This window comes from Balaenoptera musculus, chromosome 13 (assembly GCF_009873245.2).
Source record: "Balaenoptera musculus isolate JJ_BM4_2016_0621 chromosome 13, mBalMus1.pri.v3, whole genome shotgun sequence".
NCBI lineage: Eukaryota > Metazoa > Chordata > Mammalia > Artiodactyla > Balaenopteridae > Balaenoptera > Balaenoptera musculus.
Window position 1 is genome coordinate 50,495,119 of NC_045797.1, and position 288,358 is coordinate 50,783,476.

The 288,358-nt window shown below is 39.6% G+C and overlaps 2 protein-coding genes and 2 pseudogenes across 4 annotated transcripts; 3 read left to right on the forward strand and 1 right to left on the reverse strand.

Moving 5' to 3' along the window:
* The first annotated feature begins 35,920 nt into the window (after window positions 1-35,920).
* On the forward strand, window positions 35,921-36,356 carry LOC118905763 (annotated as a pseudogene).
* Window positions 36,357-95,576: 59,220 nt separating this feature from the next.
* Window positions 95,577-196,903, forward strand: FBXO11 (F-box protein 11). Of its 2 annotated transcripts, none has more exons than XM_036872308.1 (23): window positions 95,577-96,599; window positions 170,966-171,094; window positions 171,237-171,321; window positions 171,759-171,900; window positions 173,875-174,004; window positions 174,836-174,919; window positions 175,004-175,136; window positions 176,564-176,670; window positions 176,757-176,868; window positions 176,951-177,057; window positions 177,137-177,274; window positions 185,643-185,860; window positions 187,342-187,427; window positions 188,281-188,375; window positions 189,315-189,437; window positions 189,520-189,605; window positions 190,251-190,327; window positions 190,422-190,565; window positions 193,353-193,463; window positions 194,246-194,353; window positions 194,679-194,787; window positions 195,389-195,487; window positions 195,576-196,903. In XM_036872308.1, exons 2-23 carry the CDS (start codon window positions 170,987-170,989, stop codon window positions 195,703-195,705), a joined length of 2,532 nt encoding a protein of 843 aa, XP_036728203.1. In that variant the 5' UTR covers window positions 95,577-96,599; window positions 170,966-170,986; the 3' UTR covers window positions 195,706-196,903. The 2 variants fall into 2 exon arrangements, with proteins under 2 accessions (XP_036728203.1, XP_036728202.1); XM_036872307.1 differs by having other exon boundaries at window positions 95,578-96,600; window positions 170,967-171,094; window positions 171,756-171,900.
* MSH6 (mutS homolog 6) lies at window positions 196,598-214,854 on the reverse strand. Of its 2 annotated transcripts, XM_036872305.1 has the most exons (10): window positions 214,502-214,854; window positions 207,543-207,742; window positions 205,130-205,299; window positions 201,323-203,867; window positions 199,557-199,822; window positions 198,370-198,487; window positions 197,990-198,079; window positions 197,424-197,578; window positions 197,145-197,344; window positions 196,598-197,033 (listed from the first exon to the last, which is right to left on the reverse strand). In XM_036872305.1, exons 1-10 carry the CDS (start codon window positions 214,756-214,758, stop codon window positions 196,952-196,954), a joined length of 4,083 nt encoding a protein of 1,360 aa, XP_036728200.1. In that variant the 5' UTR covers window positions 214,759-214,854; the 3' UTR covers window positions 196,598-196,951. The 2 variants fall into 2 exon arrangements, with proteins under 2 accessions (XP_036728200.1, XP_036728201.1); XM_036872306.1 differs by lacking the exon at window positions 197,990-198,079.
* A 46,491-nt stretch (window positions 214,855-261,345) lies between these two features.
* Window positions 261,346-266,745, forward strand: LOC118905764 (annotated as a pseudogene).
* Window positions 266,746-288,358: the final 21,613 nt, after the last annotated feature.

A 288,358-nucleotide genomic window follows, 5' to 3' on the forward strand; every position in this document is an offset into this window, starting at 1 on the left:
AGATGTGAGGTGATATCTAATCGTGGTTTTGATTTGCATTTCTCTGATTAGTGATGCTGAGCATTTTTTCATGTGCCTGTTGGGCATCTGTATATCTTCTTGGGAGAAATCTCTATTCAGGTCTTCTGCCTATTTTTTTAATCAGGTTGTTTGTTTTTTCTATATTGAGTTGTATGAGCTGTTTATAGATTTTGGATATTAACCCCTTATTGGTCATATTATTTACAAATATTTTCTCCCATTCAGTAGGTTGTCTTTTCATTTTGTCAGTGGTTTCCTTTGCTGTGCAAAAGCTTTTAAGTTTAATTAGGTCCCATTTTTTTATTTTTGCTTTTGTTTCTTTTGCCTTAGGAGACAGAGCCAAAAAAATATTGCTGTGTCAAAGAGTGTTCTGCCTTTGTTCTCTTCTAGGAGTTCTATGTTTTCAGATCTTACATTTAGGTCTGTAATCCTAAATTTTGAAGGGTGTTTTTTGTATATGGTGTGAAGAAAATTCTATTTTTATTCTTTTACATATAGCTATCCAGTTTTCCCACACCAATTATTGAAGAAGCTGTCTTTTCTCTACTGTATATTCTTGCCTCCTTTGTTGTAGATTAATTGATCATAAATGGGTGGGTTTATTTCTGGACTCTGTATTCTGCTCTATTGATTTATGTGTCTGTTTTTGTGCCAGTACCATGCTGTTTTGATTACTGTAGCTTTGTAGTATAGGATGAAGTTGGTGTGTTACCTCCAGCTTTGTTCTTTTTTCTCAAGATTTCTTTGGCGTGATTGATTTTTGAATGACTCTTTTACCCACATGTAACTTTGTAACAATACATTGATCATTTGATTACCATCAGTTCATTGAATTATGTGGATCCTACAAAGGTTTACACACTCACTAAACAATAGCAAAAAGTCATACTTGTAAATCTCACCACCAATCTCACCTGAAAAGTATTTAAGCATTAGGAAACTGTAAAGCCAGTGGCAAATATAAGTTTTCCAAAATTCAAGTTTTCACTTGAAAACTCAAATTTTATCATTGGCAACAAATACTGTCAGTTATTTTCCTTGAAGTTTCAGCCTTATTTAGTTCATATTCAAAATATGTCCACAAGACCCCCAATTCTGAATAATCACAGTTTACCTGTGAGTCATTCTTTCAAGTAAAGATGGTGTTCCAATTTTTTAAAAAAATTTATTAGTTCAGTTAGCAATTCAAACAATTATAATACTTTTCCTGGAAACAACCATCACACTTTAGTATGCAGCTAGTGTTTTGTGTGTACTTCCCATTTTGTCACACACAGAACATTAAAAAAAATGTGTACTCAAGGGACAAGATTTAATAAAATTAATTTTTCCTGTTTCATCAAGAACATTCTTAAGTGAAACTGGCTTTTAAAAAATGTATTTAAAATGACTACTAGTACATTTTGGTGCCACTGCTTTGATTCATGATAAAATGCTAGCAATTTTACTAATCCTTGCTTTGAACTATCAGTGCAAATGTCAACATAGTGAAAGAGAGAAATAACATCTTAGTAATATCATGAAAATAGAAATAGCTTTTACCTTTCAGTGTCTAAAAGGGTCTTGAACCACACATTGAAGTCCATTTTATAGGCAATGAAAGCACTCAGATATGCTCACAGAACATATCAAAACTGTCAGAACTATTTGAAAAATGAGCTAAGGGACATCAAGAAAATAATATAATATTTGAAAGAATAATATAAATCAAACTTAGAAAAAATCAGAAATGAGGTGACAGAGCTCAGAAAAGAAAGAAAAGAAAATTCGCTGGCAGTCCAGTGGTTAAGGACTCCATGCTTCCACTGCAGGGGGCATGGGTTCAATCCCTGGTCTGGGAATTAATATCCCAAATGCCGTGTGATGTGGCAAAAAAAAAAAGAAGAAAAGAAAGAAAGAAAAAATAACTTCAAAATTGAAGACTAACCTAGAGCCAACAAACCAATAAACACAGTAGATTATGCCTTGAGAGGAGCAGAAGGTGAAGAAGAGGAAATTTTTTTTAATTTTTTTAAAACTAAAAGATAAATGGAGAAATAAAAAGGATTTGAGAGAATGTGACATACATTAAAGACAGACAATGAAGATCCAACATATAGACAATATAGATTCTAGGGAAGAAAACCATAGCAAGAGAACAGAAGAAATATTTAAAAACTAATTGAAGAAAACTTTCCCAAAGTGGAAAAAAAAAAAAGATTTGAAACTATGGAACATATCTGTTTCTGAGAATATCAACACAAAACAAACAAAACTAAGACTTATTCTAGAATTGTATAAACAGGAAGAAAGAAAACACGCTCTGGTCATCTAAGCCAAAACAGTAAGTGATGTGTAAGGTTAAGAAAATTAGATTAGCATCAAACTTTTCACCACCACCACCGTATAATAGAAGAAAGGGAAGTAAGATATTTAAGATACTCAAAAAGACAAAATGTAGGCCAAGGATTTTATATTCAGAAAAATTGACTTTCACGTATAAAAGGCACAGATATATTATTATCAATATGCAATAATTCAGGGAATATTGTACCTGTGAGCCCTTCCTAAGGAATCTACTAGAGAATGAACTTCAAACAATCGAAAGAACTAGAAAGACATTGACATAAGGACTATTAGTGAACATTAAAGGGACTTCCCTGGTGGTCCAGTGGGTAAGACTCCGCACTCCTAATGCAGGCAGCCCAGATTAAATCCCTGGTCGGGGAATTAGATCTCACATGCCTGCCGCAACTAAGAAGTCCACATGCCACAACTAAAGATTACAAATGCCACAACAAAGATCCCGTGTGCTGCAACTAAGACCTGGCACAGCCTAAATAAATATTCAAAAAAATATATAGAATATATAATTTTAATAGAACTAAGGCTAAATGAAGGTTAAAAGGAAGAGAGTCTAGTGTATAATGCTTATACTCTTAGGCAATATAGATATAGCACAATGATAAAAAAAAGATGAGGGAGAATAGGGAGAGCATAATGCCAAAAAAAATTATAGTTATTCTCAGTACATAGTATTGTTTAACTGAGACTATGGTGTGTGTGATACATATGATAAAACAAATGAGGAGTCAAGAGATGTTCTACTTCTATCATCCCCTGTTCCCTTGAGAACCAAGATTCATAGTATGGAAGAAAGGAGATACAATTGTAATATAGAAGAAGCTAAGTAAAAACCTGTAGACCTGAATTTGAATTGAAAATATCACTGTAAACTCATGAGGTATTTTACCTTAGAAAATACAGATATAGATTTAGACATATATACTACTCAGTGTTGTCCACTGAAAAGGCCTAGAAACAATAACCAACCCAATAGCAATGCACTAATTTAGTACTCAAAAATGTGGTCTTGAAATACCATTTCTCACTAAAAGAAACCTGTGTTTCTTAGAGAAATGGATGATTCCAGGTCTGCAGCAAGAAATGTACAAGAAAAGCCTAGACTATCCTGTAATACTAAGGAAGGAATACAATCATCCCTGGGTATCCTCAGGAGATTCGTTCCAGGACCCCCTCCGGATACCAAAATCCAAGGATGCTCAAGTCCTTTATATGAAATGGTGTAGTATTTGCATATAACCAACGCACATCCTCCCTCTTCCCGTATACTTTAAACTCATCTCTCAATTACTTATAATACCTAATACGTTCTAAATGCTATGTAAATAGTTGTAAATACAATGCAAATGCTATCTAAATAGCTGCCAGTGTGTGGCATATTCAAGTTTTGCTTTTTGGAACTTTCTGGAATATCTTTTCCTGAATATTTTTGATCCGAGGTTGGTTGAATCCACAAATGTGGAACCTGTGGATACGGAGGGCTGACTATAGTATGAAAGAGCAATATTATCTCAGATCGCAAGTGATATAATTGTGTTCCTAGAAAACTCGTGACCAAAAATACCCCTAAAATTAATAAAAGAATTTGATCCAGTGACTGAAATATACATATATACATACACACACGCACACACACACACTCTTCAAAAATTCAATAGGCACATTGGTTCAAGATGGCAGAGTAGAAGGACATGCGCTCACTCCCTCTTGTGACAGCACCAAAATCACAACTAACTGCTGAACAGTCATCAACAGGAAGACACTGTTACTCACCAAAAAAGATACCCCACATCCAAAGACAAAGGAGAAGCCACAATGAGACAGTAGGAGGGGCTCAATCACAATAAAATCAAATCCCATAACTGCTAGGTGGGTGACTCACAAACTGGAGAACACTTATACCACAGAAGTCCACCCACTGGAGTGAAGGTTCTCAGCCCCACATCAGGCTTCCCAACCTGTGGGTCTGGCAATGGGAGGAGGAATTCCTAGAGAATCAGACTTTGATAGCTAGCGGGATTTGATTGCAGGACTTCGACAGGACTGGGGGAAACAGAGACTCCACTCTTGGAGGGCACACACAAAGTAGTGTGTTCATCGGGACCTGGGGGGAGGAGCAGTGACCCCATAGGAGACTGAACCAGACCTACCTGCTAGTGTTGGAGGGTCTTTTGCAGAGATAGGGGGTGGCTGTGGCTCACCATGGGGATAAGGACACTGGCAGCAGAAGTTCTGAGAAGTACTCCTTGGCGGGAGCCCTCCCAGAGTCCACCATCACCCCACCAAAGAGCCAGGTAGGCTCCAGTGCTAGGTTGCCTCAGGCCAAACAACCAACAGGGAGGGAACCCAGCCCCACCCATCAGCAGACAAGCAGATTAAAGTTTTACTGAGCTCTGCACACCAGAGCAACACCCAGCTCTACCCACAACCAGTCCCTCCCATCAGGAAGCTTGCACAAGCCTCTTAGATAGCCTCATCCATCAGAGGGCAGACAGCAGAAGCAAGAAGAGCTAAAATTCTGCAGCCTGTGGAAGTAAAACCACATTCACAGAAAGATAGACAAAATGAAAAGGCAGAGGACTTTGTACCAAATGAAGGAACAAGATAAAACCCCAGAAAAACAACTAAATGAAGTGGAGATAAGCAACCTTCCAGAAAAACAATTCAGAATAATGATAGTGAAGATGATTCAGGACCTCGGAAACAGAATGGAGGCAAAGATGAGAAGATGCAAGATATGTTTAACAAAGACCTAGAAGAATTACAGAAAAAACACCTAGAGGAATTAAAGAACACATAAACAGAGTTGAACAATACAATAACTGAAATGAAAAATACACTAGAAGGAATCAATAGCAGAATAACTGAGGCAGAAGAACGGATAAGTGACCTGGAAGACAGAATGGTGGAATTCACTGCCGTGGAACAGAATAAAGAAAAAAGAATGAAAAGAAATGAAGACAGCCTAAGAGACCTCTGAGGCAACATCAAATGCAACAACATTCGCATTACAGGGGTCCCAGAAGGAGAATAGAGAAAGGACCCAAGAAAATATTTGAAGAGATTATAGTCAAAAACTTCCTTAACATGGGAAAAGAAATAGCCACCCAAGTTCAGGAAGTGCAGAGAGTCCCAGGCAAGATAAACCAAGGAGAAACACACCAAGACACACAGTAATCAAATTGGCAAAAATTAAAGACAAAGAAAAATTATTGAAAGCAACAAGGGAAAAATGACAAATAACATAAAAGAGAACTGCCATAAGGTTAACAGCTGATTTCTCAGCAGAAACTCTACAAGCCAGAAGAGAATGGCATGATATACTTAAAGTGATGAAAGGGAGAAACCTACAACAAAGATTACTCTACCCAGCGAGGATCTCATTCAGATTCGACAGAGAAATCAAAAGCTTTACAGACAAGCAAAAGCTAAGAGAATTCAGCACCACCAAACCAGCTCTACAACAAATGCTAAAGGAACTTCTCCAAGTGGGAAACACAAGAGAAGAAAAGGACCTACAAAAACAAACCCATAACAATTAAGGAAATTGTAATAGGAACATCCATATCAATAATTACCTTAAATGTGAATTGATTAAATGCTCCAACCAAGAGACACAGGCTCACTGAATGGATACAAAAACAAGACCCATATATATTCTGTCTACAAGAGATCCACTTCAGACCTAGGGACACATACAGACTGAAAGTGAGGGGATGGAAAAAGATATTCCACGCAAATGGAAATCAAAAGAAAGCTGGAGTAGCAATACTCATATCAGATAAAATAGACTTAAAAATAAAGAATGTTACAAGAGACAAGCAAGTACACTACATAATGATCAAGGGATCAATCCAAGCAGAAGATATAACAATTATGAAAATATATGCACCCAACATAGGAGCACCTCAATACATAAGGCCACTGCTAACAGCTATAAAAGAGGAAATCAACAGTAACACAATAATAGTGGGAGACTTTAACACCTCACTTACACCAATGGACAAATCATCCAGACAAAAAATTAATAAGGAAACACAAGCTTTAAATGACACAATAGACCAGATAGATTTAATTGATATTTATAGGACATTCCATCCAAAAACAGCAGATTACAGTTTCTTCTCAAGTGCACATGGAACATTTTCCAAGACAGATCACATCTTGGGTTACAAATCAAGCCTCGGTAAATTTAAGAAAGCTGAAATCATATCAAGCACCTTTTCCGACCACAATGCTATGAGATTAGAAATCAATTACAAGGGAAAAAAAGTAAAAAACTCAAATACATGGAGGCTAAACAATACACTACTAAATAACCAAGAGATCACTGAAGAAATCAAAGAGGAAATCAAAAAATACCTACAGACAAATTACAATGAAAACACGATGATCCAAAACCTATGGGATGCAGAAAATCAGTTCTAAGAGGGAAGTTTATAGCAATACAAGCCTACCTCAAGAAACAAGAAAAATCTCAAATAAACAATCTAACCTTACACCTAAAGGAATTAGAGAAAGAAGCACAAACAGAACCCAAAGTTAGTAGAAGGAAAGAAATCATAAAGATCAGAGCAGAAATAAATGAACTAGAAACAAAGAAAACAATAGCAAAGAGCAATAAAACTAAAAGCTGGTTCTTTGAGAAGATAAACAAAATTGATAAACCATTAGCCAGACTTATCAAGAAAAAGAGCAAGAGGACTCAAATCAATAAAATTAGAAATGAAAAAGGAGAAGTTACAACAGACACCACAGAAATACAAAGAATCCTAAGAGACTACTATGAGCAACTCTATGCCAATAAAATGCACAATCTGGAAGAAATGGACAAATTCTTAGAAAGTTATAACCTTCCAAGAGTGAACCAGGAAGAAATAGAAAATATGAACAGACCAATCACAAGTAATGAATTTGAAACTGTGATTAAAAATCTTCCAACAAACAAAAGTCCAGGACCAGATGGCTTCACAGGTGAATTCTATCAAACATTTAGAGAAGAGCTAACACCCATCCTTCTCAAACTCTTCCAAAAAAATTGCAGAGGAAGGAACACTCCTAAACTCATTCTATGAGGCCACCATCACCCTGATACCAAAACCAGACAAAGGTACTACAAAAAAAGAAAATTACAGACCAGTATCACTGATGAATATAGATGGAAAAATCCTCAACAAAATACTAGCAAACAGAATCCAACAACACATTAAAAGAATCACACACCATGATCAAGTGGGATTTATCCCAGGGATGCAAGAATTCTTCAATATACACAAATCAATCAATGTGATACACCATATTAACAAATTGAAGAATAAAACCCATATGATCATCTTAATAGATGCAGAAAAACTTTTGACAAAATTCAACATGCATTTATGATAAAAGCTCTTCAGAAAGTGGGCATAGAGGGAAACTACCTCAACCTAATAAAGGCCATATATGACAAACCCACAGCAAACATCATTCTCAACGGTGAAAAACTGAAAGCATTTCCTCTAAGATCAGGAACAAGACAAGGATGTCCACTCTCACCACTATTCAACATAGTTTTGGAAGTCCTAGCCACAGCAATCAGAGAAGAAAAAGAAAAAAAGGAATACAAATTGGAAAAGAAGAAGTAAAATTGTCACTGTTAGAAGATGACATGATACTATACCTCGAGAATCCTAAAGATGCTACAAGAAAACTACTAGAGCTAATCAATGAATTTGCTAAAGCTGCAAGATACAAAGTTAGTGCACAGAAATCTCTTGCATTCCTATACACTAACAATGAAAGATCAGAAAGAGAAATTAAGGGAACACTCCCATTTACCATTGCAACAAGAAGAATAAAATATCTAGGAATAAACCTACCTAAGGAGGTAAAAGACCTGTACTCAGAAAACTATAAGACACTGATGAAAGAAATCAAAGATGACACACACAGATGGAGAGATATACCATGTTCTTGGATTGGATTGGAAGAGTCAATATTGTGAAAATGACTATATTACCCAAAGCAATCTACAGATTCAACGCAATCCCTATCAAATCACCCGTGGCAGTTTTTACAGAACTAGAACAAAAAATCTTAAAATTTGTATAGAAACACAAAAGACCCCAAATAGCCAAAGCAGTCTTGAGGGAAAAAAACGGAGCTAGAGGAATCAGACTCCCTGACTTCAGACTATACTACAAAGCTACAGTAATCAAGACAGTATGGTACTGGCACAAAACCAGAAATATACATCAATGGAACAAGATAGAAAGCCCAGAGATACACCCACGCACCTATGGCCAACTAATCTATGACAAAGGAGGCAAGGGTATACAATGGAGAAAAGACATTCTCTTCAATAAGTGGTGCTGGGAAAACTGGACAGCTACATGTAAAAGAATGAAATTAGAACACTCCCTAACACCATACACAAAAATAAACTCAAAATGGATTAGAGACCTAAATGTAAGACCGGACACTATGAAACTCTTAGAGGAAAACATAGGAAGAACACTCTTTGACATAAATCACAGCAAGATCTTTTTTGATCCACCTCCTAGAGTAATGGAAATAAAAACAAAAATAAACAAATGGGACCTAATGAAACTTAAAAGCTTTTGCAAAGCAAAGAAAACTACAAAGAAGATGAAAAGACAACCCTCAAAATGGGAGAAAATTTTTGCAAATGAATCAATGGACAAAGGATTAATCTCCAAAATATATAAACAGCTCATGCAGCTCAATATTAAAAAAAAAACAACCCAATCAAAAAATGGGCAGAAGACCTAAATAGGCATTTCTCCACAGAAGACATACAGATTGCCAACAAACACATGAAAAGCTGCTCAACATCACTAATCAATAGAGAAATGCAAATCAAAACTACAATGAGGTATCAATTCACACCAGTCAGAATGGCCATCATCAGAAAATCTACAAACAATAAATGCTGGAGAGGGTGTGGAGAAAGGGAACCCTCTTATACTGTTGGTGGGAATGTAAATTGATACAGCCACTATGGAGAACAGTATGGAGGTTCCTTAAAAAACTAAAAATAGAGTTACCATATGACCCAGCAATCCCACTACTGGGCATATACCCAGAGAAAACCATAATTCAAAAAGATACATGCACCCCAATGTTCATTGCAGCACTATTTACAATAGCCAGGTTATGGAAGCAACCTAAATGCCCATCAACAGATGAATGGATAAAGATGTTGTGGTACATATATACCATGGAATATTACTCAGCCATAAAAAGGAATGAAATTGGGTCATTTGTAGAGACGTGGATGGATCTCTACAAATGAAGTAAGTCAGAAAGAGAAAAACAAATATCGTATGTTAACGCATATATGTGGAACCTAGAAAAATGGTACAGATGAACTGGTTTGTAGGGCAGAAATAGAGACACAGATGTAGAGAACAAACGTATGGACACCATGGGGGGAAAGTGGCGGGGTGGTGGTGGTGGTGGTGGAATGAATTGGGAAATTGGGATTGAGATACATACACTAATATATGTAAAATAGATAACTAATAAGAACATGCTATATAAAAAAATAAATAAACTTCAAAAATTCAAAAAAAAAATCAGAAGGTTTTTCTCTTTACTTTCAACAGTGGGAGAAAACATTTCATTCACAACAATGACAAAACTTATAAAATACTTGGGATAAATTTTACAAGGTACAGGACCTATTTAAGGGAAACTATAAAATCTTAATGAAGAATACATGAAATAAGACCTGAACAAACAGAGAAATTTATCATGGTCCTAAATGGGAAGAGAAGTGATAAAAAACATATACCTTCCAGAATTATTATATAGAGTTAATGCAATTCTAATTAGAATCCCAAAAAGGGGTTTTGATTTTGTTTGGGAACTGAATAAAGTTATTTTAAAGAAAACTATAGAAGAATAAGTACTGAAAATAGCTAAGAAGTTTATTTTTAAAAAGAAGTGTTGCAGAGATGGGCAGTTTGACCTAATGTTTAAGAACATGGGCTCTGGAGCTATACTTCCTGGTTTCAAACCCAGGCTCTGCTGCTTACTGGTGATGAGGCACAGAGCATGTTTGAAATAAGGATGTTAACAGTACCTACCTGCAAGGGGTTTTGTGAGGATTAAATCTAAATTGCTTAGAACAGTATATAGTGAATACTACAACTGTGCTCTGTTATTATATTATAATTACTATAAAGTCATTGTATCAAAGAGTATGATAAATGTCCAGAAATATGCATAATGAAACAAATTAGAATATCGGAAATTGAGTCCAGAATACATAGGAACTTAATGTACCACAAAGGTAGAATTTCAGTTTAGTAAAGAAAAATAATTTATTTACAGAAGAGGCACAGTAGGCTGGCCATCTGGAAGAAATGCATGTCATATACAAAAATAAATTCCAGATGGATTCCAGATTTAAATGTAACCAAAAAAATAAAACTTTTAGAAAAACTTAGGAGAATAATCAACCTTGGGATGAGAGAGGCATTCTTAAATAGGACAGAAAACTCAGACTCAGTAAATGAAAAGGCAGAAAATAATAAGCATAAATAAAATAAAAAGAAAAATTGTCGTGTGGGGAAATATTTGCAACACATTCATTCACTTAATAAACATTCATTTGAACACCTTTTATGCAATAGGTACTACCGGATGCTGTGCTGAATAAAACATTTAGCAAATGCTACAAGCCAGGGTTTGATTTATTATTTTGTTATTTGTATATACGATATTCCTGTATTCATGGAGCTTACATTCTAGTGAGAGATGATAGATATGACAGATAACATACAAAGAGATCTTACAAGTAAGAAAGAGAGAGAGAGAAAACCCAATGGTAAGAGTGGTAAGAAAATATAAAGAGACAATTCAAAGAATTCCAAATAACCATAACATATGAAATTTTATCTACCACATTTACATGGTGAAAACACTGCATATTTCCTCCCAACTCTGTGTTCAGTGACCTCGTGCTGGTAGTTTGAACTCAGCCATGATAAGAATATTTACATCATGGAAATGCTACAAGTCAGAGTTTGATTTATTATTTTGTTACTTGTCTAAACTTAAGAAAGTAATTGAGAAAAATGCAAAAAATGCAGAATAAACTAAAAGTGTGGTGTGTCTGTGGCCATCACATTATGAATAGCACAGAACATTAAGGAAATATTCTTCCAGTATTTGAAAGCTATTATGCAATTCAGCACAATAGTCACTCACTTCATTGACAGATGATGAGGTTCTGAAATATGTAGTGCTAAAACTGAAAGAAATTTCAGTTTAATGAGTATAGTTTATATAAGGATAAAAATAGTTTAACAGTAGATCACATTTCAGATTTAATGACAATAAATTTATTGGGAAAAGAGTGAATTGGAATGGAACTCCATTTGTCAAATCATGGTTGAACTGCAATCATAGGTTGCATACAGATATGAGAGTTCAGCAACAATGAACCAAAGCACCCTGTAATATTCAATTGGCTATAAAGAGCTTATGATACAGTACTGAATACTCTATTATTATTTGTAAATTATGTCTTTAATATTATTAAAATTAATAATAAACGTATGTGCTTATATGTAACACTTTGTGAGTGAGTGTGTATGTGTGTGGGGGGGGGGGGTGGGTGGGTGGGTTGATGTAGAGCTAGTTAAACACTTACCTACACATTGCTTCCACCAGCATCCCTTTAACCAGAATTTATTCACATGGCCAAGGAAGACTTGTTCTATCTAGGCAACCTCATGACCAGCTAAAAATTCTATCACTATGGTAAAGGATAGGCTGGATTTGGGGAAAAAAACTAACAGTCTCTGACACAGCACTATTATTTTCATTTTATAAGAGGACATTGAGACTCAAAGAGCTTAAATTAACTTGTCCAAGAGTCACTCATCTAAGAAGATGAGATTTGAACTCATGTTTGTCTAGTTTCAATTTTTTTTCCTCCACTCCATTCTCTACCTCCAGAAATATAACACACTGAGTGTGAGGTAATATGGAATTTGCAAGTAAAAGATTTTTCCAACTTCCCTGTAGGTATGTACTTATAAGATGACTAATGTGGTGAAGGGTTTCGATCACAGAGAGAAGTCCGTGAATGGCTAGGGTTAGAAAGTCGGTGGGAACAATGTGTTGCTCTGGAAAGCTCATTTGACTTCAGGGAGATTAAATCTATGGGTTTATTCAGGCAGTTAGGGAGCTATGTACCTATCTCCATTTTTTTTTCAGACACAGTCCACATGATTTTTTTAATTATTACCTTGGAAATAAACATTGCCACAGACACATGAGAGATGGATGGTAACCAGGGAGGGGAGAGAGGACTTGGACATGGGAATGAGGCAACTTGAAAATTGCCTTGTCCCAGTCAGTCAGTAATACCCTCACTCTAATGTATTTAGCTCTGTGTACAAATCTTATCTACTAAGCTTTAAACCTCTTGAAGAAGGAGCTGTATCTTGTTAAATGTCCTAATATAATTTCTTCATATAGCCAATGAGTATCAAATATTGGTTAAATGAATTATCGTATGAGTGGATACTCAGTACTTGTTTATATAATATGTATCTTATTTCTCTTTATCTGAGTATTCCCTGAGAGGAGGAGCCATGTCTTCCATCAGGACCAAAGGTTATTCAGTTATTTATCCAACAGATATCCATTAAACTCTTGCCATATGTGAAGCACTACAGAGTGAAAATATTGGCCATTCCTTAGTCCAGGAACTCCACAAAGGTGGGAACCACATTCCCTCTTTCCTCTGAAATTTCCCATAGAGGACAGTATATATACAGAATGCAAGGTTCATTATAAAAATAGCTAACATTTATTGGATGCTTACTGTGTGTTGGCACCAAGTGCTTTATATGTATTACCTCATTTAACCCCAATAACAATCCTATGAGGGGGGCACTATTTTCACCCCTGCCTTGTAGATAAGGAAGTTGAAGCTTAAGAAATGAAGTACTAAAAAAATCACACAGCTATAAAGTGTCAGAATCCCTGGATCCCAAATTTTTACCCACTTTGTTATCCTGCTTTTCCCTGGGCTACTGGCAGTGCCAATTCTCTGGGACAGCACTGAAAAAGGATGAGCCATTAAAAAGCCTAGCCCTGTAGCACTGCCAAGGACACTGAGTCTTCCTTCAGTCCCTCCCCTTCTTAGCCAGGACTGACAGATACGATGTAGAGGTCAAGATTATAGACTAGGTGCCTTTTAACAGAGTCAGTGATGAACACCATTTCTGACAAATGTTAGGGTTTGGTTTTATGATTTGGGTAATAAATTACTCTCACCTATCTCTGGCTAATTAGAAAACTAAGAGTTGCCTAGTTTGTTGAAACTGGCATCCATATGTTGAAAATGCCTTCAAAGAAACAGTGGAGTTTGAAGGAAACTTTTTAAAAATTCCTGCTTTGTCTGGTTTGAGATAGATGTCTGAGCTGATATATTTAAATTCCCTTCCTCCAAACTCTCACTAAAACAAGAGTAAAGATCTACAGAAGAGAATAGGAGAGAGGGACCAGAGAATTTGATGACTTTCTGGAAAATAAAAAGTGGATAAGACCTTATTTACAGGTAAAAGAGAGCCCCAAATGCACATAAAGGATGAAGGCAGAGATGGATAAGAAATAATGGAGGAGAAAAAGGAAGGAAGAAAGGAAAATTAGAAATGTCAGAAGTAGTAGAAGAACTTTCTTAGAAAGTTATGCTCCATCTACGAAGCAAAGTAAACATGATTTCCAGCATATGATGGAGGGTAAGAAAATGTAATAAACTTGACCTTGAGGGTCTTCCCTGGTGGGGCAGTGGTTAAGAATCCGCCTGCCAAGGCAGGGGACATGGGTTCAAGCCCTGGTTTGGGAAGATCCCACATGCCACGGAGCAAATAAGCCCGTGCACCACAACTACTGAGCCTGCGTGCTACAACTACTGAATCCCACACGCCTAGAGCCCGTGCTCCACAACAAGAGAAGCCACCGCAATGAGAAGGCCGCGCACCACAACAAAGAGTAGCCCCCGCTCACCGCAACTAGAGGAAGCCCGCGTGCAGCAACGAAGACCCAACACAGCCAAAAATAAAATTAATTAAGTAAAAAAAAAAAACAACAAAAAACTTGACCTTGATGCATGAGCAGTTTTCTTTGAACAGTTCTGCTCCTTCTCCAAAGGTTCAACGACATTTGGGTATATCAAGAATATTGTTTAAGAGTCATAATATTAAGACATTGTCAAAAGGTTTCCAGTTTTTAGAATCAGTTGACAGAGAAACCATGGAGGATTGTACAGTTGCAGAATAGAATGTAAAGACTATAAACCTGGACAAGATAAAAGTAATACTGTAGCTGACAGAAGTTGGAAGGAGAGGAGGGGAGGATGAAGAAGAAGTGCTAATACGTTCACGATAGGGAATCGAAAGATATTGTCTAAAGTTGTTTAAAAAGAACTAGACATTGAAGTGTGTTATATAAAGTTGTAAAAGTAATCAATAGAAGAGCCAATGATAAAAATATAACTAACAAAACTTGGGAGTAGAAAGGAGGTGAAAGGTTATAGAAGTGAGCTAAATTCTCTTTCTTTCATAGTAAGGAGTCAACTGATAACATCTAAACTTGGTAAATCAAAAAATAAATGATTAGCATATAATTTTGAATGATCATGGTGAAAAACAGAAGAACTTAAAATGGAAATGGCTAAAAATGGATACTTCCCATGTATTCTAGAGAAACACTTCCATATGTGTACCAGGTAGTAGGGACAATGAAGCTCAGTGCAGCTCTGTGTTGTAATAGTGAAATATCTAAGTGTCCACTGTGCATAAATAAATTATGGCAGAGTGATATTACACTACAGTTTAAAGAAGTGAAATAGACATATATGCACTGACATGGAAGAATGTCAAGATATATTAGTAAGTCAAAAAAGCAAGTGGTTGGGTAATAAATGCAGTATACCATTTGTGCAAAATAAGAATCACAATAAGCATACCAATAAAGATTATAAAGATCTGAGAGGAAACCCACCGCTGTTAACAATGGTGGTGACTTCTGAGGAGGGGAATGTAATTGGGGTGATAGTCAAGAAGGACTCTAGCTTTATCTGTGTGGTTTAAAATTTTTACAAGAACATGTTCGTGCATGATTTGTGTAGCCTAAAACTGATCACTTTTAAGTGGTTACCACTGTGGCAGACATAGAGCTTTTGCATTTAATACCATTCTTTAACATATCAATTTCTTTTTTTTTTTTTACTATATGTATGTATTATTTTAAAATAATAATTTTAAACAACAATAACAAAGAACAATATTTTTGCTCCTTTAGTTACAGAAAACTTCATAGAACAGAGTAGCTGCAGGCAGTTCTCTAAGTCCAAAGTTTGCCCTCCCACCAGCCCTATAAATGATTGTTATTTATGACCACTTCATGACATAGATGTGTACAGCTATTTACCATTTCTGCTGGGAGGATGGATGTTCACATTCATATGAGACAAAACAAGTCAAGATTCAACTAGATGGGCTGCTATGGGCTTGGGGACTAGAAGAGCAAAAATAAAAATAAAAAACAAACCCAGCAACATGCTCCAGTAAATCACTTCTCCTTTCTGTCTGTTCTTAAGAAAGAATTTAACAACCTCATCTGGGTTGTAGACATTTTTATGTACTTGCCACTGAGTTTTAAAAAGCATGAACAAAATATTTGGCTGAACTGGCCTCTGGACTGGAAGCTAGATTGTAATCATGGTGGATTTTCCTGTCCAAGATTCAATAGTGAGTGTGTGTACGTCACTTCATCTGTCCAAAAATGGCTGTTCCCTTTTTTCTTATCTTTTTTGAGCAACCTTTCAGAAAGCTTCAAAATTTTACCAGGCCCTATATGTTTCACTTCTTAAGACCGAGTGAGATCATTTGAACACTAGGGGGATGAGAGACTATTTCTTTTAATTCTTATTCAAATTCTGACCTTCCAACAACCTCCTTCCTTCAACATCCCACCATTATGTTCTTTCTGAACCTCAAGGAGTGGGTTGAGTTTACCTTCCTCTCCCATGGCTTGTCTTTTAGGTATGATTCACTTGGGAAGAACCTGGAATCCTTCCAAAGCAAGTATCACAGATTCTGATTCAGATGTTAATTTTGAGCATTTTGTTTTACCTATAAAAGAATTAACATTATTTAATTCCAATAATATTGGAACAATGACATTGTTCAATAATATTGAACAATAATATTGAACAATAATATTGTACACAAACAATATTATTTAATCCTCTCAATGCCCCTGTAAGCTTGGGTATTATTATTACCATTTTAAAGAAGAGGAAACAGATGAAAAGGGTTAGGAACTTTGCCCCAGTAGATGCATCACAAGAAACTGCTCTCCATTCCTGACCTTTAACACAACTCTCCTCCAGTTACCTAATCGGAGGTCTGTACTAAAATGCCTCCTGGTCCTACTTTTATAAAAGCACCTTTGTGCATTTAGTAAACTTCCAGGAGCTTTAGTGGGGAAATCTCCTAATGAATTCCCTTGAAGTTGCCAACACCTTTCAGATATATTTGCAGTAACACCGCAAGTTGCTTTTTAACCTGTAGAAAAAAAGCACCCTATCTTTGATGTTAGCCTCTGAATCTTAACCTGTGTTTCTACCTGGGGCAGTGCATTTAGGGCGGTGAGCTGCCACTTGAAAAGAAGATCCATATGTTTGGTGTCCCCATCATCATCCTCTGTCTACGTGAACCCATTTTTTCCCATCAAACTGATGTTTAAAATCTCACTCCTGGGATATGCAGAGGACTGTCAAGTCTCCTCACTCAGAACCATGCAGGTAAAGAAAGCAGATTAAAAGGCTAAAATAACAACAACAAAACCAGAAACATTACAACATCACTCCTATCCCACCTTATGTCAGGGCTGGGCCCTGACATTATTCCACTCACACTCATGTTGGTGGTACGTAACCAAACTGTGAATAGCTCAAAGCTTGGAGTCTGGTGCATCAAATCAAGCCTTCATTTATTCTATTCACTGGCCCATCTGCCACCTACCCCTTTTCTCAGGCAGTACTCAGGCCACTCCAAGGTCATCTAGGCTTGTCCTTCCTCTCTTCTTCCCAAGTTGAAACATTTTCACTCTCTATCTATTCCCATTGGTCCAAGATGTCTGTGCCTTCCACTGGGAGCTAATCCGCTAAGCCAATCCATGCAAATATACAAAAAGGCTTAGAATAGAACCTCCCTTCTCCTCCCAAATAAAGCACATATAATTCCTTCAAGACTAAAAATATCCAAAACTAAAAAGAAAAATTATAAATATGTAAAATTTCCCCTGCCTTATTTTTCAACTAATTTATCATGAGCATCTTCCCACATCAATCAATTTTATGCAGCATCTTTTTTAATGTTTCAAAATGCAGTTATACTTCCCTGTCTTCCCACTGTTGAGCATTTAGGTTCTCTCCAGTTGTTCGCCATAATGAACATTTTACATCTAAACCCATACATACAGGTATGGTTTCTATACCAAAAGGGATGTGGCCTGGTGAACAGGGAGGAGGCCCTCTAGAAGGCCTCTTGTGCAGCTTCATTTTCTGTGTGTGATTGAGTTCAACCTTCCTTCCAACAGTATCTTTGTCCTTGGCTTGCAATCATCACCCTGAAACCTATTAGTTGGGGAAAGGGCTTGGGAGTTGATAAACCTTGACATTTGTGTCTAAAAAGTCACTGTTATTATATATATTCTTTTTATCAGTTTGTATAAAAGCTGGTAAAATTTAATCCAAATCTTCATGGACAATTCATGAGAATTCTGTCAGGGCAATCAGAAAGGTCATTGAGTTTCTACAGTAAATTTGGAGTTTGCGGGGACAGCAGCTGATCCAAGCCTTGGATTGGCTGTTTTTCTTCCCTTGTTTCTGTAGCCCTTTTAAAATCAGCTTCAGAAGGTAAAGAGGGGAAGTAATTGCCCCTCTTTTCCAACATTATGTTGGAATATAGGCATGATGATGATGATGATAATGATGATAGTAATGATAACATAAGTAGACTCTAGCTAAAGCGTTTGTTCTACTGGCAAGATCTTCTATTCCAGAAGCAATACTACAGAGCAGAGGAACAGGATAATCGGAACTGGAGTCTTCTCATCTCAGAGGAAATATGTGGTCTCAGTGCTCTCCCCATCTGCCTGCAATGGGATCCAGCTGTGTGTCCGTCCTGCTGTTCCTAGTTCCGTGAAGGGCAGACTTTACAATTCTTTGATGATTAAAAAGCAAGACACTTGGGGATTAAACTAGAATTGAGGCAAAGTTTCATAAATCTCCTTTTAACCACAAGAAGACTGAAGACTTTGTCTCCAAAATCCTGGGGATAAGGGACTGATGGGCTATCCATCACCTTGATGTGTTCAACATCCAGTTATAGAGAGGAGCTCGATTTTAATGGAATGCTAGGAAAAGCATCTGGTGGATGATCAGGTATTGATTTAAGGTATTGCAGAGAATGTGTATGTTCTGTGTCAGAAAGATGGAGGATTTTTTCTTATGACCAGAATTAGAGATCTTTTCAGCAAAAGACACCCAAAGGACATCTATATACCACACCAGGGGCAATTGCCAGATTCTCAGCAATTCCCACCTCACACACCTTCCATTTTGAACCATAGTCCTCTCATAAAGCTTTAGGCTCGACTTTAAAATGTGAGTTTCTAGGGACTTCCCTGGTGGCACAGTGGTTAAGAATCCACCTGCCAATGCAGGGGACACGGGTTCGAACCCTGGTCCAGGAAGATCCCACATGCCATGGAGCAGCTAAGCCCGTGCACCACAACTACTGAGCCTGCGCTCTAGGGCCCGCGAACCACAACTACTGAAGCCGCACACCTAGAGCCCGTGCTCCGCAACGAGAGAAGCCACCACAATGAGAAGCCCACACACCACAATGAAGAGTAGCCCCACTCGCCGCAACTAGAGAAAGCCCGCGCGTGGCAACAAAGACCCAACACTGCCAAAAATAAATAAAAATAAATAAATAAAAAGTTTTTTTAAAATGTGAGTTTCTGTTATTCAAATCCATTTTCATTTAATGAGGCAAAAACATAGATGAATGGGAGGCACCCTTAGATTTGGGGACATTACAACAGTAATGTATAATTATAATGATGTATAATTCAAGGGTCACCAGGAAGACTGCTCTATCTCCCTCCAGATGCACCCATTACTTGCATTAAAGAACTTTTTATTTTTCCATTGAGTCTTAAGGCTTTTCTGGCTTCCAAAGTCCCCAGTTATGACATAAATACCTCTAGAAAGGGTCACACAATCAGCTAACATTTTAGAAGGGATTCATTTTATTACCATGTTCATTTTATTCCATATTTTTAAAAATTAATGTGTTTTTCTAATTAAATCTTACCTAGAACTCCAATATACAAAACTAAAGTGACTCTGGCTGAAGCTGTGTGGAGGACTGGGGCTTACCTACTTGGCTTCCTCTTTAATCTGAAGAAATCCAGAAAAACAATAGTCAATTGTATATTTTTAATGAAATTTGAATTAAACATGTACAAGGCCCCATAAGTAACACTGCAGAACCTTAGAGTTCCTCAATATACAGTTTGGATAACTAAAAACTGGACAATGAGGCATTATGTGCTTCTCCATGTAATGCAGTAGGAAGGACATAAGACCATATATGAAGTATCTCCACGAAACAACAACCACCACAACAAAATGAATCTAATCAAGCCTCTAGTTCCAAAGTATCTGTTTACAGGAAATAAGGGGATAGAGAAACAAGTTAAATTACACCAGGTGAAAATAGTCAGCCAAATACAGAATGAGGGAAATTCTACAGGACAAATGACCTGGTTTGTTCAACAAATACATAGAATGGAAAGGAGATCAGGGGCAGGGAAAATACAAGATTTTTAAAAATTTACAACAATAACAAAAAGACAAACCAGTTTAAAAATGGACAAAAGACTTGAATAGACATTTTTCCAAGTAAGATGTACAAATGGCCTAGAAGCACATAAAATGAAGCTCAAAGTCATTAGTCATTAGGGAAAAGCAAATCAAACCCACGATGAGATACCACTTCACACCCACTAGGAAGGCTATAATAAAAAAGTAAAAAATAGAAAGTGTTGGCAAGATGTGGAGAAATTGGTACTCTCATACATTGCTGGTAGGAATGTAAAATGGTGCAGTCCCTGTGAAACCAGTTTGGCAGTCCCTCAAAAAGTTAAGCATAAATTTGTTATACGACCCAGCAATTACACTTCTGGGTATATATTCAAAAGAATTGAAAACTGGTACTCAAACAGATACATGCACAAGCATGTTCACAGCAGCATTGTTCAAAATAGCCAAAGATGAAAACAGCCCAAATGCCCATCAACAAATGAATGGATAAACAAATTGTGGTATATTCACACAATGAAATATTATTTGACCGTAAAAAGGAATGAAGTACTTACACATGCCACATCATGGATGAACCTGGAAAACATTATGCTCAGGGGGAAAAAAGTCAGACACAAAGGGTCACATGTTGTATGATTCCATCTTACGAAATATTCAGGACAAGGAGATTCATAGCAATAGAATGCAGATTGATGGTTGCCAGGTGCTGGTAGGAGGTGGAAAAAGAGAGCAACTGCTTAAGGGCGTTCTGGGTTTCCTTTTGGGATGATGAAAATGTTTTAGAACTAGATAGAGATGGTGGTTACAAAAAATTGTGGCTGCACTAAATACCACTGATTTGTTTGCTTTAAAATGATTAATTTTTAGGGACTTCCCTGGTGGTCCAGTGGTTAAGACACCGCACTGCCAATGCAGAGAGCGCGGGTTCGATCCCTGGTGGGGGAACTAAGATACCACATGCTTCGTGGCCAAAAATTAAAAAAATAAAATAAACTTACATGTCCTTGGTCTCATGACCCAAGACCCTGTTAAAAAAAATGATTAATTTTATGTTAGGTGAGTTTCACCTCAAAGATAGATAGATAGATAGATAGATAGATAGATAGATAGATAGATAGATAGATAGATAGATAGATAGATTTTTAAAAGACTTGGGAAATATACCAACCAAATGCAATGTATAGACCTTGTTTTGATCCTGAGTCAATCAAATTGATTATAGAAATACATTTTTGAGGCAATTGGTGAACCTTGAACATGAATTGAGTATTAGATGACATTAAGGAATTATTATTAATTTGTTTGTGAACTAATAGCATAGTGATTGTGTTTTTAGAAATCCCTTCTCAGTTAGAGATTCATTCTAAAGGGGAAATAATATGAAGTCTGGGGTGTGCTTTAAAATACTCCCCCCAAAAAATGTTGAGAGAGGGAATAGTTGAAATAAGGCTGGCAAAATTTTGACAATTGATGAGAGCAAGTAATGGGGACATAGGCATTATTGCTAGTTTTGTGTATATTTGAGATTTTCTATAATGAAACACTTTTTAATGTGGTATAGAAATCATAGATTTATTTAATGCCATTTATGGTCCTTTGAGATGGACATAGGATAGGTGCCTAGGAGGTTTTTGGCAAACATAGGAAGAGAAAGATGTAGGAAAAGCAACAGGTGGAGAAGAGGAACACTGAAAAAAACACTAACGGCGTCTAAAACCACATATCCCACAACTTTGCCGGGGCTAGGTCCTTTAGCAGGAAAGAGAAAACTGTGCTTTCTAAGCTACAAACTACAACCTCACCCTGACTGTACTTTCAGTGACTACAGTCACAGGGGGCCTGGACATGGGGTAAAGGACGCTCAGTGTGTCCCTTCCCAGGGCAGAAGAAACAGCATCCTCATCCTGATTACCAGTGGCCAAAAATTTATTGGCACCACCCATGCATAAAGTACTATTGTTATCAGTAGCTCCATGTTAAACCACAGCCTTAAACAGCATCTTGCCAATAGTTAGTCATCACATCCAAGTAGCCCTTACAGAACTTGGCGACCCAGAGGTGGAAGGGACCTGAGAAATCACAGATCTCTCATGATCTTGTGAAGTCACAATGGACCTTGGCATTTTTGGGTGCACTGGTACACTACCAGTTGCCAGGTGTGTACATCTATCTCTAGCTATGTAATTCTCTAGTTGCCGACTTCAAGCACCCCATTTGCAGAATGAGAATTTGGATGGCTTCTCTTGTCCCTTTTATCTCTACAAAGCATTCACTTCATTCATTCATTGCATGAACATTTATTCTATGAATAAACACAAAATCTCTAGAAAGTTTTCCCTTAACAAAACTCTCTATTGGGACTTCCCTGGTGGTGCAGTGGTTAAGAATCCACCTGCCAATGCAGGGGACACGGGTTTGAGCCCTGGTCCAGGAAGACCCCACATGCCGCAGAGCAACTAAGCCCATGCGCCACAACTACTGAGCCTGCGCTCTAGAGCCCGCGAGCCACAACTACTGAGCCCACGTGCCCCAACTACTGAAGCTCGTGTGCCTAGAGCCCGAGCTCCACGACAAGAGAAGCCACCGCAATGAGAAGCCTGCGCACTGCAACGAAGAGCAGCCCCCCTTCACCGCAACTAGAGAAAGCCTATGCACAGCAACGGAGACCCAACGCAGCCAAAAATAAATAAATTTATTTTTTAAAAAACCTCTCTGTTGTCCTCTAAACTTCATGGGTTGAGAGCTAATTACACAAGGCTTCTATTTTAAATAGGAAAAATGCAGCAAATATCTTTGTTTATCCATAATCATAGGTACCTCATAGGTGGGGTCCTAATATTGAAGAAGGAAACAGCTTTATTTTGCAAGTATTGAAGGGCAAGTAGTTCTTGAATTTGTTTCCTTTCCCTTCATTTAAAAAAAATTCTGAAATTTTACCAAGCAGAGAAACCTCTTAACATTTTTCTGGATGTCTTTTCAGGCATTATTTGTAATGGTTACATAGTGTGCTTTTGTGTGGATGGATTATGGTGTACTTAACAATTCTCTACTTAGGTAGTTTCCTATTATAAAAACACTGGGAGGAACATCCTTGTACACACATCTTTGTTTAGTTGTTCAAGAAAATCCTAGAATGAAATTTCTGGGTCAAAGGAAATGCACATTTAAAGTTTTTACAAAACTGCTTAAATGCCCTCCAGAAAGACTGTAGCAATTTATATTCCCACTAGCACTGTATGAATACGTCTGTGTCACTACATCCTACCCGATGTGAGTGTTAGCATTCATTTCAGTCTTTGCCAATCAATATTTCCTGACATTTTACAGGGTCTCCTATAATGCTGTGTTTGCGTTTCTATACCTGAGACGTGCTATAATGCTGTTGTAAGTTTATCCAGAGGTGGCAGCTTCTTTCCTCCGCTTCTGAGGGAACAGGAATCTATCACAAGTCACCTGAACCTCCTAGCTCTCAGAGCAACGGTCGGGAGTGTGCCGGCTGCCACAGCTTCTCCTTTTCTTTGTCCTACTGCTATAGTAAACTGCTTTCCACTTCAACACCATGCTTCCAGCTCCAGGAAGTATTCATCCAGACTCCCTATCTAATCACAAGCAACTAAAAGTTAATTCATCACAGCTCCTGTTTAGACTGTATAAAGAAAAGCCGTCCTGCACCCTGATTCTGCAATGAACACTTGATTTTTTGGTATAATGTGAGCTTTACTGAAGCAGCCATGAGTGATAGAGGAGATCTGGTTTGATTTGGAGTCCTTTTAACTATGATTTTCTGCTAGCTGCCGGATTCACAGTTAGCCAAACACAGAGGAAACAACACACCATAGGTAACTCCGTTTTTCTTAGAAGATTCAGTTTAATAGGTGTTGTCAAGGACCTATCAAATTGCTAGGGATTCTTTTTTCCAGAAAATTTAATATGTAACTGATTTATTCTTCTGGCCAATCTTCCCTCCCTGTACCTCCACCTCATGACATAACAGCCATGAGGTCATGAAAATATATGGGGAGAGGTTATAAGAAGGAGTAAGGTTCAGAACAAGCTGTCTGCCAGCCTAAGCTGCCTTTATGAATGCATACAAATCCCTATTCCCGTTTTCACTGCAGAGAATAGGCTGCTACATTATTGGTCTCGGCTGCATTGTGAGATCAGCTCTCTATCTTCCGGGCCTTTTCCCCTACACACAAGCCTCTCTCAAATAAACGGTCCAGGTAGTGTTTCTAGCCAATGCGCTGATAGAAGAAATGAGGGTGTTTTATTCCCTCTGAAGAGGACAAGGTGTGAAAGGCAGGCTTTTTAGAAGGGTCACAGCGGGCTATGGATTTTTGCTGGTTGTAAATCAAGCTGTTGATAAAAAGCAATGTGGTTTCCGGGAACGTGTGATTTGTAGTGGCCCTGACCCAGGACATGGTGAATATACAGCACATTAAATAAGATGTGATGGTCACCTGGGCTACTAGAGCTGGGTGGTCTAGTAATTTTTAAAAGTTGTACATTGAAGACTCTAGAGAGTACTTTAAAATTATAATCTTTTAGAAGCACTTCATTTGCTGGGTGCAAGGGGCAGCTGTTGGAGTACATGGCCATGAGAGGGCTCCCCTCCCACTTTGCTTTGAATTCACTCACACCTCTTCACCAAAAAGGAAGGGCCAGATGGTTTAGGGTAGTGTTACCCAACTTTTTTGAACACATGCCTTATTCAGATAAATATAAAAATCACATACACATACTCCCACTTAGAAATTATTACCTTCTACTTAACCCCACCAGCCTGGAAAATTTTACCTAGCTTTACTTGCAGTTGTTTTCATTATGAAAATAATAAGGGATTGTTTTTATTTGCCTTCAAATATTGAAAATGACTTTTCAAACTATACAGTTCTCCCAAGGGTGGATAATGGTCATCCTACAGAATCAAGAAATACCATATCCCTAATACTCACCAGTCTAGAACCCTTTCCTCACACCATTCCTATGATTAAGATCCTAGCCAAAGGCTCTATTTGGTCTTTGACACTTTATTGTGAGTCTGCATCACTCTGTTGCTTCTCTGGAGACATGCGCAGATTAAGCCTTATCTCAAATTGGAAGTGAAATGCTTCTGATTGGAGGGCAAACATTCGAAGAGGGAGGTTGGACTCTCAAAAGTCCCAAACCTGGCAGAATCCAGAACCCACACAAGCCTATTGAATCAGCTTCTCCAGGGTTGTGGCCTGAGAATCTTTATTATTGCAAAGTTCCCCCAGGTGTCTCTGACTCATGTCCAGATTTGTAACCAATCAATTGACCCTATAGTAGACATTTGTCTTTTCTTGGTTACTCCAAAACTTTTTTTAACATTCACATCATATTTGAATAGTTCTACACATTGTGAATCCCATCTTCCCACTGAAAAGTCTAAATAAACAATTTTCCTAGATTTCTTTGCTGCTAGATGTGACCATGTGATAGGTTCTAACATTCAAACGCACTTGTGTGAGACTTTGATTCAGAAAGAGCTACCTAAAGAAACAGCCTGGGCACTGAGAGGCCATTTTTGCTAGCACTAGTACAGGTGACTTCCTGAGATTGTCAGTGGTGCTGCAGCTTGCAGATTATGGAAGAAGCTGTGTTGTTCTGAGGTCTGTAATGGCAGCAGCTCCCTCACCAGGCAAATTCAGCAGTGTGGTTCTAGATGTTATTTCTAGGAGCTCAGTCTAGAGTACTGATTCTCAATCTTGACCATGCATTGGAATCACATGAGGAGATTTTTTTTTTTTAATTGACGCCTGGATTCTACTCCAGACAGTCTGATATATGGTACAGGGTATAATATGGGCATTTGCTCCCAGGTGATTAAATGTGCAACCAAGTTTGAGAACCTCTGACCTTGAGCTCCTGCCTCTTTTCCTTCCAACAATGATTTAATAAATGCCTTCCCAATTAAAATAGCTAAAATGCATTCTATGGTCTACAACTAAGAAGCCTGACCAGTACAGATTCCTAATATCCTTTCCAATTCTGAAAATGTAGAATTTTATGGTGTTCTGCCTTTTTAACTTGTTGCAAGGGTACCAAGACAATTCAATGGAGAAAAATAATCTCTTCAACAAATGATGCTGAGACAATTGAATAGCCACATACAAAAAAATGAAGTTGGAACCCTACCTCACACCATATACAAAAATTAACCCAAAGTGAATCAAAGACCTAAATGTAAGAACTAAGAGTCTAAAACTCTTAGAAGAAAAAATAGATGTAAATCTTTTTTTAATTGAAGTATAGTTGATTTACAATATTATGTTAGTTTCACATGTACAGCAAAGTGATTCAGTTATATTTTTTTCAGAATATTTTCCATTATAGGTTATTACAAGATATTGAATATTGTTCCCTGTATTACAGTAAATCTTTGCTGCTTACCAATTTTATATATAGTAGTGTGTACCTGTTAATCCCATACTCTTAATTTATCCCTCCCCACCTCCCTTTCCCCTTTGGTAACCATAAGTTTGTTTTCTATGTCTGCAAGTCTATTTCTGTTTTGTAGATAACTTCATTTGTATCATTTTTTAGATTCCACATATAATATTTGTCTTTATAAGTGGTATCATATAATATTTGTCTTTCTCTGTCTGACTTACTTCACTTAGTATGATATTCTCTAAGTCCATCCATGTTGCTGCAAATGGCAACATTTTACTCTTTTTTTATGCCTGAGTAATATTCTATTATATATATATGCCACATCTTCTTTATCCATTCCTCTGTTGATGGACCCTTAGGTTGCTTCCATTTCTTGGCTACTGTAAATAGTGCTGCTATGAATATTGGGGTACACGTATCTTTTCAAATTAGAGTTTTTGTCTTTTTCAGATATATGCCTAGAAGTGGCATTGCTGAATCATGTGATAGCTCTATTTTTAGGGTTTTTTTAAAAATATTTATTTATTTATTTATTTTTGGCTATGTTGGGTCTTCGTTTCTGTGCGAGGGCTTTCTCTAGTTGCAGCAAGCAGGGGCCACTCTTCATCACGGTGCGCGGGCCTCTCACTATCGCGGCCTCTCTTGTTGCGGAGCACAGGCTCCAGACGCGCAGGCTCAGTGGTTGTGGCTCACGGGCCCAGTTGCTCCGCGGCATGTGGGATCTTCCCAGTCCAGGGCTCGAACCCGTGTCCCCTGCATTGGCAGGCAGATTCTCAACCACTGCGCCACCAGGGAAGCCCTATTTTTAGTTTTTAAATGAACCTCCATAAACTTCCATGGTGGCTGTACCAATTTATGTTCCCACCAACAGTGTAGAATGGTTCCCTTTTCTCCACACCCTCTCCAGCATTTATTATTTGTAGACATTTTGATGATAACCATTCTGACCAGTGTGAGGTGATACCTCCTTGTGGTTTTGATTTGCAATTCTCTAATAATTAGTGACGTTGAGCATCTTTTCATGTGCCTGTTGTCCAGCTGTATGTCTTCTTTGGAGAAGTGTCTGTTTAGGTCTTCTGCCCATTTTCTGATTGGGTTGTTTGGTTTTTTGATACTGAGTTGTATGAGCTGTTTGTATATTTTGGAAATTAACCCCTTGTCTTTCACATTAATATTTTCTCCCATTCTGTAGGTTGTCTTTTTGTTTTCTTGATGGTTTCCTTTGCTGTGCAAAAACTTTTAAGTTTGATTAGGTCCCATTTGTTTATTTTTGTTTTTATTTCTTTTGCCTTGGGAGACTGATCTAAGAAAACATTGCTACAATTTATGTTAGAGAATGTTTTGCCTATGTTCTAGGAGTTTTATGGTGTCATATCTTATATTTAGGTCTTTAAACCATTTTGAGTTTACTTTTGTATATGGTGTAAGGGAGTGTTCAAACTTCAGTAATTTACGTGAGGCTGTCCAGCTTTCTCAACACCACTTGCTGAGGAGACTGTCTTTTCTCCATTGTATATTCTTGCCACTTTTGTTAAGTATTAATTGACCATAGGTGTATGGGTTTATTTCTTGGCCCTCTAAAATAGATGTAAATCTTCATTACCTTGGATTTGTCACTGATTTCTTTCATATGACACCAAAAGCAAAAACAGCAAGAGAAAAAAAGAGATCAATGGGACATCATCAAAATTTAAAACCTGTGTGCCTTAATAAAGGACATCATCAAGGAAGTAAAAAGACAACTGACAGGATGGAAGAAAATTTTGCAAATCAGATATCTGATAAGTAAGTTGTATCTAGATACATATATACATACATACATAAAGAAAAACAAGCGAAAACAAAACAAAGCAAAACAAACAAAAAGAACTCCTGCAACCAATAATAAAAAAACAAATAACCTAATTAAAAATGGGTAAAGGATCTGAATAGACATTTCTCCAAAGAATATGTAAAAATGGCCAATAGCACATAAAAAGATGTTTAACATCATTCGTCATTAGGGAGATGCAAATCAAAATCACAATGAGATACCACTTCCTACCCACTGGGATGACTACTTAAAAAATGGAAAATAACAGGAGTTGGTAAAAAATGTGGAGAAATTGGAACCCTTATACACTACTGGTGGGACTGTGGTACAGTTCCTCAAAATGTTAAACATAGTGTTACCATATGACCCAGCAATTCCACTCCTAAGTACATATCCACGAGAAATGAAAACATATGTCCATATAAAAATTTGTACATGAATGGTCATAGCAGCATTATTCATAGTAGCCAAAAAGTGGAAAAAACACAAATGTCCATCAACTGATGAGTGGATAAATACAAAGTGATTTATTCATACAATAGAATATTATTCAATAATAAAAACGAACAAAGTACTAATACATGCTACAGCATGGATAAGCCTTGAAAACATTATGGTAACTGAAAGAAGCCAGTCTCCAAAAAACCACATATCCAGAATACGCAAGTCTATAAAGAGAGAAAGTTGATCAGTGGTTTTCTAGGGCGGAGAGGTTTGAGGGAAAATGAAGTGTGGCTGCTAATGGGTATGGGGTTTCTTTTTGGGATGACAAAGGTGTTCTAAAATTTATTGTAGTCATAGTTGCACAAGTTTGTGAATATACTAAAAACCATTGAACTGTACACTTTAAAGATACGCAATGGGAATTGTATCTCAGTAAGGCTGTTATAAAAAAAAAATTTTGGAAGGATTTCAAAGCTTGGCCTCTGGCAGAGGAAATATTTGGGAAGAAGAGTGATGGAGAATCTTTCTAGGACTCAGAAAATCATCTCAGCAGTCAGCTACCTTCTCTGCCTGTTGGTAAAGTGCACTGCAGAAAGGCATGTTCCCCCAAACAACAGGGGACCCTAAAATAGGTGATAGCAGAAGGAAGAGTTTTAACAGCAATTAAAATACTTTTTGAAAGGAAGTTGGGAAAATAATAGTGCATGACTAGTCAGCCTCTTCCTTGTAGTCAGAAAGAATGTAAATGGAGAGGAGCAATTGTCCTGGATGTCCTCAAGTGGGTTGCAAGACATGGATGAATGCCGAAGCCAGGGAGAAAACCTGATCTGAGCCAACACAGAGACAGATGAGTTTGGGAGGGTAGGACCAAGGCAGAGAGTTGGTACAAAATCCCTACAGAAAATGGGAATATAAGAAATGTTTGAGCACTTTGCATCACTGAACTGTTAATAGAGGTTACCTCTGCGGAGTGGCTCAGAGTGGAAGGAGAGAGGGCACTTTCACTTTTTATTGTATTTTTCTTCCTTGTTATTAAAATTTTTTTACAAGGAACATGTATTTGTTCATTGTAAATACATGTAAATACTTTGTGATTAACAACATAAGAATCAACTAGTTTGCTTTAGCAAATATGAGCATGACTATTTAAATGAGAAAAAGATCAGGAAGAGAACCACCCAGCAGAAGGAAGGGGAAACAGGAGAGAAAAGGAACAAAGGACGGGGGACAAAACTCACCACCAAAATGGCATTTGGAAAGGGAAGTAAATACATTATTACTTCAATTTTTTAAAAAACTAGTTGCAGAAAAGTTTTTGTAGCACAGGATAACAAATAAAGACTGTGCCCTTGATTTTGTACTTGCCTATTTCAGTGATTTTCTCAAGGTCACATAATTAAAGGTAGACGAGAATTTTAGTAAAAGAAAACTGTAATAGATAGATTGGAATGTTGAATGCCAGGCTAATATTTTAGTTTATTCTGCAGACAATGAGGATTTCCTGAAGAATTCTGACCAAGTGGAATTGTGTTTGGTAGTGGTTTGGTTACCAAACCTGGCTGTGCATCAAAATCATAGAGTTAGCTTTAAAAAATATAGAGATTCTGGGACCTACCACCTTTCTTATTCAGTAGGTTTGGGCTAAGGTCCTGGAGTCTACATTTATAAACCTCATGTGTTTCTGATGGCCTATCATATTTAGGAATGGGTGGAATATAGGATAGATTAGAGTGCAGGAAATAATGTAAACAGGGAGAAAGACAGAGGTTTCCGGAAAAGTTCCGGTACAGGGTGCTGCAGCACTGAACTGGAATGGTGGTAGAAAGAAAAGAATCAACATGACCATCATTATGAAGGTGGAATCAATATGATTTGGTGAGTGCTTGACTGTACTCTACATCCCATGAGGCAAATATCAGCCTGTTTTACTGACTACTGTGTATCCCAGAACCTTGCACAGTGTACCTGATGTAGTAAGGGCTCAATAATGTTAACTGAATGAATGAATGAATAAATGAATGAAAAAGAGAAAGGCAAAGCTGACCCCAGGGGTCTGAGTAGGGTAACTTAACACTGGTCGTACAGACATTTAGGGAATCTGGTTTCAGGAAAAATAATGGGACGGATTTTCCATGGTTGAGTCAGAAAGAATGGTGAGATGTTCAATGCTTTAAGGATTATGGGGGAACTTGTGCCTACACCGCTCTAGGGCATTGTGGCTAGGGCAGTACCGGGAAGAAGAAGTCTGGAGAATGTTTTCACTGTTTGAAGTCTTTATATAACTGTCTACAATATTGGGCTCTGTGAGACATTCAGTTGGGTCATCAGGTCTTGCTGTGTTCTCTGACTGCAGGTGGGAGGTTCACAACTAGGTGGTTTTCTACATCTCCCCCTTTGTAGCTTTTAATTAGGTCAGCTCCCCCAACACCTTCCGTCAGCATCCATGAAGGAGTTCATACTCCAACCATATTCACCCATTCATCCAACTACACCCTAGCTCTTCTCACCTCAAATCCCCTTTTACATCTGTCACAGCCCTCTTCTCCACAACTCCCAACCCCAATAACCACAGTCTGCTCCTGTGTTTACTTGGCCCTTGCCCTTTGGGTTCTGCTTCCCTTTCACAAAGAGACGGAGCTTTTGCTGGCTGGACCCTGAGCGTCCTCTTAGAAATGTTTTTGTACTTTCATTCTGCCTCTCTCTGCTCCTGGCCGCCCTGGACATCAGCTTCCAGGCTGGGACCCCACTACACTTGCTTCATTCTCCCCAAAAGGAGGGTCATGTAACAGCTTTGAAAAAGAAATGGGACATTTCCATCCTCCTTATAAGAGAAAGACCTGAACTAGTCCTGTGGTCCATTTCCATTAGGGTGAATCATACCTGGGTGTACTTATAGATCAAATAGAATGTCATCTTTCCTATGGAATCTTAGGAATTGCTTTAAAATTTTTTAATAAATTAAAATTAAAAGGACCACCCTGGCACCCAGGTACCACATTACATTGGAATTAGCTGTGTGACTGTAAGCAAGTCATTTCAGTTTAAATAAGGTTGATTTTGCTAAATGATGAACACTATCCCTTCTAAGTCTAACATTCTTTAACCTAGTAAATGTATCCCTTTGTTTCTGATCCCTCTATCCTGAGGTGGAGGAGAGGTTGAGATGGGGTATGTGGGCCCACAAACACTGGGGAGAAACATGGGAGTGGCACGTTGTAGTTTCCCTGGTTAATGCTGGGGAGGGAATGCCAGGAGGCCAAGTGGTCCAGCCAGGCTGGAGTGGCTTACCTGAAAAGGGTCTTCATAGCCACAGGCAACTGATGTGAGGCCTAGGAGCCAAAGGCTGCAGATAAATGAAGGTTAGAGGATTTGGGGATGTGACAGCCATGAGTAGTGGAGTTAGTACAAAATGAGAAGTGATATGGGAAAATTCCAGGTAGATAGGCTTTGCCCTGAATTTCTATTCCCTGTTTCTGTAGGTAGTCAGTTCCACTAAAGAGGGCCAGGATGGAACTCGGCATGCTGAGGTCTAATCCTGGCTGCCTTGGCTGCATCCAAGGATTTATTGAGTATCTACTCTACTCTCTGATTTCCCTTGCCCAACTCCCTTCCCCAGAGAAGCAACATTCTGCTATTACCAGTTTTCCCAGGGTCAGACTGATGCACCTGGAGACCTTCTCCCACTGTCTCAACTAGATGTTTTTGAATGGAGGAGCTACATTTCCAGTCATCAAAGGGAACAATGGGTAATGTTATGTAAAGAAAGGGAGAGGGTAATGTGTGTTTGTGGAACCAAGGAGCTAGGCCCCATTTTGTCAGGAGTGCAAACTTCTGGGTCTTCAGAGAGGTAAGGGTGTCATATGTACAGGATGTCACATTGTACTCTGCCCCTTCCATTCTTTTTTTTTTTTAAATTAACTTTTTTAAAAAATTAATTAATTAATTAATTTATTTATGGCTGTGTTGGGTCTTCGTTTCTGTGCGAGGGCCTTCTCTAGTTGCAGCAAGCGGGGGCCACTCTTCATCGCGGTGCGTGGGCCTCCCACTATCGCGGCCTCTCTCGTTGCGGAGCACAGGCTCCAACAGCGCAGGTTCAGTAATTGTGGTTCACGGGCCCAGCCGCTCTGCGGCACGTGGGATCTTCCCAGACCAGGACTCGAACCCGTGTCCCCTGCATTGGCAGGCAGACTCTCAACCACTGCGCCACCAGGGAAACCCTGCCCCCTTCCATTCTTTATCTGTGAAGGGAGCTGCTACTTAGGAAGACAAGTCTTTATTATAAGGATTGTTTGCTTATTTCAAACTATTTTTTTTCCTCTTGTCTCTGATTTCTCATTCTTTTATTTTTAAAATCAACTTAAAAAAACACTTTTTGAACAGTCAGGCTGTTGCCAATTTTTTTACTATTATAAACACTACCATGATAAACAGCTTTATACATACATCTTTGTATATTTGTTCAATTATTTCCTGAGGAAAAATTCCTGGAAGTAAAATTGCTGAATCAAAGAAGTTGATGTTTTGGAGGAATTTAATAAAATTTGCTAAATTACCCTCCAGAAATGTAACAGTATACATGCCATCAATCAATTATGACAGTACCCTTTCTCCATATGCAACAAACATTTTCAAATCTTTGCTAATCCTGAAAGGTTAAAAATATGTCTCCTTTTTTTTTTAATTTATTTATTTATTTATATTTATTTATGGCTGTGTTGGGTCTTCGTTTCTGTGCGAGGGCTTTCTCTAGTTGCGGCAAGTGGGAGCCACTCTTCATCGCGGTGCGCGGGCCTCTCACTATCACGGCCTCTCTTGTTGCGGAGCACAGGCTCCAGACGCGCAGGCTCAGTAATTGTGGCTCATGGGCCTAGTTGCTCCGTGGCACGTGGGATCTTCCCAGACCAGGGCTCAAACCCGTGTCCCCTGCATTGGCAGGCAGATTCTCAACCACTGCGCCACCAGGGAAGCCCTCCTTTTTAAATTAATTTCATTTTCAGTAACCAAAGATTTTTTTGTGACATGTTTATTTGCCATTTTAATTTCTTCTTTTTATGAGTTTCCTTTTCCTGTTCTTTGCTTATTTTTCTTTCACAACATTTAGCTTTATCTTATTTATTAGTAAGAGTTCTTTATATATTAAAACTATTAACCATTTGTCCACCATTGAAAGTATTTTTCTAGTTTGTCCTTTGTCTTTCTTTTTCCCCCCTGGTCTCTGATTAATAACATTCTCCCTTATTCCACCCAAGTGATCAAATCTGGCTTGGGAAAAACATAACCCAGAGAATCAAGAGTCTCATAATGGATCTTCATTACTTGCTGATATATTTCCTTCTGCTACGTCTCCAGGATCTCCCACTCTTGCTCCAAAAAATATGAGGCCACATCATCAAATGTCATGATTACCAGAGCAGGCTAGGCCGTAGTGCTTTGTGGTCCCACCCAGCCCCAACACAGCAATGCCCAGTGTCCTGGAAGCTTCCCGGCACCTTCCTTACCCTGTGGCCTCCCATTCTGCCAGACCCCTGTCCTTTGTCTTTATCACTGTGGCATTCACTTTGCTTTGTCTTTCTTGATCATAAAATTTTTTTATTTTTGTTTAGACAAATCTATCTGATACTTGCCTTTAGAAGAAAAAATCCTGAAAGAAGCCAGAGGAAAAAATCACCTTAATTATAGGAAACAAAGATAAGAATTACATCAGGCTTCTCCTTAAAAACCATGCAAGCGAGAAGAGAATAGAGTGAAATATTTAAAGTGTTGAACCAAAAACAAAAGCCACCAAACTAGAATACTGTGTCCAGTGAAATTATCCTTCAAAAGTGAAGGAGAAGTAGAAACTAACACAACATTGTAAAACAACTATACCCCAATAAAAAAATAATAAAATAAAAATAAATTAATTAATTAATGTTTTTAAAAAGTGAAGGAGAAATAAAGACTTTTTCAGACAAAGAAAAGCAAGGGAATTTATCACCAGTCATCCTGCCCTTGCAAGGAATGTTAAAAGAAGCTCTTCAGAGAGAAGAATATATAGATCATATATACAGAACTATAGAATATATAGATCAGAAACTCAGATCTACATTTGAAGAAAAAAGAATATTAGAGAAGAAACCAATGAAAGTAAAATAAAATCTTATATTTTTGTTATTCTTAATTGATCTAATAGATAACTGCTTGTTCAAAAATAACAATAGCAATAATGTATTGGTTGATTATAGCTTATGAATAAGTGAAATGAATGACAGCAATATTATAAGGGACAAGAGGGAAAAATTGGGAATACTCTGTTATAAGGTACCTGTCCTACCTATGAAGCAGTACAATGTTATTTTAAAATAGACTTAAGGACTTCCCCGGTGGCACAGTGGTTAAGAATCCACCTGCCAGTGCAGGGAACACGGGTTTGAGCCTTGGTCTGGGAAGATCCCACAGGCCGTGGAGCAACTAAGCCCATGCACCTCAACTACTGAGCCTGCTCTCTAGAGCCCGCGAGCCACAACTACTGAGCCTGTGTGCCACAGCTACTGAAGCCCACACGCCTAGAACCTGTGCTCCACAATAAGAGAAGCCACCGCAATGAGAAGCCCGTGCACCACAACGAAGAGTAGCCCTCTCTCGCCACAACTAGAGAAATCCCGCACACAGCAACCAAGACCCAATGCAGCCAAATAAATAAATAAATAAATAAAATCCTTTTTAAAAAATTTTAAAAATAAAGTAGACTTAAATTGGTTGTAAATGTGTATTGCAAACCCTAGGGCAAACATTTTTAAAAATTTTAAAGAAGTATAATTAATGTGCTAAGAGAAAATGGAATAATATAAAATGCTCAATTAAAAACAGAGAAGGCAGGATGGGAGGAAGCAGGACTGTGTGAGGTCACTTCCTGTGTGCAGGGTGGCTTCCTGCACTCCCACCCTTGCTCTCTTTTTGGCTGCCCTCGTGGTTGCATGCAGGCCCCTGGGAAGGGCCTGTCCCAGTCGGCTCTGGCCTACCACCGCAGCAATCCCACCTGGCTGAAGTTAACTTCTGACAACAGGAAGGAGCAGATCTACAAACTGGCCAAGAAGGGCCTGCCTCAGGGTGATCCTGAGAGACTCACATGGTGTTGTTTTATGACAGGCAATAAAATCTTGAGAATTCTTAAGTCCAAAGGACTTCCTCCTGACAGTCCTGAGTACCTCTAGCATTTAATTAAGAAAGTTTTTGCTGTTCGAAAGCATCTTCAGAGAAACAGAAAGGATAAAGATGCTAAATTCCTTCTGATTCTGATTAAGAGCTGCATTCACAGGTTGGCTCAATACTGTAAGACCAAACCCGTCCTCCCCTCACGCCCCCTCAATTTGGAAATACTAGTTATCCACAGCCTCTGCCCTGGTTGCATAAATTTTTCCATGTACTCAAGCAATAAAATCATTGTTTAACTAGAAAAAAAAAAAACAGAGAAGGCAGAAAAAGAGGGGAAGACAAGAAACAAGGGACAAGTGCAATGACTCGAAAACAGTTGCAAATATGGTAGATATTAATCCAATTATATCAATAATCATTTTAAATGTGAATGATCTAAATACACCAATTAAAAGACAGAGACTGAGAGGGTATATAAAAGCCATATTGTCTCTAAGAAGCCCACTTTAAATGTAAAGGCACATACAGATTGAAAGTAAAGGGGTAGAGAAAGATATACCATGGTGACACTAATCTAAAGAAAACTGGAGTAGCTGTATTAGTTTCAGACAAAGCTGACTTCAGAAAGAGGAAAATTATCATGGCACTATCAATAATATTAACAATAATATTCTTGATATAAATATCAATAATATCAGGGAGAATTATTAATGATAAAGGGGTCAATTCTCCAAGGAAACATAAAAATCCTGAATGTGTGGGTGCCTAACAACAGGGCATCAAAATATGTGAGGCAAAAACTGATAGACTGCAAGGAGAAGTAGAGGAAGCCACTATTATAGTTGGAGATATGAACACCCCTCTATTAGTAACTGACAGATCCAATAGGCAGAAAATCAGTAAGGATACAGTTGAACTGAACAGCATCATTAATCAACTGGATTTAACTGACATTTATAGAATACTTTATCCAGAAACAGCAGAATACACATTCTTCTCAAGCTTACATGGGACATACACCAAGATAGCCCACATTCAGTGCCATAAAACACACATTAACAAATTTAAAAGAATAGAAATCATACAAAGTATCCTCTCACACAGTGGAATTAAGTTAGAAATCAATAACAGAAAGATAAATAGAAATCCCAAAATATTTGGAGATTAAACAACACACTTCTAAATAACACATCAGTCAAAGAATATCTCAAAAAATGTTTTAAATATTTTGAACTAAATGAAAATACAACTTATCAAAATCTGTGGGAGGCAGTGAAAGCAATGCTAAGAGAGAAATTTATAGCATTGAATTCATATATTAGAAACAGAGAAAGATTTAAAAATAGTAATCTAAGCCTCCAATTTAGGACAGTTAGAGAAAGAAAAACAATATAAACCTAAAGCAAGCAGACCATATATTATATAAGCAGAAATCAATGAAATTTAAAACAGGAAAATAATAGAGAAAATCAGTGAAATCAAAAGCTGGTTCTTTGAAAAGATCACTGTTTGCCTCTGGATCTCCAAAGAAGGCATACAGATGGACAACAGGCACATGAAAAGATGCTCAATATCATTAATTATTAGAGAAATGCAAATCAAAACTACAATGAGGTATCACTTCACACCAGTCAGAATTGCCATCATTGAAAACTCTACAAATAATAAATGCTGGAGAGGGTGTGGAGAAAAGGGAGCCCTTCTGCACTGTTGGTGGGAATGTAAATTGGTGCAGCCACTCTGGAAAACAGTATGGAGGTTCCTTAAAAAACTAAAAATAGAGTTACCATATCATCCTGCACTCCTAGGCCTATATCTGGAGAACATGCTAACTTGAAAAGATACACGTACCCCAATATTCATAGCAGCACTATTTACAATGGCCAAGACATGGAAGCAACCTAAGTGTTCATCAACAGATAAATGGATAAAGAAGATGTGGTATACACACACACACACACACACACACACACACACACATACATATGGACTTCCCTGGTGGCGCAGTGGTTAAAACTCCGCGCTCCCAATGCAAGGGTCCCAGGTTCAATCCCTGCTCAGGGAACTAGATCCCACATGCATGCCGCAACTAAGAGTTTGCATGTCACAACTAAGGAGCTGCCTGCCACAACTAAGGAGCCTGTGAGCCACAACTAAGGAGCACAAATGCCACAACTACGGAGCATGCCTGACACAACCAAGACCTGGAGTAACCAAATAAATAAAACTAAAAAATATTGGACTTCCCTGGTGGCGCAGTGGTTAAGAATCCACCTGCCAATGCAGGGGACATGGGTTCGAGCCCTGGTTCAGGAAGATCCCACATGCCACTGACCAACTAAGCCTGTGTGCCACAACTACTGAACCTGCGCTCCAGAGCCCGCAAGCCACAACTACTGAGCCCTCGTCCCACAATTACTGAAACCTGCACGCCTAGAGCACATGCTCCACAAAAGAGAAGCCACCGCAATGAGACGCCCGTGCACTGCAACGAGGAATAGCCCCCGCTCGCGGCTACTAGAGAAAGCGCGCGTGCAGCAACGAAGACCCAATGCAGCCAAAAATAAATTAATTAATTAGAAAAAAATATATATATATATAGGTAAACACACACACACACACACACACACACACACACACACACACACACACTGGAATATTACTTAGCCATAAAAAAGAATGAAATCTTGCCATTTGCAGCAACATGGAGGGACCTAGAGATTATCATATTAAGTGAAGTAAGTCAGACAAAGACAATCATACAATATCACTTACAAGTGGAATCTAAAAAAATGATATAAATGAACTAATTTACAAAACAGAAACAGACTCACAGACATAGAAAACAAACTTACAGTTACAAAACCATAACCATATGGTTGTGGGGGGTTGGCGGGGGGCAGGGGAGAGATAAATTAGGAGTTTGGGATTAATGTATACACACTACTGCATATAATATAGATAAACAACAAGGACGTACTGCAAAGCACAAGGAAATATATTCAATATCTTGCAATAACTTATAATGGAAAAGAATCTGAAAAAGAATATGTATATATTCAATTATATATATAACTGAATCACTTTGCTGTACACCTAAAACTAATACAACATTGTAAATTAACTATACTTCAGTTTTTATAAATGGTTTAAAAATATATTTGCCTTGGGAATGTTTCTTTTTTAAACGGTCCTGTCTCTTTACCAAAGGACAATTTATATACCATAAACTTACCCATTGTAAGTGTACAGTTATATCAGTACTTCCAATAGAATTTGTACATGGTAGAAATGTTCTGTGATAAGCAAAGTCTAATCAGCAGCACTAGCCACCCAAAATGTGGCTAGTGTAACCTAGAAAATATATTTTTTAATTTTTTAATATTTTTTATTGAGGTAAAATTCATGCTATATAAAATTTGCCATTTTAACCATTTTAAAGTGTACAATTCACCGGCATTTATTATTTTCACAGTGTTACATAACCATCTCTATCTAGTTCCAAAATATTTCATCACCCCAAAAGAAAACTCCACACCCATCAAGCAGTAACTCGTCCTATCCCCTTCCCCCAACCCTTGGCAACCTGTAATCTGCTTTCTGTCTCTTTAGATTTGCCTATTCTGGATATTTCATATAAATGGAGTCATACAATATGTGACTCTTTGTATCTGACTTCTTTCACTTAGCATAATGTTTTCAAGGTTCATCCATGTTGCAGCATGTGCCAGTATTCCATTCTTTTTTATAGATGTACCACAGTTTGTTTATCCATTCGTCAGTTGATGGACATTTGGGTTGTTTCCACCTTTTGGTTATTGTAAATAGTGCTGGTATGAAAATTCATACCAACTTTTGTTTGAATATCTGTTTTCAGTTATTTTGGGTATATATCTAGGAGTGGAATTGTTTGGACATGTGATAATTCTATGTTTAACTTTTTAAAGAAACTGCCAACATGTTTTCCTCAGCAGCTCTATTACTTTACATTCCCAGGAGCAAAGTACAATGATTCCAGTTTCTCTGCATCCTCATCAACACTTGTTCTTTTCTTTTCTTTTCTTTTTTTAAATTATAGCTATCCTACTGAGTGTGAAGTAGCATCTCATTGTGGTTCTGATGTGCATTTCTCTGGTGACTAATTATGTTGAGGACCTTTCATGTGCTTATTGGCCAGTTGTATGTCATCTTTGGAGAAATGTCTATTTGGTTCTTTGCCCGTTTTGGAATTGGGTTGTTTGTCTTTTTGTTATTCAGTTGCAAGAATTCTTTATGTGTTCTGGATATTCCTTATCAAATATATGATTTGCAAATATTTTCTCCCATTCTGTTTGTTGTTTTTTCACTTTTGATGGTGTCCTTTTGTTCATATTTTTAATTTTTATGCCAAATGTATCTATTTTTTCTTTTGTTACTTGTACTTTTCATGTAATATCTCAAACTCTATTGCCAAATCAAAGGTTATAAAGATTTACTCATATATTTTCTTCTAAGAGTTTTATAGTTTTAGCCCTTACATTTAGGTCTTTGGTTTATTTTGAGTTAATATTCATATATGGTGTAAGGTAAGGATCCAACTTCACTCTTTTGCATGTGGCTATTCAGTTGCCCCAGAATGATTTGTTGAAGAGATTATTCTTTCCTTATTGAAAAGTCTTGGCACCATTTAATTGACCATAGGTTTATGGATTTATTTCTGGACACTCAATTCTATTCCTCTGAATAATACAATTTTTTTTTTTAATTTCTTTCTTTCTTTCTTTATTTTTGACTGTGTTGGTTCTTCATTTCTGTGCGAGGGCTTTCTTCAGTTGTGGCGAGCGGGAGCCACTCTTCATCGCGGTGTGCGGGCCTCTCACCGTCGCGGCCTCTCGTTGCGGAGCACGGCTCCAGACGCGCAGGCTCAGCAGTTGTGGCGCACGGGCTTAGTTGCTCCGCGGCATGTGGGATCCTCCCGGACCAGGGCTCAAACCCGTGTCCCCTGCATCGGCAGGCAGACTCTCAACCACTGCGCCACCAGGGAAGCCCTGAATAATACAATTTTAATAAATTTAAATTTAAATAGCCGCATGTGCCCAGTGGCAACCATATAGGAGAGCACAAAATTAGATGAGTTTTAGTTAATTCAGTTGTGCAACCGTCACCACAATCCAGATTTAGAACACTTCCATCATGGGATTCTTCTTTTTTTAAAAAAATTAATTAATTAATTTATTTGGCTGTGTTGGGTCTTCGTTGCTGCACGTGGGCTTTCTCTAGTTGTGGCGAGCGGGGGCTACTGTTCATTGTGGTGCGCGGGCTTCTCATTGCGGTGGCTTCTCTTGTTGCAGAGCACAGGCTCTAGGCGTGCGGGCTTCTGTAGTTGTGGCATGCGGGCTCAGTAGTTGTGGCACGTGGGCTCTAGAGCTCAGGTTAAGTAGTTGTGGCACACAGGCTTAGTTGCTCTGCAGCATGTGGGATCTTCCTGGACCAGGGCTCGAACCCGTGTCCCCTACATTGGCAGGCAGATTCTTAACCACTGCGCCACCAGGGAAGCCCTATCATGGGATTCTTTATTATTTTTAATTTCCGTTACTTCTTTCCACTTAACGATTTTTTAGTTTTACTCCAATTAAGTTTTTTTTTTGATATTATTTATTTATTTATTTATTTTCACACACACACACACACACACACACACACACACACACACACACTGTATTTTATTTTTACAAGAGATAAAATAGACTGACACCAAGCATTGTAAATGGATGACCACAACAAAAGCAACAATGATTGCAATTACCAAACACGAAACACACTCATACTATGTCATAATATTGACATTCAGTCCAGTAATCCTCCACTGTAACAGCTCCTTTACTTCGCAATGAAAATTGATTTGTATATTCTTTGCCTCTGAGTCCTTGTGGGATTTTTTTTTAATAATTGAAACAGAAAGTCGCAAAAATTATAATCATCCTCATCAGTTCACTCAGTCCCATGTAATTAATTTTTTTTTCATCTTGATCTTTTGTTAGCACTTTTATGAGTTCATCAGTTTTTCATTAGAGTTCTGAAAATGCTTATTCATTCAGTTCAGCAGTACAGTCAGTTACCAGAAAACTGTACTTGTCAGAGTCTTTTCCATGAATTCCTTGAAGATGAAACCCTTTTATAGGAACATATTTGCAAAAGCATCAGAGTACACTCATAACTGTCTGTAAATGACAAAAGACTTAAAAATGACCACAGTTAAAGATTTGATGAAAGTTCATAATAATGCAATTGACAAGGAAATTTAGTTATTTCTGAGATATACATTTTAAAGTAATAACTAGAATTATGACTTATAACATTACACCAGAACATATAAGATTTTTAGAAATTTCATGTAATGTCTGAAACATTTATATTAACATATTTCCATACAAATAACCCAATGAAAGTTTAGTATTAGTTGTTTTGTTTTTTTTTTTTTTTATACTGCAGGTTCTTATTAGTCATCAATTTTATACACATCAGTGTATACATGTCAATCCCAATCGCCCAATTCAGCACACCACCATCCCCAACCCACCGCAGTTTTCCCCCCTTGGTGTCCATATGTCTGTTCTCTACATCTGTGTCTCAACTTCTGCCCTGCAAACCGGCTCATCTGTACCATTTTTCTAGGTTCCACATACATGCGTTAATATACGATATTTGTTTTCCTCTTTCTGACTTACTTCACTCTGTATGACAGTCTCTAGATCCATCCACATCTCAACAAATGACTCAATTTCGTTCCATTTTAAGGCTGAGTAATATTCCATTGTATATATGTACCACATCTTCTTTATCCATTCATCTGTCGATGGGCATTTAGGTTGCCTCCATGACCTGGCTACTGTAAATAGTGCTGCAATGAACAGTGGGGTGCATGTGTCTTTTTGAATTATGGTTTTCTCTGGGTATATGCCCAGTAGTGGGATTGCTGGATCATATGGTAAATCTATTTTTAGTTTTTTAAGGAACCTCCATATTGTTCTCCATAGTGGCTGTATCAATTTACATTCCCACCAACAGTGCAAGAGGGTTCCCTTTTCTCCACACCCTCTCCAGCATTTGTTGTTTGTAGATTTTCTGATGATGCCCATTCTAACTGGTGTGAGGTGATACTTCATTGTAGTTTTGATTTGCATTCCTCTAATAATTAGTGATGTTGAGCATCTTTTCATGTGCTTCTTGGCCATCTGTATGTCTTCTTTGGAGAAATGTCTATTTAGGTCTTCTGTCCATTTTTGGATTGGGTTGTTTGTTTCTTTAATATTGAGCTGAATGAACTGTTTATATATTTTGGAGATTAATCCTTTGTCTGTTGATTCATTTGCAAATATTTTCTCCCATTCTGAGGATTGTCTTTTCATCTTGTTTATGGTTTCCTTTGCTGTGCAAAAGCTTTGAAGTTTCATTAGGTCCCATTTGTTTATTTTTGTTTTTATTTCCATTAGGTGGATCAAAAAAGATCTCGCTGTGATTTATGTCAAAGAGTGTTCTTCCTATGTTTTCCTCTAAGAGTTTTATAGTGTCCGGTCTTACATTTAGGTCTCAAATCCATTTTGAGTTTATTTTTGTGTATGGTGTCAGGGAGTGTTCTAATTTCATTCTTTTACATGTAGCTGTCCAGTTTTCCCAGCGCCACTTATTGAAGAGACTGTCTTTTCTCCATTGTTTATCTATGCCTCCTTTGTCATAGATTAGTTGACCATAGGTGTGTGGGTTTATCTCTGGGCTTTCTATCTTGTTCCATTGATCTATGTTCTGTTTTTGTGCCAGTACCATATTGTCTTGATTACTGTAGCTTTGTAGTATAGTCTGAAGTCAGGGAGTCTGATTCCTCCAGCTCCGTTTTTTTCCCTCAAGACTGCTTTGGCTATTCGGGGTCTTTTGTGTCTCCATACAAATTTTAAGATGATTTGTTCTAGTTCCGTAAAAAATGCCATTGGTAATTTGATAGGGATTGCATTGAATCTGTAGATTGCTTTGGGTAGTACAGTCATTTTCACAATATTCATTCTTCCAATCCAAGCTCATGGTATATCTCTCCACCTGTTGGTATCATCTTTAATTTCTTTCATCAGTGTCTTATAGTTTTCTGCATACAGGTCTTTTGTCTCCCAGGTAGGTTTATTCCTAGGTATTTTATTCTTTTGTTGCAATGGTAAATGGGAGTGTTTCCATAATTTCTCTTTCAGATTTTTCATCATTAGTGTATAAGAATGCAAGAGATTTCTGTGCATTAATTTTGTATCCTGCAACTTTACCAAATTCATTGATGAGCTCTAGTAGTTTTCTGGTGGCAATTTTAGGATTCTCTATGTATAGTATCATGTCATCTGCAAACAGTGACAGTTTTACTTCTTCTTTTCCAATTTGTATTCCTTTTATTTCTTTTTCTTCTCTGATTGCTGTGGCTAAGACTTCCAAAACTATGTTGAATAATAGTGGTGAAAGTGGACATCCTTGTCTCGTTCCTGATCTTAGAAGAAATGCTTCCAGTTTTTCACCATTGAGAATGATGTTTGCTGTGGGTTTGTCATATATGTCCTTTATTAGGTTGAGGTAGGTTCCCTCTATGCCCACTTTCTGGAGAGTTTTTACATAAATGGGTGTTGAATTTTGTCAAAAGCTTTTTCTGCATCTATTGAGGTGATCATATGGGTTTTATTCTTCAATTTGTTAATATGGTGTATCACATTGATTGATTTGCGTATATTGAAGAATCCTTGCATCCCTGGGATAAATCCCACTTGATCGTGGTGTATGATCCTTTTAATGTGTTGTTGGATTCTGTTTGCTAGTATTTTGTTGAGGATTTTTGCATCTATATTCATCAGTGATACTGGTCTGTAATTTTCTTTTTTTGTAGTATCTTTCTCTGGTTTTAGTATCAGGGTGATGGTGGCCTCATAGAATGAGTTTGGGAGTGTTCCTTCCTCTGCAAGTTTTTGGAAGAGTTTGAGAAGGATGGGTGTTAGCTCTTCTCTAAATGTTTGATAGAATTCACCTGTGAAGCCATCTGGTCCTGGACTTTTGTTTGTTGGAAGATTTTTAATCACAGTTTCAAATTCATTACTTGTGATTGGTCTGTTCATATTTTCTATTTCTTCCTGGTTCACTCTTGGAAGGTTATACGTTTCTAAGAATTTGTCCATTTCTTCCAGGTTGTCCATTTTATTGGCATAGAGTTGTTTGTAGTAGTCTCTTAGGATGCTTTGTGTTTCTGCGGTGTCTGTTGTAACTTCTCCTTTTTCATTTCTAATTTTATTGATTTGAGTCCTCTCCCTCTTTTTCTTGATGAGTCTGGCTAATGGCTTATCAATTTTGTTTATCTTCTCAGAGAACCAGCTTTTAGTTTTATTGATCTTTGCTATTGTTTTCTTTGTTTCTATTTCATTTGTTTCCTTTCTGATCTTTATGATTTCTTTCCTTCTGCTAACTGTGGGTTTTGTTTGTTCTTCTTTCTCTAGTTCCTTTAGGTGTAAGGTTAGATTGTTTACTTGAGATTTTTCTTGTTTCTTTAGATAGGCTTGTATAGCTATAAACTTCCCTCTTAGAACTGCTTTTGCTGCATCCCATAGGTTTTGGATCATCGTGTTTTCATTGTCATTTGTCTCTAGGTATTTTTTGATTTCCTCTTTGATTTCTTCAGTGATCTCTTGGTTATTTAGTAACGTATTGTTTAGCCTCCATGTGTTTGTGTTTTTTACGTTTTTTTTCCCTGTAATTCATTTCTAATCTCATAGCGTTGTGGTCAGAAAAGATGCTTGATATGATTTCAATTTTCTTAAATTTACCATAGCTTGATTTGTGACCCAAGATGTGATCTATCCTGGAGAATGTTCCGTGTGCACTTGAGAAGAAAGTGTAATCTGCTGTTTTTGGATGGAATGTCCTATAAATATCAATTAAATCTATCTGGTCTATTGTATCATTTAAAGCTTGTGTTTCCTTATTTATTTTCATTTTGGGTGATCTGTCCATTGGTGTAAGTGAGGTGTTAAAGTCCCCCACTATTATTGTGTTACTGTCAATTTCCTCTTTTGTAGCTGTTAGCAGTTGCCTTATATATTGAGGTGCTCCTATGTTGGGTGCATATATATTTATAATTGTTATATCTTCTTCTTGGATTGATCCCTTGATCATTATGTAGTGTCCTTCCTTGTCTCTTGTAACATTCTTTATTTTAAAGTCTATTTTATCTGATATGAGTATAACTACTCCAGCTTTCTTTTGATTTCCACTTGCATGGAATATCTTTTTCCATCCCCTCACTTTCAGTCTGTATGTGTCCCTAGGTCTGAAGTTGGTCTCATGTAGACAGCATATATATGGGTCTTGTTTTTGTATCCATTCAGCAAGCCTGTGTCTTTTGGTTGGAGCATTTAATCCATTCACGTTTAAGGTAATTATCAATATGTATGTTCCTATGACCATTTTCTTAATTGTTTTGGGTTTGTTTTTGTAGGTCCTTTTCTTCTCTTGTGTTTCCCACTTAGAGAAATTCCGTTAGCATTTGTTGTAGAGCTGGTTTGGTGGTGCTGAATTCTCTTAGCTTTTGCCTGTCTGTAAAGCTTTTGATTTCTCCATCAAATCTGAATGAGATCCTTCCCTGGTAGAGTAATCTTGGTTGTAGGTTCTTCCCTTTCATCACTTTAAGTATATCATGCCACTCCCTTCTGGCTTGTAGAGTTTCTGCTGAGAAATCACCTGTTAACCTTATGGGAGTTCCCTTATATATTATTTCTCGTTTTTCCCTTGCTGCTTTCAATAATTTTCTTTGTCTTTAATTTTTGCCAATTTGATTACTATGTGTCTCGGCGTGTTTCTCCTTGGGTTTATCCTGAATGGGACTCGCTGCACTTCCTGGACTTGGGTGGCTATTTCGCAAGTAGTAGTAGTTTTCATTTCAGTTATTGTATTGTTCATCTCTGTTTGTTTGTTCTTTAATTCTTCTAGGTCTTGTTAAACATTTCTTACATCTTCTCGATCTTTGCCTCCATTCTTTTTCTGAGGTCCTGGATCATCTTCACTGTCATTATTCTGAATTCTTTTCTGGAAGGTTGGCTATCTCCACTTCATTTAGTTGTTTTTCTGGGGTTTTATCTTGTTCCTTCATCTGGTATATAGCCCTCTGCCTTTTCATCTTGTCTATCTTTCTGTGAATGTGGTTTTGTTCCACAGGCTGCAGGATTGTAGTTTTTCTTGCTTCTGCTGTCTGCCCTCTGGTGGTTGAGGCTATCTAAGAGGCTTGATGGGAGGCCTCTGTTGGTGGGTAGAGCTGACTGTTGCTGTGGTGGTCAGAGCTCAGTAAAACTTTAATCCACTTGACTGTTGATGGGTGGGGCTGGGTTCCCTCCCTGTTGGTTGTTTTGCCTGAGGCAACCCAACACTGGAGCCTACCTGGGCTCTTTGGTGGGGCTAATGACAGACCTCTGGAGGGCTCACGCCAAGGAGTACTTCCCAGAACTTCTGCTGCCAGTGTCCTTGTCCCCACGGTGTGAAACAGAGCCACCCCCCGCCTCTGCAGGAGACCTTCCAACACTAGCAGGTAGGTCTGGTTCAGTCTCCTATGGGGGTCACTGCTCCTTCCCTTGGGTCCCGATGCACACACTATTTTTTTTTTTTAATTTTTATTTATTTATTTATTTTCAGCTGTGTTGGGTCTTCGTTTCTGTGTGAGGGCTTTCTCTTGTTGCGGCAAGCGGGGGCCACTCTTCATCGCGGTGCGCGGGCCTCTCACTATCGCGGCCTCTCTCGTTGTGGAGCACAGGCTCCAGACGCGCAGGCTCAGTAATTGTGGCTCACAGGCCTAGTTGCTCCACGGCATGTGGGATCTTCCCAGACCAGGGCTCGAACCCATGTCCCCTGCATTGGCAGGCAGATTCTCAACCACTGCGCCACCAGGGAAGCCCCCGATGCACACACTATTTTGTGTGTGCCCTCCAAGAGTGGGGTCTCTGTTTCCCCCAGTCCTGTCGAAGTCCTGCAATCAATTCCCACTAGGCTTCAAAGTCTGATTCTCTATGAATTCCTCCTCCCGTTGCCGGACCCCCAGGTTGGGGAGCCTGACGTGGGGCTCAGAACCTTCACTCCAGTGGGTGGACTTCTGTGGTATAAGTGTTCGCCAGTCTGTGAGTCACCCACCCACCAGTTATGGGATTTGATTTTACTCTGATTGTGCCCCTCCTACCGTCTCATTGTGGCTTCTCCTTTGTCTTTGGATGTGGGGTATCTTTTTTGGTGAGTTCCAGTGTCTTCCTGTTGATGATTGTCCAGCAGCTGGTTGTGATTCTGGTGTTCTCGCAAGAGGGAGTGAGAGCACATCCTTGTACTCCGCCATCTTGGTTCCTCCTCCAATTAAGTTTTGACTATGATCCAGCCTTTAGGTATATGTATAGTTTTTATGTTAGGAGAATTCATAAACTTTTGGATTAACTTGTTGGCTATTTTTCCTTTTGACTGTTAATTGACATCAGGGCAAAAAGAAAATGAGAATTTTGCTTAAGAATGGAGGTCAGGTGGAAAAGAGAGGAAATTTGGGAGTAGAGGGCATATCATGGGAAAGGTGATAGAGGGGACATCAAGAGCGCAATGGACACAACCAGGCCCACTTTTCCAGGGTCAGATCAAGAAGGGGAAAGATCGTTAAGGCCAAATCTCTCCTAGCCAGAGTTCTTTTGGTAAGTGTTCGCTCTTAGGGGATAAAATGTCCAATATTTCTTTTTTTTTTTTCTCCCTCCCTCTGTCCTCTTCTGAGATGGTGAACTGGCTTACAGAGGAGGAGTATTACTTACATGACCACATGGCAGTGGAGGCGCTGGGACCCGTATGATGTCTTCTGGCTCCTTACTGGCCTTGGTTGTAAAATGATTCAATCAGACAGTTTTCTGAACTGGAGACAACTGAAGAAAAGCTAGTGCTGCCTGACTATTGTGGTTGATATGCTGGCGACCATAACTGGATCCCCATCACCACAACTATGTGTTCTTGGTCCTAATGTTCCCCACCTCTGAATTTCTCTTTATTCTATCCCCCATTCTTCCCCAGTCTGCTGAAGCTCCTAGCCCTAGCTCTCTCCTTTACCTCCCAACATGGTGGCACTGATGGTCCCTGGGCTTCTTCGCCTAGGGCAGCAAGTTTTGGGTAGAAGTATACTTCACATTATGGAAGAAATAGTATAGTCTGGACTTCCCTGGTGGCGCAGTGGTTAAGAATCCGCCTGCCAATACAGGGGACATGGGTTCAATCCCTGGCCCGGGAAAATTCCACATGCCACGGAGCAACAAAGCCCATGCGCCAGAACTGCTGAGCCTGTGCTCTAGAGCCTGTGAGCCACAACTACTGAGCCCTCGTGCCACAACTACTGAAGCCTGCGCGCCTAGAGCCCGTGCTCCACAGCAGGAGAAGCCACCGCAATGAGAAGCCCAGGCACCACAACGAAGAGTAGCCCCCACTTGCCACAACTAGAGAAAGCCTGGGCGCAGCAACAAAGACCCAATGCAGCCAAAAATAAATAGATAAAATATAATAATTAAAAAAGAAAGAAAGAAATAGTATGGTCTGAGTCCTTCAGGTTAGTCATTGATGTGTAAAGTATCATGACACCAGGTTTTCACCACAATTTTTTTTTACTGGAAAAATAGCTGAGTAATGATTTTTTTAAGCAGGTATCCATCCTTCTCCTGAAGCTCTGAAACCTATTGCTACAGTGGATGGCAAGTCCCATGAGAGCAAGATTTAGAGTATATAGAAATACATATGACAATATCTATTTATCTATCTATCTATCTCTCTCTCTCTATATATATATATATTTCCCCTGTGTTATACTGTCTCTTCCCCATACGCTCCATAAAAGAAAGACCTTGTACACCTTTTTTACTTCTGCACCCGACCTCCTACAATAGTGCATGGCATATAAGAAGGGCATACAAGTTTCCTGGGTGGATGGGTGAATGAATGGGGTACAACTGCATCCTGCATTAGTTCACTGTGACTAAATTTAGGAAGAAAATTATGCTGCTAATAAAAAACTAAGCAGAAATGAGTTTTAAACCACCTAATTGTTTTGTTTTCTCGTGCCACTATTTTCTCTGAGTCCAGAATTAACTGTTTCATCTAGTTATTAACCAATGTTACAAAAAGCTAATGCTAATACAAATAATTCTTCAATCTCTGCCCTCACCAAGGGGAACTGTTACATATATAATTCAAATGATCAGATAAATGTGTACCTGATGTGCATATGTTTTTAGGCTGAGGAATTTCTGGCCTTAAGGTTAATTTTAAGCAGTCAGACTTGGTCTTACACATTACATATTTTCATTAACACTGTTGCTGCCTAGAGAAAAATTTCCCTCTATTGAGTTGCTATGAGTAATTCAAAATTTTTTGATTCTGAAAGTAATATGAACTTACTGTAGAAAATTTGAAAATTGACAAGAACTTTTGCTTGTTTTGCTGAGTTGGTGGTGGATGTATGCATATTTGAAGAAGCAATTTTTTCTGTTTAAAAAAGGAGAGAGATTTTGAGGCCTGAGATGGGGAAGATCTGGAATTGAGGAAGCCAGAAATCAGCCTATCTAGGTACCAGATTGTCTAAATGCTACCCAGGAAAGGACAACAAAAGGAAACCTTGTTTGGCTTGTAGCTGGAGAGAAGGGAGAGTTGAAGCATATATTAGTCAGGGTTCTTCAGAAAATCAGAACCAATGGGAGATATATAAATAGACTTATTAGGAAGAATTGCCTCACACATTATGGAGGCTGAGAAGTCCTATTTGCCATCTGTAAGCTGGAGACCCAGGAAAGCTTGTGATGTAGTTCCAGTCCAAGTCAAAAGGCCTGAGAACCAGGAGAACTGATGGTATACCTTTTAGTACAGTTCAAAGGCCTGAACCAGAGAGCCAATGGAGTAAGTTCCAGTGCCAGGGCAGGGGACTACCTATGTCCAGCTCAAGTAGTCAGGCAGAGAGAGCAAATTCTCCCTTCCTTCACCTTTTTGTTCTATTCAGACCCTCAACAGATTACATAATTGGAAAGGGAATCTGCTTTATTCAGTCTAGGGATTCAAATGCTAATCTCTTCCAGAAACACCTTCACAGACACACCTAGAAATAATGTTAACTGGATATCTGGACATCCCATGGCCCAGTCAAGTTGACACAAAATTAGCCATCACAAGGCACACCTGAAGGAAATATATGAAGGGTTGTGAACTGTACAGTGTAAAACTCTCCTCTGTCTTCTTATAAAATCTTGAGTACACATTGTAAAGCAATTATACTCCAATAAAGACGTTAAAAAAAAAAAAATCTTGAGTACAAATCAACACTTGGTCCTAATGGAATCCTCCCGGGGAACAAAAGAGATAGTGAGTCCTATTTAGCAATAGGTTGCAGGCTATGACAGAACCATATTAGCCATAGGGACTAACACGGAAAAATCTTAAAAGAAGAAAATGTAAACGCTCTAATTCCACTTCACAACAATGACCTTTATTGACCTTGTGGTATGTTTCTTACCTTCTTTTGCATATGTATGTATATATGTGTTTGTGAGTATACATATGCAATAAAATTGGGACTGCATTGTATAAATAGTTTTCTGTTCTACAGTTTTTACCTTACATTAAATCATGACTATTGAATATTTAAATATTCTTCAAAAACATGATACTTAGTGCCTGCGTAATAGTTCATCAATACAGATATACCAGAGTTATTTCATTACATCTCTATTATAGATATTTATCAGTTTCCAACTTTTTATTATTACAAGAACTCTAGCATGAATATCTTTTAATGTAAATCTACATGGGCATCTGTAATTCTTTCCTTAGGGTCGAGTTCAGCCAGTCAAAGGGCATGAAACTTTTTGACTCTTGATCTATTCTGCCATTTTGCCAAAACACCTTTCAAAGTGTGTGATTTACACTGTCACTAGCACAACAACAGAAAGATTATTTTCACCTGTTTTTGTAGTTTATATAAATGAAATCACAAGGTGTGTTCTCTTTTGAGTCTGGTTTCTTTTCCACAATACATGTTTGTGAGATTCATTCATATTGTTGCATACAGTTGCAGATTGTTTCTTCTTATTGCTGTTAGAGTTCCATTGTGTGACTATACCACAATTTATTTATCCATTGATGAGCATTTGGGCATTTTCCCATTCGGCATTATTATGAGTAGTGCTGCTCTGACATGTCTTTTGGAGAATACGTGTCCACTTCTCTGTGTTTAGTTACCTAGAAGTAGAATTGCTGAGTATACACATATTGAACTTTAATAGATAATGTCAAAATTGTTTCTGAAGTGGTCATAACCAATTTACATCCCATCAGCAAGGTGCGAGAGTTACAGTTGCTTCACATCCTTACCAATGTTTAGTATTGTTAGTGGTTGTTTTTTTTAAACATCTTTATTGGAGTATAATTGCTTTACAATGTTGTGTTAGCTTCTTCTGTATAACAAAGAAAATCAGCTATATGTATACATATATCCCCTCCCTCTTGCATCTCACTCCCACCCTCCCTATCCCACACCTCTAGGTGGTCACAAAGCACCGAGCTGATCTCCCCGTCCTGCTTCCCACTAGCTATCTATTTTACATTTGGTAGTGTATATATGTCAATGCTACTCTCTCACTTTGTCCCAACTTACGCTTCCCCCTCCCCGTATCCTCAAGTCCATTCTCTACATCTGTGTCTTTATTCCTGTCCTGCCCCTAGGTTCATCAGAACCTTTTTTTTTTTTTTTTAAGATTCCATATATATGTGTTAGCATACAGTATTTGTTTTTCTCTTTCTGACTTACTTCACTCTGTATGACAGACTCTAGGTCCATCCATCTCACTACAAATAACTCAGTTTCGTTTCTTTTTATGGCTAATATTCCATTGTATATATGTGCCACATCTTCTTTATCCATTCATCTGTCGATGGACAGTTAGGTTGCTTCCATGTCCTGGCTATTGTAAATAGAGCTGCAGTGAACATTGTGGTACATGTTTCTTTTTGAATTATGGTTTTCTCAGAGTATATGCCCAGTAGTGGGATTGCTGGGTCGTATGGCAGTTCTATTTTTAGTTTTTTAAGGAACCTCCATACCACCATTCGCCATAGTGGCTGTATCAATTTACATTCCCACCAACAGTGCAAGAGGGTTCCCTTTTCTCCACACCCTCTCCAGAATTTATTGTTTGAAGATTTTTTGATGACGGCCATTCTGACCAGTGTGAAGTGATAGCTCATTCTGGTGGGTATGTAACACTAGCTCATTGTGGTTTTAATTTGAGTTTTCCTGATGACTAATATTGAGTGCCTTTTCATATGTTTATTAGCCATTTAGATATACTCTTTTGTGAAGTACCTGTTCAAATTTTTGCTCTTTTTTTTCTATCCAGTAAGTTGGATACATGCATGCAAATATCTTTTCCCATTCTATGGGTTCTCTTTTTACTTTCTCATTGGTATCTTTGCATGAACAGAAGTTTTTAATTTTAATATGGTTAATTTATCAATTTTTTCTTTAATGGTTAGTGCTTTTCGTGACTGTTTAAATAATCTTTGCCCATTCCAAGATCATGAAGATGTTCTTCTATATTTTCTTCTGAAAGTTTTTTTTTTTCTCCTTCATAGTTAGATTTGGAATCCATTTGGAGTTGTTTACTGTGTATGGTGTGAGGTAAGGGTTCAGATACATTTTATTCCATACAAATTGTCAATTCACTCACCACCATTTAATTTAAAGACCATCTTTTACCCTCTGCCTTACATTATTTATTGCCTTTGTTATAAATCAGGTGACCATGCATATGTGGTTCTCTTTCTCCATTCTGTTCCAGTGGTTGATTGGTTTGTGTATTCTTGAACCAATATAATAGTGTCTTAATTAGTAGAATATCTGACAGTTTAAGTTCTTCAGCTTGTTTTCAAGATTGCCTTGTTTGCCCACTTTTATAATGGGATACTAGGGAATTTTTTCTTATTGCTATGTAAAAATTTCTTACTTATGAAGTGTGTTCATCCTTGCCTGTTATATGTAATATAAAATCTTCCCATTTGTCATTTGACTTTTGATTTTATGTATAGTTTCTCTTGCCATAGTGTAGTATTCAATTCTTACAAACTAAAGTCTATTGATATTTTGTGGTTTTCACCCCGCAACTATTTTTACACTTACAAAGTTTTTCCCCAATCCCCATGAAATTTAAATGTAACATTTATATTCAAAATATGGAGCATGTGTGACTACACAAAAATAAATATCTTCTGCTGTAAAATAATCAGTTGTCCTCTTTACTTTCTAGAGTAGGAAGATGAGGTTCAAGGAGGGAAAGAGAGGAGTCAGTACTGCTTAAATTTAGAAAATGTGTATTCCAAGAAAGCATTGGCTTACTTCCCTGAATCGCATCTGCATGGGTCAGTTACCCTTGGTAGAAAAAAACTGTTGCCCCTATTTCATCTGATTCCTCTGGGCAGGTTACTGACCCAATCAGCAGAGTGGATTGCTATGTTAGTGTTATGAGGAGCTGGTGGGTCTGGGTTCCAAGGGCTGGAGCTGAAGCTGACAGCTAGCCAGGATCACCCTGCTCCAGAAGTGATCAGCACTCATAATCAAGAGCCTGCTGGACAGGGCACTATCCTTGCCTTCAGAAGGACGGTCTCAACCCTATGGCTCACAGGAGGCTGCCTGGGAGCTACTGGCCAAATCAGTGAGGTTTGTAAATATGCCTGACCAAAACAGCAATGGCAGATCAGCTCACAGAATTCCCTGTGTTTACTGTCTCTTCTGGAAGCACAAGGAGAAAGAAGGTAGTTTGGTTATTTGATTTCTTTTTGACAAAACCAAACCATTGTAGTGATTATTAAGAGAGGTAGAAGCCCAACAAATGAGGCGGAAATATGGTTTTCATTCTAGTTTATTTTGATTCTGTGCTCATTTTTTTCTCTGCAGGGGAAAAAGGGGGAAACCATAAAACCCCTCTTGGCACCATGTGTTGTACTTAGTCTGTGGCCAAAGAGAGTTTTATGGGAAAGTTTGCTGTGGGCCAGTGAAGCATTTTCTCTTTCATCATTTTAAAAACAAAAACAAAAACATTAACTAAAACAAAATCTCTCATCTCCTCCCACAAAATGAAGAAGAAGGAGAAGAAGAAGAAGAAGAGGAAGAGGAAGAAGAAGAAGAAGAAGAAGAAAAAGAAAATGAAAAACCCACAGAGCCATAGAGCTGCTTGCCTTACTATAATTAATTTTTTATAATGTGTCACTCCTCAAAATTAATGCATAGGACTGATTGCAGTTATGAAACATTGAAAACTTTTGCTTTTCAGCTACTTAATGTTCTGTTCAGATATCCTTGGAGGAAAGCCAAAAGGGATTAAAATCTTCTGAAACACTAAAAGATTATCTTCTTTGGCTCTCCTGTTTGACTTTAAACCTCTAGCTTTCGAAAAAGCTAGAATAAACCAGTTTAGAAGGTGACAGCTTTTTTCCTTCTTCTTAAAATGATATTAAATTATGTTCCTGTATTCACCTACAATCTCATATTTGAGATTAACTGCAATAAACTGCAGCCTCTATAGACTGTTGTTTTCACTGTACAGAGGGAGCTCTACTGCCCTTAGGTGAGTTCCCCATCTACTGTCTAAAACCTCAAAGTTCAAACTGGAGTTTCACACCTTTTAATGAGATTTTCCTGGGATAAAATGCAATTACTCTTAAAGGTTGATACTAATTATTACCTCAGCACGAATGACTTTACCTTCTCTCCAGAGCTAGCTTTGACAGGAAGAAGTTACATGCTCTGCCGGGAGCCAGTCTCAACTGAGGTGGGCAGAGGAGGGAGATGGAAGGAGCAGGGAGAAGGTACAGAAAGAACTTTCACGAAACCAGAAAACAGGCACAATGCAGCCTAGCGCACACCCCTTCAAAAACACACCTTTGTTTTATGCTTCCTTTCTTTTTCCAACAAGATAAGTGAACTTTTTCTCGGTAAGGATAAAGTTGGGGTAAGGATTGAAAAACATATTTTGGAAAGGGAAAGACTAGGAAAATGGGAGACAAGGAGGCATCTCCTGGCAGGAGTCACACACTCAGGGTCCCTCAAGACTGAGAAGTCATCTTGCGCTGGCTCTACAGAGGAAGCCAAGGCTTTCAGAGATTGTGTTAAGACCTCACCCCTGACCCAGCTGCTCAGCCAGTCAGCTCTTCAAGTGTTTGGACCTAGTTTGTCTTTGGATCTAGGCAAAGGCAAAAGTCGTATCACTTCTACCAATATGAGAGAAGTTTTCATACATCTGACTCACTCTCAACTTCTATGAAACAATTGATCTTCTGTAAGAAACAACTGATTTCTAATCGGATCTTTCCTAGAAAACCCAGATTACAAGAATATTTATAAACTAGGTTAAAGATGTTTAGTTAATTGTATCCTAAATAAGAGGAAAATACATTTGTTCTTCTCCTGAAACCAAATAAATATTAAGGGACTAAGAAACGTTTCAAGATTCTCTTTTCAAAACACTAAAGTCATGATTTTTTAAAAGCTGAATTATGGACACAAAGTCAATACAGTTTTGCATGTAGGTTCAGAAACTCTTTGAGCCCATATAAAATACCTAGATGAACACAATGCTTTGTGCATAGTAGGTATTCACTCAGCATTAATCAATTAAACACATCTATTGCTCCATTCCCTCTTATTCTGCTGTGTGTTTCTGAAGTCAAATGCGACCATTACCAAGAATTGTTACAGCCTCAGCTTTCCCAGAGACACAGTCCCCACAAGAATCAACTCAAACTAAAGAAGAACAGAAAGGAGTATGTAAACCTCTAGCATTTTTGGTGTTTGATCTCTATTCTGACCCCTGCCTGACTTCCTTTGTGACCAAGTCTGATTTATTCAAGGGCTTGGAAACTATGTCCACTTTTTAAAGAAATGGGGATGAAATGAAATAAATTAACTCTTTCTAAAAAGACTAAAATTCCTAAAGCACTTACTGGTTCTAAAGACAAAACTAAGTTTTCAAATAACTTTTTGAAGAATCAAGATGCTTTGAAGAGTAATCTGACACTGAGCCCCAACTCAAGTTAACAAAGAAAATGTCTTCTCCTTCTGCCTTCCCTGGAAACACAGCTCTGTCCCCTGCCTTGATCCAGTATTGCAAGGAAAAGGCTGACACCAGGATAAGAGACTAGAGGGAAAAAAGAAAAGAGAAAGTGGACGGACTAGTACATAACATTGGCATACCTGAACATCATGTGGCCATATGTAACTTTCTATTTCTGGGAATTTGATCTCAGAATTCACTGGGGACCCCTGTCCTCAACACCCTCATCTCGGGATTGGGAGGGAAGTTGCTTCACTTCCAAGTAGATCCCTAGCAGCTTGTCCTGATAAGTTTGGCAAAGCACAACTCCTTTCTTGACTATAAAGAACTGGTTGTAAATGTTTAATATCTTGGTACAAAGCAGAGCTGTTAGACCAAGTTTTGATAAAGCTAAAGTAGGATTCCATCCCCATTTAGGCCAGGAGTCACCAAACTTGTTCTGGAAAGGACCAGTCCATCTCCACTAATAAACTCTGCCTTTGTAGTGTGAAAACAGCCATAGACAATACATAAATAAGTGGGTATGGCCGGTCCCAGTAAAACTTTATTTACAAAGATTATAAAGATGGAAAGCCTAGGTTTGGCCTACAGGTCATATTTGCTGACCCTTGATTTAGGCTATAATAATAATGATAAATATAATAATAATAAATATAATAAGGATGAGTGCTTACTCATTTCCTTATCACAATGACTCCCATAAGGTAAATAATTTTATCTAAGGATGATATTGAAAAGATTAACAACTGATATGGCCAACCAATCAGAAACAGACAGAGCAGTGGTGTATACTAGTTGAAAACCCACCTGCTATGATCACCCTCACATTAGAGATTTTGGAACTGGGGCTTAGAATAGGGTAGTAAATTGTCCTAGATTATACAAACAGTACACATAGTAGAGCTAGGGTTTTCTTACATGTGATCTGACTCCAGAAGCCACACTTGATATATGCTTCTAGAGGCCAGAGGGACTTTGTGAAACTGAAAGTTGCAATCTTGTTCCAATTCTTAGTCACAAGCATGTCTGGCAAGGGCAATCCATTCATACCGTTTCCAAAAATATTCAAAACACAGGTGAGCATAGTTCTTTAGAAATATTTCAGTACGTTAATTGTGCATTGAAATAACTTAAATCAAAAGGAAATGTGAATTCCTTTGGCTTCCCTCTAACTTGAAACTTTCCCTTTTCCTATCCCTATGGCTTATTCCCACACTCCTTCTCCCTTCAGGTCTCTGCGCAAATGTTGCTTTATTGTGAAGCCTCCTGACCACCAATAGATTAATAAAATAGCAATACCTGCCCAGCATTTCCTATGTCTCTTGCCTTGCTTTATTTTTTCTCCACTGCATTTAACACCATCTTACATACTGTATGTTGAATGTATTTATTTTTTTATCTCCCCCAGTTAGAATGTAAGTGCCACAAAGTTAGGTGCTTTGTTGTGTTCGCTACTCTATCCTCAGCACCTAGAACGGCACTTGTTGAATGGCTGAATGAATACTGTTTGCAGTAGAAAGGCCACATGGTACAATAGTAAAGCATTAGATTTAGAACGAGAGTTGGGTTGGAATCCCAGCTCAGCCACTTACTAGCTGTGTGACCTTGGACAAGCTAACCACTTGAAGACTCAGAGGCTGCAGGAAGAGCAAAGGTCCTGAGATTGGAGCATGCTAGTCAAGGCAGGGTGGCCAGGGTAGTGCAGCACAGAGAGAAGGCAGAACATGGTAAGAAATGAGACAGATAAAAGTTGACGGGCAGATTGTGTAGGCTTGGTGAGATATTTAAGGACTGAGTTTTGTTCTGAATGAGAAGTCAATCCGAGGGTATGATATAAAGGAATAACATCTGTTTTAAGTTTTACAAAGACTGCTTAAGGGCAAGACAGAGGCAGAGAGACCAGTTAGGAGGCTACTGCAGTAATCCAGGGTGGGAGATGATGGTGGCTTAGGCCAGATTAGTAGTAACGGAGGTGGGTAAAAGATTGTCAGATTCTGAATATGTTTAAAGACATAGCCAAAAGATTTGCTGATGTTTGGGTGGGGAATGTGAGTGGAGGAGAAGAGTCAATGATGACTCCAAGGATTGGGGGGAGGACTGTGGGAGGAGCAGGTATAGGGTGCGGGAATCACAAATTTGCTTTGGTCCAGTTAAATTTGAGAAGCCTATTTGACATCCAAGGAGAGATGTTAAGCTGTAAGTGGGATAGACAATTCTAGCATTCATGGGAGAGGTACAGGCTTAGAGATATAAATTTAGTATTGTCAACAGATAAGTCAGAGTTTCTGTCCAGGCTGCTAATAAGCATCACCCAAGGATAGCTAGTGGGAAGCAGCCGCATAAGCACAAGGAGATCAGCTTGGTGCTTTGTGACCACCTAGAGGGGTAGGATAGGGAGGGTGGGAGGGAGATGCAAGAGGGAGGGGATATGGGGATATATGTATACGTATAGCTGATTCACTTTGTTATACAGCAGAAACTAACACAACATTGTAAAGCAATTATACTCCAATAAAGATGTTAAAAAAAAAAAAGAGAATCACCCAAGGAGCTTTTTTTTTTTTTTTTGATTGATTGATTGATTGATTGCTATGTTAGGTCTTCGTTTCTGTGCGAGGGCTTTCTCTAGTTGCGGCAAGCGGGGGCCACTCTTCATCGCGGTGCGTGGGCCTCTCACTATCGTGACCTCTCTTGTTGCAGAGCACAGGCTCCAGACGTGCAGGCTCAGTAGTTGTGGCTCATGGGCCTAGTTGCTCCGCGGCATGTGGGATCTTCCCAGACCAGGGCTCGAACCCGTGTCCCCTGCATTAGCAGGCAGATTCTCAACCACTGCACCACCAGGAAAGCCCCCAAGGAGCCTTTTTTTAAAATTGTTTTAATTGTGGTAAAATGCATGTAACATAAAATCATCATATTAACCATCTTCTAAAAAAAATACCTAGACTCCAACCCAGATCAATGGAATGAGAATTTCTTGGGGAAGGGACTGGGTACCACATTTTTAACAAGTATACCAAGTGTTTAGACTTGGGAAAATAAGAAGAAACCATAAAGGAAATAGAAAAGGAACAACCTATGAAATAAGAGGAAACCAGGCAAGTGGATATGTCCTCAAATCAAGTACAAAAAGTATTTCAAGAAGATGGTAATGAGGAGCTTCCCTGGTGGCACAGTGGTTAAGAATCTGCCTGCCGATGCAGGGGACACGGGTTCGAGCCCTAGTCTAGGAAGATCCCACGTGCCACGGAGCAACTAAGCCCGTGCGCCACAACTACTGAGCCTGCGCTCTGGAGCCCACAAGCCACAACTACTGAAGCCTGCACGCCTATAGAGCTTGTGCTCTGCAGCAAGAGAAGCCACCACAATGAGAAGCCCACACACCGCAACGAAGAGTAGCCCCCTCTCGCCGCAACTAGAGTAAAGCCCGCGCACAGCAACGAAGATGCAACACAGCCAAAAATTAATTAATTGATTGATTTTTAAAAAAAAGACGACGATGGTAATGATAAACTGTGCCAGGCACTACTGATAGGTCAAATAATATGAGGACTGAAGACAAATCTTTAAACTTAGCAAATGTAGATAACCATTTTCCTTGACAACTCCTTTTGGGGTGAGTTAAAGAGAGATTTTATATTGATAGGCACCATCATATCATATTTATTTATATTAAAAATAATGTCTGGTAGTTGAAAATAGCACCTTTGACATCAAAGCCCATTAGAAGTTTTCAACCCTGACATGTCTTGCTCATGCTTCACCCATGACTTAATAGTCAGGACAGGGTCAGTTGATAATTTGGTCCCAGTCTGCGTCTCCTGCAGATGATATGGACCAGCATATTCTTCTCTGAGCTAGAATGAAAAAGGAATCCTTCAACTTGATTACCAAAGAGATGGGATAATAAACTCACCCAGCCACTCCTAGGAGCCAAGCCAAAGTAAGGCAAAAGAGGACTAAGTATAAATAGGACAAACCAAAACAGTCACTAAGAAAACAGAGCACTTCCTCTTTTTTTATTTGAGAAAATTTCCTCATCTCTTCCCTCAACAACACCAAACAAATGCTTAACTACATAATGCTTTAAAAGTTAACTAATTTGAGCTATGCCAGACTCTGAAACAAAAAGAATTCAAAGACTTGAGCTGTCCATTGAGAAATATCTGCTGCTCAAGCTCAAGTCCATGTCTTCCAGATGTTTCCTCCTGTCCTCCAGAGTCACTTCCTTCTTGCTGACCCTGAATATGCCCTCAATTTATTCATGAATCTGGTTGGAGGCATCCACCAATTATCAAGAGCCTTTCTCCAACCCATGCTAAGGAGCTAATGCTTTTTCCCACCTTACTTCCATTCCCAAGGGACAGAAGCTCTGATGAGGAACAGGGATGAAATCAAGGATACATGTAGAACATAATGTGGGGACCACATAAGGAGGTGATGTCAAAATTCTTATCCTCTGTGTTATTCACTCACTTCTTCCTCTTTACCTCATCTGCATGCTGTATATCAAACAGGCACCTAGGGGTGCTTCCTGCTTCTGGAATAGGATTCAGGAGGAGACATATAGACTTCTCTATAGGGCCAAGAGGTCTTCAACAGCATTCTGTCCCACCCAGTTCATCAGAACAGGAGATAAGATTGGGACTTGGGGAACTTCCCTGGTGTCGCAGTGGTTAAGAATCCGCCTGCCAATGCAGCGGACATGATTTCGATCCCTGGTCCAGGAAGATCCCACGTGCCACAGAGCAACTAAGCCTGTGTGCCACAACTACTGAGCCTGCGCTCTAGAGGCTGCGAGCCACAACTACTGAGCCCGTGTGCCACAAATACTGAAACCCGCGCACCTAGAGCTCATGCTCCACAACAAGAGAAGCAACCACAATAAGAAGCCCATGCACTGCAATGAAGAGTAGTCCCTGCTCGACGCAACTAGAGAAAGTCCCCGCGCAGCAACGAAGACCCAGTGCAACCAAAAATAAATAAATAAATAAAATAAAAATTAAAAAGATTTGGACCTGGGGCTGAAACCCTAGTGGGTAATAAAGAGGGGAATTTTCCTAGAGCAGATATTCTCAATCTGGGTACTATCTCTGTGGTATGGACTAAATGTTTGTGTCCTTCCAAAATTCATATGTTGCAGCTCTAATCCCTAGTGGGATGGTATTTGGAGATGGAGACTTTGGGAGGCACAGTAATTAGATTAGGTCATGGTAGTGGAGCCCTCATGACTGGATTAGTGACCTTATAAGAAGAGACACAAGAGAGCTTTCTCCTCCCAATATGCAGACACAGAAAGATGGTGGCCATCTGCAAAATAAGATGAAGGCCTTTATCAGACACCAAATCTGCCGCACCTTGACCCTGGACTTTCCAGCCTCCAGAACAATGAGAAATAAATATTTGTTGTTTAAGCCACCCAGTCTGAGGTATTTTGTTATAGTATCCTGAGCTGACCAAGACACTGAATACCTTGGATGGTTCATGGGACTCACACACCCTTAGAAATTATAAGTAACAGTTTTCAGAAAAGGGTCTACCCCATTTCTCCAAAGAAGACATACAGATGGCCAAGAAGCACATGAAAAGCTGCTTAACATCACTAATTATTAGAGAAATGCAAATCAAAACTACAATGAGATATCACCTCACACCAGTTAGAATGGGCCTCATCAGCAGCTACATGTAAAAGAATGAAATTAGAATACTCCCTAACACCATACACAAAAATAAACTCAAAATGGATTCAAGACCTAAATGTAAGACCGGACACTATAAAACTCTTAGAGGAAAACATAGGAAGAACACTCTTTGACATAAATCACAGCAAGATCTTTTTTGATCCACCTCCTAGAGTAATGGAAATAAAACAAAAATAAACAAATGGGACCTAATGAAACTTCAAAGCTTTTGCACAGCAAAGGAAACCATAAACAAGACAAAAAGACAACCCTCAGAATGGGAGAAAATATTTGCAAACGAATCAACGGACAAAGGATTAATCTCCAAAATATATAAACAGCTCATTCAGCTCAATATTAAAGAAACAAACAACCCAATCAAAAAATGGGCAGAAGACCTAAATAGACATTCTCCAAAGAAGACATACAGATGGCCAAGAAGCACATGAAAAGATGCTCAACATCACTAGTTATTAGAGAAATGCAAATCAAAACTACAATGAGGTATCACCTCACACCAGTTAGAATGGGCATCATCAGAAAATCTACAAACAACCAAATGCTGGAGAGGGTGTGGAGAAAAGGGAACCCTCTTGCACTGTTGGTGGGAATGTAAATTGATACAGCCCATATGGAGAACAATATGGAGGTTCCTTAAAAAACTAAAAATAGAATTACCATATGATCCAGCATCCCACTACTGGGCATATACCCAGAGAAGACCATAATTCAAAAGACACATGCACCCAATGTTCATTGCAGCACTATTACAATAGCCAGGTCATGGAAGCAACCTAAAGGCCCATCGACAGACAAATGGATAAAGAAGATGTGGTGCATATATACAATGGAATATTACTCAGCCATAAAAAGGAACGAAATTGAGTCATTTGTTGAGATGTGGACGGATCTAGAGACTGTCATACAGAGTGAAGTAAGGTCAGAAAGAGAAAAACAAATAATCGTATATTAACGCATATATGTGGAACCTATAAAAATGGTACAGATGAACCGGTTTGCAGGGCAGAAGTTGAGACACAGACGTAGAGAACAAACGTATGGACCACCAAGGGGGAAAACCGCGGTGGGGTGGGGGATGGTGGTGTGCTGAATTGGGCGATTGGGATTGACCTGTATACACTGATGTGTATAAAATTGATGACTGATTAAAAAAAAATCCAATTGTTTATTAGAAAGATGACTAAAATGAACAGACAAGTGCATATTAGTTTAGCATAATATATCTTATTATGAGAATAAAGAAGTCTAAATGGCAAAAAAAAAAAAAAAAGAATGGTCGTCATCAGAAAATCTACAAACAACAAATGCTGGAGAGGGTGCGGAAAAAAGGGAACCCTCTTGCACTGTCGGTGGGAATGTAAATTGATACAGCCACTATGGAGAACAATATGGAGGTTCCTTAAAAAACTAAAAATAGAATTACCATACGACCCAGCAATCCCACTACTGGGCATATACCCAGAGAAGACCATAATTCAAAAAGACACATGCACCCCAATGTTCATTGAAGCGCTATTTACAATAGCTGGGACATGGAAGCAACCTAAATGCCCATCGACAGACGAGTGGATAAAGAAGATGTGGTACATATATACAATGGAATATTACTCAGCCATAAAAAGGAACGAAATTGAGTCATTTGTTGAGATGTGGACGGATCTAGAGACTGTCATACAGAGTGAAGTAAGTCAGAAAGAGAAAAACAAATATCGTGTATTAATGCATATATGTGGAACCTATAAAAATGGTACAGATGAACCAGTTTGCAGGGCAGAAGTTGAGACACAGACGTAGAGAACAAACGTATGGACACCAAGGGGGGAAAACCGCGGTGGGGTGGGGATGGGGGTGTTGCTGAATTGGGCGATTGGGATTGACATGTATACACTGAGTGTATAAAATTGATGACTGATAAAAAAAAATCCAATTGTTTATTAGAAAGATGACTAAAATGAACAGACAAGTGCATATTAGTTTAGCATAATATAGTCTTATTATGAGAATAAAGAAGTCTAAATGGCAAAAAAAAAAAAAAAAAAAGACTATGGTCGTCATCAGAAAATCTACAAACAACAAATGCTGGAGAGGGTGTGGAAAAAAAGGAACCCTCTTGCACTGTTGGTGGGAATGTAAATTGATACAGCCACTATGGAGAACAATATGGAGGTTCCTTAAAAAACTAAAAATAGAATTACCATACGGACCCAGCAATCCCACTACTGGGCATATACCCAGAGAAAGCCCATAATTCAAAAGACACAGGCACCCAATGTTCACTGCAGCACTATTTACAATAGCCGGGACATGGAAGCAACCGAAATGCCCATCGACAGACGAGTGGATAAAGAGATGTGGTACATATATACAATGGAATATTACTCAGCCATAAAAAGGAACGAAATTGGGTCATTTGTCGAGACGTGGATGGATCTAGAGACTGTCATACAGAGTGAAGTAAGTCAGAAAGAGAAAAACAAATATCGTTTATTAATGCATATATGTGGAACCTAGAAAAATGGTACAGATGAACCGGTTTGCAGGGCAGAAATAGAGACACAGTTGTAGAGAAACAAATGTATGGACACCAAGGGGGGAAAGTGGCAGTTGGGGGGGGGGCGGTGGAGGTGGTGGTGGGATGAGTGGGAGATTGGGATTGACATATATACACTAATATGTATAAAATAGATAACTAATAACCTGCTGTATAAAAAATAATAAAAGAAAATTCAAAAAAGAAAAAAAAAGAAAAGGGTCTACCTTTTACCAGAGATTCAAAGGACTAAATCTGTGAGCCCCAAAAGATTAAAGTCTACTGACTTAGAGTGTCCCTTGTTTTGATCCTGTACAATTATAGGAAACTTCAGGATTGGGTTCTCAGTCTTGGCCTTCATTCCAACTTGAAGGCATGACCAGTACTCAGGAGTACTAGCAAATATGATAAAATGAGAGAGCTCAAGGGAATACACACACTTTCTTTATCCAATATTGTTAATGTGCACCTGAGAAAGTTTATTATTCACAATAAAACATAGAGTCAAATCTGTTTGCAATCATTAACATATACTTGGGCTACTTTTTCTTTTTTTTTTTTAATTAATATATTTATTTATTTATTTATTTATTTATTTATTTATTTATTTATGGCTGTGTTGGGTCTTCGTTGCTGCACGTGGGCTTTCTCTAGTTGTTGTGAGAGGAGGCTACTCTTCGTTGCCATGCGCAGGCTTCTCATTGCTGTGGCTTCTCTTGTTGCAGAGCACGGGCTCTAGGCACATGGGCTTCAGTAGTTGTGGCATGTGGGCTCAGTAGTTGTGGCTCGCAGGCTCAGTAGTTGTGGCTCACGGGCTTAGTTGCTCCACGGCATGTGGGATCTTCCTGGACCAGGGCTTGAACCGCTGTCCCCTGCATGGGCAGGGCAGATCCTTAACCACTGAGCCACCAGGGAAGGCCCTGGGCTACTTTTTCTATAAGCTTTTATTAATATTACATAGATTCCAAGGAAAAGTGAGCCGAACCCTATCCCTGCTTCCCCCTCCCCAGCCCCATCCACCTCCCATATTAAAATGTATTCCAGGGCTTCCCTGGTGGCGCAGTGGTTGAGAATCTGCTGCCAATGCAGGGACACGGGTTCGAGCGCCTGGTCTGGGAAGATCCCACATGCCACGGAGCAACTGGGCCCCGTGAGCCACAATTGCTGAGCCTGCGCGTCTGGAGCCTGTGCTCCGCAACAAGAGAGGCCGCGATGGTGAGAGGCCCGCGCACCGCGATAAAGAGTGGTCCCCACTTGCCGCAACTAGAGAAAGCCCTCGCACAGAACGAAGACCCAACACAGCCAAAAATAAATAAATAAATAAATAAATAAATAAAAGAACATGAATTTCTAAAAAAAAAAAAAATGTATTCCAAAGTCAAATATAATGTTTTGGTGGTTAACTGTGATCAATTTTTCTACTCCACTGAGTCTATCCATAAAGCAGGTAATGCCAACTTTGGAGCAAAAGGTAGTCTGACTTTTTTGCATTGTATGGACTGTACAACAAGAGTGAGGGACCAGTATGAGTATCATTGCAACACTGAGGGAAAAAATTTTCAGAAAAGGAGACCAAGAAAAATATGACTCAACATGGGTGAACCTTGAAAACATTATGCTAAGTGAAAGAAACCAAACACAAAAAGGCCACATTTTGTATGGTTCTATTTACATGAAATGTTGAGAATAGGCAAATCCACAGAAACAGAAAATAGATCAGTGGTTGCCAGGGGCTGAGGGAAGGGGGAATGGGGAGTGACTGCTAATGGGTATGGAGGTTCTTTCGGGGGTGATAAAATGTTTTTGGAATTAGATAGTTGTGATGGTTGCCACAACTTGTGAATATACTAAACCACTGAGTTGAACGTGGTAAAGAGTGGATTTTATGGTATATAAATTATATCTCAATTTAAAAAAGAAGAAAAAGAAAAGAGTGACTCAGTAAAGATTCATCACAATTATGACTAAATCACTTATTTGACAATTAATTTGGGGCATAGTCTTGAGATATTTATTATATGTATAGTTCTATGCTGTTTAAACCTCTCCCCCATCCCAATGGAAATCTTTTTATTGCTTTTCTGTTTACAAAAACAATACATATGCACTATTTAAAATTCTGAAAATACAAGAGGACATAAAGAATAAGATAACTTGAAAAACCACCACCCAAAGTGTGTCACTATTAACATTTTGGTGTATATTTTTCAAGATTATTTTTCCATGCATATGTAACAGGATTTTAGAAGTATATCAATGTGTTTTTCTCTTGCACTTCCTTGTCTGTCACCACCCCTCATTCTGTGTGAAGCATCCTTTTCTCTAAATCATTAGGATTCTTACAGCAGGAATGCAAAAAGTGGAAAAAGAGTCTATGTTCAGTTTTTTTATCTGTAAAATAAACATGAAGAGTTTTTTTCTTTTTAATTTATTTATTTTATTTATTTTCATTTTTGGCTGTGTTGGGTCTTCGTTGCTGCGCATGGGCTTTCTCTAGTTGCGGCAAGCGGGGGCTACTCTTAATTGCGGTGCGCGGGCTTCCTCACTGCGGTGCCTTCTCTGTTGCCGAGCACGGGCTCTATGTGCGCGGGCTTCAGTAGTTGTGGCACACGGGCTTCAGTAGCTGTGGCTCGCGGGCTCAGTAGTTGTGGCTCGCGGGCTCTAGAGCGCAGGCTCAGTAGTTGTGGCGCACGGGCTTAGCTGCTCCTGGCATGTGGGATCTTCCCGGACCTGGGCTGGAACCGTGTCGCCTGCATTGGCAGGCGGATCCTTAACCACTGCACCACTAGGGAAGCCCCAACATTAAGAGTTTTGAAAGCTGAACTTTGACCACAGAGAAAAGGATTTTTTAAATGATTTATTTCTCATTAACACAAGAAGAGACAGAGCCAATCAACTAAATTATAGAGTTTTACTAAAAGCCAGAATAGAGAAATCTCAGACTGAGGGAAGTGTACTATGGGGGCAGGGAAGGGGGGTGGGAGGGAACTTTAGCTCAGAGGATTACAGAGGAAAAAGAAGAAACTAGGGGAAGGGGAAGTAGGCAGTGAGACAGGTGTATTCTGACTGCTACTTCTGGACTGAATCCCTGGAGGGGAAAGCATGTTGACAGATTGAGTGGTAAGTGAAGGCAAAGGAGGCTTTTGCCCTGCCCCCAGCAAAAAAACCTAGAAGGAGATTTGCAGCTCAGGGATATCCCACACTAGTATTGGTCAGGGGTAAGCAATAGCAGAACACAGTGACTAGCTGCAGAATGGCAAACTCAAACTGATCTTGGCTCCACTGTGATGTGGAAGGGACCTCCCCCAGCGGGAATCCAAAAATTAGCAGGACATTAGTTGAGGAGCAGCTAGTGTACAAGGACCAGACCGGCTGTCCTGCAGTGGAAACAAAGCCCACCCAATGCCATAAAGATGGGTGAGTATCCCATGCATAGATGCCATCTTGGCAGGCGGAGGGTAGGAGAGAACCAACTAGCAGTGTTAGGGAATTGAACTTTGAAGTAATGAATATTTACCTGATAGAGAGCATTTACATCAAATAGACTGTTAAACCACAAGAGACTATTAATCTGGAGGAGGCTGAGATACCTTTAATTGGAAGGGTGGGAGTGTGTGAGATTAGATTTGTTAAGAAAAGTAAAGAAGCCACATGCCTCTGAGTAGAGCAGTGTTCCCACTCTAGATCTTATAAATATGTTAGGCAAAATGGAATGATTGAAAATGAATAAAAGTCTATAAGTAGTTTAGCATACATGCTTTTGTAACCTGATGTTTTTCACTTTACAATATTAGGGTTTTTTTGTTGTTTGTTTATTACATTTTTCTTTCCCCCAGGTAGCTATAAATAGCTTGAGGACAGAATGTTGTTTTTTTATTTCTTTGTATCTACCTCAGTGCTGAGCACAAAGCAGACACTCCATGTCACTGCCAACCTAAAACACTTCTAGTTCTGTCCTACAGGCATGCAATTTAAAGAAAAAATCTTGAAGCAAGAGATAGTTTAGAAGAAAGGGCCAGTAGGAGAGCATTGAACGGCTATCTGAGATCCTGTCCTGATCAGTCACTGACTAGGCAAGTCACTTTACTTCTTGCCCTCATTTTCTCCACCTTTAACCTTAAATGGGAGATAATGCCTTCACTACTTTACATGCATGTATGAGGCTCAAATAAAGAAATGTACACTTAACCGCTAGGAAGAGAATGCAAAATGATAAAATACAATGTTTAATCCAAATCTAATTTTTACTAGTGACCACGGACTAGAATACCAAAGTGCCTGAGATAAGGCATTCTTTGCTGGCTCTCTCCTCCCACTACCTGCCTCAAATCCATTGCTGCGGTGGCGTTCCCCCTCCTCCCCCCACCCCCATGGATGTTCTCTGACTGCAGAGCCAGACTGCAGGAGTCAATGATCTCCCGGTAAATACCTGTTTTTAAAGAACAACTGAAAGATTTTTACTTAGCTGACCTGTGACTGTTTCCTGGACACAGATGGAAAAAAGTTATTTAGAGACAGGAAAACGATAAGGGCATTTTTTATTCTAACAGTGATTAAAGATCGTTAATCCTTTCCACTTCACCAATTAGCAGGTCTTACAGGTCTTGATTGAAAAGAAACAAATAAGAGTAAGGATTTTCTCCACACACCAATAGTCTTTTTTTTCTTTTAATACCATGCATTTTCTTTTTCTAAATTATTTTATTTTATTTATTTTTGGCTGCGTTGGGTCTTCGTTGATGTGCGAGGGCTTTCTTTAGTTGTGGCGAGAGGGGGCTACTCTTCGTTGTGGTACGCAGGCTTCTCATTGAGGTGGCTTCTCTTGTTGCAGTGCACAGGCTCTAGGCGTGCTGGCTTCAGTAGTTGTGGCACACAGGCTCAGTTGTTGTGGCTTGCGGGCTCTAGAGCGCAGGCCTCAGTAGTTGTAGCGCACAGGCTTTGTTGCTCCGCGGCATGTGGGATCTTCCCGGACAAGGGCTCAAACCCATGTCCCCTGCATTGGCAGACAGATTCTTAACCACTGCACCACCAGGGAAGCCCACCAATAGTCTTAACTAATAGCCTAAGTAGGCTGTGTAGCCAGGAATTCACCAGGCAAGGCCAACTGCACCTTGATTCCTGACCAGGAGGGCCTCCGGTGTTCATGCCCCGTGTTATGTGGTATATGGTTTCTGGATCCTCAAGAAACCCCCAGCTTTGCTCTCCAATGGTTTTTAGAATCTAAAGCAAGCATGATCCTGAATAATTCGTTGTTGTTTTTTTTTTAAATCAAATTCTAATTTAAGTACCATTCAATATTTAAACAGATCTCTGAGAAGTATCTTCTTGAAAAGTAAGGAATATTTTTAAATGTTGAACAATTATTCTTTCACTTAGGAAACATTAATGAGTATTTGTTATGTGCCAGGAGCTGTGCTAGGTCCTGGGATACAAAATGAATCAAGCTCAGTTTAGTAGGGGAAACAGATGTGTCAAACAATTGTTCTACACTATAAGTAAGTAAATCATAGATCCTCACTGGCCAATGGGAAGGAGGACCCAAAGCACTCAAGATGGTGCTGCTGCAGGTAAGATTTCATGGAAGTGGCCCTTGAGCTGGAAGTTTTCATTCATGCACCTTATGCCACAAATACTTACTGCACTCTCTGTGTGTCAGGCATTGTTCTAGGTACTGGGAATACAGTACTGAACCAAAACAGATGAAAATCCCTACCCTCATGAACTTACATTCTTGTGTAGACAATAATGAAGACAAGTAAATACATGACTTCTTTATCTAACTAGTGAAAAGTGCTTAAGGAAGAAAAATTAACCACAAATGCAAATTTGAAATGTAGATGAGAACGCCATGGAAGGGTCTCACAGAGAAGGCAACTCTTCCTATCTAAAAAAAGTGTAAGAACAAGCCCTAGGGATACCATGGATGATAAGGGAGAGGGAACAGTAAGCACAAAGGCCATGAAGTAGCCAAGTCTCTGGATCGTTTGAGGAAGAGCAGGGCCAGTGTCTCTAGAGTAGAGTGAGTGAGAGGAAGAGTAGTGGGAAATGAGATTTGAGAGACAACCGGTGAGAAAGAGGGCCGACTTTGAACCGGAAGTCATTGGAAGGTTCTGAACAAGGAACTGAGAAGGTGACACTGCATGATAATGATCACAGGGGCAAGAGCAGACAGATCAATTGGAGGTCATTGCAGTAGTCCAGATGAAAGATGGTAGTTTGGACCAGCATGGTGGCAAGGGGGAGGCAAGAAATAGTCAATTCTGGATATATTTTGAAGGTAGAGCCAACATGATTTGTTGACAGATTGGATGTGAAATGTGAGACAAACAAAGAAAGCAGAAAAGCACCAAAGTTTTTGGCCCTGACCAACTACCAAGATGGAGTTGCCATCAACTGAAATGGGGCAGACTAGAAGGAGTTGGTTTAGGAGAATAGATCTAGAATTCAACTTTGAAACATGTTGGTTTGAGATGTTTATGCTATCTAACTAGAGATATCAAACAGTTGTATATTTGGGTCTGGAGTTCAGGACAGAGGTTGGGTATGGAGACATAAATTTGGGCACTGTCAACATATAGATCGAATTTAACACCATGAGTTTGGATAAAATCACCCAGAGAGAATGAGGATATAAAAGGGACTGAAGAGGAATAAAGAAATAAAAGAAAACATTCCAGACAGAGGGAAGGAAAACATACATGAGGACAAGACTGTAAGGACAGAAAGTAGTTTGGTTAAGTTTAGACAGGAGTTGACAAACTTTTCTGTAAAGAGCCAGATAAATATTTTAAACATTTAGACATATGTTTAGATAAATGTTTTGTGGGTCATATGGTCTCTGTCACAACTACTCAACTCTGCCATCATAGCACAAAAGCAGCCATAGACAACACCTAAATGAATGAGAGTGGCTGGGTTCAAATGAAATTTATTTATGGACACTAGAAGTTGAATTTAACATAATTTTCATGCGTCACAAAGTATTACTCATCTTTTGATCTTTTCACCCATTTAAATACGTAAAAAACATTCTTAGCTCACAGGCCATACAAACAGGTAGCAGGCCAGGTATAGTCCTCGGACTATAGTTTATTGACTTCTGAGTTACAATATAGGGTTGCAATCAGGGAGCAGTGACAATGAAATTGCAGAAGTAGTCAGAATTTACGTCATGGATGAGAAATATTAGGTATAAAGTGACTGGTACATGGTATGAACTCAATAAATGGTAGATATCGTTATTGATCTGTTGTGTCATGTAAGGAATAGCAGCCAACTTTAAGGAAGTGAGAGTCACAGTCAAAACTAAGACCTACAATCACAGGATTTAGCAATAACTAAACCAAGAGAGGAAGAGGCTAAATGAGGCCATAACTGAAATGAGATTGGGGATGAGTGGAGGGGTCCCAAAGGTACCAGCAAGACATCCTTGGTGCTAGGTACTGTAAACATGCACACATGAAAAAAAAAAAATGCACACATGATGATAAGATGTAATGATACTTTAATTTTACAAAAATGCGTGTGGAAACTCATTGTGGTTTGCAGCCATGATTCATTTGCAGTCCATGAATTAAGATCTTAAATCATTAATGCAAAAGATGCTTCAGAGTCAATGAACTTGTATTTCTGTGATATAGAGTTTCTTTAATTACAAGCAAGCTTATCAAACCATAGATAAATATGGTGTACCAGTATATCAGAATCACCAGGCAGAATGTAGGCTGTGTAGACCTACCAATCCTCTCCACTAAACCACCTCCCTACTAGCAGGGCAGGTCGGGTTTACTTGTTGTTCTGTTCCTGGCCAGTTGGGTGAACTTAACCCAAGCCCTTAACTCTATTGGACCTCACTCTTCTCTTCTAATATTATATTTGTCCCTTTGAAAGGCAGGGGAACACATTGTTTAACTTTTGATTCCTTTCAGTTAATTTTAATCAAAAAGACAAACTGGCCAGTGACCTGGCCCTGCAAGATTACCATTATTTTAAAATAAATTTATTTTACTCCACTATAGATATAAGACATGTCATAGTAGATAATATGGAAAATACTGAAAAGGAGTAGTATGGTCACATGGGAGGGAGAATCACCCCTATATTCCATGGAAATCACTATTTAAAATTTTGAATTTTGGGGGGGTGTCTTTCTATAATTATTATTATATCTTAAATTTCCAAACATTTTGCCACCACAAATTCAGCTCTCAGCCTGCCATAAAAACAACCTGAAAACACTAGAATATATTAATATTATGAGACATTTTTCTTCTCCAGTACACAAAACAAAACTTCATAGTCCACCAACATATATGATTAAGATTCTTTTTTTCTTTAAATAATTTTTAAATGTATAGTCAGTGGCATAAGAACATTCGCATTGTTTTGTTTTGTTTTAATTTATTTATTTTTATTTATTTATTTTTTGGCTGCAGTTGGGTTTTCATTGCTGTGGGCGGGCTTTCTCTAGTTGCAGCGAGCAGGGGCTACTCTTCATTGCGGCGCACGGGCTTCTCATTGCGGTGGCTCTCTTCTTGCGGAGCACGGGCTCTAGGTGGCTGGGCTTCAGTAGTTGTGGCACACGGGCTCAGTAGTAGTGTGGCTCGCAGGCTCTAGAGTGCAGGCTCAGTAGTTGTGATGCATGGGATTAGTTGCTCCGCGGCATGTGGGATCTACCCAGACCAGGGCTTGAACCTTTGTCCCCTGCATTGGCAGGCGGATTCTTAACCACTGCCCCACCAGGGAAGTCCCTATGATTAAGATTCTTGAGGATGTGCTTCAGGACTGTTTGTTGAATACTTAAAATAAAAGTCAGCATTCCATTTTTAAAGAACAGCTGGCTGTGGACTCCTCTGCAGTTTTTGCTTTACGGTCCCTTCTGATTCTTAGCCGTCATTAATTTACTGGAAAGATTGAACGGGACTGAATTAACAATGCAAACACACAGTTGTATATAAAAGTCTGTTATTCTTCACGTCTGTATTTTTTTAAATCATACTATTTTTCAAAGAGGCTATCAGATACAGGTCAAATTATATTACGTGGCAACTATAAAACTCCTTTTAACCACACTAAAAACATTCTCAAGAATTATCTTACAGCCTACAAATGAACTTTGAAGAATATTTGACAAAATAAAAAATCCCTGTCTAACAAGGCATTGCCCCTTAAGAATTGTTTAGAAAGGAACCAGAGCTGTGATAATAAATTAACAATTGAGCATTTCCTGACTGTTGCTTCAGTTCTCATATTTCTGTCTTTCCCTTCACAATATTATTGTTGTGATGGGGGAAAGGTACATGTTGTTAATGATTTCTGTGCTGTTGTTTTGCCCACATTCTCCAGAAAGCCCTTTCAAGACTGTTCTTTGGAATCAGGCTTTATATGTGCATTCCAAGTGAAAGTTGGGCCTTTGCCAGTGAATTCAATGTCAGTTGTCAGTTATCAGAGTTCAAGAACACTTCTGTGAAAGGCAGTTTGGTATAGAAGAAAGAGCAAGGGACTGGGGTTCCAGGTCCTAATTCTGACCCTGACACCTATTAGTTTTGTGTCCCTTAGCTATTTACTTAACCAAATAAAGTTTATTTCCTTATCTGTAAAATGAGAATAATAACTGCCCTGCCCATCTCTCAAGGTTGCTGTGAGGTTACTGCAAGTGAAAGTGCTTTTTAAAAAATGCTAAGTAAATGTCAAGTTTTTGTGTGTGTTGTTATATATATAAATATATATTATGTATAAAAATATATAATAATTTACCATTTCAACCAATTTAGGTATACAGTTCAGTGGCATTAAGTACATTCACAATGTTGTGCAACCATCAACATAATCCTTCTCCAGAATTTTTTCATCATCCCAAAATTTAGACTCTACCCATTAAACAACTAGCACCCCATACCTCCCTCTTCTCCACCCCTGGCAACCACCAGTCTATTTTCTGTCTCTATGAATTTGTCTACTCTAATAGTGATACAAGTGAATCACACAATATTTGTCCTTTTGTGTCTGGCTATTTTACTTAGCATGCCATTTTCAAGGTTCATCCATGTTGTAGCATGTATTGGAATCTCCTTCCTTTTTAAGACTGAATATAATATTTCATTGTATATATAAACCATATTTTGTTTATCCATTCATCTGTTAGTGGACATTTGGGTTGTTTCTCCCTTTTGGCTATTGTAAATAATGCTGCTATGAACATTGGTGTACAAATATCTGTTCAAGTCCCCCCCTTTCAATTCTTCTGGGTATACACCGAGTAGTGGAATTCCTGGATCATATGGTAATTCCATGTTTAATATTTTGAGGGATTTCCATACTTTTTTCCACAGAGGCTGCACCATTTTACATTCCTATCAACAGTGCAAAAACGTTCTAATTTCTCTTACATCCTCACCAACACTTGTTATTTTCTTATATACTAAACGTATATAAGAACCATTCTAATGGTTGTGAAGTGGTATCTCATCGTGGTTTTGATTCGTATTTTCCTGCTATTAGTGATATTGAGCATTTTTATGTGCCTATTGGCCATCTGTTTTATCCTCTTTAGAAAAATGTCTATTTCAAGTCCTTTGCCCATTTTTTAATTGGGTTTGTCTGGGGTTTTTGATAGTATTGAGGTGTATGTGTTCTTTATATATTCTGGAAGTAAATCCCTTGTCAAAGATATGATTTGCACGTTTTCTCCCATTGCATGAGTTGCCAAATATTTTATTTTTATTCATGTACCAAATTTTATTAAAAAAAAAAAAAGCTCAGTCCTTCATTATTGAGCTTTGGGAACTGAGAACACTCTCCCAAATAGACTTCCTCTATATAAACATGATACCATAATTTAGAGACCAGATGAGAAATTTCATTGGTAGATTTTTTCTTCTGATTTAAGTAATAAGAAAAAATATTTTAAACTTCCCCTATTCACAACCTGTCTCAGTAAGATATTTAATTTAGTAGCAAGTTGGAAGTAATTTTCTTACCTGCTTACACAAGAATTAGGTAGATTAACAAATTGATAACAGAAAGCTAAAGCTGTATATGCCTGAGGAGAGAATACAGAGACACTTTTAAAAAACAACACTTCCTGCTTGTGCCTTGCATTCACCAGCCACAAAGGAAAAAAGAACAAGCCATATCCTAGCAGAGAATCATTACCATCTCCAGAGGTAAACTGTTAAATTGTGTAGGTGGAAATAAACATTCAAAAAAATATTGAGTACCTACAGGTCTTTCATTCAATCATTGTTTTACGAACTTGATGGTCTCGGCTCTGTGTTAGGCGCTGGAGACACAAAAATGAATGGACACTGTTCCTGCCCTCAAGGAGCTCTCACCCGGGTGGAAAAAATGACCAAGAAACAGACCAATTACAATTACAATATGGTGAGTACCAGGGAGCTCTAAGGAGTGTTTCCATCATGGACAATTCACAGTTGACTGCTGTGAGGAATATCTCAGAAGTATCAAGCCTACTGCTCGCATGTAAGGGCTTACAAAATCCATTATGAATATAAAACCTTAGAAATGTTAATTACTGTCATTAATCCTTGGTATTCTTTAAGTATTAGAGATAGGGTGTATGAACCACATAGGATTTGGGGTCTAAATTTTTTTTTAATTTGTTTTCATTATAAAAATTATGCATTCTTATTGTAGAGAGTGCAAGCAATACAGAATTCACCAGAAGTAACCATCATTAACAGCTCGCTATGTTCTATGTCATCAAAGATGCTATTGACTGTAAGATGCATCCTAAATTCAAAGTGCTAAGAATTGGAGAGAAAAAAAGGATTTCAAGGACTTCCCTGGTGGCACAGTGGTTAAGAATTCGCCTGCCAATGCAGGAACACAGTTTGCGCCCTGGTCCGGGAAGATCCACATGCTATGGAACAACTAAGCCAGTGCGCCACAACTACTGAGCCTGTGCTCTAGTGTCTGTGAACCACAACTACTGAGCCCACGTGCTGCAACTACTGAAGCCCGCATGCCTAGAGCCCGGGCTCCACAACAAGAGAAGCCACCACAATGAGAAACCCATGCACCACCACAAAGAATAGCCCCCGCCTGCCACAACTAGAGAAAGCCCACTCACAGCAATGAAGACCAAAGCAGCCAAAATTAAATAAATAAATAAATTTATTAAAAAAAAAAAAAGTATTTCATCAAGCACTTGAAGTCTTGGGTCTATATGAGCAGAGGGCAGAGGCACCAAGGCAAGTCCTGAGCAAACTGTACAGGAAAATCAGCAGGAAATCTGGCTTGCATGATTAAAGAGGATTACATTCATTTTTCTACTAATGTTTTGTACCTCTAGGTGCTGTATATTGCATTAAGAAGTAGCATTCCAAAACTCCCTGGCTCTTAGAAGATGTTCCCAAAGTTTATGTTCTCAGAGCTGTCCTTAGTACCTCATGTGTAGGTAAGAATGTGATCCTCACCCTTCCAAAGATTTAGTCTGTATTACTCAAGTGAACCTTTGCCTGGAAGGAGATAAATCTCTAGTTTCTGAAACATTGGTCAATAAATATATATTGATCCCACATGGATTTATCAGATATGAAAGAGCACATGGCTTTTTTTCATTTATCGTCCTATATTTGTTTTCTCTTCTAAAATCCAAAGGGTTTTAAGGAATGAAAAGTGTTGCAATGTAACTTGTCCAACTGCCAGTTCTCTTTGTTTTAGAAACATTGAGGAGGCAACATGGTATAACATAGTGCAACAGAAAGACCTGTGCATGGAGACCTAGGTGCTACTCTTAGCTCTACCACTAATTAGATGTGTAATTTTAGATAAATCACTTCACCTCTCTAGACTTCTGTTTCTCATCTCTAATTGCTCTATCTAGTCCATAGGTTATTGTGCAGATCAAAAGACATCATAAATGTGAAAGCACTTCAAAAAATCTAGCAAATGCATATTATAACGTATATTAATACATACATTTATTATTAGTCTGCAATGCCAATATTAGACTCAAGCAAGTGGAGCCCTTGCTTCAGAGGGCCCTGCATATCATAAACACAAACGCATACAAGTTTATTAAATATCTATCAACATGTTCCTAGAGGATATGGCCTCATCTCTGACAATAGCAACAACATTCTTTGGAGTGATTCAGAGATTATATACAATATTTTCTGGATCTGAGCCAAAATGGATCATCCTGATTAAACACATCAAATTTGACCTCACAGCCGCTCTGAGTTAAAAATGGAGATGCCATTTTAAATACTGTTAGAGCAGTTAGCTTTAATTTAGACAAGAGAGTGAGCTGTACTAGAATAGCTAAGTGAAACAACAGAAGATCCTCAGATAAATAAGGAATTATGGTCTATGGCGGAAATAGTTTTTATTTTGTGCTAACCACAGTTATTTGGTATGGACTGTTGCTTGCTATTAATGATGTTAGCAACATTTACAAAAGATACAAACAGATCTAAGTTTGCCTACTTCACTTTTTAAATAATTTAAAATACTTAGGGCTTCCCTGGTGGCGCAGTGGTTGAGAGTCTGCCTGCCAATGCAGGGGACGCGAGTTCAAGCCCTGGTCTGGGAAGATCCCACATGCCGCGGAGCAACTAGGCCCGTGAGCCACAACTACTGAGCCTGCGCGTCTGGAGCCTGTGCTCCGCAACAAGAAAGGCCGCGATAGTGAGAGGCCCGCGCACCGCAATGAAGAGTGGCCCCCGCTTGCCGCAACTAGAGAAAGCCCTCGCACAGAAACGAAGACCAACACAGCCAAAAATAAATATAAAAATAAATTAATTAATTAACTTAAAAAAAAAAACTTAAAATTTTTTAGGGAAAATGATTTTCCTAATAGAAAGATACTAAATGTGACACATACAACAAAAGTGATAATCCAGTAAAATAAAAGAAAATTGGAACACGGAAATAAAAATGTTACATGATTATGAAGACATTCAAATTCAAATATATATCTATATAATAATCACATGTATAAATATATAAATATATATAAATTTGTGTGTGTATATACACGCATATATATACTACTTCCTAAACATTCTAAGTGAGGTATAGTCTCCTATGAAGAGAGATTTGAACAAATTGAACCACATATTTTTCTTTTTGTTTTTTTAATTATATCCTAACATTTAAAAATTTGAAAGAGGAACTTAGCACTTTATGGATATAGATATTGCTTAAAGGCTGGTGAAAAAAATCATGTGATAGGATTTATATGATAAATAAAAAATTTCTAGTATCTTCTGTAATAATGATTATCATTGCAAATGCATTGAAATGTTTGAATGTAATATGTAAAATTCATGGTTCATTTCCAAATATAAATACTGATTTAGAAATTTTATTGACAATTTCAGTTGCTACTGCCTCAGCAGAATAAAATTTCTCCAATTCTACTGAACCAAATTTTAAAAACATCTACTATTAAGGAAACTATTTTTCACATGAAAATAGTATTAAGGTTAATTTTAAGACGTCCTCTTTTCTAAAGATACATATTGATACATTCATGAATAAATGATATGTCTAGGATTTGCTTCAATATAATTGGATAGAGTTGGGGAATATAGATAACCAACATGACCAAGAGTTAATACTTGTTGAAGTTGGATGATAGGTACATGGGATTCTTTATATTTGCATTTGTAAACATTTGGGTTTTTTCCATGATAAAAATTTAAACAAAAACTAAATACATTGATTCAAGAGAAGTTGTCTATTTTGCTATTAGTGTCAACAGAATACAAATTAAATATATGATAACATTATAATTAATGATTTTCCTGAAAAAAATAAAATGTATAGAATAAGTATATGATAATTTATAATTATGTACGTCTTTATCTTATACCTCATCCAAACATCACCAGTCCATCAATAGAACATGCAAATACACAATATTAAGCCCAGTCACTTTTGCTGTTTAGCTTTCAGTCATATAAAAAACATTGCTTTAGGGGCTTCCCTGGTGGCACAGTGGTTGAGAATCTGCCTGCCAATGCAGGGGACACGGGTTCGAGCCCTGGCCTGGGAAGATCCCACATGCCACGGAGCAACTGGGCCCGTGAGCCACAATTACTGAGCCTGCGCGTCTGGAGCCTGTGCTCCGCAAGAAGAGAGGCCGCGATAGTGAGAGGCCCGCGCACCGCGATGAAGAGTGGCCCCCGCTTGCCACAACTAGAGAAAGCCCTCGCACAGAAACGAAGACCCAACACAGCCATAAATAAATAAAATAAATTAAAAAAAAAAAAAAAAACAAAAAAAAAACATTGCTTTATACATTAAAAAAATTTTTGTCAAGGAAAGGGATAGAACACTTATTTAATTATTTATTATTTTTAGCTTGATTTATAACATTTAATGATTTAGACCTATTGTATGTAGCCCTCTACTTGTACTCCTGGGTACTAGAAATGTTAGGGACAAGCATGTTCTCAAAATTTCCATTTTATTCTTAATTTTAACAACTAAGTGTTTAGATGGGATAACTGGAATACTGCTTTGATTCAACTTGTAATTGTCTTTCCCCATATATTTTAGAAAAACATTGTATAATTATGCTGGACATCACAAATGGAGCTCAAATATCTCAGAACATTTTACCCAAAGCAGGAACCACGTGCATTCATGATTGTATTGACACTCTTCCCCTTTTCACAGTCCAGTGACCAAAACAGCCATCATCTCTTTAGCAAGAATAGATGAGATCAAGTTACAATCTTTTCAGGGAAAACCTAGGGGTGGTTGGAGATAACTGGTCATCCATATCAAGTTTATTCTGTGTAGAGTTCTGTTTATAACCCTAGTTTTTTGTTCAACACAAATATTAGGCTTTAGGACAACTTGTGTAGAAAGAAAGTTTAAGATCCTCTATCTTTTATATGATGGAGACATTTAGCTTCCTATTTCCTTTACATCCATCCCAAACTAGAAAATGTAAAAAGGTGAGGGGATAACTATCTGGTTGAGAGTTAGTCCACATAACCAACTAACAATTAGTTTGTTTTGTTGAAACTATTCATATATTCCTACCCCAAAGCCCTTTGTCTGTTTGAATTAACTGTGTGATAGCTCAAATCTCCACACGTAGCAATATTTTCAGACTCTTGAAAAAACTTCTTTCCAGTAAGGTACATTCATACTACATCTCTCCAATTCTAAGACACTTTTGATTTAGGATTGACCAAAAATGTAGTAAGCACTTTTTTAGGAGAAAAAAAAAAAAAGACTGTAAAATTAATTCAAATTTCAGAAACATTGGAATGGGTGTGTGTGGGGGTGGGGGGGGTGAGGAAGGGAGTATGTCTTGGAATTGAGAAAACACTTAACTAGGATTTTCTGAAAGCGCACTTTAGAATTAAGAAAGTTATTACAATTCTCATGGGAGGCTGTGGGGAGCAACAGGAGCCAGAGAAAGGTGTACATGTGGGTCATTATGTAGAAACAGCATGGTGGCCCCAGCTCTGGTCGTAAAGGCGTAGCATGAGAGGATGAGGACCCTAACAGGAAGGACACCAAGAGTGGGAAGAAAGGGGCTTGAGAGCAGTCATCAAGGGTCAGGCAGGGGTTGGCCTTAAAGACACATTACATCAGGAAATTTGCCTGCAGCTGGCTCTGCTTCCAAATAATCATAAAAAACCAGAAACTACAGAAAGTGATTAAGGTGAGCCCTCACTTCTATAACTTCCTTCCCTTAGCTTATTATCAAAACCTAACCACCAGGCAACGCAGGGCCTTTCAGTTAGGCTTCTTGAGAAACAGGGCTGAGTATTCTATCTCCTGGAACATTTAAAATTATATTTAATCTCATTTTAGTGGAATATTAAAATATTGTTAATTCTATGTGCTAAGAAATGCAAAATGTTTTGAGACTAAATACCAGCGGGTATAGTCACTAGGTGTTATTGCATTTACCCAGTAATTGGCTCCTTTCCTATAATAGATGAATCTCTATTTCAGAATGAAAAAATAAATTAAACAGAAAACAAATTCCCTACATAAAGGTCATATGAGCTCTTAGTAACCAGGAATGAGGTATTACAGTACACTTACTGAGCACCTGGTATTTAGTCCAGGTGGCTTGCTTCACTCTGTAAATGCCAATAACTAGTGTTTGTAAGTCTGAACTATTATAATGGTCACTTTCATGTAATAATCGCATCCTGATTCTCTAACTGGAAAAACCAGCATAAAAATCATGAATGCTCTGTGACTAAATAGGGAAAATAAATATTCTTTAACAGTTTGGGAATAGGAACAGTGTTTGAAAATGGAGACTAGAAAGGAAAAGAGACATTCTGGACCTTCTAGGCAGTTTTGAATCTGTCTTCCGCACTTCCAAAATCTAAGAGGGACAAACTGCTACAAAACATCTTTAACGTCTGTCTTCCTCATTCCCACCTCCTTTCTAGGTAGAGAACATTTTGGTTTTTATGTGTTGTTCTATTTCTTAAGCCCGGGTAAGAGGATGTCAGTTGGTAAACAAAGGAATTGCCTCCTTCATTCATTGAGCTCCTACTATGTGTCAGGCACTGTTCTGGGTGTCGTGGAACCAAAGGTAACTAAGGTAAAGTTCCCTCTCTTCAGCTTTCATGTGATGGGGGGACAGCAGTCAGGGATTGAGACCAGACAAGGAAACAAATCAGTAGGCTACTTGGTATTGATTATGGGTATTGTTAGATACCAAACAGGATTATTTAAATCAGCCTGTGGTGTGTGTCTTGGGGGTGGGAGATAGGACAGCAGTGGTGTACTGGAATGTAAAGTCTCAACCAAAGAGCAGGAATCAGCCAGATGAAGTGCAGCAAAGGAATACAGAAGAACCTTCTTGGCAGAAGGCACAGAAATAAAATTGGCAGAAATTGGCAAGTCATTAGATGGATCAAAAGAGAAAGAAGAATCTCATAGATGGGCAGGTAGAAGCCACAAAGGTGTAGGCAGAGCAGTCAAAATCAAGTTTCCATCAGATTTTTCTTCTGTCAACTCTGCTTTGGGTAATGCCCCATCCCCTTGTTAACTGGTCCCCTTTGTCCTGACCCAGGTCATGGCTTCTAACCTGACTCCAATAATTAACCTCACCCTTCTGGGTTTGACACTTTGGCAAGTCACCATCTTTTTAGCTCCCTCCTGCTTTCTATCCCTGACGTTCATTCCTGTTAAACCCTTTCATTCAGTGCATTTTGTTGTTTGCTAGTGTTCCAGATGCCTAACACCCAGTTAAATTAAACTTAGTTTTATATGTATTGATTTTCCTTTGCTAGAAAGAATACACTTACTCAAAATAAGAGCTCTCTTAGTTTTTGTTTTTGTAATGATTTTTAAAGAAATAGCCAAGAGCCAAGGGCTATGGGCCAAGAAAGCCAATAATAATAATAATAGCTACGAAAGTGACTTTTGTTGGTTGCCTGCTCAGTGTCTTACCCCTGCCTTTTTTCCTCCGCAGTACCTTGATCTTCATTTGAGGGAATCCACCCCTCCCCATGCAGTCCATGTGCTTCCAGAGAAGTTGACTTACTCCCTGGTTAGTTCAAGCCAACCATCACATTCCATATTCCCATGCACATCTTTCAGATTTAAACAAGTGAATATCAGGATACTTGCTGGACTGATGGAAAATCATTCTCTCTAGATGTGGATGAGGGAACATGTACTTTGGGTGTCTGCTTGCAGCCATCTTGTGATCATGAGAGTTGCTGGCTTTAGGATAAAGGTTGTCACTGTGGAAGACAGAGAAAAATGGAAAGATGGAGAAGACTCTGAGCCCTTAGTGATACAGCTGAAGACCTAGAGAAACGGTCCTGAATGACAAACTAACCCAAAAGCCTGCCTTACCTCTGGACTTTCAATTTCATGAATCAGTACATTCCTTTATTGTTTAAAACAGTTTGAGTTGTGCTTTTTTGTTACTTGCAACATAAAATATTCTATGCTGTACAGCTGTTACTGTTGAGAGCCCACTATGTGCCAGGCATGTAATGGAGGTTCCACAGAGACTAATACTCACAACCATGTTTTTTTCTTTTTTAAAAATTGTGGTAAAATATACATAACATGAAATATCACATTTTAACCATTTCTAACTGCACAATTCAGTGACACAATGTTGTGCAACCATCTCCACTATCTACTTCCAATCACAACCATAGTTTAAGGTGGGCATTAATATACTCATTTTACCAAAAAGGAAACTGATCCTCAGAGAGGTGCATTACCCAAAGCAGACCACCAGTTAGTGGTATAGTCAGGATTTAAACCCACGTCTGCTGGACTGCAAGTTCATGTTTTTTTCTACTTCATTACAGTACCAAAATAAATTATCAAGCAAGGAAACAGGAAATCTTGGTCAATTCTGGCCCAGGGTCCACAACATAGAGATTAGGACCTTGGGAGAAGTAGATCCAGCAAACAGGAAACAAGGTAAGGAACAAAAAGAGATCAGAATCCAAGTCATCAAAGGTAGGACACTAGAGGTTGGAGTCAAAGGGAATAGGGGGAAACATTTAGGTTCAAGAAGTAGCGTTTGAAAAGGGGCTTATCAGTGGAGACTTCAAGAATATCTGGTTGTATTTGTTCACCCTAACCTGGTTTGTAGGTGAGCAATCCTTGCCCTGCCTACTTCCCAAAAGGATTCTGACCTTTAATGAATATAACGAAGTATATTTTAAAACAAAAATACCCTCAATTTTATGTTAAGTATTCGTTAAAGTAAGTCACATAATAAAGATGATCTGTATCACAAAGAATACGTATCCTGTGTGAAGCCTGGCCCTTTAAATGAGTCCTGAAATGACTGGAGAGCTCTATTACCTTCTTGTTAGGACAAGATGGATTGCAAGTAGTGTTCCCCAGCCCCCCACCCCCCCAAATTACAAGCTTCTCTGCTAAAAGCTATCCACCTTTGATGAGTATCTCTTAATTGTTTACTTTTTAACTAAGGGTTTTTAACTAGGGCTATTAGAACTCTAGAGGGTGTTTAATCTGTTGATCTGTTTGTTTTCAAAAGTCTGACTCCTTTCATTTGTGATACTAGGTAAGTAGTAGCTTGGAGGGTTTTACTTATACAAAAGATCAGTTCACTAATTTTCAATTTCCATAAGTGTAAATTTCTAGTGTCAGAGGCTGTCTTGAAATGGGGGAGGGGAAGTTTTGAGAATGGATTGGGTAAGACTCCCCAATGTTTTCATATCCCCAAACCTTGACCTCCACACCAAGGCCCCTTCTCCAGCTGTGTAGTAAACAAAAACACTAACGTTTTCTCAACAGTTATTTTATAAATAAATCTAAGTGCTGACCTTAATGATTCACTAAATAGAGATGACAGTGGCAGGAGCCCCATAGAGCCAATGTCATTTGACATTGTTGACACATGTATGAGGCTTATCACCCTTTTCTCTCTAGAGCAGCATTTGGAGAGTGAATGTCCATCATATGTGTGGATAATCTGTTTGGCAATATAGCTTTTTTGGAAAATAAAACAGAAAACTGAATTTTTTTTTCTCCTTTAGAAAAAAAGTTTGCTTTTTGCGTTTTTTTCTAGTACTTTACTTCTTTAGAGCAGTTTTGGATTCACAGCAAAATTGAACAAAAAGTATAGATATTTCCCATTACCCCCTGTCTCCACAGGTGCATAGCCTCCCCCATTATTAACATTCCCCATCAGAGTGATACATTTGTTACAAGTGATGATCCTACATTGACACATCATTATCACCCAAAGTCCATAGTTTACATTAGGGTTCACTCTTGGTATTGCACATTCTATGTGTTTGGACAAATATATAATGACGTGAATCCACCATCATAGTATCATACAGAGTAGTTTCACTGCCCTAAAAATCATATGTGCTCTGCCTATTCATCCCTCCCTCCACCCTAACTCCTGGCAACCATTAATCTTCTTACCATCTTCATAGTTTTAACTTTTTCAGAATGTCATAAAGTTGGAATCACACAGTGTGTAGTCTTTTCCTATTGGCTTCTTTTTTTTTTTTTTCCTTTTGTTTTTCTTTTTGGCTGCACCGCGCAGCATGTGGGATCTTAGTTCTCTGACGAGGGATCGAACCCATGCCCCCTGCATTGGAAGCATGGAGTCTTAACCACTGGACTGCCAGGGAAGTCCCCATATTGGCTTCTTTCACTTACTAATGTACATTTAAAGTTCCTCTATGTCTTTTCACAGCTTGATAGATCATTTCCTTTTAGTGCTGAATAATATTCCATTACCTGGATATACCACATATTTATGCATTCACCTACTGAAGGATATCTTGATTGCTTCCAAGTTTTGTCAATTATGGGTAAAGCTGCTATAAACATCTGTGTGCAGGTTTTTGTGTGGACATAAGTTTTAAATTCCCTTGGGTAAATACCAAGGAGTATGATTGCTGGATCATATATATGGTAAGAGTATAGTTAGTTTTGTAAAAAACTGCGAAACTGTCTTTCAAAGAAGCTGTACCATTTTGCATTCCCACCAGCAATGAATAAGAATTCCTTTTGCTCCACATCCTTACCAGCATTTGGTGCTGACAGTGTTCTGCATTTTGGCCATTCTCATAGGTATGTAGTGGGTCTACTTGTCTTTGCAGTTTTTACCCTTGTCCACCTCTCCACCCTCATCATTCCTTACAATAGCTTATCTTTTTCAGAAAGAGCCATGGAATTTGAGAGCTGGGCAGTAGGTGGCACAAACTAAGCAACACTAGACACATGATAGAGGGAAAGAGCAAGTTTCCCCCTCAAACTTGGCACCCCCTCAAGCTAATATTCTTTAAATAGCTGAGGGCAGAAAAAAATTCATTTTCTATTAATATAAAATGTATAGCTCGTTATGGTTAAAATAAAGAATCTATTACATGCATTGAATATAACAATATTTCCACTTATTTGGAATTGTCTTTCATTTTACATTTTTTACATCACCTGGAGCTTGAATAGCAATATTACTCATCAAGCATAGAGGTAAATTACAGCCACAAAGTCTTACTCAAAATATACTGAATATTTACAAGTTCTTTTGTTTTTGTTTTTTTTCTAGTTTATATATCACAAAAATAGTTCTAACTTTTCTGAAGTTCTTATTCTTTCTTCATTTTTCTTTTGGGAATTTCTGAGCTAGACAACCTCTTGTAAGACATGTCCATGGCTTTAAAATGTAGAAAATAACCATCTGTCCCCAAAAATTGTGTTAGAAATTTGGAGTAGAATACCAAACTCAAATCCTACCCCCACCTCTTCTTCTGGCTGGCTTACCTGAGGAAGTATGCACACCTGTACTATGTCCCAATGAGAACCCCAGAACCATTTTATTAGTAAGCAGGAAGTATACAACTTAAAGTGAAGCTTGAGTCAAGGCTGGGTGGCGACCAAGAGATCTAAGTGAGGCCTCTTGCTTTTCCAATCCCAAATCTAAGTCCTGTGACCTCCTCAAGTGTGCCAGAAGAGAGAAGAGTAAGAGTTAAGGATAAGAATAAGACTCAAGTTCTTAGGTATTAATAGCTGAGCTTAAGTCCACCTACCTGACCAGGTGCCTGACCAGGTGATGAGACTGGACTGCCAGACCCACGAATTTAGAATCAAGAGGGAAAAGGAGGAAGATTAAGCCTCCTTAGCAGAGTAGTCCACCCTCACTCCTTTACCCCCACCCCACCTCCTGATTTGCTTACCTACATGGAGAAAGTATATGCAAACAGCCTGCTGCTCCTGGGTAGGAAATGAAATAGCAGGCATTAGGATCTATAAGAAGGGAAAGTGTCTTTCAGTGTCACGATCCCTCCCTCTCGGGAAGTGTCCCCAGAGTCTCTGACCAGACTAGTCACTTCTTCCATATGGAACATCTAATAAGAGGGTAGATAGAGGCAGAAGCTTAGATGGAAGTTTCCTCCTTCATGAGCTCTGGCAGAGAAATGCAAGGAGAGATGGCTACACAACACCCCACATACCCCATTATTTATTCTCTCCTTAACAAAGGGGCCTTAATAATCAAACCGCAGTTCAGCCAGGATTGTCCAACTAGGAGAGATTAGCAGCTCCTTCAGTTACTACCACTGCTCCTCACTGTAACTTCCTGGGACCAATGAGATGCACAGCTAAGTTAGTTCTCAAAAGAGTTTCTGTAATGGGTCATAACAGGTCATAATCAATTTAAGCTTCAGGGCTGTCCTGTACCCTAGGCTACATATTCACTCCCGGCTTTTTCTCACCTTCTGAGATGGTCCCACACTCTCTGTGGAGTGTGTTCTCTCTAAATAAACCCACTTCTTACCTCTCAAAAAAAAAAATTCACTCCCTAGTTTATTTTCCCATCTGAAATTATGCCTAATAATATTGTCCAAAACTGGTCAACAGAGAAGATACTTTAAAAGTCCAAATAAAACAACAAAGAAGGTTGAAAATGGAATAATGTGAAGCCCTCCCCATTATTAAATTACCACAGGAAAGTCAAGCCCAAAATGAATCTTCTTCCTAGTGTAAATTAAACTCCAAAGACCGTTAAAGTGCAATTACTCTTCTCCCTAGGTTTCCTGATCTTTTCAGTCTCTGTCAGAAGATTCTCCCTCCAAATGCCTTGGGGTTTGGAATCCCTCAGCAGCCACTGCACTCTGAGCCTTCTTCCATTACCATGTGTGTAGCACCTTCAGTACCATCAATAATGGAAGTAATCCACCCAAATATCTTGTGTCCCATAAATGTACATGCAAAATGTGACTCCTGCAGTTAACAGCATTTTGCAAACAAAATAATATTCCTAGAACCCAGTGTATGGACCCTTGTTGCTGTTGCCTGTTAGAGATTGCAGCAGACTTAGTGTTATCTGGGAGAAGGGGAATAACGCACAGGAACAAAAATGGAGAACATCATTTTGGTTTTCGCCATGCCAGGATGCCTATTAGAACACGTCAGTTTTCCAACTACTATACGTGAATTTAAATTCAGATGGGATAAATTTCCCATCAAGAGGTTAACTGTGACATAGGACATAGCTGCTTTTAATAAGGACAGGCTGACTTTCTACATAACATCTTCCTCCTTTCTCCCAAAAAGGGACCCACATCTCCTCCATCCAGCTGACCACATCTGAAGCTTCAGGGCAATTCTGATTGCCTAAGAGTAATCCCCTCACACTTGCCAGAGCTTAACTCAAGAATGGGCATAGGGCCCAAACTGGGTACAGAGACATGGGGAGGTTTACAGTGGTAGCATCTTCAGTGTCTACTAGATCACACCCAACTCTTCTTTCTTTCTCTTGATATCCTTCCCATGTTTTTGAACACTTCTGTTTCCATTTCCCTTTTGAATCTGGTGTTTCTGGCCTGGAAGCCCAGTGTTTAAATTGAGCCTGGTCTCTGTTGAGTGACATAGCTTCCTTTTCCATAGTGAATGCAGCATGGCACATTTGATGATAGGCAACCCTGCAGTCCACGCTTATAGCCTTATATCTGATCTTCTCAGGGTATTTGTCCATCTCCAGTAGGACCCCAAGTCTTTTAAACTTTATGACACAGCTGCTGCCACTGTATCCTGTTCTAGAACCCCTTAGGTGTATTAACCTTGCTTCCAAGATCCTCTTCCTGAAATGTATCTTAGCTGGATTATCACTCAACAAATTCCTGAATCCGAAGCTTCTATTGATGTTGCATAGGCCATAATCTCAGGATCATAGAGGGTCTAATATATCCTCTGACATGTGCTCCTCTAAAGCCCTCTTCCTTTACCTTTCAAATTCTCTAGTCCTTGAGTGACTTGTGCCACTTCATGTATACTTTTCTGCCCTTTCTTTTCCACTTCTGTTCCATTTCTTCTATAATTCCTACTCCTTTCATGGAGCCTGAGTTGCTGGGTTTTTTTTTTTTTAACTATTTATTTATTATTTGGCTGCGTTGGTCTTGGTTGCGGCACGCGGGATCTTCATTGCGGCAAGCGGGATCTTCATGCAGCACGCGGGATCTTTCGTTGCCGCGCGCAGGCTTCTCTCTAGTTGTGGCGTGTGGGCTCCAGGGATCAAACCGTTGTCCCCCTGCATTGGAAGGTGGATTCTAACCACTGCACCACCAGGGTAGTCCTGAGGCCTGGTTTAAATTTAACATACTACTTAAATGGGTCCAGTTCTTTCAATAACACAGATAACCTCCAGCTGCATCTTTTATCTTCGCTTCTTCCCTCCTCCCTCCCTCCCTTCCTTCTTCTTCTCTTTCTAGGCCATGCATGTGTTTCCTGACATACTCCATAGACTCTCTCTTGAGAGGCTCCCGTAGTGAAAAAATGTCAGAATATTCTGCATCTGCCACAAGATCCTCAGTTCAAATATTGCTTGAGTGGAGACAATCCTGCATAGGTCTTCTCCCATCAGTTTCCACCCATGCCTGATCTCTACCTATTGTTGCTCTGCCTGACTCTTTCCTTTTGGTGTTGTCTTCCCTGTACTTTAAAATATTTTTCTAATACCATTCATTTTCTAGACATATTTCCTTATAACAAGAGCCATACCTACTTCCCTACTTATAATGCCTGTGTAATCTTGAAAATCATCAAGTAGGGCCTGAAAAAACATCAATACCAACAGCAGTGACAATAACAGCTAATAGTTTACTGAGCTCCTACTACACACCAAGCACTGTTCTAAGCATCTCATAATCCTCACAACAATTCCATGAAATGAGGACTATTATCACACTGATTTTACAGATGTAGAAACTGAAGCACAGAGAGGTTAAGTAATTTGCCCAAGGTCAGACAGCCAGTAAGTGGCAGAGCCCCGTCACGGTCTTTCACTCATATCTGCCCACCCTTCAGTCACTTACCAGTCCTTTCATAATACAACACCCTTTTATTGTTTGGCCTAGTCATCTCTCAATGCTTCGAAATTGGGTTCTCCTTTTAAAAGGCAAAAATAAAGATTTACAACAGTCTATCACAGCCCATCCTAAATCTTGAACATAATTAATTTCTTTTAATAGGGCTATGTCTCTATTATTCCACAGGGAAAGGTATTAAAGTTAGATTCTATAATTTTTTTTAAAGATAACCTCTATTATGAGGATCATTTGATTGCATGCTTACCAGGTTTTCCCACATATACATTACATTTAAATCCTTAGTTCCAAGTTAATTTTCACTTCCTGATAAAATATTATCTGAGCATGTACTAAAGAATGAATTTTTGCAGCTTAGTGAGATAAGTCATTCATACTCTAACAAGGATATTTTAAACAGCTGGTTATTCCTCCAGGAAAACCGTATTCAGATCAGACTAATTTCCTAAATGACATAAAAGGAGTGAGCAGTTTTCAGGTGTCTTATGTAACTGACTGAGTGCTGATGGCTTAGGACTAGATGACAGAATGACAGACAAAAGGGAAGCTGAATCTTTGAAATGGTAAAAATTATCGTTTAAAAATCACAGTAAATATCACCTGCCAGGTATTAAAATGATGAAAGGGCTTATTTTTTCCACACTCCTATTGTGATAGGTTTTATAAACAAATAATTTTAAGTACACTAACCTGTTAAGCACCAGTAATTAGTTGAGAAAAAACAAACACAAATATTCTTGAAGAGAGAGCAAACCCTGAGGGAGTTTAGTCCTCTGAAATTATGCTAAGTGTATATTGAAATCATTCTGGAAGACTCCTACCCCAAATAAAAATCCCCTTTAAGTTTTTCTCCTGTTTTCTCTCTCACACATAACTTCTGTGGCAGCTAATTGACAGGATTATCTGCTAACACAGGTGGACCTGGTGATGGCTAAAACCATCCGGAATATTTTAGGTTTTCACTGGAAGAATTAAGAGTCTTCTATAGAATTAAGAGTCTATAATATCTGTGAATGGAAAGGGCACTAGACTGGCAGGTATTAACTTTGCCACCAAGTAGTTATGGGATTTGGTTCCGTCACCTCATTTCTTTGAATTTGTTTCCTAATCTATCAAATACAAAAATGAGAATTAAATGATCTCCAAGGCCCATTCTAACAACTCCCAAGTTCCACAATTTTAAGTTAAGATGGCTTTGAACACTTTTTCACAAAGAAGTCTCTAACATTTAATCCTGTAAGATAAACTAAAAATATGTAGGAACCAGTGATATGGGGATAGGATATTTAATATCTCCCAATAGATATTCCACTATTGTTAAACTAGCTTCTCTGTTGCACTCCATCAGCTATCGCGGCTCTGAAAAAGGGAGCAGAGCAGATGCCATCACAAGAATGAAGAGGATATGGTACATAAGGAAAGCTCTTGTCATACAAGAATAAAATCCACCTCTTTTTTAAAAACGTTTTATTGAAATATAGTTGATTTATAATGTTGGGTTAGAAAAATCCATCTCTTGTAGCCCTAAAAAAATGATGGAAAGAAGAAAGGGGGACCGAAGAAAAAGGTAATCAGATCCGGTTGTGCTTACTGCCTGTCCCTTCTCAGCGTGAAAACTAGAATTGGAGGCATATAGTTGAAGTATTCACATATTATAGACATAGGGTAATCCAAGAAAAATGGGGATAGTGGTTTGCTTCTCCGGGCATGCCTGTGAGAACTCTGCTTCCAGGAACTCTGCTTTCAGCTTATGGGATGGATGTTCAACACGACATAGGGAGGATAATGCAACATTGGTGGAGGGAGGTGGCTCAACAGATGAGCCTGAAGCAAAGCTCCTGGCCTCATCAAGGCCTACGTGGGATATTCTGGGAATCCAGAAGTTCCCATATGTCTCAGTGAGAAGACGGAATAGCATCATGAGGATCAATGGACCTGCAGAGGCCTGGGGTCAGTACAGAGGTTGCAGTGTATAAGGCAAATGGTTCAGTGGGACTTCAATAAAGGAAGCAGCACAACTTCTCAAAAGGACAAAATGAGCAGTTTTATCTCTGAGGCTAACAGTTCTGCTTTCAGACTATACCAGACACTCCATACCAAAGGACGACACAAGGACTGGCATGCATGGCTCAGGGCCTTTCCCTGATGTCATGTCAGCTTTCCCAACCCTCAGGCTTCTACCAGCCCACTAGTTACTGTGTGAATTAGAAAAAAGGCACTCCCTTATCATGACACTTTACTTCCACCTATCAGAAAATTGTCATAATATACTGGTTTTGTTAAAATAAGGCATCCTACTGCCACATGCCTGAGAACTGTCATAATAACTTAGAAATCTAGGATGCCGAAGATGTGAAAGACACTCCATCTATGTATACCTTATACAGCATCCCTCAACTCCCATATATATCCTGGAATGGGAGGGAGGTGGGGAAATAAAATCTGTAAGATTCAGCATCTACCTATAAAAGAAAAGAGGATAATGTGGGGACTCAAGAAGGATTAAAAATTACAGAAATAAGCTATGTTTTCTTTGTACATCTGAATTAACTAAATCACCCTCTGCCATACCAAAATACAAACTATGCCCCAAATTTTGCATTTTATTTTATTTTATTTACTTTTTTGCTATCTCCCATAGCACCTTACATAGCAATGGATACAACATAAGGAACTACTAATGCTTTCTGAAAAAAAAAGTAAATTTTTAGAAAAATCAGAATTATGGATCCACTTATAATATGTATGATAGCATGTAATTTCCTTTCTTCCCCTACAGTTATTTGAACCAAATCTAAAATTTTACCCATTTGCACCTTGCTAACAACCTAAAAATCTGCAGGTCTTCAGTTGTTTTCTAAGTCTCCCTCCTCAAACTTTTTCTTGAGAAGGAAACTTAGATCTAAGTTTCTCCATTTTCAGGACCAAAGAGAGCTCATCTCAAATTACAGAATTTAAAAAATTGAAAACAGGATTATGTAATCCAAAGTAAATTCTTATTAAAAGGTGAGGGGACCCTGATACCTAGAAAGGTAAGTATTTTGCGTAGAGGCACATATCAAACATCCGGAACTCAAACACCCTACACAATATAACTGGCTTTCCCTGCCCCTCTCCTCATCCCAATAAATACACACTTTCCCCCTCACCCTTACTTCCCTTATCGTACTTTGTAACCACTTAGCCATCCATCTCAAACCTAAGACAGCAACTGATCAAACTCAAAGAGAAAGAAAATCACCCAAAGTTCGAAAATCAGAGAATCAGTAAACTGCCGGTTTTATCATTTCCATAAAGTGATAAACAAAAGAGAGCGGAGAGATTAAGAAAGGATACTTTTTCAGTCTCACAAAAGCAGCTAGGAATAAAAACACGTTTTCCTTGGGGAGAGATTATGCTGAGGGGACCAGATACAGATACAAAAGATAATTCCCCCTTGGGGTTTCTTCTTTTTCTGAGTTTGTGAGATCTAAAAAAAAAAAAAAAAAAAAAAAGCAAACACAACCTCAACACATTGACTTCTCTCCTTTTCTCACATATTATTTCCCCAAACATTTATATAGACACAGTCTCCAAAGTAAACTGACCAAAGGTCTATTGCCTATTGACCAAACCTTTTCAAGATTTGGGTGACTCCTCTTAGACTACGATTAGGAACCGACTCCAAAACTTCGGTTACCAAGCTCCAAGCTCGGTAAAGTGGATCTCCAAGGTTTGCAAATACCCTCAGCTTGACTAAAGGGCACAGACTCTCTAGCGCTCCCTACAGCTCAGACTTTGGACCTACCTACCACAAAAAACCCAAGTTACAAAGATTGGCTACCTCGCTCTACTTCTTTTTTCCGCTTTAAAAATCGAGCGGGGGGCGGGGGGGCCGAGGTTGAAACGGCGAACCGAAGGATTAATCACTTCTCCCCATTAAATCAGCAAGCCCCCGCCCTTTCCTCCGAGCACCCTCCTCTCCCAGAATCATCGCTACGCACTAGCGCTCTCTTCACCCACCCCCGCTCTATTATATGCCCTATACCTCCCCATTATCACCCGCCCCACCACACTCCCCCTCTTCTCCTTCCCCCCTCCTTGGCTGGGAGGGAGGAAACCCGAGAGAGAGGAAACAGGGCGTTGAAGGAAGGGACTGGCGATAAGAGCAGAGGCCCCATTGTGCCCCAGAAGGCTTGTATGAGCGCCCTTCCCATTGGCTGCTTTGCGGAATCCCCCGCCACACCTTCTACTTCCCCCGCCAATTCGCCCCTCCTCCCCGACGCCCCCGCGGGCCCCCCCTCCCCCCCACGCGCCCCTAGCCACCCCGCGGCGGGGAGGGACCCGACTGGGCGAGTGGCGGCTTCGGACGGTGTCAATGGCTCCCTCCTGCCACGGAGCAGCAGCAGAAGCAGCGGCGACGGGCTGAGGAAGAGAAGGAAAGGGCTCCTTTAAGGAGGAGTTACGACGACGCCTCTTTTTTCCCCTATCTCCTCCCTTCACACTCATTTCCCCTTCGCCGAGGAGAGAAGGGGGGGAGGAGAGAGAAGAGGCCGAAGAAAGAAAGAGAGAAAAATTCCTCTCAGAAATCTCTTTCAGGGGGTGTGGGGGGGAGGAGAGAAAAAAAAAAAAGAGCCGGGCGCCCCCTGCTCCCTCCCTCCCTTCCTCCCTCTCTTCTCCTTCTCCCTTCCTCACCCGCCCGCCCACTCCCCCCGCCGACGGAGACGCCGCTCGGAGTCGGCGGGACCGGGGGTCTGTCTCCTCAGCCGCCGACGCCGCGCTTCGCCTCGGGATCCCCAGGCGGGCGGACGCCCTTTCTTCTTTCTCTCGCTTGCCCGTCTTTCTGTCTCCGTCCCTCGGCCGCCGCCCCGCCCGGCGGCTTCGGCCCTTCCCGTGCGTCAGGCCCTCCCGCGGGCCTCGCTCGGTCTCTGTCTGTCTCCGCGGGCCTTTCTCTTGACTCGGGGTCTCGCTCGCTCCTCCGCCCTTACCATCTCCCCCTTCCTCTCACCCTTTTCCTTCCTCCCCCCTCTCCCCACCCCCCTTCTCTGCCCCGGAGCTCGCGGTGCGTGTGCGTGTGTGTGTCCCTCCGCCGACGCCGCCACCTCAGCCCGGCAAATGACCTCCGTCCGAGCCGCCCAACCGGAGACCCAGGCGAGTGTCGCGGCCGCGCCCCGGTTGCAAGCACAGCAGCACAGCAGCAGCAACCCCGCAGCAGCCGCCGCCCGCAGCCGCCCCAGCAGCAGCCGCCGCAGCAGCAGCCTCCGCCGCCGCCGCAGCAGCGCGCAGCAGCAGCCTCCGCCGCCGCACCGCCGCCTCCACCGCTGCCCCAGGAGCGGAACAACGCCGGCGAGCGGGTAAGGCCACGTTCCCTCCCCGCCGCCCGCCGGGTCGGGCGCCTGGCCGACCGGGACCCGCGGGAAGGGAAGCCGGGGCGGGGGCGGCCTGTGCGCCCAGGGGTGGGAGACGGAGGGTGAGCGGAGGAGGGTCCCCCGGTGCCGCAGTGTCAGCCCGGTTGGGCCCCGGGCCGGCAGGAAAAGCCGCGGCTTCCCGACTCTCCCGGGCTCTGGCTCAGGCCGCGCTTTGTTTGGTTTCGGGGGCTCGGCACCCTCTCCCCCCACCCATCCTTCTGGCTTCTCGGCCCGCTCAGGGACCCTGCAGGAGTCTGTTGGTGGGTGGGGGAAGAGCGAAGGGTGGGATTCCCCTTCTCGGCAGTCTTCCACGGTTGGTCTCCCGTTTCTAATAGAAGGTGGGGGGAGCGGCCTGCGAGTGATCGGGTGGTTGGGGCTGGCTGGGAACTTGTTTTTCCCCCCTTTTCTCTGTTAGCCTCCCCTTTCCTGTGGAGGAGGGAGAGGGGGGACTCGGAGTGGTCGGTGGTGTTGGCCGGGGAACTTGTTTCCCCCGCCCCCCTCCCTAAGTCACGGGGTAGGGGGAGCAGCTTCTCTTCTCCCAACCCCACGATGTTTGCTGCCGCAGTTTTGCTTTAGTTACAGAACCCCCGGGAAGGACCCGTTAAATCAAGACCTTTAAGTAAATGTAGAATCCATTCGGCCATTTCCAGCCCCCTCCCTCGCGTGCAGTGCAGTTACCCTTCCGCTCTATCTACACCTCCTCTCTCCTGTCCCCCCCCCGGCGTACCCCCAGGCCACTGTGCTACCCGCTCCATCTCCTAGTGGGATTTGAACGCCCCTTCCTTAGAAACTGGCCCCTTGGGAGAGAAGAGTGTGTGTGCATGTGTGTGTGTGTGTGTGTGTGTGTGTGTTGTGTCCAAGGCCTAGTGGAAATGTGTCATTTGGACTCAACTGTGCAGCTCTGTCTGGTAACCACCATTGTCTAAGGGCTGAGGCTCCGGAGGGTTGGATTCTTGCTTTAGCAAAAATAATGTTCAGTTCTACTTTGAAGATGTGGTTATTTGGGGAGGTGCAGGAGGTGGGGTGTTGCACCTTGGTCTCCAAATGCAACTATTCTCTTTATTAGCTGCTCTCAGTGGGGGTGGAGGTCAGTACCATATTATGTATACGGTTGTTTTAAGGAGGAGGGGAATTGTTAGGAGACATTTTGCGTGTTTTCGTTGCGGATTAAGGTTAATTTTACGTGCGTTGGTTGTCACACCTCCTTTGATTAAGGGAATTAAGATTAAAATGCCTTTTTAAAATTATACATTCTTTTCTTAAAAAATTGTTTTATTGTTGTACTTGATCAAAATACTTAACAAATGAAAGAGGGAGATGATAATCTGAAAAATAGTTTAAAGGGTTTTCACTAGTCACTGCTACAGATAGTCCTTGTGAAAGCAGTTTTCTATATGTTGCTTGAAAGAATGTGATGTTTCAAGCCAGTTAGAGGTCTTGTGCAACATTATTGTTAATGTGTTTTAATGATTGTTGGATACATTTACAAATTTTTTGTAAATTAAAAATATTTGTAGTTTCAACATTTCCTTTTACATTTGCATATCAGGGTTCTCCTGTGTTCCATTCAAATAATATTCAAGTCTCCTTCCAGAATTGGTACTATATGTAATAGAGTTGACTAATTATTTTTTGAGAAAACAATGACACTGGATTGAAATCATAATAAGGATTCTATTGCTAGAAGTAAGCTTTTCCAAGATGTACTGATTTGTTAATTACATTAACAGTGGATCAGATCCTTTCAGCCAAACTTAGTCTCATTGTGTATTTTTAAATGTTAATTCTGAATTTCCTTTTCACGATTTGTGTGTATTTTCAAACTTAGTTGAGGTCCTTATATCTTGGTCACTTTTCTTCATTTGTTTGAAATTATTAGCTACTAAAGTCTATTTCCTTTTGAAGTAAAGTGACTGGGTAGTTGGCAGTCACATGCCGGAGTGTCATTTTTCTTTTCATTGATATCCATAAACTAAGATGTTCATGAATTAGAATTTCAGTATGTACCCAACCAAATGGTAAATCATATTCACTGTAGGGTTGTTACTTTGCTGCTGCTGGTAGGAACTGTTCTGGAGATTCTATGTTGGCACAGAGGGGGAAAGAACTTGCTGATTAGCCCTCAGGGAAAATGCTATGGGTCTTTTGGAGGGCAAATAAATGGCCTCAAAATGAATGAAACATTAAGATGAATTAAAAGACTAAAATAAAAAAGATTTTGCTAGTTTTATGTAAAAGATATGTCATTCTTTGAAAATTGGCATTTTGATTATATTTTAAATGTACAGTTCGCATAATGATCAGAAGCTAGCCAAGAAGAATGCTTTTCATTTTAACAGTTTTATGGAGTATGCAAAGTGTCACTATTTCTGGTTTAAATAGGAAAGGTTTTTTGTTTGTTTGAAAATATTCTGGGTTTCATAATTTTGACAAGGTAATGAAGGAACTACAGCTAATGTTGTGCGTGTGCATGTTTTACTTTTTACTAACTTTTAATGGATATGTAACTCTTGCATTAGAGTCTTGGATAGAGTTACATAATAGTGGGTCAGACAGCTTTCCAAGTAGGGAATTGAAGTGAGAGTGTTTCAAGGCAACTTAAGTTAATTCAATCTATATAAAAGAATCACTTATTTCATATAAAGGGTGGACTTAAGGCTTTTATAGTAATAAAAGTTATAGGATAGTGTTTTTTTTCAAGCAAAAATTCTGTCAGAACTGGTTTTTAGTTGCTTCTTTGCCCTCATGTTGATTAGTCTAAAAACTTCCTTGACACCTCCTTTGTATTTGAATGTTTGTAATGGCCAATGTTTAAAGAAGAAAGAAACAGCCTTATGGAGTGAAATCTTATGAGGACTTTCAAAGCCTTTCTTGGGGGAGATTTTCTTACACCCCACATTGAGAAATAATCAGTCTCCATGTTTCATGGAATGCTTTCTTCATTTATTTTACCCGAAATGGTCCACTGTCTAAAGAAGGAATACAAATCATGAGCATTTTTAGGCTGTTAATTTAAAATCCTGAGTTTAGGATTTCACATACCACTTTAGGCTGGTAGAAAATAATTTGTGTTCCACACAGGGACCCTTTGATAATATATTGCAGATTCAGTGAAACTGAAAGTAGTGTGGGGTTGGATTTTATATATTTGTTTTCTTTTAAAATCCTAAAAGGATTTAGTTTTTGCAACTTGTTCTGCTGAATTTATCTTGAAATCTATTTGGTAGTCTTTTTTTAGAAGTATGTATGAGGAAAGCTTACAAGTCTGCAGAAGTGCTATGTATTCTGAGCATTTTCAGTTTCTCGTTGTTAAAATTGATTACTTTGAATAGCTGTTAAATGCACATGATTTAAAATTCAAAAGTCCCTTTCCTACACCTGCCTTCAGCTACCAAATTTTCCTACCTGGAATCAGTCTATTGATTGATTATTATGTCTGCTATTATTTCTCATTTATTATGTTTTAATAAAAGATGAAATTTGACTTCTGAAAATCTTGATATGGAAGTTTTGGAAAATAAGTGTAATTTTCTAGTTATTGGGAAATTCATAAGATTGAAGTGCTGAAATTTTAACTGTGATCATTTATAGTTGAAGGAATTCAATGAATACAATATATTAGTAGATCTTGCTATTAACTTCTAGTCTGAACTAATTATATAGAGTAAAAATGTAATCAGTCTCTTTAATCCTATATTTGTGGATTAAAATCTCACCTATTATACCTGGAATTATAGTTGTTGGGTTTTTTTTAAGTGAACTTTTTAAAGTAGTTCAGTATATATAGTCTTAATGAAATATTCTGATGTTAGCTACATATCTATTATATGCAGCAGTCAGGAAACTCCTTAGTGTTCTATTCATGCATGCTAATTATACTTTTCTGTGGGGTTTTAGCCCATTATATTTTACCTTCGGGTTCTTCCTACTGCTTACAGAATAAGGAACTTCTGCAACCTTTTTAGATAGAAGAGTTCTGGACAAGGAACCTGATTTTTCCTCTTTTAGGAATTATGTACTGTGGGTCACTGCTCTCCCATCTTGTGGCTAAACCTTCAAAATATTTACATGGCCTGAGAAGAGAGATGCCACTCAACTGTGTCTGTATGCGTTGTGCATGTGTGTGTGTGGCCTGTTTCTCAACACTTAGAAATTATTTGAGGAATAGAAATGGGATAGTGACAATACTGTTGTTAGAGTTCTGCTGATAAGGCCTAAGGGTTGTCCCTATACTGTTTGTCTCTTTCATTACTGGAAATTCTGGCAAACCCGAGGAAAGGCCAACCAGCTTGGAGACCTACCAGGTAAGGCAAGAAAGACCCAGTTAGTGAGGACCCTTGAACTTAAATTTGGCAGAATTCAAGGCTAGTGAGTATTTTCTCAGTCTTTTTTTTTTCTATTTGTTTTAATTTTGAAAATAAACAATCTATAGTAATGAGTTATTTCAACTTGAGGTCTCTTATTGTTCCCTCTTTTATTGCTAACAAGTTACTCTTATTTTGTATCTATCTTGTCCCATTGGTCTCTGAAGGGTTACTCTGTTTTAGACCTTCCATTTCTCAAATTTATCAGTCATTTAAATTACATTCTTGTCTTTCAGAGAACTCTGGTTAATATGTGAGGTTGTAAGCAAGGTACCCCCAAATTGCAGTTGTTACCCTCTGAAAATAAAATTATAAAGAAGGAAAATATAAGGGATGAGACAGTTGGGGGTAGTATGATGGCTAGAGCTCAGAGCTAGAGCTAGCTAGATGTGGGTTCTAATCCTAGCTATACCACTAGTGTGCTATTTGACATGGGGCAAACTATGTAACCTCTCTGAGCCTTACTTTATTATCTTTAAAATAGGGACGGTAACACTTGTCTTAACGTAATGGTAAAGATAAGAGATAGTAAAGTACCTAGCATATGGTAGATGCTCAATAAATGGCAGCTCTTTTAAATATTAAAAATAATAGTAAGGAATTGAAGCAGCCATTTATAAAACTAAACCTAAGAGATAAAATATGTATGAGTTGCTAAAGAGTTTCCATCATATCCCAAAATTTAGTCTGGGTGATGTGGTATAACCTCAAACTGATTTGCAATTATAAATCACTAATCTTATATCTAATGAATTGAAATATTCTTTGAAAAAAGAATAAGAAAATGGAAGAAATGGGTATTTGGAATAATAATAAACATTGACTCTGTTTCTTCTTACGTACTAGAGTCTGTGCCAGACACTTTCCTTATATACTATTCCTCTTAGCAATTCTATACGATGGCTGTTAACATAGCAGTGAATATGCTTGGTAAGTAGCAGAGAAGAATTTCAAAATTGATTTATATCACCTAATCTTTCCATAAACAAGGGAAGATACTGAAAGACATTTGGCAGAATATCTCCATCACTTTTACAGAAAGGAATAACCTAGCCCTTGCAGCACATCAGTCCCCTGTCCTATCCCATCTTTCCTGTTGGAGGCAGATACAGCAGTCCAATGCCAATGATTGTTAAATCATTTGGTTTCACGTTTTCTGAGTAGCTTTCTGATCATAATTTTACCTCATGTAGATTCGTCTCCAGATGAGATTGCACTGATTGGCCCACATGTTTTTCCAGTTTGTTGATGAGATCACTAAGCACTCATTGTGCAAAGAAGGGTAGATTTCCCTTGAATTACTCATAAGTTATGAATAAAGGGTGTTAAGTCATTTTTTAGTTCATAGTTATAGACTGGACTGTTTCAGGAAGGAAAAAAATGTGAGTTAAATTAGATTTCAGTAGGAATTTTGACAGGTTTGTAGACTAAATATCCTTTTTTTTACCATAGCTTGGTGTCTTTACATGCATAGCTTTGGGTTTTATATAAGTTTGGTTAACACAAAAAATGTGCTTAAACTTAATCCTTAGAAAATAGAAAAATGAAACTAAGTGACTTCCTTTACATAATTTAATTGAAGGCAAATATTGAAAATATTTACTTCACTTTGAAAATGAATGTGCTGTGTATTTTTTTATTTTAAAACACCCCAAATAAGATAGCATAGTTAAAAGCAAATGCAAATCATTTAAGGTAGTTGTTTATTCTCCCAATTTTTAAAAATCTAGTTGTCAAATGTTCTGCCCTTCTAACAGGTGGAAGATTGTATGACTGTGTTCAAAAAAGGAGAAAACATTATTCTCTCAACTGGTGGCTAAACCTTAAAAAGCATTAATGGGACTTTCCTGGTGGTCCAGTGGTTAAGACTCTGCACTTCCAGGGCGGGGGCACGGGTTCGATCCCTGGTCCGGGAAGTTCCACATACTGTGTGGTGTGGCCAAAAAAAAACCCCCAAAAATCCAAAAAACATTAATGTATACTTTCACATATCATTAGAGATGAGGTGCCATTCATCTTTTTTGTGAAGAGAGCCTACTTTTCTCTTTTCTCAAAGCTTAGAAATAATTCTAGTGATAGAAATGGAGTAAGAAACTGTGCTTTAAAATTATTTTTCTGGTAACAGTGATAATCTTAGTTTCATAGTTTTCCCGTGGTGTACACTCAGCACTCAGATGGTTGAGTTGGGTTGTGTCAGAATCTTTGACTGCTGCAAGTTTGTGTGAATTAACTGGCTACTATGTGGATTCAACCTTTGGCATTGGTTTCTTTATACCATGTGTTGATAACTGACTTGCATGAGTTTAGCCTTTACTGGTTTACTGACTCTACTTGGGTTTAGATATGAGAATTCTTTTTGCACTCAAGTATTGATTTTGTATCTTGCATCCATAGTATATAAATATATATATAATGTGTGTATATATGTGTATACGTACATACATATGTATGCGTAAGAACGCATGGCTTTATGAGACTCTTAACACTTAGGAGGAAGGGAGTGGGGAAAAGGAAAGGCATAGTCACCTGTTATAGTTTTTGAGGGTTGGTGTGTATATATATGTCATTAGTAATTGATATACTTTTTTGAAAAAGAAAAAAATTATAGGCTTTACGGAAAATTAGAAATGAGTAGAATTCAACAATGGTAAGTAGGAGTCACTCAAGTTTGTATCATGGCAGAGAAGATCAAAGAAGACTTGTTTAAAATAAATGGGGATGGGTGAAGACACTATATTTTGAAATCTAGTATTTTTGGCAAACCAATTATATTATAAAAGAAATTGTGGAATTGCTCATTTTCCTTCTTTATATAGAAGAAATTTCTTGTTTACAGTTATTTGTTAAAAGTAGACACAGAACTTTGAATCACTATGTTGTACACCTGAAACTTATATAATACTGTACATCAACTATGCCTCAATTTAAAACGTAGACACAGAACTAATTCACAGTTGTGTGCGAATGACTGGTATCTTTGTAATCCTTTGAAATGTATTTGCATTTTAAGAAACTGATTATTTGGTCAAATTTTCATATTTTAAGCTCAGTAAAAGTAGGAGAAATAAGCAATTTGGAGAAAGACTTTTTGGGTAGGAGTGCTCCCTCAGAGGCCAAATGAGCCCATCAGAGGAGGGGGAGAGTGGAAGATTTTTGCAAGAATCACTTACCTTACATATTTATTTTTCCTAATCTACTACTTCTGAACCTAAAATTTGTCTTAAAGTTTCACTTTTTCTTCCCCCCAAAAGAGTAATTTTGAGTTGATGGTTTGGAGAGAAGAGAAAGAATTTGAGCAGGTACAAGTGACAGTATGTATGGGTCATTTACATTAACAATGGTCATTTGATTAGAAACCGTTTATATGTAACTTTATATATCTATATGTGTATGTACTATATATATATAACTACATATAGTTATTTAAATTGTAGAAATAATTTTTATTAGTTTTTTTAAGATTTATTTATTTATTTTTGGCTGCATTGGGTCTTAGTTGCGGCACGCGGGATCTTTAGTTGCAGCACGCGGGCTTCTTTCTCTAGTTGTGGCGTGTGGGTTTTCTCTCTCTAGTTGTTGCGCCTGGGCTTCAGGGTGCATGGGCTCTGTAGTTTTCGGCATGCAGGCTCTCTAGTTGAGGCGTGCGAGCTCAGTAGTTGTGGCGCACGGGCTTAGTTGCCCCAGGGCACGTGGGCTCTTAGTTCCCTGACCAGGGATCGAACCCACGTCCCCTGCATTGTATGGCGGATTCTTTACCACTGGACCACCAGGGAAGACCCTATAGTTTTTTCCAACTTAAGGTTTTGGTGAAAGTATACAAGTGCACACAAATCACTGATGTACAGCTTGATGACTTTTCACAAAGTGAAACATATCTGTGTAATCAGTAATACCTAGATCAAGAAATAAAATACTACCAGCATCCCAGAAGTATCCCCCACCCCGCCAGTGCCTTCCCAGTCACTACCCCCAACCCTATCTTTCTAACTGGTTGAATTAGTTTTACCTGTTTTTGAACTTTAAATATAATCATCTAATATATGTCTATGTATAGCTGATTCATTTGTTATAAAGCAGAAACTAACACACCATGGTAAAGCAGTTATACTCCAATGAAGATGTTTAAAAAAATAATAAAATACAAAAAAAATGAATGTAATCATCTAGTATGTATTCCTGTTTGTTTGACTTATTTTGCTTAATATTTGTATGTCAGTTTCATCCATGTTGTTGCTTGTAGCAATAGTTCATTCTTGTTGCTGAATAAGATTACATTGTATGAATAAACTACAATTATCCATTCTACAACTGATGGATATAGAGTTATTTCTGTATTTGGCTGTCAGGAAATAGTGCTGCTATGAGCATTTTATATTTATCTTCATGAGCACATATACACGTTCCCTTTATACCTCAACATATGCCACTGCTTATCTTTTCCAAGGGCAAAACTTCCATTACTTTGCAAAAAATGGAAGATAAACAGCTTTAAGACAGATATGAATATGGCCTCTTATATTATGTTGTTGAAACTATTTTATTTCAAATATTAGTGTTTTTCTTAAATTTTTGATATTTCCACTTATGTATCCTTTAACAGTCCGGTGTTAGGCAGTTTACCCCATCAACTTAATATGCTTTAATTTTCCCCAGAGATCATAGGTAGGGTTATTTTGAGGAGAGGGGAATCTTTTTTATATTCAGGGATTTTTAAAACTACTGTGGACCTTAATATGTAATTCTGAGTCTTAAGTCCAAAAACTGTTGTTTCTTTTTGCTACTGCCATATTTTTGTTTGTCCTTTTTTGTTGGAACCCTGTTTCTTACTGCTTTTTTAAACTTATCCTTTTAACTCCTGTGAAAATATTTTGCTATTGTTTGGTCAGTTTCATTTATTTCTTGTTTTCTGCATATATTAATTATCCTTTGTTATCTTACATTCAGGTTATTTATAAATTATAAAACTTTCACAGAAAAATTGGGGCACATTTTGCTCTCAGAATTGTTTTTTTAGTCCTTGTCTACATCTCTTCGTTCCTTTCATATAGGAAGAAGGTGTAAAAGTACCTCTGCCAGCATCATGGATAAGTTCTTTCTCAAGTGAAAGCTTGTGCTGAAGTGCTAGGTGATTTATAAGCTTGTATACCCTATGATACAAGTATCCCCTGAGAATGACAGATGGGCTCTGTTCTTAAGAACTACTTGCTTGAAACTGATGATACAGTAGCCCAGATACCAAAGGAGTAAGATTTCATTATTTCATGTCTGCTCTTTCAGCACTTAACAGTCCAGTGTTAGTACTAACAGTTGTTCTTTCTTGTCTACAACAAGCAGTGTGGAGAGGACTGTCACCTTCCTTTACGTTTTTTTAAAATTATTTTTAACCATAGCCACAGTCAGTAAATGTTGCTTGTTAAGTTTGGGAGGGATAAGGAGCCTGAGCTTTTCAAAGTGGCTTATTCTTTTTTCTGCAGTTGTTTCTTGATCTCATTTCTAAATTAGGAGATTTTAAATAAGCTGACTTTTGAGATGGTCTGAAACTCTGTATCATTTGAGTTACCAGTATAAATAAGTGAGGTCTGAATTTGGGTATTACTATACAGATATATTTCTTGCCTTGATGGAACTTAAAGTTGAGCTAGAGACTGAATATAAATAACATCTGAGATCAAGATGACTTGAAATAAGCGTGTTGGTATTATTTTCATTGTCTTCTGGTACATATTTTTTAAGAATGAATATATGTGTGTGTGTGTGTGTGAGAGTGTGTGTATCTGGAGTTTCATTTGTAACCTTATCTTTAGACTGTTTGCCGAGACCATACTCTCTTAGAGAGTTTTCAGTTAAATGCTATTAAGATGAAGTTTTGTTATGACTCCCTACTCTTCGGTATATGTTTTACCCTTTAATCATTCGTTGAATTACCTTTGTGCCACACTTAGAAAGTTGTTGCAGCTCAAACATTAAGCCAAGTTATAGCGTTTCTACGTAACTGAGAAAGAAACATGTGCCTAGTGAAGGAAATTACCCACAGAGTTGGGGTCATTCATCTTGTTTTCATAGTATTCGTCCTTCTTCATTACAATTCATTGTTTCGCCGGTATATGCAGAAACTGAGAGTAGGTTTAAAGTTAGATAATGTTAGAATTTAAGCTCAACTGCAGAAATAAAACAACACTTTCGGGTTCTTCATAGCATCTGTAATCCCACATACCTAGTAGTCGTAACTCTCAGGATGCCTTCATAGATTTTTCTGATTCTGTCTTAGTATCTCTTTGCCACATCTCATGGGGAACCTGTTCTCTATTCTGAGTTACTTGGTTTGAGAACCTCTTAGCTGAAGTCTTTAAAGCTGAAAAAACTGAGCTGGGAGATCTGGATGTAGTGAACTTGTCCAGGGTCTGTAAAGTTCACATACCAATCACAGACATACTTTGGTAACACACACATACACACAGTGAAACTGGGAATAGGCACTCTTGATATTGTGAAGTGTCTAAAAATTTTTTGGTAAAATGTTAACAGTAGTGTCTTAGGATGGTGGAGGTGAGATGATTTTTTAAATTCTTTCTATAATTCTTTGTTTTTCGAAGACTGTATATGGAATATGGAAGGAGGGAGGTTTGTATTTATTTTAAAGAATTTAATAGTTCTGATTTGTGATGTGAACTCATTCTGCTTGGTTTGATGACATAGTCCCCACGTGGGTCATTTTAAATATGAATAAAAGCTTAAAACTCTACATTTTTTCAATGCTGTAAGTGTGTTTTAAGTACTTATTAATTTATGGACATTTTTGGGTTTGTATTCATTATAACTTTAGGATAGTAATTGGCTAATTCATATATAGGAAATGAGGATAACTGATGATCAGGAATTCAGAATCAAAAGCAAAATTTGATATTTGGAACTTTGAGCCAGTGATACTGTCTTCCCAGGATAAGTTTTCTGACTAGATTATGGTAGTAAATACATACAAATAATATTTTAATTACATGCCTGGCTGAATGATGGAAGATGGAAATTTAGTGTGCAAACGAACTGGGTAATTAGGGGAAAAATAGATTTATTATTGTTCACAACAGATGGCTACTTCCTCTGTACTCTGGTGGTATGGATTCATGTCTATTTGATAATTTTATACGGGGGGACTATTTTCTTTTCGTAAAACTGGTGTTAGCTCTGAAGAAATTAATGGCTATCAGTTTATTAAGTTCAAACAGGGATTGCTAAGGGAAATTATTTCATCATTATTAGTTTTTTTAAAAAGCCACATTCCTCCCTTTCTAAGATATTATATTCTAAGACGTTTTGGACCGTGGGATCTAATGTGTTTGGGAATAAATAAGAACCTGGCAATGTCTTTCAAAAAATAGGGGCCTTTGAAGTTAAATTTAGTAATTAGATTGGGAATTAACTTATCTCACACTCACCTGACTATTCTTCTGATTATCTTTATAAACCCAAACCAGGAGAAAACAAGCATTTTCCTCTTACAAAATACACTAAAACTTTCATTGAATGAGGTGAACTGTTTGGCTTTTTTGTTTTTTTTTTTAAGTAGGGGCTATTAATATGGTTTAGGGCAAATCAGTCATTAAATGTAGATTCTAGATAGTGATCAACATAGTTTTATGAAGAGCTGATTACAGATATATTTAAAGTGTTTTTCTGAAGTAGTGACTTGGTAGCTGAAGAGGGAACAAGACAATAGAGCCAGGTTTAAATAAAACATTTTATTCTTTTATGAAGCAGTCATACTGATGTTGTGACAGTTGGGGAACCTTAAGTTGTATTATATGGAAGCTATAACTTGTAAAGATAGTGCTAGACATTTGCAAATAGATATTTACTAAATGGTTGTTTCTTTTTCTCTTCACCTTCCTTCCTGGACTCAAATTTGTTCACATAATCACTGATTTAAATGACCGAGCATATTCATTGATAATTTTTTTAAATGTGATGAGGTTGAGTACTTGAAAAACCAAAAATAGAACTCAAATTACTTTGAATAGTCTGTTAAGAAAAAATGAACAAACAAATGTGCTTTAATCTTTGTAGAAATAACCAAAAAATGAGCAGTAGCTTAGAAATGTTGAGCCAGAAGTAACTATAGCAGAAAGTGATTTGGTCTGTAGTTGAATGAATCATCCTAAAGTGTGTGTGTGCATGTAAACACATGAAGTTGTATCATAGCGATGTTGGAATGGTTGAAAAAAAGGTAATGTCTATTAGAAAAACTTAAGTGTTATTCTAAAGAGTAATAAGCTAAAGGGCAAATTAAGAACTTTCAGAGAAAGTAAAAAAACAGTCACTTTTAAAATTACATCAAAAAAAAAAATTAGGAATAAACCTGATCAAGGAGGTGAAAAACTTCTATGCTGAGAACTATGTAACATTGATAAAGGAATTGAAAATGATTCAAAGAAATGGAAGATATCTCATGCTCTCCAATTGGAAGAATGAATTTTGTTAAAATGGCCCTACTTCCCAAAGCAGTCTAAAGATTTAATGTGATCCCTATCAAATTACCCATGACTTTTTTCACAGAACTAGAACAAATAATCCTAAAATTTATATGGAACTGTAAAGGGACCCAGAATTGCCAAAACAATCCTGAGGAAAAAGAACAAAGCTCGAGGCATAACTCTCCCAGACATCAGATGATACTACAAAGCTACAGTAATCAAAACAGAGTGGTATTGGCACAAAAACAGACATATGGATCAGTGGAACAGAATAGAGAGCCCAGAAATAAACCCACATACCTACAGTCAATCTTCAACAAAGGGGGCAAGAATATACAGTGGAGAAAAGACAGTCTGTTCAGAAAGTGGTGTTGGGAAAACTGGACAGCTGCATGTAAATCAGTGAAGTTAGAACTCTCCCTCGTATCATACACAAAAATAAACTCAGAATGGCTTAAAGACTTAAATATAAGGCATGGTACCGTAAAACTCCTAGAAGAGGACGTAGGCAAACATTCTCTGACATAAATTGTACCAATGTTTTCTTAGGTCAGTCTCCCAAGGTGATAGAAATAAAGCAAAAATAAATAAATGGGACCTAATCAAACTTAGAAGCTTTTGCACAGCAAAAGAAACCATAAAACGAAAAGACAGCCTACAGACAGGGAGAAAATATTTGCAAACGACCCACAGGGCTTAATTTCCGAAATAACACAAACAGCGCATAAAACTCAATAACAAAAAAAACAAGCCAGTCAGAAAATGGGGAGAAGACCTAAATAGGCATTTCTCCAAAGAAGACATACAGATGGCCAACAGGCACATGAAAAGATGCTCAACATCACTAATTATTAGAGAAATACAAATCAGAACTACAATGAAGTACCACCTCACACCGGTCAGAATGGCCATCATTTAAAAGTCTACAAATAACAAAAGTTGGAGAGGATGTGGAGAAAAGGGAACCCTCCTACACTGTTGGTGGGAATGTAAATTGGTGCAGCCACTATGGAAAACAGTACAGAAGTTCCTTAAAAAACTAAAAATAGAGTTGCCATATGATTCAGTAATCCCACTCATGGGCATATATCCAGAGAAAACTCTAATTTGAAAAGATACATGCACCCCAGTGTTCATAGCAGCACTATTCTCAATAGCTAAGACTTGGAAGCAACCTAAATGTCCATCAGCAGATGAACAGATAAAGAAGATGTGGCATGTATACACAATGGAATACTATTCAGACAAAAAAGAATGAAATAATGTCATTTGCAGCAACATGGATGGACCTAGAGATTATCATACTAAGTGAAGTAAGAGAGAAAGATAAATATCCTATGTTATCACTTATATGTGGAATCTGAAGTATGACACAAATGAGCTTATATACAAAACAGAAACAGACTCACAGACATAGAAAACAATTTTATGGTTACCAAAGGGGAAAGACGGTGGGGAGGGATAAATTAGGAGTTTAGGATTAGCAGATACAAACTACTATATATAAAATAAACAAACAACAAGGTCCTATTGTAGAGCACAGGGAACTATATTCAATATCCTGTTATAAACCATAATGGAAAAGAATATGAAAAAGAATATATATATGTATAACTGAATCACTTTGCTGTACACCAGAAATGAGCACAACATTGTAAATCAACTATACTTCAATTAAAAAAAAAAAAGAATTACTTTCACATGGTTGAAAGTAAGTCTTAAAAGAAAAATGTTGCTCAGTTATTTTTCTATATTTTCAGAAGATGGCTAGAGAAAATGAATTTAAATTAGATTGATGATCTATACTGGTGGAAATAACATCTCACTAAAGAAGATTATGTACTTTTCTTTGGTGGCAGCTATTATTATTAGATATTTTAATTATCTTAGAGATAGTAAATTAGAAATTATAGAATGTTGGAAATAGAACCATAGTGCCAATTCTTGAGGTTTATTCACTTGCTCAGGTTGGAATTACAACACAGGTTTCCTCACTCCCAATCAATGATGATGGTGTTATCTGTGTTTTTTTTAACATAGATTTATTATTTATTTACTTTTTGGCTGCGTTGGGTCTTGCTGTGCATGGGCTTTCTCTAGTTGTGGCGAGCGGGCCTACTCTTTGTTGTGGTGGGCAGGCTTCTCATTGCATTGGCTTTTCTTCTTGCGGAGCACAGGCTCCAGGGTGTGGGCTTCAGCAGTTGTGGCACGCGGGCTCAGTAGTTGTGGCACACGGGCTCAGTAGCTGTGGCACACGGGCTTAGCTGCTCTGTGGCATGTGGGATCTTCCCAGACCAGGGCTCGAACCTGTGTCCCCTGCATTGGCAGGCGGATTCTTAACCACTGCACCACCAGGGAAGTTCCGGTGTTATCTGTTCTTGTTCTGGAGTTTCATTATCATTCTGTTCATTTTTCAGTTTAGTGATTTGTTAAACCTCTTGATCTGATAAACTTCTCTGTAATTCCGTAGTTGAACTAAACAAAATTAATTTTTTTTAGAATACTTCTCTTAGTAACTTAAAAAGAATATGCAAGTAAGATTATAGTTTGTTTTTTATTGGTTGACTTAATTTTTTTGTTGTTGTTTTGTTTTGGCTGTGACTGGTTGGAAAAAAAGGCAATTATATTGATATTATTCAGTGTAAGGTAAACCATGTTTGACGATAGATTAATATGGTGATTCCCAGTGTAACTGATTTCAGATGCGTAAAAACTGGTTAATGCTTTTGAAGAGGTAAAGCATTTTTTTTTCACTATGAATTCAAGCATCCATTTATGATACTGGTGGTATTTCAGTCAATAAGGAAGTGATTTACTATTCACTAAATGATATTGAGACCATTGATTATTCATTTGGAAGAACATTCAGTTAATTTCCTACTTTGTACAATAATAAGAAATACATTCCAAATGATTAAAGAGCTCAAATTTTTTTAATTAAAAAAAATTTTTTGTAGTAAAAACATCTGACGTGAGATCTACTCTTAACAAATTTTTGAGCGTACAATACAGTATTGTTAACTATAGGCAAAATGTTGTACATCAGATCTCGAGAACTTATTTATCTTTCATAACTGAAACTCTATACGCATTGAATAGCAACTCTTCATTTCCCCTTCCCCCTAGCCCTTGGCAGCCACGATTCTACTCTGCTTCTGTGAGTTTGACTATTTTAGATACTTCGTACAAGTGGAGTCATACAGTATTTGTCCTTCTGTAACAGGCTTATTTCACTTAGGATAATGTTCTCCTAGTAAGAGCTCAGTGTTTTTTAAAAATCATAGGAGAATGAGAAGAAAGTACTTTTTTCCTAAGCAAGGCCAAAAAAAATCCAAAAGTCATTAAAGAAACATCAGGAAATGGACTATACAAAATAAATTGAAAGATCTATGCAAGAAAGGTGAAAAAACAAAGTTAAGGCAAATGAAAGACTGGAAGAAAAAAATTTACACCTATCCAACATACAAACAATTAATATATATGAGTCTTTATGAAAAAAAAATTAGAGATAAAATATAACTTATTGAGCTGAATCCTCTTTTGAAAACTATCTGCCATCCCATTCCCCTCCTCACTCTCACCCTTCTCAGAAATAACCACTGTCATGAATTTGATAAGAACCTGTTCATTGCTTTTTAAAAATATTTTTACATGTATGTGTGCATCTGTAAACATTCATGGTTATGGTTGTTGCTGGGGGAAAGAGCTTGCCTTCAAGATGTTTATGGCTCAGTGGATAAACAAAAATATGAAATATTCTCTCAAAAGACATTTAATGTGTGCCAAGTGAGTGGTATAAATCATGAGTGCCTGACACTCTAGAAATTTTTAAATGGGTGCTAAATGAATTAATGAATACAGAAGTATATGAAACTTAAAGGAGAAGTCAGTTCTTTTCTCTTCCTCTATCCTACTCCCCAGAGGTAACTGTTAATTGTGTTTGTGTGTGTGTTTGTGTTTACTTTTGAGTTTGTTTAATGCATGTGTATATAAATACACATACTTTTTTTAAAAAAATTTATTTATTTATTTATTTATTTATTTATTTTTGGCCGCATTGGGTCTTTGTTACTGTGTGCAGGTTTTCTCTAGTTGCGGCAAGCGGGGGCTACTCTTTGTTGCGTTACGCGGGCTTCTCATTGCGGTGGTTCCTCTTGTTGCGGAGCATGGGCTCTAGGTGCGGGCTTCAGTAGTTGTGGCACGTGGGCTCAGTAGTTGTGGTTTGTGGGCTCTAGAGCACAGGCTCAGTAGTTGTGGCGCACGGGCTTACTTGCTCCACGGCATGTGGGATCTTCCCGCACCAGGGCTCGAACCCGGAACCCCTGCATTGGCAGGCAGGTTCTCAACCACTGCGCCACCAGGGGAGCCCCACATACTTTTTTCATTAAAAAGAAACCACACTGTATGTGTTAACTTGTAAATTGTTTTCTTTTTACTTAAATATATCCTGAGCTTTTATTTTTTTTAATAACAATATAAAAAGTTACCTCATTCTTTTTTAGTTGAATAGTCCATTATGTGAATGTACCATAATTTATATTAAATGTACCTCTATTGATTAACATTTAGGCACTTTTTTTTGCTATTATAGGATTTCAGTGTTGTACAAATGTCTTTATATGTTTATGTCACAATTTCAGTAGTTTCATAAAAGTGAGTTACTGAGTCAAAAGAATATCTGCCTTTTTTCTTCCAGTTTTATTGAGATATAATTGACATGCAGCACTATATACATTTAAGGTGTATAGCATAATGATTTGACTTATATACACCATGGAATGATTACCACAATAAGTTTAGTGAACATCTGTCATCTCATACAGATACAAAATTAAAGAAATAGAAAAAAAAGTTTTTCCTTGTGATGAGAACCCTTAGGATTTACTTTGTTAACTTTGATATATAACATACAGCAGTGTTAATTATATTTATCATGTTGAACGTTACATCCCTGGTACCTATACGTTTGTATCTTTTGACCACCTTCATCCAGTTCCCCTTTCCCGACCCCCCCCCCCACCTCTAATAACCACAAATCTGATCTCTTTTTCTATGAGTTAGTTTGTTTGTTGAAATATAATAGACCTACAACACTTTGTTAGTTCCTGGTACCGAATTTGTTTAAAAAAAGTAATCCCACCATTAAGGAAACTAGTCTGAGGGTTAAAATGGTTTGGAAAGACTTCTCAGAGAAAGTGGATACTTTAACTAGATCATGAAGAACGAGTATGTCACAGAGGAAAGGGGAAAAATAACATTCTTAGTGAGAGGAAATGGGCTGGACAAAGGGCTTGGAAGAGTTACCGGGACAGAGATTTTTTATTCTGTCCTCATACTCTGTTCATCTCTGAGTTTACTTTATGTTGGTGTTTCTTTTCCAGTAAGGAAATTAAAGTGTAGTTAGTCACTCTGCTGTCTTCAAGGCTTTACTCTACCACCTGTGGGTTAATCTAAATCCTATAGCCCAGAATTCAGTCTTTTACACTTTGGCTGCCTATTTTTCTTTTATATGATCTTCTCTTGACAGACTCATCTACATACTGTTCTTGAATGAACCATACACATTGCTAATTTATATATATACATACACACACACACACTGTTACAAAATTTTGAACTCAGTGGTTGTTTGACTTATGTATTTGATTACTTCCTTTTTACCCCCATGTCTTCTTGGTAGTTACTTATATCCCAGTGTCAGGTGCTTGCTGTCATTTACAATTGTTGGTAGGGCCATTTATGCTTAATGTGTGAAGGGTGATTGGTAAAGATTTGGTAATATTTTATGTAGTAAGCTCATTTTATCTTGTTCCATGCCCTGAATGTTTTGTTTATAATACTGTTTGGCAACAAAGTTTCTGAAAACTCACCAGAATGTATTTTCTCTATTAATAGATATCTAATATCAGTGAAAGAACTTGTAATACACAATAGAAATTATGTATAATTTATATATTAAGCATAACAAGAAGAAAATGGTTTTGAAAGCACTTAAGTAGCAATTAGCTATCTTGATATCCATGGGAAAACAACATAAGGAATTTTTATAATAATCATTATAATTACTATTTAGTAGTTATAATATTAACAGCCATCATTTATTGATCACTTTATTCCAAGTAGAATCCATGTCTTTCTGATTAAACAGCCTGAATAAAGTTTGAATTATTATATTATGCTATTATCAGTAATCATTATCTCCCATGTATCACTTTTTTTTAATATATAAATTTATTTATTTTAATTTTTGACTGTGTTGGGTCTTCCTTGCTGCAAGCAGGCTTTCTCCAGTTGCAGAGAGCAGGCTTCTCACTGCAGTGGCTTCTCTTGTTGCAGAGCACGGGCTCTAGGCGTGCAGGCTTCAGTAGTTGTGGCTCGCAGGCTCAGTAGTTGTAGCACACGGGCTTAGTTGCTCCGCGGCATGTGGGATCTTCCCAGACCTGGCTCGAACCCGTGTCTCCTGCATCGGCAGGCGGATTCTTAACTACTGTGCCACCAGGGAAGCCCCTCCCATGTATCACTTTTTAAAAACACATATTTCTAGGAAATATTTGTTACATGAAAATGATCACTAATTGCACTGCAGTTACCTGCTTTTAGAAAGCAGGGAGTAATGACTAATCAATTATGCATTTCCCAAGGAAACTTTGAAAATTCAGAAAAGCATAATCAGAAATTGAAAATTAGCAGCAATGGAACAGACTAGAGAAAAAACTTACACATTTATTTTCATTTGCTATAAATATAATACATAGAAATATATGTAGCATTATATAATATTTTCATTGGAATAATACTGTATATAATTTTGTATTTTCCCTTATTATTCAACATATCATTATTTTCCCACTATAAATATGTATGCATATATGTATATATTCTTTAATGACTGCATGCTGTATTTTATGTATACTTGAATTTATTTGATCATTCCTCTACTGTTAGACAGGCAGGTTACTTCTAATTTTTTTCTATTATAAGTTACACTGTAAGGAGAAGTCATCAGGATCGGCCCTATGAGTTCCAGCATTGAGATTCCCCACCTTTCCAAAGACAACAGTGATAGATTAAACATGCACACATAGTTAATAGTCAGACTTCTGGCATGATTATAGCTGCATAACTCTACATCTTTCCCCTCTAGAAGTCATAAAAATTAAGAATAAGAAGGAGAGGGACTTCCCTGGTGGCACAGTGGTTAAGAATCTGCCTGCCAGTGCAGGGGACACGGGTTCGAGCCCTGGTCTGGGAAGATCCCACATGCCGCGGAGCACCTAAGCCCGTGCTCCACAGCTACTGAGCCTGCGCTTTAGAGCCCGCAAGCCACAACTACTGAGCCCGCGTGCCACAACTACTGAAGCCTGTGCGCCTAGAGCCCGTGCTCCGCAACAAGAGAAGCCACCGCAATGAGAAGTCCACACACTGCAGCGAAGAGTAGCCCCGGCTCGCCACAACTAGAGAAAGCCTGAGCGCAGCAACAAAGACCCAACGTAGCCAAAAATAAATAAATAAATAAATAAATTTATAAAATTAAAAAAAAAAGAATAAGAAGGAGAAAAAGAATAAGAAAAATGCTTCAACTTTCATTTTCAGTGAACTGAAAGACATAAAATGTAGATTCCAAATTATGTTTAAAGGCTATCAAAAATATCTTGAGAAGGAGCAGAAGATGTGAGCTTAAATATATTTATTGAAGTTAAGGGTTCACCTTGAAGTTCAAAAGCTAAATCTCTTGTTTGTGATGACAGGGTTGGTGACAGAAATACCTGGTTTGATTCAGAAAAGAAGAAAAGGTAGAGCTACATTTACACAGAGCAGTATGTACAGGAACCAGCTTTTCTCCCTATTCTCTCTAGCATCAAAGGAGGAGAGAGTCTTTGGACTGTGAGGTCTGTCCTTCACTCCACACCCTCTCTCTCCACCCTTACTCCTGGAAGCTATGTAAATAGCTGGTTAAGGAAAAATCCAATTTATTTTTTGATGACAAATACAAAAGAGGCTGACATGGCAGCAGAACTTCCAAAGAACAAAGGACCCTCATTAGAAAAATATTGCTACAGAGCACATGAAAATTGTGACCCACCATTTAACCATACTTTTCTAGAGTTGGAAAAACATTTAAAAGTTCTTCTACAAAAAAAAGGACACAAATCAGAAATGCAGGAACTCAGGGAAAAAAAGACAAGGAAGGCAACAGGAAGTAATTAAATGTGAGATAAATTTTCAGAAAATGACAGAGAAGACAATAGATCCAACACACTTAAAATTAAAACTCCTATATAAGAAAACCAAAACAATGCAATAGAACAAATTGTTATAGGTACAGTTAAAACCTAGCTGAACTGAAATGTACCTATTGAAAGGGCACCTGTGCCAGGGAAAACTGACCAGAATGGTCATAAAGATAAACAAAGATTCCTTTGGACAACCAACTACCCTCCTCATCCCCCCTACAAAGTTCTTTACAAGGGTTTGATGTTAGGCTGGCCTCAGATTTCTGTACAACATTCAATACCAGAAGATGGTAGAGCAACGTTTACAAGATAAGGAAGCAGAGTGAGAGCCAAAGATTTCATATCCAGTCATGCCATTCATCAAGTGTGAAAGGTATAAACAGAACTCAGGGAATACTGTATATACATGAGCCTTTCTTGAGAAAACTGTTAAAGTATAAACCTCAGCCAGCCGAGAGACATCTGAGGAAAGGATTGGTTGTAACCATTGAATATATATATATATATATATATATATATATATATAAAATATAATATAACTCTAAAAGACTAAAACAAATGTGGAGATTATGACAGAACATAATGTTAATGTTATATACCTTGATGATGTGGAAATGATAAAAACTAATACAATTTGAGAGAAGGAAGTTTATAGATTACCTCATTGTAATTACTGGTAGTCAAAACAGTATTTAAAGATCATAAATCAAGTAGAAGTATAAATATGTTTAACACTTCAAAGGAAATGCTAAAGATAATACTGTTGATTGAATTAGGTAAGGGGAGGAAGAGGAAACATGTTTAACATTGTTCTTATTAAGGAACTAATAGGTATTATCTTAAAAATATAAAAATCTAGTGGAATTCTAAGTCATAATATGAAAGTTAATCCTTAGAACAAAAATAAAACCTTACTAAATATTGAAAGAACTACAAACCTATCAAAAAGAAAACATCATCTGTTGAAAGGATATTCATATACAGCCACACATGTAACAAAACATGGCAGTACTAAGACCAAACATATCTTTTATATAAAAAAATATAAATAGGCTTTACTCACCTTAAAATAAGATTTTCGGATTGCATTTGAGGCAAAACAAATTCTGTAGCTTATATAAGGTATATACTTACAAGAAAATGATTGTGAAAGGTTAACATTTTAAAAGATGGAGGTTCCTTAAAAAACTAAAAATAGAACTACTGTATGACCCAGCAATCCCACTATTGGGCATATACCCAGAGAAAACCATAATTCAAAAAGATACATGCAGGGACTTCCCTGGTGGCGCAGTGGTTGAGAATCTGCCTGCCAGTGTAGGGGACACGGGTTCAAGCCCTGGTCTGGGAAGATCCCACATGCCGCAGAGCAACTAGGCCCATGAGCCACAACTACTGAGCCTGCGCGTCTGGAGCCTGTGCTCCACAACAAGAGAGGCCGCGATAGTGAGAAGCCTGCACACTGCGATGAAGAGTGGCCCCCACTTGCCGCAATTAGAGAAAGCCCTCGCACAGAAACGAAGACCCAACATAGCCAAAAATAAATAAATAAAATTAAAAAAAAAAAAGATACATGCAGGGACTTCCCTGGTGGCACAGTGGTTAAGAATCCGCCTGCCAATGCAGGGGATACGGGTTTGAGCCCTGGTCCAGGAAGATCCCACATGCCGCAGAGCAACTAAGCCCGTGTGCCACAACTCTGAGCCTGTGCTGTAAAGCCCATGAGCTTCAACTACTGAGCCCGTGTACCACAACTACTGAAGCCTGCACACCTAGAACCTGTGCTCTGCAACAAGAGAAGCCACCACAATGAGAAGCCCGAGCAGTGCAACAAAGAGTAGCCCCCGCTCGCTGCAACTAGAGAAAGCCTGTGCAGTAACAAAGACCCAATGCAGCCAAAAATAAAATTCATTAGTTAATTTTTTTAAATTCCCTTTATTAAAATAAAAAAGTTACATGCACCCCAGTGTTCATAGCAGCACTATTTACAATAGACAGGATGTGGAAGCAACATAAATGTCCGTCAACAGAAGAATGGGTAAAGAAGATGTACATATATACAATGGCATATTACTCAGCCATAAAAAGGAACGAAATTGGGTCATTTGTAGGGGTGTGGATGGACCTAGAGACTGTCATACAGAGTGAAGTAAGTCAGAAAGAGAAAAACAAATATTGTATATTAACGCATGTATGTGGAATCTAGAAAAATGGTATAGATGATCCTATTTGCAAAGCAGAAATAGAGACACAGACGTAGAGAACAAATGTATGGATACCAAGGGGGATGGAGTGTGGGAGGAATTGGGAGATTGGGATTGACACATATACACTATTGAGTATAAAATGGATAACTAATGAGAACATACTGTATAGCACAGGAAACTCTGCTTAATGCCCTGTCGTGACCTGAATGGGAAGGAAGTCCAAAAGGGAGGGGATATACATATATGTATGGCTGATTCATTTTGCTGTACAGTAGAAACTAAAACAACATTGTAAAGCAACTATACTCCGATAAAAATAAATTTAAAAAAATAAATAAAAGATGGCAAAGTGAAAGGAATTTAGGGGCATCATGATCTTAACATACAAGGTGAAGTTCATACTAAAAAGCAATAGGTAAAGAATATGAATTCTTAAACAGTGCAGTGAAAGTTTAATAGTTGTGAATATCTGTATATCAACTAAAATAGCAACCTAGGTTAAGCAGAAATTATAGGAAATATGAGGAAAAGTGGAAACATGTCAGTAGTAGGAAATATTTAATTGAAAGACACAAAACAAACCTTGAACAAATAAAAAGACATATCATGTTTTCTGGATAGGAAGAATAACATAGTAACAATTCCCACTGAGGTAATTTATAAATTAATTTTTTAAACTAGACGTGCTGATTCCAAAGTTAGTAAGGAAAAATAAGCAAGAATAGCCAGGAGAGCTGAAAAAATAAAGAGAACTGAGGGAGAACTCACCTGAAATTAAGATATAAAGGTAAAATACACAAAACAGGCACAGTACCAACCAACAAACACACATAGATAAGTGGAACAGAATAGGAAGTCCAGGTAAGAATATCATAAAGGTGGCATCTCAAATCTGTGGGAAAAGATAAACTGTTCATTTAACTGGGAACAGCTGGATAGTCATATGAAAGAACTTGTATCTGTATTTCACACATATACCAAATGGATCAATGAAAAATAAAGCCATGGAAGTAATAGAAGAAAAGATTAAAGAAGTCTTTTTATAATTTTGGTGTGGGGAAGACTTTAAATTGAATCCAGAATTCATAAAATAATGGATAATTTTTAATGCATTAAAAAAGCAGTCTCTGGATAAAAATGTGATATATACATACAATGAAATACTGTTCAGCCTTAAAAAAAAAAAAAAAAGGAAATCGTGTCATATGCTACAACATGGATAAACCTTGAGGACATTATGCTAGGTGAAATAAACCAGTCACAAATACTGCATAATTCTACTTATATGAGGTATCTTAAACTAGTCAAACTCAGAATGGTAGTTGCCAGAATGGGGGCTAAGGGGAGCGGGAAAGGGGGAGTTGTTCAGTGGTTATAGAGTTTCAGTATTGCAAGATGAAAAAGTTCTAGAGATCCGTTGCGCAACAAGATCCATATAGTTAACACAATTATATTGTACACTTAAAAACTGATTAAGATGTTGTTTTATGTTGTGTATTTTCTTTACCACAATTTTTAAAAAGCACTCTGAATGCCAAAAAACATCATAATATGACAATCAGAATACAGATTAATAACTAGCAAAACTTATCTGCAATTCATATCACAAAGGGTGGTCTTCCTTATATATAAACCCTGCAAACTCAATTTTTTAAAATTTATTTATTTTGGGCTGTGTTGGGTCTTAGTTGCTGCGTGGGCTTTCCCTAGTTGTGTCAAGCGGGGGCTACTCTTCATTGCAGTGTGCGGGCTTCTCATTGTGGTGGCTTCCCTTGTTGCTGAGAACAGGCTCTAGGCACACGGGCTTCAGTAGTTGTGGTTCGCGGGCTCTAGAGCACAGCTCTAGAGCAACGGGCTTAGTTGCTCCGTGGCATGTGGGATCTTCCTGGACCAGGGCTCGAACCTGCGTCCCCTGCATTGGCAGGCGGATCCTTAACCACTGCGCCACCAGGGAAGCCCACAAACTCAATTTTAAAAGCTCCTGCAACCTAATAAAAAGTGGGCAAAGATGTGAATAGATAATTCACAGAAAATTAAATGCAAATAGCTTGTAAGCATATGAGAAGTTGCTAACCTCAAAGTAAGAGAAATCCAAATCAAAGCAAAATGATACAGTTTACCTATTAGGCAAAAACCTAAAAGTTGGATAACATACTCATGGTGCTTTCTCATACATGGCTATTGAGGATACAATTGAGATACCCCCTGTGGAATTCAGTTGGGCACTGCCTCTCAGAATGTAAATATATTTGCACTTAATAACAAAATAAAAATAAGCATCTTTGGACTTAAAATAATAAAAAACAATGTGTTAAGTAGGGACTAAATACGTGGGTGTACCTCAATCTGATTTAGAAGCAGGCTGATGCCCTGAATGTTCATTTTTTTCAGGATAGAGACCAAAACTATATTGGTGGACAGATTGGATAAGGGAGGTACAGTACTTGTTTGTTCACTACTCAAGAAACTAGGGGGCTGAGTCAAGAAAGAGTTGAAAAGGGCTGTGTGAACACTGCTAGGGATAGGGCTTATGTAAATTGCACATCCACAGGTGGAAGGAAACAATGAAACCTCCTAGATAAGATCTGAGCTAGCCTGCCCATGATGTAGTGACTGCATCTCCAGGAAGAGCCATCTGTAGCAGTTACAAACCTCATTCTGGGGTGGGAGGCTTGAGTGAGAGGTGGCGGCAAATGAAAAGCTGTTAAGGTGAGGTAAGCACATAAACATATCCAACACCCCCCCACCACTACCACACACACATGCAACTTTGACTTGTGATACACCTGCAAACAAAAATTCAAAAACACACAAGAAAAGCTAACCCTAAAAAAACCAAAACAGGTCAACATCTTTACTAAAAAGAAAAGAAAATACTCTTTGTATACTGATAGAGAATTATCTTCAAGATTTGTTTGCTTAGTGGGAAAAAAGGAAATCATAGTACAGTGTTCATAGTATGTTTCCTTTTGTGCTGGAGTAGGGGAATAATTGATATTCTCTTTCAAGTAAATCCTTAGTCTGTGAAGAACAGTCTTAAAATAACTAAATATATTTAAGATCCTCAAGGAGATAAAGGAATGAGTAATACCCATAAAAGAAAACCAAAGTTAAATACATACCAATTAACAAATAGATATAAAAAGAGAATGCTATAGAAATCATTTAACTAAACTCAGTAGGTAAGATGTATTATACTGAATACAATTAATAAAATAATTAGTGATTTGGAACATAATCATATAATCTTGGAACATAAGAATTCACCCAGAAGGTAGCAAAATGAAAATTTTTTTTAAATTAAGAGGATTGATAGAGAGATTTAAACATCTGTCCAAAAGAAATTTTAGGAGAGACGAGATAAAGTAGTAGAGAAACAATATTTAATGAGACAATTAAGTTTTTAGAATTGAAGTAAAACCTAAGTTTCCATATTGAAATTGTACATTAATTAACAATGGCTTAGCAGGATAAATACTCCAAAAAATTTACTTCTGAATGCTCAATAGTGAAATTGCAGAACATAAAAAATGAGTTGTTTAAAATGATGAAAAAAGCCAGAGTACCTGGACCAAAATATCAGTCATACTAACGGTATATTTATCAGAACAATAATTTCCAGAAGAAAATGATACTTTCGGGATACTTTTTCCTCAAAATGTACAGGGAATATAACTGTTGATCTTGACTTCTGTACCCATCTAAAGTATCAGCGAGAATGAGATCCTTAAGAGTTCATCACTTATAAAAACTTGATGCAAGAACTGAAGGATGTAGTTGAGCAGGAAGAATAGTAAACTAGAGGGAGGAATTGAATAAAAGAATATGTTGTGAGCAAAGAATTGGTAAAATATGTTAATCAAGTTGAGTATTGATTGTAAATATGTATAATATTTTTTCAAGTAGGACCAAAATACTAGACAATAACAAGAAAGTTGGAAGAAAGGGGATTACGCTGAGTCAAGAATGCTACTATTCTTATCTTGTTCACAAGAAGTGAGTACAGAGATACTGACAAACTTTAGGGCATCTTACAAAAATGAATAGCTATTTTTGTGGCTCTGCAGCCAGACTACCCGGATGAAATTCTAGCTTATCCTTCACTGGCTGTATGATATTAAGGTTACTTCATGTTCCTGTGCCTAAATTTTCTCATCTATAAGTGAAAATGACAGTTATACTTCCTCATAATGTTACAGGGAGGGTTAAGTGAAATACATATAAAGCCATTAGAATACTACTTAGTACATATAAGCACTTAATACATGTTTGCTGCTGCTGCTGCTTTTATTTCATTTTTAACTTAGGAGTACCCATGAAAAGAAAAGAAATAAAATCCATGGCTTCCAGGCCAGCAGAACTAAAATAAGAGAATGAAGAAAGCTTAACCTTCAGTATACCATCAGGATTAGGTGGCCTAATTTTAGTTTTTTATTTTCTTTTTTGAGCAGTTCTAACTACTTATCAGGGTTGGTATTTTATGACTTTTATTCTTTCTTCAAGATCTTCCAAAGAACAGAGAAGTTTTACTTGTTTTTTAAAATATCATTCTGTCTTGCAGTTACCATATGGGTCCATCAGACCCTTTGTATAAATCTAAGGTACATTATGGGATGTCAGGTTATCTTACTGTTCCTGTATCTTGAAATATTTTGCTGCTTAATTCTAGGATTTCATCATTACCATTAATTATTTCCTACTGTGCTAAAATAGACTAAAACAATAATAAAGCAAGGATGATAGAATGTCCTGAATAGAAGATGCAATAGTGAAATAGTCACTTTTCAGTTTTTTTTTTTATTACATTGCTCAAGAATTGCATCCTCCTTCAGAAAGGTATAAAAGAAGATGGGAGACATACAGATCAAAAGATAAGTGCAGGGAATTCCCTGGTGGTCCAGTGGTTAGGACTCTGTGTTCTCAGTGCTAAGGGCCCAGGTTCAATCCCTGGTTGGGGAACTAAGATCCCACAAGCTGCAAGGCATGCCCCCCCCACAAAAAAAAAAAAAAAAGATCAGTGCAGAAAGAGAAATAGCACTCTAGACCTGAGTTGTCCAATATGGTAGCCACTTGCCACATGGCTACCATATTTATACTAAAATTAATAGAATTTAAAATTCAGTTTCTCAGTCACACTAATCATGAAGTGGTTATGTAGAGAGAATGTAACTGTTAGCCTCATTTCACCATGGCTACCATATTGGACTGCAGAGATACAGAACATTTTCATCATTGCAGAAAGTTCTGTTGGATATCACTTCTCTGAATTCTACTACGATAGTGAAATTGATCATATGTGTTAGTGAAATTGATCATGTACATGCAATCTCAGATTATGAGACTTGAGATGATCATATCCTATATGAAAATATATTTCAAATTATTTCAAACTCAAGAATTGATGAACACACAATATAGTTCTTTTTTTTTGGCCACGCCATGCAGCTTGCAGGATCTCAGTTCCCTGACCAGGGATTGAACCTGGGCCACGGCAGTGAAAGCCCGTAATCCTAAACACGAGGCCACCAGGGAACTCCCGACACACACAATATATTTCTGATGAATGCACGGTATATGTCTAAGGACAAAACGAAATAGGGTATTCTCTTCCAGTTAGTCAATCAATAGGAATATTTTGCAGCACAAACATGGACCATTCCCTTTTGCTAAAAAAAAGGCCCTGTGATAGTGTTCTTTCATCCCTTATGTTTGTGTGTAAAAAATAACTTAGAACAAAGAGTCTTGCGATGTTTAAATTCTTATTAAAATTTCTAATAAAGTTACTTTTCATTATCCATTAATTCTTCTGTAAATTACTTGTGAAATGGCCTTAAAAAATTTTTTTTAAAGGAGTCCATTGTGCCCAGGTTGAAATGGTATACTGAAGGTTAAAGTGTGAGAAAAGGCAGGAAAGGGGAAGGTGGGAAGTAAAGAAAAAGAATAAATATGATAACCAGAAAAAGTAGAAATATAGTTAATTACAGTTAATGGATGGAATGTATGTGTTTAAGTGTTATATGTGTTTAAAAACCAATCAAGTTAACTGCTACATACAAGAGATAGACTCAAAGCCAAGGAACATAGATTACAGGTAAAGGGATGGAAATGTGGTGAATTGAACCCATGGATTATCTTTGTTTCCTCTCAAAACACCGTGATGTTACAGCAAAATAATTTTTAAAAGGCATAAACCTTCAAAAACAGAAAAGGGGAAAAGAGACAAAAGAAATTAACATTTTAGAAACTGAAAAATAAATGAATGGGTGTGTAACCAACCTAGCATACCTACTGAAGTTGAAAGTAAGTCTGCAGGAATGGAAGCTATAAGAGACAAGCCAAATCATGCCAACACCCACCCCTTCCCAAAGACTCAGGAATTAGCAGCAATGGTATCTGTGAAGGCTGAGTGTAGGACAAGGCTAAAACCCAGAGTACTCAGTGCTGGTTTTAAGGCCTTAAAAAGTGCAGTTAAACTTCACCTCCCTTCTTGCATCCTGTACAACTAGATATTTGCCTCTTTATCAAGGCAAAAAGCTGTTAATGGGAGAAAATATACCAGATACAATTGAAAGTGGGGCCATCAAACCTAAAATGGTGATTAAGTGGTAAGTGTGCGTATGCAAAGTTGAAAATCTCAGTGCTGTAATGCTCTTTGACTCCTTGATTTGTAGATTTATGCCCTTCAGGGAAGAGGTTAGAAGGGTACTCTCTTGGAAAACTATCCTGTCTAAAACTATAGACTTGACCAGTACTGACACTGAAACTTATGTTCCTACTTTATTACTCTGAAGCAGTGGTTCTCAAATATTTTGGTTTGAGGACTCCCTAAAAACTTTTTAAAATGTGGGTTATAGCTATTTACTATATTATAAATTAAAACAAAATTTTTAGATATTCCTTTAAAAAATGATAAACCCATTATATGTTAACATCATATACGTGTATGAAAAATAACTATTTTCCAAAACAAAAATCATAGTGTAGCATTGTTTCACTTTTTTGCAAGTCTGATGTCCAGCTTAATAAAAAATCAGCTGGATTTTAATATTGGTTTCTGCATTTGACCAGATGTGATATTCCATGTCATATATGTAGCCTCTGCAAAACACTGTGTACTTGGGAGAAAATAAGAGTGGAAAAGGCATATAATGTCTCAGTATTAATAATGAAGATAGTTTTGATCTTAAGACTCCTTGAAAGTCATTGTTTGATGACTCCCAAGAATTCCTAGACCACACTCTGAGAACAACTGCTCTACACTAAACTCACCAGTCATAACCCCACACAGAATTTCTAAACAGCATTTAATGCCTTACTCTAATATATGAATGGACAGCTGGAGATTTACCAGACAATTGAGGAAAACCTGTAACATGAAAGATGGAAGCCAAAGCAGAAAGATGGAAACAAGTGACTTGGAAGAAGCAGCAATGGTACTGGGAGGAAGAAAACTTGAAAGACAGTTATAGCTTCAGAAGGCTAAAAGAAGCTATTCTATTTGTGAAGCCAGAACTAGAGGTTATAAATAAGAAGCATCATAGAGCAAAAATGAGCTCTAAATTTAAAATATGAGCAGATAAGAATTGTGAAAGATATAACTCTAAAGTAATAAAAGGAAATGATGACAGGTTTTGTTTGTAACATAGGAATGGGGAAGGACTTTGTATACAAAACTTAAAAGCACATTGCATAAGTCAAAAAGTGGAATGAATTTGTTTACATCAGGATTAAAGAGTTCTGTGTATTGAAGGGACATCATGACAGGATGGGAGAAGATATTTGTAAAATGTAAAACTAACAAGGGATCTAACATCTAGAAAATGCAAGGAACTCCTAAAAATCAAAAGGAAAAAGACAACCACCCTAATATAAAAATACAGTTTCTAAAGAGGCAATTTATAGGAGGAACCCCAAAGCTAATAAGACTATAAAGAGATGCTCAAAATCACTTGTCAGAAAGTGTAAATTAAAAGAAATGAGCTGTCACTTTATACCTATTAATTTGGACAAAACTAGAAAACTGAATGCATTAGTTATCTATTTCCTCATAACAGTTTATCCCCCAAATTTAGCATCTTAAAACAATAAACATTATCTCACAGATGCCAAGTATCAGGAATCTGGTAGCATTGTAGCTGGATGGTTCTAGCTCAGCATCTCTCATGAGGTTGCAGTCAAGCTGTCAGCCCAGGGCACAGTCATTTGAAAGTTTGACTGGGGCTGGAATATTTGCTTCCAGGATGGTTCATTCACACAGCTGTTGGCAGAAAGACTCAGTTTCTTGCTGGTTGTTGGCAGAAGGTCTTAGTTCTCTACCGCATGGGCCTATCCACAGGGCTGCTTGAGTGGATCCATAAGACTGCTTGCTCCTGATGACATGGTGTTATGGACTGAATGTTGTGTTCCCGCCCCCTGTCCCCCAGTTTATATGTTGAAAGCTTATATGTTGAAATGTAATCCCCAATGTGATGGTATTTGGCGGTGGGGCCTTTGGGAGATGATTAGCTCACAAGAGTGGAGCCCTCATGATTGGGATTAGAAGAAGAGGCCAGAGAGTTTGCTCACTCTTTTTTCCACCATGTAAGAATACAAAGAGAAGTCAGCCATCTGCAACCCAGAAGAAGGTCCTCACCGGAACACAACTATGCTGACATTATGATCTTGGACTTCCAGCCTACAGAACTGTAAGAAATAAATTTCTTTTGTTGATAAGCCACTCAGTTTATAGTATTTGTTATATAAGCCTGAGCTAAGATACATGGCATCTGGCTTTCCCCAGAGCAAGTGATCTAAGAGGGAGCAGACAGGAAGCCACTATGCCTTTTATGATCTCTTCTCCCAAATTGCATACTATCACTTTTCTATTCATTAGAGGCAAGTCACTAAGTCCAGCCAGTACTTAGGGGGAGAGCAATAAGGCTCCACTTATGAAGGGAGACATTTGTGGACTTTCTAAAATTACTACACTGGATAATGCCAAGTGTGTTAATAGGAGTGTAGACTTTTGTAAGAGTTTCATATGGGATATGCACACGGATGTTCATTGCAGTATTTGTAGCAGCAGGAAGTTGGAGGCAATCTAGGTATCCCATTTACCATTTGAATGTAGATAGGTGAAATTTGTGAATGCACATTGTATTAGTTTCCTAGGACTGCCATAACCAAGTACCAAGTACTACAAACCAGGTGGCTTAAAATAAATTTATTTTCTTACAGTTCTGGAGGTTAGAATTCCCAGATCAAGATGTGAGCAGGATTATGCTCCCTCCATGACTCTGGGTAGAATCCTCCTTACCCATTGCTAGATTATGGTGGTGGCTATTTATCCTTGGCACCCTTTGTCTTACAGGTATGTCACTCCAATCTTTGCCTCCATTGTCACATGGCATTCTCCCTGTATGTCGGTTTTTGTGTGTGTGTGTATTGGAGTATAGTTAATTTACAATGTTGTGTTAGTTCCAGGTGTATAGCAAAGTGATTCAGTTATACACATATTCTTTCTTTTTAGATTCTTTTCTAATATAGGTTATCACAGAATATTGAGTAGAGTTCCTTGTGCTATACAGTAGGTCCTTGTTGGTTATTTGTCTTACATATAGTTGTGTGTGTGTTTGTCCCAAGCTTCTGATTTATCCCTCACTCCACCCCCATGTTTCCCCTTTGGTAACCTTAAGTTTGTTTTCAATATCTCTAAGTCTGTTTCTGTTTTGTAAATAAGTTCATTTGTATCTTTTTAAAGTTAGATTCCACATGGGAGTAATATCATATGATATTTGTCTTTCTCTGACTTACTTCACTTAGTGTGATAATCTCTAGGTCTATCCATGTTGCTGCAAATGGCATTATTTCATTATTTTTTATGGCTGAGTAATATTCCATTGTATGTATGTACCACATCTTTATCCATTTCTCTGTCGATGGACACTTAGATTGCTTCCATGTCTTGGCTATCATAAATAGTGCTGCAGTGAACATTGGGGGTGCATGTATCTTTTAGATTATGGTTTTCTCCGGATATTTGCCCAGGAGTGGGATTGCTGGACCATATGGTAGTTCTATTTTTAGTTTTTTAAGGAACTTCCATACTGTTCTCCATAGTGGTTATACCAATTTACATTCTCACAAACAGTGTAGGAGGGTTCCCTTTTCTCCACACCATCTCCAGTATTTATTGTTTGTAGACTTTTTGATGATAGCCATTCTGAGCAGTGTGAGGTGATACCTAATTGTAGTTTTGCTTTGCATTTCTCTGATAATTAGTGATGTTGAGCATCTTTTCATGTGCTTTTAGGCCATGTCTATTTATATCTTCTGCCCATTTTTTGATGGGGTTGTTTATTTTTTTGACATAGAGCTGCATGAGCTGTTTGTATATTTTGGAGATTAATCCCTTGTCAGTTGCTTCGTTTGCAAATATTTTCTCCCATTCTGTGGGTTGTCTTTTCCTTTTGTTTATGGTTTCCTTTGCTGTGCAGAAGCTTTTAAGTTTAATAGGTCCCATTTGTTTATTTTTGTTTTTATTTTCATTACTCTAGGAGATGGATCCAAAAAGATGTGATTTATGTCAAAGAGTGTTCTTCCTATGTTTTCCTCTAAGAGTTTTGTAGTGTCTGGCCTTACATTTAGGTCTTTGATCCATTTTGAGTTTGTTTTTGAGTATCTCCCTATATGTTTTTACATGGTGTTTTCCTCTTCTTATAAGGGCATCAGTCATATTGGAGTTGGGCCCACCCTGTTGACCTCATCTTGACTTGATTACATCTACAAAGACTCTATTTCCAAATAAGGTCACATTTACAGGTACCAGAGGTTTGAACTTTAGCATATCTTTAAGGGACACAGTTCAACCCATACACACATTTTATACAGCAATCAGAAGCAATTGATTAGTTGTACACATGCACATAATACATAGTGGAGGGACTTCCCTGCTGCTCCAGTGGCTAAAACACTACGCTCCCAGTGGAGGGGGCCCTGGTTCCATCCCTGGCCAGGGAACTAGATCCCACATACTGCAACTAAGAGTTTGTATGCCGCAACTAAAAATCCTGCATGCCACAACTAAAGATCCTGCATGGATCAACTAAAGATCCCCCATGCCGCAACAAAGATCTCATGCACCTCAACTAAGACCCAACGCAGCAAAATAGATAGATAGATAGATAGATAGATAGATAGATAGATAGATAGATAGATAGATAAATTTAAAGGAGAAAAAAACAGTTTTTTCTTTAAAAAAAAAATACAGGGACTTCCCTGGTGGTGCAGTGGTTAAGAATCCGCCTGCCAGTGCAGGGGACTTGGGTTTGATCCCTGGTCCAGGAAGATCCTGCATGCTACGGAGCAACTAAGCCCGTGTGCCACAACTACTGAGCCTGCGCCCTAGAGCCCACGAGCCACAACTACTAAAGCCCGTGCACCATAATGAAGAGTATCCCCCACTTGCCACAACTAGAAAAAGCCCATGTGCAGCAACGAAGACCCAACACAGCCAAAAATAAATAAATTAAAATAAATTTTTAAAAAAAGTAGTGGAAAATGTAAGAAACAGAACGAGGAGGTAGTAACAAAAACATTTATGTAAGTGAAAACTCTATGTGTATTCATCAGGGTTCTGCAGAGAAAACCAGTGGAGATACACACACACACACACACACACACACACACACACACACACACACATACACACACACTGGAAGAGAGATTCAGAGATTTTAGGGGCTGGGCTTACATGATTGTGGAGTCTGGGAAGTCAAAGTCTGCAGTGTCGTCTGGCAGGGTGGAGATCATGGAGAGCTGATGGTACGGTTTCAGTATGAAGGCCAGCAGCCAGACTCAGGGGAGCAGATGGTGTAGATGAAGTCCAAAGATAGTATGCTGGAGAATTCCCTCTTGCTTGGTGAGGCTGTTCTTTTTGTTCTAATCAAACCTTCAATTGATTGGAAGAGTCCCACCAACATTATGGAGGGCATTCTGCTTACACAAAGTTAGCTAATTTAATGTTGATCTTGTCCAAAACACCCTCCAAGTTAGTACTTAGAATTAACCATCGCAAGTCCCCCTCTTGTCAAACTGATACCTGTAGACATCTCCTTAAACCATACTGAGTCTCCAAATAAAGACAATTACGAGGTCATACTACCACCTGACATGATACAACTATCCTGCGTGCAACCAAAAACACACTAATCCTTTCCCCAGAGGAGTATACAAATTCTTTGGATGATGTTTACTCTTCTCACTGATTTCTCATAATTTAAATACTGTGATGTTATTTGTATATATACTTTATATACTATAATATAAAGTCAGTATATTTTATGTTGAATGATGAAGGGATAAGAGAAGGAAGAAAAACAAAGTTGTTTACTTTGTACACACACAAACATATTCATAACAAAATAAGGAAGAAATACTCAGGACAGTTAGAGTCCTCATTTCTGTAACTGGTCATATGGTCAAAAGTGCACTACTTTTGTGCACTACCCATTCCGTATTACATTTGCCTTCAGCAAGAAACTCAGCTGGTCATCGTTCTTTACCTGGTGTGGTAACCCAAAACCTGCATTCCTGAAGGGTCTGGGCTATTTGTAGTCCTGCCTGAATTGGGTTATTGTCGTTTTCTATTGATTTTAATGCCAGGGCATAGTAATACTAAGTGATGCCCCTGGGGATCTCTAGTATTCCAGACATACTCTTCTTTACCTCCATTGTGGAGTAGCAGTCCAGTTTCTCCTTGATCTAATCATTTCAGCAGCATAGTAACTCCCTTCTTGGCTTGTTGGTTCAGAAGTGTGAGGAGTACAAAATGTCTAGGTGGCAGTTTTAACTTCCAGATCAGTGGAATCATTGTTATGTCTCCCTGTGGAAGCATTCCTTCGTTTGGAACTAAGACCTCTCGGTCAGTAAGGAGCATAATAAGGTCATGGGGACAGGAAGCAAAAATTTTCCTAGTGGGTCACTGGGGGTAATAGTGATGCTGCTTCCATTTCCCCCCCATGATTCCTAGATCTGTGAGTCCTGGTTTTAGAAGAAATTGCACCATATATTGGATGCTTACTTATGCCTTCAGGACCTGCTCGGCACCATCTCCTATGTACAGCTTCCATTTGATGATGGAGTGCTGCCGTGCATGCCCAACTTTATGGCCTTGTGGGTCAGATAATGCCCAGTTCATGATGAGCAGCAGCTCAGGTCGCATGGTAACCTGATGGCCCATGGTTAAGCATTTAGTCTCTACTGAGACCCAGTAGTGGGCCAAGAGCTGTTTCTTAAAGGAGAATTCTTAGGTGCAGAGGATGGTGGGGCTTCACTCCAAATGCCTAAGGGCCTGTGCTGCAGTTCTTCCATAGGGGCCTGCCAAAAGTTCCAAACAGCATCCCTGTCTGCCACTGGCATTTCAAGCACCATTGCATCTGCTGGTTCATATGGTTTGCATCAGAGCAGCTTACACGGCAGCTTGGATCTATTGCAGAGCCATCTATTTTCTGGGCCCCACTCAAAATTAGCAGGTTTGGGGGTCACTCAGTAAATGGACCAGAGTAACACACCCAAGTGAGGAATATGTTACTGCCAGAATCCAAAGGTGTTGTGTTACTAGGCATTGGGCTTTTTTGTTTTTCTTTTTTTTTAATTGTGGGATGGGCCAGATGCAACAACTTATCTTTCACCTTGGGCGTATCTCAACATGCCCCACATCACTGGACCTATAGAAATTTCACTGAAAAAGTTCCCTGAATTTTTGTTGGATTAGTTCCCACTTCCTGGTATATAAATGTCTTATCAGTAAGTCTAGAGTAGTTGCTACTTCTTACTCACCAGGTGCAATCAGTGTAATATCACCAATGTGTAATGGGCCAGTGTGATGTCTTGTGAAAGAGAAAAGTGGTCAGGATCCCTTGTCACCTTCAGCAAGTGGTGTTGGGAAAGCTGGACAGCTGCATGGAAGTCAGTGAAGTTAGAACACTCCCTCACATCATACATGAAAATAAACTCAAAATGGCTTAAAGACTTAAATACAAGACATGATACCATAGGGACTTCCCAGGTGGCACAGTGGTTAAGAATCCGCCTGCCAGTGCAGGGGACACGGGTTCAATCCCTGGTCCGGGAGGATCCCGCATGCCGTGGAGCAACTAAGCTCGTGCGCCACAACTGCTAAGCCTGCACTCTAGAGACCGCAAGCCACAACTGCTGAAGCCCACGCGCCTAGAGCCTGTGCTTCACAACAAGAGAAGCCACCGCAATGAGAAGCCTGCGCACCGTGACAAAGAGTAGCCCTCGCTCGCCACAACTAGAGAAATGCCCATGCGCGGCAGTGAAGACCCAATGCAGCCATAAATTAATTAATTAATTTTTAAAAAAGACATGACACCATAAAACTCCTAGAAGAGATCATAGGCAAAACATTCTCCAACATAAATTGTACCAATGTTTTCTTAGGTCAGTCTCCCAAGGCAATAGAAATAAAAGCAAAAATAAACAAACAGGACCTAATCAAACTTAGAAGCTTTTTCACAGCACAGGAAACCATAAACAAAACGAAAACACGTTGTACAGACTGGGAGAAAATGCTTGCAAACATTGCAGCCAGCAAGGGCTTAATTTCCAAAATATACAAACAGCTCATACAACTCAATAACAAAAAAACAAACAACCCAATCAAAAAATGGGCAGAAAACCTAAACAGACATTTCTCCAAAGAAGATGTACAGATGGCCAACAGGCACATGAAAAGATGCTCAACATTGCTAATTATTAGAGAAATGCAAATCAAACTACAATGAGGTATTATCTTACACCAGTCAAAATGGCCATCATTAAAAAGTCTACAAATAACAAAAGCTGGAGAGGTGTGGAGAAAAGGGAACCCTCCTACACTATTGGTGGGAATGTAAATTGGTGCAGCCACTATGGAAAACAGTATGGAGGTTCCTTAAAAAACTAAAAATAGAGTTGTCATATGATCCAGCAATCCTACTCCTAATCCTGGGCCTATATTTGGAGAACACTCCAATTCTGAAAGATATATGTGCCCCAGTGTTCATGGAAGCACTGTTTACAGTAACCAAGACTTGGAAACAACCTGCATGTCCATCAACAGATGAATGGGTAAAGAAGATGTGGCATATATACACGGTGGAATACTACTCAGCCATAAAAAAAGGAATGAAATAATGTCATTTGCAACAACATGGATGGACCTAGAGATTATCATTCTAAGTGAAGTAAGTCAGAGAAGGACAAATACTATATGTTATCACTTATAGGTGGAATCTATGACACAAATGAACTTAATATTGACAAAACTGAAACAGACTCGCAGACATAAAAAACAAATTTATGGTTTCCCAAAGGGGAAAGGCGATGGGGGAGGATAAATTAGGAGTTTGGGATTAACAGATACAAACTACTATATATAAAGTAGATAAACAAGGTCCTACTGTATAGCACAGGGAACTATATTCAGTATCCTGTAATAAACCATAATGGAAAAGAACATGTATGTATGTATGTATAACTGAATCACTTTGCTGTAAACCAGAAATTAACACAACATTGTAAGTCAACTATACTTAAATTAAGAAATTTTTAAAAAATAATTTTAAAAATTAAAAAGAGGAAAAAATGGTCCCTTATCACACCATGTATACAGACTAATCTGTGTTTGGCAATAGTCATGTTAAACGTTTTAGAATAGTTGCATTAGTATAAGGAGGGGAATGAAAATGGAAAATGAGGGTGAAATAAATACAAATAGAACTTAAGATATACAAATAAAATTGTTGAAGTCGAAGTCTCCCAAAAACGAGAATCAAAAGATCAATAATATGGAAGATGGGTAAGAAAAGAAGAGAATTATCAGTCTGGGAGGCTCAAGTCTCAAATACTAGAAGTTTCAGAAATATAAAATTGAGAGGAAGTAATTCAAACAAATATTTCAAGAAATTTTCTCGAAAATAAAGAACATGAATTTGCAGATTGGAAGGGTTCATCAACCATTCATGACAGTGAGTGATAAAAGGCCCACATTGTGGAATATCATGATGAAATTACAGGACATCCAAAGATAAAGAGAAAAACCTAAAAGCTTCTGGAGAGGGGAGGAGAGACTCTCATACCAATGATCTTCAGTCAGCATATCACTGAACTTCTCAGAAACAAACCTGAAAGACATCTGAGCATCCTGTCTTCACATTTATGAGGAAAAATGATTTCTACCTTAGAATTCATTACTTAGGCACACTGTCAGTCAGATATGGGGTAGAATAAAGTAATACCCTTGAAATGTATGAAGAAAAATATAAAGCCTAAAAGTACAGAAAAATGGACAAGTCTACAGTTATAACCATACCTCACAAACTTAGGATATAGAAGATTAAACAATATAATTGACAAGCTTGATTTAAAAGTTACAGAACCCTGTATACATACATAAACATAGACACACTAGTAGAGCATATGAATTATTTTTCAGTACACAAATTTCAAGTTACAAAAGTAAAATTTGTGTAAGTCACAGTGGAAATTTCATCAGATTTCATGAAGTCAGTGTTACAGGGCATATTCTTGGACCTCAGTTTAATTGAGAAATTAACAAGAATAATGAGTTTAAAAGTTATATTTAAACAACTTTTGAACAGTAACAGTAATTTAAAAATTACATTTGAGGGCTTCCCTGGTGGCGCAGTGGTTGAGAATCTGCCTGCCAATGCAGGGGACACGGGTTCGAGCCCTGGTCTGGGAAGATCCCACATGCCGCGGAGCAACTGGGCCCGTGAGCCACATTTACTGAGCCTGCGCGTCTGGAGCCTGTGCTCCGCAACAAGAGAGGCCACGATAGTGAGAGGCACGCGCACCGCGATGAAGAGTGGCCCCTGCTTGCCGCAACTAGAGAAAGTCCTCACACAGAAACGAAGACCCAACGCAGCCATAAATAAATAAATATTTTTAAAAATCCTTTAAAAATTACATTTGAAAACTAAATATAGATAGCTTATGAGATAAGAGAATATCACATATGAAATTACAAAATATTTGATACTCTTTGACACAGAAACACCACATGTTAGAACTTGTAGGTTGCAGCTAATGTGGTGAATGGATGTTCGTTAGCTTAAAAATACTGATTTTTTAAAGACTGAATATAAAGTAGAAATTAATGAAAAGACAAATAATGAGATCAATATATGGACCAATAAACAAATTTCTAACAAGAGGAATTAAGGGAAAAAGGTACAAATAAGCAATATTAAGACAGAAAGGAATATGATCACAGATAGGATAAGAAATTTAAGGATCCTTTGTCAATAATAATATCTTTGTATGGTGACAGATGGTAACTAGACTAATCGTCATGATCATTTTGTTATGTACAGAAATATCAAATCACTGTGCTGTGCACCAGAAACTAACATAGTGTTGTAGGTCAGTGATACTTAAAACAAGCAAACTTCAAGAAAAAGAGATCAGATTTATGGTTATAAGAGGCAGGGATTGGGGGAATGGGGAATTGGATGAATGTGGTCAAAAGATACAAACTTCCAGTTATAAGGCAAATAAGTATTAGGGATGTAATGTACAGCATGATTAATTTGATGAATATTGCTGTACCTTATATATGAAAGTTGTTAAGAGTAAATCCTGAGAGTTTTCATCACAAGGAAAACATATTTTTTTTCTTTTATTTTTGTACCTACATGAGATGATGGGTGTTCACTAAACTTATTAGGGTGATCATTTCCTGAGCATCTATCTGTACTATGTACATTAGTTAAATAATATAAAACTATTTGATACCTAAAGCAACTTACGACAGTACAAGGAAAGATGTAACTTAATCTTATGAGCAGGGATGCAAAAATCTTAAGACATTAGCAAGTTAAACTCAATTTACATTAACAGAAGAATACATCACAGTCAAGTGGGGTTAATCCCAGAAATGCAAAGTTTGTTTATTTACAGAAAACCTCTTAGTGTAACCTGTCACTTCTAACAAATTAAAGGAGAAAAAAATATTTAATGTATTCATTGAGCAGATATTGAGCATCTGCCAGAAACTAGGCGCATTGTCAATGGTTTGTAGCAGTGTACAAACCAAGAGTCCCGTTTTAGTGGAACTTAAAGTCTAGTGTAAGATAAATGATATTAGTTGATATGGTAAATGCTATGAAGAAACAAGATATCAGGTAAAGGGGGCAGAGAGTGATAATTTTTAATAATATTCATTCACACGTTAAATATAAACCCTCAGTCTCCTCTTTCTTTCCATCTCTGTTCTGCTTTAATCTCTTTGGTATTTACATTTCCCTCAGCACAATTTGAAGACCTCTACTCTAAAATAATCAAAAAGAAAAATAATAATAAAAATAAAAGAAAAGAATCAGATAATTAAGTAAATACTCCTGTACAGAAGATATGGTGACAACTGCTGAAAATGACTTATTGGCCAGCAGATAACTCTGTCTTTATCAGTTGAAGTTTCAGAGTTTGAAATTCCTGTCTAGCGAATGATATAAAGACATGGGAGTTGTGTTTCTTAGTTAAAAACTTGACATTCAAAGACTGCTCATATATGTAATTTCTTTTTTGCATAGAACAATTTTACTTATTTCTCATGGAAGGATTAAAGGGAAAAAAAGCTGTGTCCCTAGTTTATTAATTAAATACTGTAGCACAGTGTTTTTAGCATAGTTTTAAAGTTGTGATAAGCATACATCTGGGAGTTAAGTTTAATTTGAACACAGTGCTAAATGAAGCAAAAGCCATATAAATTAATTTCACAAAAAGACCTATTTTTAGTCCCAGATAAGCAATCTCACAAATGCATCCCTATAAGTCATTATTAGGTGAATATCTGTAGCTTTATTAAAAATTTTTAGATACTTCCAAAACAACCCTAAGGCATATTAGGGTTCCATAGTATAGCACTTTGTTTTTTTGGTTTATTTTTTAAACATCTTTATTGGAGTACAGTTGCTTTACAATGGTGTGTTAGTTTCTGCTTTATAACAAAGTGAATCAGCTATACATATACATATATCCCCATATCCCCTCCCTCTTGAGTCTCCCTCCCACCCTCCCTATCCCACCCTTTTAGGTGGACACAGAGCACCAAGCTGATCTCCCTGTGCTATGCGGCTGCTTCCCACTAGCTATCTATTTTACATTTGGTAGTGTATATATGTCCATGCCACTCTCTCACTTTGTCCCAGCTTACCCTTCCCCCTCCCTGTGTCCCCAAGTCCATTCTCTATGTCTGTGTCTTTATTCCTGTCCTGCCCCTAGATTCTTCAGAACCATTTTATGTGTTTTTTTTTTAGATTCCATATATATGTGTTAGCATACGGTATTTGTTTTTCTCTTTCTGACTTCACTCTGTATGACAGGTCTCTAGGTCCATCCACCTACAAATATTTGTTACTACAAATAACTCAATTTTGTTTCTTTTTATGGCTGAGTAATACTCCATTGTATATATGTACCACATCTTCTTTATCCATTCATCTGTCAGTGGACACTTAGGTTGCTTCCATGTCCTGGCTATTGTAAATAGAGCTCCAGTGAACATTGTGGTACATGACTCTTTTTGAATTATGCTTTTCTCAGGGTATATGCCCAGTAGTGGGATTGCTGGGTTGTATAGTAGTTCTATTTTTCGTTTTTTGAGGAACCTCCATATTGTTCTCCATAGTGGCTGTATCAATTTACATTCCCACCAACAGTGCAAGAGGATTCCCTTTCTCCACACCCTCTCCAGCATTCATTGTAGATTTTTTGATGATGGCCATTCTGACTGGTGTGAGGTGATACCTCATTGTAGTTTTGATTTGCATTTCTCTATTGATTAGTGATGTTGAGCATTCTTTCATGTGTTTGTTGGCAATCTGTATATCTTCTCCAGAGAAGTGTCTATTTAGGTCTTGTGCCCATTTTTGGATTGGGTTGTTTTTTTGATACTGAGCTGCATGAGCTGCTTGTATATTTTGGGGATTAATCCTTTGTCAGTTGCTTCATTTACAAATATTTTCTCCCATTCTGAGGGTTGTTTTTTCATCTTGTTTATGGATAACACTGTATATGAAGGACAACAGTTATTTCAGAAAAATCTGAACTATTTAATTGGATTTTGGGAGATCTTCTTGGATATGCCTTTTGGATCCCTTTGTTTAATCCCTACAAAAGAACTAACCTCTCCTGCCTTGGCTTCCTTAAAATGCTTTAACTAGGAACTTCTGCTAAAAGTGCTTCCTAAGGTAATTTTTATATTTATATATTTTAAATAACTTAAAAAGCAGAATTGTAAAACGTATTTTAGGCGTGTTCTGTCAGACTCCTAGTTTACCTGAAGATTCTTTCCTCACCCCCAAAAAATAAGGGTTTATTTTTTTTAAAGATGCCTAAGACAACAGTCAGGAATTGGGCAGCTTCCAGAAAGATGTGTGCACAAAAAATTTTTCACTTCACCCTACCCTAGAGGTTTCAGATTTGCAGCCAGCAGACTTATCTGGTCAATGGAATGGAATGTCTTATTTGTTCTAAACAATGTTCCTAAAAAATAAATTCAGTTGGTTTCCAACATTTTAAATGTGAGATTCCACATAATCTTGATTCTCTAGTTCCTTCAACATTTCAGATCACCTGATATCACTGGCTTGAATTCCAATATGGCAACAGTTGGCCAGGGTTTTAGCACTCAGTAAGGATTGCATGAGCCATAAACTCTCCACAGTTCTCTGTATCCCCCACCATTTCTTAGTGTTTCACTTCACTCCCTTCTTTACTTCCAACCTTTATAGGCATTTAAATATATAACCCTTGCAGAGGGCAGACAGCAGAAGCAATAAGAACTACAGTCCTGCAGTCTGTGGAACAAAAACCACATACACAGAAAGATAGACAAGATGAAAAGGCAGAGGGCTATGTACCAGATGAAGGAACAAGATAAAACCCCAGAAAAACAACTAAATGAAGTGGAGATAGCCAACCTTCCAGAAAAAGAATTCAGAATGATGATAGTGAAGATGATCCAGGACCTCGGAAACAGAATGGAGGCAAAGATCGAGAAGATGCAAGAAATGTTTAACAAAGACCTAGAAGAATTAAAGAACAAACACCTAGAGGAATTAAAGAAGAAACAAACGGAGATGAACAATACAATAACTGAAATGAAAAATACACTAGAAGCAATCACTAGCAGAATAACTGAGGCAGAAGAACGGATAAGTGACCTGGAAGACAGAATGGTGGAATTCACTGCCTCGGAACACAATAAAGAAAAAAGAATGAAAAGAAATGAAGACAGCCTAAGAGACCTCTGGGACAACATTAAACGCAACTATATTCGCATTATAGGGGTCCCAGAAGGAGAAGAGAGAGAAAAAGGACCCGAGAAAATATTTAAGAGATTATAGTAGAAAACTTCCCTAACATGGGAAAGGAAATAGCCACCCAAGTCCAGGAAGCGCAGAGAGTCCCAGGCAGGATAAACCCAAGGAGAAACACACCGAGACACATAGTAATCAAATTGACAAAAATTAAAGACAAAGAAAAATTACTAAAAGCAACAAGGGAAAGACGACAAATAACATACAAGGGAACTCCCATAAGGTTAACAGCTGATTTCTTAGCAGAGACTCTACAAGCCAGAAGGGAGTGGCATGATATATTTAAAGTGATGAAAGGGAAGAACCTACACCCAAGACTACCCGGCAAGGATCTCATTCAGATTCGACAGACAAATCAAAAGCTTTACAGACAAGCAAAAGCGAAGAGAATTCAGCACCACCAAACCAGCTCTACAACAAATGCTAAAGGAACTTCTCTAAGTGGGAAACACAAGAGAAGAAAAGGACCTACAAAAACAAACCCATAACAATTAAGAAAATGATAATAGGAACATACATATCAATAATTACCTTAAATGTGAATGGATTAAATGCTCCAACCAAAAGACACAGGCTTGCTGAATGGATACAGAAACAAGACCCATATATATGCTGTCTACAAGAGATCCACTTCAGACCTAGGGACACATACAGACTGAAAGTGAGGGGATGGAAAAAGATATTCCATGCAAATGGAAATCAAAAGAAAGCTGGAGTAGCTATACTCATATCAGATAAAATAGACTTTAAAGAATGTTACAAGAGACAAGGAAGGACACTACATAATGATCAAGGGATCAATCCAAGAAGATATAACAATTATATGTGCACCCAACATAGGAGCACCTCAATACATAAGGCAACTGCTAACAGCTATAAAAGAGGAAATCGACAGTAACACAGTAATAGTGGGGGACTTTAACACCTCACTTACCCCAATGGACAGATCATCCAAACAGAAAATTAGTAAGGACACACAAGCTTTAAATGAAACAGTAGACCAGGTAGATTTAATTGATATTTATAGGATATTCCATCCAAAAACAGCAGATTACAGTTTCTTCTCAAGTGCGCACGGAACATTCTCCAGGATAGATCACATCTTGGGTCACAAATCAAACCTCAGTAAATTTAAGAAAACTGAAATCATATCAGGCATCTTTTCAGACCACAATGCTATGAGATTAGAAATCAATTACAGGGAAAAAAACGTAAAGAACACAAACACATGGAGGCTAAACAGTACGTTACTGAATAACTGAGAGATCACTGAAGAAATCAAAGAGGACATCAAAAAATACCTAGACACAAATTACAATGAAAACACGATGATCCAAAACCTATGGGATGCAGCAAAAGCCGTTCTAAGAGGGAAGTTTATAGCTATACAAGCCTACCTAAAGAAACAAGAAAAATCTCAAGTAAACAATCCAACCTTACACCTAAAGGAACTAGAGAAAGAAGAACAAACAAAACCCAAAATTAGTAGAAGGAAAGAAATCATAAAGATCAGATCAGAAATAAATGAAATTGAAACAAAGAAAACAATAGCAAAGATCAATAAAAATAAAAGCTGGTTCTTTGAGAAGATAAACAAAATTGATAAACCATTAGCCAGACTCATCAAGAAAAAGAGGGAGAAGACTCAAATCAATAAAATTAGAAATGAAAAAGGAGAAGTTACAACAGACACCGCAGAAATACAAAGCATCTTAAGAGATTACTACAAGCAACTCTATGCCAATAAAATGGACAACCTGGAAGAAATGGACAAATTCTTAGAAAGGTATAACCTTCCAAGAGTGAACCAGGAAGAAATAGAAAATATCCACAGACCAGTCACAAGTGATGAAATTGAAACTGTGATTAAAAACCTTCCAACAAACAAAAGTCCAGGACCAGATGGCTTCACAGGTGAATTCTATCAAACATTTGGAGAAGAGCTAACACCTATCCTTCTCAAACTCTTGCAAAAAATTGCAGAGGAATGAACACTCCCAATCTCATTCTATGAGGCCACCATCACCCTGATACCAAAACCAGACAAAGATACTACAAAAAAAGAATATTACAGACCAGTATCACTGATGAATATAGATGTAAAAATCCTCAACAAAATACTAGCAATCAGAATCCAACAGCACATTAAAAGGATCGTATACCATGATCAAGTGAGATTTATCCCAGGAATGCAAGGATTCTTCAATATACGCAAATCAGTTAATGTGATACACCATAATAACAAATTGAAGAATAAAAACCATATGATCATCTCAATAGATGCAGAAAAAGCTTTTGACAAAATTCAACACCCATTTATGATAAACACTCTCCAGAAAGTGGGCATAGAGGGAACCTACCTCAACATAATAAAGGCCATGTATGACAAACCCACAGCAAACATCATTCTCAACGGTGAAAAACTGAAAGCATTTCCTCTAAGATCAGGGACAAGACAAGGATGTCCTCTCTTGCCACTGTTACTCAACATAGTTTTGGAAGTCCTAGCCACGGCAGTCAGAGAAGAAAAAGAAAAGGAATCCAAATTGGAAAAGAAGAAGTAAAACTGTCACTCTTTGCAGATGACATGATATTATACATCGAGAATCCTAAAGATGCCATCAGAAAACTACTAGAGCTAATCAGTGAATTTGGTAAAGTTGCAGGATACAAAATTAATGCACAGAAATCTCTTGCATTCCTATACACTAATGATGAAAAATCTGAAAGAGAAATTAAGGAAACACTCCCATTTACCATTGCAACAAAAAGAATAAAATACCTAGGAATAAACCTACCTAAGGAGACAAAAGACCTGTATGCAGAAAACTATAAGACACTGATGAAAGAAATTAAAGATGATACAAACAGATGGAGAGATATACCATGTTCTTGGATTGGAAGAATCAATATTGTGAAAATGACTATACTACCCAAAGCAGTCTATAGATTCAGTGCAATCCCTATCAAATTACCAATGGCATTTTTTACGGAACTAGAACAAATAATCTTAAAATTTGTATGGAGACAGAAAAGACCCCGAATAGCCAGAGCAGTCTTGAGGGGAAAAAACGGAGCTGGAGGAATCAGACTCCCTGACTTCAGACTATACTACAAAGCTACAGTAATCAAGACAATATGGTACTGACACAAAAACAGACATATAGATCAATGGAACAGATTAGAAAGCCCAGAGATAAACCCACACACCTATGGTCAACTAATCTATGACAAAGGAGGCAAGGAGAAGGAGGTAAAGGAAGCAATGGAGAAAAGGCATTCTCTTCAATAAGTGGTGCTGGGAAAACTGGACAGCTACATGTAAAAGAATGAAATTAGAACACTCCCTAACACCATACACAAAAATAAACTCAAAATGGATTAGAGACCTAAATGTAAGGCTGGACACTATAAAACTCTTAGAGGAAAACATAGGAAGAACACTCTTTGACATAAATCACAGCAAGATCTCTTTTGATCCACCTCTTAGAGTAAGGGAAATAAAAACAAAAATAAACAAATGGGACCTAATGAAACTTAAAAGCTTTTGCACAGCAAAGGAAACGATAAACAAGACAAAAGACATCCCTCAGAATGGGAGAAAATATTTGCAAACCAAGCAATGGACAAAGGATTAATCTCCAAAACAGCTCATGCAGCTCAATATTAAAAAAACAAACGGCAGAAGACCTAAGTAGACATTTCTCCAAAGAAGACATACAGATGGCCAAGAGGTACATGGAAAGCTGCTCAGCATCACTAATTATTAGAGAAATGCAAATCAAAAGTACAAGGAAGTATCACCTCACACTAGTTAGAATGGGCATCGTCAGAAGATCTACAAACAACAAATGCTGGAGAGGGTGTGGAGAAAAGGGAACCCTCTTGCACTGTTGGTGGGAATGTAAATTGATACAGCCACTATGGAGAACAGTATGGAGGTTCCTTAAAAAACTAAAAATAAAATTACCATATGACCCAGCAATCACACTACTGGGCATGTACCCAGAGAAAACCATAATTCAAAAAGACACATGCACGCCAATGTTCATTGCAGCACTATTTATAATAGCCAGGTTATGGAAGCAACCTAAATGCCTATCGACAGACAAATGGATAAAGAAGTTGTGGTACATATATACGATGGAATATTACTCAGCCATAAAAAGGAACAAAATTGGGTCATTTGTAGAGATCTTGATGGATCTAGAGACTGTCATACAGAGTGAAGTAAGAAAGAGAAAAACAAATATCGTATATTAACGCATATATGTGGAACCTAGAAAAATGGTACAGATGAATCGGTTTACAGTGCAGAAATAGAGACACAGATGTAGAGAACAAACATATGGACACCAAGAGGGGAAAGTGGCGGGGGGGCGGGTGGTGGTGTGATGAATTGGGAGATTGGGATTGACATATATACACTAATATGTATAAAATGGATAACTAATAAGAACCTGCTGTATAAAAAATAAATAAATATATAACCATTGGTAACTTATTGACTCATACAGGCAGTCTTTTTAAAAATTTTGTTTTTTCTAAGTGGCATGGGAAACTAACACTAATTGGGATAAATTAAATGGCCTTTTTAAAAGCCTTGAATTTGGGCAAGCATTGTCGTCTCTTTCCCTGAACTGTACTGTCTTCAGGAGAATATGTGTTTGTATATATCTATAACTGCCTATATAGGTACAGATGTATAGATATGTACATCCATTCTTTATTGACTTAAAGCATTTGATGTTGATTCCCGTGGAGTCTGGTAGTTTCTATAGGAAGAATGTTGGTGAATTCTGTGAGGTTCCTTAAGATTTTAGTTTTGTTAAGTGATTATATGACTATTAAAATTAATAATTTTTCAAATCTGTATCACTAGAAAACATTCGTTTAACCTCTTTCTGTGTCATTAGCCTGGGCATTTGGGGTAGTCATTTATACTGCTTACTAAATATTTTTGGCTCTGCGCCATCTGGCACTTTCTGACCCCTCTGTCATTGGGCCGTGTGAACAGTTCTAGCCAAAGAGTTGTGGATGGAAATGAGTGTGTTACTTCCAGGCCAATCATTTAATTGCCAGTATGAGACCTTCCAGAGCTCTTTCCTTCTGCTGCTGCTCCTGCTACTAGCAATGTTTCAGGGAGTGGGTGCTCCGTAAGTCTAGAGGGGAACAGTTATACAGAGCAGAGTTCTTCACCAACCAGTGATAGACATGTAAAGTGAGTGAGAAATAAATCTTTGTTGTTTTAAGCTAGAGATTTTTGGAGTTCATTACTGCAGCTTTTAAGCAAGCCTGTCTGATACAACACTGTACCAATAAAGTGAAGAAAGCATGATGTAATTAATCAGTTAAAGCAGTTAATTAAAGGCAGCAATGTTAAACAAAATCTGTAAGCTGCAAACTATTAGAAGATTGTTTTTAGTCTCTAGGGTGATTTTATTTGTAAGTTGTGTCATCAAAGGCTTGAATTCTTAGAAATTGCAACTCAGAGTACACACAAGAGGTATGTCAGAGATCATGGAACATTTTGCAGAGTCAGCACAGTGTTATATACATGAAAATAGTCAGAAGATGATTATCAAGGTTTATCATAGAGAATCCTGCTTGCCATCAATGGGTGTGTGTGTGTGTGTGTGTTTTCTCAAGAGTAGCATGGAGCTGAACGTTTTTAAACAACCTTGCTAGATAATTATAGATATTTGTGACATAACACATAATTTTGTGATACAATTTTAGAGCTGGAAGAACCCTTAGATATCATGTAATACAACACCCTTATTTTATAGATGTTGTATGTTATAAAAGATGAAATAAAGAACATGTTTGAATAACCCACTTTGTACATTATTTTTAGGTTTTAAAATACCCTTTTGAGTTCCCTTTCCCAGCTTATATTTTTCTTAGCTCTCTTTGCTGACATTTGTTTTCCTCTTGCTTCCTCATTTTCCCCCTTCTTCGTTATATTTAATCCTCACAATAATTCTGAGAAGTAGGTATTTTTCTGTCATTTTACAGTTGTGGAGACAGGCTTAGTGAAGCAAAGTAATCTGCCCAAGATCGTATTGCTAAATTGCAGAGCTGGGATTTGAACAAGTTCTTTTGACTCTAATAGGCCATGTTGTTTCCACCTATGTCTTAAATGTATTTAAGATTCTTGTACAAATGTAGGGAATGTTTTTACTTTGTGTGATTATTAATTAAAATTAGATTTGTCAGGATGACAGGAAGCCCAAAGCAATAGTTGTTTAAAAAGATAGAAGTTTATTCTTCTCTGATGTGGTAAAAGTCTAGAGGTAAGCATCTAAGGTCCGTATGAAGGCTCCACCATGACCTTAGGTTCCTATTTTATTATTCCATTATCCATAAACAGATTACTTTATAGTTCAAAATATCTGCTCATGTTCCAACAGTCTGCCTAGCAGGAAGCAGAAAGGGAAAAGAAGGTCCCTCTTTCTTTCCTTTAGAATCTATCCCAGAAGTCATACAAGCTACTTATGCTTATATCCCATTGGCCAAAACCTAGTCAGATGGTCAGGTCAACAGTAAGGGTGGCTGAGAAATGTGGGCTGTATTCTAGATGGTCATCTGCTCAGCCAAAAATCTAGGGTCTGTCACAGAAGAGGTGAACAGATTTGGAGTAACAGAAATTTCTGTCACAATTGTAATCAGTTTTGTGTCAAATTGTTTATTCATAGGTATTTACTGAACATTTATTATGTACCGCACACTGTGGTTTATTAATTTATACAATGGAAAACTGTATTAATTCTTGTGTTCATTTACAGGTTAGAAAAATTTTACTCTGGATAGGTTAAAATAAACAGTACCCAGTGTTTTGTTTGTACATATAGAAGAAAAGTCTGAGTGTTAGCTTAATATTTTACTTTAAAATGTTGAGAAAATAAATGAGAAAAGAGCATTCTTGTCTCATGTAGCAAATAGAGTATGATTAATAACATATGCAGATTCATTTGGGGATCTAAAAAGTAGAATTAAATTTTGAGGCTTTGCCTCTTTTACTTTTCACTTCCACTACTTGTGGGTCAAAACACCTAATTGATATGCATGTCATTTCCCTAGTGAATATGAGTGATTCACCTAACCTTTTATAAGAACTTTTATTCATCTTGACAGAAGACCCTATTGCTTATATATACATAAACGATTTATTAAAATCCAGGTACTTATTTAATATTTATGCTGTCACTGTCTTTAATTATGAGGAATTCAAAGGTAGTTTCTATCTCCGTCTCACTATCTTTATGTCGTTTCTCATGAGGTAGTACTAGTACGTAAGAAACTTTTTTAATTTAATGAATAGGAACATTTATTTAAGATGGATTCTGTTTAGCCATCTTAGTTGTGGTAGTGGTCTTATAACTGAAGATCGGCACAGTCACATGCCTTTGTAAACACGACCAATTACCAACTTTTAAATTTAAATAAGTGAAAAATTCCAACAAATATGCTAGTGTATAAATTGGTTACCATTTGTTCAAAAACAGCAAGCAAAATCATAAATCCAGCTTTAGGTTTATCTTTATGTTCTCGTAGAAGATGCTGTATTTCTTCAAAGTCAGCCAATACCTTTGAACATTTTTGTACCACAATCCCAAAATACTAGGTATAAAGAAAATTGTGTGAAACTTTTGAAATAAAGTTATAACTTTTACTTAGGTACTTCATAAAGTAGGAGCTGTTCATAGACCCTTAGTTTTGAACAATTTATTAAACTAATACCCATATGATTTGATTATAGGCTTCACTTAAGTTTTCTGTAACTGGATTATTTCAGAGCCATGCAAATGAGCTATTTAAGAACATTTGTGGAAATTAAAGTATATTTTCTTTAATTCTGTTTCTCTATTAGCCTTAGAGCAGAACACTGTCTATAAAATCAACTATGTAGTGATTGTTCTTGACAAAAATGTGTGAATAAAATTATCATTTAATAATTAGCTCATTGGCTTTCCTATGGTGTCAACAGATCTACAACATTTTAAACTTGAGACAGTTTCATATTGAGCTAATTTAACAATGGTGTTTTGGTTTTATTTTCTATATTGAAACATGTTTGAAGGCAAAGGGGATAACATTGTAAAGCTAATGTAAATGTTGAACTAATTATTTTATGTTTGTTACAGTTATTAAACAGCATTGGTATGCTTGGTGCTATGATAATCACTGTTAAAGGACGATCCAAGGAAAAAATTATACATATGTGCATATTTTGAGATTTGCACATACATTTGTACTATGAAGAAGTTGCCCCATATATTGGGTTTTGATTCTCATTTTTCCTTTTTCTTCCCAGTTCTTCAAATCAGTCTCGTTTGTTAAATTCCTTTTGAATTTCAGATTATTACTTTTCTAGTCCAGTGGCTTTCAACCCTGGTTGTTTATCATGAACAGTGGAGCTTATTCAAAATTCAAGATGCTTTTAGATGTGAGTAACTTAAATCTGACTCAAACTGGCTTACATGAAAACTTACAAGAAAACTTATCCTACATGACAAGATGTTTTGTCTCAAGCTAGTTCCCCTCAAGGACGTAAGATGGCTGCCTACAATAAAAATGCAACATTTATCCTTGTTAGTATCTACTAGGAGAAAAGAGAGAAGGACTTCTCTTACCCAGAAGTCAAAACAGCAAGCTGCGGGACTTCCCTGGTGGCACAGTGGTTAAGAATCCGCCTGCCGATGCAGGGGACATGGGTTCGATCCCTGGTCTGGGAAGATCCCACATGCCGCGGAGCAACTAAGCCCGTGCGCCACAACTACTGAGCCCTGCACTGTAGAGCCCGTGAGCCACAACTACTGAGCCCGTGTGCCACAACTACTGAAGCCCCTGCACCTAGAGCCTGTGCTTCACAACAAGAGCAGCCACCACAGTGAGAAACCCATGCACCGCAGCAAAGAGTAGCCCCTGCTCGCCGCTACTAGAGAAAGCCCATGCACAGCAACCAAGACCCAGCACAGCCAAAAATAAATTAATTAATTAATTAATTTAAAAAAAAAAAAGCAAGCTGCTTCTTATGTCTCCTAGGCCATATTAACTCAGGCCTGCTCACCCTTGAGGAGTATGGAATTACCATGAATAGCCATGTCATATGTGGTGGAGTGGATATTATAAAGTCAATTACAATGTCCACTTCATAAGAAGTAAAACATATATGTTTTTACAAGGTCTTGCAGATGATTCAGTGCACAACTAAGTTTGAGCACTGCTGTACTTCCCAGTTCAAAAAAATAATAGGGAAAGGAAAAAAGATACTTTTCCTTTTCCGATGAACAACAGGACAGTTTGGTTTAACTTATCTTCTTGATTTCTGCTGAAGAGGCTAAAGTTTTGGTTAGCCTTGTAAGGCTCCAGGTAAAATAATTGTTAAGGATAAGGGGTTGAAAGCTATATTCATATTTGTCATTTAAATGTATTAATCAGTCATGTGAAATAGAGGCCAATTTTAAAAGGTGGCTGTTGTTAGAGATCTTTTGGCTGTGTGCTCTCTGGCAAAGGAGTTATAACCAGTCAGGACACAATGATAGAAAGAAGTATTTTGGCTTCCCTGGTGGCGCAGTGGTTGAGAGTCTGCCTGCCAATGCAGGAGACACGGGTTCGCGCCCTGGTCTGGGAGATCCCACATGCCGCGGAGCAGCTGGGCCCGTGAGCCACAATTACTGAGCCTGTGCGTCTGGAGCCTGTGCTCCGCAACAAGAGAGGCCGCGATAGTGAGAGGCCCGCGCACCGCGATGAAGAGTGGCCCCCGCTTGCCACAACTAGAGAAAGCCCTCGCACAGAAACGAAGACCCAACACGCCATAAATAAATAAATAAATAAAAATTAAAAAAAAAAAAGTATTTTAACTGTGAATAAAGCTGTCCAGCAATCTCATTTATCTTAAACAATGCTAAGAAACAGGAGCAGTAATGACTTCTAAGCAGTCTGACATAGTTCTAAAGCCCATCACTTTATTCTTGGAAAAGTCTTCTAGGCTCCTATAATACTTTTAAAACTACATGTTTAGCCAGATATTTCTTTGGTTTATCAGAGAAAAGAGGAGTCTATAGTTAGTCTCAGGAACAGCTAAAAGAAGTGACATCTAACAACATGACAGCAAGAAAAGGAGAAAAAATTGATAAACTGCAGGAATAACACAAGAAACCCAGCAGTTTAGGACAACTTATTTTAAAAATAGCTTTGTGGAGATCATTTTGTAATGTACAGAAACACTGAATCACTGTGCTGTACACCAGGAACTAACATGGTAGGTCAATTATACATCAAAAAACAAACTCTTAGAAAAAGATCAGATTTGTGGTTATCAGAAGCAGGGATTTAGGGATGGGGGATTAGGTGAAGGTGGTCCAAAGGTACAGACTTCCAGTTACAGGATAAATAAGTACTAGAGATGTAATGTATAACATGATTAATTTGATTAACACTGCTGTACATTATTTATGAAAGTTGTTAAGAGAGTAAATCCTGAGTTCTCATCACAAGGAAAAAATACTTTCTTTTACTTTGTATCTCTATGAGATGTTGGATGTTCACTAAACTTATTGGGGGTGGTCATTTCATGATGCATATAAGTCAAATCATTATGCTGTACACCTTAAACATATACAGTGCTGTGTATCATTATAACTCAATAAAACTGGAAGAAAAAATTGCTTTGTACTGATAAGTGGGTCCTCAGGGTCTCATCATATTATAAAGCAGTAGACTTACTTCATGATCGAATGATTATCTTATAAAAACCAGAAAGTGTTACATTATATTTTAAGATATTGTATTAAAGCAAAATAAGGTAATTTACTTTAGAAATATTTTCAATCAAAATGATTAAAATTTAAAAAAAAATTTTTGGTGCTTTAAAGGTTTGTAAAACCTTCAGACATCCTGAAAAAGTAGCTACAGAAAAGAAAGACACAGTAAAGGTTTAGCTATTTGTATGCGAGGGATCGGACCGGAATCTTTCTTGAAGTCTCATCCATTTATGAATTTGTGAAAATGTACTGTTTTTCTCTGTGTAAGTCATCCAGCACCTATTAAAGTCTTGCCAAGTTTTTCTCCCTCTCACCCCACCCCGATCAGTACAAACTAGTTTTATCTTAACATAACCCATACATCATAAAAGTGAACCACTGATGTTGACACAGTTGTTCCCCAAATCCCCATTTATTTATTTATATTTATTTTTTGGTTGCATCGGGTCTCCGTTGCTGCGTGCAGGCTTTCTCTAGTTGCAGCGAGCGGGGGCTACTCTTCATTGCAGTGCGGTGGCTTCTCTTGTTGCAGAGCACGGGCTCTAGGCGCGGGGGCTTCAGTAGTTGTGGCACTTGGGCTCAGTAGTTGTGGCACACAGGCTTAGTTGCTCCGAGGCATGTGGGATCTTCCTGGACCAGGGATCAAACCCGTGTCCCCTGCATTGGCAGGTGGATTCTTCACCACTGTGCCACCAGGGGAGTCCCCCCCCCCCCATTTATTTTTTTGTCTACATTTTAATACTCTGAACTCTGGGTGATCTTGAGATCGGTGGGTAAATTTTATTGTGGTAATGTTCCCCCTCACACATCTTAGAATCAGAAAGGAAATACATTTCTGTGAAGGGTAGCTTTAAATTACCCATATTGCTGATCAGTTCCGTTAGTGCCATTTAATTAAAGGTTTACTATGAAAATGTTGGTCTGAATCCCTTTGGTTTTGTAGATATCAGTACTTTTTCTGGACTAGTAACTCCTATGTAAGAAGTATAGTTAAATTTTTAGTAAAAGCAAGTGTTTACAACTGATAAAGTTTTTTGCATTTGGTGCAACCTTGTGTTTTTCTGTATGTATTCACACCCTAGGACATTGTTATTAATAATCAATCTGTTAGTATACCACATGAAAACCTGGATAATTTGTCTTTTTTTTTTTAACTCTTCAGTTCTGGTATGAAGAGTTTTTAATTTCAGTTAATCGTTTATGTGACCCAGTTGTGGAAAAAATAATATTTTGGCGCCATCTGCTGTTCATTAGTGTGATATTTCATCTACTTCAGTAAAACTTGTCGGTGGATTCGAATATGTTTTTTCTATATTTATCCATATAAAGTACAAAAATAATGGAGTGGGTTTTTTTTTAATCTGCTAGAGCTGCCTTATGATTCCTATATTTCCAGCTCGTAATTTTGGTGGTAAGAAATAGGCTTGTCTTAAAAACATTTCCATGCTCTTACCTCTGCCACTTGCATTTTTATTCAATGCCTCTGCATTCCTCAAGAGTTCCTTCTCTCAGCTCTCTGTCTTGCTGTGAAAGCTCCTGAGTAACACAGGTTCACTGGACTCCTATCTTTGCTTGTGTTTTTAGTATCCCTTTTCCTTTCTGAACACCTTGTTTTTTATGTTTCATTGCCTGCCCATATCTTATCCTCAAGCCTAACCTCTGTTCATTCTGTGAAATCTTCCCCTATGATTTTGAACTACATTTATTTTTATTTTTATTGCTTTTCTTTTATGTAAATTATTTGCTCTACAGAGGTAACATTTTTTTTTCCCACTGTGCGGCTTGCGGGATCTTAGTTCCCCAACCAGGGCTCGAACCCTGAACCCCTGCACGGAGTCCTAACCACTGAACTGCCAGGGAATTCCCCAGAAATAACATCTTATTTTATATTCATAGTCTCTAATTGTCTCGTGTGACATGGTGGTGCTCTGGTACAGCGAGACACACACACACACACACACTGTTTTGCTCATTAATTGCCATGTATGTCTTTTCTCTCCAAACAAATGGCATGTTCTTTGTTGACTGGGACAATTTATATACTGATTTTGTAGTCTTTAAATAACAGTTCTGCCTGCACAATTAGGTATGAAGACTTGGAAATCTGATGCCTTAATTAAGAGAATTGTGTGCAGAGTAAAAATAGATGGATCCTGAGCAATGAACTTTGAGTAATTGGATGAATTTCTGTGCATAAATAGCATGAGGTTTATTTTGGCTGCTCAAAGCTTATCCTGCTTTGTCTCTATCAAATTTAAACATTGCTTGTTGATTTGTGCTATGATGGTTTACTTACAGCATTCCCTTCACCCACCTCATCCCAATATAACTTTAAACGACATACTTAAAGTTTAACTTTATTTTTCCTTAACTATGGACAGTATCTGTAGACTCTCTCCTTTGTAAGATGAGAATATTAATGGCTCTACATTTTCATTATCAAGGTTGATAACATTTATCATATTGTTAATGGAATATTATTGATTTGTATGTAGGTTGATTCTAGAAGTTGAAAAATAATAAGTGTTCATCTTATTATACTTACGGGGATATTTTCTCTGTCGAGCCAAGCATATGCTAGATACTGTTTCTTTCTCTACTACCTGATATATTCTTAGGCCACTCAAAAGAAATCATGCCTAACTGTTCTGATGGATTCTTTTTTATATTTCACCTATTGCCTTTATCACGTCCTCAATTTTTTCTAAGCTCCCTACTGTCTAACCTATTAATTTCCCCCTTTTCCAGGAAATTTCATTCCTGTAGCTCTTTGGAGCCCTGGTCCAATCTATACTTGGTTTCTTTGGGCCTCCTTCACACCCTTTACCGTAGACTATCTTTCCTTTGTTGCTTTTCTGTGATGACCTCATTAATTGCTGCATCCCAGGTCTTCCCCTTTCTGGGTTTACTCCCTGCTTCAGTTGAAATATGTCCTCAAGTAAGTTCCTGTACAGGAGAAAAACTTTGTAAGTCTCTGCATGTCTGGAAATTTCTTTATTCTACCTTCACTCTTATTTGGTAGTTTGATGAGACTTTGACTTACTTTTACTGATCTGCAGTGAATGCCATTGTTTTTCAGATCCACATATCACTGTTGTCCTTTGTTTTGTACTTGCATTTTCAGAGTTCAAAGCTTCTCTGAGGTTTTGAGAGAACTTGACAGTTCCCTCCTCTTGTAGCCTCTAACATGCTTTACTAGGCAGTAGCTTCCTCTACTTTGCTTCACTAGTCAACATTCCTTTATTTTTGTGTCTTCTAGAAATCCATTGAAATCTCGTGTATTGATGGCTTTATCCTGTTCTCTTTGTTGTAAGGGTTTTATATCTTTTGATTTCCCTACTAATAATGTTAAGGAGTCTTGGAGATAAAATGAGTCTACCTATACTGTCCTTTTCCCCTAGGTTTTTATTTTTTAAAGTTTGGAATTGAAATATACTTAGAAAGTAACTTGAACGTTAGATCCCTAACAATTACATTATAGTGACTTTGCTATGCCAGAAAGTGATTTCTGATTTCATGTTGTGTTTTATAGGTAATAGTAGTATGTATACATGTAGCTTTCCAGTGGATAATGGCAAAAACGTCAGCAGGGAAGAGCGACTGAGCCATATGTTTTGAGGCTTTTTTTGGGTTTTTTTTTTTCCTATTCTTACTACCACCACCCTAATCCGGTGCTTTCTGATTTGTTGCCATTATTGAAGGAGTCTTTTTATTGTGCCCTATTGCTGCTTTAGCCACCTCTTAACAAAAGTTTTTATAAATGCTACAACACTAATTTAAAATTTTCCATGTTTTCTTAACAGAATAAAGACCGAACCCTTTACCTTGGCATTCAAGGACTTTTCTTTGTTTGGTCCCAGTAGTTCTCAAAGTGTCATCCCTTTCCCAGCAGTAGCATCCCTGGGAACTTGTTAGCAGTGTAAATTCAAATCCCCCTCCCCTCTGTCTGATTCAGAAACACGGGGGGTACAGCTCAACAAGGTGTTTTAACAAGACCACCACATGATTCTGATGCTGAAGTTTGAGGACTGCTGGTCTAGCCATCCCTTTTCATTTTGCAGGCAAAGAATTGAAGTATAGAGAGAGAGGTTAATTGGCTTGTCCAAACTCATACAACTAGGTAGAGTTTTCTTTCTAATACTCTATACTTGATTGACTTTTTATGAGTTGCAATCAGAAAGCAGTCCGAGACGGGAAAGTTGGAAAGGCTTTATAGAGAATGAGGGACTTGACAGAACACTGAACTATTACCTTATGTAAGTAGAAACAAAAGAGATGGATATTGTAAGCAAGAAGACCACATGAATAAAGGCATGAAGATAAAAACATACAGTTGACCCTTAAACAGGTTTGAACTGCTTGTGTCCATTTATACGTGGTTTTTTTTAAATAGTAAATACTACAGTACTACACGATTTGTGGTTGGTTGAACCCACAGATCAGGAACTGCCAATGTGGAGGGCCGACTGTAAGTTATAGGTGGATTTTCAACCTTGCAAGGAGGATCAGTGCCCCTAACCCCATGTGTTCCAGGGTCAAATGGGTATATAAACATATTCTGAGAACAAAATAGACAAGTTGGACTCATAATCAGTAGGTCTCCTTTATAGGAATATAGAGAATAATGTATGTAAAACAGTGATCATAGTGCCTGGCATATTGATAAAATGTTAGCTGCACTTTGTTGTTGTTGGGCTGGTATTGTTGGTTGTATTATTGATTTTGTTGTTGTTGTTAGGAAGGTAGTATGGAACAGAAGTTAAGACTGGGTTCCTGAATCAAATCCCAGCCCTAACACTTACTGACTTTTTGACTTCTAGAAAGTTACTTTCTCTAAACCTCAGTTTCCACATTTCTAAAATGGGAATAATAGTATCAACCTTATAGGATAGTAGTAATGATGAAATAATGTTTGTTGATGACGTGCCTGCTTCATAATAGGTACTTTAATAAAAGTCTAGTTATTTATTATTTAACTAATAACTATTATTACTTCCTAGCTTGGTAAGTCATCTTGTTTGACTCTGAATGACATAAAGCTTTGTCAAAAATCATCTGTCCTGAAAGGGTAAATTGTTGTCATGATTTAAAACAGTTCACAAATATGACCAAGAAAAAAAAAAGGAAACTTTAAATAAGAGGGGACTGGTTAAATAAATTTAACAAGGGGCTGATTACATAAATTATGGAACATTTTTATTCTGTAGCCGTTGGAAAACATGTTTCAGAAAGAAATTTTGTGACCTGTATCATGAACTATATGTTCATGATATATGCTCATGGTATAATGAAAATAAAAAAGCAAAATACAAACAGTGCATACAGTGTTTCAGTTATGTAATTTGTATAGAGAAAAAATAACTTGAATATTCTAAAATATTAATGGTAATAAACTCTGGGTGATGAGATTTTAGTAACTTTTTCCTTTTGTGTTTTTCTTTATTGTTCACATTTTCTAAGTGAACTTTTTAAAAATTAGAATATAGTTGATGTACAATGTTACATAAGTTTCAGGTGTACAACATAGTGATTCACAATTTTTAAAGGTTGTATTCCATTTATAGTTATTATAAAATATTGGCTATATCCCCTGTGTTGTACTGTATATCCTTGTAGCTTATTTTATACATAGTAGTTTATACCTCTTAAACCCTCACCCTTATCTTGCCCCTCCCCCCTTCCCTCTCCCCACTGGTAACCATTACTTCTCTGTATCTAAGTCTGTTTCTTTTTTATTATATTCACTAGTTTGTTTTATTTTTTAGATTCCACATATAAGTGATATCATACAGTATTTTTCTTCCTCTGACTCATTTCACTTAGCATAATACCCTCCCAAGTCCATCCATGTTGTTACAGATGGCAAGATTTCATTCTTTTTTATGGCTCAGTAGTATTCCATTTTGTGTGTGTGTGTGTGTGTGTGTGTGTGTGTGTGTACACGATATCTTCTTTATACATTTATCTGTCAGACACTTAGGTTGCTTCCATGTCTTGGCAATCGTGAACATTTTTATAATTAGGAAAAAAATTGTGACACATACTTTAAATTTGTGGCAGGATCATTGGAATAATATTATAGCCTCCTAAAATGAAATGATCAGTATTCATTTTTATCAGTGGTCAGCCTTGGCATTTGTGGATTTCACATTGTGTTTTCTACTAGTCAAGAACTATTCTAATCACTCATCGTGAGAAATATTTTGTGATAAGAATCATTATTTCTACATTTTAAAGGTTTTTTTGAAGATTGAATTGGATAATATAATAAAGGCCTCTAGCTAGAATTTGAAATATATTTTGAGTGCATCTTGCTAACTTTCAGCATCCCATCTCAATTATGATAATAGCTAACATTGGAATGTTATCTCTGCCAGGGACTGTGTTAAGTATTAATCTTCACAAAAATTTTATGAGGTACGCACCATTATCTCCATTTTATAGATGCACTGAAAGTCAAACAGGTTAAGGAACCTTTCCAAGATTGCACAACCACTAAGCCAGTATTCTAACAAAGAGCTAAACAATCTTTCCAGAGCCTGTATTCGTAAACATTGTGCTATGCCGTCAAATATGTAAAATAAAATATCAAAATGTTATTGATATTTACAATACAAAAAGATCTAAGGAGATACTCATTATGAAAATAAAGGGTCTGATGTATATGTTGTGGTATTTTTATATAAAGTGTTAACTCATTAACACTTTGAATAAAATAAGACATGAAAAATTATGATTTCATTTTTAAAAATTCTTTAACATTTCCAAAAGTATATGTTTCATTTCATGGTATTCTTTTATATGCTAATATACTCCTAGTGATAAGTATATCCAATAGTATTTCACATGACTAATGTGTATTTAGATAGCACAGTGGTAAAGAGTATGGGGCTCTGGAGCTAGACTGAGTTCACATTCTGCCTCTGCTTCTTAATATTTTGTGGCCTTGGGCAAGATGTTTAACCTCTGTGTGCCTAGTTTTCTCATCTGTAAAATAGGAATAATAATATGTTCCTCAAAGAGTTGATATAAGGATTCAGTGAGTTAATTCATATAGAAAACACTTGAAATAATAGTGCCTGCACGTGGAAGTTTTCAGTGTTGGGTACACTAGTTTGTAATAGTACTATTATTATTCCATTTACTCTCATTATCATCATCTGTATTGATTATATAATAAGCTTTTTTGAGACATCCATGTTACATTTTGTGAAAACAAATAAAAACATTGTACTTGGAGTCCACTGAGCTAAAAATTATTTTGCTACCACTTACTAGCTTTCTAACCTTCAGCATTTCACTGAACCTTAGTGGGCCTCAGATGACCACTAATAATATCTTTCCTGTCATCTGATCTTTTGATCTGTAAAATATTGCTAGAAATCATGCAGCCTCAGAACTGTGGTCTAACTATGGAACTGTGAAAGAAAGAGAACTGATGATGCTTAGTCTCTCGGTCCATTTTCCTTCTTTCATTTAAGTAGTTTGTTGTGTGAATTTACAACAAAGGTTAAGCATTTAATGCTTGTAAGAATATAATAGCCTTATTCTCATTTTGACCTTCATACTTTACTCTCCTGGCTTTCACTACTCCTTTTCTATAAAACTAAACTAATAAAAGGCATTTCTAAAATTGTCTAAATTTCATGTGAAAATAAAACTAGGGACAGGCTAAATTGTTTCCTTTTAAGCTGTGTGCATATGGTGATTTTTGTGTCCTATTTTATACTTTACTAACACCTTGTGTGCTTTTAGTATGGCACTTATTATATTGCTTCAGTTATTTGTTTACATGTCTAGCTTCCCTACTAGATTAAGTCCCTCAATGGCAGATTTTTATATACATAGTGATTAGCAAATAGATGAAAATTAATAGCTTTTAATTAATGACTTATATGAGTCTTATGTTAGCCTTAGAATTAGGTTTGTCTTAATTATTGATTTGGGACCATGGTCATTCTGATCTTGAATTAATGATGCACTTGATATTCTTGTCGTATCAGCTTCTACTTTGGATGTAATGATACTTTTGAATTATGTTGTTTTCCAATTGAACTTTAAAAATACTTAAAATTTATGAAAGTTACTTTAAAATAGTTTTTCTTGTTTGATAAAATTGAAAAGAGTGATTGTATTTTATGAATTTTGTCACGTTAGGAAATATTGAAAATGCAAAACTGGAGGTAAGATACGAGAATAGAAGAAAGAGTTTTAAAATGTTCCATCGGGGGGGGGGGGGGGCTGTTCAATACTCCTTTCCCTGAAAGCAGTGGGAGAAAATGTCTTAGGAGAACAAAATGTGATATGTAACAGGAAAGAATGAAAATAAAGCTAAGCTACTCCCAAAGGATATTAATCCTTGAATTAGTAGTTGTCAGTTGATTTTCTTTTATTTTTTATCAAGCTAGAGTATGAATTCTTGTCAATTCAGGACCCACAGATACATTTTTATATATACAGTAATGATAATTTTGACATTGCTAACTATCCACTTACATCATATGGCTAATTCTCAAGAGTTGGATGACACATCTGCCATGAAACACCAGTATTGTACCATATATAAATAATGACAGCTAATCTACACTTTCTGAATCTTCACTCCTACCAGAGTATATTTTCAGAGTGGCAAAATTCTCTAATTTTTTATCTCCAACCCAAATCACTCACTGGAGCCTGAGATCAATATATTTGGTTTTGTTGAGAGTCTCCACGTGAATGTCCCACAGCTTCCTCAAAACTCAAAGTCCAAACCTGGGGACTTCCCTGGTGGCACAGTGGTTAAGAACCTGCCTGCCAGTGCAGGGGACACGGGTTCGAGCCCTGGCCTGGGAAGATCCCACATGCTGCAGAACAACTAAGCCCATGCGCCGCAGCTACTGAGCCTGCGCTCTAGAGCCCGTGAGCCACAACTGCTGAGCCCACGTGCTGCAACTACTGAAGCCCACACACCTAGAGCCCCTGCTCTGCAACAAGAGAAGCTGCTGCAAATAGAAACCCACACACTGGAACGAAGAATAGCCCCTGCTCGCCACAACTAGAGAAAGCCTGCGCGCAGCAACAAAGACCCAACGCAGCAAAACAAAACAAAACAAAAAATTTTCTCATTAAAAAGAAAAATCCAAACCTTTTTTTTTTCCCTCCACATCCCTGTCTTACCTACAAAGGTTCCTTCCTTATTAGTACATGGCACCACCATCCATTGGATTGCCCAGATCAATATTATTCTTGGCACTATCCTCTCCTCCACCCAACCCATATCCATTCAGTCACCAAGTTTTACGAATTTACCTTTTGAATATATCTCAAATCTATTCAGTTCTTTCATTTTTATTACCATAGTTCAAGCTATGTTCATCTCTCCATTGTATTACTCCATAGTTTCCTAATTGGCCTCTTGCCACCAGTGCCATCCAATTATCTATCTATACATTGTTCAGGTAATCTCCCTAAAACACAAGTCAGAACATGTCACTGTTCTATATTTAAAACCCTTTAGTGGCTAGCCTTGGCCTTCAAGATAAAATCTAAATTCTTTAAAGTGTTTGTAGCACCCTTCGTAATCTGGACCCTGCTATGTGATACAGCTTTACGGACCAACGTGCAGTTCTTTGAGACTTCTAGAGGTGAGCACCTTCAGGTCTTCACAAACACTATTCCTTCTGCTTAACTAACTCCCAGTAGTTATCATCTCACCTTGGACCTTCTTCAAGAAACCTTCACTAATACCCCAGCATCATACCCTAACATCATCTAAGATTGGATTAGATATTCTTGTGTGTTCCCATAGTACCTTCCGCTTATCCTTTTTACAGCGTATGACATATACTGTATTATTATTGCCTGCTTAGTTATTTATGTCTCGTCTAAGCTCTTGGAGGGTAAGTACAATATTCTGTTTGGTTGCTCTGTTTTACCAGTACCTCACATAGTGCATGGCACATTCATTCATTTATTCTTTTTTTTTTTTTTGACTGCGTTGGGTCTTCGTTGCATGCAGGCTTTCTCTACTTGTGGCGAACGGGGGCTACTCTGTTGCGGAGCACAGGCTTCAGTAGTTGCGGCGTGTGGGCTCAGTTGCTTAGTTGCTCTGTGGCATGTGGATCTTCCCAGATCAGGGATTGAACCCGTGTTCCCTGCATTGGCAGCCAGATTCTTAACCACTGTGCCACCAGCGAAGTCCCATTCATTTATTCTTTACTCATTCAGCAAATATTTGTTGAACGTACTTTCTGTCAGAATGAAGAGTGGTCTAAATTTCTTCTGTTGAAATGAAGCCTTGTTTGAGTTTTCAGTAGTTCTTTATAATATCAAAGATGTGGCTTCTAAAGATTATTATTCAGTGGTCAAATATATTTTCTCTGACAAGTCTTAGATAATCCCTATAGTTCATGTTGTGAAAATTCAGCAGAATTATGTGTATGTGTGTGTGTGTGTATGTACATATGTGTATAAATAATAACTGAATATGTTAATGGAAGTATGGAACAGTATCCTGAATAGTTAAATTTTTTAGAGTTTGTAACTGTATATAAAATACAATTATAAATATCTGATTATCGCAAGTCAGACTTTTAAAAAGCAGTTTTTTATAATAGCTTTACTTCTGGGCTCCCTCCCTTAAAATATTTAAGTTTTTAAAGTAAAATATTTAAGTTTTAAGTAAAATATTTAAATTAAAATGCATTTAAGATAAATTTTTGTCTTGATTTCATTTTATTCATGGATTTTTTTAGTAGTTCGAAAAAAGCTGTGGTAGTTCCCAACTGTGTTAGAAACAGTTGTCAAGTGTGGTTCTTTACACTGTGAGACTGGGAGCTGTTTCTAAACACACAGTTACTAGCACAGATTTGCCTAAGTTTCCAATCTGATCAGTGGCTATGGGTAAGTAATGTGGAACTCATATAGTATTTGTGGGGGAAAAAACTTCTGGAAATTAAATTCCATAAACTACCCTTTATCTTTAGGTTAGTCTTTAAACCTAAAGTGTATAGACTTTAAACCCCAGCCAATCAATAGTATAATTTTTTGTACATCTTTGAGATAGTTAAAAAGGTATGTAAAAATTAAGGTATTCTGCTTAAGGTGTATAGACTTAAGTCTCTTCTTTTGTTGAAGTGCATCTTAATATAAATTTTCAGTGCTATTTAATATCAAAGATTTCAAAGATTATTTTTTAGTTAAATAAGCATGCTTATTCTCCAGAAGCCTTTATTTATTCCTGTGGTTCCTATTGATAGTGAAGACTCTAGTATATTTATATAGGATTTATAGTAAAATCTAAAAATTATAAAATAAATTTTGACATTATTCATATGTGGGTATAGCATCCCTTTAAACTGCATGATACTATTTATCCTTTAAGAGAACTGATAAGAATTTAATAAAACTGTATGTATGTGTGTGTACTATCCAATTAGGGTAGCCACTAGCCACATGGGGCTGTTGAGCACTTGAAGTATGGCTTATCTGAATTTGAGGCATACTGTAAGTATTAAAAACACAGAGCTTTAGTATGAAAAAAGAGAATGTAAAATATCTCATAATTTTCTATTGATTACATGTTGAGATAATAAATTTTACCTAAGTGGGTTAAATTTATATTAAAATTAATTTCACTGATATTTTTTTAATATAGCTACTAGAAAATTGGATCACATGCTGTTTCTATTGGGCATCACTGGTCAAGAACTATTTTTCTAATTGTTTTTCTAATTGAAAACTACATTTTCTGTAAGTTATGGTTGAAATTGAACATTTTTGGTATTGAGAGTTATTTTTTATTAGTCTTAGATTACAATTTGACATTTGAATACTGGTATTCCAATGTTAGATATAAAAGTAAAAGCTATAAAGTTAAAAAAATTTTAACAAAATATTATTTTGAGGTCTTGTTTTTAGACTTTGTTGTTAGAACAATACCATAACCAGTCCTTCATGATTTCTTGGTTCCCGGATTGGACACAGTTTGGCAGCTATCATAGATCTTTACTTTAGTCATTGTATAATTTATTTAACATTTTTTTGTTTGCTTCATATGTGCCAAATCTATCATAATTTCAGGAGGGAACAAAAAATAATGGATATGCATGTAAATGAGTTTGCAGAGTTGGAGGTAGGAAGAAGTGAAGCAGTTCCTGTCTGGCTTTTTATTTTCTGTAAAGTAGTATGTAAGGTCATCTTAGTCTACCACTAGTGGTGGTTTCTGGGGAAAACTCCTTGAATTGAGTAAAATTAAAGAGTTCTTGATGGATAAGAATCAACATCTATTCAGCTGTTATTGGGCACTAAGCTGAACATGGAGGAAAAATATAAAATAGGGACCTTGCCCTCAGAGCTTAAATTTTGTTAGGAAAATAAGAGTGTATGCCAAAAAAGTAAGAAAACAGATAAGGCAGCTGTGATAAGGTAAAGAATATATGGTGTATATACGGTACTATAGGAGTTCAAAAGATGAAGAGAACGCTAGTGACTAGAGATTGTTCTTTGCGTGTGTGTTTTGGGTTTTTGTTTCTTCTAAGCTTTCTCCTTTTGCTTCTTATTTAAAATAGTAGCCAAGTGATCTTTCCAGTATGACCCCTTTGTAAAAATACCTTCTGGCGCTGTATGTAATTTTCAGAACAGTCAGTGGTAATTTATTATGAGAGCTGTATAGAATTTAGCACAGATTCTTTATCTCAGCACAAGTAAGAGTTTAATACAGTTACTTTAGAACTGAGCTTTGAGTGCTTTAGAACAGGACAGTGTTCTGAATAAGAAGTTGAGGTTACTGTGGCATTACATGATTCAAATCATGTAGCTTCATGTATTTATTTGGTGTGAACTTCAGCTTGCACCTGAATTAACAAGCACCTTCTCTTTCCTGTTATTACCTCTGCATTCCTTACTTTTCAGTCCTTAATATTTGCTGTGTTGATGGTGAAAAGGAAAGATGGTGGTGTCTGGGTGGGTATCTGTAATAGTAAGATCTATAGATTTTAAACAGGAGTGGGATTAGAGGGAGGGCTGTATAGGATGAAAAGTTTGAGGATGTTCTTTTGAGTGTTGTAGAAACTGACTACTGCACGATAAACCAAGATGATAGAAGTATCACCCGCACGTTTATACACACTGCAAACATATAGAAGTGTAACGCAAAACTAAATGCATGGCTAAACTCTGAGGAAGGAAAGAAGAGAAGGAAATTCCCAGGTGCCAGGTATGAAAGAAATCAAATCAAAACCTTAAGTGGGAACTGGTGCTGCTGTATAAAATAGTACAGGCCCCTTTTGGTCCTGGATATATGTCCTAAGAAGTCTGGGGTGGAATTTTAGTGGAGAATGGAGATTGGGCCTTTTCAAAATAGAGCTAGCTCTGAGACCCAGGCATGCAGCCTAGAACCTGAAAGAGCTTTCCTAATTGTACATAGATTTTTTTAAAGTGACCAATGATAGAACAATCTAAATGAGAATATAAAATAAGTGTGTATGCAATGATTAAAAGGATAAAAAAAGGAAATGAAGCATGATGAAGTAACAGGCCAATATGAAAAAGAAACAGACTCGAAAAAGAAAATCAAATCACATTCAGAAATGAAAAATATAATCTTGGAATTTGGCTTTAGATGGATTAAATAGCATATTAGATATTCTTGCTTGGCTGAAAAGGAAAGAAATATAGCAATAAATGGTTAAGAAGAACTAAATCTAAAATATAATGACCCAAAAGTAAAAAGTTGAAAATATAGGATTGGCAAAATGCTAGGCTGATACAAAACAAGACAAAAAGCTCTTAGAAAAATATTATCAGGCAAAAACAGATTTTAAAGGCAAAAGTATTATTAAGGATAAAGAGAGCCATTGCATAATGATGGAAAGGAATAATTCACTAGGAAGAAATAATAATCTTGAACCTTTATGTCCAAGTAATATTATGTCAAAGTATATAAAGCAAAATTTTACATACTAAAAATGGACTACCTACAGGTAGTGGGAAATTTTAACACATTTCCTTCAGAAGCCGACAGATAAATCAGACCACTGCTACCACCACCCTCCAACAAAGGTGAAGGCATAGAATATTTGATCAATACAGTTAACAAACTTGATATTTTAGATGTGTTTAAACTTTACTTTCAAAAAATAGAATGTAGATGTTCCTTTCAATCACACATGAAACGTAGAAATTAACCACATATTAAACTACAGTGGGATGACTGACAAATACCCAAGCATATAACACCGGCTATATTTTCTGACTACAGCATAGTACATAGAAAACTTACTAGGTTTTCCAGGTTTCATTTGAATAATATTTAAATGGAATAATAATAGCTAAAACATTTATTGAACACAGTGTGAGCCAGGCATACTGCTGAGTGTTTTGCACATGTTATTCTATTTAAACACTTTCAGCATCCCAGTGAATTATAAGATAGTGTTACCATCTTTACTAGTGAGAATATTTAGGTGTAAAAATGTTCATCTGCCTAGGACTTCCCTGGCAGTCCAGTGGTTAAGACTCCGAGCTTCCACTGCAGGGGGCGTGGGTTCTATCCCTGGTTGGGGAACTAAGATCTGGCATGCTGCAGGGTGTGGCCAAAAAATTGATTTATTGATTGATTTTTAAAAGTTTATCTGTCCAAGGTCTGCGGTTGGGATAAAACCTGTTTTTAAATACACTGTTACAACCCCCCATCTTTTTTTTTTTTTTTTTTTTTTTTTATTCACACACACACACACTGTATTTTATTTTTACAAGACATAAATAGACTGACACCAAGCATTGTACATGGATGACCACAAGAAAAGCAACAATGATTGCAATTACCAAATATGAAACACACTCATACTATGTCATAATATTGACATTCAGTCCAGTAATCCTCCACTGTAACAGCTCCTTTACTTTGCAGTGAAAATTGATTTGTATATTCTTTGCCTCTGAGTCCTTGTGGGATTTTTTTTTTTTTTTTAATTCAGACAGAAAGTCACAAAAATTATACTCATCCTCATCAGTTCACTCAGTCCCATGTAATTATTTTTTTTTTTTTCATCTTGATCTTTTGTTAGCACTTTTATGAGTTCATCAGTTTTTCATTAGAGTTCTGAAAATGCTTATTCATTCAGTTCATCTTTTAAAAACACCTTTATTATCAGAAAATATAGCCAGATAGAGAGGCTCACATAAAACAAATATATAGTTTATTGAATTATTGTTAAGGTTGGTATTGTAATACCAATAGATCAAGAAGTAGAACTTTACCAGCCACTGCAGAAGCCTTTTATGTGCCCCATTCCTGCCCCACAAAAAGCATTTTTATGATAATCATTTTCTGGCTTTTTTCTTTGTAATTTTAATACTGTAGTGTATATTTTTAAACAGTATGCTTTAGTTTTGCTTATTTTTCCCCCATTTTTTCCCATATAATTTGTCGAAGAAACTGATATAGTTTGATCTTTTAGAATTTTTAACAGGTTTGATCAATTTGAGATTTGATGGTTTTGGCAAATTTTGTAGGTGGTGGTGTGTTCTTTCATCAGGAGATATATAATATCTGGTGGTTTTTCTTTTTGTGATATTAGAAGTATTGATACTCAGTGGTTAAATCCATTAACTCTTTAGAGATTGCAGATTTTTATTTTTTCTAATTTTATTATTTCTTCTTCATTTATTGCTGGAATGTTTCTGTAAAGAAGCTTCCCCTCATCTAATACTTAGTTACCTGGTAGTTTAGTTTATATAAGAGAGGAAGAGTAAATGTTTTGTTATTTCCTGTTGTATAACAGTTTTCAAAATGATGAGTTGCTTTTCACTAGCATCTTTCAAAGTAACCTTTTTCCCCCTTTTTTTAAGTGTCATAAACACAGATTTAAATATATTTCTTTTGGTTCTTTTCAGTTATTCTTACTGATGCTCAAATTGTCCCATCTTTGGCTAGTGGGAGCTTCTTCAAGTTGGCTCTCTTCCATCATGGAGTTTATATTTTAGTAAATATATGCATGTATAAGCATATGTATATGTATTGCCTTGAAACACACACATATACTAAACACATTGTTCTGTATATTTTGGGTTTTATACTTTCTGTATATTGGAAATAGTTCCTTATCTGTTCTGTATAGAACTGCTTTATATTTTGTAATGGCCACATCGATAGTATAGCTATACTATAGCTTTTTAACAAATACTTACTGATGAACATTTTGATTGTTACCCAGCAGTATTATAAACAGTACTGCAGTGAATATCCTGGTACTTACTACTTTGCCCATGTGTGTGAATATAGCTGCAGAATCAATTCCCAGAAATGGAATTGTTAAGTAGTAATAGCTATTGTCAAATTGCTCTCCTTAAAGCAATTAAGAATTGTTTTTTTGCCTCATGCTATCCTTTGATATATAATACTAGTATGTGATCAAACTTTTTTTATGTATATAAATTTATTTCTTTATTTTTGGCTGCATTGGGTCTTCGTTGCTACATGTGGGCTTTCTCTAGTTGCGGCGAGCGGGGGCTGCTCTTCGTTATGGTGCGCGAGCTTCGCATTGCAGTGGCTTCTCGTTGTGGGAGCATGGGCTCTAGGTGCGCGGGCTTCAGTAGTTGTGGCACGCAGACTCAGTAGTTGTGGCGCACAGGCTTAGTTGCTCCAAGGCGTGTGGGATCTTCCCGGACCAGGGCTCGAACCAAGGGGATTCTTAACCACTGCGCCACCAGGGAAGTACTGTGATCAAACTTTTTGATCTTTGATAATCTGCTTTGATTAAAAAAATGTCATTATAGTTTTTATTAGTATTTCATTTGTATTTCCTAAATTATGAATTGTCTGTTCGTGTCCTTGGTCCAATTTTCTATTGAATTGTTAGCCTTTTCCATATTGATTTGTAGCACTCAGATATAATAAGGAAATTACCCTTTCGTGACATGTGTTGCACATATTTTTTCCTAATTGTGTTGCTTCTTTTGACTATGTTTATGGTTTTCATTTTCCAAGAAGAATTTTTAAATGTTAAAATATTACTGATTTATTAGTTCATTTTTAACAATCCAAACTTAGGAAAGAGTTTAGAAGTACAGTACAAAGAAGTGTGGGTTTTTTTTTCTCTCTGAACCCTTCAAGAATAAGTTCCCAGCCTTCGTCCTGTCACCTCCTAATACTTTAGTGTGTATTTCCTACAAACAAGGATATTCCCTTAAATAACCATACTACACCTATTAAAATCAGAAAGTTAACATTGACACGTTACTGTCTTTAGACCCCCGTTCAAGTTTCACTAATTGAATGAATTATTTCACTATTATATTAATAACAACCTTTTAGCAAAAGGATCCAGTTCAGAACCACATGTTGCATTGAGTTGACATATCTTTTCAGTATCCTTCAATCTGGAACAGTTCCTCAGGCTTTCCTTGACTTTCATAACTGACAGTTTGAAGATTATTCAAAACAAATTAGAACAAGAATTTGTTCTAATGTTTCCTCATAATTAGATTTAGGTTATGCATCTTTGTCAGGAATATCATAGAAGTGATTCTGTGATCTTGTATGCTATCAGGTGACACACGGTTTCAGTTTGTCCTATGAATGATGATGTTCACTTTGATCCCTTAATTAAGACAGCATCTGATTGGCATCTCTACTGTAGAGTAATGGTTTTTCCCTTTCTACTTAATCAGTATTTTGTGGGGGAGGTACTTTAAACATCTCCTTGTCAAACTTTCCATTTATTCATTTATTTGTAGTAGAATGAATTTATGGGTTGTTGTCCATTCAGTGGGTTATAATCCCTTTACTATCATGAGTTTTGGTACTTGCAGCATGATTTTGCTAGTGGGTGGCCATTCAGGCTGACTTCAGTGTTCTTTTGACATGTCCTCATTACTGAGCACTTTCTTGTTTCTGCCACAAGATACTCCAGGCTCATTCTGTATTTCCCTCAACCTAGAATCAGCCATTTCTCCAAGGAGCCCTTACTCCTTTTATAGAGAAGTATTCAGAAGCAAAGATCCAAATGCTAGTCATGCTCATTGCTGTTGGAGTGGCATTGCTTCCAGGCTTTGTCAGTGAACAGAGCTAAGGAATATACGCGTGTATAATCCACACATTTCCAAACATCTGTATCTATACATATTTCTATATCTATCTATCTTTTAAAAACAATGAGTTCACATTGATAATTCCAATATAACACCGTAAGATTTACTCTAGCTTTCTCTTTTTTTATATTTTAACTCTTCTCTTTCAGAAGCCTGGCTTCCATTTGATCAGTCCCTCTGTTGTTTGTTACCAAGCTTCCAGTTCCACCATCCCCTCTCCTGTGCAATGCCCTTCTCTCCCTTCTCTGGCTCTGACTCTCCATTCCAGGCCACCTTCCCCCACATGGACTTCCTTCTTAACCCCTCTTGAGCTCCAACACTGTATGCCAGACCACCCTCTGCATGGGTGCCCTTTTTATCCTACTTGGTATCTGATACCCTATGCTGAACTATCCCTCTCTTTTGACACCTTTCTCACCCCACTTGGACTCTAACCTTGCAGTACTCACGTGTACTCACTCGTCACGTGAACATCCTCCTCACCTTTTTTTTAAATGCCTTCCAATTTTGTGTCATACCTTGAAAGAGCTTCTCCACTTTAACATTATAAAAAATAATTTTGTTTTCTTCTAGTGATTTTGTTTATTTATATTGTATGTAAGCATATGGTCTATTGTGGAATTTATTTTGAAGTAAGAAATGAAGTAGAAATCCAGCACTTCTCAGATGGTTATCCAGTTGGCTGGAATTTTGTATAAAAACTGTATCTCCCCCCAAAAAAATTTATAAAGTTTTTTAAAAGTTACTGAATCCATAGAACTTTTTCTTAAAAATGGGTGACATTTTTCATATTGTTTTTGTTTGTAACAGATGATGATGTACCTGCAGATATGGTTGCAGAAGAATCAGGTCCTGGTGCACAAAATAGTCCATACCAACTTCGTAGGAAAACTCTTTTGCCAAAAAGAACAGCGTGTCCTACAAAGAGCAGTATGGAGGTAAGTTCAATGTAACTGCTTTTTTGTGTATGTAATGAAGGAATTGTTAGGAAACAAACAGAAAGGGGATCGTCATTATTTTTTAGAAGTAATGATTATGGTAAAAATATTTGCTTAACTAGTTTTCATTTTGTTTTTAAAGGGTGCTTCAACTTCAACTACAGAAAACTTTTTTGGTCATCGTGCAAAACGTGCCAGAGTCTCTGGAAAATCACAAGATCTATCAGGTATTTCCTATGGGAAAGCTAAGAAATAGGGTCAAATAATTTTTATTTTTTGATACCAAAAAAAAAAATCAAATTAAATGTAGTTTATTTGTACATTTGAGATTGAGAAAGTGATTATTACAGAATAAACATGAGAACCCGTCACCTTCTCCATCTCTGACTGTAATTGTTGTATAAAAATCCTTTTTGTATGTTTAGTGTAACCAGTTTTTGAAATTGTGCATACTAGCTAGCTAAAAGAAAGAATACTGTCAAGTCAAGATAAAAGAAAATAAATGTGTGTCATCTATGAAAGCAAATGCTTATAAAATGATTGTCGTCAAAAAATAAAAAGCTGTTCATTAGACAAAATGGAAATTGTGCTCTTTAAATAATGAGAAAGTCTTTGCTAGCATGATAGATTGTTTATATTCTGTTTGTTAATCTCTTTATAGCAGCACCTGCTGAACAGTATCTTCAGGAGAAACTGCCAGATGAAGTGGTTCTAAAAATCTTCTCTTACTTGCTGGAACAGGATCTTTGTAGAGCAGCTTGTGTGTGTAAACGCTTCAGTGAACTTGCTAATGATCCCATTTTGTGGTAAGTGAAAATTTATTTCTTATTATCTTGAGATATATTACTTGCTGCCCAAAATGCTGAAGATGGTAGGAAAGCTGGAGTGTGAGTTGATGGTTACAGTTAAATAGTCAGAAGAAAATTAGAATGCTTATAAATTCCAAGTTACCTGTTTATCACAACAAATGTTGGTTGTCAGTCCAGGCAGTGTTTTTTGTTTTGTTTTTTTAAAATATATTTTTAATGAATTTATTTACTTTTATTTATTTTGGCTGCGTTGGGTCTTCGTTGCTGCGTGCGGGCTTTCTCTAGTTGCGGCAAGCGGGGGCTGCTCTTCGTTGTGATGTGCAGGCTTCTTATTGCGGTGGCTTCTCTTGTTGCGGAGCACGGGCTCTAGGTGCGCAGGCTTCAGTAGTTGTGGCTCGCGGGCTCTAGAGCGCAGGCCCAGTAGTTGTGGCACACGGGCTTAGTTGCTCCGCAGCACGTGGGATCTTCCTGGACCAGGGCTCGAACCCGTGTCCCCTGCATTGGCAGGCGGATTCTTAACCACTGCGCCACCAGGGAAGCCCGGCAGTGTTTTTAAAACAATAAAAGAAGTACTTTTTCTGCTACTTGTCAGTTAAAAGCAACAGTGATTATGGGAAATGTTTTTCATTCCATTGCTTTTTAGAAACAGTACGAAGTCTAATTTAAAACAGCTAATTAATTAAATCTGATAGTTAGATAAGACTGTAGATTTTGTATATCACTTTTGGAAAATAGTTCGAACATTTGTATTTTTGAACCATAAAATAGGCATACCCTGGGACTTCCCTAGTGGTGCAGTGGTTAAGAATCCTCCTGCCAATTCAGAGGACACAGGTTCGATCCCTGGTCCAGGAAGATCCCACATGCTGTGGAGCACCTAAGCCTGTGTGCCACAACTACTGAGCCTGTGCTCTAGAGCCCGCGAGCCACAACTACTGAAGCCCACGCGCCTAGAACCGGTGCTCTGCAGCAAGAGAAGCCACTGTGATGAGAAGCCCGTGCACCACAACAGAGAGTAGCCCCCACTCACTGCAACTAGAGAAAGCTCGCACACAGCAACGAAGACCCAGTGCAGCCAAAAAAAGCATGCTCTTTGACCCAGCAATTCCACTTCTGAAAATTTGTTTACCCTATTTACAAATTTTTCATAATAGCATAGTTAGTGAGGGGAAATTAGAAATAATGGAAAAGTCTAGCAGTAAGGGATGGGACTAAAAGTAAACAATGTAATGTCTACTTAGAGGGTTGTGATATAGTCATTAACAGTGATTTTTACAGCTTTTAATAACATGGGAAGATGCTATGTTATAAAAAGTAAAAAGCAGAATACAAAATTTTATGTGTTACAGTCACAACTGTTACAAGTGAAAATATCTGTACCTAAAAAGACTGTAAGGAAATACAGTAAACTGTTTAATAGTGAATATATTGAAAGTATAGGTTATCTCTTTATACTTTTCTGTATTTTACAACAGCTTATATGTATTACTTCTATGATGCTAAAAATAAGGTATACCTTAAATTTATGAAAAAATTATATTTGTGTTAGAAAGGAAAAAGAGAACGAAGAGCAGAAGAAGAAACATTTTGCTTTGTACAAGAAGTTACAATAGTTACTATCACTCCATTTCTAAGATTTGATGGTTCTTGATAGGACATAAATGAAGCATCATCATTATTTTTCATCATTATTTAAAATAATCCTTTTAAAGTGAAACTGTATGTGGCTTTTACAGTAAGGGTGGCTTTTATTTTCCCCTGACTAAACAGTCAGATTTTAAAGAATTGACACTTATTCTTTTGGGTGGACTGTTTTTTATATGCAGTTACATTGTTTTAGACAAAAATTTTATTTTTACATTTAAAATTCTGCTTTTTCATATTCGTATAAGTTTTTGAGGCCTCAAATAATTTTTATAGTTGTTTAAAGGACATTTTATGAAGAAATCTTTCATTCCTTTCCCCCTTCAGGAAACGATTATACATGGAAGTATTTGAATATACCCGCCCTATGATGCATCCTGAACCTGGCAAATTCTACCAGATTAATCCAGAAGAATATGAACATCCAAATCCTTGGAAAGAGAGTTTCCAGCAGTTGGTATGAAGTATAAATGGAAAACACTGATTTATATTATATATTTTAAATAAAAGTTCCTTTTTAAAAATTTAAACTCAAGAATAGGTTTCAGGGGAGCTCCCTGGCAGTCCAGTGGTTAGGACTCCATGCTTTCACTGTTGAGGGCCTGGGTTCAGTCCCTGGTCAGGGAACTAAGATCCCAGAAGACTCGTGGCACCGCAAAAAAAAAAAAAGAATAGGTTTCAAGCCAGTGGACATTTATCAACCAACAAAAAAGTCAACAATTCTTTTCACTACTGACATATTTATTAATCATTTAAACAGTAGCAGTAAGTATCAGTAGCCTGAGAGCAGTTATACTTTCTCTGGATCTGTTTGAACTTATATTTAAATTATTACTGTTGAGTAGTTATTTAAAGTTTCACATTTAGCTTAATTTTCATATGGTCCTTTACGAATGGTTCCCAGCTGGGGGTGATTTTGCGCCACAGGGGATGTTTGACAATGTCTGGAGACATTTTTGGTTGTCACAGCTGGAGAAGAGACTGCTACTGATACCTGGTGGTTAGAGTCCAGGGATGCTACTAAACATCCTACACAGGATAGCCCTCACAACAAAGAACTGTCTGTTCCAGCTTGAAAAACCATGTCCTATTTACTGGATATTACTGAGTCATAAACTGTTCTAGATTTTACATTGCAATATGCAACAGAAAATTTGTTGGACTGATAATTGTTTTTGATAATTAATGAAAAATTCATATAGTACTAAATTAATTTAGACTATAGTATTTATGTTAGTAGTCAGTATTTGTTTTTGTGTTTTTGTTTTTGGTTTTTTTGATGTTTTAGTATAAAGGTGCGCATGTAAAGCCAGGATTTGCTGAACATTTCTACAGTAACCCTGCAAGATACAAAGGAAGAGAAAATATGTTGGTATGTTTGATTTGTCTTTTTCTAATATTTAAAATGATGATCTTACAGTTCTATACTGACTTTTTTTTTTTTTTTTTTTTTTAGTATTACGATACAATTGAAGATGCTCTTGGTGGGGTACAAGAAGCTCATTTTGATGGACTTATCTTTGTTCATTCTGGAATATATACTGATGAATGGATATATATTGAATCTCCAATCACCATGATTGGTGCAGGTATGTGTAAATGCATTGTCATTAGAATTTTAATATTTTATTTACATGATGGGTTTTTAAAATGCTAGTTACTTAAAATCCAGATGAACCTTGATAATATCTTAATTGTAGGAAAAAATACAAAATATCATGTATATTTTATATGATGGAAATGAAAACTTTAGAGTTCAGAAATTATAAATGTACCTATTTCTTTTTAGGGGGATGTGTGTATTTCTTGATGTCAGTACTTTGTCCAGCTGCTTTAGTTGTTCATTAAGGAGAGAAAAATATTGGTTAATTTTATCTTTTATTTGAAAATACAGAGGATAATGTTTTTATTGCTGTATTTTTAATGAAACAAATGTACTTTTAAAATACTTTCTGGGGCTTCCCTGGTGGCGCAGTGGTTGAGAATCTGCCTGCTAATGCAGGGGACACGGGTTCGCGCCCTGGTCTGGGAAGATCCCACATGCCACGGAGCAACTAGGCCCGTGAGCCACAACTGCTGAGCCTGCGCGTCTGGAGCCTGTGCTCCGCAACAAGAGAGGCCACAATAGGGAGAGGCCCGCGCACCGCGATGAAGAGTAGCCCCCGCTTGCCACAACTGCAGGAAGCCCTAGCACAGAAACGAAGACCCAACATAGCAATCAATCAATCAATAAATAAATCTTAAAAAAAAAAAAATACTTTCTGTACTGTTTCAAAGCTGTTTTTATGGTCAGGCTTCTAAGAAGAAATGTAGTATTTGTTGAGCACTGATCAGTTATTTGAAGATTTATGGTATATCTGATTTTTTTAAGGATACTGTAGTACGAGACCATTTTAAGATAGCTAGTTAATTGTTACTAGTTAATGAAATTTGCATTTACTGCTCTTTCTTCTTCCCTCCCCCATTTCCACCTCAAAGAAAAGTAGGAGAGAGTATAGAAAATTTTGCCTACTGATTTCCATTACTTTCCAAATCAAGGCCAGTATTGGAAATAAGTTTAAATAAAGAAGTTTCTCTCTTTCTCTCCCTGCTCATCATCCCTTTCTTTCTTCTCCCTGAGCCTTGTTTTCTGGTGCTGCTGGTTGTGATTTGGTTTCCACAAGAAACCCACTTTTTAATATGCCATTGCATTTGATACTAAATACTATTTGTAGTTGAATCTTATTAGAAGTATTACTATACATGGATTTGTGTATAATGGTACTCAGATAATGTCCATGTTAAGTATGACTGCCTGTATGAAGGCCAATGAAACATAGTTATCTATCTACTCAATACTAATGTTCTTTAAAAGTTCCCTCTCCAAAAAAAGTACCCAATTTAAAAGCCGTAAAAAGGGCAGTACTGAATTATTAGTTTTATGGCAGAGTATTTTTACTGATTAAAAAAGTAATTTTTAAATGTCCATTTTATCTGTCTGATAAACGTAATATGCTTTAAAATATTTTCTTCGTAGCACCTGGAAAAGTAGCAGACAAAGTTATAATTGAAAACACTAGAGATTCAACCTTCGTTTTTATGGAAGGTTCCGAGGATGCTTATGTTGGATATATGACAATAAGGGTAAGGCATTTTTTAATTTTTAAGTATGTATGTGGAAATCATTAAGGCAGTGGTTGTTTATTTCAAACAAAATTTCTACTTTTCAGTTTAACCCTGATGACAAATCTGCTCAACACCACAATGCACACCACTGCTTAGAGATTACAGTAAATTGTAGCCCTATTATTGATCACTGCATCATCCGAAGTACATGTACAGGTTAGTGTTCCCGTTACGTTTTATTATAAAATGAGTCACTGTGTTGCCCAGTAGGTTTTTAAATAAATTATTTTTCTTACAGTTGGCTCTGCAGTATGTGTTAGTGGTCAAGGAGCATGTCCCACTATCAAGCACTGTAACATCAGTGACTGTGAAAATGTTGGACTTTATATAACAGATCATGCACAGGTATTTTTTAATTTTGTGGGTTTTTTTCTTTTTTCTTTTTTTAGCTCTACTAATGTTTATTTCTGGTTAATTGTTGTAGGGAATATATGAAGATAATGAAATTTCCAATAATGCTTTAGCTGGGATTTGGGTTAAAAATCATGGAAACCCAATTATTAGACGGAATCATATTCATCATGGACGTGACGTTGGTGTGTTCACATTTGATCATGGCATGGTAAGAACATTTATTCTTAATAGAAAAACTGATGTCATATCAGTTAAAATTTCAAATAGGTGTCAGCATTTTATCATCATCAGAATGCTGAATTGAAAAGTGAAGGTTTAAAAGAAGATTTCAGCATTATATTCTAAAGTCAGTATGCAGTATCAATTCTATAAATTCTTGAATCTAACATTATATACATCTACGGAAGATGGAGTCCTTAGGGAATTGATGTGATCTTTGAGGGGAGTAAGGTCTAAACCAGTAGTTCTCAAATGTAACTGTGCATAAAAATCACCCAGATACAATAAATCAGAATTTTTAAGGACGGGGCCCAGGATATGCATTTTTTAATAAGCACCATAAGTGAGTTTAACGCAGGTTGTTTGTAGACTACACTTGGAGAAACAATAGTTTCATCATTAGTTTGACTTCCATTTCATTCCTCTTAAAAATTTTTTTAACTGGTAGAACTTTAATAAGAAATACAGTGATGATAATATATCAGTTCTAAAATTCTTATGCAGCAGTTAATTAGGCATCTTTATATGGATGATATTATGTTTTAGTTACTACTATGTCATTTTACACAATTTTATAGAGACATGACTTTTTTAGCTCTCTTAGGCCAAAAGTAATGTTCTTGGGTGCCTATTCAGGTATTCTTTTCATTTAATGTCTAATTTTTATTTTTTTGCCGCTCTGCACAGCTTGTGGGATCTCAGTTACCCCACTAAGGACTGAACCCGGGCCCTCGTCAGTGAGAGCACAGTGTCCTAACCACTGGACCGCCAGGGAATTCCCTAATGTCTAATTTTTGTTGAAGTAATTTTCAAGTCCTAGTACAGCATTGGCAGCGTTTTTTGTTAAGAAGTCAGAGCTAGGAGAGGAGGTTTGATGTGGTGACAAACAAGGGTATGGTGAAGTTTTATTGCTATTATATGATATTAATCACACAACTTTGGAACGTTGAATTGACATATACAAATTGTCAGTTAGCGAAGGAAATTTTTTATCTTCATTTTTTGTGTCTGAAACCCTAATATAGAACTCTTTTTTTAAAAACTGAACTAGACCATGAAGAGTACCCTTTTATCAAGTTCTGATTAGATGTAAATAGTTTCAGACCGTCCAGCTTATTATATTCCTGGGGTAACCGTAACCTGAGAAAAACAGTTCACTTAAAACTCAGGCTGTAATTTGGGCCTGTAGATAAGAAAGCACAGTGGAGATGACCACTTGCCCTTCTCCAGCTAGAATTTAAAAATTGACATTTTTTTGCAAATTGTAGCTCTTTTTTCCAAGGGGTGGGGAAGAGGGGAGTTTGGGAATTGGGGAGTCTGGGCAAAGGTATGGAGGTTATCAAAACATAAGAGTCTTGAGAATCTGCCTCCCCGCCCCTTTGAGGGCCGCCCGCATTGGCAATAATTCTTTAAAAAAAATTTTTTTTATTTTTAATTAATTTACTTTTGGGCCACATTGTGTGGCATGCAGGATCTTAGTTCCCCAGCCAGGGATTGAACCTGTGCCCCCTGCGTTGGGAGCACAGAGTCTTAACCACTGGACCACCAGAGAAGTTCTGACAATAATTCTTAAGTGGAATTCTAAATGGAGCTTGCATTTTTGTAATGGAACTATACTATGCTAATATTTCTTTGCCTGTGTTGCCTTTAGACTTTACCCCAGAGTTACCTACAATTCAAGTATCATATTTATGCATGCCTCTGGTCTCATTCACAAATGATTTGAGGTACCAAAATAACTTTAACCTGAGTAAATTTCCGCATTTTTAAAAGACCTAATGCTGATGGTCAGTTACTAAAATTCATTATAATAATTTACTCTTCACACCCCCCCCAATACAGTTTACTTTTTATAGATTTAGGTTTATAAATTTTATAACTTTTTTAAAAAGCAAATCTTAGCCAGTCCTGTAGATATATATATATATTAAGGATTGATGAAGAGATTTGTAAGGTATTATAGATTTATAAAGGAAGGATGGAAATAAAGCATATCTTGGGCCTCTCTCATCTGTTTTAGTATTGTGATACAATCCTTTAAAATCCTTTGGTAGAATGTTCTTTCATTCCAAGTATTCTTTGTGTCGGCTGCCCATGATTGGTAGGATGACATCACTAAGGTTAACCTTTTAAAGTTTGACTTCGTTTTTTATAGAATTTCAGAGAACATCAGAATAAACATTTAAACTAGTTTCTGTACTGTTCTCTATCTTTATATATATTCATATTTATTGTTTGTTCTCTGAAATTGTCTTTCCTTTTCCTTGTCTATGACCTACTTAGAATTTAAACTCCTGTATTGGCAAGAATGAATCATGAAACAATTTTTACTTTTTTTATTTTAAAGAAATTAATGTTTTTGTTAAAATATTACATGCCCAGTGTAAAAGACATCCCTAGAATTTTAAAGGGTATGACTAGAGTTTGTCATTGTTAACTGCATGTTTAAACTTTGAATACAGTGTGAACTCCCCCTTTGAAAAATGATGAAAATACTTTATATTTCAACCCATTTCTACTCCATCATTTTATTCTTATTTTTCTTTTGTAAAGCTTTATAACAGTTACGTTCCTACAGTTATTGGTCTGTATTTATATTTATTTACCTTCAGTCCTTTTATCACAGTTTTTCCATTCCTGAATTTTTAAATTTTGGTTCATTCTTGGTATGGCTATTTTGTCATCTAGCCGTTTTGATTTTATTTTATTTATTTATTTTTTTTAGAAAGCGCTTGCGCCTTTTTTTTTCTTTCTTTCTATTTTTTTTTTTTTAATTATTTATTTATTTATTTATTTATGGCTGTGTTGGGTCTTCGTTTCTGTGCGAGGGCTTTCTCCAGTTGCGGCAAGCGGGGTCCACTCTTCATCGCGGTGCGCGGGCCTCTCACTATCGCGGCCTCTCTTGTTGCGGAGCACAGGCTCCAGATGCACAGGCTCAGTAGTTGTGGCTCACGGGCTTAGTCGCTCCGCGGCATGTGGGATCTTCCCAGACCAGGGCTCGAACCCGTGTCCCCTGCATTGGCAGGCAGATTCTCAACCACTGCGCCACCAGGGAAGCCCTTGATTTTATTTTTAAAAGAAAGGCTTATGGGTATTGTAGCTTGAATTCTTGCCACTTGAGAATGCCTACCGTTTACCTTTTAACTTGGCTGAGTATACAGTTTTTTATTATACTTTCTTTCCCTCAGAATTGTGTAGTCATTTTTATATTTCTAGAATTGAGTGTGACTGAGAAGTCTCGGATCATTCTGGGTTTTTTTTTTTTCTTTCTGGTGGGATTTGCTTTTCTACTTCAGTATCCATATGTTGTTGTTAATGTTGTGTTGTTTTAATTTTTACTGTTTTTCTGTCCATATGTTCCTTTCTTTAGAAACTTGGCTATTTTCTCTATTACTTACATTGCTCTGTATTGTTTTGTTCTTTTCCTTTAAATTTTGTGTGATTTCCTCAAATCTTACTATGTCTACATAGTTTTGTCTCTTTTCTGTTTTGTTTCCAATGTGGTTTTCATCTCTGATTTCTTTAATGTATTTTTGTTTTATGGAATCCTTCTAGCATATATAAAATTAGAGACAATAGTATAATGAATTCCCATGTATCCATCCTCCACGTTCAAAAACTTTCAGCTCATGGTCAATTTTGTTTCATCTGTACCTCCTCATACATTGCTTATTTTCTTCTTTACTCTGAATTATTTTGAAGCAAATCCCAGGCATCATCATCTCATCTGTAAATATTTCAGCATATATGTCTTTCTTTAAAAGATGGGATTCCTTCTTTTTCTTTTACATAACAATGCCAGTCTCACTGCTAAAAGTAATTTTTCTATCAGTGTTTACAGTTCCCCAATTCTTTGTTTTTTGTTGTTTAATGTTCAATCTATTGCAGAGTGTTATTTTCATAAAGTAAAATTAAAATATCATAACAGTGCCAAATTGCTATAAAATTTTTGAGATATTTATTCTAAGTTTATGAGCTTAACTCAGATTGACAGTTGACAGACTGTAGAAATATGGTTTTCCTCTCCTTTCATTTCACTTTACTTCGGATAGTCCCCCTTCGATAGGAAATACAAGTTTTAGATGATAGAAATTGCACATTAGTGTATTTCTTCTTCAGATTTACTTCTTGTGCCTAAATTATTTTTATGAAAATATTACTATGGGAGTATTTCCTTCCTCTCCTGTGTTCTGTTCGGGACACTAGCTCTCACTACTTTAGTAAAAGATCATTGGCTAGGCTTGCTTATTAGAACAGTTACTTGTGGGCTTCCCTGGTGGTGCAGTGGTTAAGAATCTGCCTGCCAGGGAGGGAGGGAGACGCAAGAGGGAAGAGATATGGGGACATATGTATATGTATAACTGATTCACTTTGTTATAAAGCAGAAACTAACACACCATTGTAAAGCAATTATACTCCAATAAAGATGTTAAAAAAAAAAAAAAAAGAATCTGCCTGCCAATGCAAGGGACACGGGTTCGAGCCCTGGTCCAGGAAGATCCCACATGCTGCGGAGCAACTAAGCCCATGTGCCACAACTACTGAGCCTGCGCTCTAGAGCCCACAAGCCACAACTACTGAAGCGCGTGCGCCTAGAGCCTGCACACCGCAATGAAGAGTAGCCCCCACTCTCCACAACTAGAGAAAAGCCCATGTGTAGCAACGAAGATCCAACGCAGCCAAAAATAAATAAATAAAATAAATTTATTTAAAAAAGAAAAAAGTACAGTTACTTGGGGAAACATACCTTGCTAAAGGTGTATGGTAACATTTGCTCTCAGCACCTTATTCTTCCTTATCCAGATATCACAGTATTTGGCAAGTGTTTGATTGATTATAGTTTGGGGTTGTAGACATTTATTTCAATGAAGGTAGCATATTTTTTTCTCTTTACTTTTCATTCTTTTTTTGTTTTATTTGGAGAGTTTTAAGAGAAACTCTTAAATGCCTTTCACCCTATCATATTTAAGAAAGATTATTTCACTTCAAAAAATTTTAATGAAAAAATACTTAATCTCACCTTTTATTTTTATATCAGTGTTAAGTTTGTAACTTGAGAGAATGATAATTTTCAAGGACTTATTGTAATGTATATGGCAGAGATTTAGAAATGCTTGTGCTGAAAAGTTAACAACCTCTTGTTTTAAAATATAGAAGAAGCTCTTAGCAATCTGGTATCTTCTGATAGGGAAATAAATCATTTTATAATATGGGGTAGTCCGGTAAAATGTCTGTGCCTTTGGAGTTTTATATTTGTGTTGGAGCTTTTGTGGTTTGCATCTTAAAAGACAAAGTAGAGTTCAGTTTTCTACTTACAGTCCTGTATTATTAGACCATTTTGCACTAAAGGCATTTCTTAACAAAACAGATGCATTTCATTAAATGTGCTTTAAAGCAAAATTACATTAACTGAATCCTTTAATCCATAATAGATAGGTCTTCTTCTGATATTATAAAACTATAAGTCAATCAATTGTTCTCTTTCTGAATGTAATAAAAGCACCATTGTAGCAATGTAAGAGGCTTCTGCTTTTAAGAGCATGAAGGAAAAATTTTTTTCTTTTCAAAAAAATTTTGCTACTTTCTTTTCTTGAAAGTTACCTTAAAACAAAAACTACAGATTAGAACTCCCATCTCTGATGGAATTAGGGGACATTTTTAACCTCTAATCTAAATTACAGTATGGTAAAATGACCATGTGCCTATGACGATAGCAACCAGTTCAGATTAGAGCAGGTTTTATAATGGGGGCCTCTGGACAAGGGAAGATGAAGAGAGGGGGGCTGCTGTTTGCCTTAGTAAACTAGTGGATCTATTTGACTCTCCTAGGTGTGCAAAATTGAAACCTAAAGAAAACAGAGAGGGCATTCCCTGGTGGTCCAGTGGTAATAAGGACTCTGCGCTTTCACTGCTGAGGGCGAGGGTTCAGTCCCTGGTCAGGGAACTAAGATCCTGCAAGCCGTGCAGTGTGGCCAAAAAAGAAAAAAAAGAAAGAAAACAGAGAAAGAGCATCCATGCATTTGAAAATTTTTTAGTAGGTATACTGTAGCAAAGTATATTTGCAGTACTATATGTTGAATTAGTATAGCCAGGACATGACAGTGCCTGTTACTGCAATCTTCATGGAAGCCCAGTAAATAGCATACCTTTTCCTGCCACATTCTGAACAAATTAAGAAATCAAAGGGACTTCCCTGGTGGCGCAGTGGTTAAGAATTGGCCTGCCAATGCAGGGGACACGGGTTCGAGCCCTGGGCCAGGAAGATCCCACATGCCGCAGAGCAACTAAACCCGTGTGCCACAACTACTGAGCCTGTGCTCTAGAGCCCACAAGCCACAACTACTGAGCCTGTGTGCCACAACTGCTGAAGCCCGCGAGCCTAGAGCCCGTGCTCCGCAACAAGAGAAGCCACGACAGTGAGAAGCCCGCGCACCGCAACGAAGAGTAGCCCCTGTTCACTGCAACTAGAGAAAGCCTGCGCGTAGCAGTGAAGACCGAACACAGCCAAAAATAAATAAATAAAATAAATAAATTAAAAAAAAAAAAATCCCAACTGGATTTCTTAAAAAAAAAAAAAAAATCAAAGCCATGAAGTACCATGAAGAGGCTGAAATATCAACTACATTACTCTTAGAGGTTAAATCGGAAGATACAACATAGAATGAGAACCAAATAAGTCTGTTTAACTGAATCCCAAAATGAAATAGGCTTATTTCACAGGCAGTGTTCATGGGGTAGTAACAGAAGGCATGCTCCCTAAGGGTAGCTCATTTCCATGAGGAAAAGGGTGAAGCTGAATTGAGCATACTCAGTTTATTCTCTCCCAAGTTTACCATTCAGACATGTCATGCAACTCCTGGCAGAGAGAGACAAGTTGCACTCCCTTCTCAATGATGAAAATACCAGAAATGTTGAATTGTTCCAGTCTGACATTAAGCTCTTTCAGTCTAGCGTCTTTTAGAATTTGTTTTTCTTTCTTTGATGCTCAGTTTTGCCATAGTAGTCTATATACATACACCTGGTGTCCATCCATTTTTATTTGGTATAAAATCAAAGAAGAAAAAACTTTTTTATATTTTAAGAAGCCATTTTTGATGCAATCCCCCAATTTTTTTTAAAAGAATAAGATTATAACCTATATGTTAACAGGTAAGTTATAAGTGATTTGTACTTTATTTGTGGAAAATGAAACCTGAAAACTACTTCTAAATGTTATTCTCAGAGAACCATTTTCTTAAAGAGTTAAATATGTAGTGTATTAGAATACTCAGAATTACATCCTGTTTTAACCTCTACTGAATTTGGCAAAAAGTCCTACTTGAGTGCTTACCATGTGTAAAGTTTTATATAGATGCTCCAGAAGTTAGTGTAGTCCTTTCTCTTCAGGAGCTTATGATCAGGTAAAAATGGATATGGCAAATACAGTACAAGGCAGTACCTGGAAGTAGCATAAGAAAATACTTAGTGCTAAAGGGAATTTAAAGAGAGGAGAACGTGTTCACTTTTTGAAGGGAGATAGACAAGGAGGATGAAATGGCTTTTAGAAGTGCCATCTTATAACTATCTCATTTTTTCCTCTAACATTCAGTCTGATTGAGTCTTAGAATTTAGGATATCAGTATTACAGTAACGTTTATCCTCACTAGAAAATAAGTAAATTTATCTGTTATAGAAAATTTAAGAAATTTAGAGAAATATAAAGGATACAGTAAGTATCCATAATACCACTACTCATTTAATCACGCTCATATTCTTGTTTCATCCTTCAAGTTGTTTTTCTTCAGATAAAATTGAGATCATACTGAATGTAGTCTATCTTGAAGTATATACTGTTCTTTTCATTTAACATGATAGTATGTGTAACATGAACATAAGCCTTCACAACATTTTATTGAGCTAGTTCCCTATTATTGGGCTAAGAGGAACATTATTTTGTGTGTCTTTTTCTGTAGTCTCTGATTATGTCCTTGGGTCACCTTTTTAGAAGTTGATTTCTTGGGACATTTTTAAGGCTATAAGAGTTTATTTTCTTTAGTACTTAAATAAACTTTTTGTTGAAGGATATATATTCTTACTGGTAATGGTATTTATTTCCATTTATCGAATAAATCTTTCCCTATTTTTCTTTCCTGGGTTTGAATATACTCACATTAATTAGAGAATTTATAGTTCTCTGTTTTACTAAAACATTTAAAATATGCATCATTTGAAATTTAGTATATATCTGTCTCTGTTTCATTCTTAACTCTTGAACATTTCTGATACTAAATTTTGAGGTATACATTAAAAAGGCTTTTTAATGTCATTTCTTTTTGGAAAGTAGCTTTACCTACAGGTTTAATTTCTGTATTTTCCAGGGTTACTTTGAAAGTTGCAACATACACAGAAACAGGATAGCAGGCTTTGAAGTAAAAGCTTATGCTAACCCCACAGTGGTTCGATGTGAAATTCATCATGGGCAGACTGGAGGAATATATGTTCATGAAAAAGGAAGAGGACAGTTCATTGAAAATAAAATCTATGCAAACAACTTTGCAGGTGTATGGATTACCTCAAATAGTGACCCAACAATAAGGTATTTATATATAATTATGGATGGAAATTATGTTTTCACTTTATGTTTTGTGATATAAGAAAAGTTAAGGTACTTAGCTGTAACTCTTAACTGTTTTTCCTAGACACCTGACTACTATAAAATAGATTTTCCTAGTAAAAGTCTGTGCATCTGAATGAGCATAGCTATTGCATTTATTTTGGGGTGTTTTGTTTGTTTTTTATTCTTGATCTAAACCATGTAAGATACTTTTTATGAAAAATTGCAAATGCTGTGATTTTTATTTTAAATTCATCAAACTGCATTATAGATGAGTAAATAGGGCTGTGATCTTCCCTTGAAATCTGAATGACCTTTTTTTTTTTTTCCCCTGAGAGTCAGCAGATAGAATAACCCAGGAAATTAATTATCTCAAAGATACTTAGAGAGACCAAGAATAACAAAGAGTCAGAACTTCAAGCTGTCACCTTTCTTTAATAGTTCCTACCACTTCCTCTGGCCACAGTAAGGAAACAAACAGATCCAGTCTTAAAGGCATTGGCTAAGACTGTAGAACAGAGCTATTATAATTTAATCAAAGACCATGAATTATTTTTGTCAAATTTTTTTCCACTAGCTTTATAAAAGTTGATTATGTGATTGCCATCTTAATTACTATTCAGCAAATGTTTATAGATGAGCTAAGAAAAGTTCTTTTAAATAGATTAGCTTTTTTGTTTGTTTTTTTAATCTTAATAGGTTTTGGGTTTTTTGTTGTTGTTTTTGTTTTGTTTTTTTGACCACGCAGCTTGTGGGATCCTAGTTCCCTGACCAGGGATGGGATCCAGACCCCCTGCAGTGGAAGCGCAGAGTCCTAACCACTGGACCACCAGGGAATTCCCTGGATTAGCTCTTTTGAGGTGATTTTTTTTTTTTTTTTTTTTTTTTGCCAACGTTGGGGGAAGATGTGGAATCTTTTTTTTTTTTTTTAATTAATTTTTATTTTTGGCTATGTTGGGTCTTCGTTTCTGTGCGAGGGCTTTCTCTAGTTGTGGCGAGCGGGGGCCACTCTTCATCGCGGTGCGCGGGCCTCTCACTATTGCGGCCTCTCTTGTTGCGGAGCACAGGCTCCAGACGCGCAGGCTCAGTAGTTGTGGCTCACGGGCCTAGTTGCTCCGCGGCATGTGGGATCTTCCCAGACCAGGGCTCAAACCCGTGTCCCCTGCATCGGCAGGCAGATTCTCAACCACTGCGCCACCAGGGAAGCCCGAGGTGAATTTTTAAGAATGCTATTTCGTCTCAAATACTAGGTGGCTTTTCCAAAGCTTTAAGTCTTAGAAAGAACTGGAAGGGAAATCACCTAGTCCCTCATTTCATAGATTAGGAAACTGAGGCCCATAGAAGTTAAATAATTTTCTAAGGTCACATAAACATGAGTGGCCTTACGATTATTGTATAAAACAAGCAAGCTTTTCTGAATAGATGCTTTTTTGTGTTTTGGGTTTTTTTCCACATAATTATAGGGGCAATTCTATATTTAATGGAAATCAAGGTGGAGTTTACATCTTTGGTGATGGACGAGGCCTTATTGAAGGAAATGACATTTATGGTAAGCATGTGGTTTTGTTCTATAAAATTTTAGAGCTTGGCCTGTGTTTCTGACATTAGCAAAAGGACCACTTGGAAACGTTCTGAGTAGGAGAACTGATCCAGTTTCTTTAAATTCTCAATAAAGATTATTCTGTGACATTTATTCACTTAACAAACATTTACTGAGTACCTTCTAAGTACTAAGCAGTATTCTACATACCAGGGATAAAAATAAAACTTAAGACCCTAGTCTCACAGAGTATCTACAATTCCCTTAGATTCACTCCTTTGTTTAACAGTTAATAAATTATTTCTGTGGTAGTTTAATATACTTCGGTACTAATTAGAAAGGGAAAACCCTTATTCCTCATTAAAACTTCTGAGGTATTAATTCAGCAAACAATTATTAGGTATCTATGTGCTAGACACTGATCTGTTCCTGGGCTTCCTCTTTTGCTAACACTTACTGGATAATACTTACATAAAGCTTACTCAGTGCCAGGCACTTTTTTGAGCACCTTACCTGAATTAAGTCATGTAATATTTACATCAGCCCTGTGAAGTAGACACTATTAAATATCCCCACTTACTGATCAGGAAACAAAGGCACCAAGAGGTTAAGCAACTTATTCAAAGTTACACAGGATTCAAAACTTAACAGCCTGGCTCTAGAGTCTTTGATCTTAACCACTATAGCTATACTGCCTACAGTCCTTCTGCATCTTCTTACACTCCTAGTTCCCTTAGTTTTGTCTTGGAATGCTCATGGATCATAAGTATCTTTCTGAATATGACATATTTCACAGAATTGTGCTCTTACTATATTCCATTAGGCTCCATATGTTGATATTGTAACTTTTATTTTTAAATAGGCAATGCATTAGCAGGAATTCAGATTAGGACAAACAGTTGTCCAATTGTTCGACATAACAAAATTCATGATGGCCAGCATGGTGGAATTTATGTGGTAAGTTAATGAATACAAGTTCTAGAATCTCATTCGTCAAAATCAGGGTAGAAAAGGGGGTGAGGGCAGAATTATGTCTACCTTTAGGTAGGCCATATTCAACTTTTTCTCTCTGCCAGTGTGTGAATGACTTAAAAGCTTCTAATTATAATTGGCAATATGGGCTGAACTCATAACAACAACTGGTTGGCAGTCTGAGTTATATTTGTTACACTGGGATTTTGCCAATGTGACTACTGTAAGAGTCTCTGAAATTTTCCAGTAGTATTAAGTAAAATCATAATATCACTGAGTATTAATAATACTAGACTTGAATATTTTTATCTTCTGAAAAAGCTAAACATTTGAATTTATATTGAAACATAATTTAAGCATCTTGCAAAGTTTAAAAACCTATGTATTAGTCCTATGTCTTCTGTCATCATGGTATCTGAAACTGTTACTCAAGTAAGAAAACGTAAGGGAATTTCAGAAAGGTCCTTGTATAATGCCAGGTGTGACTCTAATTTTTATTCACAGTTCTAGAAATATTCATGTCTTAAATCTTCTAAAAATAAAAATTTTAGTAACTTGAACCTTGTTTTGAAGTGATTTCACCAGTGATAAGTTGAAATAACTATTAACTTCCTAGTGAGGGATCTTCAGTTTGTTATATATCTTAGAATAAAATAAGTTTTTTTGTTAAACAAAATTGAATGCTACTACTCTTACTATAAGATTTAAAAGTATAAAACCACATAAAGAACAGTATAAAAACTCTGAGAGCTTAAACTTAGGTAGAGGCTATGTGAAAGAATGTTATCCATTTATCTCCTTATTCAGATTAAAAAACAAAAATTGAGATTTTTTTGGTCACAACTGTCTTAAAAGAGGGAATACACTATAAACTACTTGGCTTATACAAGATACATATTGTAAATCAATGTAACATTTATTTAGCATGAGAAAGGACAAGGCGTAATAGAAGAGAATGAAGTCTACAGTAATACTCTGGCTGGGGTCTGGGTGACAACTGGCAGCACTCCAGTACTGAGAAGAAACAGGATACACAGTGGCAAGCAGGTAAGATTATGTTAGACTCCCGGGAAATATATTGTTTTGTAAACACTTTTTTTAATTTGAAAAATTCTTTTTTAAATTTTAGGTTGGTGTTTATTTTTATGACAATGGACATGGAGTACTAGAGGACAATGATATCTATAATCATATGTATTCAGGGGTTCAGATAAGGTAAATGTTTTTCATATTTGGCTTTCTTTGGGGAGGGAGTTGTGAGTATGTGGGGTAGGCATGGCATACCCCATTATAGTAGTCAGGTGTCTAGGAAAAACAGTAAGAGTTAAAGCTAAGCAATTAAGCATGGCTTAAATTGTCAGAATATAACTTTTCTTAGACTGGCTGAGGACAGCAGCCAATGGCACCTGACATGCTGTACCTGGCTTATTAAATGGGAGCTTCTGTTTTTATGCTATTTCCGCAAAATTAATAGTTCTTACACCCCTCTTTCTTGTATATTAACAGTTTTTGGTTTGGAACTGTCGTACTCCTGATCATATAATTCAGTCCTTTATTTTATATATGAGGGGAGTATATAATAATAAAAGTTACTTAATCTAACCTCCTCAGTTTAGTTTACGTATTAGGAGACTCTATAGTAATAACATAATCTATAGCTAAGTGTGTTCTGTGGGAAATAGAATTAAGCAAAATTAAACCAGTTTCTTTACTGACAGACTTCTCAGAGCATCTTGAAGGTGATGCTTAATTATTTAGCTAATTCTTAATATGTTTAATGTGGGTCTTCCTACTGTTATCTAACATGGGATGTGGGAGTAGAAGCAATTGAAATGGCATTATTTTCTATTCTATCCATAGGACTGGAAGCAACCCCAAAATTAGACGCAACAAAATCTGGGGAGGACAAAATGGTGGAATTCTAGTTTATAATTCTGGTATGTTTAATCTTTTAATTTTTTTTTTCTTGGTGCTATTAGTCTTTAGAAATATACTTTCTAAATAACAAAACCTAAATTTTTGCATTTATAGGTCTAGGTTGTATAGAAGACAATGAAATATTTGACAATGCAATGGCTGGAGTCTGGATTAAGACAGATAGTAATCCTACACTAAGAAGAAATAAAATCCATGATGGAAGAGATGGTGGCATCTGTATATTTAATGGGGGTCGAGGTATTGTTGTTAATTTTGCATTAGTAAAAAACCCAGTTTTCCATTATTCTTCCATATCTTTAATGATCAATGAAATTGCCATTTAATATGTTATAAATGAGGGAATCACAGTCTTTTTCCTTATCAAGTCTCAAGATGGTTTAGGAGGTTAGTGCCTAGAGTTAAAGGAGACAAATGTTTACAGAATTTTCCTTTTCCTTCAAGCCACCTTGAGTGTGCCACTTGTTAGCGAGGCTTTTTTAAGGTAGCAGAATTTGTTTACACCCTCTCTCTGGACCTTTTATTATTCAGGATAGTGATATAATTATAATAAACTTCAAAGTCAAGTTATGGAACTAGGTGTGGAAAATTAATTGGTCTGTGAATATATATAAATGTCTGTAGTAAATAAGGATTGCTTTGTACCTGTTCACAACTGTCTTCGTTGGAGAATGGAATTAATTAAGCCAAGATGTGCTCAGTTTGGTATCCATAAAGGTCAAATCACTTTACATTGAGGCAAAAGTTCACAGTTCCTGCCCCTTGCAAAGGCATAATTGTTCATAAAGAGAGACTGGGAGAGACTGTCAAATGCAAATTATCACCATTCCTGAAACATCAGTAACCCAGCATTATACATATCTTGTATAGAAGGTTAGCTAGTCATTACTCTAATATACCAAGATTTAATCAACAAAATTTACTACTACCACCAAACAATGATGATTCCATTAATGACATAGACTCTCAGGGAGTTTATAATCTAGTAATTCAGTAAGTGACATTATCTCTGATAAGATTCTTTGTAAGATATAATGAGGAAACACAGTACAGAATGGTTGGTTTTATTTGTAAGGTGTTGGGAAGGGTTCTGGAGTAAAATCTTGAGCTGTATCTTGAAAAATGAGTATTTACTGGTAAGTTGTGGGGTAGGGGGTTGAAGGCCATTCCAAGTGTAGAAAGTATAGTTATTTCATTCTTTCGTTTGTTCTGTACATACTTACTAATTGAACATCACTGTACCAAACACTGTGATACAGATGCTAAAAATAAAATGGTGAATAAAACAGTACTACATCCAGAAAGTTTATAGTCTAATGGAGTGGCACATTGTAAGCAAAAGTCTAAAGGAAACAAAGTGGTTTAGTAAGGCAAGGGATACTGAAAGTCGAGGCCGGAAAAGGGGGCAGTGCCCAAATCGTAAGAGGCTTTGTTTATATATACAGTATAATGAAAAGGCTTTGTATATATGCGGTACAGTTTGGACTAGATCTTAGCAATAGTATTTGAGGAGGTTATAGTGGACATATGCAAGATTAGAGGCAGGGTCTTGGAATAGTGTTTTCTAGGGGAAAGGGAATTTAGAGGTCAATACTGTGAACTACTACAGATGGATCAAATATGTACAGAAATAAAAACATATTTCATGTCTTCAGGGAGCAGAGAAACACTAGTACACAACTAAATATGATTCACTATACATAAGTAGAAGATTTTATAGGAGTAATATTAACTAATACTTATTTAGTACTGTGTACTTTTACATGTGTTAACTAATTTAACCCTCATAATATCCCTATGTGGTAGGTGCTATTATGCCCATTTTACAGATAAGGAAATTGAGACAAAGAGAAGGTAAGTAATTTGCCCATTCAGAGTTTGGAAGTGGTGAAGTCAGTATTTGAAGGCGAAGTCTCATTCCTCAGCCCACTCTTAATCATTATGTTATCCTGCCAGAAGAGAATTAATAATTAATTTGATGGAGGAAAACTGAAAACCTCCCAGAGGAAGTGTCATTACGAAGAAAGAGTACAGGACACTGCAGAAAGAGGAAATAATATAAACCAAAGGCATTAGGGATAAAAATGTATAGTATATTCAGAGTGTAGGTAATATAGTGAGACAGAGGAGTAGCTTGGGGGAATTTTTTTTTTCTCTTTTTTATAAATCTATGCATGCATGCATGCATGCATGCAGGCTGTGTTGGGTCTTCGTTGCTGCGCGCGGGCTTTCTCTGGTTGCGGCGAGCGGGGGCTACTCTTCGTTGTGGTGCATGGGCTTCTTATCACAGTGGCTTCTCTCGTTGTGGAGCGCGGGCTCTAGGCGTGCGGGCTCAGTAGTTGTGGCTCGCAGGCTCTAGAGCGCAGGCTCAGTAGTTGTGGCGCACGGGCTTAGTTGCTCTATGGCATGCGGGATCTTCCTGGACCAGGGATGGAACCTGTGTCCCCTGCGTTGGCAGGCAGATTCTTAACCACTGCGCCACCAGGGAAGTCCCCGAGTTTTTTGTAAATAGCAAGTTAATTTTAAACTTTATTCTGATAGTAGTTTTTTATACAGATAAGGGATATGATAGAGTGGTGGGAAACACAACAGAAGAGAGGTTGGAGTGAAAGAAATGGATCAAGGAATGCTGATAGCGGCCAGAAAGAATCAGGGCTTGAACTAAAACATGGAGAGTGCAAAGGTTCTAAAAATTTCGAAGGAATTAATTTTAATTCAGCAGTGTTCAGTAAGAATCAGCTTTGTGCCAGGGCATTAGGGATTCATAAGCTAGAAATGGTCCTTGCAACCATGGAACTTCAGTTTCTTGGTTAGAATGGTTACCTGCCAATTTTAGCAATTTTTGGTTAAATTCTACTTTAAATATCTATGAATTACTAATAAAATTTCTTTTCAGTTGAAAAATTAGTCCTATGAATTTCACAATCCAGTTAATAAGAAACTAAAAGAAAACCTAAATACCACCAAAAAGGCTAGTAGAATTTGCTATATGCATTAGCCTTAATCTGGGGAAATATTTTATTATAGGTCTCCTTGAAGAAAATGATATTTTCAGGAATGCTCAAGCAGGTGTTCTCATCAGCACTAACAGTCATCCAGTCTTGAGGAAAAACAGAATATTTGATGGATTTGCTGCAGGTTTGTATTTTCCTTTGTTACCTGTAGCTTGTTTTCTGTACATAAAATTGATTCTTGGTATATTATCTCTTTTGCTTAATAACTAAGGTGTGCAAATGTATGCTGCAGAAGTTGGCTGAATGCCTGTTAACAATTGCTTATAAGAGCACCTAATCCAAGTTTTGGATTCATCCACTCTAAGCCAACTTTATAATATTGCTCTTGTAGTTCAGTAGTAGTTATGAATCATTAATTGCATAGAGTAAATACAGGCTAGTACTACCATTAGAAATAAATTCAGATAAATGCAAGCCCTCTGGCCTCACAAACAGAATTTTTTAAAAATCTTGGTAAGTGAAATCCAAGTATCATGCATATATTTCAACTTTTTGCCAGTGAAGATGATTTCTCTTAATAATTCCAAATAACCATCTAGCTCCTACCTACACATATTTCTGGGCCCTATCTTCTTCTTAGTTTGCAAAGAAATTTTAAAATGTCATTATTTTAAAATGTCATTATTAATTAATTAATTAATAATTATTAATGTCATTATAATAAAAAGTAAATTACAAACCATCTATCATTCCTTTAGCAGGGATAGAGGATTATCAACAGTGGAAAGTGAACTGAATGTTACTATAAACAATTCAAATAAACATTTGCATTTATTTCTTTCGATGTTAACAGTTAATATACTTTTTATGTAAAAGAAGTAGTTCACTATATTTGCTGTATTTCAGGTTTCTTTTAAGAAACTATATATAAAGTGATGCATCTGCTGTTTGTAAATTTTGCTTCAGGTATTGAAATTACAAATCATGCAACTGCAACACTAGAAGGCAATCAGATTTTTAACAACCGGTTTGGAGGCTTATTTTTAGCATCTGGTGTTAATGTGACAATGAAAGGTATGTTGGAGTCTGTGTTCTGCCTACAATGCACTAAATATGCCATGAAAAGATGATAGTCAGAGGCCATTGTTATTCAGTAACTTAATACCTTCTGTCACTGTATAGTAGTTAACCAGCAATTCAAGAGAACTATTTTGAAAGTTTTGTTTCAACTTGTCCTAAATAGTTGGAGTATCTTGTACAAGGAAAACTCATTTCTATTAGCCGATTTTTTTTACTTCATTGGTTAGCCTCTTTTGAAGTTCCTAAAAACTCTATTAAAATAATCTTGTAATTTGTTATCTTAAGTCTTTATACTCTAGAATTTCTTTTTTTATTACAGATAACAAAATAATGAACAATCAAGACGCCATAGAAAAGGCTGTTAGTAGAGGCCAATGTTTATATAAAATATCAAGTTACACCAGCTACCCCATGCATGATTTCTACAGGTATATTTCTAAATTATTTGTGAGTCTTGAAATGGGAGAGAGAGTAAGATTTACTTTTCTAAACTGACAAGAACTCACATATTTAGCTTTCCCTTAAATGTATGAGCTAAGAAAGTAAACTGGTATTTGCTAATGGAAAAATATAACTGAAAATTTTATTAATTGTCCACATTGAGTTCTGTGATTAATCTACTTTGAGGATCCTGTTTGAGACCGTAAAATATGGGAAAATGTAATACTGCAGTAACTACTGATACCACTGAAAATGTGAAACAAACTGTTTTCCTAGGAGTTTCAAGGTAAAGCTGTCATTAAGTGTTCCTTATATCCCAGCCACCATGAGTGGGTTTTGACTCCCCCTCTCCCATACTGATTCAGTGAAGACTTGATAGGAACTTAATTGTTTTCCTCAGAAGACACAAAATAGGAAATTCACTTATTCCATTGAAGTCCCTTTTCAGAATTAGACTAGATTAGAACCACAAAAGTTTGGGACCTCTTTTCTTATAAGCCAAAGGCCATAGGGTAATATATAAACAAATTGCAGTATTTTGAATAAATAACATGATCAAGGAAAATAATGTAAGCTTTTGCTTTTTAGATGTCACACTTGTAACACCACAGATCGAAATGCCATATGTGTGAACTGCATTAAGAAGTGCCATCAGGGACATGATGTAGAATTTATTAGACATGATAGGTATGTATGTAGCACACTTGCTTGCTGTATTACCCAATTATTTTCCTCCCCTCACTTTCCTAATCTTTGGGTTTTCATTTTGCTTTAGGTTTTTCTGTGACTGTGGTGCTGGAACACTGTCTAATCCTTGTACATTAGCTGGTGAGCCTACACATGATACAGATACACTATATGACTCTGCTCCACCTATAGAATCTAATACATTGCAGCACAACTGAATTCCTTCCCTAAAGAAAAAGTCCTGCCATTCTAACATCATAACTTAAAACATTTTTTTTTGGAAGAAGATTTAAAATATTTGCCCATGCTACAGGAAGAGACTGTATTAAAAATGGATACACAAGGTGAGTTGACACTATGAAGCTCAAGCTACCAAAAAGAAAGTGGCAATATATTGACTCAGGATCTCAAAGCTGGGTGTTTTAGCATTACTGTGTAAAGACTTTTGAAGGGACAGAAGTGAAGAAAATAAGCTGCAATTTTGTACAGATACCAACTTCTGAAAAAAGCTGGTGTTTTTACAACTAGCATTGAATGCAGTCCAATTTGCAGTAGTACTCTTCAATAGACAAGCAGCTTTGTTGCTGCCTTTATGGACGTGGGTACCAATTGCTTTTGTAATATGGTAAAAATGTGAGCTAGCACTTCTGCGTTTCTTTTGATTTTTTTTTTAACATGTATTCAGATTGAGAAATATGATTTTAATGCTTTAATCTCATGTAGTTTGTTTTTAATTTCAAGCAAAATCTTATTGTACTTGAATGTGCCCTGTTTTGTTAGCACACCTAGACTTGCTGTAACTGTACTCATGTCCCAGTATGTACGTTCTTTCTATGAAAGAGAAAACACTAATCTTAAATTATATCCAGCAATGTTTCTGGTATCCTTTAAGAAAAGTTAAGACTATTATTTCCTTCCCTTCCCTGTGCAGCATTCAAAATCACCCCTAGACAAAGTGAGTGTTTTAATGAGACTTCCTAGGAAGGGATGCACTGTAAAACAAAAGTATTCTTGTAACTCAGTTTTGTGAAAGGTAAAAACTACTATGTTTTAAAAGTACACTTTAGAAAGTCTCTTCAAAACAGTCCTGTATTTGAACTCTGTTCATAGTTTTTTTTTGAACAGTTTAGACAAATTGCTGGAAATAAAAGAATTTCCCGCATTAAGCTGAGACAAGTATATATACAGCCCTATACAGTTTCATAGCTCCCCCCCCACCCCATTTATGTGTATTGGTGACAGTGGGTATAAACAGCCTGAAAGTGTATGCATGTACCATAACATCTAGACTTAATATATTGTGGAGTATTCAATAACCATTATGTAGACGGTAGGTAAGAATTAAAAGGGTTTAATTTCCTAGAAAGAAAATGGAAAAATGGTCATTTTTAAAAAATAAAGTTTATTAGATCATAATGTTGTCTGAATTTACCACCTTTGTCAAAAGTGAACTTCCATTGTAGTCTATAATTCCTCAATCAAAGTCAGCAACTTATGGACAGCTTCAGCATCTACAGTCGACCTTTCACTAGCCAGACAAACTTCCCTTAAAATAAATTAAAAAAAGTTTTAGTTTACATTTTTCACAGTGCATCATCCATCCCTTTACTGTTTTGGTAATCAACTACATGGTAAAATTATATCCAGTTATAATTACCGAAATAATCGCAGTGACTGAGTCATCTTCTCAAATTCTCTTGCTTTTCTATGTCCCTTTTGAATAACCTCCTCTGGAAGATTAGCAAGCCTTGCTGCATTAAAGCCATAGCTTTTAGGACAGGCTCCTTTAATGAATTTGTACAGGAAGGTAATAGTCTCCTGGCTGGGATCTTCACATTCATTTTCTACCATGCATGCCTAAAAAAGAACAATAACATGCTGGCAATGGAAGTACCCATTCAAAAACATAACTTTTGAATAAACAACTTGTACATACCATGTGTCCTAGGCGCACTGCAACATTTTGAGAATAGTCTTCAACTAATGAATGGTAGTGGGTAGAAAACAATGTACGACACTTTATATTCTCAGCAAGTTCTTTAACAACTGCATTTGCTATTGCTGTCCCATCAAATGTTGCAGTACCTCTTCCTATGAAAATAAAATATACATGAACTATGTATTACACAATCTGCCATATTATATACGAAGAAGGACATGCCTCACAAAGGAATGGAAAAAAATGTACTAAAGATCACTTTAGTATATCCAAAAGCATTCTGTAAACAGGCCCTCTCTAGCTAAGTAGGTCTGCTTGGAGTTCAGGACTACTCGAGTACCACTGCGCTTCAGAAACTTCCTTTTAGTTCTCTTTAAATAGCCTCATTTATCCAATAAATATTCTCATTATCCCTGTAAAATTGCCACCTTAGGGCCAACTGTGGGGTCTATGGACAAAGGTGAGTGTATTCATAGTCTTTTTCTTTAAGAGATGTGTCCTTCAGACCATTTTCCAGAAAAATAATTCTTTGTACTAATGTTTTGGAAATTTTAATATCTTACCTAATTCATCCACAAGCACCAGAGAATGTGCTGTTGCATGTGTAAGTATACTGGCAGTTTCACTCAATTCAACAAAAAATGTACTTTCACCTAAAAAAAAATCACAAATAGGTGATCATTTTAAGAATCCTATTGTAACAGTAGATTCATCTTTTAGGTTCATATCCTTTTAATCTATTATGAACTACCGTGGTACTAAGAGATTACTTCTAGTATGTTAAAAATTGCATAATGCTTTCAAATCTCTGAAAGCATTCTGCCTTGCGTAACACCGGAAAAAAATAAATAAAACATCCTATTTAAACGTAGATGTGTTTAACACCTAAAATATAGAAATGAACTGTCAAATAACAGAGCCTTAGGTAGGAAAAAAAACTCACCTGACATTATTCTGTCTGAGGCACCAAGTCTAGTAAACACTCTATCGATTGGTGTGAGCCTACACACTTCAGCTGGTACATAACAACCCATCTGGGCCATTACAACTAATAGGCCAGCCTGTGAATGAGGGAGAAAAAGGTCTTTTATGACTGGTGTTATAGAGAACAGATAGAGATGTCTATGTATATCCAGAAGACAGAGATAATAAGCCCTAATAAATATTAACTAGGAGTAGTCAGGCACTCTAAAAAAAACCTTCAGAAACCTAAGTAGGAAAAGTGAGGCTTAGGAAGGCATGAGGCTTAGGAAGGCATGAGGCTTAGGGCCTAACTGGCTTTACTTGAAACCTCAGCACCTATATGCTAACCTAGTACACTAGTGATTCTCAACCTAAAACTACTGATGCCTAGAACCAATTCCAGACCCAACAATCAGTTTCAGAGGATGAACACACCCCAACTCCCAGGTACTTTTTTGTTGTGCTCTCTAGATGATTTTTGATTTAAAAACGAAAAGGAGGTTGAAAACCACCTTACACTATTGCTCCTCTCTAGTTAGCAAATTTGTACAGAAATAATACAGTGCAGTAGAGTTAGGGGGTCAGCAAACATTTTCTGTCAAGGGCCCAATGTCTGTTACACATTGTTTTTTTCTACAACCCTTTAAAATCTAAATCATATTTATTAGCTCAGTAGCTAGCTAACCCCTGGCAGAAGGTCAGAAAAATGTATTTATTGTCTTCCCTAAAAGCAGTTCCCAACAGTTAACTAGAGGTCATGAATCACTTTCCTGTATGAACAAGTGCAATGGTTCCTGTATAAGGGTTCCTAGAAATGAACCTAATTTAAGAACAAACATAAAACATTTGTATAATTTTCATTCATTATGAATACCTCTGCCTTCACAGGAAATGGATTCAGTCAAAGTCAGAGTTCATAAAAAAACTCATGGCCTGAAACCACCTTCACCTTCTTAATAATATACTTCCCTTAACATCAGGCAAATATTTGACCAATAAGAAGAATACAGGTCTCAGTTTCATGACTCAAGGAGTTTCCCTTTGCTTCCTAATAAGTCAGTGACTGAATTCTATCATATGCTCCTTGGGAAACGGTGGCTTAAATATGTACTATATTCACTCTTTAAGTGTTACAAATAATTTGGTGTAACAAAACTTCAAGTTTACCTGTCTCATGAGCGTAGACTTGCCCCCCATATTCGGTCCAGTAACAAGCACACAGTAAGCTTTGCCATTTTCTTCCTCTTCCTCACAGCCTATTAGAATGTCATTTGGAATAAAGTCATCACCAAAAAAAGTCTTCGTAATGCAGGGGTGGCGTGATCCTTTAAGGTCTAGAAAGGGAGGAGTATCTTCTTCTGGCAACAGAATTACTGGACGACACATAGGACCATCACCCCCTCGACTGTAGTTAGCCAGGCACAATAAGACATCTGTTAAAGAAAGGTCAAAAGTGAAGCTTCATCATTTTTGAGGTTTCTTGATAAGCACAAAGGCCCAACTTCTACAAGAAGTCTTCCAGAAATGTTTTTTTAGTGGAGGTGGCATGCTCTTTAGACATGGCAGCTTTTTTTCTAAAAGTAAGCACTCTAGTGACATTGTTTTAACTGCACAAAAATAAGTCATCAGCCTAAATGTTTTACATGTCTTATAGCACTTGTACTGAAATGAGAAAACTTCCAATTTCAAGCCCAAGAAAATATCCCCTCAAAGTAGATTTTAAGTCCTCTAATATCTAGACCAGAGGTATGCCAAAGGAAAGCTAAAAGATACAACAGAGAGATGCTGTAGTGGTCTCTCCTTGATATAATCATGGAGCTAACACTTCTTAGAAGCAGAACATTCTGACAATAGGCACAATCTTAAGAGGAAAATATACTCACCAATTTTGAATACCTGAGCTGAGGGATGATTTTACATTACCTATCAAATTGTTTAAAACTGTACTGGCTTAAGGAATAAATGTGGCACACTCAAAAACCACGATAGATACACACTCAAAGATAGAACAGAACTGGGCCCGTGAGCCACAATTACTGAGCCTGCACGTCTGGAGCCTGTGCTCCACAACAAGAGAGGCCGCGATGGTGAGAGGCCCGCGCACCGCGATGAAGAGTGGTCCCCACTTGCCACGACTAGAGAAAGCCCTCGCAGAGAAACGAAGACCCAACACAGTCATAAATAAATAAATAAATAAACGCGAATTTCTTTAAAAAAAAAAATGCAGTTACTTATGATTTCAGTGTACAATAGTTAACGGAGAAGTAGGATAAGACAAAATATGGCTATAAAGTAATTTAAAAAAAAAAATAGAACAGGATGCCATTTTATTCTGGACAGTTGTGTTCAGACTAAAATAGTTTTGTTACAAATTTGGGTCAACTATGGTTGCTGCATTTTCACAACAGAAAAAAACCCAAAACTGTAAAACAAGCAAAGGCTCAAAATGACTTGGCCATGAAATTTAAAGAAAAAGGAAATTACTTATGAAGCTGAAAAGGTTACCAAGTTACAAATACGTAAATCAGGGCTCTTAGAAATCAACTGTAGAAAAGAAAGTGTGACAACTTGGGCTAAAAGAAAACGGGAAGATTAAAATCTTTTGAAACGTTCATGTAAAGAGATTCACTGAAATACAAAAAAAAATGCAAGGGTGTATATATATATATCTGTATATATTTATCAAAAAACTAAAACTGAGTGATAGGTCAAGGGATAGCTTTAAATTAGTGTGACAAAAAATAACTTAAAAAACAGCATTTATCGAATACTATAAATTCAATTGAAATTTGATCAAAATATATACCTGTCACTTGAGTTTAGGGATACGAGTCAATGAGGACTTTCCAATGGACTTTCCAATCTTAATATACAATTGGAACACAGGACATTACTAACCAAAGCTTTAGGAACAAGGCTCTTGAAAACCTTACCCAGCACTGCGATGCACTCCACGGCAGCCTGCCAGTCCTTGTAATTTTTATCAAAGTTATAGAACAGTCGCCGCATGCAGTCCTTTAATGATACATCTCTCCGTTCTTCAGCATTTATCAGATTAGCCAACTTTTTCTCAATTGTTTTGGTCCAGTATCGTTTACAGCCCTTCTTAGTAGATTTCAACTCATATTCTTCTGGCAAATTACGGGTGATGAAATTCTCGGGAATTTCCAACTGGTAACGATTCCTACCAATTCCCCAGTAGACTATGGTCCTACAGCCAATTCGACTACGCTGTTTCTCCAAGTATTCCAGGAGGCTCTGTTCATTTTCTCTTATGTCAGCAAGAGCCTGATCATAATCAGAGTCAAATCCTGCTTTGGGAGTAATCAGTCCAGTCTTTCGAGCCTTTTCATGGTCAAAGGCTGTATCCCATCGGTTTAGTTCTAAAGTCAAATCAGGAAAGCGGCCTTCAGGATTTTTTGTCTGCAGAGTAAGGACCTGCTTAAGGATTTTAGACTTAAAGTCATCAATGACTTCTTCCATAACCCCTATAATTTTACATAGTACTTTGAATCCTTCCAGAGCAGAAAGAAAATCAATAATCTTTTTTTTGCTGTATGTGGTTTCTTCATACATTATAGCCCTGCTATCTGGGTGGTTCTGGCTCTTCAGGGGAGAGCCAACATTATGAATTTTACTCAGTAGCCTCTCAAGGTCTGGAAGCTTCTTTAGAAGGTCTACAACCTCAGAGATTCTGTCAGGCACAACCATTAGGTCTTCTATGGCATCTAGACGATCACTGATAACATAAGGGTTACAGAGTGGGGCACAAAGCCATTGCTTTAGGAGCCGCTTACCGAAGGGAGTATGGCAAGTATCAATCTTCTCTAACAGGGTCCCTTCAGTAGAACCATTTGTTCCATTCAGAAAAATCTCCAAGTTGTTTAATGTCACAGCATCTAGCACCATTCGTTGATTGGCTTTAGCAAAGACAGCACCAGGTCTTGTAGCACGGACCGTGTCAGAATCCAAGGGAATATATTCTTCAAAATTAGCCATTGATAAAAGCTCCTGATCAATAAGGCATTTTTTGAGGTAGAAGACACAACCACCAAGAGCAGAGAGGGCCAATTCACTCTTCTCTCCCGGTGTCAACCCAATAGAATCAGACTCTGAGGTCATACCTTTAAGCACCTGGGGTAACATCACCCCACTGTCCTCATTTAACTTGTCCGTAAAATATCCTTCTTCAAGGAGAGTTCTCAAAGTTTTGGCTGCATCCCAAAACTGGGAACCTGGTATCAGACCTTCCTGAAGAGAAGAGGATAATGAACCCTTGAGAATCATCTTAGTTTCCACTGAGAGATTTCCTTTCTCAAACAAGACTTGTACTGGAGGATAGTGTGCCACTAAAGTCCTAAACCTGGAACAATGGCGATCATCTGAAAACTGACCTATGAAGAACTTCCCTAGCGAGGTATCAACAAAACATACTCCATACACTCGAGCATGGCCAGAAGAATCATCTTCTTTTTCTTTGAGGCTAAGAAGGTACTTACTGTAGTTCTCTGAGGGGTCACCTTCCAGCACACTGTAGGTCTGTGTACCCTTGGTAATGACCCTACAGATCTCCCTCCTCACCACTCTATCATACTTAGATATATGTGCCATCTTTCGGCATCGTGCCTCCATCATTTCCGGGGTCTCGGTCTGTTCCACCCGTGCTACTTTATAGCCCTTCTGGACCAGGGAATCTGAATATCGGCCAAATGCAATTTCAGGGAAACCAGAATGGGCCCAGTTGCCTTTCATGAATACCAGCCCTAGTTCACTGACTCCAATAAGAGCATCCATGTGGTACAGCTCATAAAACTTCCCCACCTTATAAAATATGACAAGATCAAAGTTCTGAGACTTAATCTGCCACCACTTCCTCATCCCAGGAGTACAGGAATTAAGGAAATCCTCAGGCACATAGAGTGTGGATGCATCAAAATCAGGGTGATCAGGTCGCCTCCTGTGCGTATCTCTTCTCTTCTCCTCCTTAAGCCACTCTAAAGTTTCATGATACCAGATGGTGGGGCGACTACTGTCATCACATCCTCCACTAATGTGGGCTTGGGATTCAGAATTTTGAGGGGCAGAGAAAGCACTCAAAGTATTCTTGGTTTCTGATGAAATGCCAGTTGCTCGTTTGGTGGCTGAGGGCATTTCCTTCCTTGAACTTTTCCTTTTGAGGGAGCCATTTCCAGTTACCATTCTCTTCCTCTTTGGAGCAACTTTGACAGGGCTGTCCAGGCCTTCACTGTCACTATCCCCTACTCCACTGCTTATTTCATCACTGCTTCCTTCCTCCTTAGCATCTGGCTTAAATTCCACATCAGAGCCACCAATGTCACTCTCAGAGTCTGATATGACCCTTCGTTTTTTTATCTGGCGGCTACTTCGCCTAGATCCTTGCACCTTTGGCCTCACTTCCTCTTCACTCTCAATTTCATTTTCTTCTTCACTCTTATCTGATGCGTAAGTGGCACCTGCCTGGAAGGCAAAGAAGAGTATTTTAAAACAGTAAAATTTGGAAAATGACAATATTGCTGTGGAATCTCTCAATATGCTGCAACTTCATCTATCAAGAGAAGAACCTACCTCCAGAAATAAATTATTTTCTTTCTCAAGGGATATCAATTTCAGTTTCACCTAACATTAAAACAAGTATCACAATACAGGATTAAGTGATTCTGTCATGAGAGTTCTATCCTATTCAATACTGATGAAGTCCTTAGGATGACCACACATCACAAATACCCATAGGTGATGTCCTCATTAACAGTCATAGCTGTGGAAAAAACTTTCAGTCTTCTGTTATCTTTCTTTCAGGGTCACCTCTCCTCTTACATTTGGACATGTTATGAAGTTTACCATTTTATAAATTCTTTAGTATAAAAAAGCAGTAATCAACCTAGTTTTAGTCCTTGCTTTCCACAAACCAGCTGTATCTTCTTGGGCAAGGCACATTCACTTATTATCATGGGCCTCCCTCATACGTAAAGTAGTATGAGGCTAAATGATTTCTGTAGTTACCATCCAGGTCTAAACATCTGAGTAACATTATGATCTCTGGTCTCAACCTCAAAAATAAGATTAGAAACTCTTCTTTCATTTCTCTTAAAATACTCATTATATTAACTTACTTATTGCCTATCTCATCTAGAATAGAATAAAACAAAATCAAGCTTAGTTATAGATTAATCTTTTTAAGCACATGGCATTAATTTACTGAATTAGAGAATAATGATGTTTGTTTTAAATATACCAATTATTTGTTCATTTCCTTAACAAGATTTAATTCACTCAAATAGTGACCATTAATATTTGAAACCAAGGTTGTATTTCAAGGTTACTCAACCTCTATTCTTACCAATCCAAAATACAACAAAAAGTATTAGAGCATAAAACTGGATAATTAATTTCCACATCCTCATACAGAAGCTTATTACCAGACACCATGACCAATTTTATCACCATGTCCTTACTGTCCCTAGCTCTCTCTACTGGTTACCAAAATGGTACTGCCTTTTACAGCATGTGTCTTTCTAGCAGGCTTGAGAACTTAAGTAAAAAGGGGTGCTAGGCTGCTGAGATTCTACATAATATAACATGACCTATAGTCCAGGAATGTATAGAAGTATGCATGTATGAGTACTAAATAGATATATGGAAAATACCACTCTAATATGCCCCTGACCCTTTTTCATCACTCTCCTAACAGAAGTAACAACCGCCTGTTAGCACTGTCCCACCTCCGTCTCTTCTTCCTCCTCTGGTTCTGAGGGCTCATCACACACTGCCAATTCAAGCCTCTTAATCTTGTCTTTATTCAAGGCTTCATCTGCACGTTGCATTGCTCTGAGTATTTCAGGCTTTGAACTGTAGAAATGACCTCCTTTCTGGGCTTCCTTTGACTTTGAACCTAAAAAACATATATATATTTATTTATAAATAGGAACTGTTGGCTGGATATTTGGCTCAATGTATAACACTTGCCCTAAGGAACAAGAGTGACAACAATCAAGTATAATTTTTTATCTCCCATTATTTTTGATTGATACAGATAGATCAATAAAGCCTACAAGGAAGGAATTTTCAGGGAAAAACTACCAGTGAAACTGAAATTACCTATTTTACCTCCTTTAAGCTGCCTTAACTGTTGGTCACCCAGGACCACTTAGTCTCTCTTCTATAATGACCTGGGACTGTGACCCTAAACACCTAGACACACCTCTTCAGGTGAGGCATGAGATGTAAAGGGGGTTTGAGACCCTTTTTTAAAAAACATTACTTAAGGAAGGCAAAAACTACACTGTCACTTAAATGAAGCAATGATATTAAAAATAAGTTTGTTCCCAAGGCAGTTAGATAAGATGTTAAAAAAAAAAAAAAATCCTACATTTTGGGACAGTAACCCAGTTCAGACTTGTAATGTTAAATTTTTTCAAAACAGTTGCATCAAAATGTCTTGCTCTGCTTTAAAGTAAAACTTTTCCTTTATTCATTTCATTTCAAAGAGCTATAGTATTAAATGACATTTCCATCCACTGAGCAAAATTTCTATCCACAAGACCAATGATACAGAATTGTTTTAGTTCTTTTCCAAGAGGCATAACTAGGAATGTCTTTTCTCTTCTTCTACCTGAATATACCTATAGTTGGAAAACTAACCTGAACTTGTCTAACAGATCCAAACATTATATTACACCCTTCTTTCTATATACTAAAACTGATGGGACATCCCAAATTTCCATGGAATTAGCAACGTTCATAAGATGACTAAAACAAAGCTGCAATTTCTCAATTCTCTAAAGAGCTGCACCAAAACTACAAACTGCAACAATCAAAATCATTAAGAGTAGCTCTGAACTTTTCCCAGAGTACCTGCTGCAGCTGTACTTACCCCCCCACCTATCTGGTGTCATCGTCATTCCCCAAAACCTCTGATGCAAACTACAGCTCTAAGACCATGCCCCCCAAAGGCCTACTTTTTTTCATGCATGCCTCTTTGCTGATTTATTCACATACATGTATTGCAACAATCTGGATATTTAAAGGGCAGAGAGCAGTATGCACACGGGTGGTTGGTTTTATAAAATAATTACAACATAAATGTAAACTTTTTTGATCTCTTTTTAAAGTCCTTTTTTGCCAAAGCTTTGTTTAGAATCTCAAAATTAGTCCTGGAAAAAGACCTCATTTATCATCTGGTCCAACTCTCTCTCATTTTATATATATGCAAACAGAATCAGAAAATAAGATTACACAGCAAATTAGTGGAGAAGACTGAACCAAATTCCCTTATTTTCTTTCCATCCTGCATGTCAGATTTCTGTGTGGACTTAACTCTTCAGTGTGCCGTCCCTGCCCTGCAGGATGAGGAGCACTATGACCAAAAGGCATGATTCCCAGAGGTTTCTGGGAAACTGAACATTGTTCTGATTCCAAAACACTGAGTTCAACAATGTCCTAGCCAGGAGAGTCTGAAGATAGTGGAGAAAAACCTGTACATGCTGGAGTGTTCAGGCACTGCATCCTGCAGTCATACTGTACATGCACTGTACAATCCAAGAGACTGATAGGGTGCACCCAGCCCAAGTGAAGCTATAAATGCAGGACTGCTGATGTCTGTGATAAATAAGGCTGGGCCTGGGAAGAGAAAGTTAAGGTTCCAGAAGTCTGATTTCTGATGTGAAACTCAACGCAGATGTGCTCATAAGGTGAGGATTTTGAAGGCCAGGTAGCATGCATCTCCATCTGTCCTAAAGAATGTCACTGATCTATATTCTATGCATCTTGGCTGCATTTTCTTTTGGAACCTTTAAGATGGGAACGCTTTAATTTACTCTTTTCATGTCTGAGTTTGGCATTTTGGTCCAAATCACGAGATCCAATCATGAAATCATTTTTCCTTTAATGATATGATATTGCTATAAGTCACTCAGGACGGAAATAAAAATTCCACTCCGCACAACAAACTGGCTTAAGACCAGCTGCATCTTATCCTTTTCCCATGCTAGAAGCTTTCACCACACCACTCCTGCAATTTATTCGAGTAAAATATGCTTAATTCCACTGTATGGGAGACACTAACGCTCAGACTCATGTGTGCGTGCATGCTCTCTCTCTCACAAACATACACAATCTGCAGAGTGAATCTTTTACCTGTATATGGCTTTAATAGCCTTCTGCTAACCCAGCCCCTTGTTGGGCTGTCATCAAAAAACTGTACATGAACTCGGGCAGACTTTCCTTTCTCACGGATGAATGTTCCATCAAAAGGGTGGTTGTAAACCAGGCAAGGCCACCAAGGGTAACCCTCCATCTTGGCCCAAACCAAATCACCTGGTGAGAAGTCACAAGAACTGTTGCCAAAAGGAAATACATAATTTGGTTAATATTTTGTTAAGCTACATTAAAGGCAATTACCTACAAATAAGCAATTTTAAGGAAGGTATCTTTAAGACTCTTTTGAAATTTTCTGGCATTAATATTCAGGAACAATTTCTAGAATTAATGATTTTTTAAAAACATATTTTCAAGTTATTTTTAAAAACATAAGCAAATATCACAATGTTTATTAAGACAAACACAAATATAATGGTATTAAGGTTAGAGACTATCTCAGAATTATTCAAGGTTTAAAAACTGTGGCAGAATTCTGATAGACTACTGATAGCAGGAAAAAGACATAAATTCACTGTACTTGTGATCCAAATTATAATGAGTAACACCTGTACTACAAATATGGTATACATCAGGAACAGGATCTGACCCAAAGTATTAATACCAAACATACCGACTGTATAAATTTGCTACTTATATTCAATATTATCGACTTTGCTCCAATGTATTCCAAATACTCCAAAAGCTACCTATAGCACACTACCCCCCCACCCTAAAAATCTAGCTTTATGGAAAAACTTAAGTCAAGAGATAAGTGCCTAATGTACCCCAAATAGTTGAGTACATAATGCCTACAGAATCAACAGGAGATTCAATCTTCACAAAAGCTGATTTAGCCCTAAAGGTTTCCTGAGGAAGGGAGAGGAGGGGAAAGGAGAGGGAGAAGGGTAGCAGTGTCCAGTAACAGACTACAAGAGTCCCTCAGTGATGGAGAGGGCACAACAACTGATAAACCCTGCTCAAGTACTATATACCAAGATTTTCTAAGTCCGCTTACAGGTTTTCGCTGAATAACTACAAATGTAAAATAAGTACATTACAAACAGAATATTTTAGACATTTTTGAACCATCAATTGAGGCCACCTTATAAAATCAGGCCCAATCATAAAATTAAAAGTATTTCTTTCTTCAAAAAATGTGAATATGGAAATCCCTATGCTGGACAGTTAGAAAAGAAACCAGAACAGGAGCATGGCTTCAGCTGGTGCTTATATCAAGGGCCTTTAAGGTACATTCTTCCTTCAACTTAGAAATCTATAGCAACCTGCACAACTTTATAATTATTGCTGTCAAACACAAGGCTCATCTTCAAACAGGGAGCTGTGTCTGCACCATTCAGACTTCTTAAGTGCTTCATCCTTCCTAACATATCCATTAATTAACAGGAGACAAAGACCCTTATCTTTCTGTGGAACTGTCAAGCAGGCTTTCCCTTAACTTAGGCAGGTAGCCACTTAACCACAAAGTCTATCACACACTGGTATCAGAAAACCACAAGCTGGGACTTCCCTGGTGGCGCAGTGGTTTAAGAATCCGCCTGCCAATGCACGGGACACGGGTTCAAGCCCTGGTCCAGGAAGATCCCACATGCGGCGGAGCAATTAAGCACGTGCACCACAACTACTGAGCCGCGCACCTAGAGCCCATGCTCCGCAACAAGAGAAGCCACTGCAACGAAAAGTAGCCTCCGCTCTCTGGAACTAGAGAAAGCCCGCGTGCAGCAACAAAGACCCAACGCAGCCAAAAATAAATAAATAAAGTTATTAAAAATAAATTTAAAAAATAAAATGATAATATATCTCAAATGTTTGATATTCTTGGGATTTTAAAGACAGTTTTAAAAAGGTAAGAGGAAAAGGTGACAGCTCAGAAAAACAAGTGTAAAAGCCTTCATACAACTAAAAATAAGAAATGACTTAAGCTAAATATACAGTGAACAGACCTTTAAGCTTTTGCTTTAAAAATCACATTATTTGGGGCTTCCCTGGTGGCGCAGTGGTTGAGAATCTGCCTGCCAATGCAGGGGACACGGGTTTGAGCCCTGGTCTGGGAAGATCCCACATGCTGCGGAGCAACTAGGCCCGTGAGCCACAATTACTGAGCCTGCGCATCTGGAGCCTGTGCTCCCCAACAAGAGAGGCTGCGATAGTGAGAGGCCCACGCACCATGATGAAGAGTGGCCCCCACTTGCCGCAACTAGAGAAAGCCCTCGCACAGAAACGAAGACCTAACACAGCCATAAATAAATAAGTAATTTTTTAAAAAATCACATTATTTTTGCTCCCTCTTCAGCCCATTACCTTGGTGTGGATTACTAGTTGTGCCCCAAATTTGTAAGCAAAATTTTTGGCTATCTACTTTTTAAAAAAGAATCAGTAGATACCAATGTACTGCTAGAATTTGCTCCTATAAACAATAAAAGATAGACTGGGTATGTCTAACAAAAACTTGTGTATGTAAATACAAGTTTCACAAATGTGAAACATGCTCTCAAGCCAACTTTAGAAATCAAACTATCAGTGTTTGTATCTACCTCTTAAGGTGGACTATTAGAGCAGAATTCCCCTACCCTCAAACAGCTAATGAGAAAAGACAAGTAATCAGAGCAATTAATAACAAAGGCTCCCATCATACCTGCCCATCTACCTGTACCTCTGCCCACATACCTGGCTTTCTTTCCTTCAGCTTGCATAACTATGGCACCCATCACTTATGCATTAGGTCTACGGTGACCATATAAATTATCATCCAAACTGGCCTCTAAAACTATTTCCTAAATAATAAATTATCATCCAAACTGGCCTCTGAAACTGTTTCCTAAATATTATTAGAAAGGAAGTCTACATAAAAAACTAAAAGAAACCAGGGTTCTTCGGAGAGCAGCTTAAGAAGCAGGGACATTGACCATCGTCATCAGAATGAAAAGATGTTTTCAAAAGTTCTGAGGGCAGGGACTTCCCTGGTGGCGCAGTGGTTAAGAGCCCGCCTGCCGATGCAGGGCACACGGGTTCGAGCCCTGGTCTGGGAGGATCCCACATGCCGCGGAGCAACTAAGCCCATGCGCCACATCTACTGAGCCTGTGCTCTACAGCCTGCAAGCCACAACTACTGAGCCCGTGCGCCACAACTACTGAAGCCCACCAGCCTAGAGCCCGTGCTCTGCAACAAGAGAAGCCACTGCAATAAGAAGCCCGCGCACCGCAATGAAGAGTAGCCCCTGCTCGCCGCAACTAGGGAAAGCCCGCGTGCAGCAACGAAGACCCAACACAGCCAAAAATAAAAAATAAAGTTCTGAGGGCAATGTTAAAAAGTCATAAAAGCCAGCTTAAAAGAGGCTCCCATTGACCAAATTATAAGTTCAGCATCTTTTTAAATACCAGTTTTAGTTATATCGATTAAATCAAATGAGGTCTGTGAAACTGAGTCCACAATGATACTTTTTTAAAAGCTTGAATACTTTTCTTACAATAATATTATATTAGGTGTGATATTATTTGGAAAATATATTACTATAAATAGATTTAATTGTATGAAAATTCTCAGGAAAGGCACCTACAACTAGGGCAGATAGTTACCTTTAACTAAAGGCTCTTAGGGGAAAAAAAACTTGTCAATGTCTGACACACCACTCCTATAAATGAGTACATGGCATACACTTAAAATTTTTTACTGCCCTCATTTCTCATAATCAACAGATAATTATCACTGAAACGAGACTGTGAAAAATAAACTAGCTAAGACTTGCTTAAAAAACCCAGATTTAGTTGTCAGAAGCCCTGCTCACAGCTCTTTCAATTATGGTCTTAATAAACTACAGAAGAAATAAAGTATTGAGAAGCAGGCCTAGAGTGCATAAACATACATCCTGTAGCCATTTATTGAAACTGATGTCACCTCGACTCCTTCCTTTCTCTCATCAACACAAGTGGAAAAATACTTTTGCATCACACCTGACTGACAAAGTAACTAAGGGGGAAAAAAAAGAAAAAAACAGGCAAAACACTTTAACACTGGAGCACAAGAGAAAAACTAAATGACAAATGACCATTAAAAGATGCTCAACTTCTTTTAAAGAGTTCAACGACCCTCAGAAAAAGTCCAAATGTCTTTGTAGCCCATCAGCCTGTTGGTGACTGGATCTCTGCATACCTAAGGCTCCTGCCTCCTCTTCATTCTCAATTTGCAGGACCTTCCTCTTCCTGCACCAGCTTCTAAAACTCCCTCACCTCCACAGTAGCCTGGCTAACTTCTTCTTGTCCTCTGGTCTCAGCCTAGAGAGCTGAAAGCCTACCCGGACCCACACATACCCCATTCTCCCCCCAAAGCACACGGAGCTCACCGACTCTGCTCCTGCTCTAGAATTGCCTTTTTGCTTGTCCCGTTCACTGTTATATCCAGGATCTACAGTGCCCAATACTGTGCCTGCCAGAGTAGATACGTTAACATTTGTTGAATGAAAGCCAAATCTATGTATAAAAAAATAAAATTCAAAAATTAAGAAAAAATGAAAGCCAAATCTATATACTGAATGGAGAGTTTCTTTAGAAGCCTAGTATCAAATGCCCATCTTTCCTGAATACTTTGGAAGTAGTCCCCATAGTAGGTGGTCAAGTGTAAACAATGTTATGCTTTTACAAGTCTCCTAAATTCAGACCTCAAAAAAACAAAGAGCATATGCTATTCAACACATAAAGCACAACCATACAATAAATACTTCCATCCGTTTAGAATGGATGCAGGAAGAATCAAATTCATGTTTAAGTAAACATTATTAACACATTGTGCATCTCTCACCATGAAAAATAGTCTGTTAACAGAGGATGCACATGTAGGGAAGGAAAAATATTTTCCCCTTTACCCTTCTGAGTTCTTGGCTAAGAGCCCCTGTAATAAAGGATTAACAAGAAAAAGACAGACAAAAGTTTATTAACATGTATACCTCCCCATAAACGTGGGAGATACTAAGAAAAACGTAGTAACTCCTGGAAATGGCCCGAGTCACCATCTTAAAACATATCTGCAGCTTTATAAAGACAAAAGAAAGATGGGGTGGCGGGGACAGATAAGGGAGGTTACCAGGAAAAGAACAAAAAACAAGGGTATGGTTGTTATGCAGATTTCAGTCAGTGCCTTCTCCATTTAATAAGTTTCTGGTGATTTAGAGTCACTCTTCTGTTCCTAGTACAGAGAGGGAGACATCCTTACAAATGGAGATTTCCTTTTTAAATGTAAATTTCCCTTACAGAAGAGTAACTTCTATAGCTCTCAGAGCTTCTCCAGTGTCCCCCAGTTTCTGTGTCCCCCGTTTCTCAAAAATTATCAGTTCAAAATAGCCTCTATGCCAGAGGCACATTCTGGGGTGGCATATCCTGCTACTCTTCACACAACTACATAAACTGCTTGAGAGGGTCGCTTAAAGGAGAATAACACTGTAATTCCACGTAGACTTTGAAAAATCTGTAGAACACCTAAAACGCAGGACATTGTAAATCAACTACTCAAGTTTCTGATCTTGAATGCGTTCTTTATTTTTCTGTACCACTATTTCTTCATCCTTTCAAATGGCTACCATTACACACAATGCCTAATACAATACCTGGGATACAGTAAATGCGAGCTTTTCAAAATGTCGCCCGCTGCTCCAACAAAGGCCAGCCAAGCCCTGGAACAGCACTGAACTGCCGAGAAGGCGAGGAAGACACCTCTGGGCAGGCTTCCCCATAATCGCGTCCATACGTCCCCGCCCAGAGTCAGATCAAGGCCTTTGGAGGCTCACTCTCAATTCCGGAAAAATTACACAGCCCCAACCTCCCCTGAAATCGCCAACAAAAGATGCACTATATCAGGGAGTTTCCCTGGTGGTCTAGTGGTTAGGATTCCTGGCTGTCACTGCTGGGGCCGGGTTCAATCCCTGGTCGGGGACTGAGATCCCAAAAGCCTGAGATCCCAAAAGGCGGCCAAAAAACAAAAAAGGAAAAGATGCACTGTTCCTTAAACTAACATTATTTTCAACTAGCACAATACTTCCAGGTGTCAAAATTAACACTGTTCCTAAACTTTCATCTGTTTGGGGGCATATGCTGTCTACCTACAGGATGAGCCAGCGGGATCCCTGCACTTGCTGCTCCCCCGCCCCTGCAATCCTTACTATCACCAATCAGGCCCCTCCGTCTACGAGTGGACACACCCCTCGCGCTCTAAACTCGTCGTCCACCCCCCAACCCCCATACCCAGGCCGAGGGCCCGCCCGCCCACCCCGCCAGAGGCTTCGAGTCCGAGGCTCTCACCCAAACATCGAGCGTATTCCTCCAACGACTACTGGACCGGTAATTCACCGTCCCAGCTGTGAAGGAGAAACGTCCCCCGGGAATCACACTCGCAGCACGCCGCGCCCCACAACCTGCAGGTGGCCGGCGGTCATCCCCCCGGCGGGCATTCCTCCTTCCCGCCACCCCTCCCCCGCCCCGGGCAGGCACCACCCCCTCCCTCGCTCTGGGGGCGCACCCCACGCCGAGCAGGCAAGCTCTTTTCTCTTCCCGCCGCACCCTCAGTTCTCCCGATTCTCATTTCTCCTCCCTGCCCCGAGCACCTTCCACTCCTCCTCCCCCACCTGACGGGCCGCGTGTCCTCCTCTACCTCCGAACTAAGCGCGTCCTCCCTTCCCCTCCAACCCTTCGTACACAGCCGATTTCCTCCTACCCTGTTTACAAGCTACACCCCCAAGGCTCCCTGCGCTCTTTCAAGCCAAATATGCAACCCCACCTCCTCCGAGCCCAGGCGCTGGCCGAGCACCCCAGCCCCCCAACCCTGAGGCGAGCCTCCCTTCCCTGGGCTCCCTGCGCCTCCCCCCACTGCACCACCTCCTCCGAGCCCAGGGCCTGGCCGCGCACCCCCCAGGCCCCTAAGGCGACCTCCCTGCGCCCCGACACCCCGCTACCTGGCGGGGACCGCAGGGGCTGCCGACTTCCGCAGCCCTCCGTTGAGGTTCCTCGCCTCGGCCCGCGAAGTGGAGCCCGCCAGGGGCCCCGGCCCAGGCCCGGCCTCGCTCCAGGCCGCATCCTCGCCTGGGGAAGGGGAGGCCCCGGTGGCAGCGGCGGCGGCGCTTTCACTTGAGGCCCCGACCGGGCCTTTGCTGGCATTATTCAGGGCTGGAGACTTGGGGAAGAAGCTGTACAGCGTGCTCTGTCGCGACATGGCCACGGTCGCCGAGGCCCAACCGCTCTGTCGGACCGAGCCACTAGAGGCACAGCAAGTACCGCGCGGGGCCTGCTGGCGGGAAATCGGGGGGGAGGCGCGCTCTGCCGGAGGAACACTGGCCCCATCGGCCAATCGGCAGGCCGTTTGCGGGCGGAGTCCCGGGCGGCGCGCGTCCGGCCCCGCCCCCTCGGGCGCCAGGAGACGTGGGGAGGGGAGGGGCCAGCACGCTGCGCGGGGTAGCTTCCCGTGGCGCCTCCAGCTTCTCCCGCCGCGGCAGGAATGGCCCGGGGCTGGTTAGGACTGGAACACCTCGGCCCGAGCGAAGCTGGGCGCTCCTACGGGGCTGGCCCCCTCGGAAAGGTGTTCCTCTTTTGAAAGGAATCTGGCGGTCGCGGGGGGTGCGATCACGCAGGGGCAGGTGTGTGCCGAGTGCGTGCACCGCGTAGGCATGAGTGGCCGCGGTGCAAGGGGTAAACCGAACGGCCACAGAAAGAAGCCCTGGTGGAGAAACGCCTTCCAGAGCCTGCATGAACAATCCTGCCGTTAGAACGCTTACCCTAAGGAACCGGAAAAGAAAAAAAGGATCCAGACTTAAATCGGCAGAAGATCAAGTCTCCTGTTCACGTTGTATTCTCAAAGCGTTGCACATAGTAGGCACTTGATAAATACTTTACAACTGAAAGCTAAGTTTTTGGCCCTGTATGAGTTTATGATTTAAAAAAAAAAATCGCCAGCCACACAGCTTTCCTCTGCCGGGAAGCAATCCAGTAATTTCACGTAGATTAACTCATTAAATCCTCGCAATAACCTGTGAGGTAAGTATCAATACTTAAGGTCCACTGTTCCTTATCTGAACCTCTTGGGCCAGGTGTGTCTCAGAATGCAGGATTTTTCATATTTTAGAAAAGTCACAAGGTGTGAATAAAAAGTTCCTATTCTCCAAATTCAAGAAAGAAGTTGGAAGACTGACAGCTCTTTGGCCCTAATCCCAAACTGTGAATAAGTAACTATGGAATCCAGAATCCCAGAAACCAGCCCCAATCAGCAACAGCTGTGCTTTGGTGCAAACATATAAAGATCAGCTCTTTGCTTTGTTCAGGAGGCTGTGTTCTGCCACACCGTTCTCCTGTGCTTGGCATGTAATAAAATCAGCTTTGTTTCAGAAGCAGTATTTGAAATAATAACTCCCTACATGAGTATAATACATGACAACCTCAGAGAGTCTGGGGCACCACCCTAAAGTCAAACGTAATATTCCTTCAGCAGAACATATGCTTTTTCACAGTAAGTGGGATAAATATAGACTATAAATAGCCTCTGGTCAGCTCAGGTCAAAATTTGCTACCAAATGAGTTTGCCACAAAACTTGTTTTTCAAAGCTTTTTGGATTTCAGAATTGCAAGTAAGGCATTGTTGACCTGTCTTATATCTCCTTTTTATGGCTGAAGAAACTGAGGCACAGATGGGTCAGATGGCCCAAGACCGAACAGCCAGAAAAGGGTGGAGTAGGAATTTAAATCCTGGGAAGTGTTTCTGGAGTCCTGTGTTACTAATAGAAATGTTATATTGCCTTCAGTTTAACATCGTTTTATTTTATTTCATCCTCACAACATTATATTAGGTTGAACTGTATAAAATTGCCAATATTCAACCTCTTTTTTTTTTTTTTTGGCCACGCCGCACGGCTTGTGGGACCTTAGTTCCGCCACCAGGGATTGAACCAGGGCCCTCAACAGTAAGAGCATGGAGTCCTAACCACTGGACCACCAGGGAATTCCGTATTCAAACTTTTTCAAAGTACAAAAATTCTGTTTCATTTGGTTCAACTTAATATGATGTTATTATTCTTGTTTTAGAGAGAGGAAATGTAGGCTCAGGGGGAATGAGCCAGTTATAGGACAGAGGTTAAGAGCCAGTGCTTGGGGTAACTCGAGACCTGGCCTCTGACCCTAACTCACCAGGCAGGTAACAGCAATTTTACTTCTCTCAACTTGTTTCCTCATCATTAATGAGAACAATAATAACTTTGGGCCAAATTTTGGAGGCCCGTTAGATGCTTCCCACAAACGAGTAAAACGAGTAAGAAGTCACACATCTGAGAATCATCAAACACACAGTCCCTCGGTAGGTAAAGTCACCCGGCTTCTCCATGCAGAAGGCACATACTGTGTGTGAAGAACACCCAACTCAGAACAAACAGAACAAGCTACTTGTTCAGAGTTTGCTACCACCACTTGTGTCTGGCAGAGACTTAAAGGCAGGCAGAGGAGTAGGAAAGCTTCATAGTGAAAAAGCAGAGGCATCAGGTGTGCTGTGATTGGCCGTGGGATAGCTGGAGGTGGGCTAACTAGAAGTAGAGCATCCTCTGTGATTGGTTTGGGGAAGCATACTTAGCTTCCTCTGATTGGTCCTGAGTTGGAAGTGGGGATTAAAAAAATAGAGAAGCTGGGGACTTCCCTGGTGGCACAGTGGTTAAGAATCTGCCTGCCAATGCAGGGGACAAGGGTTTGAGCCCTGGTCCAGGAAGATCCCACATGCCACGGAGCAGCTAAGCCCGGGCGCCACAACTACTGAGTCCACATGCCACAACTACTGAAGCCCGCATGCCTAGAGCCCGTGCTCGGCAACAAGAGAAGCCACGTGCCACAACTACTGAGTCCACATGCCACAACTACTGAAGCCCGCACGCCTAGAGCCCGTGCTCGGCAACAAGAGAAGCCACCACAGTGAGAAGCCGTGCACCTCAACGAAGAGCAGCCCCCGCTCGCCACAACTAGAGAAAGCCCGTGCACAGCAACAAAAACCCAACGCAGCCAAAAATTTAATTACTTAATTAATTAATTAATTTTAAAAAGAAGAATCCGCCTGCCAACGCAGGGGACACGGGTTGGATCCGTGGTCCAGGAAGATCACACATGCCACGGAACAACTAAACCCATACGCCACAACTACTGAGCCTGCGGTCTAGAGCCCACGAGCCACAACTGCTGAGACACCCCGTGCGCCACAACTACTGAAGCCCGCGCACCTAGAGCCCGTGCTCCGCAACAAGAGAAGCCACCGCAATGGGAAGCCCACGCACCACAACAAAGAGTAGCCCCCACTCGCCGCAACTAGAGAAAGCCCGCGCGCAGCAACGAAGACCCAATACAGCCAAAAATTTTTTTAAAAAAGAGAAGCAGACCAGCTATCAACCAAGTCCTGACAGTTCTGGGGCAATTGCTGCAGAGGTCTTTGTCTTCTGGACTGGTTGCTGCAGAGGCAGTGATTTGGCTTCAATCTGCAGCAATGAACTCAGGAAGTCAACCGTAGCTGCAGCAACCAGTCCAGGGAGCCAAACAACAACCCCTGTAGCAATGCCTGTCAGCTCACTGCCGAATGCAAATAATGATGGCTGATTCCCTTGCTGTAGCAAGCTCTGAGTAAACAGCCTTTGCTTGTTCTCATTTGGGTGGTCTTAACTATTTCCACATGTCTGAGAGCAGAGCCTTCCAGGCAGAGGTCAACAGCCTCTAAGCGAAAAGCAAACACCTTGAGTTTGGGAATAGCAAGGTGGCCCGAATGGTTGGAGGAGGATGAACCGGGGTGGGGTGGGGGAGTGGTAGGACATGTGGTCAGGGAAGGAAGGCAAGGGCAGATGATCCAAGGCCTTACGGAACTTTTGGCTTTGACTCTGAGTGAGCTGGGGAGCCACTGCAGGTCTTGAGTAGACGAATGACCTGATCTGACACGGACTGCTAGATTGAGAATAAACTGTATTTAATAAACAGCGACCTAATTGAACTATATTGTTCTCTACAGAAGAAAGAGTGTGGAAATAGGAAGCATAAAGTCTAGGAGGAAAAAGAGCCAGAAGAGCAGGAATCCGTGGTATTTATATCCAAAATTCTGGACACATTCACTTTGCGATGACTCATGAATAGGGGAGGGTGAAATACCCCTCAAGAGTTAACCATGTGTGCTCTGCACCTGTGCTCCCCACTTATGTGACACCTCCTTCAACTGCATTCTTCCTTTGTGCCAGGCACTGATGTTGGTACAATAGATACAGCTGTGAACCAGACAGATACATCCAGAGATGTATGGAGATGGCTGTAGGGGAGCAAAGTTTCCACCCCAAAATGTGTCTCTTTGACATGAGGATTAATTTAGCCTGATTACTTTTAGGAAACAGAAGACTTGGAAAGTTTTCCTTGTTACCTCCCCCTTAACTGCCTAAAAGAATTTAGATAAAGGGCCTATTCCTGGAATAGAGCTATTACCAGAGATGTCTGCAAAGAATATAGGCTAGGTGTAGTGGGGGAAACTCAGCAGGGCCTAGAGATCAGAGTCCACTCTGTCCCACCCCCTGCATGGCCTAGCAAACATTTATTTACCAAACATTTGCTTTTCCATCTCCACTTGCGTTGCCTTCCTCCCCTTTGAGGTCCCAAAACACTACCCCCAACATCCTCTTTAGTCTTTAGCTGAACATGGTATTTAAGGTGAGAATTTCTGCCATTTTGGTGAGTTACTTGGTTTTCCTGGGTCTCTTCCATGTATACATGTTACTTAACTTTTATTGGATTACCTCCTGTTAATCTTACTCACATCAACTTAATTCTTAGACCAGCCAGAATTTAGAAGGGTAGAGGAAAATATCTTCCTCCCTGACACTGCTGAAAAAACAAGCAGTTACAATATGCCAGTCCCAGTGGGCTCATAGATTATGTTAGATCACTTTGATAGGAATTTAGGCTAGTACCATGGTTCCCAAACTGGACACCAAGGCACCCCAGGGAACGAGAGCAAATTCACAGGGGCACCATGGGGTATTTTTAAGTTTCAGGGGAAATTCAGCAACACCTGTCAGGCATTGTACAAGACTACTAACTGCAGTTAGTTCGCAGTTTCAACACAAACTCATGCTACATTGCTTTTAATGATATCGTTGGGGAAGAAAAAAACAGCATTTCCTCTACCCTCTTAGGTTCAGTTTTGGGTGTCTGCAAATTAAGCTGACAAAAGAGATTAGCAAAAGAAAGAGTTTACTTTTGCATGCAATGCGAATACATGCAGACATGCTCCATGATGAGTAACTCAAAGGGGTGGTTAGAACTGGGACCTTATATATCTAACTTACTGGGGGAAAGAAAAGACTTCTATAGTGAGGACAAATCGGTTTCTTTAGGAAAGACAAATGCGTTTTTAGAATAGAAGACAAGTAAGTTTGTGATAATAGATTATGCAGGTACCAGTTCTCTTTCTATCTTCTTCATGGCCATGAAACTTCTCTGGAGAGAGGATTTTCTCCCCCGTCCCACCCCCGCCCCGCCCCGCCCCACCCCGCCCCACAGCATGTGGGATGACCAGGAATCGAACCTGTGCCCCCCTGCAGTGGAAGCACAGAGTCCTAACCACTGTACAGCCAGGGAATTCCCCCTGGAGAGAGGATTAATGCCAGACTCATTTCTCAGAAGTTGCTTCTTTTAGTCAAAGTAAACTCCAAGAAGTCTTCTTTCTGCATCTGGTGAATCTCAAAGTCTTCAGCTTAAAATAATCTTTATACAAACTCTGGTATTCTGAGTAGGTCCCCACAACAACATATCTTTGTGAAACTGAGTTTTTGGTGTTTTCTGCGGTAAAAAGCGAGTACCGTGTAGAATGAGTGTGGTGGTGTCCAAATCTGATTTTAAAGTTTGAGAAGTTGTGCAGTGCCCAACCAGCACACGCATTTCAATACTATGTATAGGTTATTTAAGAATGAAATAAAAATATTATTTTTCCTTTTAATTTATCTGTATTTTTTTCCCAAACAGCTACTAAATTATTAGGACATAAATGCTTATAAAGTTGTATGGGCATACACTGCAGTGAGGAACCTGCACACCGCAACGAAGAGTAGCCCCCACTCGCCGCAACTAGAGAAAGCTCGCGCGCAGCAACGAAGACCCAACGCAGCCAAAAATAAATAAATAAATAAATAAATAAATTTATAAAAAAAAAAAAGTTGTATGGGCATAAAACTGAATACATGGAACTGTTAAGTATTTCTTTTGGCCTAGGAGGCTTGGTCCAGAAGGTAATGAGATATTAAAAGCACCAGGGTTTAGTTTTATGAACCTCCGGCCTAGTGGTTAAGGGTTCTGCATTCAAACTTCCTGTGTTCAAATCCCAGCTGAACTGCTTACTGACTGCATGACTTTGTTGGGCAATTTACTTAACTTCTCTCCTTGCCTCAGTTTCTTCACCTGTAAATTGGGAATGATGATAACAGGACCTACTTCATAGCGTTGTGGTGAGGACTGAGTGGAATGGCTTTGTAAAGCCCTCAGTCCAGTGCCTGCACACCAATTAATGGGACACAGTTACATAAAGAAAGCTCTGAACGTTTTCCAGAAGAATGCAGTGCTCTGTGTTCCCGCTCCGCCCATCTCAGGATCAGGCGGACCGAACAGCCCTTGCCTTTGTCTTAGTCCTCGGGAAATAAAGTCAAGTCTGGAAAAGGAAGGGAGTGTTTTGTGAGGTCCTGTCCTAGCCCAATCAGCCCTTGATCACCAGGGACAAGCCTATAGTCTGACAAAGTCAGGTTTTTTTGGCCAGTTGCACAGAAGGAGACTCCATAGCAATAGGAGGGACCAAACAAAGGAAACAAAAGAAAACCTACAGTTATGTGCTTTGGGGGAGGGTGGAGTTTAGGAGGAATTTACCTGAAGCCATGCTTGGATAGGCTCAAAGCAAAGCAGGGTGTAAAGTCAAACCTAGACTGAAAGGTGGAAACTACGAAGTTAAGACAGATGTGGCATGGTGTGTCCAAAAATCCCTTATCTAATGCGGTGCACCTGGGTTGTAAATAGAAGCTGCTTTTCTGTGTCAGAGTGAATTAGAACGTGCAGGCAAGAATGGGGTGTTTCATTCCTGCTGACAAAATTTCAAACAGCAAAGTTTCTGATGGTCTCTGATTTTAAAGGACAAGACTTCTCAGTGAGTAAGAAAGCAGGAGTCCTTTTGCCACTGCAGCTTGTCCTTGAGAGAAATAGTGTTTCCTGTTCAACTTTGCAACTGGCTTTATCTTTGTTATCCCAGCCGGATGAATGGCAGGGCACATTTTTAACTTCTCATTCCTTCTCATTGCTAATTTTTGCTTTCTCAATCTTGGAAATGAGGGGAACTCTGTGGTGGCCAGGTAGAAGGAGACAATAGCTGCATGGGGCAGCAAGGGGACTGAAATCAAAGGCACCTGTGCATTGCCTACCGCCCTGAGGTATGGTGGAGGCTGAGTGACTGGCTTGGGGAGGAGGGGGCCTAGACCACCTGGAGAGAGAGGGGAGACAGGCCAGAGGCCTTGCACAGCCTGGAGCACTTCCCCCCGCCCCCATCCCACCATTCCTCTTTCTTGGAAGCTTCCCTGTTATCTCAGACCACCAAGGGGGAGGACTAGCCCAGGCATTTCTCTGATTCCCAGAGCCGTCCTAGGTAGAATTGCCAGATACTTTTCTAATGACTAGAGCAACCCTTCTGCGCTGAATGTGGTTTCAGCTTCTGATCTCTCAAGTCTGGCCCCAGTCTCCCTTCCCAGCTGACTGCCCCTCCTCCCCTCTGCCTTCTCTGTTCTGGCATCATCTTCTCCCCTGAAGCCATACAGACCTGCTTTCCATCCTGGAGACCTCACATAAAAATGGTGGCAGCCTGGGTAAATTATTTGCACTGGAGCCCTGATCTCCCAATCAGATAAACGGGGTGGACTAATATCTACCTCACAGGGTTACTGGGAGACTGGAATGAGATGAAGACAGTTACCAAGAATTTAATCTGTGCCCTATAAATACAAGTCCCTTCCTTTTTTTTTTAAAATAAATTTATTTACTTATTCATTTATTTAATTTTTGGCTGCATTGGGTCTTCGCTGCTGCACGCGGGCTTTCTCTAGTTGCAGTGAGCAGGGGCTACTCTTTGTTGCGGGGCGCAGGCTTCTCATTGTGGTGGCTTCTCTTGTTGCAGAGCACAGGCTCTAGGGGCGCGAGCTTCAGTAGTTGTGGCACACGGGCTTCAGTAGTTGTGGCTCGCGGGTTCTAGAGCGCAGGCTCAGTAGTTGGGGTGCACGGGCTTAGTTGCTCCGTGGCATGTGGGATCCTCCCAGACCAGGGCTCGAACCCGTGTCCCCTGCACTGGCAGGTGGATTCCCAACCACTGCGCCACCAGGGAAGCCCAAGTCCCTTCCTTTTCACATGCTGTTTCTGCCCCCTGCAATGCTCTTGCTCACTTTTCCTTCGCTAATCCCAACACAAACGGAACTGAGCAGAACCCTGCGCCCCGCTGCCCCACCACGTACAAAGGCCCTTCCGTGTCCCCTGCCTCTTGTTTGTAGAGAAGCTGAAGTGTCCCAGGCCTCCCTGAGTCACGAAGGAGCAGGCTCAAGCAGCTAATGATTAGGACATTAAAGTCACAGAATCTTTCAGTGTCTGATGCACATTCCTGGGTTGTTTTACAAATACTGTAACTGCCACCAGATGGAAAAGCTAACTGCATGATGACCAGACTACAGCCATGACATAAGCGGCTACGTCTTGAGCAGTACTGAATCTATGGCACGCACAATTCCAAGAACTGGCCTTAAGAGAATGGAATTAACACTATTGCTCATAATAATCTATATCTTTGTGGTGGACATCAAAATAATTATAGCTTGCTCTGCCCATATATGTAAGCGGGCAACTGAAATTGTCAGCAAAGAGACGCTACCGTCCCAAGTTGACATCTTCCATCCTGAGAATACAGTCCCTACGTCAGCATGAAGAAGTTATAGAAGATGGATCTTCACCCCTAATCCCATAGAAGTGGAACGATGTTCTGACAAGTGGGGATTTGTAAGCAGCTTTTGGCAGGAGAGAGCTCTTGGCAGGAGAGAGCTCCTTGCAAGAAAGAGCTCTCTGCAGGAGGCCTCTTTTGTCTTGTCACTTTAGCAAAGCTGTATTGTAACTAACCTTAAACTCCCACGCTCTACTCATCTCTGGCCCAAGCGCACCTTTCAAATCTTTTGATCACACAATACCTTGCCTAAACTGTTGGTTCTTTCCATAGATCAAAGAAATAGAAATGAAGAATAAGTAATTAACCAATGACCAGATCTCTTCCTTAAGTTCCCCTTCAGTAATCTCACAAACTGTGTAAACGAGAGAGCATCTAAAGAAAGGCTATCTAGGGCTTCCCTGGTGGCGCAGTGGTTGAGAATCTGCCTGCCAAGGCAGGGGACGCGGGTTCGAGCCCTGGTCTGGGAAGATCCCACATGCCGCGGAGCAACTGGGCCCGTGAGCCACAACTACTACTGAGCCTGCGCGTCTGGAGCCTGTGCTCTGCAACAAGAGAGGCCGCGATGGTGAGAGGCCCGCGCACCGCGATGAAGAGTGGCCCCCACTTGCCGCAACTAGAGAAAGCCCTCTCACAGAAACGAAGACCCAACACAGCCAAAAATAAATAAAAATAAATAAATAAATAAATAAAGGCTATCTAAAGACTAGAGTCGACAAGCCTGCATGCAGTGGAAGATGGAAATGAGTCTGAGCCCCTATTTCCATGATTAACTGAGATTACTTCCCCTTTTCCCTTTAAAAACTTTCAGGGCTGAGCAGAATCTTTGGAGTTGGATTTGGGATGCAAGTCCACCTTTTCTCCAGAATGTCAGCTTTCTGATTAAAACCAACACTTTCAGTTTCTACCAATACTTGCCTCTCGAGTGTTGATTTTTCAGGTGCTGAGCAGCTGGACCTGAGTTCGGTAACACAAAAAGCCTTTGCCAGCTCAGTTGAAGTACCTGCCCAGCCAAGTCCCTCCTCTGAACACACCATCCCCTAATGAGGTAGCTTTAGTTTCAAAGAATGGCCTCTTAAGTTCCCAGATATAAAGCTGTGATTTGAGAGCTGTGGCCCTGAAACAGGAGGGAAGGGGGCAGGGCACAACCTTTGAAAGGATGACATAGCCCGAGGACATGACATAAACGGATTAGAACCAAATAGGTCCAAGATGGTGGACAAGTCGACTTCCACTAGAACTTGAGCCTCAGTATACACTAATTGTATCACATCAGCAAGCTAAATGACACACCCACAGGCTCCATGACAATTCTAAGGCGACCGTAAGGATCAAAAAGTGGGTGGTAGCCCAATTCCTGGAGATCACTGCCCCTTCTCGAAATAGCTGGAATACTCCTCCCTCTCATTAGCCTATGAAATTACCCACCACTATAAAAACTGACAACCCCAGACCCTGGTGCCTTTCTCAGTTTCTGAGATGGCCCACACTCTGTCTGCGGAGCGTGTTCCTCTCTAAATAAACCCACTTCTTACCCATCACTTTGTCTCTCACTGAATTCTTTCTGCGATGAGACATCAAGAACCTGAGCTTCATTAAGTCCTAAAACCAGGTGTGTGATCTCAGTTGGAAGACTGGGGGTTTTGGCTGGGTTCGAGTCCCAGCCACCTGGGTTCAAGTCCCAATCTGAGATACACGGTTTCGGCCCCAACAGCTGTGGCATGTATTTGGTCCTGTGACACATCTCAGGTTGTCATTTGCCATTTCATGGTGAGCCAAACAATGATTGAACTGGCTAAGCCCTGTTGGGACCCACCCAGAACCCAAAACTTGGTATAAAGATTATTTTAAGCTGAAGACATTTGAGATTCAATAGATGCAGACAAAAGCCATCTCAGAGTGTCTCTCATCTACTAAAAGCAGGAACTTCTGAGAAACGAGGACTACCATAAATTCCCTCCTTGGGGTGAGTCTGCTCCCAGGAGAAAGACCAAGAGGAAATGTACCATAAATCTCCTCTCCTGGGAAATTTTATGGCCCTGAAGACAGACCAGGGGTACCTACATAAACAAACATTATCACAGACTTTCTTATCTCTCTTTTGCTCTCGTAAGAACCCATTTGTCTTTCCAAAAGAAATCTGGTTTTCTCATAGGAGCCTTTCCTATCCCTCCCTTTTCCCTATGTAGGGGTGGGTTTCCCGTCTACTCTTCTACGTTCTTTGGCTGGTCTAGTAACTAAATTGATATAAAACAGATTAAGAAGAGAAAAACAAAAGTTTAATAACATGTATACTTCCTTTATACATAGGAGAAACCCAGGAAAACTGAGTAAGTCTCTGAAATGGACAAAGCCATCACCTTAAATACATCTTCTGCTAAAGACAAAAGAAGATGGTGGGGGGCAGGGAGATCAATTATGGAAGGTTATCAGGCAAAGCACAGTAAACAAGGGTAAGGTTGTTATGCAGATTTAAGTATATGCCTTCTTCATTGTTAACAGTTTCTAGAGATTTGGTCATCCTCCTCTTCATGGTACAGGGAGGGAGACACCATCACAAATATAGATTTACCTTATAAATGTAAATGTTTCTTACAAAAGAATAACTTCTACTCAGTTTTTGGAGCTTTTCCTCTGTCTGCTGTTTCTTATAAATAATCAGCCTAAAATAATCAATATGCCAAAGAGGTACGTTTTAGGGTGGTATATTTTTCTTCCCTTCACCTACTAAGTTAGATATTGTTAAAAAAGAAACAACCAGCTCAAAGTGGAGTCACGGGAATTCACTGGCACTTCAGTGGTTGCGACTCATAGCTTTCACTGCCGAGGGCCCGTGTTCAATCCCTGGTTGGGGAACTAGGATCCCACAAGCCATGAGGTATGGTAAAAAAAAAAAAAAAAAAAAAAAAACTGGAGTCACTTGTGCTAAGCCCCACATCAGTGTAGGGAACAAAACTTACCACTCCCAAATGTCTCTTTGGCATGTGGATTATTTCAAGCTGAAAACAATCAAGGTCCAAAAGACTCAGGAAGAAAATTTGACCTTCCCCCTAACTGCCTAAAAATTTTTTAGATAGAGGGCCTGTCCCTGGAATACAGCTGTCACCAGAGATATCTGCAAAGAATATGGGCCAGGTTTGGTGGGGGAAATCCTCAGGGCCTAGAGATTAGAGTCCACTCTGTGTCCTGTTGTCTCTGCATGGCCCAGCAAATATTTATTTACCAAACATTTGCTTTTGCATCGCCATGTGAATTGCCTTCCTCCCCTTTGAAGTCCCAAACCACTACCCCAACATCCTCTTTTGGCATTAGCTGAAGATGGTGGTTTCAGCCATTGTTGTAAGTTACTCAGTTTTCCTGGGTCTGTCCCATGCATACATGTTATTAAAGTTGTTTGATTTTCTCCTGTTAATCTGTCTCATGTCAGTTGAGTTCTTAGATAGCCAGAGAGCCTAGAAGGAAAAATTCTTCCTCCCTGACGTCAGCAAACCAAGACTTAATACTGTAAAGAAAAAAATGTTGCCTGCCATTCCAGTTCTACAAGGATTAAGCCATTAGCCACTGCATTTGCCCACCATCCATGTGCCTGAGGGAATCCAGGATGGAGAAAACAAGAAGCATTCTGTGCTTTGGATATACCAGCCCCTAGATAGTTAAGATACATATCTAAGGAAAAAACGTCAGCTACCCCAGATTCTTGCATCTTCCCATACATAGGAAAGCACTAAAATCATTAACTTGAGATGTCTGTTCTTTGTGATTAGCAGTAATCTTTTTATGCTTGACTACACTTTTTCCCAGCCCCAAAAAAAAAAAAAAAAGGTTTATATATGTCCTGGCTCCACCCTTACCTCTTCAGAACAGTTTCTCAGAGCTATCTGAGAGGCTTTCTCCTGGGCTATAGTCCTTAGTAAGATGCTGAATAAACTCAACTCAGAGCCCTTAACGTTGTATGCTTTTTTCAAGTTGACAGTTTTGGCAACAATTCAGGGACCCAGAGCAGACTACTCTCCTTTGCCTCAACTCTGGAGCCTTGATACCAGCAGGACCACTTGTGCCTATTCACCTCCTCAGTGAGTCTGGATTAATTTGGGTGAATCTCCCCTGATACCTGATCTCCCACTCCTGGTTGAAGATCCTGAGTTTATTCAGAGGTTGTTAAACTCCTCACCATGAGGAGTAGGTCATTCTTGAACTTAGGTTCAAGAAGAGGTACCTATACATAAATTGTACCAATGTTTTCTTAGGTCAGTCTCCCAAGGCGATAGAAATGAAAACAAAAATAAACAAATGGGACCTAATCAAACTTACAAGCTTTTGCACAGCAAAGGAAACCATAAACAAAACTAAAAGACAACCTACAGAATGGGAGAAAATGTTTGCAAACGAGGCATCCCACAAAGGCTTCATTTCCAAAATATACAAACAGCTCATACAACTCAACAACAAAAATCAAACAACCCAATCGAAAAATGGGCAGAAGACCTAAATAGACATTTCTCCAAAGAAGAAATACAAATGGCCATTAGACACATGAAAAGATGCTCAACATCACTAATTATCAGAGAAATGCAAATCAAAACTACAATGAGGTACCACCTCACACCGGTCAGAATGGCCATCATTAAAAACTCTACAAATAACAAAGGCTGGAGAGGATGTGGAGAAAAGGGAACCCTCCTACACTGTTGGTGGGAATGTAAGCTGGCACAGCCACTATGGAAAACAGTATGGAGGCTCCTCGGAAAACTAAAAATAGAATTACCATATGATCCAGCAATCCCACTCCAGACAAAACTCTAATCCAAAAAGATATATGTACCCCTGTGTTCATAGCAGCACTATTCACCATAACAAAGACATGGAAACAACATAAATGTCCATCAACAGATGAATGGATAAAGAAGATGTGGTACATATATACAGTGGAATACTACTCAGTCATAAAAAAAGGATGAAATAATGCCATTTGCAGCAATACGGATGCAACTAGAGATTATCATACCAAGTGAAGTAAGTCAGAAAGAGAAAGACAAATACCATATGATATCACTTATATGTGGAATCTAAAATATGACACAAATGAACCCACCTACGGAACAGAAACAGACTCACAAACAAAGACAATAGACTTGTGGTTGCCAGAGTGGGGGGGATTGGGGGAGGGATGGAATGGGAGTTTGGGGTTAGCAGTTGTAAGCTATTATATATTATATATGGAATGGATAAACAACAAGATCCTACTGTATAACACAGAGAACTATATTCAGTATCCTATGAGAAACCATAATGAAAAAGAATATATATATATATATATATATATATATATATATATATATATACACATTATCTGAATCACTTTGCTGGATAGCTGAAATTAACACAAGATTATAAATCAACCATACTTCAACTAAAAATGTTTAAAAAAATTTTTTTTAAATAGAAGAGTTACCTATATTTGCTTAGTTGAAAGACACTGCAGTTACCCCCAGCTGTAAAACACTGGAATGATTTTGCTCAGCTGAAAGATACTGAGGAGGCTTGGGCTAGCTGATTAGGTAGGAGGCTGACCTGATGTCTTTCCTCAATTCAGCTACCTTAACAGAATTTGTCAGGATAAAAGTGAAGCTACCACATGAGAGCTTTGTTGTGAAGAAAAGAGACAAGGCTCCTCTTAGCTGGTTATGGCTTTCTTAAGCAACTCAGAAATTTATGGGAGTGGTGGAGACAGATTCTGCATACTGTGCAGCAGTCCCATTGGGAAACCCACTCATTAATTTAAAACTTGCGGGGCTTCCCTGGTGGTGCAGTGGATAAGAATCCGCCTCCAATGCAGGGGACACGGGTTCAAGCCCTGGTCTGGGAAGATCCCACACGCCACGGAGCAACTAAGCCCGTGCGCCACAACTGAGCCTGCACTCTAGAGCCCACGAGCCACAACTACTGAAGCCCGTGCCCAGAGCCCGTGCTCCGCAACAAGAGAAGCCACTGCAATGAGAAGCTCACGCACCGCAACGAAGAGTAGCTCCCGCTTGCCGCAACTAGAGAAAGCCCGTGCGCAGCAACAAAGACCCAACACAGCCAAAAACAAACAAACAAACATCTCACAATACAATAAAACTAGAATTAAAAAACAAAAAGATGGTACAGAAGAACCAGTTTGCAGGGCAGAAATAGAGACACAAATGTAGAGAACAAACGTATGGACACCAAGGGGAGAAAGTGGTGGAGGTGGTGGTGGGATGAACTGGGAGATTGGAATTGACATGTATACACTAATATGTATAAAATGGATAACTAATAAGAACCTGCTGTATAAAAAAATAAATAAAATAAAATTCAAAAATTCAAAAGAAAAATGGGATAAATAAAATGGATGTTGATAGGATTAAAAAAAGTTTTGATACAAAACTACCTAAGGTTGGTAGGGCCAAAGGGACCATCTACTCTCCCCCCAGCATTAAAGGGTCCCAAATGAGTCTGCTCTATTTACCCCAGTTTGGAAAAATAAGTTAAAGGCTGAAAGAAAATTACAGTGAGATACCTGACAAGCAATTGCTTGGGGCTACAGTTAGGTCAATTAATCAAGTTAAAGATTGAGAAAAGGACCTGAGTCCCTTGGTTCTACCCCTCACTGGGGACCCCAAAGCCTTTTATATAAAAATAGATAAAAATGGCCGGGGGATAAAAGGAAAGTTTCTGGGACTCTTTGTAAGACCAAGATTTGTTGATAGGATCCTAATGGAAGCTAAACTTAAAGGTATCATAGTTGATAGAATTGAGATAAAAGTTTATTTTAAAAAATTAGTGTATTTGAATGGGCTTTATGTAAGACGGTTACATCTCTTTTGTTTGATTATATTGTGAGATAGACATTATGTCTCACTGGGGAATGCTTCCCCTGCCTGGTATAAGACAGGGCATATAAATCTGCCCCTAAGGCAATATTAGTTAAATTAATATTAAAGGAAACCAATAAGTTTACCTGAGCCTCTACATAATATGAAATAAAAACTGGAGGCTAATACTCAGGGGCTAATAAAAGCAATAATGGAGGGGTTTTTCTGCCCCTAGGGTGGTCTAGGTTTGACTTGTGCACTCAGAAAGAAGACCTTTGTTGAATGCCTTGCACACATTTTGAAGGCATGATAAATTGAACTCTAAAGTTCTAGAACATACAACTCGATTTCCAGTTTATTTGGAAATCTTCTCACTGATATAAAAAAGAAAATTAAAGAAAATGTAGTTGGGCAAATCAAAATTTGATATCTTTTAGGTGGTAGACCAGTTATTTGGAGAATTAAAAGCAACTGTCTTTGTTTTATGGGCCCAAAATAGCATCAATTATGCTAACAGACATACACAGGCTTCTTGGCCCTAAATTCCCTATCTCTGGTGATAAGGATGTCTCTCTACCTCCTGGTACAGGGAGGGTGCCTTTTACATGGGAGATTTATTTCCTGTTTTCATGGAGACAGAGGGGAAAGTCAGAGTGTCCTTCTTGTACAGGCTATTTTTAAAGTAACTGTAATTCAAAATAATCACTTTGGCATATTTGGGGGCAGCGTGCTCTGAGTCTCCACAATGGGGTGCTGCCTGATTCATGAACCATTGAGTAAAGCCAATAAGATCTTCCAATTTATTCAGTCAAATTTTGTTTTTCAACAATATATAAGCCTCAAATCCTAACCACCCCTTTTAGTTACTCACTGAACACTCCCATGTGTACGCGTGGTGCATGCATAAATAAACTCCTTTTTTCTCTTGCTACTCAGTCTTTAGGCAGTTTAATTTTCAGGCCCCATTTACTTAATGTAAGATGGTAGAGGACAAGTTTTTCCTCCTGACAAAGATTCTCTGCTTGACCAAACCCTGAAGTCAGGTTCCTCTGAACTCTCTTCTCAACTAGGCCCTGACTTTTGGGTTTCCTGTTCATCTCTGCATTGTCCAGTTTTAGCAAGATTCCTGCTGAGTCAGTTTACTGAAAATCCCTCACCTTTGATATCTTTTCACCCTGGCCTGCCTTCAGCAAAAATGCTGTTAGGTCAGTTTAGAAAAGAATTACCCTACCTCTTAGTATTTTTCTATCGCCTGATCTGCCGTCTTGCTCCTTGGCTATAAATTCCCACTTTTCCTTATTATACTCTGAGCTGAACACTATCTCTCTTCCCTACTACAAAACCCCATTGTAAAGGTCCCTCTTGAATGAAGTCTGCCTTATCATCTTTTCTTTTTTAATTAATTAATTAATTTATTTTGTCTGCACTGGGTCTTAGTTGTGGCATGCGGGCTCAGTAGTTGTGTCTCATGGGCTCTAGAGTGCAGGCTCAGCAGTTGTGGTGCACGGGCTTAGCTGCTCCGCGGCATGTGGGATCTTCCTGGACCAGGGCTCAAACCCGTGTCCCCTGCATTGGCAGGAGGATTCTTAACCACTGCGCCACCAGGGAAGCCCCAGTAGTTATTATTATTATTATTATTATTTTGAGGCACTTGCCTGAGGACAATTTTCTGATTAGAACTGAAATGAACATATTTTCCTGTCCCTGTGTTAAACAATACTAGGACCAAGCAAAAATAATTTTGCTGCTTGTTCCAGGAAATAGCTGCTCCTGAAAGATAAGATTGTAAACAAAGCAGATGACTTATCAAGACTAACAGCTAGTTCATTAAGACTCTTTCAGCACCCCTGCCTCTAGGACCCACCAATCCATTAAGTCATAAATTCTGCCCACCCAACCAGTTTCCTCCTTTGTAGGACCCAACCTCAAAAGACTTCCTTCTGGAGATCTAGCCCCATATATCCAAATGCCTGGCTGTCTCACGGGCATCTCATAATTAACATATTGAAAGCTGAACTCTTGATCCCTCCTTCCAACCTGTTCTCTGCCTCTTCTCCATCTTAGCAAGTGGCGCCTCTCTGTTCACTCAGTTGCTCAAGTCAGAAACCCTGATAGGGGTTTCCCTGGTGGCACAGTGGTTAAGAATCCGCCTGCCAATGCCGGGGACATGGGTTCAAGCCCTGGTCTGGGAAGATCCCACATGCCGCGGAGCAACTAAGCCCATGCGCCACAACTACTGAGCCTGCACTGTAGAGCCCGCGAGCCACAACTACTGAGCCCACGTGCCTCAACTACTGAAGCCTGTGCTCCTAGAGCCCATGCTCTGCAACAAGAGAAGCCAACGCAATGAGAAGCCCACACACCTCAACAAAGAGTAGCCCCTGCTCGCCACAACTAGAGAAAGCCCGCGTGCAGCAAAAAAGACCCAACGCAGCCAAGAATAAATAAATAAATTAATTAATTTTAAAAAAAGATACCCTGATACCTCCTCCTCTCCACATCCAAAGCCTCAGCAACTTCTGCCAGCTCTACTCCAAACAGAGCACAAACTGTCCCCTCCCATCTCTCTACTACTCCTAGTATCCTCTGTCAAGAACGAAGAAAACCTTCCCCTACCCTTTTAGGTTCTTCTGGCTCGTCTAAGAATTAAATTGACATGAGACGGATTAAAAGGAGAAAATCAGACTTAATTTTATATGTACGGGAACCCCACATACAAGAAACGTAAAATGAGGTCTGTATTCCATCCTGAGCTAAGGAATGGGATAGGGGTCTGAGGCTTCCAAGGACAGAAGGGTCATTCACAGGACGATAAACAGAGTAAGTGTTTGGTAATTAGATGTTTGCCTTGCCATATAGATGGGGCCACTTAGATAAAATTTATCTCTGGGACTAACTCATCTTCTGGGAAAAATCCCAAATTTAAATGCTTCTAGGTAGTTAAGGGAGGGGCAGTATTTTCTCTTGAACCCGCAGGGTCTCAATTGCCTTTAGCTCAAAATAATCCTCATGCAAAACTGACACATGTTGGGGGTGGCGGGGTTCATTCTGAACCCCTACACCTCCTGCTAACTTGTCTCCCTGCTTTTGCTCTTATCTCCCTAACATTCGTTCATTCTCCATGCAATAGCCAGAGTGACCTTTTAAAAACACAAGTCAGGACTTCCCTGGCAGTCCAGTGGTTAAGACTCTGCACTTCCACTGCAGGGGGTGAGGGTTCCATCCCTGGTTGGGAAACTAAGATTCCGCATGCGGGGACTTCCCTGGTGGTCCAGTGGCAAAGACTCCACGCTCCCAATGCAGGGGGCCCAGGTTCAATCCCTGGTCAAGGAGCTAGATCCCACTGCCTCAAGTAAGAGTTTGCATGCTGCAACTAAAGATCCTGCATGCCGCAACTGAGATCCGCCGCAACTGAGATCCGCCGCAGCCAAATAAACAAACAAATAAATAAACATTAAAAAAAAAAGATTCCGCATGCTGCGTGGTGTGGCCAGAAAAAAAAAAAAAGCACAAATCACATCATGTCACCTTCCCCCATTAGAACTTTCCAGTGAGTTCCCATCACCCTTAGATTACAATCCAAACTTCATATCCCTGGTCCTGGCACTTCTCCAATCTTTTTTTTAAAAATAAATTTATTTATTTATTTATTTATTAATTTTGGCTGTGTTGGGTCTTCATTGCCGCACGCGGGCTTTTTCTAGTTGCCGTGAGCAGGGGCTACTCTTCCTTGGGGTGCGCGGGCTTCTTATTGCGATGGCTTCTCTTGTTGCGGAGCATGGGCTCTAGGCGGGTGGGCTTCAGTAGTTGTGGCACGCGGGCTCAGTAGTTGTGGCTTGCAGGCTCTAGAGCGCAGGCTCAGTAGTTGTGGCGCATGGGCTTAGTTGCTCCGCGGCATGTGGGATCTTCCCAGACCAGGGCTTGAACCCATGTCCCCTGCATTGGCAGGCGAATTCTTAACCACTGTGCTACCAGGGAACTCCCTCCAGTCTTATTTTATGCCATCACTTTCCTTGCTCACTATACATCAGCCATCCATCTCGGAGCTTCTACATTGGCTGGTCTTTCCATCGCTGGCTCCTTCTTATCCTTCAGATCATGTAAAGTAGGTCCTACTGACTATTCTCATCCAAAGCACCAATCACACTTTCTATTTATTTATTTATTGCTTTTCTTCTCCACTGTACCCCAAGCTCTAAAAGCTTGTTCACCACTGTACAGTGAACACCCAGAACAATGCGTGTTTATATTTGGCCCTTGTGGCAAGCTGATTGCATTAATGCCCTTCTTTCTTCCTGTATTTTTGTAGGCCCCTCCCACTTTGTCTCTGGGCTCACTGTGTGGCTTTGGCCAATGAGATGTTAGCAAACATGACCGTAAGCAGAGGCTTGAAAAGCACACGTGCAGTTCCACTTGCCCTCCTGCACAACTGGGCTTGTTCTTTTTTGGGTCCTGCCATTGCCAAGAGAATATTCCCTGCTATTCTGCTGAAGGGATGTGAGAAGTAGAGAAGATCTGCATCAGCCTAGCTGAGGCCATTCATAGCCAGCTGACCCTCAGATGTGCCACGGAGCCAGCTAAGATCAGTAGAGCCACCTACCTGACCCACAGCTGACTGTAGACTCTTAATCAAGCCACCTGAGACCAGAAAAACCAAAAAGCCGACCTATAGACTCATGGGCAACAATGATTATTTTAGCTCACTATGTTTTTGTGTAATACAGCATTATTGTGACAATGTAACTGATATAGCACTCAAATATTTGTTGGCTAGATGAGTATTAGTGAATTTTAGACACTAGAGCAGGGCAGGAGATATGGCAGATTTCTTTGGACTTAAGGTGATAGGGACAGAGTGAAGGAACAAAGTAGGTGATTAAATAGTTAATCCTACTAGGGGATCATAAATAGTAAAAAAAGGTATGGGAGACCCCTGTAAGTTAATGATCACTCAAGAAAGCAGGCTTGCTTAACAACGAAACCAAGTGTGCTTGCTTAGCAACAAAACTGTGCAGCAGAAGCATGAGACACGCCCCCAAACAATAAAACAGTGGTGGAATGAGACCTGCATCCTGCCCAGTGAGGTCGGTAAGTTAATGATTCCTAGGACATGCTCCTCTGTGCGCACTAAAAATAAAAATATAGGGAAAGGTGACGTTATACTGAAACCCGAGATGATTTACCATACGTTAGTATATGTTACTGCTTTTTGCCCATTTCCATAGCGCTATGAAAGTCCCAGTTTGACCATGTAGGGACAAAAAAACTCTCCCACCTGATGTGGAGGAGGAACTGATGATGGAAGTTTTTATTTTTTTAATAAATTTATTTACTTTTGGCTGAGTTGGGTCTTCGTTGCTGAACACTGGCTTTCTTTAGTTGCGGTGAGCAGGGGCTACCCTTTGTTGCGGTGTGCGGGCTTCTCATTGCAGTGGCTTCTCTCGTTGTGGAGCACAGGCTCTAGGCACGCCGGCTTCAGTAGTTGTGGCTCATGGGCTCTAGAGCGCAGGCTCAGTAGTTGTGGCGCACAGGCTTAGTTGCTCCGCGGCATGTGGGATCTTCCTGGACCAGGGCTCGAACCTGTGTCTCCTGCACTGGCAGGCGGATTCTTAACCACTGCACCACCAGGGAAGCCCATGATGGAAGTTTGATGTCTACTCAAGAATGAGGAAGAAGGTGGTCTTCTCCCCTCCCCACTTTTCCTTTGACTATAAAAATGTGGCCTACCTAGCTTTCAGGACAGCACTCCCTTGCCTGCCCGCCTGTATCTCTCACAAGCATCCTATACTAATAAATCACTTCTTGCCTGATGCTTTGCCTCTCACTGAATTCTTTCTGCACCGAGACAAAAGAACCTGAGCTTCACTAAGTCCTGAGATGAGTTCTATGGTTTCAGACCAGGTGAGCGATTTTAATTAAAAAGACGATGGGGGCTTCCCTGGTGGCGCAGTGGTTAAGAATCCGCCTGCCAATGCAGGGGACACGGGTTTGAGCCCTGGTCCGGGAAGATCCCACATGCTGCAGAGCAACTAAGCCCGTGTGCCACAACTACTGAGCCTGTGTTCTAGAGCCTGTGAGCCACAACTACTGAAGCCCGTGCACCTAGAGCTTGTGCTCCACAACAAGAGATGCCACTGCAATGAGAAGCCTGCACACCACAACGAAGAGTAGCCCCCGCTCGCCGCAACTAGAGAAAGCCCGCACGCAGCAACAAAGACCCAACGCAGCCAAAAATAAAATAAATAAATAAATTGATTAAAAAAAAAAAAAAAGACAATGGGTTCACATCCCATACCGTGGGTTCAAGTCCCTATCTGCGGTGTGGCTGGTTTCAAGTCCCTTCCGAGGAGAAGTACAGTTTCAAAGGGACCTCCCTTTCAGCACATCCCACATGGGGGCCTTTCTGTGGGTTCAGTTAGCTGTGCTTTCTGGTTATGAAGGAAGCCAGGGGTTAGTGGGAATGTTCCAGAATGGAGGCACCCAGGGCTAGGGTGAAGCCTGTAGATACTGCGTATATTAGTTTTCTGTTGCTGCGTAACATTACCGCACACTTAGTAGTTCAAAATAATACCAGTGTATTATCTCACGTTTTTTGTGAGGAGTCTGGGTACAGGATAGCTGTGTCCCCTGGGCAGGATCTCACCCTTCGGAAGTCAAGGTGTCAACTAGGGCTGCAATCTCACATGTGCCCTTCTGAGTCCTCTTCCAAACTCAGTGAGGCCTCAGTGTAAGCAACTCTTTACAGGAAACTGCCCTCAGCAAGAAGCCCCTTTTCCTGTCACTTGAGCAAAGCTATATTGTAACTAACTTTTAACCCAGGCATCCCCATGCTCTACCCATCTCTGGCTCAACCATGTCTTTCAAATCTTTTAATCACACAATACCTTGCCTAATTTGTCGGTTCTTTCCGTAGATCACAGAAGTAGAAATGAAGAATAAGTAATTAACAGATGACCAGATCTCTTCCTTAGCTTCTTGTTCAGTAATCTTCCGAACAAACTGTGTGACCAAACTGTGAACAAGATTACATCCAGAGGACGATCACAAGGAGTCGACAAGCCTGCACACAGTGGTGGATGCCGCCGACTCTGACCCTCTATCTCAGTGATCAACTGAGATGACTTCTATGTTTCCCTTTATAACTTTCATGGCCGAGCAGAATCTTCGGAGGTGGTTTTTGGGGGACGCAGAGTCCACTGTCTCCCCAGATTGCCAGCATTCTGATTAAAGGCACCTTTTCTTCTACCATTTGTGAGTCTGTAATTGATTTTGTAAGTGGCGAGCAGCGGGACTGAATCACCCGATTCATTGGGTAACATTAGGGGCCAAATACACAGAAAAAGAGTGCGAAAGGTCAGTTGGGTCCATACGGAGGAGGGGCCCTGGGGAGACATCCCCTCCACCTCCCCAAGGATTCTCAGAGGAAAGGGCAGCAGGGGGATTTCCTTAGGGCCTGGGGCGGGTGGCACTCTCTGAGCTGTGTGACTGAGTCCAGGCCTGTTGCCTCAACAGCCGGAGAAAGCAGGGCCCCACGTGGATCATGTTTTTGACCTTCAGCACTTGATATATCCTGGCACAGGTTAGGGCACAGCAAACGTCTGGGGAAGGAATGAGTCCCCAGGGGGCTGTGTGGAGCCTTTAAACAACAAAGTCTTCTACTCACGAGCAGATTTACACAAAGGTAATTTGTAGGACTCCACACTAGAAATGGACTCCTGATGCTAGTTTTAATAATGACCTCCCTTCCAGTGCTGCCCTCAGTTTGCATGTGACCCCCCCCAGACATTGGAGTGGGCAGAGGGCCCAGGAGGCCCTGTGGGCAGCAGTGGGTAGGGGGACACAAATCTCAGCAGTCCTGTAGCTGAGCAGGACCCTAGGGGGCCTTCCCGGGACAGACCCCTCCCCCCTATTCTCTGCTTTAGCTCCTCTCAGAAGCGCCTAGTTAATTGTATCTAATGCACGTTTCCTGAGTTGTTTTATAATGTGAAAACCGTCATCAAATGGAAGAAGGTAACTACCTGATGACCATGAGCACATAGTTCCCAGGCCTACTGGAGCCTAAGGATTGATAACACAGTATTAACCCCTACGACACCGCCCAGTCACCTCACCATCAACCAATCAGAGAATCGTGCAGGAGCTGATCACACACCCTGAGAGTCCCCCCTCCCTCACCTGGCCTTTAAAAATGCTTTCCTGAAACCCTTCGGGGAGTTCAGGCTTTTTGAGCACTAGCTGTCCCGGACTATCGTATAGCTTTACAGTAAGTGCTGCACTTTTCTTCCCCACAGCCCGCTGTCAGGAGATTGACTTTGCTGCGCGTCGGGGAGCGGACCCAGCTTTGGTTCGGTACCACCTCCTTTGGTCCTTGAAGTTTTAGGGGCCTAAGGACCTGCTTTTTGCAGATAAGCCACCTGGGGGCGACAGAGTGGTTGACCCAGCGTGGGAATGAACTTCCAGTCCAGCTGAATGGTTTGAAAAAGCTCCTAGGTGGCTCTGGGCCTGGCTTCCTTCCCCACAGTCCCTGGGTGGATGTCAGCTCTCGGGGGAGGTCAGAACTAAGAACAGATGTCTGCCCCTGAAGCCCTATGCTCCGCGCAGGGGCCGGACTGCCTGTGGCTGCAGGGCGCCGCGTGGCCACCAGGGGTCACTCCTCACTAGGCTCTCAAAGCAGAGACCGGTGGGCCGGGCTTTACACCCCACCTCCTCTCTCGCCAAAGCTCCCAGGGCTCCTGGGTCTGTCCCCCGTGCAACAATTTAGTGGTCAGCACCCAACACCCCTTGCATTGGTCCCGTGGGGTCAGAGAAGGGTTATTGAAGTAGAGTTACTGATAAAATACAGGATGCGTAATTAAATTTGAATTTCAGATAAACAACGAATACTTTTTCAGTATAAATATGTCCCACACAATAGTATTGCTAGATTTGGCAACCTAGCATGGAGACAAACCCTTGCATTCAGATTCCAACCTCATCGTTCACTGAGTGATAGGAGCAATTCTCTGCTTTTCTGAGCCTCGATTTCCTTATCTATAAAATGGGTAATGATACTTCATGGGGTTACATAACGTCTATCGTGTTCAGGTAAGAGCTCAATAAACCTTAGCATGTTTTCTTTTCATTCCTCAGAAGCTACTGATTTTTGACTTCAGAGATGTCATATCTTCTAGCTAAAAGTTGACTATCAACAGGAGACTGCAAGAGGCAGGAGAGGTGAAGCTGGAGGCTAAGGGTGAGAATGGAGACCATCTACCCTCAACCCCTTATAGTCTACTGCATTAACATGATGAGCTCTTCCACTGTCTTTATCAACCCTACAACACCACTATAGGAAACTTGCCAAAGGGATACAAGTTGCAAATAACTTTGTTGTTCATTCCAGGAACTTCCTGAAAGGCTTGTTTACATTTAAATGCCCCCCCGGAGACATTGGGCAATGCACGGAGACATTTTTGGTTTTCACAACTGTGTAGGGAAGGCTACTGGCATCTAGTGGGTAGAGGCAGGGATACTGTTAAATATCCTGCAACACACAGGACAACCACAAGGAATGATTCAGCCCCAAATGTCCAAAAGTGCCGAGGTTGAGAATCTTTGACTTAAATGAACATCAGACTGTTCAGCTCTTCAATACTGTTAAATTAATTAGACAAGGAGACCCTTAGGCTGAGGTGGCTCTAATGCTGGGGGTGTTCTACACAAGCAAACCAAAATCTAAGCCTGCAAATGCCTCACAGTTACAAACCGAAACCTAAGGACAACCAATCACAGCTAACTAGGCTTTAAGCCAGTAAGTAAATTCCTTACTTTGTTTCTTTTTTTTTCTCTGTAAAAGTTCACCTCCAGCTCCCATCCATGGAGTGCTTGCTTCTAACCACTCTGGCTTGGTGCTGCATAATTGGAATGGATTTTGCTCAAATAAGTTCTTAAATTTTTAGTAGGCCTCATTTTATCTTTTAACAGTTCAAAAACATCAAAAGACAGTTTACTCTCCAAGAGTCTTAAAAATCTTTGTCTCCAAACCTTTGCCTTGCTGTGTCCATTGTTGGGCTGCACCCTGCAGGCCTGCAAGCTCTGTACTTGCGCAGCCTGGAGACTGAAGAAAGAGCCCGGAGTCAGTGACCCTGATTCAGTGGTTTCATGGATGGGGGAGCTTACACGTCCGAAGCAAGGTCCTGGAGCCACACCCCACCATGTAGGTGGGCAGGACATGGTGGCAGTCTCCACTCCTGGGCGAGAGGGAGGTTACCAGTTATAGGGGGAATTGATGACATCAAGTTAGCTCATCGGTTGCCAGGGAAACCAGCAGAGGGCCCTGCCACTCACGGCCCCTTTGATACACTATCATAGTGGAGAGAGTTCTGAGCTAAAGATTAGAACAATCACTAGCTGGGGCCAGGGGCCAGTACATAGGCATTTACTGATTAGGCTCTGTGATTAAGAGGGAAGGTCTGTCAGGTGAGTAGGATGTAGGTGAAGCAGGCACTGGTCGAGCAGGGGATGTGCAGAGAGCAAGAGAACAGCCATCTTGGGTGGCCTGGTCATACATCCGTCAACCCTAAACTATTATAGTACGATCCTCACTCAGTTCTTTTTTTTTTTTTTTCTTAATTTATTTATTTTATTTATTTATTCCCTGGTTTGGACCAAGTACTGGGGTAAAAGGGTATAAAAGTGAATTACTCACACTGCTCTCAAGGAGCAATCTATTTTCTGATGGATTTCCTCCAATAACTGAAGGAAGGGGAGAGTGGGCATTGTGCTCAAAGATATTCATTGCACTATTATTTACAATAGTAAAAACAGGTGTCCAGTCATAGGAGAATTCTTAAGTAAACACTAGGTTATATCTACCTGGTGCAATATTTTGATGCCTTTAAGCTCAGTTTTCCAAGGAGACTTTAAGACCACAAGGAAGTGTCCTCATTATAAGTGGAAAAAATAAGATATAACCTCATACATAGGCTATATGCCTATGATTATAGGTTATATGCATAAGTGAAAGGCTAAGAGGAAACACACCAAAAGTTAACAGGTGCTGGTAACAGGGTGCTTCCTCTTTTTCACTTCTTCCCTCCTTTTCTCTATTTTTTCAATTATTATTATTTATTTATTTATTTATTTTGTGCTGCATTGGGTCTTCATTGCTGCATGTGGGCTTTCTCTAGCTGCAGTGAGCAGGGGGCTACTCTTCGTTGCGGTGCGCGGCTTCTCATTTCATTGGTTTCTCTTGTTGCGGAGCACGGGCTCTAGGCATGCGGGCTTCGGTAGTTGTGGCTCGCGGGCTCTAGAGCGCAGGCTCAGTAGTTGTGGCGCACAGGCTTAGTTGTTCCGTGGCATGTGGAATTTTCCCGGACCAGAGATCGAACCAGTGTCCCCTGCACTGGCAGGCAGATTCTTAGCCACTGAGCCACCAGGGAAGCCCTATTTTTCAATTATTTTTAAATGAGCTGGACCAGGGAGTTGGAACTCACTGGGTGAATGGTGGGGGCCATTCCTTGCCTCTGTAATCTTCAGAGTGCCCTGCAGTTTGTATCTCATCCATGCAGGGATCCTCATCTGTGGGCATGGGCTCAGAGAGACCTGCCAGGGATCTCCCGGTGGGCTAACTGGAAAGTCAGAGATAGAACCCAAGTCTCCTGCTTTGTAGTCTGGATCTTGGTGGAGCTGCACAGTCTGAACACATGGGCAGGCCTGAGGGGTAGAAGAGAGGCTGTGATGAAGGGAGTGCCCATTCTGAGGGGATGGGCCTGTTCCCGGAGTTTCCTGGGGGCTCACTTCCCATCCCCCTCACTCTCCCACACAGGAACGAAGGCCTGTGGGCAGCAGACCCTACAACCAGATCATGCAGGAAAAGCACCTGTGGGACACTGGCTCCTTGAAATGATCACCAAAACGATCCTTCAGACCAGTTGTTCTCATCATGGTGAGGCAAACCAGTCGTAGGAGCATCTTGGAGGAGGAACGGCAAAGGCTGGTTGAAGGTGGGTATTTTAATGCTGAGACTTGATTAGAATTGAGTGAGGGGACTTCCCTGGTGGCGTAGTGGTTAAGAATCTGCCTGCCAATGCAGGGGACACAGGTTCGAGCCCTGGTCCGGGAAGATCCCACATGCCGCGGAGCAACTAAGCCCGTGCGCCACCACTACTGAGCCTGCGCTCTAGAGCCCGTGAGCCGCAACTACTGGAGCCCACGTGCCACAACTACTGAAGTCCGCTCACCTAGAGCCCGTGCTCCCAACGAGAAGCCACCGCAATGAGAAGCCCGCATACCGCAACGAAGAGTAGCCCCCACTCGCCACAACTAGAGAAAGCCCGCGTGCAGCAACGAAGACCCAATGCAGCCAAAAATAAAATAAAATAAAACACACAAGTTTATTTAAAAAAAGAAAAAAGAATCAAAGTTACTGTGTTGGGATCGTAGAGGAAAAAAAAATCTTTTACTTTCTACCCTTCTTGGTTCTCTGCTGGAGCTCTTGTAACAAAAGTCAGATTAACAGGAGAAAGGCATACACATTTATTTAATGTAAGTTTTACACGATGCGGGAACCCTGGAGCCCTCATAAGGAAATGATCCAAAAAAGCAGTCAAACGAGAGCATTTTGATGCTAGGTTTCATGAGGAGTGGGAAATCGTGGAAATATGTGCTAGGGTATGAGCTAATGTATTAAGCTGGGGGAAACGTAGCAAGGCCTGTTCAGATTCCTCCCAGTCATCCCCCCATCTCTGGAGATAAGGATGCTCCCTTCCTCCCAGTATAGGGAGGGCACCTCTCACATGAGGGTTTTATGACCTGCTTCAGGGGAAGGTCAGAGAGTCCTTCCCACAATTGCTCTTTCTCAAATTCCTTCAACTTAAAATAGTCAATAGGCCAACGCGCCAAATTTTGGAGTAGCTTGACCTGAACCCCGTCAGGATTACTGGCAGTGGGGCTGATATTCTGCAGCAGGGGACACTGCTCCAGACATTGGGGCAGTCTTTCTCTCTCTGTCTCTCTCTCTTTGGTTTCTTTTCTCTGCTTCCAATCCTGATGAGCTCACTGTTAACTTTCTGGATACACAAGGCTACCAAACACTTCTTTTAAACTTGCAGGTTTCACACCCATCTCCACCTTCCAGAAATTTCTTCTACACAGAAGACATTTACTGAACAGAATTGTTAAAAACGCTAGGCTCTCTACTACAGAGTCTGCCAACAGCCAGACTTGATTGTCTTCAGGACTTTTCCTACTCTCATCTGTGAAATGGAATACTCATGGACTAGCCCGTAGTCCTTTTAGGACCATTAATTGGAGGGGGTAATGGGAGCCAGGATATTTCCAGAAGGCGGAGAAAAACTCTTTATAATTTTTTTTCTTTGAGGTCCGAGAGTTTAACTGTATACTCCTCGAAATAATTATTATATACTCTGTTTTCTCAGAGCAATATAATGGCGTCTCTACCTCATTAACTTGACCCAATCAAGGCTCACAGATCATGAGAACTGGAAGGGACCTCAAGGACTGTTTAATTCAGTGGTTCTCAACTGTGGCTGCTCTTATAATCACTGAACTTTTTAAAAAGTACTGAGCCTGGGCCTCACCCCCAGATCTATTATATCAGACTCTCCAGAGGCAGGGCCAGCGCCGCCTTCTCTTAAAACTCCCAAGGTGACTTCAGCATCCAGCCAGAATCGAGCATCAGTGATTTGGTCCAACAGTCTCTACACAAGGAAAAGACAACGTGGGGAGGTGATGTGAGTCAAAGTCTCACAGGAATGGGATCATATGGCTTGTGGGTGCTAAATGGAGGCAAAGGTCACCCAAGGACAAGGAGAATAGAGAATTGCAGGAGAGCCTTGTCACCATCAGCCAGTCAGTCACGCAGTTTTGAACCTGCTGTGTTCCCTGCATTGGCAGGCGGATTCTTTTTTTTTTTTTTTTTTATATATTTTTTTTTAAATGTGAAATTATTTTAATGTATTTATTTTATTTTTATTTTTGGCTGTGTTGGGTCTTCGTTTCTGTGCGAGGGCTTTCTCTAGTTGTGGCAAGCGGGCGCCACTCCTCATCGCGGTGCACGGGCCTCTCACTATCGCGGCCTCTCTTGTTGCGGAGCACAAGCTCCAGACGCGCAGGCTCAGTAGTTGTGGCTCACGGGCCCAGCCGCTCCGTGGCATGTGGGATCTTCCCAGACCAGGGCTCGAACCCGTGTCCCGGCAGGCGGATTCTTAACCACTGCGCCACCAAGGAAGCCCCAGTAACTTTGAATCTTGAAAGTTTTTCTTGTGTCTTTAATTGCAGAACCTCCTGAAAGGGGTCTCATGCTCCCACTGTGGTCTTTCAGAGCCTTAGACAGTCAGCAGTTGAGACAGTAGCGGGGGCTAGGAGTCAGCTAGTGGAGAGCAAAAGTGGGGAATGCAGCTGTTGAGAAGGCAGCCAGAGGGGAGCAGCCTGTGGCAGGAGGCCATTCAGCGGAGGGCCACCTCTGGAGAGAGAGCCATCTGCGTGAAATACCAAATGAGTTTTTCTAACAGCTTATTCCCTGATTCAGTCATGAAATATTGCCTGGATGTTCTTGAATCACCTTCAGGGGCTTGTAAGCCACCCCCAAAGAGATTAAAGTGATTTCCCCAGAGAATCCCACAACTTAATGACAGCTCAATAAGGAATGAAAAAGAAAACACTGCCATGTTGGAGAAAACAATTATTTCCTCCTGCTCGTAGGCAGATACGGGGCACTCTAGAGGCACAGCAGCTAGGAATACAGTCTGCAGGAGAATGGAAAATTACCCTTTGCTTCTGGTGTGGGGCTTCTTCCTGATCCACTGAGTTCCTTAGAACATAAGAGAAGGAGAAGGGGGGCAGTGCCCCCTGCCGTGGGTCCTGACTTGCTCCCGTCTCCAACTTGAGATGAAATGCCAACTTCCCTTCTGCTTAAATTAGGGCCCTAAATTCTTTCTTAAACAACCCTGGGAGCAGAAGACTGAAATGAAGCACATTATCTGGACTATGTATTCTCTTTTCTCACATTTAAAACATTAGCCCAGATTTCAAACTTTTAACTGCGATGGACCGAATAGCATCACATTACTACTCAGATGCATTTTAATATGCTACCACCTTCCAAAAGACTGAGACGTTTGCTTCCTGTTTCATAAAGGAAATGAAATGGGTTAGATGAGAAATACTTCCCCTACGGAAATAAAAAGCTACTTGCTCATTGCAAAGATCATTTTTATATCTTCTAAATAGCGGGGAACGCTCGCTGAAACTAAACCCACAGACGTCTCGACAGCTTTATTTGTTCACTCTATTTTGGGCTCCATTATTGAAGCAATCTCTGTTGGCAAACATTGTTCTACCAATAATTTTTTGAGCGGTTAAATTTTTTTTCTTCTCTTTAATTCAATAGAACTGAGCACATCCCTCTCAGTATAGTCAGGAGTGGGGTAGGGGTGGGTGGGCAAGAGGGGGACATCACTTTCCTAATTGGATTTTTGTGTTGGTCCAAAATGTATAACAGATTCATGGATAACTCTTCACCCACATTTTAAGCATAACCAGGTTTCTACAAAGGTTTGGGATCTGAGGGACACACAAAACTTCCCAACGGCCCTACTGTCTTTCCTTAATTCCACTGAGAGCCTCCGCTTTGAATTAAGGACTTATTAAGGATTTGGGCTTGTGGCAGGTGATTTCGAGGAGAGTTCAAAGAAGGAGAGCATTGCTCTGAATTGAGCAGCATCAGAAAGTGGAGGTGATTCTATCGCTGGGAATCTTAATATTTCTTCTCTAGAAGACAGGGGAATGAAGTGAGGCTAAAGCTGTAACTGGTAGGAAAGCAGCCGTCACTCCTATTAGACAAATAAATAAGAGGGATGTTTGGTCGCTTTTGTGGTTTGGACAATGTTCTTGTTTGGTCTGTGTTCAGGCATGATGACGGGTGAGCAGTCCATGATGTTGTCAGGGAGGGGGGAATTTCCCCCTTCTCCCCATCTTGAGTTCTGGACTAATAATAAAATTGATGCAAGACAGACTAACAGGAGGAAAAGAAACAAATTTTAATTCACATGCATGGAGGTCTCATAGAAATGAGACCTAAGGGCTTCCCTGGTGGCGCAGTGGTTAAGAATCTGCCTGCCAATGCAGAGGACACGGGTTTGAGCCCTGGTCTGGGAAGAGCCCACATGCTGCAGAGCAACAAAGCCCGTGTGCCACAACTACGGAGCCTGTGCTCCAGAGCCTGCGAGCCACAACTACTGAGCCTGTGCGCCACAGCTACTGAAGCCCGATGCCTAGAGCCTGTGCTCTGCAACAAGAGAAGCCACTGCAATGAGAAGCCCGCTCGCCGCAACTAGAGAAACCTGCGCACAGCAACAAAGACCCAGTGCAGTCAAAAATAAATTAAATAAATAAATAAATTTATAAAAAAAAAAAAAAGAAATGAGACCTAAGAAGTGGCAGAAGCAAGCAGCTTTTATATTTTTTAGACAGGACAGGACAAAGAAACTTGGGCTTTGGGTGCTTAATTAGTGAAGAACCTAACAGAACTTGGACTTGGGGTAGTGAGCTGAAGAAGTAACAAGGTGTTTACATAAGGATTCTCATAATCCCCGTCTCTGGCGATAAGGGTGTCCTCCTACCTCCAGATGCAGGGAGTGCACCTTTCACACGAAAGGTTTATTTCCTGCTTTCAGGGAGACAGAGAGCAGGGTCAGGGTGTCTCTGTTGCATTAGCTGTTTCTTAGGTAACTTTAATTCAAAATAATCACTATGCCATTGAGGCACATTTTGGGGCAGCCTGCCCTGGGCCCCAACATTGTTTTGTTTTGACTCGGCTCCCGCAGTGGTCTTGTTGGGTGTTGATGCCACGTGGGGGCCGTCACATTCAACAGCAGGACACTACAGCCCAGCTCCTGGTGCCCCGCCAGCTCCCGGCTCCCAGGGGCTGCTTTTCTCTTTCTCATTGTTTTTGTCATTACTAATGGAACGTTGCTAGTGTTCAGGTTCATTTCTCAGTTTAGACAACCAAAGGGATGGGCCCTGAAACAGGTAAGCACCATCAGAGGCAGAAGCCCATGCACTTAATCTGTGGGAAGGTCTGAGAGACATTAGAACAGGGTGGAAACAGCCTATGTGCCTCAAATGGCCTCAGTCATGACATCCTGAAACTAAGCAGGACCCTGTGGGGCTCCTGGGCACAAAAGCCTTTCCTTCCTTCCTTCCCTTTTGGCTGCATTGGGTCTTCGTTGCTGCTCGCGGGCTTTCTCTAGTTGCGGTGAGCGGGGGCTACTCTTCGTTGCGGTGCGCGGGCTTCTCATTGCGGTGGTTTCTCTCGTTGCAGAGCACGGGCTCTAGGCGCATGGGCTTCAGTAGTTGTGGCTCACGGGCTTAGTTGCTCCGCGGCATGTGGGATCCTCCCGGACCAGGGCTCGAACCTGTGTCCCCTGCATTGGCAGGCGGATTCTTAACCACTGCGCCAACAGGGAAGTCCACAAAACCTTTCTGTGTTCCCCCCTCGCCTTTCTTGTTTGTAGGAAATGTGCTTCATTCAGCCTCCATGACCTTCCCTGAGTTCCAAAGGGCAGGTTCGAACAGTTTGCTAATCAGGGAAGGGAGGTGATGCAGAGACAAGGGAGGAGCAGTCAAGAAACAATAGTGCAGCCTTGGGGCAGGGTCCTGGTTCCCGCTCAAAGGATATACACAACTGTATCTTTGAGCTGTTTTGCAGATACTGAAACCCCCACCAGGTGGAAGAAGTTAACTGCACGCTTCTCACAAGCACTAGACCCCAGACCGGTTGAACCAGAAGGTTGCTGATGCTGACTCCCAATTACCTCACCACCAACCAATCAAAAGAATGTCCACGAGCTGATCACACCCTCCTCTTTGAATCATTACTATAAAACTTCCCACTACCCCCTCCAGGTGAGTTTTGAGGGCATTAGCCTGCTGTGACCCCTTTGCCTGGCAAAGCAATAAAGCTATTCTTTTCTGCTTCACCCAAAACTCTGTCTCTGAGATTCAATTCCGTACCGGTGTACAGAGGCCGAATTTCGGCTACAGTTCCAGTGTAGCCATTGATGTACGTGATTATGGCTTTGAATTATCAAGGAAAAGTTAAATGATACTCAGTGACTTCCTTTAAAGAGGCAGTGAAAAAGCAATCCATTTTAGAACTATAACTGTAAAAATTATTAAAATATTTAGAGAAAAGTTATTCAGCATTGGAGTAGATATAGCCCCCAGCCTTTCCACTGGGAAAGGTAAGCATACTTCTGCGGATCCCTGGCAGATCGGAGACCCTGGGACTTTACTCTTGCACAGCTCCCGGTCCTACAGGGGAATTAGATTCCACTGTTGAGGAGAGTCTGCTGGAACCAGACAGATCAAGTCCCTGCCCCTGGGATATGCCAGGCTGATGGAGGAAGAACGGACCAGTTCAGTAGGAGAGGCACAGGCCTTACTTGCTGGCAGGTGTGGCGTCATAATTGTGCTTGACCTTCAGCCTTAGGGACACAGTAGGCAGAGCTCAGCCTGGCCTTTCACTACCAGCCAAATCATATGGCCCACAAAGCGGATTTTCTATAAATGTCATAATGAGAAGGAACAGCTAAGGTGAAACAGCAAATATCAATATATTGAACTTCTAGGAGGGCCATGGCGATGTGATAAGCTGACTATTAAGTGGTTTAAAAGCCTGAGAAATGTCCTTGAAAGAAAAATCAGTAGTTCAGCAGCTGTGGAAAGTTAGCGGGAGTGTGGAGAGAAGGGGAAAGACTGAGATGAGTACGGATAAGATAAATAAGAGCTAACACTTATCAGGGGTTTACTATGTGCCAGGTACTGTTTTGTTTTCCACCTGTTATTGCCATCCTCACAAAAATCCCATAAAATAAAGTATGGCCATTTTCTTCATTTTACAGAAGAGGAGATTGAGCCACAGGAATATCAAGTAACTTCCCCAAGTTCTAGTAAGTATTGGAGCTAGGATTTGTGTCCTAGCAGTCTGGTCCCACTAACCATCATCCTGCCCTAGAACCACCTCATGGTAAATCATGAACAGTGGTATGGATTCTGACCAGGCAGCCCCCGTGAGCCTAGGAATTCCTCAGAGAAACGTGGAGTCTGCAAGCTGATTCTAAAATTTTATGGACAGGCAAAAGCGCTAGATTAGCCAAAACAATTCTGAAAAAGAACAGTGTTGGAGAACTCACACTACCCGATTTCCAGATTTACCATAAGCTGCAGTAGTCAAGACAGTGTGGTGGAGAAGGAAGGAGAGACTTCAGTGGAAAAGAATAGAGTCCAGAAATAGATCCTCATATATTTGGTCAGTTGATTTTTGGTAAAGATGCAGAGAGAATTCAATGGAGAAGGGCTTTTCAAGGAGTGGTGTTGGAATAATTAAATATTCATATGCAAAAAAAGAACCTCGGGGCTTCCCTGGTGGCGCAGTGGTTGAGAGTCTGCCTGCCGATGCAGGGGACATGGGTTCGAGCCCTGGTCTGGGAAGATCCCACATGCCGCGGAGCAACTGGGCCCGTGAGCCACAATTACTGAGCCTGCGTGTCTGGAGCCTGTGCTCTGCAACAGGAGAGGCCGCGATAGTGAGAGGCCCGCGCACCGCGATGAAGAGTGGCCCCCACTTGCCGCAACTGGAGAAAGCCCTCGCACAGAAAACGAAGACCCAACACAGCCATAAATAAATAAATTAATTAAAAAAAAAAAAAAAAAAGAACCTCAATCCATACTCCATACCCTATAAAAAATGAACTCCAAATGGATCATAGACATAAATGTAAAACTTAAATTGTAAAACTTCTAGGAGAAAACATTATGGCTTTGGGTTAGGCTGAGATTTCTTAGATATGACACTAAAAGCATAACCTATAAAAGAAAAAAGTAATAACTGGCGTTTCTTCAAAATTAAGAACTGCTATTCAAAAGACACTTGAAAAAATGAAAAGACAAGCCACAAACTGGGAGAGAATGTTTGCAAAACGTATATCTGATAAAGGACCTGAATCTAGAATATATAAAGAACTCACAAAACTCAATAATAATAAAAGTAGTCAACTCAACTAAATGGGTAAAATATTTGAACAGACACTTTCCCCAAGATGATATATAGATGGCAAAAAAGCACATACAAAAATGTTCAAATTAATTAGTTATCAGGGAAATGCATACTTAAACCACAATGAGATACACAATACACCTATTAGAATGGCTAAAATTAAAAACCCAACAAACCCAAGTTCCGGTGAAAATGCAAAGCAACTGGAGTGCTCATATATTGCTAGCAGGAATGCAAATTGATACAGTCTCTTTGGAAAACAATTTGGCAGTTTTGTACAAAATTAAACATTTACCATTCAACCCAGAAAACCCACTCCTAGGTGTTTACCCAAGAGAAATGAAAATCTGTTTATAGCAGCTTTATTCATAATTGCCCAAAACTGGAAACAACCCAAATGGCCCTCAAGTAGAGCATAGGTAAATAAAATGTGGTGCATTCATACAATGAAATTCAGCAATAAAGAGCAATGAACTATTGATATACAGAACAGCACGGATGAATATCAACTGCCTTATGCTAAGTCAAAGAAGCCAGATTCAAGGTTATATACTGCATGTTTTCATTTATATGACATTTGGGAAAAGGCAAAACTATAGGGACAGAAAAACAGATCAATGATTGCCAGGGACTGGGATGGGGGAAAGGTTGACTACAAAGTGGACCCAGGGAAATTTTTGTGGCTGATGGAACTATTCCATATCTTGATTGTAGTAGATGACTGTAGTCAAAACCCACAATACTATACACTAAAAAGGCTGAATTTTACTGTATGTAAATTATCCCTTAATATTTTTGATGGAAAAAAAAAAAAAAAGGAAGGTTTCAGTAGCTTGTGGGGCACTGACCAGAGTTGGTGAATTCTACAAGGGATCTTTCCAGAATATGGCCAGTGCCCTTAGAAGCTCCATCAACTATGTATTTCCAGGCCAGAGAAACCTAAACTCAAGACCCTTTGCTGGCTGCTGACAGGTGGCTTGAAACCTGAGGGTGGCTGGACTCCCCTGAGGCCCTGGTCTACACAGGGAAAGTGCAAAAGGAAGCAGAAAGCAAGCGGGAGTCCAGCTCCCAGAGGGAGCGGCCCAGCCATCTGACCCTCCTGTCTCCCAGCGTTTCTCAACCCCACTCTTCTGGTTCCTTTGGGTGACTTCCTCCTTTGCCAAGTGGCCTGGGGAGCTGTCAATCATGATGACCTTGCATCCCATCCCACCCCCCACCCTAGGACAAACACATGAGTCAGGGTGATATAGCCAGGCAACTACTCCAGGCCACTGTGATTCATTCAGGGAAGGCACATGACCCAAGCAAGGCCAAAGAGCATCTTACTGGAGACCGCTAGATAGATGTTGGGAGAGAGAATTTCTTTCTTCCTGGAGATTACAAAATTGGGAATATTTAGAACCAAGGCTACTACTGGTGGTCATCTTGCCTAGAGAGGGTAATCAATAGAGCTGAGAGCTGGGAAGGGGACCAGGGCTCTGACAACATGCTCTGAGCCCCTGGATCCGGTCATGTGGGGAGTAAGAACTGCCCCTACACTTCCCAATTACTGAACCGTTAAGTCCCCTTTCCTCTTGACTAATTTCCTTCTACCTGAGGGTCTTCACTGACACACAGCTGAATCCTGTCCTGTGGTCACGCACTGCTGAGAGTTCCATTCACATGAGCTCAGCCAAAAGTAACAGACACCTGCTTCGTGCCGGGCACTGGGGACACTGGGCCCGTGAAGACACGGTTTTTGCCCTGGAGGAACTCACAGTTTCGTGGAGGAGACAGATGTGTCAGCAAATGGTAAGTGGTCAGATAAGCATTAGCTAACATGAAGAACTCAGAAGCCTAGCACTCACCCTAGCTTAGGGCTTCAAATAAGGCTTCTTGGAAATGACCCCTGAACTGAGTCTTGAAGAATCACCCAGGTGGAAAGCGGGGAGGGTGGGTGTTTGGGCAGAGGCATGAGCAAAGACCTGGCAGGGTGAAACCTCATGATGTGTGCAGAGGAACACAAATCCTTTTTCTAGAGGAATCCAGTAAAACTTTCTGTGTTGATGGAAATGTTCTATCTCTATGTTGTCCATTTCGTAGCCTCCAGTGATTAAACACTTGAAATGTGGCTAGTGCAACTAAGAAGCTAAATTTTTAATTTGATTTCATTTTAATTAAAATTTAAAGAGCTGCATGAAGCTGGTGACTACCATCTTGGACAGCTCAGTGGCTCTAGGCAGTTAAGTGCAAGGCAGAAGTGGTAGGAGACAAGGCAGGCCAGGAGAGCACAGGGAAGAGCCATGGATGCCATTTGAAGCGTACTGACTTTAACCTGTAGGTGAAGGGAAGCCTTTGGAGGGTTGCAAACTGAAAAGTGACATGGGTCATCTCACTAGACCAGGGGCTGGGACAGAGCAGAGGAAGACTGGAGCTAGAAGGACATTGCTGTAGCTCAAGGGAGGAGTTATGAGAGTCTGAAGCATGGCAAATACAGAAGGGCTGGTGGGGAGGGGACTGATTCCAGAGGCTTTAAGAGGATAGATCAGCAGGACCAAGTGGTCTCTTGGTTTTGGAGGGTGGAGTTGCTTCTCTTTCTTGGAAATGTTTACAAGAAAGATGGATTCTTGGGTGGGGGAGCTTGGACAGGGTGCTGCTCCCAGGCAGAGGGACGGGAGGTTGGGAGAGGATCCTGCAGCAGCTGCCAGATTCCAAGGCCCCACTTCCTTGCAAGGCAGCCTCTGTCAAGGTTAAAGATGCAGGGGGAAGAGATACCTTGCTTGGCTGTTGTTTCTTAGTAAATTGAAGGATCAGGGCAGCCTTGAAAACTACTGAGTCAGATTGTAAATACTGATACCAACTTCCACAGTACCAAGTGCAGGAGTGGGAAGGCTCCCAAAAAGACAGAGAGGCAGTTTAAAGCCTTTGTAATTCAGAAAACACCTGAATTATTTAGTAAAGTCAAAGTATCATTGAGAGTTAGAGACTGCCCTCTCACTGGGCCTCCCTGGGTAGAGTGGGTGGAGGGCAGGCTTCCCTTAGCTTCAGGGTGGGAATGGGGGTCCCCAAGTTTAGGCCTTTTTAAATATAAAGTAATCAAAGAGATTATCCTCTCTCTGAGATGGGCGGCCAAGATTCCCTCCATCCTTGGTTTCTTATAATTCACTCATTTACTTATCATATATTTATCGAATAACTACTATGTGTCAAACCCTCTGATAGAAGCTGGGACTATTGGGACAAAGGGCACAGCCCTTGCCTTGAAGGAGTTTCGTGGGATGATTATAATACAGTGAATAATATTCATTGAGATGCACTGTGTATCAGGCACTCTGCTGGATGTATTTTATGTGGACTTAATTTTTCCAAAACCCTATGAGGCAGGAACTGTCATGATCCCCAATTTATAGATGAGGAAACTGAGGCACAGAGACCTAAAGGAACTTACCCAAGTATCTAGGACCCACTCATTTAAAACACTTCACCTTAAATAGTGGAATAGGCAAACTTTAAGATATGTAAATATATATTTATATTTATTTTTATTGAAGCATAAGTGACTTACAAAATTATATTAGTTTCAGGTATACAACATAGTGATTTGATATCTTTATACATTACAAAATGATCACCACTGGAATAAGCAAACTTCTGTTGAGAGACTGAATATACAAATGGAAAATGGACAGACCCTGTATAAAAATAGGACCCAGACCCATAATCTACAGCATTCAGTCCAGGAAACCAATCCATTATCTACAGTAACCAGCCCTGGAAGCCAGCTTGCTATCTTTAAGCCTTGCAGGACGTCAGACCATCATCTGTCATAGCCACCAGCTCAGGAAGCCAAAAAATAATCCTGGCAACAACTGGCCCCAAACAGCTAGGATTTGATTAATAACTGACAGTTTCCCTAATTTTTGTCCCTGCTTCCAACTTAGGACCAAGCAGAGGAAGCCAATATGGGCCTCTAAGTAGTAACATAGGTCCGCCAGCTTCTAGACCCTCATCTTCAGCTTCCCCAGGCCAGCAGCCTCCAGTCAGGACACACCCGAAGCCTGTACCTTTTCCGCCATAAACTTTTCCCATCCTGCCTTTATGTCTCTGCCAACCACAGGTGATAGTGGCGAACTCTTGTTTATTTCCACACTGTAAAGGGCCAGATAGAAAATGTTTTTGGCTCTTTGCGCCATACAGTCTATCACCAACTACTCAGTCCTGCTGTTAAAAGTGTGAAGCAGGGCTTCCCTGGTGGCGCAGTGGTTGAGAGTCTGCCTGCCAATGCAGGGGACACGGGTTCGAGCCCTGGTCTGGGAAGATCCCACATGCCGCGGAGCGACTGGGCCCGTGAGCCACAACTACTGAGCCTGCGCGTCTGGAGCCTGTGCTCCGCAACAAGAGAAGCCGCGATAGTGAGAGGCCCGCGCACCGCGATGAAGAGTGGCCCCCACTTGCCGCACCTGGAGAAAGCCCTCGCACAGAAACGAAGACCCAGCACAGCCATATATAAATAAATAAATAAAAATAAATAATTAAAAAAAAAAAAGTGTAAACCAGCCACGGACAATACGAATGGGCATAGCTGTGTTCCACTAAGACCTTATCCATAGGAACAACTTGTGAGCAGGACTCCAGTTTTGCCAGGGGGCTGATTCCGGAGACTTTAAGAGGATAGATCAGCAGGACCAAGTGGTCTCTCGGTTTTGGAGGGTGGAGTTGCATCTCTTCCTTGGAAAGGTTTACAAGAAATATGGATTCTTGGGTGGTGGAGCTTGGACAGGGTGCTGCTCCCAGGCCTCTGTTTGCTAAACTTGGTTTTACGCTATGCTGCTCCTTTACTAAGAGTGTCACTACAAACTCCAAGCTTCCAGAAAAAGTACTGGCACTTCTCTTTTGTGGACGAGGGTTTCCTTTCTGAAGCACTTTCCTATGGATATTATGTTCCGGGACCCAATTTTCGATGCATGGAGAGAGGTGTCTTTCCACACCAACAAGCAGTTCTTGAGACACCACCTGCATGTCCTACAATTCAACTTCAATTCTGACACTATCTACCTGGAGACGGCATCAGATCCCACAGGCCCACAAGACTGCCCCCCCAACTCCCCACCCCCATCCCCAGATTATCACCAGTGTTTCTGACCGACTGGCTATAGATTGGAGGTTCCAAAGACCACCTCCTTGGGCTTCGGACATCAGTTGTTACCTGTACATCTGACTGACTGGCTATAAATCAGAGGTTCCACGACCCTCTCCTTGGGTTTAATAATTTGCTAGAGAGGCTTACAGAACTCAGAGAAGCATTTTACTTACTAGATTACTGGTTTATTATGAAAGAATACAACTCAGGAACAGACAGATGGAAGAGATGCATAATGCAAGGTACGGGGAAAAGATGTGGAGCTTCCGTGCCCTCTCCAGGTGCATCTCTCTTCTCCAGTCTGCATGGGTTCACCAACCCAGAAGTGATCCAAATACTATACAGTTGGGATTTTTATGGAGGTTTCATCACATCCGAATGATCCACCAATAACTCCATTTTCAGCCCTTCTCCCTTCTCAAGAGAATGGGAGGCAGGGCTGAAAATTCCAAGCTTCTAATCATGGTTTGGTCCTTCCATCCAGGAGCCATGTAGGAGTGCACCCAGCAGGCTCTCCTCATTAGAACACAAGTCACTGCTATCACCCAGGAAATTACAAGAGTTTCAGGAGCTCTGTGTCAAAAATGGGGAACAGAGACCAACTTATATTTTCTATTATCTCATACCATATGTTAGTTAATTTGGACCTGCCAGATTACAAGCTCTTTGAAGTTAAAGACTATGTTTTATTCATTTTTCTGTTCCCTACAGGGCTTACCTAGCACCAGGCAGCGCATGTAGTAGATTCTCAACAGATGCTTGTGGAAATGAGTTGAGTTGAATTAAATCATCACAATGATTTGGTAATACTGGGAGCTTAGAGATTGTTATTCCCATTGTACAGAAAATAAAACAGAGGCTCAGAGAGTTAAGTGACTGTTTATCTAGAGGTTTTTGCAGAGCAAGAATTTAGATCCTGTTTTTGAGCCCCTCTGCCTCTTGGGCAGGACAGACCCCTCCCCTCCTGAGCTCATTCAAGAGCCCCACGGATGGACTTCCCTGGTGGTGCAGTGGTTAAGAATCCGCTTGCCAATGCAGGGGACACAGGTTCGAGCCCTGGTCCAGGAAGATCCCACATGCCACAGAGCAACTAGGTCCATGCGCCACAACTACTGAGCCTGTGCCACAACTACTGAAGCCTTCATGCCTAGAGCTCATGCTCCACAACAGGAGAAGCCACCGCAATGAGAAGCCCATGCACTGCAACGAAGAATAGCCCCTGCTTGCTGCAACTAGAGAAAGCCCGCACACAGCAACGAAGACCCAACACAGCCATAAATAAATAAATAAATAAATAAATAAATAAATAAACCTAAAAAAAAAAAAAAAAAAAGAAGAGCCCCATGGAAGCAAGCTGCCGCTGATTTTCCTTTGTCTATTTGAATTCTGTGATTTTATAATCTTCTAAACATTGAACATACCTTCCCCCGACCCCTCCCATTGCTCTGAAGTGAAACCTTGGGGGAATGAGTCATTCTGTAAAAGCCAAGATGTCTAGGTGATGGAGTCTATCCCTTTAACCCTCAGAGAGTTTTAAAAGGTTTATATAGAAATCTTCCTGACATGCACTGCTCTTGTCTGTCTTCTCCATCGCAGAACCCCAACAAGAATTTATCTCTTTGTGCTAAAACAAGGGCCTTGATTACAGACACCAGTGGCTGAGCTGTGGGATAACTCCAGATGCCCTCATGACATCAAGACATATGAAGTGGCAAATGACCTGCACTTCTTTGAGGATATATATATATACAGATGTTTCTGCCTTCCCCTCAACCAGCTCTGGGGGGCTGAGTGGGTCTCTACAAAGGGAAATGGGCTCTAAGTGAGGATCAAAAAAATGTATGAGCTTTAATGACATCTATGGTGACACTTCAGAGTCATTTAAAAAAATGTTCTGTTTCTTAGCTGTGCTCTGGGCAGGTGAGGTTGCCAGGTAGCTGAGTAATGGAGAGGTGTCTGTACAGAGGTAAGCGGTGGATCCCATTTCCAGAGGCCAGCCCTCTGAAGTGCAGTTGTTTGGAGCTGGGGAGGTGCTTGAAAGGTCGGCAGCGCAGTGACTACTGAGGGACCCTGGGCGGTCAAGTCCTAAAAGTCCATCATTAGGGCTTCATTCTTATGTTGAGCTTTCCCTCTGTCCTTCAAACACTACCAAGTAATTCATTCATATTCTCATTTCTCTCCCTGTCCCCCCCTCTCTCTCCCTCTCTCTCTCTCTCCATTTCTCAATCTCTCTTTCTCTCTTATTCTCAAAATTCTAAAGGTAAAATAACACAAAATCATGAAGGAACAAAGGGTGTACAGTAAAAAGTAAGCCCTCCTCCCATCCCTAAGCTGCAGAACTGTTCCAGGAGTGACTTGTGTCCAGTTTCTAGATGTACATGTGCTTTTATTTTTACACAAATGATAAAACATCATACGCACTGTTCGGTATCTTATTTTCATTTTCACTTTAAACAATACATATTTGAAACCAGTTCATATTGACACTAAAAGAACTTTCTTTTTCTTGTAATGGATGCAATGGTATTTCATTACATGGAAGTACTCTTGTTCATTTAACCAGCCTCCTGGTGACCTTATTCCTCCTACAGTTGCAAATGGCATTACAAATGGCATTAAAACAAATAGCCTGTGTGTGTCCAGCCACACCAGTAAGAATAAGTTCTTAGAAGTGAAATTGCTGGCTAAAGGGTATGAGAACTTTAATGTTGGATAGATATTTACGCTCTCCATTTAAAAATACAGTGTGCAGTATGCTGCTGAGGTGGGCAGACAGAGCTCTGTAGGAACACAGCCTCAGGAGAATGTGTCTTCTACTAGGTGGAGACAACTACACAAACCTTCCTTTTCATGACAGTTTGGACTACTATACAATAGGCTTTCAATAAGAGTGTGGAATTCACTGAAATGATGAGTGCCAAAGAAATCCTAAGTGTTTTGTCTGTAGGAGAGGAGCAGACCAGAAATCGTCAGCTCCAGTCCCAGCCTGACCCTGACCTTCTGCCTCTAGCCCTCTTACCTGTTCCACTTGCCCCCCAAGTCTTCAATTTTCTCCATCTGCTCCCCTCCTGCCTTCACTTCCTTCCCCTCCTAGCTTAGCCCCTGGGTATCATTTCAACTGCTTAATGCCTCCAACTCTTATCATTTTCCCCTTCCATGCCACGTGCTCTTAAACACCCCAAAATTTTTACCCTCTCCCTGCCCCTTCCACTAGGTTACCCAGCAATGCTGGAGAAATCCTACCCTTGGGGAGATCAGAGATTTGAGATTGCCAGGCTCAGCTGGGACAATGGCATGGCCTCGCAGTCCTTCCACTTGTTTCTCACCAGTTCTTCCTTCCATTGTCCTCCTTCTCGTGTCTCAGTGTCTACCACGCTGACCACAGCCAGCTGGGCTCTAAGTTTCCCTCTTTCTCCTTAAGGACCCTCTCTGTTATTCCTTTTCTTGTATATCTTCAACTACTTCCCCTTTTTTCATTTTTTTTTTTTTTGGAAAACTTATTTTATGTTCACTCTTCACAGTTCACAAACCTGGCATCTAGTAGATGCTCAATAAATCTCTTTATAAAATCAAATTTATTCTGGTATAATTTACAAATGAAATGGGCATTTAAAGTATATAACTCATTGAATTTTGATAAATGCATAACCCCATGTCATCACTACCCCAATCAAGGTAGAGAACTTTATCACCCTGGAAAGTTATTCCCTGCCTCTTTGTGGTCAATCTATGACCACTCTCTCCAGGTAATTACTGATATGATTTCAATCATTGGGCTTAGTTTTGCCTCTTTTAGACTTTCATAGAAATGGAATCGTGCAATATGTCCTCTTTTGTCTCTAACTTCTTTTACTCAACATAACGTTTCTGAGATTTATCCATGTTGTCACTTGAATTAACATTTTGTTCCTTTTTAATGTTGAATAATATTCCATTTTATGGACATGCCACAGTTTTTTTTTAAATCTGTTTATCTGTTGGAGGACAGCTAGTTGTTTCCAGATTTTAGCTCATAGGAATAAAGTAGCTATGAACATTTGGTCACAAATCTGGATAAATAAGGACTTCCCTGGTGGTTCAGTAGTTAAGACTCCGCGATCCCAAAGCAGGGGGCCTGGATTCAATCCTTGGTCAGGGAACTAGATCCTGTGTACTGCAACTAAGAGCCAACATGCAACTAAAGATCCCGCATGTCGCAATGAAGATCCCACATGGGGCAATGAAGATCCCACGTGCTGCAACTAAGACCTGGCGCAGCTAAGTAAATAAATAAATAAATTAGGATAAATTTCATTTATCTTGGGTAAATCCCTAGGAGTGGAATTGTTGGATCATAGAGTAGGTATATGTTTAACTGTATAAGAAATTTCCAAGCTGTTTTCCAAAGTGGTTATACCATTTTACATTCCCATGAGCAGTTATAAGAATTCCAGTTGCTCTACATCTTTGCTAACAAGTGTTACTGTCAGTGTTTTAAGTTTTAGTCACTCTAGTGGTGAAATGGTATACATCATTTGGTTTTAATTTGCATTTCTCTGATGATTAATGATGCAACGTAGCTTTTCACGTGCTTATGGCCATTTGTATACCTCTCTTTGTGAAGTGTTTGTTCAAGGTCTTTCACTATTTATTGTTTTTTAATTGATGTGTAAATTTTTATATAATCTGGATACAAATCCTTTGCAGAATGTGAGTTACAAACATAGAGTAGGATCTAGACATATCCTAGCCCATGGCTTGCCTTTTCATTTTCTTTTCTTTTTTTGTTTTTTGGCTGTGCTGTGTGGCACGCGGAGTCCTAATTCCTCGACCAGCAATTGAACCCGCACTCCCTGCATTGGGAGCTCAGAGTCCCAACCACTGGACCACCAGGGAAGTTCCACCTTTTCATTTTCTTAATGGTGTCTTCTGATGAACAGGTGTTTTAAATTTTGATGAAGTCCAACTTATCAATCTTTATGGTTATTGCTTTCTGAGTCCAGTCTAAAAAATCTTTGCCTGGCTCAAGATCATGAAGAGTTTCTCCTGTGCTTTCTTCTTTCTTTTATAAATTTATTTGTTTATTTATTTATTGGCTGCGTTGGGTCTTTGTTGCTGCGCGCGGGCTTTCTCTAGTTGTGGCGAGCAGGGTTACTCTTCGCTGCAGTGAGCAGGCTTCTCATTGCGGTGGCTTCTCTTGTTGCGGAGCATGGGCTCTAGGGTGCAGGCTTCAGTAGTTGTGGCACGCGGGCTCAGTAGCTGTGGCTCGCGGGCTCTAGAGCGCAGGCTCAGTAGTTGTGGCTCGTGGGCTTAGTTGCTCCACGGCATGTGGGATCTTCCCGGACCAGGGCTCGAACCCGTGTCCCCTGCATTGGCAGGTGGATTCTTAACCACTGCGCCACCAGGGAAGTCCTCCTATGCTTTCTTCTTGAAGCTTTGTATTTTAACCTTTTCTCTTTAGGACCATAAACCAGCTCAAATTAATTTTTTTGTGTGGTGGTAAATTTATTCTCCCCCATATGTTTATCCAGTTGTTTCAGTACAATACATTGAAAAAGTTTCCTTTCCTTATTGAATTTCTTTGGATCCTTTGTCAAAAATCAATTCCTCCAGTAGAGGAAGCTGGAGGGACTTTGCAGGAGGAGGGAGTTTTCTCCTGGTTCCAGTGCTTCTGTTTTTGTTTGTTTGCTCTTGTTGCATGTCTGCCAACCTCATGTCCAAAGCACACAGTTCCTCGGCAAGCTTGCAGGACTGGTTCCAGCCAAGTAACTCCTCACTATAGTCTTCCTGATGTAGACAACATGAATCCAAGGCCTGAGGCCGCCCTACCAGCAACTGGCTCCCAGCACCTCAACTCCCTTGTGCACCCACCTACTAGCCTCAGCCCTGTACCCCAGGTGGTTGCTTCCCATGGCCCTCTTGACATGGACACCATACAACCCAGGCCTCAAACTGCCCTGCTGCTAAGTTGGTTCCTGATGCCTTGACTCCCTCTGCATCCCCACCCACCAAACTTTGGCCCACCTCTACCCTGGAAGCAAGTGTTTTCTACTTTCCCACCAACTGTAGACCAGCTCTGACCTGGGCAACCCAGAGAACTTTTCTACGCTTGAGTGGGTTGAAATTAGGTCTGGATCTCTATCTTGGGAAGAGATCTCCCTCCTAAGTTGTTTCTTCCTTGGTCCTTCTCCCTCGGCCTTAGGGTATTCTTTAGAGTGCTACCCAATGTTTTTTCCTTTATAGTTACTCTCCTGTTATAGTTAATAATTCTTTACATAAAACATTTTCTGTTCAAACTACTCTGTGCTTTCTGTCTCCTGATTGGACCCTTGGTTTGTAAATTTAATAATTCCATCATCTCTGTCACCTCGAGGTTTATTTCTATTGACTGATTTTTCTCTGAATTATGGTTCACATTTTCCTTCTTTGAATGTCTAATAATATTTTGTTGTATGTTGAACATTGTGTACGAGAGACCGGATGATGAAGCATTTGAAAATTATGTCATATCAAAATTTTAAAGAAGTAGAGATATTTGTTCTGGAGAAGATGCAGGCAGGTTACAATGGGTATCTTTCATACTGAAGGGCAGCTGCTTCAGAGGGTAGAACTAAGGCAAGACAGGAAAGGACAGCAGCACAGGTGTCAGAAGATATATTAGGAAGAATTCTCTGTGCATCAGAACTTCTGCCTCAACATGTAGTGCTGGTGGTGAAGCAGAGGCTAGGTCACTGTTTATTGGGGATTTGTGCATGTACATAGTCAGAGGAAGGGTTCCAATGCATCTCTGTAGAGCTTTTTGGGAAAAGCACGTGTTTTGAAGTCATATTTGAGTGGGGTACTCAGTTTTACCACCCACCAGCAAATTACTTATCTGTGCCTCAGTTTCCTCATCTGTTAAAAAAAAAAAAGTGCTACCTATCTCTAAGGGCTGCTGTAAGGATTAAAGGGGAAAGCCCTAGCATTCCAGGTCCTTACCTATGACTCTAACTGTAACCCAGCATATTGATGCTTCTACAAATATCTGCTGCTCTCATTCAGTTGTGGCTTTAGGGGCCTTCAAGAATTCTTTTACTTGATGGGGTTGGTTACCTATTCCATCTCCCCTCCCCTGACTTCTTAAAACTTCATTACCTGCCCAACCTCTTCAACATCATAGAAAAACCCCACAAAACTTCTTCACCTTAAGCTCTCACTCAACCCCTTCAATTTCAGAGAAAAATTCTTCTAAAGCTTTGTACTTCCTCTACATCCCACTTCTGCACCCCCAAAATGTGCTCTCTGTACCTTTCTGTGATTGTATTTACATTCCTATAACTTTTTAAACTATTTTTAAATTATTAAAGTAATACATGTGTTATAGACTGAATGTATCCCCTCAAAATTCCCATGTAGAAATCCTAACCTCCAGTGTGATGACATTAGGAGGTGGGGTCTTTAGGAGGTAATTATGTCATGAGGGTGGAGCCTTCATGAATGGGATTAGTGCCCTTAATAAAAGAGATCACAGGGGGCTGCCTTCCCCCTTCTGCCACATGAAGACACACGGAGAAGACAGTCATTTATGAACCAGGAAGCAGGCTTTCACCAGACGCCAAATCTGCTGGTGCCTTCATCTTGGACTTCCCAGCCTCCAGAATGGTGGGAAATAAATTTCTGTTGTTTATAAGCCATCCAGTCTAGGGTGTTCTCTTATAGCAGCTCAAACAGACTAAGATAATATGTATATAATTAAAATATCCAAGCAATGACAAAGGGTACAAGTGAGAAGTAATACTTCTCCTCTTCCCTCACCAGCCTAATGCCATCCCGGAGATAGACATTTAAATTTTCTTATTTTTCCAAGAAATATTGTATGCATAGGAAAGTATGTGCATGTGTGCACACACACACAAACACACACACACACACACACACCACGTGCATATTTTTTTGTTTTACATGATGGGACTCTGCTCTACAAACTGTTGTGTCCAATACTTTTTCCACTTCATGGTCCTTGTACATCTCTGCAGATGAGTAAATGAGGTAGTGCCTCATTTTCCAACAGTTGCTTGGTGTTCCTCCATATGGATGTTCCTCCCTAGCTGGACGTTTTAGTTTGGTGTGGTTCGTTGCTTTTCACCACTGAGCTAATCTGTATTTCAATAGTCTGTCTGTGTCCGTGTTTTCAACAGAGGAAAGGGCAGGGGCTGCATTTTAGTTTGAGTTTTATATCCAGCATCTGGCCCTGTCCTTGGCATGTTGTAAAAATCATGAACTGGATTCCATTCCACAGGGTTGCTCCTAGGAAGGCCTGGCCCAAGACCCTTCCCCAAGGGGGTCACCAGCAAAGAAAGCTGGTGACCCCTGACCCTTAATCCTCACCTCCTCCTCGTTCAGCTGGCAGGTTAATCCCTTCAGAGGCAGCCAAGCCCTCCCTTTCATCTCCTGGATCCTCCAGGATATGTGGGCTCAGAAGACCCTTCTCCCAGGGGCCACAGCCCCTCTCTGTGACCCTCAGTCGGGTTTCCCCAAGCCCCTCCTTTGGGGAACCACCGCTCACAGCCCTCTCGAGGCATCATGTCCTCTCAAGAGCCGTGCCCTGCTCCTCCCAGCATTGCTCCCCAGGAGGGAGAGGCAGTTCATTTTCTCCCTGAATTCCAGCCCCTGGCACAGACAAACCCCGGGGAAGCATTTCCTGAAGCTTCCCAGGCCTTTCTCAGCATGAATATTTTACACTTCTGCAGTAAACTAAAGTGTTAGATCAAGAAGGAGTGGTCGGTGCCACACTGCTGCATGCTGGCAAGGAGTCTGGGGTGGGGAGGTGATGGGAGAGGGTGGGGCTTCTCATTTCTTCCAATCCAAGCAGAAATGAGGTCCCTCACCTGAGCACCCAGCCTTCCCCTGCAGTGTGGATGGGTGGCTGCCCCCAGGCCAGCAGTACTCCTGCTCACTGGTCCACCCTCAGGTGCTCCAAAAGATCACCCTGGACGTCTGCTTTGTCATTTTAGTCCATGCCTCTGCTTCTGTCCCACTGGTTGAATGCGAGGGCCGCACCTCTGAGACCTCCACATCCAGCCGTCACGCTTTACAGAAGGGGAAACGAGACCAGGGAGATAGAGGGACGGCTCAAGGTCATCCTGCACAGTGGGTGGGAATACATCTAGGGGTCCTGACTCACAGCAGGGGGCTTCATCCCATCCACTCATTTCAGCCAGAGAAGATCTGTCAACCTGCCGCTGCTGCTGGCTTACTTTCCCTTCCCTGAGCCCAGGATAACGCGCGTGGCTAAAACTTACACAAAGTGTCCTGTATTCTTGGTCCCGTTTGAAGTGCTTTACATACATTCATTTTTAAAAATAACTTAACACCCTATGAAGTATACTTTCTATTTTATAGGTGAAGAAACTGAGGACCAGAGAGGTTAAGTAATATACCCAAGATCACACAGTGACAGAGCTGAGATTCAAGGCCAGGCAACATGTCTCCAAAGTCCATGCTCTTACCTTCTGCACCATCCTTCCCCTCAGAATAACAAACTATGTTAGGCTCTGTTCTAAGAGTTTATGTGCACAGGCTCGGGGGCTGCCATGGGAGACAGGCTGTGGTTGATGCCGAGGGTGAGAGGTGAAGACACCCCACACAATTGTTTTCCAACCAGGCCCAGACATGCCTGTCCTTGAAAGGTAAAAACTTCAGTGGGAGTCTTCCTCCCTAAAGATGCAAACAGTACAGCACTCTGAACAGACACTAAAAACAGCTCTCATCTCAAAGAACCCAGCTCTTGTGTCACAGTAGTAGAAGTTAGATGCTGGTGTAACAGCATTTGATGCAAGAAGACTTCCAGCCAGACAGTGATCTCTTTCGACCCGTTACTTTGCATTTGCAATCAGATTGGATCATCTCCCATCCTGAGGCTCCCCAAGACTTTGAAGAGTTTTTCCAATGACCCTTAACAGAAAGATACCATCTCCTGAGAAATGCAGTATTTATATACAGTGCATTGGATCTCTAGGAAACACCAGAATTATCAGTGAAGAATATATTAAATGTCTCAAGGGCTACTGTAAAGCATTTTTCTACGGCTTGACAGTAAAGCTCCTAGAACCAGTTCCTATCTCTGCAATGAGGTGTTCCTTTAGAGTCAATAAGAACACACAAAACCTACAAGTCATGCAGGACACATCCTGAAGTTCTTAAAAGAGAAGGGACCTGAAGATGCCTTCTGTGCTGTGGAGGTAACAATGATTGATCTTTACCCAAGAGACTCCTGGAATTTTGTCTTTGGACAGGCTGCTTTTTTTTCTTTTAAATGTATTTATTTTATTTTATTTTTGGCTGTGCTGGGTCTTTGTTGCTGCGCACGGGCTTTCTCTAGTTGTGCCCAGCGGGGGCTACTCTCCGTTGCAGTGCGTGGGTTTCTCATTGCGGTGGCTTCTCTTGTAGTGAAGCATGGGCTCTAGGCACGCAGGCTTCAGTAGTTGTGGTGTGTGGGCTCAGTAGTTGTGGCTCGCGGGCCTAGCTGCTTCGCAGCATGTGGGATCTTCCCAGACCAGGGCTCGAACTCGTGTCTCCTGCCTTGGCAGGCGGATTCTTAACCACTGCGCCACCAGGGAAGCCCCTGGACAGGCCTCTTTGACAGATTCAGCTTTGCCAGGTATGGCAGTGATTTTATATCTCACTCTGTGAAGGCAAAGTGAAGAAGTGCTGCAGAAAATATCTTCTAAGTGGCTTTTCGGTTTTTGATAACTATTACACTTCTGAAGTGGCATTTTGTTGCTTCAGTCCTATAAGACTTTAACCCATGAGACTGGACACATATTTGGACTTTGACCTGCCTAATGCAAGGCTCCAACCACTTGGAAGAAGCTGGCCAGAGCCTCCTCAACCTTTGCCCTATCTGTTTATGCAAGTTGCAGAGTGCTATTTGCTTCAATAATACAGAAAGATACAAAGTGGATTGATGATCAATCTGCTGACACACCTGGAATTACTCTGAAACTTAGTCATGAGGATAATGGGAATTTGCTGGGAATTCCCTGGCGGTCCAGTGGTTAGGACTCCGCGCTTTCACAGCTGAGGGCCCAGGGTTCAGTCCCTGGTCGGGGAACTAAGATCCTCCAAGCCGAGCAGTGCAGCCAAAAAGAAAAAATGTGAATTTGTCAAAACCAGTGGAAGCCTTTAAAGAATGGAAAGAGTGTTCTTGTGATAAGTTATAATGGAAAAGAATCTGAAAAAGAATACACACACACACACACACACACACACACACACACACATAACTGAATACTTTGCTGTATACTTCATAAAAAAAGAAAAAAAAAGAATGGAAAAAGTGAATAATAAAATGCCTTGCTGTTCTCCCAAAATAAGAACCTTCAATTAGGACTACTTAAAATAAATACTTGCACATTAAAAAAAGAGTTTATGTGCTATATTCCATTTAATCCTCATCACAGCTCTGTGAAGAAGAAAATACTCTTATTGAACACATTTTATAAGCCTCTCTGAGGCTTTGAGAGGCTGGGTAAACTGATGAAGGTCACTTAACTGGTGGAGTCAGCAATGAAGGGGACCAGAATACGTCACCCAAAACATGCCACTTTGGCATAAGGATCATTTTGTGCTGAAGGCAATTACAAAGCAGCAGATGCAGAAAAAAAGCTATCTGTCCTCCCCTACCTGGCTAAAAGCAGGGTATTAATTTTCATTTGTAAAGTTGTCTCCCTCTTCCATGCGAGGAAGAGGAGGACTTAATATTGGACTCAATCACCAGAGACAACTCTAGACTCAGGCCAGACATGGCATCAAGAGGAATCTACGAAACCAAACCTTACTAAATAAAATACACTCATCTTCTGTTAGTTTCCTCTGATATATTTACCTTCCCACAGTTTGCCACCCCGAAAAGCCTAAACTCCTTTTCTTTTGTCTTATCCCTTCTCTACAGATTTGTTATTCTTTGCTAAGATGCCAAATAAGCTCCAAGTTCTTTTTTGTTTTTTCCTTTCTTTTTTGGTCCTGCCATGTAGCTGTAGGATCTTAGTTCCCTGACCAGGGATTGAACCCAGGCCCTAGCAGTGAAAGCGCTGAGTCCTAACCACTGGACCACCAGGGAATTCCAAGTTCTAACCAAGTTCTAACCATCCCTTTGAGTTACTCATCACTGAGTTTCTCCCATGTATATTCACGCTGCATGCATTACTAAACTCTGTTTTTCTCTTGTTAAATTGTCTTTTGTCAGTCTGATTTCCAGGGCTTTAGCTACAGAACCTAGGAGGGTAGAGAAAAAGTTATTTTCCTCCCCTACAGGACTTAACCCAGATCCTCCCTTATACTTTAAATCATCTCTTGATTACTTATAATACCTAATACAATATAAATGTTATGTGAATAGTTGCTGGCACACAGCAAATTCAAGTTTTGCTTTTTGGAGCTTTCTGGAATTTTTTTTCCTTGAATATTTTTGGTCCCCAGTTGGTTGACTCCATGGATGTGGAACCCACAAATACTGAGGACCCACTGTACGTAATAGGCCCTTTTCCCTTCTCTTGAGCAAAGGAAATAATAATGATAATATAACAAGGAAACTGAAGGTCAATCTATGGTCATTGAGAATGATTGTCAGGTCATTTCCTTTGCCATCATGGGAAACCACCAAGGGGGGTGGGGACCACCAACCTGTTTCTGTGAATATTGATGGTTCTGTGGTTTCTGGACATACTGAGGCCTTGGCAGCCGGCACAGCTGTATCTCAGGTGAGAGGAAGCAGAAGGGAGGTGAATTGCTACAGAAAATGGAATAATCATGGACTAATAATGTCTGAGTGATTATGCTAGTTGCACCCCACCTGTCTTACGCTTTCAACATCAGCAGATCTGTCCACAGCTCCACTTTTCCAAGCAGTGGAACATGTCTCAGGCCTGAGACAGTCACCTGCCAGATCCTGTGAGGATCCTGCCCAAACCCTGCCAGAATTCAATGTCTGAGCTCTTTGCGCCCAGGAGTGCTTCAGAGAGGTTGAGATTCTCTGAAGGAGGAGTATTGCTAAAACTAGACTATGATTATCGAATCATAATTTCCTTTCTACTTTTACCTAAAATTATACATGGGTCCTACTAGGGGAGAAAATGGGCTACAAAAGGCAGTCAAAAACACGTGCACAGTAACCAATCTTTTAAAGGCACGTATATTTTAAAAAGGTAATTCCTGCAAAACTACTAATTATTTGGAACATTTCACTGCAGAGCAGCTGGGGTTTGCTAGAATAACTTACAAGTCCAAAGGAAGCAACAATGAATGGAGCTACCAAAACAGCACGATGCTCCCTGCTCCAAATCTCAAAGCAGGGGCTGTTCCCAGCCGCTCAGAACTCATTTCCTGGCTCATTTTGGAAGCGGCCAGCATTCCAGAACCTACAGGTGAATCACCCCTGATGACATTAGTGGGGTATGGGTAGGATTTGGCAAGAGGACAGAAGCCGGAGTCCAAAAGAGGTTCCAAAGAGGAATTTGCACCTTTACTAAACCAGGAAAACGGAAGGGAGGAAGCCAGGAAAATGAACAGGAAAGGGACCTAGATGCCCTAAGGAATTCTTAGTGCTGCTCTGGGGTGCAGCCTCCCACCCACCTCTCCAGCTTCCTCTCCCACTACTGAGTTTTAAGCTCCAACGACTAGCCGATTTGTAATTCCATCCCACGCCAAGCTGCGCCTTGCTTCTCTGTGTTTGCTCAAGCTGTTGCCACCGCCTGGAATGCCTTCTTTCTCCCACATCTCTTCAGCTGGCTGATTCCCACCTACCCCACAAGACCCAGCGCAGGCTGTCCTTCCTCCAGGAAACCTTCCCACCCCCGAGCCCATGCTTTGTTTCTCTGCCCTATTACCCAAGCGCAGATCACTCACTAAATTATCCACTTTGGATTACAGTTGTCTGTGGATGGATGGGTCATATCCCATGGAAAGATGTGCTCAAGCAGACCCGAGTGTCCTCATCTTTGTATCCCAGTACCTGGCACATATTAGGCACTCACTATAAGCTGGGTGAATTAATGCTGATAGAGAAGGAATAATGTAGACAAAGACATGGTGGCAGGAACTATCAATACTTCTCCTGGATGAAATGCAGCAAGGTTAGAAGTCACAATTCTGGACCAGGGTGAGAGGGTCAGGCCTGGTGCACCTGCTGTGGTTACTTTCCTAAACAAAAGCTACAAGGTCACCAAATAACAATAACAATATAATAAAAGCCCCTTTATCTTCCTACATCCTCAAGCAGATAGAGCTGGAATGGACTTTTGTGTTGATCTCACTCAGGCTGTGTCATTCAGAAAGTGAGGAAGGGAGGGTCCGGGGAGGTTAAGGGAGTTGCCCTGGTCCCACAGGAAGTCAGTGATGTCAGGGAGGAAATATTCTCCTCTTCCTCTACCCATCGTAGTAGGTTCATTGGCTGTGGCCTTGTAAATTAGACTGACAAAAGATAGATTCACAAGAGGAAATGAGCAGTTTATTAACACATCACTCGAGAGAAACCTCAGTGATGAGTGACTCAAAGGGGTGGTTAGAACTGGGCTTATGTTGCATCTTAACCAAAGAATAATAAATTTACAGAGGAGTGACAAGACAGAGAAAAAAAGACTTTTTGAATTTCTAGGCATGGCAAATTTGGGGAAGGTAAATATATGTGGGAGCTAATAGAAGATAAGGGCTAGTTAGTAAAATTTATTATGTCAATTCCTCTGGTGCCATCTCTGGGATGATAAAGGTCTAGAGTCATCCCCCATGATTAACTTCCATTCTTCCTAGTAGAGGAGGGAGGAGGACATCTCTACAAATTTATGTCCTGGTTTTAGGCAAATAGTGGGAGGGCAGAGTTTTTCTTGTATCTGCTTCTTCTCAATTGCCTTGAGCTCAAACAGTCTTTATGCCAAAGTAGCATATTTCGGGGTGGCATACTCTGCTACCCATCAGTGGCAACACTGACTAAATTGCAAGTCTCCTAATTCCACAGTCCTGTACGGTGGCCCTGCTTCACTGATTTAAGGGAGCATGAATAGAGTAACTACTACCTGGGGACAAGAGACATCTATCCCATGAATGAGCACCAGAAGAAAGGAGCTGCAATTCAAAAGCCAACTCCTGTCAAGAGAGGTGGGAGTGATGACAGCCTAGGGAGTTGCCGCCTCTCTGGAATTGTGTGGGAAGGCAAATGACAGAGTAGGTCAGCACTGTCCAGTAGAAATGTGATACAAGCCACAGGTATATTTTTAAATTTTCTGGTAGACACTTTTTAAAAAGTAAAAAGAAACAAGGGAATTTATTCTTAATAACATTTTAAACTCAATATATCTAAAATATCATTTCAACATGTGATCAATATAAAAAAATTGATGAGATATTTAACATGTTTTTTTTTCTAAGTCTTTAAAATCTGATGTGTATTTTACATGTAGGGCACAACTCATTTTGGACTAGCCACATTTCAAGTGCTCAGTAGACACGTGGTGAGCGGCTGAAATATTGGATAGCGTAAAAATAGTGGTAGGCCATTCGCTGTCCTATCCAGTAATATCAGTACCACTGGCCTGATGTAGTGTCTGAAATCCCACTGTGAGCCCCTCTTATGGATGGAAGCATTATCTTCAGAAGGCCCCAGGTACCTGCACCTGTGCCATCTGAGAGGGATAAAATATTGATCCAGGAGACTACACCATTAGCTCCACCCACTTGGATCCATAAAATCTTGAAGGCAGAGGAAGGGCTGCTATGACTTTTTACTCCCTAGCCTCAGTTATCTAGGAAGGACAAGATCCTTAAATGAAATGCTTTACTTTTAAATTCCCTAAGCCCAATTGGTTGCTTTGAAAGCTCCATGCTTCTGGTTCAGTAAAAAATTTCCCCTGCCCTCTTAAGGATCTCCATTAAGCAGTCTTGGACTTTTAGCCTGGACCTCTGCAGAATTACAATGCCCCAAATCCCACCTTCCTTTCTGGACCCTTTTCCCCACTAACTCCCCAAATCTTATCCCATCCCCAGCCTCTGGGATCCCATTTCTCTAGAATTTTGCCAGTAAATCCCTTAAACTGGGGTCCAAACCAGTATGAGCTGAGAAGGATAACGTAGGGCTGGAGATTTGAGTTCAAGATGAAGACTAGAAAGCAGCTTCTTGAAAACACTCAGCTGTTAAAAGCAGAGCTCATTTCCTCATTACTATCTCTCTATCCCAAGAAGCAGGTTATCAAAGTTATGAGAAGGTGGGATACAGTACAGTTATTTTCATGTTGAATGGGTGGAAAATGCCTCTTGTAAACAGTTTAATTTTTCCTGAATTACCAATTATGTTAAAAAAAAAATTACCCGGAGCCAACAGTTCCAAAGTTTGGAGGTGGGCCAGTAGAATTTTAAAATATATAAAACCTTTAGGTGACCAAAGCTGTGTTAAGAAAAATGTTCCAAAACTTGGAAATAGGAAAAAGGGATTATTACTATCTTTCCTTTTAGGGTTATGCTGGGCTAATGTAGGATAAAAATCAGTTTTGTATCTAAGTTAGCAAACTTTTGTAAATATTCTTTCTTTTTTTGCCACTGTAAAGACCTCACTCTCTCCAATTCTCTTGGAACTAGCTTTAATACCTTGTTGGTTGCCTCATAAAGAGTTAAATTTTGACATGTGCTCTTTTTTTATTTGCATGAGACTCATGTTTTTAACTTTTTGAAAATTATACTTTTGGGACTTCCCTGGTGGTTCAGTGGTTAAGAATCTGCCTGCCAATGCAGGGGACACGGGTTCGATCCCTGGTCCGGGAAGATCCCACATGCCACGGAGCAACTAAGCCTGTGAGCCACAACTACTGAGCCTGTACTCTAGAGCCCGTGAGCCACAACTACTGAGCCTGAGCGCCACAACTACTGAAGCCCGCGCACCTAGAGCCTGTGCTCCGCAACAAGAGAAGCCACCGCAATGAGAAGCCTGCGCACCGCAACGAGCCCGCGTGCAGCAACAAAGACCCAATGCAGCCAAAAATAAATAAATAAAAAGAAAATTATACTTTCTCAGTAAAGTTGGCAAATTTTATTATGTCAAATAAAAATGGAAAGAGAAAATGTATACCGTTTACTATATTCATAACAGTAAAAATATTTAATACCAAAAGGTAAGAAAGCTATAATGGGGGTTGAGGAACAATATTTAGAAGGGTGTAATCAAAGTGGTTGGCTCCTTTGAGGGTGGCTAATGAACGCAACCTGCCCCCCTTTTTTTTTTGTCTGTGCCCACGCAGCATGCAGGATCTTAGCTCCCCTGGAAGCACAGAGTCCTAACGACTGGACTGCCAGGGAATTCCCCCCAAAACACCCTTCTTTTTTAAAAAAAAAAAAAAAAACTACCTTTTTTATTAACTGCTTTGCTCAGGTAAAATTGACATACAATAATCTGCATCTGTTTAAAGTGTTCAAATTGATAAGTTCATATGTATCCCCCTCTGAAGCTATCACCAACCCTGCCCAGAAAGCTCAGAAGGCTAAATGAACATCATCCCCAAACCTGCTGTCCCAGGCTTAATCAGTGGTGGAAGAGAGGTCTCAAAAATGTTTGTCTCAATTACCATTAAAGTTTAATAGTAGGGCTTCCCTGGTGGCGCAGTGGTTGAGAATCTGCCTGCCAATGCAGGGGACATGGGTTCGAGCCCTGGTCTGGGAAGATCCCACATGCCGAGGAGCAGCTGGGCCCGTGAGCCACAACTACTGAGCCTGCGCGTCTGGAGCCTGTGCTCCGCAACAAGAGAGGCCGCGATAGTGAGAGGCCCGCACACCGCGATGAAGAGTGGCCCCCGCTTGCCGCAACTAGAGAAAGCCCTCGCACAGAAACGAAGACCCAACACAGCCAAAAATAAATAAATAAATAAAAATTTAAAAAAAAAAAAAAAGAACAATAGTTCCCCACTGCTCAAAATAAAGTCTAATCTCCTTGGCAAGGCCTACAAGATCTCCATAATCTGGTCCCTGCCTACCTCTCTAGTCTTAAAAAAAAAAAAAAAAAAAGTTTAATAGTAAAAGACTGGTTATGATAACAATGTTTTCTAAAAACTTCAGAAGGAAAGGAGAATGTTTTGTGGGCCATTTTTCTGGGGTGTGTGTGTTGCAGTTTTAAGTTATTAGTTTTAATATCAGTACTTTTTAATGGAAATAACTTGACCAAAAATCTGTCGCAGAATTTGAGACCCATCAAAACAAAGTTTAATGAGAGAATAAAAACAAAAACAGGGGCTTCCCTGGTGGCGCAGTGGTTGAGAATCTGCCTGCCAATGCAGGGGACACGGGTTCGAGCCTTGGTCTGGTAAGATCCCACATGCTGCGCAGTAGCTGGGCCCGTGAGCCACAAGTACTGAGCCTGCGCATCTGGAGCCTGTGCTCCGCAACAAGAGAGGCCGCGATAGTGAGAGGCCCGCGCACCGCGATGAAGAGTGGCCCCCGCTTGCCGCAACTAGAGAAAGCCCTCGCACAGAAACGAAGACCCAACACAGCCAAAAATAAATAAATAAATAAATTTTAACAAAAAACAAGAAAAAACAAAAACAGAACAGGACATGCTATCCTAAAATATGACACCCTGGCACATTGGATACTTTAAGCTGAAGGAGTTGAAGAAAACAGCGTAAGCACCCTTCTGCCCTGAAACAGATCATAAACACTCAGGTGAGGGTGCACTCCCTATACTGCAGTAAAGGAGCATCCTTATCCCCGAAGAAAGACAAAGCGTTGCTGAGAAGAATCCTAACACACAGGCCTTGCTAAGTTTCCCCCAGTGCCTATACTTAGTTCATACCATGTGACCTATCATATTCCCCCCACAACTGTCCACTCTTCCTTCCCTTGAGCCCTCTCCTCCTTCCAAAGTCTAAGGGGTGAAGAGTGGACAGCATAAAAATACTTGGATGGAACTGTTTCTTCAGGTCTTCATTTCCTTATGAAGGCTCGCATGTGACATAAAACTTATATTAAATAAATTTGTATGCTTTCCTCCTGTCTTTGTCAGTTAAAAGTTTAGACCCTGCCTGGGACCCTAAAACGGTTGAGGAAAACTTTTCCTCTCCTTCGCCATCCTCATAATCAAGATAATGAACATAGTCCTGTTTCCCTGTACCAGTAATAGACCCTCCGCAAGACAGTGGTCATTTATTTTGGGGGGAACCACATAGAAGGTAGATGCTGAGAGACTTGAGTGGGGAAGAGGATCCAGAAATGGATTGGGCACAAGTCGGATAAATGTACATATTCATTCTTTAGTGAGTACCTACTGTTTACCAGGCCCTGAGCAAAATCTAGGAGGGATGCTGTGCCCCTGCGTATGCAAAACCCAGGCCCCTGGCTCAGGACGTACCAGCAGGAGGCCAGCCCTCGAGCCCTCTCCTCCTTCCAAAGTCTAAGGGAGTCAGATGTGGGGTACCTGGGACCTTTTGGATATCAGTGGTGCTGGAGGAAGAAAGCCTCTCCTGGAATCACCCTTTTTCCAATAAAAAGGCAGTTTTAATCTCAGAAACAAGATGGAGACGGTGTGCTTATCCAGGAAAGCTGTCCACAGGGACAGCTTCCTCACTCCTGAGCAAGAGAGTTCTAATGAAAACAGAGGCAGCGGTTACTGCACACACTAATATCCCTAACAGATTCTCTTCGATTTCAAGACTAGGCCTTTGTTGCTCTGCCCCAGAGGCTAAGGTGCCGGCGTGGACATGGATGTTTGGTAGAGTCAACCATGCATGGGCAAGTCTGGGAGGAAGGGAAGAGGATGCCAGGGTCCTGTGGGGCAAGACAGAGAGCTCATTGGGTTTTCCTGAAAACAATGGGGGAGGGAGGGGCGGAGGGAGTGGGCAGAATGAGGGAATGATTTTTTTAAATTTTATTTATTTATTTATTTTTGGCTGTGTTGGGTCTTCGTTTCTGTGGGAGGGCTTTCTCCAGTTGTGGCAAGCGGGGGCCACTCCTCATCGCGGTGCGCGGGCCTCTCATTATCGCGGCCTCTCTTGTTGTGGAGCACAGGCTCCAGATGCGCAGGCTCAGTAATTGTGGCTCACGGGCCCAGCTGCTCCGCGGCATGTGGGATCCTCCCAGACCAGGGCTCGAACCGTGTCCCCTGCATTGGCAGGCAGACTCTCAACCACTGCGCCACCAGGGAAGCCCGAGGGAATGATTTTTGTGTAGATAATCTTCCCTGTGGAAGTTGAGCAATGCATGATATCTTGCTGGTTTGGTGTTACCTTCTTTTTGAGAGACAAAGTGAAGAGGAAAATGTTTCCGTTTCTCTTTATTGAGCGCCCAAGGTGTCTTTGGTGAGAAGGACTACTGGTCCCCAGCCCCACCTCCAGATAAACCTCAAATGAGGAGGGTTACCTGTGAGCGAAGATAATAGGGTGAGAACCCAGGGTTGGGTGAATGGAGGTGGGAGGGGAGTGTTGGACATCTTGGGGGCCAGGGTAGCCGTATAATAACTAGGCAAAGGGAGGAGGCGGGCAGTCCTGGAGGCTGGAATTACAGGAAATCCAAGTGTGTGTGTATATACTGTGTGTAGATACAGTCGTCCCTCTGTATTGGTGGGAGACTGGTTCCAGGACCCCCAAGGATACCAAAATCCTCGGATGCTCAAGTTCTTTATATAAAATGGTTTAGTATTTGCATATAATTTATGCACATCCTCCCATATTCTTTAAATCATCTCCAGATTACTTATAATACCGAGTACAACGTAAATGCTATGGAAATAGTTGCCAGGGAGTGGCAAATTCAAGTTTTGCCTTTTGGAACTTTCTGGAATTTTTTTTTTTAATAAAGTATTTTATTTATTTATTAAAATTTATTTATTTATTTATTTATTTATGGCTGTGTTGGGTCTTCGTTTTCTATGTGAGGGCTTTCTCTAGTTGCGGCAAGCGGGGGCCACTCTTCATCGCGGTGCGCGGGCCTCTCATTATCATGGCCTCTCTTGTTGTGGAGCACAGGCTCCAGATGCGCAGGCTCAGTAGTTGTGGTGCACGGGCCCAGTCGCTCCGCGGCATGTGGGATCCTCCCAGACCAGGGCTCGAACCCGTGTCCCCTGCATTGGCAGGCGGCTTCTCAACCACTGCGCCACCACGGAAGCCCTTTTTTTTTTTTTTTTAATGGAATTTTTTTTCCAAATATTTTGATCTGTGGTTTGTTGAATCTGTGGATGTGGAACACTCAGATATAGAGGGCTGACTGTATTTAACTGTAAATAGGATCAAGAGGATGTCTGTGAAGGGATCCAGAATATATCACTGTGAAGAGTTTTTTTTTCCCTCTGAACTCCCCTTATTTGCCTAAAAGCAGAGTCTCTCAAAAGAATTCAGTTGTCATAAATCCCCTCCTCTGTAAGTTTTATGATCAGGGAAGATTGGTTCCTATCACCAGATATCACCGGGATAAGAAGTCACCTAAACACACATTGTCACAGAACTATCATTATCTCCCATCTATTCTCTTGAGGGCGCATTTATCTTTCCTAAAAGTCATTTATTTTCCCATCAGTACCCTTTCTCCCCATACTCTTGCCTATTAAGATGGTACATAAGCCCCAAATTCTAACTGCCACTTTGGGTCACATTTTTCTGTGAACTCCCACATACATACATGAATAAAATGTCTTTTTTCTTCCTAATCTGTCGTTTGTTAGTTTCACTCACAGGCCCCTAAGGATTGAACCTAAGAGGGATAGAGGAAAAATTTTCCCTCTTCTTCTTGCAAAACTATAATACCCTGTCACAAATCAGGATACTGATGCTGACATGGTCAAGAAGCAGAACAATCCCATCACCATAAGGATCCCTCATCTTGCCCTTTTACACCTATTTCCCTCCCCTCTCTCTAACTCGCTCACCCAGACCCCTAGAATGTTCTTTTTTTTTTGTAACATCTTTATTGGAGTATAATTGCTTTACAATGGTGTGTTAGTTTCTGCTTTATAACAAAGTGAATCAGTTATACATATACATATGTTCCCATATCTCCTCCCTCTTGCATCTCCCTCCCTCCCACCCTCCCTATCCCACCCCTCTAGGTGATCACAAAGCACCGAGCTTAGAATGTTCTTTTAATCAGCCTTACCATCTTACTTCTTCCCTCATTAATTAAAGAGTTGAATAAAATCTTTGGTACATGTCCATTTTATATTTGAATGAATCTTGTTTTTAATTCTTTAAATCTTATTTTGAGAGTTGCTTTGACACTGGGAAGACTCGAAGTTTTGAAGCTGGGTCTTAAACACCTTTGGGATTATTTCCCCTCTTCAAAAGCCCCCTTTCTTCCTAAGCATACTCAAGTCTGCCCCATCATCGACCTGCGAGCTCTAGTTCAACTTCTTCCAGGAACTCAACTTATCTGACCGCCCCCTCCAGCCCAGTGGTCACAGCTCATAGACTACAGTTCAGATGGCGCTCATCCCAGCCTGGACATTTGTCAACTCACCTCCCTACACAAACACATCTGTAGAGTGAGATTCTCTTCTGTGACTTATCACAAACTGCCTCTTATTACAGTTCTTCAGGGAATAGGTACCTAGGGAGCTGGGCCTGAGCCCTGTCCTCTATCCCTGCTCCTCCCCAGCACCGAGGCCTTGCCTGGAGAGGGCTTAACACAAAAGAGGCTCCGATAGTAGTATTTCTGGAGCAGGGAGGTGGAAAAACTGTGAGTTTCCCAATGCCCTCAAAATGCACATCAGAGATGGCCAGCCTGGAGCAGGCACAGGACCTGATCCAGATTACCTGCCCTAGAGAGAGAATCTGCCTGTGGATAAAGGGCTCCCACTGCAGAAGGAAGATTTCAAGGTGATCACCCAGCACATGCCCCTTCCTTGGAATTTTCCCCTTCATAGTCTATGGTTAAGTCAAAGTCACGTACAATGTGAGGTCACTGAGGGGCAGGGAAGCCATGGGGAAGCTGAGAGCAGGGGGATGGTGCAGGCTCTTGCAGTTCCCGTGGCCCCCTGGGAGATGACAGGGAAAGCTTTGGTTCTGTTGGGGCCCAGGGCAGGCCACCCCAAAATATGCCTCAGTGGCATATTGATTATTCTGCACTAAAGTTGTTTAAAAAACAGCCAATACAAGAAGAACAGGGACTTCCCTGGTGGCGCAGTGGTTAAGAATCTGCCTGCCAATGCAGGGGACATGGGTTCGAGCCCTGGTCTGGGAAGATCCCACATGCCGCGGAGCAACTAGGCCCATGAGCCACAACTACTGAGCCTGCGCTCTAGAGCCCACGTGCCACAACTACTGAAGCCCGCGCACCTAGAGCCTGCGCTCCGCAACAAAGAGAAGCCACTGCAATGAGAAGCCTGCGCACCGCAATGAGGAGTAGCCCCTGCTCGCCGCAACTAGGGAAAGCCCACCCACAGCAATGAAGACCCAACAGAGCCAAAAAAAGAAGAAGAAGAAAAAAAAAAAGAACACTAACCCTCCTCTCTCTCTCCCTGGAAGTAGGAAATACCTCTCTCATATGAAAGGTGCACTCCCTGCACCTGAAGGTAGAAGGACATATTGGGCCAAGAAGCCCTTGTGTGTCTGTTAGCATAACTGACGCTATCTGGGGCCTAGATAGCTTGTCCTGCCCTTCTGCTGACTCTGCTCAGGACTGTACAGTAGATCACTTATCTGTACCAAGGGCTTTGTAGTTAATAGATATTGTTTAACAATCATTAGGACCACGTGGCCTCTATGCTCTTTTTGTCCCCAAACAATAATGAAGACCTTTGCTGATGTATTGCCGGTACTCATGAGGTTAGTTACCCATTCATAAATCTTGACTTAGGAATGCACATCCTGTTTCCAAGCCTGTACCCCCATACCCTAAGTTAACTATAAAATTGTCCCTATGGCCCCTCGGCAGTGCGGAGTGCAGCTGCGAATGCTTCTGTACTGTCATCCACCCGACCCCACCCTCTAAGTTACCCTACAATAAATGGATCCACTGAGGATACGGAGCTGCCTGCCTCGTTTTTTCGGTCTCAAGATGCCTTCTTATTTCGGTGGGCACTTTTCATTTCCTCTGTCTTCCAACAGCCTGGATAAACAAACCTTGTAACTTTAATTTACTACCCCAAGCCCCAACTGTTTAGATTCTTCACTAATTAAGCACCAAAACCTACGTTTCTTTGTCCTGTCAACTCCTTACAAAGTTATTGTATTTTTTGTCTAAAAAGTATAAAAGCTGCCTGCTTCGGCCACTTCTTAGGTCCTATTTCTACGAGACCTCCGTGTACATGAATCAAAATGTGTTTCTTTTTCTCCTGTTAATCTGTCGTGTGTTGATTTTATTATTAGTCCAGCCACAGGAACTCAAGACAGGCAGAGGGGGAAATTTCCCCCTCCCTGATGGTTCCTAGCTTCCCTGTTCGGGGCCCCATGAGGATTTCCGGGCTGCATGCTTTCTAGTCCCATGATGCCTGTGAGATTGACAGCTCTCTCCTTATAGGGAACCACCATGCACTTACCATTTGGAGTAGGCTTCTGTCTCCTAAAGAGTAAACATGTCTTATATGCCTCGCTCATCTAGAACACAGCTGTCTGGTGTCTATGAGAGCTTCCCTAACTGTTCCAAACTCACAGACCTAAGGTAACTAGATGGTTTGGGGTGGTGGGCATGGCAGATTCTGGTCCAGAATGATCATTCCGTGCCTGCTTGCAACCTTGACTGCTCCTGAATCGACTCCATCTGGAATTCTGAGCAAGTTGGAGAGAGAATAATGGACAGAGGCAACACCCTGAAGAAGGTCAGGGAGGGAAAGAGAGGCTTCTGTGTTGGGACGGTTTAAAATTAATCGCAATTGTCAAGAAATGCTGAACTCAGGGCTGTGGTAAATGGAGACTGTCCCTCATAGGTCCAATTTCAGTCTCTTTTGAAACAAATATGATCTGTTCTATGAGCATAAGGTGCAAATACAATGATACCTTTTGATTTTCGAATTAGTCTTCCCAGCTCTCACTTGCCCTTATCAGTGGAAAGTCCATTATCTTCCTCTAGAGGCTTCTCTCTCTCAAATTATTACAAATGCTACTTGGGGTTTGCTGTTGACGGCAGGCCTGCCCATACCAACAGAGAACTAAGCTTGTCCACGGACTCAGGCCCACACCTCTGCTGGCCTTTGCAGGGTCCCACACCTGGCCTCCCGGGTCAGGCTCTCTCCTTTACAGAATCTCCCTAACGAATCTCTTCATGGTTCCTGGAGCGCATCACTGCACTGGTGCGGCTGGGTCCAGAGGGCCTTCCAGCCTCAGTCTCCGTGGGTCCTGTTGACCCTCATGGAGACCTTGGGGTTCCTTGCAGTCTGTAGACTTTGGTCTACGGTCACATCAGACGGTAGGAGTTAGGGTACTACCACCTTCCCTACCAGAATGCCCTGGGGCTCCTTATGCAAATTATCTCCTATTTCTCTGCATACAAAAGGTGAGAGGAGCCAATCAAGAGTGCCAGAGAGGCCTAGAAGTTTCACATTTATATAACAAAGGGAGTCAATGAAGTGGCTTCACAGAACAGTTCCAAGGTGGTTTTGATGACCCTACACAGAGAAGAGGTTGTAATTTAAAAAAAATAATTTTTCTAAAATCATTAAAAAAAAATTTTTTTAAATAAATTTATTTATTTCTGGCTGCATTGGGTCTTCGTTGCTGTGCGCAGGCTTTCTCTAGTTGCGGGGAGTGGAGGCTACCCTTCGTTGTGGTGCACGGGCTTCTCATTGTGGTGGCTTCTCTTGTTGCAGAGCACACGCTCTAGGCATGCGGGCTTCAGTAGTTGTGGCGCAACGGGTTAGTTGCTCCGCTGCATGTGGGATCTTCCCAGACCAGGCCTCGAACCTGTGTTCCCTGCATTGGCAGGCGGATTCTTAACCACTGCGCCACCAGGGAAGCCCTTGAGATAGTTTTATGTATAGTCATAAGTAATATGGAGAGATCCCATGAGATATCCACGTGTACTTTATCCAGTTTCCACCAATGGTAACACCTTGCAAAGCTCTGATACAATATCACACCCAGGATACTGATACTGGTACAGTCAAGAGGCAGAATAGTTCTATCCATCACCACAAGGATCTCACTTGTTGCCCTTCTATAGCCACGCCCACACTCATCCACACCCTTGTCTCCTGGCAACCAATAATCTCTTCTCTGTCTATATAATTTTGTCATTTTGAATGTTATCTTGGGGATTGGCTTTTTTCAACCAGCATCATTCCCTGGAGATTCGTCCAAGCTGTTGTGTGTATTAACAGTCTGTTCCTTTTTATCACAAAGTATTAGTCCATGGTGTGGATATACCAGTTTGTTTAAACATTCACATTTTAAAGGTTATCTGAGTTGCTTATAGCTTTTCGCTACTACAAATAAAGCTGCTATAAAAGTTTGTACAGGGGCTTCCCTGGTGGTGCGGTGGTTAAGAATCCGCCTGCCAATGCAGGGAACATGGGTTCGATCCCTGGTCCAGAAAGATCCCACATGCCACGGAGCAACTAAGCCCATGCGCCACAACTACTGAGCCTGCGCTCTAGAGCCCGTGAGCCACAACTACTGAGCCCACACGCCTAGAACCCGTGCTCCGCAGCAAGAGAAGCCACCACAATGAGAAGCCTGCACACCGCAACGAAGAGAAGTCCCCGTTCGCCGCAACTAGAGAAAGCCCAAGCGAAGCAACAAAGACCCAACACAGCCAAAAATAAAATAAAGTAACTAAAGAAATAAATTTTTAAAAGTTTGTACATGTTTTAGTGTGAATGTCAGTTTTCATTTCTCTGAAATAAAGTACAAACACTGCAATGTATGGTAGTTGCATATTTAATTTTATAAGAAACTGCCAAACTGTTTTCCCAGAGTGCTGGTACCATTTTGCATTCCCACCAGCGATGTATCAGTAATTTGCTTTCTCCTCATTCTTGCCGGCATTTGGTGATAACTGTTTTTTATTTTAGCCATTCAGATAGGTGAGCAATGCTGTCTCATTGTGGTCTTGGTTTGCATTTCCCTAAGGACTAATAACGTTGAACTTCTGTTCACGTGCTTATTTGCCATCTGTCTATTCTCTTTGGTGAACTGTCTCTTTATGTCTTTTGCTCATTTTCTACTTGGATTGTGTATTTTTTTTATAATCGAGTTTCAAGAGTTCTTTATATATTTTAGATACGAGCCCTTTGTAGGGCACATGCTTTGCACATATTTTCTCTTTGTAACATGTCTTTTTAACATGTTTTTCTTCTTAACAGGCTTTTCACAGAGAAAAACTTTTTAATTTTAATGAGGTCCAATTTATCAATTTTTCCTTTATGGATCATGCTATTAGTGTTAAGTCTAAGAACTCTTTACCTGGCCATAGATCCAAGTTCTATGGTTTATCTTTGATATTGAAGCCCATGCCCCATTTTGAATTAAAAATCTGTCTCTCAAATCCTAGTGTTCCATCATTGAGCTGGAAGTCCCTCCCACTCTCTGGACTCAGCCACCTAATTCTTTGTCCAAGAAATAAAAGCCCTGTTACTTCAACACTTGCTACCCTCTCCCAACACAGGCAGCACTGCTGGTAGCGAATGGTGTGACTGTGAGTTCCTAAGAATGTATCTTCTAGGACCTTTGGGTCGCCTAGTCTCCAGCTGACCTAAAGATACAGTAAGTGCACAAATGCACACAGGGCTAAGGCTGGCAGAAAGTGGCCTCCCAGAGCCCCACCTCCCCCAGTCCAGCTTTAACAGAATGAGGCCACCTCAGTTCTCAAGTTGCTTCTTCCAGGTCCCTGTGTGTCTGTTTCTAGGCAATTTTCTGAGCCAAGCAGGGGAATGCAAACAAGGAAAGTGTCTGGGATATACCCTATAAATACTAAGCTAATGAATGGGGATGAGGGCTTGTGGGAGGAGGACCAGGAAGGGGCCTTTCTGGGTTCCTGGCACCCAGGTCACACACAATGGCCCCTGAAAATTTTATTCTGGATTCCCTATGCTATGGACTGAATTATGGTCTCTCTAAAATTCATATGTTGAAGCCCTGACCCCCCAACATGACTATACTTGGAGAAAGGGTCTTCAGGAGGTAATTTAGGTTAAATAAGGGTGGGGCCCTAATCTGATACGACTGGTGGTCTCACAAGAGGAAGAGAGATCTCTCCATGGCCACATACTGAGGAAAGGCTATGTGAGGATAAGCAAGAAGGCAGCTGTCTGCAGGCCAGCAAGAGAGCTCTTACCAGGAACAGAATTGGTTGACACCTTGATCTGGGACTTCCAGCCTCCAGAACTGTGAGAAAATTAATTTCTGTTGTTTGAGCTGCCCAGTCTATGGTATAATGTTATGGCAGCCCAAGCTTTGGTACAAAGAAGTGGGGTGCTGTTGTAACAAATACCTAAAACTGTAGAAGCAGCTTCGGAACTTGGTCAGAGGCAGAGGCCAGAAGAGTTTTGAAGTGTATGCAAGAAAAAGCCTAGACTGTCATGGAGGGATTGCTGGTAGCAATACAGATATAAAAGCCTGTGCCTGGAGGCTCTCAAGTCTGCCCACCTGGACCACGGCTCTCAAAGCTGCCGGAATGCAGGACTCAGGCTACCAGCTGACCGGGCCAACACCATTCATCCATAATATCCTATGCCAGAACGTTGTGCTGGGACAGAAGGGCTGGGAACCCTTTCCTGGAAGTAGACATTCCCAAGGCTCCCACCGCCACCATGCTTGCAAGATGGGACCCACTTCCATCCATCCCAGGGTTCCCAAATTTCACTCTTGTATGTCATGATTTTTACTACATCTGTGTTCCATCTTCCATATTATTATTAATTAAGTATACTTATTTTAATCAATTCATTTTTTCACTTGAATATAGGTTTTTCTTAAAAGTAAACTTTATGTCTTTAACAATGCCATAAAATGGAACATATGATCCTTGCAAGGCAGGAAACTCTACAAATATAAATGCAATTCATCCATTCAAAATATATTTATGTGGAAGTGTTAACCAACCCTGCTGTGGTAATCATTTTGCAATATATAAGTGTGTATGAAAGGGTTCAGAATGAGCCCCCCAAAAAAATGTTACTTTTGCATGAGGATTATTTTGAACTAAAGGCAATCAAGACCCTGCGGGTTCAAGGGAAACTACGTGCCTCCCCTAACTACCTACGAGAACATAATTGGGGATCTTTCCCAGAATAAAAGTTATTATCAGAGATAAATTTATCTGAATGACCTGTCTGTATGGCAGGGCAAATATCTAATTACCAAACTTCTGCTCTTATTATCATCCTGTGAATGACCCTCCTGTCCTTGGAAGCTCAGGCCCCTATCCCACTCCTTAGCCAGGATGGCATTGATACCTCAGTTTACCTTTCTGTCTCTGAACCTCTCATGTATGTGGGGTCTTCGACCCTCTCATATATGTGAGTCCCCATAAATACCATAAATACATACTAATTAAAGTTGACTTTCTCCTGTTAATCTGTCTCACATTGATGTGATTATTAGACCAGCCGAAAGAATCTCTGTAGAGCAGAGCAAAAGTGTTCCTCCCCAACATGCATCATGTCATCACACTGTACACCTTAAACTTACACATGTTATATCTCAATAAAGCTGGGGGGGCGGGTTGACTTACACCTCCAAAATATGCACTGCCTCCATGTAAATTTCTGGATGGCCTACTCTGTGCCAAACAGTGTTCTAGCTAATGGGAATGGGCAGTCTGTCTTCTTCCTGGGATTCGGGGGAAACTCCCATGGAGTGGGGTTAATGGCAGCTGTTTCAGGAGGTTCTGCTTTAGTTAGGTAAGGGGAGTTCAGTTAAGATTTCAAATGTTTTCACTCTAAAATAATCCTTATGCCAGGACAGTGATCCCTTCACTCTCATACTCCATATCTAGCCCATCAGCAAATGCTGTCGGCATTACTTTCAAAACATACACAGAATCCACCACTCTTTACCTTCTCCTCTATTACCCTGGTCCGAGTCCCACCATCTCTACATTGGATCAGAGCATGGCCTCTGAACTAGTCTTCTGGCCCTGTCCTGTCCTGCTGCAATTTATTCTCAACTTGGCAATTAAACTCAGTGTTTCAAACTTGTCAGAGAACCACCAAATCTACTGGGTGAATCTCATTTGGATACCGATGAAAACACATCAAATGTGAAACAAACAAATAAATGTGTGTTTAAGACAATCTGCGAGATTTTATTACAAACTGGTTATTATATGATACCAAGGGATCACTGTTACTTTTGATACAGGTGAAATAATGGCGTTGTGGTTTTATAAGAAAATGAGCTTTTTTTTTTTTTTTTTTGAGATGCACATTGAAGTAAGTAGGAGTAAAACAATGTGAGGTCTGAAATTTCCTTTAAAATACTTCAGCAAAGAAAAGAGACAAAGAAACTGACAAAATCTTGTTAACTGTTGAATCTGGGTAATAGCATATGGGAATTCATTTTACTATTTTTCTCTACTTTTGAAGTACTTTGAAATCTTAACATGTTAGATTATGTTATTTCTGTATTCAAACTTCTCTTAAGTACTGACAGGGTTTAGAACATGCTACCCCAAAATACAGCATGTTGGTATATGTATTGAATATTTTAAGCTGAAGGAATTTGAGAAAATGGCAGATGCAGGAAGTTCACTCTGACCTTCCCCCACCCTTCTCTCCTGAAGCAGGTCATTAAGACCCTCAATGCAAGGTGCCCTCCCTGTACCCAGAGGAAAGAGCAGCTTAATCTCCAAGACAGAGGGACACCCAGAAAAATCCTAATGAACAAGCCCTGTTGAGTTTCCCCCAGTTACTACCCTGAGCTTATACCTGCTTTGTCCTGTGAGGGAGGAGCAATAATTTTCCCTCTACCTTTCTAAGTTCTCGCTGAGACCCTCTTATAACAAAAAGACAGATTAACAGGAGAAAAACAAAGTTAATTAGGTGTGTACGTAGGAGAGCCCCACAAAGATATGAGACTCAAAGAAGTGACCAGAGCAGAGACGGTTTATACCTTTTAGAGAAGGAAACAATACATTTGTAAAGAATTGACCAGACAAAGGGGCTTGGACCGGGGGGCAGTTAATGGTGAAGAAGAAACAAGGTTTATTTAGATAGCCTTCTAAGCCCTAAATTCCCTGACTCCGGTGATAAGGATGCCTCCCTTCCTGCTGGTACAGGGAGGGTCCCTTTCACATGTAACTTTTGCTGCTCTCAGGGAAGAAGGGCGAAGGGGTGGGTGTCAGAGTGACCTTCTTGCTTCTGCTGTTTTCTCAAACGCCTTGAGCTTAAGATATGTAATATGCCAAGGTGCCGTATTTTGGGGGAGTGTGTCCTAAACCCCATCAGTCCCATCATGTTTTCTCACGACTTTGTACTCTTCACCAAACCCAGCATTAAAACACTCAGGTTTAACTGCTTCTTCAGTTTCTCATTTCCTTAAGAAGGCTCCCGAATCATGTAGAACTTACATTAGATAAATGTGTATACTTTTCTCAATCTGTCTTTTATTACAGGGGCTCCAGCCAAAAACTTCAAAGGATGGAGGAAAAAGATATTTTTCCTCCCTGACAGTATAAAAAGGAGCATTTCATTCCCTTCCTGCCTTCCTCTCCGGCTGCTTACAAGGCCTGCCCCGCCCCGCCCCGCCCCGCCCCGCATCCCCCCAGTCTCCAGCTACACTGTGACCGGAGAAGCCTGTCCTGCCCCTGCCCTGCTGCGCCTTTTGCCTGGAACTCTCCCCGCAGCTTCCCTTCCCTTAGGCCTCCCCTGACCACTTCATGTAAAATAACTGCCTGCCCCCCTTTACTCTGACTCATTTTCCTCGATCACACTTAATACCGTATGACACAGTATTTTACTTTCTCCTTTAAAAAATGTCTTATGACTCTCACTAGAAAACAATCTCCAATAAGGTAAGGTATTTATTTTTCATTGCTGTGTCCCTCAGCTGGATCAGAGCCTGGCACAGGACAGATGCAGTAAACATGCCTGAACGAATGAATGAATGAGTGGAAGCACGTAGCGTGGACACACAGGCACACAGAGCCAGTGGGGCTGGGGTGCTGGGAGAGGTTTGCAGCCCCAGGGCCACGTAATACCCAGAACCAGTCCGGTCCACGCCGGTGCTGGGCCTGCGTGCAGCCTTCCCATTCCCTTCCAAGGAGTTCCCTAGGGTCCCCCATGTCATCTTCTTTTTTAAAATATAGATATATATATTTGTTTATTTATTTATTTTTGGCTGCGTTGGGTCTTGGTTGCTGCGCCCGGGCTTCCTCTAGTTGTGGCGAGCGGGGGTTACTCTTCGTTGAGGTGTGCAGGCTTCTCATTTCAGTGGCTTCTCTTGTTGTGGAGCACGGGCTCTAGGTGCGTGGGCTTCAGTAGTTGTGGCACTCAGGCTCTAGGGCACAGCCTCCGTAGTTGTGGCGCACGGGCTTAGTTGCTCCGCGGCATGTGGGATCTTCCCGGACCAGGGCTCGAACCTGTGTGCCCTGCACTGGCAGGTGGATTCTTAACCACTGCGCCACCAGGGAAGTCGTCCCCCGCTCCCGTGTCATCTTATGATCTCAGTCAGGGTACCCCAGGCCACAGAACTTTTTAAGGAAAACTTATCCTCAAAAAGAAAGGGGTCAGAATATTGATCCTTTGCTTCCCAAGAGGCTCCTGCAATGGTGTCCTTATAATTTGTTGTCCAAACTGGCAAATGAGTCGGAAGGGGGCGCTGTTACGTATCATCAGCATACTGGGCACGAACGGAATGGTCCAACCCAAACCCAGACATACAGCTACCCTCCCCAGACTCCCTATGCAAATATGCTCTCGCTCCATCCTCACCAGAAGTCAGATTT

Excerpts from the sequence above, each read along its gene's own strand:
- FBXO11 (XM_036872307.1), top strand. The coding sequence starts at position 170,987 with ATGGTTGCAGAAGAATCAGGTCCTGGTGCACAAAATAGTCCATACCAA. Across the intron at positions 171,095-171,236 it reads CTACAAAGAGCAGTATGGAG|GGTGCTTCAACTTCAACTAC; the intron begins GTAAGTTCAATG and ends TTGTTTTTAAAG. Across the intron at positions 189,606-190,250 it reads TATTCAGGGGTTCAGATAAG|GACTGGAAGCAACCCCAAAA; the intron begins GTAAATGTTTTT and ends TTCTATCCATAG.
- MSH6 (XM_036872305.1), bottom strand. The coding sequence starts at position 214,758 with ATGTCGCGACAGAGCACGCTGTACAGCTTCTTCCCCAAGTCTCCAGCC. Across the intron at positions 199,823-201,322 it reads GGAGTGCATCGCAGTGCTGG|ATGTCTTATTGTGCCTGGCT; the intron begins GTAAGGTTTTCA and ends TTTCTTTAACAG. Across the intron at positions 197,034-197,144 it reads CAGTCACTGCGATTATTTCG|GGAAGTTTGTCTGGCTAGTG; the intron begins GTAATTATAACT and ends ATTTATTTTAAG.